At 37.0% G+C, this 288,358-nt stretch overlaps 1 pseudogene across 46 annotated transcripts; it reads left to right on the top strand.

The window, feature by feature from the left end:
• Positions 1–49,235: 49,235 nt before the first annotated feature.
• LOC144313021 (DDB1- and CUL4-associated factor 13 pseudogene) lies at positions 49,236–252,938 on the top strand (annotated as a pseudogene). Of its 46 annotated transcripts, XR_013378751.1 has the most exons (10): positions 49,236–49,372; positions 91,935–92,111; positions 93,790–93,974; positions 94,873–95,075; positions 101,714–101,834; positions 132,635–132,767; positions 160,796–160,840; positions 172,844–172,934; positions 180,447–180,572; positions 199,979–200,260. The product of XR_013378751.1 is annotated as a DDB1- and CUL4-associated factor 13 pseudogene, transcript variant X13 (transcript). The 46 variants fall into 46 exon arrangements; XR_013378720.1 differs by lacking the exon at positions 180,447–180,572; XR_013378719.1 differs by lacking the exons at positions 172,844–172,934; positions 180,447–180,572; positions 199,979–200,260 and adding exons at positions 166,315–166,375; positions 167,379–169,479.
• The last annotated feature ends 35,420 nt before the right edge of the window (positions 252,939–288,358 follow it).

Here is a 288,358-nt window from a genome sequence, read left to right as displayed (position 1 = left end):
AATTTATAATAAATAATAAAAACTCAAATGGCACTGATTAATAAAATAACTCCACAGGAATTCTGATGCTGATCTTTTATACATATTCATCTTGAAATATTAAAAATAGCTGGAATTGATATCATTTTTGACTGAGACTAAGATTTTCTCATAGTTATTCAGTCCAAAATGAGAATGTCCAAAAGCTAGCTGTCATATTTAAACAAATTCTTTTCATAGCTAGCATAGAATAAAAAAAGTAGTTGCAAATATGTTCTGTGTTTCAAATGCTGTTATTAGACAAACTATAAATGATGAAAAATTGTCTTTTGAGGGTCAGTCTTACAAATGTATTGAGGATTCAAGCCCAGTTTTCCAAGAAATGTTTTTGTGATTGCTTATGACATGGTTTGAAACTTATTACACCTTTGTTTTGCATCTTTGTATCTTTTATCTTTCAGTTTATTTGTGTTTCCCACATAGAGTTGTTCATTTCTGGAAAAATTAACACATTCATAAAAGTTGTGAGCTGTAAAGACTTGAATGACCAGAATGTTAAGTATTATTTGAGGGACATTCTACTAGAAAAACACCAAGTGAGTCATCATCAGAAGGCCAAGATTCTAAGACGAAGCTCTGTCATTATTTAACTACATAATCTTGGGTAAATCAGTAGACTGGAGTTCCCTTCACATCAATTATCTCATCTCTAAGGTAAGTATAATCACTTTCCTGCTTACTTTGTTTTTTTTTTTTAAAGATTTTATTTATTTATTCATGACAGTCACACAGAGAGAGAGAGAGAGGCAGAGACATAGGCAGAGGGAGAAGCAGGCTCCATGCAGGGAGCCCGACGTGGGATTCGATCCTGGGTCTCCAGGATCGCGCCCTGGGCCAAAGGCAGGCGCCAAACCGCTGCGCCACCCAGGGATCCCCTCCTGCTTATTTTGGAGTTGTAATAATCAAATGTTCACTTTGAAAATGTTAAGGGTTTATATATAACAAGGCATTATTAATATTCTACATTAGGATATTGGCTAGGATTGACTGGAAATATTTCTCAGTCCGAAGTAGCCACTAGTTTTTGTCTACATAAGAAAATGCTTCCCATTCCCAGAAAGATACAAATATCTACATTTGGAACCTAAAAGAGACATGAAATTATTTGTTTACAATATGGTAGCGTATATCTATATATATGTACTTAGGAATTATTTTTAGCAAATGAAAAAGAATTGTAACTAAATGCAAAAGAAAAGTAAATCAAGATATTTACCAAAATAAAAGAGAAAGATTATATGCTACAGTTATTAAGAACACAGGCTCTAAGTTTTCTCAACTATAAAATGTGATTTAATAATTATACAAACAAATGGAATTGTAAAGAAGTTAGCATGACTCCTGGCACCAAATAAGGACCCAAAGAACATGAAATGTAGAAGTAAATGTTAGCTCTGATCTTTGGCTCAGTGTAGACTTAGGAGAAATAGATTACTGATAAGAAGTGTGAAGCTGACCAGGTGTAAAACTCTGGTCCCAGGTGTAGAGTTTCACAGCAGGTCATCTCTGCATTTCTGCATTTGAGTAGTAGAACAGTCTAGGTATGAAAGGATCTGGTTTCTTGTGTTGGTCTCATGGGGGTTGGGTTATTATCGATCATTAATTTCTGTCAGATATCAGCCAATCAGATGATATTTCTCTGCCTGTCATTTCTCAACAAAATTTTAGATACAAGTTTTTAACCAGTGTTTTGATGAATCATTATAGAATCAATCTAGCACAAATTTAGGAAACATTTAACCAGCCCTACCTAGTTTATTTAAAGTCTTTCCACAAATATTTGCCTAAAGCTATCATTGAACCCTAACTTGTCCTAATATGATGGAGAATGAAATGTATGACAATATGGATATAGCTTTATATGACATGACAATGGATAAGAAGTTCATAGAAAAGGTAATGAAAACTTAGTGTATAGTGAACACTACTTCTTAGATATTCATTATCTTAAATGGATTGATGACAATAGTTCAGAAGGATAATTTTAACTTTCTTCATTTTTCTAGACTATTGCTAAATTAATTTTGCCTATTATTCTGAGGACATTCATAATTTCCTCTGATATGTAAGTACCAGGAGTAGTAGAGTACAGGGTATCTAGGTGACTAAAAGTAGCTTTAATTAAGAACACAAGTCCAGTTTAATGTGGCAATAATAATAATGAACCATGCATACTAAAAATGTAATAAACAGTTATTTCGCTGTTATAATAATAATGCAACAACAATGTAATATTATCAAAAAACAAGGAGAAGTAGCTCTTTTGTAATGAAACATTGGACATGAACCCTTGGGAATTTACCAATCTTTTTTTGTCTTAGAATATTGAAAAAGCCTTAATTCACCACATAGGACATAGAATGCCAGGTTTGTACTGAACCATGTTGATGGGAAATAGTCGCTGCAGGACAAGGAAGAGAACCAAACTTAAGATTGAATTCTAGAAGCTTATCTGTGGATCTTCTATATTTGAAATATTTCCTGGTTTAATGCATTTTTAAAGTTGTCATGTGGATCTTCTATATTTGAAATATTTCCTGGTTTAATGCATTTTTAAAGTTGTCATGTTTCTAAATCTGTTACACAATTTAAACTTTAAGCTATATTAATGTTTAATTTTAATTGTTATTTTTCTTTTTAGATTAAAGAATAAAAGGGAAATGGTGTGATACAAAAACATTATTTTCTATGTCATCCTTTGGGTTTGGGATGCCCTAGCCCTGTAGATAAGGCATTTCAAACACAGTAAGACTAAATGCTAGCTATATTTCTGTTTTAAGTGCAGCAAAATATAACTTGTTACACCTAATATAAGCCAAGTGCTTCAACAAGCACTTGAATAAGACCCATTGAGTAAGACTCACTTTAGGGTCAGTCCCCAGGATATAAAGCCAAATGAGAAAGTGACTATGAAAAATCACTGAGTGCATATCTGTGAAAGCTCATTTGGAATTTTTAATGCAAGTATTCTTTACAGCAAATTAATCTTGCAACTTTGAGATTTTAAAATCCATTTTTAAATAAATTAAGTAGGAAAGTTTTTACCTCTTCCAGTAATTCCACTTGTATTAATGTATAGAACAGATCTTAGGTGTTAGTGGTTTTCAAACTTTATTGTTTAACAATCCTGAATTGTATATTAAAACTGCCAGTACCGAAATTCTAAATCTCCTTCTCATTCAGTAGGTGTAAGGTGAGCCTGGGAATCTGAAATTTACATAGACCTCAGGTGATTTTGATGTAGGTAATCTTCCCATCATATTTGAGAAAAACTGAGAATTTTGAAATATTTATGAAAGGAAAAAGTTAATGTTGTGTGATATGTTTTTTAATCTAATTTTTAAAACTTCTAGAAGCTAATAGACACAGAGTTCAGAATTCAAAGATATTTTAATTAATTGACAATTTTAGGTTTGGCTTCTGGCCCCTGGGTACTCAGTTGCATATTTTGTATATTCTCTCTTTGAGCTTTGGTTCTCGTTGTTAAATAGAGGATGGTGATAGTAGCATGTACACTACATTCTTTCTAATATGCCTTCCCATCTTTTGTTATTCTGTGCTTCTGCACTTTGGCTTTTCTTAGCTCCTAGGTTGGGTGTTATATGAGCACAAAGCCACAAACAATGCTTGATGAGATCAGAGTGGAAGTAGATGTTCTTTTCAATTTTAATAGATAGCACCTGCATTATTCTTGAACTTTCATGACTGTTTTCTCTTGCCTTAGGATGGAAGAATTTGGTAGAATGAAAGCATAGTGGGCCCGATGATTTTACTTATTCGGAGAATACTGGAAATGAAAAAGAAAGTTATGGAATCTTTAAAGGACAGAGTGTATCTTGATTTTCATTGGTGAGAAAATATGCTTGTGCCACAGAAAATGAATTTGTGTCATCGCTGACTATTCACAAACATATGGTTATTTTAGTAAAATAGATAAGATGTCATGTGACCTTCTGTTTTTTTCTATTTCTAGACATTGAAAAAAAATTGGAGTACCTTTTTAAAATATGAAAACCTCCAGAATCGTTTAATGTGAAAATAAACTTGAATGAAATAGCATGGCAACTTATATCTAGCTCAAGCATCTGCCAATAAGTTTCATGCTTCACTAACCCATAAAAGAGGAAAATAAAAGTCCTTTGATTTTTCTGCCTTCCAACTCTGGAACAGAATGTCTCTAACTTTAAAATGGATGATCTCCAAGAAGGAAAAAAACGACAAGATAGATTGACATACTATTAACTGCTAGTATTTTTAGTATTTCAAAAATTTGTTATGTATATTCATCTCATTGAAATATGCATTTATGCCATTTCCAAAAAGTGATGGCATCAGTACTAAGGCCAAAATAGTGGGACTTTACCACAAAAAGCCTGATTTCTCCACCTTTTCTGTCTGAAGAAGAAAGCTTTCTGAGGCCACTCATAGGATCAGTAGCTGTCTAATGTGAGATAGATGTGTAAAATTTGTTGTTTTAACCAATGCTATGATTTGTGAATAATAATAGCAAATAATTAGCACTAATTTAGATATTATTTTAAGTGTTTGTATGTGTGTATATATATTCATGTAACTATCATAACTGTCATTATCTTCAGTTCACAGATTTGAAACTAAGCAATGAAGAAATCATATCCCTTGCCCAAGGTTACAAAGCTGGTGAGTGAAAGCTGGAATTCAAACCCAGGCAACTTGGTTCCAAAGTCTATGTTCTTAGCCCATATACACCGTAACTCTCAACCTTAAATTAATTTTCCTACTGAGTAAGCCATCCTGGGAGGCTGTACAGTTCCATCTATGTTGGCATTATTAAAAAAGTTCTTGGATTTTCTTAACGTGCCTGATTGCTGATATATTAGAAGCCAATTCAAACAGAGGGACATGCCCCCAGCAGCTCCATCTGGCAACATACAAAGGAAATGAGTTTCCCTCTGGCTAGAAGCAGCCCGCAGACATGCTAGGTTTTGTCTGTGGTTTTGGCCTGGCCAGTGTTTTACGTTTTAATTAGTTACCAAAATAAACACAGCAAAATTTAAAAGCCTTATACACCAATCTGAATTTTGGCTCTTTCTCAGAAAATTGGAGTCTTTACATTGACTTTGTGTCTTGAATTTCCCAGAATACTCAGCCTCTGCATCCTCCAGAAACTAGGGCTGAGAGTCACTTGCCATTTGCTACAACTCATACATTCCATTTCCTTTGTGTATTTTACCTACCTGGCTTCTGTACACATATGATTTTGTGACATTTGAACAAAAAATGTTGTTTTCAAAGAGTAATTGCAATTATTGAAACTTGTAAAAGGGAATTTCAGAAGGGTGGCTTTTTAGGTGAGAAGGGCATTTATTTCTGGTGCATATCTACAAGTTTAGGATGAAGGCAGAGCGTCATTCTCAGCTAGAGAACTAAAGAGCAGGTTAAAACCTTAGGGCATATAATTCTGGCCCTTCCCTAACTTTCTATACGCCCTCCAGCAAGTTCCCCAACTTTTATGTAGAATGCCATGTTTTCCAAATTCTGTTTGGAATGATAAAACATCCTGTTTACATGATAAAATAAAAAAAAAAACCTATTTTTTATTTGCTATGCTGTGTAGTCACTGGAGGATCAATGACTTCATTCTTGGAGAGAGAGGGGTTTATGATATTGCTTTGGAAGCTTTCTTCTGCTCAATTTGGCTAACATTTTGATCGTCTCTGGAATAGAGGAGGTATTCACCAAGAACTCTCCTATACAGAATTCTATAACCAAGTCTGCTTTTCACTGAGTCCTTAAAATGTTTCCCATTATCCATGATATAGACAAACATCTTTATGTTTCATTTTCTCTATGCTGTCAAGATTTGTGCAGCCATACACTCAAACCTCCAAATATTTTAGCTCCTGGTTCATCCGGAAATTATATACTGAGTGCCTACTATAGGACAGCTCCTCAGCTTCCTTATTGTAACTTACAAGCTTGGAACAATGAGGCATAGTCAATGTTATTTTGGAGATGGAGGATGCTCAATGTTCTCATTGTCATATTTTGTGGTTTGAATGGGGTTACCAATATCACCAAAGGAATATTTTCTCACACTTGAGTTCCACCATTACTAGCAAAGTAGCAAGCATCCTAGATATATGTTGGTTCTCCACACTGTGTGTGTCTAGGAGAAGTGTCTCCCTAGTCATTTAGCATCTCTGCATCATCGATCTGCTGGCACTGCAGGGGAAGGGATGATGAGATTTGAAAGTACTCATTATTATTCTTTGTGAAAAATTGCCAGTTTGTTCTTCCCCTCCTCTCATTCCTCAGAGTCTGTCTCAGAGCCTTTGGCATTCTGTTGCATTCTGTTTGACGAATCCTTTAGGCATGTGCCATACTTGTTTCCCTTTCTTCCAACTTTACCCTTATTTGGTCACATTAGAGAAATGTTTGAAAATCAAATATACCAAGGGTTCCTTCATATATAGATGATGTTGGTGAGTAAGATTCAAGAATACCTTCAATTCTTTCATCTTAGATTAAAAAGGTATGTATTCTATGGTTCTGTTTAGATCTCTCAACGATCTGGAATTTCTCTTCAGACAGAGCTTCTAAGCAATTCTTTATAGACCTGCTTCCTTTTCTTAAAAAAAAAAAACAAAAAAACACTAAACCACAGTTAACAGCATCTCAACCACTTGTTCACTAAATTACTGCAACAGGTTACAATTGAGACTACCAGCCAGAAGCCAGAAGCCCATTAATACCCTACTGGAATAAATTTGTATTAACTAAGACACAAAAGGGAAATGATTAACTCTGCAAATGGGTGTCTTGCTAAACTAAATGAAACCTGCACTTCACCCTTTCCTCAGAGACCTGGGTGAAATTTAGAAGTAGTTTTGGATTTTGTTTTCTTTCTGCTCTATGGCTCAGCACATGCTCATTTGACATCTCTTTCTACTTCTATTTCACTGTCAAGAAGTTTATTCTCTGATTCTGGATATATCTGGATGGGATGGTTGAGGTGCATGTGCAAGGATGTGTGTTGAAGAAGGTGGAGCCCCAAAGAGAAGGAAATTTTGAGAGCTGTAAAGGTCTCTTTGAACCAATGGATTCAACTAAAGAACACATGTTTTACTGCATACTTTCCAAATTCTCAGGCTGTGCTAATCTAATAGCTTAAATTGCATCAAAGTCTATCTTGTTAAAATTCTTTGAATGTAGAAATTCTTTGAATGTAGAAACACATTTTTTTAGGGATTTATTTTCTTTCTCCAGAGGAAAAAAAAGTATAGATAATGCCTGACAGATTTTCATCATCTTCAATATTCATGAGCACTCGGGATCATGATACATCAATCTAGGTCTTGGAAAAACAAAAATACAAGGGACTGTAAAGCATCCCCCCCCCCCCTTTCTAAAGTCATCAGGAGCTTAAGATTTATTTGAGGAATAGATCATGTACATGCATGTATGCAGATAATTAAAAGCATATTGGCAAGTGATACAGATAATAATTTAGGAGAGTGAGACAAGAAGCTGAAATGGGAAACTCTGAGAAGTATTAACAATTGAAATTTGCTGAGGCTTAATGCTCTATGGCTTCACATTAACCAGAATTGAAGGAAGTCCCACGGGCAGAAAACATGTTTACTTTCTTCCCTCCCACTTTCTGTATTAGGGATCTCTGTTTCCCTTGGCCAGACTATCTGGACTTAATGCTCTTACCTGATGCTCTTTGCATTACCCCAGCTAATTGCTTTAGAACAAGAGTCAGTAAACTTTTTCTGCAGAGTCAGATAGTAAACATTTTAGGCTTTGCAAGCTAATTAGGTGTTGTCACAACTACACAATTACATGGTTACTCCTGCATGAAAAGGAGCTGTAGACAAAATGTAAAACATGAGCCTGGTAAGATTCCAATAAATCTTTATTTACAAACTCTAAAATCAGAATTTCATATAATTTTCATGTATCACAAATCAGTATTTGCCTCTGGATTTGTTTTTAGCCACTTAAAAATATAAACCACTTTTAGTTCATCTGCAGTACAAAACTGTGTGAGAGACTGGATTTGTTGGCCCATCGACTGTAGATTGCTGACCTCTGCTTTAGGAGACTTCTGCGTTTACCAACGTTTTACCTTCACTTTGGTCTGTTCGGTTTCTTCATCTGTCTGATAGAAACCAGGTTCAACTACTACTACTACAAAAAAGAATCAGGTAGCTTGGGCTCTTCATAAAGCTAAACTTGATGTAATGATTTATTTGATAGTAATTGATATAACCTCAGATGTGTTAGACATTAAAGACTACTGTTCAGGAAATAGTCAAGTAACGAGAACATAGGGTGATTGAGCCAGATTCTATATAACTGGTGGTGAAGCTTGGGTCTGCTTCCTCCTCTTGACCTTGTGCCCTCAGGCAGGAGACCAGAAATTTCCTCTTTGCAGAAGAGATCAACTGCCAGGACAGACTCAGTGACACTGCTATTTGTTGATTTCACAATGAAATTTCTTCAATGCCCCATATTATTTTGAAACAGGGAGGTAAATACTAAAAAGTAACAGCTTTAAGTATGTAAAGTGGATGCCTGAGAGGAGCAGGACTTGGGGAGGGAGGAGATGGAACCGAGAATGTGCTGGTTTTAAGCCTTGTCATATTTGAATTTTGAAATCCTACACATCTATTTTTATAAATATAATAATTATAAAGAAAACAACCCTTTGGTGACTCTCAGTGCCCACAGAAAAAGTCCAAGCTGTTTTCATGTCACACAAGACATTCTATAATTTGGGCATAATCCACCTTTTGGGCTTTACCACAATCACTCCCCAGCACACATCAGGCAAAGAACTATTCTGTCCAACTCACTTTCACATCCTGGTGTTCTAGCTCCTATTGTTTTTGTTCTTGAATGTCCTTTCCTCACTGCCTGGGAAGCTACTTATCCTTCAGAAAATAACAGCTTAAATACTGCCTTCTCCCAGACCATGTAGGAGTCATTCATTGGTTCCTTATCTGTGTACTGTCAGCACTCTTGCCATGTTTACACCATAGCACTTAGCACAGAGGATTATTTATGGGACTCTCATGAAAGTTAGACTATAAGTATCTCGAAGCAAGAATCAGGTCTGATCTATTATCTTTATATCACTATTTCCTAGCACATAGTAGGTACTCGGGTAACAACTACTGACTTAGAGATAGATTTGGCTACAGTTAGAACCTTAATCAGAGAAGAAGCCTCATGATTAGTGACCAATTGGATTTATGATGTGAAAAAAGGTCAAAGATGACTCTTACTTTTACATTTTTAAATAGTCTATAACTAGGAGGCTGATGATACCACTAATGGAAGAAAGGGGAGGAGCTTATTTTGCAGCAAATACATGAGTTTGGTTTTATTCTTCCTGAGTTGTGGTTTGACAGTAAGTTATCTGATGAATAGTTCTTAGCAAAGAAGTTAGAGAAACCGGTTGAATTTCAAATGAGAAGGTAAGCTTTAAAATATAGATTTTATTGTCATTAGCATATTATGCCTTCTCTGAATCCAAGAGATTTGATGAGATTTTAAGGTAGATAAATGCTTCAAACAGTAATTCTCAACTTCAGGTATATATAGGAATCATCTGGAGTGCTTGTGAAAAATGAACATTCTTCTGGCTCCACTCCCTGACATTCTGATTCAGAAGGTGAGGATGGGGCACAGGAATCTGCATTTTAACAGGCACCTTTTGATGATTCTGCTCTAGTAGCTCACATCTATACCTCAAGGAATTACAGGCATGATAGCAGAAGGAAAAGGTTGGAGAAATGAATTTGGGAGAGATCTAGAAGGCTGGGAGAAGATGTGTCCTCAATGCAGGAGAGAAGGATAGATAGCTAGAGTTTGGAAATGGCTCTCCTGCTACCTGCAGAAAACACTGGAATTACAATTTACCAGCTACTTTATCTGTCTTCAAAATGACTTCTGATTCAAGGTTTGAATTTTAAAGTGTCTTCACATGATAGACCTCAAAAACAGCCTGCTGTAAGGACTGAAGGTATCTGGGAGCTTATGTCACTTTTCAACCTCTGTTGATTAGGAATTTGACTGTTCTAAGTATCACACCTTTTTCTTCCTCTTACCAAATGCTTTTACAGTAATCAAATAAATTAAATTCTCAGATTTAACATCCTTTTGTTAACCAAATTCTGTAAAACAATTTTACAGGTAGAGCATTGATTTTCACCATATAAAACACTCTTCAGGGATGACTCATCCTTATGTGCAAAACTCAAAGAATCTACCATTTACTGCATATAAATTACTAATGAAACATTTGCTTTTGCTGCTAACTCCAGAAATGTATAAAGCCTTGGGAATATTTTCCTTAATCAGTCTATATCCCATTTTTACTAGACACACAGCTAGTTCTATAAAAGAAACATGTCCAACTGAAATTTTAATGATAAAATAATACATAATTATTTAGTAAATTATAAATACACATTAGCCAAACAGATATTGCAGTTAAATTTTCCAGTTGCAAAAAAAAAAAAAAAAAAAATTTTCCAGTTGCTTCATTGCAATAAATGATGTTAAGCATGAAAAGTATCAATGCCTGCTACATGTGGGAATAAACAAAGACTAACCAGTGAGAGCCAGCAAAGGTTATTTACCACATGCCTGTTATCGCAAAGGAGTCAGCCACCATTACTTGTGTTTGGCAGAGACTCAGACACACACAGGAGCTGGAAAGCTTTATCCTGAATTAGGGAGGACTTCAGGTGTGCCCTGCTTGAGGGCCATTGGCACAGGAAGCTGTAGGTAGGCTAACTGGAAGTGGGGCATCGAATGTGTTAGATTAGGAGTGCATATTTGGCTTTCTCTGGTTGGTTCTAAGTTGGAAGGAGGACAAAAGTTAAGGAAGCTGACAATTACCAGGCAAGTCCTGGACACTTTGGTTTCAGTGTGACAGGGATTATTATTTGTCTTCCTGGACCATTTGTTGGGGATAATGGTCTGACTTCCTACATGTTTGACTTATAGATGACAGGCTGGCATTCTGGGCTGGCTATTGTAACTAATGAGTTGGTTTCCTGAGCTGGTTGTTGCAGATTGTGTGTCAGAGTTCCATTTTTGTATATGGTCTGACCACTGTCTGTACATTCAATCTCATGCACACAAATGATGGCTATGATTTTTTAAAGCAACATTTGGTATGTGCGCCCCTATTTGTTCCTCAAGTATCAAGGCAGGCCTAATAGTGTCTGGAGTGTCCTAGAGCTTGGTCTGGGGGCAGGGAAGACTGAGCTCTTCTGCCAAAGAAAGGAGCTGTACCAGTAACTCATTCAAGCAGAACTTGTTTCACCTTTTCTATGTCCCAAACCACCTGTCCTCGCAGTGCAATCTAGCTGTATCCATTTCAGGACTAAATTGAAAACAGTTGCTTCCTAATACTTTATTTCTGGTTATATGAAAAACATAGCATAGATCTGTATCTAATAAGAAAGATAAATTGTCCCACAAATTGTATTTTCTTGAATACATCCAAATTATTCCATTCAGATATTTTGTTTTGTTTTAGAAAAACAAAAATGGAATGGAAAACTATTAGAGTACTCAGAGAAAGGGAACTTTCACTACCCAATCTTGTTTCTTTTTGGAAACAATGTCACGTTTACTGAAAAGTTGCAAGTATCACACAAAGAACTTTTTTCTTCTCTGAACTATTTGAGTATAAATTGCTCATATGATACCTCATCAACCCTGAGTACTTGAGCATGTGTTTCCTACAAACAAGGACATTCTTCTACACAATCAAACTACAACAATCAAAACCAGGAAATTAATATTACTACTCTGTAATCATCAGACTCCACATAGATGGCGTCCATTGTCCCAATAAAGAACACATGAGGCAAGGTGTGACCTGACCTCTGCCAATCTCATCAGCCTCATCTTCCATCATACCCCTGGCTCAGGAGGCTCCTGCTACCCAGCTGTGTTTCAGTACCTCAGATGCATGCAGTTCTTTTGCTTGAGGTATTTGCATGTACAGTTTCCTCTGCCTCAAACACTCCTCCAATACTTCACTTGCAACTTAACTCCTTTTCCAGCCAAAACTAGTCACGACCTCAGAAAGGCCTTCCTTAACTTCTCTCACATAAATTAATCCCCCTAAACTTTCTTTAAAAAAATACTTATTTTTTTATTTTAGATTTTAATATATTTTATTTACACTTCTCAACACATACATTAATGTAGTTCAAAATCAAAAGAAAAATGGGCTATAGTGAAAAATTTTCCTCTTATCTTTTATCTTCCCTGTTCACATTCCCCTCAATACCAATAACCACTGTGATTTTCTTATGTTTCCTTCAGAGTTTGACTTTTTTTTCCTGAATTTAATTTTTATTTATTAATTTATTTTTAAAAGATTTGTTTATTTATTTGAGAGAGCGAGCATGAGCTCCTGCACAAAGGGAGGGGCAGGGAGAGAGAGAATCTCAAGCCGACTCCATCCAAAGTACAGAGCTTGAGGCAGAGCTCGATCTCAAGACCCTGAGATCATGACCTGAGCTGAAACCAAGAGTTTGGACACTCAACTGATAGCCACCCAGGTGCTTTTAGTTTTCATTTTTTAATTACTGATTTTTGAATAGGTCATGTTCAAACACTCCCATGATTCTTTTCAAAAGAAAAGAGCATACAGCTCCTGAGGCTTTCTTATAAAATCTATATTTATCTTTCATTGCATATGTCATGGTGTATAGCTGTACATTTATTTGTGAGATTATTTGTGAAAGGTCTAATTCTCCTTCTAAGTTCTGTGAAGATAAGGAAAAGAAGATATTGCTTATTATCATATCCTTTTTTTAAAAAAACATTTATTTATGACAGACACAGAGATAGAGAGAGAGAGAGAAAGAGAGAGGCAGAGACACAGGAGGAAGGAGAAGTAGGCTCCATGCCGGGAGCCCGATGTGGGATCCGATCCCGGGACTCCAGGATCGCGCCCTGGGCCAAAGGCAGGCGCTAAACCGCTGAGCCACCCAGGGATCCCCACTTATCATTCTGTCCTGAGGGCATAATACAGTGTCTGCCACATAATAGCTGCTTGGTAAAAATTTATTCAATGGATGAATGTATGGGAAAAGTGGATAACATAGCTTTCCTGTTCAATGTTTATACAAATGAAAGCAATATTTTAATCAAATTTTCAACGGCCTAATCATAGAAATGGAAATTTGAGGAGTTTTGGACTTCTGAAGAGAGAAAGGTGAGAGGATGTGTTAGAAAAACAAAAACCAATATAATTATTGTGACCTAGTATTAAAGGCCATGATTCCATTAACAGAAAAGTATGCATATATTTTTTCTTTTACATGTATCTTTTATGTACTGGAGATGTGGCTATATACTATATTGCATGTTATTATGATTCATTTAAAATTTAAGATGAGACATGATGAGTGGATTCTGGTAAGATACATTTAGTGTTTTGCTCAGACTTTCTTATTATATTCAAAATTATTTAAGAAACACCTTTATTATACTTCAGATATATCATTATAAAAATAATCATTGAAAAATTATGTGGAATACACATGCACTGGAGTATAATTTAAGCCACAAAATTAGAAAATTTTAACTAGCTATATTAAAATAAGTAAAAAAAAGAATTTAATTTCAATAACATATTTCCTCCAACTCACTATACATAAAATATTGTGATTTCAACATGTAATGAATTCGAAAAAATGATCGATGAGATATTTTGCATTTTTTTCATACTAAATTTTTTAAATGAAGTGTGTATTTTACATCTACCATACATCTCAATTTGGATTAGCTACATTTCACATACTCAATAACCACGTATCACTAATTGCTATTTTACTGCAGAGTGCTGGTAGAGTTTATAGGAAGGAAGGAAGGAAGGAAGGGAGGGAGGAGGGAAAAGGAAGGAAGGATGGAAAGAAGGAAGGAAAGGAGTAAAAAAAGGAAGAAAAAGAATGGAAAAAAGAGGAAAAAATTGGGCATGATTACATCAAAGCAATAACAATATTTTTTGAAGCTAAAAAGTAAACATTAGTTTTCATTAAGGAATCATGGCAAACATGAAACTGTGTAGCTTTGGTTTCCTACCAGTATCTTGAGTATCTCATAGAATATGAAGTACTTAAGGGCAGGGCCTTGTCATATTCGCTTTATTATTGTTAGACCCTAACATAGTGCCTGGCAGATATTAGACACAAGTATTATTGTGAATATGTGAATAAATGAATCAATGGCAGTATTATATCCTAAATATGTTTATTTAAAAATTAAAGATCCTGGGATCCCTGGGTGGCGCAGCGGTTTGGCTCCTGCCTTTGGCCCAGGGCGCGATCCTGGAGACCCGGGATCGAATCCCACATCAGGCTCCCAGTGCATGGAGCCTGCTTCTCCCTCTGCCTGTGTCTCTGCCTCTCTCTCTCTGTGACTATCATAAATAAATAAAAAAAAAAAATTAAAGATCCTCAGTCACTTATGTATTAACAAGGGATTTAGGCAGAGTACATTGGATCTCTATTTCAGAGATAGGAAGAGAAGTGTGGTAGTTGCCTTGCATTACCAGTAGTCATGAAATCATTTAAAGATACAGGAAGTATCAATATAAGACCATCATAATACAGTATGCATTTAAAAAACACCTTTTTAAAAAGATGGCCCTCAGGTACCTAACTTCAGAAGATCATAGGGAAGGCCCAAAACTAAATAAATTGGTTAAATCCTTCTAAATAAATTTTTTTGAAAGAAAGGCTTTAACATATATATGCTACTGTTCATGTTATTTTTATAATCTTTCTCTTTTTCTCGTTTCTTTAATCTATTAATTTCCTAAGAGTGTGATTGAAATTTTGAAAAAGATTTAATTCCCCAAGGAGAAATCAAATTCAGTGCCTCAAAGAATCAAATTGCTTGGGATTCAAGGACAAATGAAGTATATATTTCACATTTAAAAGTGATATGCGGTTTTCAAACTAACCACATATCACTTTAATCTAAAAACAGTTTACTGAGTATGACTCTAAGACATCTTTAAGAATAAGAATTATGTTTTTCTTTCTGATTTAAAAAACCGTTCCTCTCCATGACAAAACGTTTATAGAAAGACTATAAGGGAGAAAGTTATAATCATTCATAATGCCTCTCTTCAGAGATATTTTAATGTACTTTTCTGAAGTCATTTTTAAGAATATAAATATATATGACCTCTGTAAAAAATGCTGTATTACGTATATAACCTATGTCTCACTTACCATATCATAAACGTTTATATTGATAAATATTCTTTGAAAATAAAATCTTAGTGACTGTAAAAGATCTCTAAGAATTGTTTGATACATATAAGGAATTGATGTGTTACTCAGACCATTCTACTTTACATGGAAGAAAGCATTGAAAATTTTTGATAGAAAGCAGACCCCTACAATTTTCCCCTCCTTTCTCCAAAATCCAGAGGCTTAATTATTGTTGATACGAAGGTTTCAGAGGCATTGATAAGTTGTTCCCAGTGAAACAGGAGAATGAATTTTGTGTTTTGCTCCTAACAGAAAGAGATAATAGGAAGACAGGCAGAGGCCAGTAAAATGGCAGAGTGTGATATGATGTGGATTTCTATCTCTTCATCAGTCATCTCTGATGAGTAAGAGCACCTGTCAGTTTCTACTAAACTCAAAAATATTCATGATGAGTGCTATTTTTATGAAAATTGATGATGATACTTGATTGGAAGGTTTGGGATTAGGCTGATATGGATGAAATAAACATATCATGCATAGATATAGGGATTGGGGACAAAGGGTCATAAGAAAGGAAGCCCTTGGAAATTCAAAGATAAATTAAGAGTGCTTTGAGACACTACTAGCCATGTACGAGGTGGAATCATTGTGTTTGGTCCCAGGAATTTCTTTCTAGAATGGACATATTTATCTTTTATTTTTTTCTGTTTTCCTCCTCTATTTTCTTGGAAAGGGCAGGGCTGGGGTGGGGAGGTATCTCAGTCTCATTCACACCTTCCTCACATTCCTGTCTCTCAGATGCATTATCTTTGATCTTTGATTTATTTGAGAGAAAGAGACAGAGATAGCAACAGAAATGGGGAGAGACAGCACAAGAGGGGAGGAGAGGAAGAAGCAGGCTCCCCACTGAGCAGGGACCTGACAAGGAGCTCAGTCTCAGGACCCTGGGATCATGACCTGAACCAAAGGCAGACACTTAATTGACTGAGCTACCCAGGTGCCCATGTATTTGCGTTTTAATTCAGATTTGTCATTTGTCTTTACCATGTCCCCTAAATTCATAATGATGTTCAAGTTGAAAATTTGCAGGGAAATGGGAAGAAAATACAATAATTTACAGTATCATTAGATGGATTCATACCACAGTCAGTAGAGATTTTTAGCATCAATTTTACATATTGTCTAGAAAAAGAAATATTTAAAGGTTTGTTTTCCAGTGTGTATAGTGAAGAGTTAGAGAGTATTATAAGTGTCTGTTACAGAAACACTATCAGGATATAAAAATAATTCACTTTGCAAAATGGTAGCATGTTTAGTTTATTTTTCCTTGGTTGTTGTTCATCTCTGAAAAGAGTGTTGTAAGAAGCAATTCTGGGCAGTCTGGGGTATAAGAGCCTGTTGTGCAGGGCTCAGGTTACTTCACATCTCTTTTAAAAAAGCTGCGGTCTGCCTTATCAAAATGCTTTCTAACTACTGTGAGCAGTGACTTTCTCCATATAACATTTTAAGGAGATTTAAAGTTATTTGGAAATTTGCTGTAGTGAATGAGCTGTATAGAAACCCTTTCTGGCTTCTAGAAAAGAAAAGAAAAACATAACAAAAAATAAAACTTACTTCAGTCTGTACTCAGATCTAGTGATTTTTTTTTCCTGGATGTTTCTGTTTATTTTGCCAGCATATATTAAACAAATATTTATTGAGTGACTAGTATGATCAGCCACTGTGCTAGAAGCAGAAATAAATAAGACAAATAGCCTCCTTATGATAAAATCATAGGATTCTTGTTTATATATATTTGCTTGGTGTCTTGGTAGTAGCACCTCAGCATTTAATTTTTTAAACTGCATTTTCATTGCTCTACATGCCAGCGGCCAATAATCAAATGACTTGTAATGTGACTTGGATTATTTATAAGTTTTCCTGGCCAGATTACAAAGAACATGAGAAAAAACAAATCATTCAGAAAACTCATCCACCCTATGCTACTTGAATAAACTGGTCTTCAATATTTAGACCAAAAGGAAAAAAAAAAAAAACACAAAACACCCAAGGTTTTTAAACTTTAAAAATCTTGTGAAATATAGTACAATAGGGAGTATTGAAAATATAAGCACCACATAAGAAAAGATAACAATGTCAAATACAGGGCATTATATGGCAGTTTTCAGATAATAATGTAAGGATTACTGTGAAATAAAAGGAAATAATGCATTAAATGTAAGGCTAAAATGTTTTTGTTTTAGATTTTATTTATTTATTTGACAGAGAGAGAGTGCATGCAAGCAGGGGGAGCAGGAGAGGGAGGGAGAAGCAGGTTTCCCGCCAGCAGGGAGCCCACTGTGGGGCTTGATACCAGGACCCTGAGATCATGACGTGAGCCCAAGGCAGACACTTAACCATCTGAGTCACCCAGGTGCCCTAGGTTAAAATGGTTATAGTGTGCTGCACGAACAACGTTCTATATCTTTGGGTAAACCCTTAATCTCTTGTGAGTTACTCCAGTGATATGAAAGGCTAAAACATATGAATTAAGCTTTATGCACAGAAAAAATAGAGTCCACATCCTCATATCCACTTTGAGCCCTAGTTATCCAGTTAGGCTCCCTCCATCAATGATGTTAGTCTATTGGCCAGCCAGCCAGTTGGTCTTTGAGTTATATCATATCTTATTTCTAAACGGTTTTAAAAAATAATAGATCAAATTATACAGAAAATAGCGTCATTTCCAATTGTGGTATGGATCTTTATGCCAAATAATCAAAAATGCAGTCTAACACCTACTGGGTTAAATTTACTTTAGATATAATTCAAATATCACATGGTAAAGAGGAAACTTTCATACTTTTAAAGAAGTATTTAAGATTCAGAGACTCTCATTCCAAGGTCTTTTAAAGTATTTGGAAAAAATAGGCAATTCTGAGCAAAAGGTCTCATGGGTTCTTTTTCATAAGCTTTACATTGTTCTTCTCTATTTTAGTAATTTCTTAAATATAACCTCTTATTTTTTTAAAGATTTATTCATTTATTCATGAGAGACACAGAGAGAAAGAGAGGCAGTGACACAGGCAGAGGGAGAAGCAGGCTCCATGCAGGGAGCCCGAAGTGGGACTCGAACCCGGGTATCTAGGATCATGCCCTGGGCTGAAGGCGGCACTAAACTGCTGAGCCACCCGGGCTTCCCTAACATCTTATTTTTATATTGCATTTTATATTTTGTTAGCCTACTTTTGCAAATCATCTAATATGCCTTTGATGATAACCTTAAGAAAGAGGTCAATATTTCCCAAAATTGTATGATAAGAAATTTATTAATAGAGTAAGAATTAGAGTTTGTGTACCTTGGATCCAATCCAGGGCCCCTGAAGTAATGTTATATAGGTTGGTCCTTTATTTTGTTTTAATTCTATACATTTCTTCTAGAGGATCATGATAACCAAAGGAAGAATTGATAAGCTTTGAGGAATATACCACTGAAACACAGCAGTCATAAAATTTTCTTTCCCGATGTAACAAACCAAACTCTATAAGTGCCTTAAAATAGCACAAAATATCAGAGTCAATGTTTAAAAATAGCTTAAGAGAGATTCTGGTGGACTGTAGAATTTACCAGATTCAAAAGGCTATAGACAAGTTTTTTCAGGAGTACCTGAGGTGACATCCAGAAACTTCTGAAGAAGGCAAAAATAAGTCCTCGATCAATTCCTTCTCGACCTGTTTTATTGAAATGATTCTAGTTATGCAAGATTTCCTGCTGTTGCCCCACTGGGAGTGGGACATTCCAACACAGTGGAGAGCTAGTGTGTGCTTACGTGGGGGTCTGGGGATGATGCTGGCAGAGCTCAAGTAAGGAGGAGAGTGACACTTGTGCTTAGTCAAAATCTGGTATCACATGAAGGTTCCCAACTTACACTCTCTTCTTGGTTTTCTCCTCTTGCTCTTTCCCTCCCTCTGTCTCTCCTTTTCTTTCCTGCCTTTCTCTAAGGAGGGTTCATTTGAGAAGTGAGAAGTGAGAAGTGTGAGAAGGCTCCTAGGGTTCAGCAGTTTGGGAAAGTCATAGAAGTAATGCTTGGGTTTGGTGAAAGTGGATAGAGGAGGAAAAAGAGATTTAAGAATTAAAAATTACTGGGAATTTGCAATGAGCTTGAAAAGATGCAGTCTGGTGGTACCATCTTGTTCCTGCTTCATTCCAATATCCAGCCCATCCACCTGTCTTGAGTATGCTGTAGCTGGGGCTGGGGCAGGCAGGTATTTGGGTATCAGGGGGGCTCCAGGCCCCTTGGGTGGCTTGACAAGAAATGTAGAAAACTCTCTTCTTTGCACTGGACCATAGTTTATAGTCCAGCTCTGGAGAGTGCTGGGGGAAGGAATGGGAAGATTCTGAGAACATGCTAATTCAGAAATCCATAGGTCCTTGGGAAAATCAGTATCAACCCAACTTGAGTGAGCCTGTTCTCTCTGGTAATCAAGGAATTAAAAAGCACCTGAACAGGTGGCCAAATGCCTCTTTTCCTTTGATACTAGGAGAGCAGACAGAGACAAGGAAGCATAGAGGCTTTTCTCTTCTCCCCGGGAGTGAAAAATGGACAGATCCGTTTAGGAGTACAAAAGCCATGGTGAAGAAGAGAAGTCGTCAACCTTCCCCAATACATCCCATCCCACTTCCCTTCCCCATCATCAAGTTTTTTCTATTTGTACACTGCTTTTCTGGATGTAGGCCTACTTCACCTGGAGGGAAGCAGAGAAGAGAGCTGAGAGAATACTTTGAGTGTAGTATTTTATGCTCACGATCACATTTAATCCAGTCTCCACCTTAGGTGCTAGATTTACTTGTCCCAGATTTATGTATATGGAAGTAGACTCAGGGAAGTAAGGAAACTTGCTACCACCATAAAATGCAACTTCCTGACCCCCTGTAAGTTGATTCCTCCATACAGTGGGGTTGCTGGGGGCAAACAGGATTGAGATAGAAGGTGAACTGGGACATTCTGAATTTTGCAGTGAGGGGGAGGGGAGGGGGGTTTGCCTGTATTTTGTGTGTATGTATTTCAGAGTTTACCTATGTTTATGATCTCCCTCCACCAAACTGTAAACATCTTGAGGAACTGCCTTTCTCTCACCATTTAGCACTCTCCATAATTGTGGAAGAATAAATGTTAAATTTGAGACGTGTCCATGAATCTACTATTATGGTGTTATGGGCACACACGGAAAACACTACTGAGAAGGTGACAGGCAGTAAGATTCTCAGTTGCTGCACTGGTATAAAGTTTATGGTTGTTGCTTTTTGAGGTAGATGGGCAGGAAATACTTCTTAATGGGGGACAGCAGGAGGGGTGGTGATAGTGCTTATTGCCTCATTTAAAAATTAGCCCTTACTTAAAATTTATTAATTTGAGTTATACTGAGAGATCTAATGAAATGGTTTTGAGATGAATTATGTAGAGATGATGTCACCAAGGTGATCAATCATGTACCTTTTAATATTAAATTAGAATAAATTCAAAACTAATATTAGAATAGTTGCTACTCCTGCTCCTTCCAATATTCATTCAGTAGAGGAGAAAAAAAATGGAATTATATCGATCTTACAGTGACTTGGGTCTAGACCTCCATGAATCTCCAAGAGTGAGTATTAGGGTCAATGTCATGGGTGGAAAAAATCCTGGGAGCTATAGATTCTTGTCTGGTCTTTGGTCCTTATGACATTGTGCTTTGATTTTTCATCATCTCTTTCATGCACCTGATATATTTCCTGTTACACTGTAATCACTGGGTTAATTCTTGTACTTTTGGTTTTGTATGTCACAGTTTCTGCATATGGTTGGTGCTCAATACAGTTACAATGTGACCACCAAAATCAGGACATTAACAATGATATGTGACTGCCTTGTAATAGTCAGACTCCATTTGAGTTTTGCCAATTGTCCCAGTAATGCCCTTTATAGCAAAAATGTAGGATATAGGAGGACATTTGTGATGTGACATCTGCCAACCTTATTTAATTGCCGCCTTCTCAATTTCTATTCTATGTGAAAACTAAACACTCTACACAAAATAAATGGCAGCTTCTAACCAGGTGTTGGTCTTAATATAGAGGGTGTATACAATATGTTTAACCAGGCACACCCTTCAAAATCAGCCCTGTTTATGTTTGCAATGAACAAACAGGGTTGAGTCACCATGCGTTAAGAAGAATTTCAGTAATATAGTTCAAACAATCTTCAGGAAGTTCTTTTCTCAGGAAACTTCAATTTTGAGGCTTGGAGTCTACTCATTATAGTATCACAGTACTGACTAGAAAAAACTTCATAAGTCTCACGAATAGATTGCTCCCATAGGGTACCAAGCATCTGTGCACCAGTTCTCAGGGGCAACCACTGCCTGGATGAGGAAGGAGAAAGAGTGATGGCACATAGGCCCTGGGGTCTGTCCTTTAACTTCACCTTTACCTCTGCTCCATTGTAGGAGGGGGCTTGTGCCCTTGATACTAGGAAATATTGACTGTTGTTAAGATGCTGCCTGTGTGTAAAAGGAGAGGCTGAATACAGGCTGTCACAGAGTGAAGAAAGTTGATTGAGGCATAAGGGAGTGCTACCCCAAGGGCAGAGGAGCCATGCATGACAGCAAAATGAAATTTGGATGGAATATGGGGCAGGGTGACAGTTTATATAAATCTCTGCTTCAGAGGATTGAAGATGACAGAACAGAGGACAACTTAACTTCCCATTTTGGTTCTGAAATACTAACAATAGCATCTGGTCAGACAGATTAAGGCTCAGTTTTAAAATTATTTAACCAAATTTCTTTTTAAACTATCTTGCTAAGAAAGAACAAAAACCTTTGATGGAAACATATATTTTCTTCACTAGATTATATTACAACTGCCTTTTTTTTTTTGTTTTTTTTGTTTTTTGAGCACCACTGTAATGTTGGGAGCTGTTCTTGATGCTGGACTTCCAGGGATGAAAAACAATCCTTGTGCTTAAGAGTTACAGAGCTTAAAAAAAAAAAAGTTACAGAGCTTGTCATGTATCGAGGACACAGATAGGATACTAACTAGTATAGCAATATAGGAGTGTAGAAACGTCTGGAGGGGCCCAGAGATGGGCTTTATAGTTCACAAACAGCTGTATTTCTCATTTTTATATTTCAGATCAGTTTTGTTTGTTTTCCTATTAGCTTTGTTAATCTATCAAATTTAAAAAGTACATGTACACTTGTTTTTACTCTTAAAACCTAGTGTTACCTGAATTTGGCGGGAGGAATACTCACTTAAATCCTTAGAAAGAATAGTTCTTCTCTTTCTAATGTTATGCTCATGCTTGCCTGTGTCATGAAAAGGACCCTAGATAGTCTACCCAGAGAATGGCGAGGAAATGCTTTGGTGAATTGAAAATGGTACCAGCAATAGTCTTTGTACCTCTCTGGAAATTACAGTCAAATCTGTTCCCACAGGTCACAGAATATATGGCCACAGGTACATGGGAGTAGGGGAGCAGGTAATATAAAAAGTGCAATCTCAGAAGAAGGAAGGTAGGGAATAGTTGAAGAGAGAGTGAATTTTTAGAGGAAAATCAGTTGCTGTTATTCTGTTATTCCAAGAAGGAAAAATATAGAGTGGGCTCTAGAGTTAGACTCCCCGGGTTCAAGTCCTGCTTTCTCATTACTAGCTGACTCCTCTTCCAATCTCTCTGAACCTCATTTTCCTGATGAGCCAAATATTGTTGTTAGAAGTTTAAATATGTAAAGCTCTTAGCTCAGTGTCTTTGCTACCTGAAGAGGAGGTGAGATGATGAAGATGATGATAATGATGATGACAATGTGGTCCTAAGCATTATGGAAGGGATTCATGAGATGGATGAGATAGTCATGGTTTCTGATCTCCCAAAATATACAGATGAGAGAGGTAATTACAACATCATAAAAGAAGTGCTGTAAGGGAAATAGTGTTCTGAGAGCTCATGGGATGTGTCTCAAATCCAGACCTGGAAGATCAGATAAGAATTCTTTGAGGAAGGAATATCTAAACAGAAACTTTAATTTAAGATGAATAGGTGCAGTCCAAGCAACAGAGAAGAGGCTAGAGAGGGAGAGATTAGAAGAGCATATGAGAAGGTACAGACTAGCCCGGAGCACAGTGATCTCAAAGAACTAGAAGACCTTCTGGAAGGTGGGAATAAGCAAGTGCAAGATGGAGAGTTACAAGAGATGAGCCTCCAGTATTTGAGAGAAAGGACTGTTGTTCAAGGTACAGATTGGTCAACTATTCCAAGTGCTACAGAAACTTTCAGGAAGGTAAAGTTTGTAAAGTGTGCATTGTTTTCATGGAAGAGTTGGGATAGAATCCCTATTCAGTGACTAGATAATGAGCAGTAGAGACAGCAAAACAGACAACCTTCTATAGATGGAAGACTGGACAATTAGTTTGTAAGAATAAGAAATAAGGAGAAACTCTCAAAATATATTTACACAGGACAGATGCAGTGTAAAGTTGAATGATTTCTTTCAATTTCAATTTCTTTCAATTTATTGGGGGAAGGCTTTATGGTTTCAAAACCATTCAGATGAATCGTTACAATAGAAGGAAGCGCTGTGGCATTTGTTACTTACTGAAAAGCTAGGATGAAATGGATTGTGAAGAGTACATGAATGAAAGAAGAGAGAAGAGAAAAAGAGAGGATGATACAGAAATTTAGGAATCTAGCAGCATACTATCTAAAAAAAGACAAGGTTAAGGCACATGAAACTAATAGTGGACAACAGAATGTTCATTTGTGTAGAAATTACTGTAGCTGCAATAGAAAATCAGATAAATGGAAGTTTAAGGATTAACCCATAGTCCGAGAGAGGGTCAAACTTTTAGAGCAACATTAGCCTTTTAAAGCCATGAAGTGTCATCTAAAGGACAATGGTAGTCCTCTAAGTATAATCTTGGGGTTTGTGATGACTCTCTAGGGAGGGTTTGGCTCTGTATACACTGCTAAATTGCCCTCTATAATGATGCACAATCATTAACTAAATGTCTTTGTTGTCTGTGCCCCAACTGGTACCAAATTAAAGTGGCCTTTTAAACACTGAGTGACCCAACTGAAAGAGCACTTAGTCCATGTCATTTTAAGACATACTTTATAATATAATTTAGAATTCTGTGTCTCCCAGAATAGTTCTATTTATCCCATCTACCCCATCGATTGCTCTGAGGACAAACAAGAAAGATATGATTTGACCTCATCACAGTCAGAAAAAGACTGAATTTAAAAATCAAACTACTTGATGAAAGCAAATGTGGAGATAACAATACAATAATTATAAAGGCAACCTAGTTTTCACAGAAAGTGGTGTTTTCTGAGTTGGCTTTTGTCTTAGTACAGTATAGAGTCACAAGAAGGTGCTTTGGTGTTTTTCCATTATGAACTCATTCTTTGTGTAGTAGAGATTTGGCTTTTTGTAGTGTCAGCAAATAAAAATACAGCCACAAAAATATGTTTCCTCTTAGTTTCTTCTTGTTATCATCAATCATCCTTGATAAGAGTTTAAGTGCAAAGTAAGTTTAATATTCTTACACAGCCTCTTCCTAATAAGAGCTTTTGCTTTCACTTTGATGAGTTCACTTTACAAGTTGACTTTACTCTTAATTCATCAGGTGCATCTTATAATTTGTTGTCCTAATGTAAAACATTGCTATGGATTCTCTTAGTTCCTGGAGCTGACATTCAATAGTGTTTCTTTTAAGTAGTAACCCAAGTATATAGCACCTGTCTGCATATACTTTACTGTTCTTCATATTTAGAGAAGATACTCTTTTTTTTAAGAGAAGATATTCTTTTGTTGTTATCCGCAGTCATATTTCATAGTTTAGATGTTGAAATGCATGGTTTGCTTCAGTATATTTTATTTATTTATCTATGTATTTTATTTTATTATATTATTTGTTTATTTTAGTTTATTTTCTTCCTCTGTTAGTATTGAAGATTAAGTTGTCACAAAATTACTGATCAATACTGGTAAACTGACCGTACTCTATCAGTTCAATTTTGGTAATAGTTTGGTAATATTTACTGCTAATAGTATGTATAGTGAAAAATGACATCCAAAAATGTATCTCTCTATAAAAACCACAACAAAAAAGTAGCAAAATAGTCAGAATCAACTTTTTCAGATCTCTGGAAATTACCCAAAGGCTTGTAACAACCCAGGAAGCATTTATTTAAGAAAAAATGTCAAGTGCTGGTAAAAACAGCAATTCCTGTCTTTCACTTTCCAGCTCAGCCCTTGCCTTGGGGAAGAAAAAAAAAGAGCATGCTTTCTCAATACTGGAGGGGGGTGGGACAGAGCTGGAGCTCTTCCAGGGCTTCACTCCCAAATAATTGATATTATTTGCTCTATTAGATGGTTCTTTAGAAGACCCAACTGGAAAAGCTTGCCTTTATTTGACCTGACTCAAGCTTACTCAATGCTAAAAGCTTCTCCCCGGAGGGCATTTATGAAAAGCATTTCCAGGCAAATGCTTTAAAATTACCATGCCTGAGGTGATGGTTAACAATTAGCACAAACAATGAACTAACCAAAAGGTTTAAAAAAGAGAGCTGAGGAATGAGGTGTCCATGCTGGCTTTGGGGACCTGGAAATCTGGAATTTCATTCACATGAAATTCATAGTGCTGTGAACATATTCAGGGAGAACCTGAAAAGGCCCTAGTATCTCACCTCTGCTTACCTTAAAACTCTGCAAAGTAAGAAGAAGCAAAGGTAGAGTTGTAAACTGAGTGTTGGAGGTGTGCTCCAACATGTACACAAATCTCAATAAACACTGGGATATTTATTGGTTCTAGTATTTAAGAAATTTTTGTCTAATTACTAGTTTATCACTAAATTAACTTAATAGAATTTTCACATGACAAAAAATAGAGACTTTACAGAATTAGTTTAGAAATGTCACTAAACAACCAAACAGCTACAACTGGTGAATTTTATCAAACATTTAAAGAATTATTAGCATCAATCTTTCACATACTTCTCCACCTCTCCCCCCCAAAAAAGAAAAGGAGAAAACTTCTCATTCTATTAGCCAGTATTACCCTGATACGAAAACTAGACAAAGATGTCACAGAAAAGCAAAGTACAGGCCAAAATCCCTTAAGAATGTAGAAGCCAACATCTTCAACAGAATATTAGCAAACCAACTCTAAAAATAGTACATATGGCCATTTGAGATTTATCCCAGGAATGCAACAGTGTTTCAACATATGAGAATCACTCAACGTAACATACTATCTGAAGAAATAAAGAAAAAAATCATCATCTCAATAGGCAAAAAAAAAAAAAAAAGAACAAAACATACATTTGACAAAATCCTATAATATTTTAGAATAAAATACTCAACAAACTAGAAATAGAAGGGAAATTTCTGAACCTAATTCAGGGGATCTACAAAATAACCTACAGCTAAATCATAGTCAATATAAAAGATTGAGTGTTTCTCTCAAAATCAAGAGTAAGACAAAGATGAAAACTCTCACCACTTCTATTCACCACTGTATTGGAGATTTGAGCCAGCACAGTTAGATAAGAAAGAGACATAAAAGGCGTCCAGATTGGAAAGGAAGAAATAAAAGTATCTCTATATTTGTGGATATAGAAAAACACTAAGAATATACACACATACACACATGCAGAGTGTTAGAGTTATAAAAGTTCAGTAAAGTTGCATGACACAAGGTCAATACACAAAATTCAATTATATTTTTGTACACTAAAAATGAAAAATCCCAAAATGAAATTAAGAAAACAATTTCATTTATAATAGCATCAGAAAGAATAACACACTTAGAAATAAATTTATCTAAATAAGTATAAGACTTGTACACGTAAAATCACAAAATTATTGAAGGAAATTAAAGAAGATCTGAACAAATGGAAAGACATCTCATATTCAAGGATCAAAAAACTTAATACTGTTAACATCTCCACTCCTTTTTCTGCAATAATGTATAAACAAATTCTAAAATTCACAAGGAAATACAAGGGACCCAGAATGGTCAAAACAATCTTGGAAAAAATAAAACGGAGTTGGATGACTCATACTTCCTGATTTCAAAACTTAAAGTAATCAAGTCAGTGGCATATCGAGTACAATCAAGTACTGGCATAAGGATAGACATAAAGATCACACAATATTTAACCAGAGAGTCCAGAAATAAACCCACACATCTATGGTCAAATTGACTTTTGACAAGGATGCCAAGACAATTCAATGAAGGAAGAATAGTGTTTTTAGCAAATCATGTTAGAACATCTGCATATTCATACACAGAAGAGTGAAACTGGACCCTGCCTCTACCACCTACAATATGAGCTAAAAATGTACTAAACCTATACATAACAGCTAAAATGATAGAATTCTAAGATACAAAACAATGGAGTAAATATTTTTGACCTTAGTTTAAGCAATAGTGTTAAAAATATGACACAAAAAGCATAAACAACACAAGAAAAAATAGATAAATGTACCTTATCAAAATTAAACATTTTTGTGCTTCAAATGATATCAAAAAAGCAAAAAAAAAAAAAAATGACCCACAGAATGGGATAAAACATTTGCACATTATATATCTGATAAGGATCTTGTATCTAGAATATATAAAGAACACTTACAACTCAATAAAAAGACAAATATCCCATTTAAAACATGCGTAAATGATCTGAACAGATATTTTTTTCAATGAAGACATGCAGATGAAAACTTAGCATAGAAAAAGGTGTTCAACACATGAGTTATAAGTGGAATGCAAATCCAAACAAAAATGAGATATTACTTCACACCTACTATAAGAATGGCTATATAAATTTTTTAAAAAAGCAGAGGGGGGATCCCTGGGTGGCGCAGCGGTTTGGCGCCTGCCTTTGGCCCAGGGCGCGATCCTGGAGACCCGGGATCAAATCCCACATCGGGCTCCCGGTGCATGGAGCCTGCTTCTCCCTCTGCCTATGTCTCTGCCTCTCTCTCTTTCTCTCTCTGTGACTATCATAAATAAATAAAAAATTAAAAAAAAAAAAAGCGGAGGGCATCTGGGTGGCTCAGTTGGTTGAGCATTGGACTCTTGATTTCAGCTTAGGTCATGATCTCAAGGTTGTGAAATCAAGCCCCATACTGGGCTGCATGCTTAGCATGGAGATTCTCTTTTACCCTCTGCCTCTACCCCTCCTTTGGTTGCACACACACTCTCTCTAAAAAATTTTAAAGATAAGGATAATAACAAGTGCTGTTGAGGATAAGAAGAATTTAGAACTCTTCAATTTTTTTTTCAATTTTTTTTTTTTTAATTTATTTATGATAGTCACAGAGAGAGAGAGAGAGAGAGGCAGAGACATAGGCAGAGGGAGAAGCAGGCTCCATGCACCGGGAGCCCGATGTGGGATTCGATCCCGAGTCTCCAGGATCGCGCCCTGGGCCAAAGGCAGGCGCCAAACCGCTGCGCCACCCAGGGATCCCCAGAATTTAGAACTCTTATACATTCTTGATTAGAGTGTGAAATAATCCAGGCACTGTGGAAAATAGTTTAACAGTTCCTCAAAATGTTGAACATAGAGTTTCTATGTGACTCAACACTTTTGCTTCTAGGTGTATATCCAAGAGAATTAAGACATATATTTATATACAAAGTTGTACACAAATGTTTATGGCAGTATTATTTATTTTATTTTATTTTATTTTATTTTTTTTAAATATTTTATTTATTCATTAGAAACATACGGAGGGAGAGAGAGAGAGAGAGAGAGAGAGAGAGAGAGAGAGGCAGAGACACAGGCAAAGGGAGAAGCAGGCTCCATTCCATTCCATGCAGGGAGCCCGACGTGGGACTGGATTCTGCATCTCCAGGATCACACCCTGGGCTGAAGGCGGCGCTAAACCGCTGAGCCACCCCGGCTACCCGGCAGTATTATTTATGATAGTAAAATTAAATAGAAACAACCCAAATGCTCATCAATTAATGAATGGATAAGCCAACTATGGTCTATGCATAAAACATTATTTAGTAATAAAAAGAAGTCCTGATAAATGCTACAGCACGGATGAACTTGAATGCTAGTCTAAGGGATGGAGGCCTGACACAAAAGGCCACAGATGGTATAAATCTGTTTATGTAAGATGTCCAAAATATTTAAATCCATAGTGACAGAAAGCACATTAGGATTTTTCAGGGACAGGGGAAGAAAGAGAATGGGGAGTGACTATTAATAGACACAAGGTTTCTTTTTGGGGTGATGAAAATATCCTGATATTAAGTAGTAGTGATGGTTGTACAATTCAGAATATTCTCAACTCCATTGAATTGCACAATTTAGAAAAATGAATTTTATGGTATGTGAATTATTTTGTAAAAGATTTTTACTATTTGATATTGAAGGTGCTTGAAATTAATATTTAGGTCATCATTTCAGAATTGGAACAGTATCTTCAATATTTTCAAGACTCACATAATATTTAATTTGCTTTTTGCCATTTTTTAAAACTTGATCTTGAGATTCCTTTTATATTTGTATCCACTCAACTATGGTATTTAAAAGTTTGATCTGTTATTTAAAAAATCCATTTGTATAATTCTTTTGGCACTAATAATAATCAAAACTGTTTACATATTTTAAAATTTCTATATGTAAGCAATAGGTATAGACTATAATTATTTTAGACTAAAATTTATTAAGCGCGGGTTATAATATGGCCTTGCTTTTAGGTTTGACATCAACTTCTAAAGTTGTGCTCAGGAATGCCGGGGTGGCTCAGTGGTTGAGCATCTGCCTTCAGCTCAGGGCGTGATCCTGGAGTCCTGGGATCGAGTCCCACATTGGGCTCCCCACAGGGAGCCTGCTTCTCCCTCTGCCTGTGTCTCTGCCTCTCTCTGTGTCTCTCATGAATAAATAAATAAAATCTTAAAAAACAACAACAACAACAAAAAGTTGTGCTCAATTTTCTTTTTTTTTTTTTAATTTATTTTTATTGGTGTTCAATTTACTAATCAGTTTACTTTTGCTATATGAAAAACCATTCCCAGGCATAATGATTTAGATATCAAAAACTATTATTTCTCATGTTTCTATGAGTAGGCTGAATGATTCTTTGGTTTAATCTGGCTGGGCTGGGGTAGAGTTCACTCAAATATCTGGGACCTCAGCTAAGACAGTTAGACATGTGGTCTCTTCCTGCATGTGGTCTCTCAGCCTGCAGCAAGCTAGCATGGGCTCCTTCACATGATGGAGGAAGAGTCCAGCAGCAAGAGGAGAAGCCACTGTATGAGTACTGTGATTTAATTTTATGTGTCAACTTGATGTGGCTCCTAGATTCCAGATATTTGGTTTTGGATTAGACTAACATTTGGGTCAATACACTAAGTAAAGCAGATTGCCCTCCTCAGGGTTGATGGGACTCATCCAATTTGTTGGATGCCTGAATGGAACAAGAGATGGGATAAGAAAGAATTGGCTCTCTCTGCCTGTTTTCAAGCTAGGATGTCAGTCTTCTGCTCTTGGACCGGAGCTTAACACCCAGCTGTCCTGGGACTCCAGGCTGCTGACTGAACATCATGAGACTTCTCAGCCTCCATAATCATATGAGTCAATTCCATATACTAAATCTCTCTCATCTTGCTCTAGATAATATCTTATATAGATTACATGTTAAATATATTATATAATCTATGTGTATAAACATAACTAATAGGTTTTTATATATAAATATTATGTAATATTTTGTTAAATTATAATTACCCATATATTATTTTACATTAATATTCTAATATTTATAGTGTTGTTTAAAATATATTATTAATACACATTATATATTAATATAATTTTATATATTAATAAATTTTACATAATATAAAAACTTTGCGGTCCTGTTTTTCTGGAGAACCCTAACACAAGCACCTTTCACTTTGCTACTTAAATCACTACTCCACTGGTCAAAGCAAGTCTGATAGCCAGACCCAGAGTCATTATAGACTCCTCATGGTGCAGAGAGGCAACTTGTGAGACATTTTGTAAACAATTTACCAAAATGGACAAAGTTTTCCTTAATGTTTTCTATATGGTAAATCTTATGGTTTCTGAAGGATGCTCCCATGAGTGATAATAGTCTCTCATGTTCACTGTTTCTTTCCTCAACACTAGGATCACACCTTGAGTTTATCTTCTCTGACCTTCAGAACATTTCAAGCATAGTTGCCTTAAATAAAACTATAATTACAAGCTTTTTTTTTTTATAAACTTTTCTTCTGGGTAATTCAAAGTGGATAAAGATGTGCTTAATTATGAACTGTGTCTGAAGATTCTCTGAGGAAAAAGATGGCAAACTATGGCATCTAAGATGGCAAACTTACTTGTTTCTAGCACTTATGTTGCTTATAGGTTTTGGATTTACTGGTTCTATTAAGTCCCACAACTATGTAGGTAGTGCCCTAAGCACGTTTGGTGTTGTTAACTACCATAACAGCAGCAGTGATAACAATAATTAGCATTAACCAAATGAGCAATGTGTTTCAGGTGTGATTTTAAATGCTTTAATTGAATTATCTGATTCAATCCCCAAAACAACCCTCTGAGTTTGGTCTTATTATTCCCATTTTGGAGCCAAGGAGAAAGAGCCACGAAGTTATAACAGAAGGGTCAATTAGAAAGGACTCGGTAGGTTTTTTCCTTGAGAACGTGGTGAAAATAATCTTTTCTATTTAACATTTCAGTCTGTCCCAAAATTACCCCTTGAAGCCCTGGTGTGGAATGAAATAAATGCCCCAGATCTCTGTCCCACCCTGAGGACTTCATAGGTGCTCCTGTCTCACCTGTGGCTCCTCACACCTAGAGCTTCCTCTTTACAATAATTTGTTTTCTGGAAAATAGGTCTGCATCTTTAAATTCAGAAGACAAAGGACCATTTCTCTTTAAGAAAAAAAAAAAAATTTTTGTTCAGGCTCCAAGGTCAAATAGAACCTCCAATAGGTCAAAGCTGTCAGCAAGATAGGATGCTGTGCATGAGAGTACAAAGGAAGTCTCTCGCTCAAGAATAATGTAATTCCATCTAAATCTAGAGGAGTTTCATCATTTTGAGGATGCATCTTATCACTGTATGCTTTACCAGATAATAGGAAACTATTTACAATATTTCTGAAATGAGAATGAAATGGGGGGGTGGAATGTCTTTACAGTGAGTTTCATTGGACATTGTTTAAATGTTTTTGCCAGTAGAAAAAAGATATTGGTCTTTTTTATCTTTACTCCATCTTTTTCAAGTCATTTCTTGAACTTGAGGATTATTTCAAATTTCTGATTTCATTGAAGAAAATTGAAACTAAATTTGGAAATAACCCTCTAGAATGTGTTACTTTATGTATTAATTTGTAAAATGTACTTCAATTTTGTTAGAATGAAACTAATACAAAATAATTCTGTACAGAGTTCCTTTCTGAGAAAACGTATGTTCTTTATAAGGCTGTCACTGAAAATATTTTCAGTGTGTCTTATTATTATGTCTAAGCCTTCCTAGTTTTAATAAAAGTTCTATTAAGATGGCTTTAATAATAAGTATAGATAATTGCATACTATTATTGTAGCAAAAATAATTGAAAGACATTAATGAGATTGCAGTTAAAAGCATACAATGAGGAAAGTTCATTTCCATTTCATATAAATTCTAAAATGTTGCTTCTGAAAATACCAAAGTCAAAATTCATCTCCAACTGGGCCACATGCTTCCTCCAAATATAAAATACAGTGTTGTGTTTTAAAGTTCACATGTCCCTTCCCCCACCCTCATGCTCACTCTCTAAAAAAAAAAAAAAAAAATCACATATTCACATGCATTCAAGAGGATTAAAATAAGTAAAAATTTCCAAATATTTCCATATTATTTATGTGGTATAATATGGCATACCTCATTTTTTTCCCCTAGTAAGACCTGCAGAAAGAGAACTCAAGGACCAAAGTAAGTGAAGAATGACAAAACTTTTTTAGAGATGCAAATATAAGACTTCATTCATTAAATTCTGCAAACAATACAGAGTTTTGTTTCAGTTTGCTTTACAGTAGGAAGAGAAATAGGGGAAGTGTCAGAGCAGAGAGTCAGGTGGCCCCAGTGGGCCAGAGAGACACACTCTAAAGAAGTTCAGGAAAACATTGCAGAGAGATTACATCAGGTCTGGGTGGGAGGGGGGAGGTGAAAAGAGAGTGAAATGGAAGATATAGGGAAAAGGACAAGGCAAGAGATAAAAAGTGACCTAAAGAGTTATAGAGTGACCTATAAACAGAGAGGTAGAGAGGATGGTTGGATTAGGAGAAAAAGGAAAACAAGATCGGAAAAAAAAAAAAAACAAAACTGATACCCAGAGAGAGGTATGGGGGTAAGACCTATCTATATCCATAAATATCCATTTCAAATTTACCTCATGGGAAAGTCAAACTCAGAACTTCATTATAAAGGAACAGTCTGTATATATACATAGGACTTCAAGAGGTCTCAGTTTCAAATGCCATCTCATCAGAGTCTCTCTGTATTCAGACACCAGATTTGGATCACTTTGTATGTAAGGGTTAATTTTAGGATCGGTCTGGTATGGTGGGGAAAGTTGATGTGTTAAATTGCTTGGACTGCTCAGCCTGCCCCAGGGAAGACACATTTCTGAGGTTTGACTGCAAGATAATCTCACCCTTATAGAAAATGAAGATGACCAGGAATGAAGTAAGATTTACAGGGCTCTGTGGAATAGAACAAAATATTTAAGACCAGAAGCCAGCTTCCTGAATTGAAGGTGAGGCAGGTTTAAATAGCTATATTGTCTTCTATACCACAATGCCTGATGGTTCCATGGGGATCCAGCAGCTCCCATGTGTGTAACCTTGTTTTTTACATGTAAACTAAAAAAGACCCAGCAGTTTAAGAATACATCTCAATTTAAGTCCACGTTGTTTGATAAAATACACAGTAGCCATTGTTACAAGTACTATAATTGAGAGTTTGAGTGCCACATTATAGCTTACCTTATCTGAAACTTGACTTTTACTTACTTTATTTATTTGAGAAAAAGAGGGGCAGGGAGAGAGAGCTCACATGTGCCCAAGAGGTGGGGGAGGGGCAGAGGGAGAGGGAGAAAGAAACTTGAGAAAGAAACTTAAGCAGACTCTGTGCTGAGCACAGAGCCTGATGTTGAGATCATCGCCTGAGCTGAAACCAAGAGTCAAATGCTGAGCTGACTATGCCACTCAGATACCCCTAAAACTGACTTTTAGATGCATAAAAAGGTATCCCAGCCCAACACACACACACACACACACACACACACACACACTCAACATAGACCTCAAACTTTCAAGTACATAAAGTTTTATAAGACTTATGAATTACTAGATATATTAAAAAATTATGAGGTACATAAATTGGCTGCACTTGCTTTTTCCATTTCTCTCAGAACCCACACTCTGTAGGCAGGAGCACTGAGCCGATCATCAAATTACCACATCACTTTATACTTTATTAAGAAGAGCAAAGGGAATATGCATACTGAATAAGATAATGGTCCATATCCTCCCAATGTATGTTAAAGTTGGCTTAGAGTGGTAAGTACACGGAGACATTTGGTGTGGAGTGAAAGCCCACTGACCTTAAGAGTAAATGAGTTGGCTTTGAATTTAGTGGTTTTCAGCATTTTGAGAAGATTTCTTAATCTTCTTTCATCTGTATTTCTACCTGCCCCATCTGCATCAAAGGCCATTGTCACTATATGTTTTAGGAACTTGTGAAGATCCATAACATTCTAAATTATGCTTATTTCATACTCCTATCAGATGTCAGTGTGCAAGTCCCAAGAATGTTGACTAAGAGATTTATGGCATGATATTATGTGATGGGGGAGCTCAACTACCTGTCTCTGTTTCTTTTAATCTCTCTGCTCCATTATTCATCTTCAAGCCCCCAAAGCACAAACATCATAAAAGACTGATTCAGAGACATTTCTATGTTGTAGTAGGGAAGGAGGGACAGCTTCCCAGAAGTATATAGGAAACAATTACATGATTGTTTTAAAACTCATATTGTTTAATTTTTTTTTCTTTTTAAATTTATTTATTCATGATAGTCACACGGAGAGAGAGAGAGAGGCAGAGACACAGGCAGAGGGAGAAGCAGGCTCCAAGCACCGGGAGCCCGATGTGGGATTCGATCCCGGGTCTCCAGGATCGCGCCCTGGGCCAAAGGCAGGCGCCAAACCGCTGCGCCACCCAGGGATCCCTAAAACTCATATTGTTTAAATATGTCTTTTAGCTATCTCTGTTATAGCTTGGATTGATATCCACACTTTTATTATTTTATTTTTTTTAAAGATTTTATTTATTTATTCATGAGAGATGCAGAGAGAGAGACACACAGATACATAGACACACACACACACACATACACTGAGGCAGAGGTGCAGGCAGAGGAAGAAGCAGGCTCCACGCAGGGAGCCTGACGTGGGACTCGATCCCGACTCCAGGATCACCCCTGGGCCGAAGGCAGGCGCTAAACCGCTGAGCCACCTAGGGATCCCCCTGTATCCACACTTTTAAAAGAAAATAGTGCCATATAAAAGCTACTATACATGGTGAAGTTTGTTAGAAGAGGATTTACTTGAAAAAATTCTAAATCTGTAAATTTTGACTTCCAAAACAAAGAACCAAGCATAGAAGACATAAATGATGTGAAATCTACTTTTATCAGGAATAATAGTCATAGGTGAATTTGTATGGCTAGCAGGATAATGTAATTTGTGACTAACCCCTTACTTTTTGGGTGGTTTTTCACTGATTAAACAGGGCAACTTATCCTTTGATCTATAAATGAAAGAGTGTTGACTAATGGAACATTTAGGAGAGTTAGGAATGGACTATTGAATATAAAAGTTACTGACACCCACAAAATTTCCTTGTAGGCAAACTGAGGTGGGTGGTAAAGTTCTTGAACATACCATATCAAGTTCAAGGAGGGTCTAATTTTAAGAAGTGATTCAACACGAGTTGAATAAAGTATAAAAATTAGACTAGGGTTAGTTGGATGGATGATTAAAAACATTCAAGTTCAATAAAGTCCTAGTAATTGCCAGACATTTCTTGTACTAATTGTTTACCAAATAAAAACTAATAGTACGTAGTAATACTGGTTAATGTTTTTGCTTTTAGGTTTAATATAATAGTTCTACCTTTACATTTTCTTTCTTTTTAAAATAAATTTGAAATCTCAAAACAGTTTAAGATAGTACAGAGTTCTCATATACCCATATTCTTCTGTAGTTTTTTTTCCTATTATTAATGCCTTATATTTGTACATTTATATTACATTAGTTTGTAATTGTTGAATCAATATTGATATGTTATTTTAACTAAAATCTATATTTTGATTTCTTTGGTTTTTACCTAATATCCTTTTTCTGTTGAGGGCCCCTTCCAGGATCTACATAACATGTAGTCTTCATATGTCCTTAGGCTCCCCATGGCTGTGATAGTTTATCAAAGTTTCCTTGTTTTTGATGACCTCGACAGTTTAGAAAATTACTAGTCGATTTTGTACAATCGTGTACAATGTTCCTCAGTTGGTATTTGTCTGATTTTTTCCCTCATGATTCGACTGGGGTTATGGGTTTTGGAGAGGACTATACAGGTGAAGTGTCATTTTCATCACATCATATCAAGAATATGTACTATCAACTCGATTTAGCACTGTTGATGTTTACCTTGGCCAACTGATTGAGCTAGTGTTTGTGAGGTTTATCCCCCATAAGGGTACTCTTTTTTCCATTTTCTATATTGTACTCTGTGGGAGGGAGTCAGTGGGGACTTCTGCTTCACCTCCTTGAGGACAGAGTACCTACACTAGTTATTTAGAATTCTTCTGCATGGAAAACTTGCTTATTATCCCGTATTTATTTTTTGATTATTTATCTGTACAGTACAGAATAAAAAATATTTTTTATTTTAGATTATAAGCCAATGCTACTTTATTTATTGTGTTGTTCAAATATTGCCATTTTGATCATTGGGGGATCTTTCAGTTGTCTAATATTTCTCTTTGCCTATGCCATCATTTTTTAAAAAAGCATTTCCTTACTTTCTCACACTATAAGATACTCTGAACTCATTCTATGTATTTTCTGCTCCAGTCCTAGAATTGGCCCTTTCTCCGAGGAGCCTCAATTCCCTTTATTGGAAAATGGTATTAGAAAACAAGATCTGGGTAATAGGTGCACTTGTTGGTACTGCTTCTAAGCTCTCTCCACTGACAGAGCAAGGAGTTCTATGTGTGGCTATCAGCTTGTTCATATACACATAATTATTTCTATATGTAATTATCTGTATCTATACTAAGCTAGACATGAGTTCATACTGATGTCTCCAACTCTAATCCATTATCACATGGCTCATTCTAGCTTGTTCCCTTGCTCTCTGTAATCTTCTACTGCAACACTGAGAGAGACCTTGCTCCCAGCATCCAGCACCAAATTATTTAATTGTTCAATTCCAGGATACATGTATAGCAGTATCAAAATTAATCATACCCCCCAAAGAAACAACTTTATGAACCTGAACACAGTGCTCATATATAGGTTATTTTGCCTTTATTTCACAGATTCCATTCATTTCCAAAATTACTTAAGTTACCTTCCCCTCCTACTCTCTTCAGGTAAGATTGCTTCATATATTTGTAATATGGTTAGATTTATTTCACACATTTGTATAATAGGTAGTTTTATCAAATTCTGCATTCCGTCCTGTGATACCCTGACCTCCAAAATATTTTTTAAATTTGCATACGGTAAGTTTCATTCTTTATGCTGGAAAATTCAAGGGATTTTGACATATAGAGTGTCATATATCCACCAGTGCAGTATCCTACAAAATTTAGTTTTGCTGGGATCCCTGGGTGGCTCAGCGGTTTAGCGCCTGCCTTTGGCCCAGGGCGTGATCCCGAGGACCCAGGATCGAGTCCCACATCAGGCTCCTACATGGAGCCTGCTTCTCCCTCTGCCTGTGTCTCTGCCTCTCTCTGTGTGTCTCTCATGAATACATAAATAAAATCTTTAAAAAAATTTAGTTTTGCCACCTTCCAAAGGTGTTTCATGTATTCAATACTTACCTAACACTCCTCCTCCCCCAAATCCTTGGCAATCATTGCTCTTCTTTTTTTTTTTTTTTTTTTTTTTTTTTTTAACCATTGCTATAGTTTTGACTTTTCCAGAATTGTCATATAATTACTTTCCTTTATACTCCTAATTATTAGCTTACATTTATTAAGTACTCACTGGGTGGGTTATCACTATACTATCTGCTCTTCAGGTGCCACCTTTGTTTGTTTATTTGTCTTGTTTTGTTTTTGTTCTCAGACCATTTGAGAAAGTACAATGTTCATCCTTAATATATAGGCAATGAAGCACAGAGTAGCTAAGGACTACCCCTAAAACTGTATACAGCTAATAAGAGGACTTAGTTTAAAACAAGGGCTATTTGATTCCAAAATCAGTGCCCAACCAATATGTGATGCTGCTAAGTTCATAGTCAGAACTGAAAAAATAATCACAGTACGCCTGCTTTACAATGCTCCTCCACTCTGACACACCTGTGCACAAAACAATGGGGCTTCTTTACAACTCCAAACATGCATACCTTAATAGAAAAAACATTATACTGAAAAGGAAGGAAGGAAAGAAGAAGCAAGGCAGAAAGGGAGGAAGAAAAGCATATTAAGTTCAGGAACAGGGTCAGTAACTCTGTAAGATTTTGCTAAAAGCCATGCTTCTCCCTGAGTGTGTACATGAGTGACCATTCTGCTGGCTTAGAATGTTCATTAAGTTCTACCAGTCCGGAAAAGTAAGCCTACTGGGTCATGTTTGTGTATGACATTTTCCCTTAGGGGAGTGTGATGTTCAACTTGGTTTACTCAAGAACTTAGTAAATGTTTAAACTTTAGTCCTGGATACTTTTTGGTAATGTGACTATGAATATAGATTCCCAACTATGATTAAGGTCATATTTGATCTTCTTCACAAAATCTCAGGTAAGAACTTCCACCATGCTTCCCATCAGACCCCTTAAAATTAGCAATTAGGTGAGCTGCTAATTGTTATTACAATAAAAACATTTTCTTGATATTTGAGAACATTTTAATGTGAATTTGAACTATGAACTGATGAGTAAATAATCTGTTCCTAGTATCTAGATGTCTCCTAGAAGTCCAGAACAAAAAAATGTAAATGATCACTTACGAATCAGGCGTCAGATTTCTGGAAGAAAGAAAAGCATTCTCTTTAGAAAAAAATATTAACCTTCTTTTAGCAAATGATGGCAACAAATTAGGAAACACAAAATGTAGTATCTATGTAAAATTATTTGCAAACATTCCCCATGAGGCTATAAAATCAAGACAGAATTTTGATCTAGCTATTTTAATTGTGAACTGGCTCTATTAACACGGTACCCTCATAGAAGAAAGTATTGGGAATTGCTTTTTTCATTTGCAGGAGGCTGATATTTGTTCTAAGTTTTCTTGAAGATACTTATATTAATTTCCTAGGGCTGCTGTAACAAAGCATCACAACCTGGGTCATTTAAACAGTAGGAATTTATTGTCTTACAATTCTGGGGGGGGGTGGGTAGAAGTTCAAGATCAAGATGTTGGCAGGTTTGGTTCATCCTAAGAGTTGTGAGGGAGAATCTGTTCCAGGCCTCTCTCCTAGCTTTTGGTGGCTTTCTAGCGATATTTGATATTTCTTGCTTTTTATGTACATCACCCTCAATATTTGTCTTCATATTCACATACAATGTTTTGTATCTCTTCATGTGGTCTTTCTTCTCTGAATGCTCATGTGTTCCAATCTCCCATTGGTATGAGTACACCAGTTATATTGGATTGGAGCCCATCCTAATGACTATTTTCACTTGATTAGTTCTGTAAAGACCGTATTTCCAAATAAGGTTACACCCTGAGATACTTGAGGTGAGGACTTCAACATATTAATTTTGAGGTGATATATTTCAATTCATATCAGTATCACTGAGTTTTATTTTGCTAGTAGAAAGGCAAAGCCTCTACCATGCTATAACCATGTTTCTTTCTCCACTCATTCTCTTCTCAAACAACAGAGTTACTGAATGATTTTAGTCTGCTGGATAATCCAAGGAGAAAATGGTGTTGAAATTTACATTAGGCAAGAAGCTGAGATCACATGAGGCTAACTAAAAGCTCAAAGAACATCATTTCCAGGTAATTTATACTGAATCTGTTCCTTGACTCACATGAGAAGATGTAATCTTTCAAAATGTTTACTATAATATATTGATTAAGAAGTCACACTCTGGACTTGGTAAGAACCCACATTTACATTTGCTTAAGCAAATTATTGAACATTTCTGAATCTCAGTGTTCTTATCTGTAAAATGACGATGTTAAAATTAATATCTAATTCATGAGATTCCTTTGAGAATTGAATGGGAAAATTAGAACAATACCTATCATTGGTAAATGCTCAATAAATATTACATAGTATTAATACTGTAATTTTATATCTCTATGGTTAAGATTTTTGTTGTTCAAAGCAAAATCAGTTTTTATAAAAAGATTTATTTATTTATTTTAGAAAGGTGGGGGAGGGTCAGAGGGAGAGAGAGAACTCAAGCAGACTCCCTGCTGAATCAGAAGACTGATGTGGCTCTCAATCTCATGACCCTGAGATCATGATCTGAGCTGAAATCTAGAGTCACCACTGAGCTAACTCAGCCACCCAAGACCCAAGATTAAAGTTTTACTCTTAAGGAGCTTGCATTCTATGGGATATAACTTGAACATGGTTATAAAAGTTTATTCCAAGTTCTTTCTTTCCTCAGTCTTCATTTCTCTTATATCTTTATTCTATCCCTCAAAATTTTAGTGTCATCTGTTTGCTTACATTGTTGTTTCTATATATATGATTCCTAAATCCTTATCTTTAGCCCCACTTTTATGACACATACCAAATCCTGCTTTGGATCAGAATTAGTATAAATATATTACATTTCTCACTCCTGTAAATCAAAGCTAATAATCTTTTATTTTCAATAGTGCCTAGCAGAGTTACTGACACATACTAGGTATGCAATAAATATTTGAGGATAACTGGATGAACTAAAGCCTTGGAATTTAAAGTCAATCTAGACAATTCAGGACCCAAAGGATCTCTCTGACTTTAAGGGAGAAATGATTATTTTTGCTATCCTTTATTCTTCTCTTCTCTTCTCTTCTCTTCTCTTCTCTTCTCTTCTCTTCTCTTCTCTTCTCTTTCTTCTCCTCTCCTCTCCTCTCCTCTCCTCTCCTCTCCTCTCCTCTCCTCTCCTCTCCTCTCCTCTTCTCTTCTCTTCTCTTCTCTTCTCTTCTCTTCTCTTCTCTTCTCTTCTCTTCTCTTTCTTCTCTCTCCTCTCCTCTCCTCTCCTCTCCTCTCCTCTCCTCTCCTCTCCTCTCCTCTCCTCTCCTCTCCTCTCCTCTTCTCTCCTCTCCTCCCTCTCCTCCCCTTCCCTCCCCTTCCTCTTTCTTTCTTTCTTTCTTTCTTTCTTTCTTTCTTTCTTTCTTTCTTTCTTTCTTTCTTTCTTTCTTTCTTTCTCTTTCTTTCTGAAATCAGCTGGTCCTTATGTCCTGATGTTTCCTTAACATCATGTGGTCTTGGAGACACAGACAGTCAATCTATTTGACTACCAACTTGGCCACTGGCATGAACTCATGTTCAGGCTGAACTTTTCTTAGATGTTCTTCTTTCTGGCCCAGTGACTTTACTGATAGGCATATGCCCTATTCAGGGTTTAACAATTATCCCTGAACTTTCTCTATGGTTATGGAAAGAGAGAAAGAGAGAGAATGAGAGAGAGAGACAGAGAGATTCTTCTTTAATTGGGGTGCCGATTTGCATAACATGAAACCAAAAGTGTAGTTAGCATTTGCCTTTACTACATACAGTTGGCTTGATATGCAGCCACAGAGAATAAGGTGAACACTTAGAAAAAGGAGAGTTAGACTTATTAATACCAGTGAATCTTCTAGATCTGTTACTAAAAACAGATTCATCCATGAATTTCTCAATTCCATGAGCCAATACATTATCCTTTTTGTTTAAGCTAATTGTAAGTCAGATATCTTTTATTTTCAAATGGAAGAATCTTGACAATAACTCATAGTTCTTGCTATCTTTTCTTGGGAGAGTGGATTGAAAGTCATGTATATATCAGGTAAATTATTTGTACTATGTAATCAAGCAAGAAATCTTATTCTATGTTCTACTGTTATAATTTAATAAAACCAACAGAAGAATCTGAATCTGTAATGTTCAAAAGAAGCCATGGTCACCACAATTAGTGATGCAAATATTTGCCTGAGCAAATATCTGAGTGTTTTTGTTGTTCTGGGATGTGACATCAACTTAGTATTAACTAAGTACCATATTTGCCTCATACTGTAGCAGACTAAGGATATGGTTTTTTTTCTCAAGAAGCTTACAGTCTAGTTGAGAAGATAAAACATATATATACACACACACACAAAAGGACAGCACAACTGTCTATTCAATAATTTATACTGAGCTTAGGGGATCCCTGGGTGGCGCAGTGGTTTGGCGCCTGCCTTGGGCCCAGGGCGCGATCCTGGAGACCCGGGATCGAATCCCACCTCGGGCTCCCGGTGCATGGAGCCTGCTTCTCCCTCTGCCTGTGTCTCTGCCTCTCTCTTTCTCTCTCTCTCTCTCTCTCTCTGTGACTATCATAAATAAATAAAAATTAAAAAAAAATAAAAAAATAAAATAAATATACTGAGCTTAGGAGGATGTTTAGAATTTTAAAAGGTAAATGGAGGTGGGAAAGAGGGGTGCGACATTCTAGTGGTGACATAGCATGAACAAAGCAGAAAGATGCAAAAGTAAAATGTGTATTTAGAGACTAGTAATACATGCATTTTATTTGGGAGATAATTCTTGAAGGTGAGTGATGGCTCCAAAGACTAACAGTTAGACTGTGGTCAGATTTTTAAAAGCCAGGAATGTCAGGATAAAGAGTTAAAATTTCAACTTCTTGGGAAGGAGAGTGACTAAATGTATTTGGTGGGTATTGGAGCTTCAATATGATATAATTTTAAATTTTTAGTGTTTCAGGAAGTAAATCTATAGTTATTTGTACTTTGCACTCTTAGGGTAGAGGCTAAAGGAGGGAGTCATTGCAGGAAACTATTGAGACACCTGTGGCATGAAGTGATGAGGTTTCAGATGTGGTTAGTAGCAAAGAGAAGAACAGGAAGAACATGCATGAGAGAGGATGGAAAATTTGAAAGAATGAGCAGAACCCAGAGCCAGACTGGATGAGGGAGATGAGGCAATAGATTTTGAGCTGAAAGATGCAATGTTTTTAACAACACAATGTTTTGAGATGAAAGATAGAATTGGGAGAGCAGAATTAGGAAATTCAGGAGAATTTTGCATTAAGTGTGATGGAAGCCAAATGGGTAGGTTCCACACGCTCTAAACAAGACTTTATAAAAGGAAACTCCCAGGGAGAAGATGGTGATAGAGTAAGAGGACCCTAGGCTGGCCTTGTCCCACAAATATGACTATAAAACTATCAAATCATCCTAAACCACAGTGGGACATCACCACATAAATGGTCAGAATGGGTAAAATCAACAACATAAGAAACAACAAGGGTTGATGAGGATGTGGAGAAAAAAGGAGCCCTCAGACACTGTTGGCAGGAATGCAAACTGGTATGGCAATTGTGGAAAACAGTTAAAAATAAATCTACCCTATGATCCAGCAATTACACTACTGAGTATTTATCCAAAGAATACAAAAACATCAATTCAAAGGGATATATTCATCACTATGTTTAGAGCATTATTATTATTATATATATATAATGTGTGTGTGTGTATATATATACACACTCAGCCATGAAAGAGAATGAAATCTTGCCATTTGCAATGATATGAATGGAATTAGAGAATAAAGTGAGATAAGTCAATCAGGGAAAGGCAAATACCGTATGTGGAATTTAAGAAACAAAACAAAACAAATAAAAAAAAAACAAAAAACAAAACAAAACAAAAAACAAAACAAACAAGCAAAGGGACAAAGAGAGACAAATTAAGAAACATATTCTTAAGTATAGAGAATAAAGTGATGGTTAACAGAGAAAAGATGGATGGGATGGGCTAAAGAGTGCACTTGTGATGAGCACCAGGTGTTGTACAGAAGTGTTGAATCACTATATTGTACACCTTAATCTAATACAACACTGTATGTTAACTAGCTGGAATTAAAATGAAAACTCAAAATAAAGGAACCTTCCAAAAATATTGCCTGAATTTCTGAATTGAATTAAAAAGGCAGAACTCTAAAATCAAGCTTGGTACAGAAATGGAATATAGAAACTCTGATTTGGGGTAGATATGACAAATAACAATGCTTTAAGGATAAATATGGATGGCTCCATCTGGTTGGGGACCTTGGTAAGCAGTTCTGTCTGTTTTAGGTTCCCAACTGTAGGTCTCTTCTGACCTCAGAGCCCATTCTAGATCTACACATTAACAGGGAAGAAATTCACCAGCCCTGCCCAACTACTGAGTATAGCCTCTAGCCCCCCCAAACCAGGAAGCCTGGCCAGAAATGCTGGAGGTTTATGGAGTACATCCTGCAGCTGACAGGGCAGGGAAGAAAGTCAGCAGCCCTATGAAATGCTGAGACAGAGTTAATGCCAATCGTGCTTTATTTTTTACAAAAAATAGAAGCGGAGGAACCTTCCAAACTCATTTTATGAGGCCATTACCCTGATACCAAAGCCAGATAAGGACACCACGAGAAAAGAGAACTACAGACTAATATGCCTGATGAATAAAGATGCAAAAATTCTCAACAAAATACTCACAAGTCAAATTCAACAGCACATTGAAAGGATTATACATCATAATCAAGTGGCATTTACTCCTGGGACATAAGGATGATTCAACATGCACCATTTAATAAATGTGATACACCACATTAATAGAATGAATGATAAAAATGATATAATCATCTCAAAAGGAGAAAAAAAAGCATTTGAGAAAATTCAATATCCTTTCATGATGAAATGTTTCAATAAAGTGGGTATATATAGAAGGAATGCACTTTAACATAATAAAGGCCATATATGACATGCCCATAACTAACATCATACTCAATGGTGAAAGGTTGAAAGCTTTTCCACAGTCTAAGATCAGGAGCAAGGGAATTGTGCCCATCCTCACCACTCCTATTCAACATAGTACTGGAAGTCTTTGCCAGAAAATCAGGCAAGGTAATGAAATAAAGAGCATCCAAATTAGAAAGGAAGAGGTAAAATTCCATGGATGACATGATCTTATATACAGAATACCTTAAAGACCCAATCAAAAAACTGCATAGAACTAATAAATCAATTCAATAAAGTCACAAAATCAACACAGACAAGTCAGTTGTGTTTTTATACACTAACAACACACTACTCAAGAGAGAAAGAATTAATCTCATTTACAGTAGCATCAAAAAGACTAAAATGCTTAGAAATAAATTTAACCAAGGAGGTAAAAGATCTGTACACTGAAAACTCTACAACATTGATGAAAGAAATTGAAGAATACACAAATAAATAAAAAGACATTCTGTGTTATGGATCAAAAGGGCTAATATTATTAAAAATGTCCATACTACCCAAAGCCATCAATAGATTCAATGTCAATCCTTTCAAAATTCCAATACTTTTCACAAAAGAGAAAAAAATAATCCTAAATTCTTAGTGGAACCATAGAAGACCAAATAGCCAAAGCAAACTTGAGAAAGAACAAAGCTGGAGGCATCACACTTCCTGATTTCAAACTATACAACAAAGCTCCAGTAATCAAAACAGTATGATACATAAAAAAGCAGACTCACAGGTCAATACAACAGAATCAAGAGCCCAGAGATACATCCACGCATAAATTGCGAACTACTATTTGACAAGAGAGCTAAAAATGCTCCATGGGGACAAACATTCTCATGAATAAATGGTTTTGGGGGAACTGAATATCCACAAGCAAAATAATGAAATTGAACCCCTATCTTATACTACTCACAAAAATTAACTTGAAAAAGATTAAAGGCTTAAATGTAAGACTGAAACTGTAAAACTCCTGAAAGAAAACTTGGGGAAAAGCTTATCGACGTTGGTTTCGGTAATGATTATTTTTTCTTGTATGACACCAAAAGCACAAGTAACAAAAGCAAAAAACAACAAGTGGGACTACATCAAACGAAAAAGTTTCTGCACAGCAAACAAAACCATCAGTAAAATTAAAAGGCAACTTACGGGATGGAAGAAAATATTTGCAAGCCATTATTTGATAAAGTGTTAACATCCAAAATATATATGGAGCTCATAGCTCTATAACAACAGCAGCAGCAACAACAGACACAATAAAACCAAATAATTTAAATAAATACACAAAGAGCCCGAAGAGGTCTGACCTTTTCCCAAAATGGACATGCAAACTGCCAAGTACATGAAAAAGTGCCAGATGTCATGAATCATCAGGGAAGTACAAATCAAAACCACAATGAGGTATCACTTCACACCTGTTAGAACTGCTCTTATCAAAAAGACAAGAGGTAACAAGTGCCGGCTGGAATGTGGAGAGAAGGTAACCCTGTGCACTGCTGGTGAGAATGGAAGTTGGTGCAGCTACTAAGAAACACAATATGGTGTTTTATCAAAAGATAAAAAGAGAACTGACATAGGACCCATACTAATTCAATTTCTTCAGTGTCTATGTCTATCCAAGTTTCTGTTTCTTCTTGATCAATTTTGTTTGTCCTTTTTATTTATGATTCCAGATGTCCTGGCATAAAGTTCATTTTATCTTATTTCCTTTTTAAATCTGTTGTATCTCTGTGTTCTGTATGTCGTTTCAGATACTTGCCTTTGCCTTGTCTGTTTTCTTGATCAATCTTGCCAGAGGTTTGTCAATTTTATTCAACTTTTCAAAGAGCCAAGTTACTCCTGTTGTATGTTGCATTACATTTCCAAAGGCTTTACTTTTCTTCTTGTTTTCTTCCCTCTGCTTCTCTGCGTTTCTTCTGTTCTCTTTCTATCATTTAGGATTGAATGCTTAGATGATCTCTTTTCAGCGTTTCTTATTTTCTACTCTCTGGACACAGTTCCAACTTTACATTTATTTCTATTGCTATTTGATCAATGACTTTCTCTCCTTTTAGACGATGTCATGCTCCTTTCATTTCAACTTTCTGCTGTAGTGTCATATCTAACATTGAGCACCGTGTGTGACTCATAGTAGTGGCTCCCTAAATTTGTGCTGAAAAGATGAATATTGGGTAGGATTTGTAAAGTACAACACACTATTCACATTAAATTGCTAATATATTTACCTGATCTTGAGATAGTATAGTGATGTGGAGCATAATAGAATATTGGTGCAGCTGTATAAGAAAAGTGATAGAACCAATGTTTTTAAGACGTGTTTTCATTGATAACCTAGAGGAATAAGAATGTCTTTAGGCAAACACTTTCTGAACTGCTAAGTGTTACAAAAACAGAAAAGTCACTCATCGAAAGTGTTTATGAAGTCCACCTGAAGACTATCATCTGCTTTCTGCTTCAGTGAATTCTATGTCAAGCTGTCCTTGCTCAGTGGGATTATAATCCAATTTTCAGGTTTTACCACAGTGAATAACAAGAGCTTGTCCTTTATTTCTGTTGAGACATATAAATATTTGTAGTCTGTTAATCCTAAATTCAATTGCTGGCTGTGTTCCTACCTACTAGTATGACTTCAGACCGGTGGCTATCCCTTGGAACTTCAGTTCCCTTATCTGTGTAATGGGGATAACAGTACCTCCCTCCCTCTTTGTTGTGTGAAAATTAATTAAGATAATGAGTGGAAAGTGCTTAGCATGGTGCCTGGCACACGGCAGGTACTCAGTAAATATTATTTGTTATTGTCATTGCTATTAACCTGTATGAGCTTTTTATGGATGGGATTGTGTCTTACACAACTTACACTGAAAGCCTGGCATGTGTGACTGCCATGCCTAGCCCAAGCATGGTTGCCCAATTGAACTAACATCCTCATGCTGACGGTGATGGGTGATAAACAAACAAAAAGGAGCTAAGGAAGAAAGGAATTCAGGCTTTGTAATTATTCAGCGGTGTGCTTCGAATTTAGATTTAAAAAAATGTAATAGAGAAAGAATCTAGATATCTCCTACACAGGGAGGTGGATTTAATGATTTGAACTGAGGCATTGGCAAAAAATATTCAAAGGAAATAAGGGTGAACAAGGGCAATAAAAAGTGATCTTTACTGTTGTTACATTAAAAATGGACACATTCCCTGGGAAAACTTTTCACCTAACATTGCTTTCATATGTGCAACTCCTTGGACCTTTCCTATAATTTCTGTAATGGGACGACGATTTAATCATGCTATTAATTAATTCCAAACAGATAATGCATAAGATTACTCGACTTCAAAAAAAAAAAAAAAAAAAAGATTACTCGACTTCTGGAATGACACAAGGCATGGAATAGTAAGCTATGTTACGGTGAGACTCTCTTCTTCCTGGATCTTGTGGATCTGTTATATCAGAAGGTCAGTAGCAGTGCTATTTCTATTGGAGAATTTTCATTTAAACAGATTAACATATTTGAAAAATTTCTTTCAATAATGACACAAAACATAAATATAAAAATCTGTATTTATTATAGGTAGCATAAAACATTTTTTTGCGTCAATTATTGTTGTGATTTAGGCTGAATAATGCCAGCTATTTTGCTACTGTGCTGAAGTCCTCTTTTTTGAGCCTACAATGAACCTGTAATACTTATGGAAAGAGTTACCATAGCAACCTATATTGATGTCACAAGCTCAGGCTTCTGACTTCATTGCATAATGCAGTAGCAACTGGATTTGCAGCAGAAACACCCTGCTAAAGAACAAGTATCTTGGTTCACAGCAAAGAGGACAAAGGAAAACAGCAAGTTATAGGGAGTTGAATGCTGGATTGTGAGTCAGATTGTCTGAGTTCTTATTTTAATCCTACTTCTCACTTGTTGCCTTGTTTTGAGTAATTGTGTTTACATGTGTGCACTGAGGTTTGAAGCAAGAAATCTCCTATCTGTGGGGTAGACAGAGAAGAGGAAACTCAGTATTTAATGTCTTAGCATTTGGTGGACATCTTAATAAAGCTAAAGCTACCCTAAAAATAACTTGGAAAGAAAGGAATTACTAATGCCTTGTAGTAGGTAACTAGCTAGCTCACAAAGATAAAGAGGACACTTTGAAATTTAAAAAAAGCATATAGCTAGGGTTTTTTACTTTTATTTTTTGAAGTAGCAATGGGTAAAGGATATGATTGATGTCCTAATCTCAATTTTAATTAGAATGTGGAGGACTCTTACATAAATATGTCATATTATATAGCTATATCTGTTTAAAGATGTTTTTATGTGTTTCAGAGTAGAGAAGTAAAAGATTAATCTGTATCTATTAATGGGTTTGATGCTTCTCATGTTTATACTGTGTACATTAAATCATAAATGTTTATTTTACCATGCAAATGCTTATCATTATTAGAAAACAACTGAATAAGTGAAATGGCTTTGATAATTTAAAATAAAATAAAACATTTTTAATGATACTCTTTTTTTAGATAGGCCTAATGTTTCCATTGGAGCCTATAGCCTGTTCATTATGTCAATTGGTCTAGATTTTTATTATACAGTAAATTTCAGAATTGAGCTTATTTTGGAATTTGAAAAGGCATTTAAACTAATAAATGTCCTCACCAGAAACTAAGGTGATAACATGATGTAGCTTTTAATTTTATCTAAGGTAACAAGCTAGAACATTTTGATAGAACTCTGGCCCTTCCTACCCCCTCTAACCATATGTTTCAAAATCATTCCAAAATATCAGCTAAGATTTAATACACTACAGAACTTCATTAGCTAAATTCCATGTTAAATAATCGTCAGAAAGACATAAATAATTTGTCAAGTCTTAGAAAAATTTTAAGTTACGCTTGAAAAATGTAGAGCAAGGTAGAAGTTGGGGCCATGTTTTTGATAAGTACCTAATTCCATTTGAGCTCCAGATCATATCACAGCACAAGTTGTTGGTTTGAGTCTCAAAATCTTGCAAAAACTAGAGTTTACTATACAGTGTTTTATTAGAATATATAAAAGTAAAAATTAGTTCTTTAGTTATAGGCATTATGTTGATCAAACCACCTAATGTGTTTTTTTTTTTATAGGGGAAAAGCCTTTTTGTGTGTTTGCGTGAATTTAATTCAACAGATTTTTATTGACTTTATTACCATGAGAAGGTCTTGAATATACATACTAAAATTTTGTAAGAAAAAAAATGATGTCACTCTCCATTTTTGTTTTTTCATCTTAAGCAGAGAGAGGAAGCTGTGATGGTTGGTTCCCTTCTGAATGCTACTTTGCTCCTTGTTCTATATTCCACTATTTTCTAAATACAACTACTCTAAATGGCAGGGGCTAAACATACACTGAGAAGTCACATCAAAGACTCCACCTATGGAAGGAGCCTTCATTTTTTGTTTTGCTTTGTAATTAAAGTGGAGTCCAATAGATTTAAATGACTTGCCCAAATCTGACTGGTGGAAGGATACATACCTCCTCCAAGTACTTGTTCTACTACATCAAATTGCCCTGATTCTGCCTGGGGGCTTGAATCCAAAGTCATCTATCTCCCTGTTATATAGTCTGATACACGGTCCTTTTTTTCTTAATATATTTTTTCTTAGTTTTCTTGGGTTTATTTTTTTCCTAACTAGAGATTATTGACAAATTTTATGAGTCTTTTCAAAGAACCAAATTTCGGCTTTATTTATTGCTGCCATGTATCTTCCACTGTGTAACAAACTACCCTCAAAACAGTCTGGTTTAAAACAACCACTATCTCATTATCTCATGATTTTGTGGGTCGAGAATTCAGGTAGAGTTCGCTTGGGTTATTCCTTTTCTTCTTGCAGTATCGTGAGTTTACGTGGGGGCATTCGGTTGGTTGTCGGTGTGGTTTCGAGAGTCTAAGATTGGTTCACTTAGGTGCCCGATGCCTTGGCAAGGAAACCGAGAAGGCTGAGCTCGGATGGATTCCTTCCCGTGTCCATGTAGCACAGGGCCTCTCCACATGACCTTTCCAATAGAGTTTTTGAGCCTTTCACACTGCAATTCACAATTTTGAAAATGTATACAGAAACAAGCAGTAGAAATTACAAGTTTTCTTAAGGTCTAGACCTAGACCTGACAAAACATCACCTCTGCTATACTCTTAGAGTGGTCACAGAACACCCAGGGGAGGGGGAAGTAGATTCCTCCTATCAAAGGAATGAGTGTCAAAGAATTGGAACTAACTTTATTCCATTGCACTGATCCTATGTTGTATTTTAGTCTTCTATTTCAATAATCTATTCTTTATTTTTTCAAGATTTATTTATTTATTTACTTTAGAGGGAGAATTTGGGAGGGACAGAAGATGATGAAGAGAGAGAATCTCAAGTAGATCTCTGCTGAGTGTAGAGCCCTCCATGGGGCTTGATTTTCATGACCCTGAGGTCATGACCTGAGACAAAAATCAAGAGTCCATGATTAATGGACTGAACCAACCAGGCACCCCTCAATAATCTATTCTTTCATTTGTTTCTTCCTTCCATTTGCTTTGTTTATATTCTATCATTCTCCCCACCCCCCACCAAATTCTTAAGTTGGATGTTCAAATCATTGATTTTCACCATTTCTTCTGATATAACCATTAAAGGGTAAACATTTTTTTCCAGCTACTACTTTCATCATTGCATTTCAACATTTTATCTATATTGATATTTTGCTCTTTGTTCAGTTACAAACACTGTTAATGTTCCATTACCATTTCTTATGTGACCTATGAATTATTTGGAAGTGTGGTTCTAAAATTTCAATCCTACAGGGTTTTAATAATGTATCTATTTGGGACTTCAAACACACTCATCAGATGCACTGTGTGATCCTTATTTGGATCCTGATTAGAACAAACAAGAGAGTGTTTGAGATAATTGGGGAATTTTGAATACTTACTGGATACTTGAGGAATTTTTATATATTTAAAAAAATACATAATGGTATTATGGTTATATTAAAAGTGTCCTTTTTAAATAGAGTTACAAATATTTGTGGAATGAATTTGTTTCAGAAAAATTCAGATGGGACTGGTATATAGATGATAAAAGATTGACTAGGATTTGATTAATTGTTGAAGACAATTGAAGGATACAAGAGCATTCCATATACTACTCCATTTATTTTTTTGTGTGTAAGACCTTTTTCATAAGAAGATATTAAAAGTTTATCTCAAATCATTCTGATTGAGTTGCATTGTGGCTAAGGAATTAGAGTATATAAAATATATATACATGAATTACATATTCATATATACATATATATAAAGACTATATATTACACACACACACATAATAAGCTTTGCTTTATGGATTAATGTGTTCAATTTTGGTAATGTATCTTGTGTAGTTGAGAACAAAATATGGAATATGTCTCTTTTTCTCTATTTATATATATATCCATTAAATCAAGGCTGGTTGTCCAAAGATTTTTTTAAATAGATTTTTAAAGATTTTTTTATGAGGTTTTAAAAAAAAATCCAAAGATTTTTTTAAAGGTTTTTTTCATGACCGAACACTGGATACTTGAGAAATGTGTGTTTTATTCTTATATTACTATGATGATTTGTCAGTTTCTCTCTGTAGTTCTTGAATGTTTTGCACTATGTAATTTGAGATAGGTTCATAGTACATATCTAATTGTTAAATCTTATTGGTAATTTGAAACTTTAATCTTCACATAGTATCACCTCTTCTTCCTGATAATGGTTTTTTGTTTGTTTGTTTTTTACCTTAAAGACTATTTTTATAACATTAATATAGCGCTCCCAGATTTATTTGGGCTATTATTTGCTGGATATATCTGTCAGTCATGATATCCTTTTATATTTTAGGTGCATCTCTCATACAGAGCATATAGTTGAATTTTTGTTTATCTAGCCTTAAGATTTCTGTTTTTAACTGGCAAGTTTGGTCTACATATATAAATATTGTGATTAGTGATGCATATTTACTTATTATGTGATCTTTGTGCTTTCTGTTTGTCCATTTTTTTCTATATTTCTTTCCCTCTTTCTTTCTTAGCTATAGTATCATGTCATTCAAACTATCTGGACGTACTAATTTCTTCAATCCTCTGTCATCTGTTGTGAATTGTGCTCAGTCTTTCTCTTAATTTGACCTGACATGCACCGTATTTTATAGAAACTATTAAATTTTCCATCTTTTAAAGGAAACCATCCATAGATTCCAACATAGAAACATGGTTTAGCTTTAAAATCTGTTGGTCATTGGGACACCTGGTGGCTCAGCAGTTATGCATGTGCCTTTGGCTCAGGGCAGGATCCCCAGGTTCCAGTCCCACATTGGGCTCCTTGCATGGAACCTGGTTCCCCCTCTGCCTGTATCTCTGTCTCTCTTTCTGTGTATCTCATGAATAAATAATAAAATATAAAAAATTCTGTTGGTTATTTCAGTAGTTTTAGCATATAGAGTTGTTGAGCATATGGGATAAGGTATTGTTCTTTAAATTGCAAGTCCATAAAGTGCATTTTAGGAATAAGGCTTGAGGGTGAAATGCTATTGAAAAATAGCATAAAAAATGAAGCTGAATTTAATGTTGATGGATTGATGAGGAGAGGAGCCACTTAATGTTACACTTATCAAAAAAGTAAAAGTTATCAAACTTACCTGAGAAGAGAAAGTGATCTGATGAGTGCCACCGGACAGGATGGCAATTATAAATAATATGAAATGAGTTAGGAAGAGCCTGAGCTCAGAACAGCAAGGTTAGAAGCCCTTTTTTAATTAATCAGATATTATGGCAAAAAGCCTGAATGAAGATAAGGAGTAGAGCCTGAAAATGAATGCTGATTCTCTGACTTAGGTCTTGGTGGCATCTAAGAAGGAGTTGAAGAAGGGAGAGGGAAACAACATGCCTGTAATAATTGCTACTGCATTGAGCAATTACAGCATCATGGCTGCCCTGACACTTTCTGTCTTTATATCATAATCTATTGCTGTTAGCTTCATGTCTTCTTTTCCTGTCTCTAAGTTCCCTAGAGAAGAATTTAACTTGTTTGGCTTCTTTTTACACTGAGTCTAGAGTCTTATTTGCTGACTTCGTTGGTGGATGAGTAACCTTTGTGCTAGGTGTGCCCCCTGTGAAATCCTCCACTGAAAAGTGGAGAGGATTATCTGATGCAGACATAACCATGTCCTCTCTTGGCAGGGGGCTGTGATGCAGACAGGTGTTTTAGCCTAAGCACCCCAGAAAGCAGAGTCTGATGCAAGAATTTATGTGATTGTTTTTACTGAGAGGGGCAGCAGTGAGTGTAAAAATTTTGAGATAGGAAGGGATAAAGAACTGGCTGGAGGGTGTGCTGCTGAACTAATGGCACTTGTGAAGATTGCTTCGTGTTGTAGGGGCGTCCTGTGAAAGGCCATATCAACTGCACCTCAGAACCACAGACAGTTGAGAAAGAGGTTTCTTTGTTTTGTTGTTGGTCACTGATTACAGGTTTGCTGTACTCCCCAGAAGTTCCAGACTGCTGTTGTGGGCAACTAACAAGACCCCTCGCACCTCAGTGTCAACAAGGAAGTTCTGGGTTGGCAAGAGGCTTGTGGCTTGGCGTAGAGTATGGTTACTGTCAAGTTCTGCACAAATGAAATCATTCCCAACCCATGCAGAGCTGGTTACTGTAGCAGCAATTGAAACAAAAGACACATGAGGCTGAGAGATTGTGAATTGGTATCTAAGAGGTGGTGGATGCGGAAAAGAGCAATGGACGGCTAGTTAAGATGGTGAGGGATGGGCCAAACGTGGAGGAGGAAGCAAAGGTGCTCTTATCAGTTCCCAAGTTTATAACAGAATAACTCAAATAAAGCCCAATAAATATTTATTGAGCCTCTACTCTTTGCAAGAAACTGAATTTATATCTCCAAAGTAATCAAGAGGCTTTACCATCACATGGAGGAAATAGATGTATATAAATTTGAAACACAAGATATTGCATGTTAATATCATCACCATTGATAAACATATACACAAGAGGAGCATCGAGGAGGCAGCAGTGAGTTATGCTTGCAGGAGTAGCAGAGTCTTTGTAGAAGATTAGATGTGGCTTTAATGATTAAAGTTAAAACTTTTATAATAATGTAAGGGCAATTTCCTTACAGCGTATTTACAGCAAATCTTCCGAGCAACAGTATCTCTGCCTCTATATTTTATTAAAATGACATCATCACATTTTAGATATTTCATATTGAAAATAGAAATGAAAAATCAAGAATTAGAAACCAACTTATTTTTTCTCTTTCAGAAAGTCAATGGTCATTTTTTTTTCATGTTCCAGCACAACGCAGCTGGGTTTATTTTCAAACTGACATGCTGGAATCTGCATAGTTTCTTAGAGTGCGGATAGTATTAAAAATTGCATGTGACCCATACATGTTTATTGTCCTTCTCCCTCCATGTAGAGATGGAAGGAGTGAAGAGATGAGGATGAAGGAATGGGAGCTGCAGGAAAACAAAATACAGATCTGGAGACAGATGAGAAAGATGAGGTATTTCAAGTTTTCTGGATCAAAAATCTGATGCAGCTGCCAGAGAACACTTGCCTGGTCTGAATTCCTTTTCCCAAAGAAATGAAATAAAGTTGAAATATGTTGTAAATGGGACGGATAGAACCCAGGCAGTGAGAGAGAGAACTGGACAGACAGAAACAGCTATGACTCTGGGGCTAGCTTAACTGTAACAGGGACTAGACTGTGTATCCCGGCCAAGAGTTGCCTTTTAATAAATTCAAATTCCAGTATAGTTAACCTACTGTGTCATATCAGTTTCAGGTATACAAGAGAGTGATTCAACAATTCTATTCCTTACTCAGAACTTATCATGATAAGTGGACTCAATTCCCATCACCTATTTCACCCCCACCTACCCCCACTCCGCCCAGTTCTCCTCTGGTAACCATGAGATGATTCCCTGTATTTTAGGTCCTGTTTTTTCTTTACCTCTTTTTCTGTGTTTATGTGTTTCTTAAGTCCTGCATATAAGTGAAATCATGTGGTATTTTTTTTTAATATTTTATTTTTTCATGATAGACATAGAGAGAGAGAGAGAGAGAGGCAGAGACGCAGGCAGAGGGAGAAGCAGGCTCCATGCCGGAAGCCCCACGCGGGACTTGATCCCGGGACTCTAGGATCATGCCCTGGGTCAAAGGCAGGCGCTAAACCACTGAGCCACCCAGGGATCCCCAAATCATGTTGTATCTATCATACCCTGAGTTATTATACTTAGCATGTTATTCTCTAGATCTATCCATGTTGTTACAAAAGGCAATATTTCATTCTTTTTTATGGTTGAATATATATATTTTGTATATGTATATATATGCACATATCACATCTTTACTCATTCATCTATTGATGGACACTGGGCTGCTTCCATAATTTTGCTATTTTAAACAATCCTGCAATAAACATAGTGGTGCATGTATTTTTTTTTCAAATTAGTGTTTTTGTATCTTTGGGTAAATACCCAGTAGTGGAATTACTGGATCATACAGTAGTTTTAATTTTATGTTTTTGAGGAACCTCCATACTTTTTCCACATTGAATGCACCAGTTTGCATTCACCAACAGTGCACAAGGGTTTCTTTTTCTCCACATCCTCACCAACACTTGTTTCTTATGTTTGTGATTTTAGCCATTCTGACAGGTGTGAGGTGATATCTCATTATAGTTTTGATTTGTATTTCCTTGATAATTAGTGATGTTGAGTGTCTTTCCATGTGTCCGTTAGCCATCTGGATGTCTTCCTTGGAGAAATGTCTGTTTATATCTTCTGTCCATTTATCAGTTGGATTTGTTGTTAAGTTGTATAAGTTTTTTAATAAATATTTTGGATATATAATAGATCTATATTTATTGGAGACAAATGGAAATATATAACTAACTAGTCCTGTATATATATATATATATATAACTATATATATATTATATAACTATATATATATATAACTAGTCCAATATATATAACTAGTCCAATATATAACTATATATAACTAACCCTTTATCAGATATATCATTTGCAATATATCATTTGCAAATATCTTCCCCCAATCTTTTTGTCTTTTTGTTTTGTTTTGTTTTGTTGATTGACTCCTTTGCTATGAAGAAGCTTTTTATTTTGATGTAGTCCTAATAGTTAATTTTTGCTTTTGTTTCCCTTGCCCCAGAAAGTGTCTAGAAAAATGTTGCTAATGGCTGATGTCAGAGTAATTACTGCCTATGCAGTCTTCTAGAATTTTTATGGTTTCAGGTCTCACACTTAGGTCTTTAATCCATTTTGAGTTTATTTTTGTGTATGGTGTGAGAAAGTGGACCAGTTTCATTTTTTTTTTTTACATGTCACTGTCCAATTTTCCCAGCATCATTTATTGAAAAGACTATCTTTTCCTATTAATTTTTCTTACCTCCTTTGTCAAAGATGAATTTATTTCTGAATTCTCCGTTCTGCTCTATTTATCTATGTATCTATTTTTATGCCAGTACCATACTATTTTGATTACTACAGCTTTGTAGTGTATCTTGAAATCTGGGATTGTGATGCTTCCAGTTCTGTTCTTCTTTTCAATATTGCTTTGACTATTCAGAGTCTTTTTGTGGTTCCATACAATTTTAGGGTTATTTATCTAGTTCTGTGAAAAAAATCTGTGGGTATTTTGATGGGGATTGCATTACATGTGTAGATTGCTTTGTGTAGCATGAATATCTTAACAATACTTGTTCTTCCAGTCCATTACATGGAAAATATTTCAATTTGTTTGTGTCATCTTCAATTTCTTTCAGCAATACTTATAGTTTTTAGAAAACAAGGTTTTCACCAACTTGGTTCAGTTTATCCCTAGATATTTTATTAATTTTGGCGCAGTTGTAAATGGGATTGTTTTCTTAATTTCTCTTTCTGCTACTTCATTATTAGTGTGTTAAAATGCAATGGATTTCTCTATATTGATTTTGTATCCTGCAACTTACTGAATTCATTTATAAGTTCTAGCAGTGTTTGGTGGAGTCTTTAGGTTTTTCTATATTTGTTGAGGGTTTTTCCACGAACAGATGCTGTAACTTTTTCAAATACTTTTTCCTCATCTATCGAAATGATCATACGGTTTGTATCCTTTCTTTGGTTGATGGTATGTGTCATGTTGATAGATTTTTGAATATTGAACCGCCCTTGTATCCCAGGAATAAATCCCCCTTGATCATGCTGAATTTTTAAAATTTATTTTTGGATTTTGTTTGCTAATATTTTGTTGACAATTTTTGCATCTATGTTCATCAGAGATATTGGCCTGCAGTTCTCTTTTTTAGCGGTGTCTTTATCTGGTTTTGGTATCAGGGCAATCCTGGCTTCATAGAATGAATTTGGAAGCTTTCCTTCCCCTTTTATTTTTCAGAATAGTTTGAGAAGAGTAGGTATTAGCAATTCTTTACATGTTTGGCAGAATTCATGTGTGAAGCCACTTGTTTTTGGACTTTTGTTAGTTGGAAGTGTTTTGATTATTGATTCAATTTCATTGCTGGTTATCTGTCTATTCAAATTTTTCTATTTCTTCCTGGTTCAGTTTTTGGAGGTCATATGTTTCCAGGAATTTATCCATTTCTTCTAGGTTGTCCAATTTGTTGGCATATAATTTTTCATAATATTCTCATAATCTTTTGTATTTCTCTGGTGTCAGTTCTTTCTCTCCTTTCATTTCTGATTTTGTTTGAGCCCTTTCTCTTTCTGAGTCTGGCTAAAGGTTTATTAACTTTGTTAATCTTTTCTATGAACCAGCTCCTGGTTTCATTGATCTGTTTTATTGTTGGTTTTTTTTTTTTCTTTAGTTCCTATTTAATTTATTTCTGCTCTAATCTTTATTATTTCCTTCCTCTACTGCTTTTGGTTTTGTTTGTTCTTTTTCTAGCTCCTTTAGATAAAAGCTTACATTGTTTATTTGAGGGTTGTTTTGTTTGTTTGTTTCTTAAGGTAAGCTTGTATTCCTATAAACTTCCCTCTTAGAGCAAATTTTGTTGCATCCAAGATTTTGGATCATTGGGTTTTCATTTTCATTTGTCTCCATGTATTTTTAAAAAGATTTTCTTTATTTATTCGTAAGAGACACACACACACACAGAGGCAGAGAACAGACAGAGGGAGAAGCAGGCTCTATGTAGGGAGCCTGATGTGGGACTTGATCCCTGGTCTCCAGGATCACTCCCTGGGCCAAAGGCAGGCACTTAACTGCTGAGCCACCTCAGTGTCCCTGCCTACATGCATTTTTTATTTCCTCTTTGATTTGTTGGTTGACCCCATCATTGTTTAGTAGCTTGTTATTTACCCTTCACGTATTTGTGTTCTTCCCAGATATTTACTAGTGGTGACTAAGATTTGTCTTAATTCCTAAAATGTGAAGGAGTCTCTCTTTTTTTTTTCTTACTTAGCGGGAGTTATCAGCCCTCATATGTGGCCTGATTGGTGGGGTTTACCATTGACTACAATTTCATTTCAGTAACACAAAACAAAATGTGGCATAATATCATGCTTGGATGATTAAAGCATATTTAATGTATGCAAATGTTGTCATACTGCTTAGCAAAATAAAGACATACTAAAACAAATATATAAAAAGTGTAGGCCATTCCACCAGTTATTCCACCCAATGTGTGCATGGAGATGGGAATCTGTCTTTCATCTCTTGGTCTCAGTTTCATTTATCTCCTATGGAGTGTGAGAATCATGTTAATTGGAATATGAATCTACTATCAGAAGCTATATCTAATGTCTATGTCTCTGCAGATATCTTTAAGATGACATGAATCTGAAAGTCAAGGCAGCTGGTTCACTTGGGCTCCACTGAAGAATCAGCAATCTGTCCCAATAATGCATAAGAAATGACCAATGCTGGACTTCCTGGGAGACTATTCCAATGCTAAGCCTTCCTAAGGGGGGATTTTCATGGGTAAAATTGATCATTTGATATTTTCACTTTTAATTCTAACTTCAGAACCAAGATGTAATTTGTGTAGAGTATGGAGTTTTCAGATATGAGAAAAAAGTAAATGTTAGAATGGCTTAAGAAGAAAGGGCTGTGGCAATATTGAGTCAATGTTCTCATAAATTGCTTTAGCCCTACTTTCTCAGGAGTAGGAGAGGTGAGCAGATCTACCAAGATGGGAAGACACCATAGTTGTTTGAGGACCTATAACTTTTAAGTGGAGGAATTCTCTCCTTTCCCTTCCAGTTAGCTCCTCATTTCTAGAGCTTAGATTTTACTCAGACCTCATTTTTCGTTGTTGTTCAGATGAAGGCATTTGAGTGCCAACCATGCTATGAAGTCTAGGTGATTTATTCAGCTAGTAGGTGAAGGATGTAGGAGTGGGAGGCAGATAAGTCTAACTGCAAAGCTTGTGTCCTCTTTTTAACACACAATATCTTCTCCTTTAAGCTGTCTTTTTAGGGGTTCTTAGAATTGACTTGGGTGCCCTTTGAAAGACTTTGGGAGTATATTTCTTTTCACCCTTATGTGAGAAGTCTTTCCTGAGAACTTGTGAATGATAAGGGTGAAGCTTTTCCTGTACCATGGCCCAAGGTGGCATCAGGTGGTTATACCAGAAAGGAGGCTGTGTTCTGCCATAGTGGCTCAGCTACACTTTCCTTGGTATCTGTTTGGACTTCATCAAAATATTTTGTCTCATGATTTTGGTAGCATTTGGGTAAAGCTCATATATGAAAGTGAATGGTTTAGTTTTCCTGATGAAAAGTTTAATTTAGCTCTCCAGCATGTTCCTTTTAGCTTATTTGTAGTTATAATCGTTTACTTAATGAGGATGCATCCTCCCTTTTGGAGTACAGACTTTAAAATGAATTTCCATAGATTTACATAAATTCCCTGGGGACCACTATAATGTGAGCAAAGAAAGAATTGCCCAGCTGTGTGGTGATTTAATGGAATTATGAAGCTTTAGGGTGTGGGCTCCGAGAAAGATATCTAGGGGATATAGTCACTCAAATTGTTGGAGAAATAAACCGTTAAATGAATTTGCTCTCACTCAGATTGAAGATGATTTTAGAAGCCAGCATCAGGCAAGGTTTTAAAAAACTGATTTTAGGAAAAGCTTGTAAAAATGTTGTACATATCAGAAATCACCTGTTATTATATTATCACAGATTTTGAGTAGAGGTTTTTTATTTTATTTTTTTTAAAAGGGGAGAATTAGCAAATGCCCTGTTTCTCATGCTGTCAACTCAAAACCAACATCATCTTTAGATACACTTGCTTTGAAATTTAATATGGATCCCCAACGTCATCTGGGCCAGAATTTATTATTGGTGGTCTATATGACCTTCACACCTCCATCCCTTCCTCAGTGATGTGAAGAGATCTAAGAAGGCATCAGCTTTCGAGTCTCAGAGATTTTGCCATCTATTTGACTTACTTTGAATCTATTTATAAATGGTGATGTCTGAATTACATTGTACTCTGTGATTGGTTCTATAGGTTGGTTAACAACAGTAATGGGAAAGACTTCATGATTCTCTTGGCCTTGGAATATAGCCATGTGAATTAAGTCCTTTACAAGATAATACCTCAGCATTACCTATATTTTCAAGATAATACCCAGACGTCTACAAATGTATATCTTTGGGTCAAAGAGGCTTATTGAAGAATATGAATGGATCAATATTAATTTATATTCTGTGTTGGAAAACAATCACTGATACTAAGTCAATAAGGTTCCTCTTTGTATATAAAGATGTAAATGAGTAAATAAGTATTTAGTAACATGTAGAGAATGCTCTAAGGGGATGCAGAAAAGCAAGAAATATTTGTTGTCTATAGCATTGGGTTTTTTAGCATCCATACAAAGTAGCAATAATAATAGCTAACATGTTTTGTGCATTTATTATGTGCCAGGTTTTTCTTTTTGTCATCTGCCATGAACTTTGCAGCAACCTATGACTTAGGCACTCTACTTATTCCATTTTACAGATGAGAAAACAGAAAGCTAAATTACTTGCCCAAGGCTAATCTGGGGTACCTAGGGTGGCACATATGGAACTGGCTCCAGAAGTTAGGCTCTTTATTTTTTCCAAATTCCTATATATTTTTTATTGTGGTAAAGTGTAAATATACAACATGGATGTTTAAGTATCTGAGTTCCTGCTTTCAATTATTTTAGGTATATGCGAGAAGAATTATTACAACTCGAGTTAATTCTTTGTTTTGTTTGTTTTTAGACATTGTATACTGTTTTCCATAGTGGCTGCACCATTTCAAACTTCCACTGGCCCTGTACAAAGGTTGCAATTTCTCTCCATCTTGCCGACATTTTTTTCTGGTACCCATTGTAATGGTATCTCACTGTGGTTTTGATTTGCGTTTCCCTTGTGATTAGTGATGTTGAGCATCTTTTCATGTGCTTATTGGCCACTTGTAAATCCTCTTTGGAGATATGTCTATTTAAATTCTTTTTTCATTTTTAAATACGGTTGTTTCATTTTTATTGAGTTGTAGAGGTTCTTTATATATTCTGGATATTTATCCCGAACCAGATAATGGTTTGTAAATATTTTTTCCCACTCCATGCATTGCCTTTCACTATCTTCATGGTGTCCTTAACACTATTGCCTGTGCTCAGACCCTATGCTCTTAACCACTACACTGAATCATATAACCAAGATTGCAACACACTAAATTATTTGGTACTAACTGTATCTCATTATGACGAAATAGATAAGAGGCTGTGTTGTCAGAAAATGCATGAAGGAAGCAGCGAGACCTAGCACATTATAGATGTGTTTAGTGTATATTTCTTGATGAGTCTGTTTTTGCATGAGAATTGATTGGAAAAAAAACGTTGAGACAACTGTGTAGTATCTTTCTGCTCTTGCCCATGTATTTCTTGGGGCATTCACAAGAGGAGGGGAACAATGGGAAAGGGGGGTGACTGGCTGTGCATAGAGATAGATCTACCAATCTTTATTTTATTTTATTTGTTAAAAAGATTTTATTTATTTATTCATGAGAGGCACAGAGAGAGGCAGAGACATAGGCAGAGGGAGATGCAGGCTCCCTGCAGGGAGCCTGATTCAGAACTCTATCCCAGGTCCCTGGGGTCATACCCCGAGCTGAAAGCAGATGCTCAGCTGCTGAGCCACCCAGTGTCCCTGCCAATCTTTAGCTATAGATAAATTGCCAGGATGTTTTTGTTTTTTCTTTCTTTTTTCTTAAGAAAAAGATTTTATTTATTTATTCATGAGAAACACACAGAGAGGCAGAGACACAGGCAGAGGGAGAAGCAGGCTCCCTGCAAGCCTGATGTGGGACTCCATCCCAGGACCCCAGGATCACAACCTGAGAAAGGCAGACTCAACCACGGAGCCACCCAGATGTCCCATGGATGTCTTCTGACACAGGTTTTATTTAACCTGACCTAAAGAGGTGAAACAAAACCTTTCTTCAGTCTTATTCACTGCCTGCCACTGGAAACACTTTTCCTTGGAGTTTAACAGAGGCAGAAAGGAAAAGAGAGAACAACAATCTTTTCTCTTGCCTTTTCTACTTTGCCTGTGGCAGTATTAAACTGTATCCTCCTGGGTATTATTGGGGTGGATGCAATGGGCAGAGAACTGAGACCACACTGTGCTCCTTCATTTGAAGAAGGTGTTATAAGTGTGACTCAGGTTTCAATTAGAGCTCTTTGCTTTTAACTGCATACCCCCACATTTGTCTTTTAGTTTTTGGGTTTTGGATGTGTGTCAGATAATGTGTTTTCTCCCCCATACTGTTTGTGAATTATTAATTCTGTGCCTCAGTCTCAGAGAGGGGCATGGATACTGTAGCAATCACAGCCTGTAAAGTAAAAATGAAGAAAAATCAGTCTTCTTCCCATCCCAGTATATAAATAAGCCCAAGGTATTCACAGTGGAGTCACATGCTTGCTCTAGCCTCTTAACATTCTCTCTGTTTAAAGGAATCAAAAGGGTTTGCACATGCAACAGTGATGGTGTGAGAGCTGTCAGGAAGTTTGCAGTAAGCAGAGCCTTTTGTAAGCTTCCCCGGCAGCCGGCATCATACAGTACAGTGATGGCTTCCTCTTCTTCCAGCAATGGTTTGGTTAGTTGGGGGTAGGGGGTAGAGAGAGAAGATTGCAGTGAAGATAGGAGAGCATAGAGAGGACTTGGGGCCCTCCTGATTGCATTCCAGGTGACAACCTCACTCCCAGTGTCTCGTGCCTTGCTGTAAGCAGCATGTGTCCCGCAGCTCTAGACTCCTGCGAGTTCATCTCACCTTCCAGGGTTATCCAGCTCGGTTTCAGTCCCGTTATACAAAGGAGCCTTTGGGTGTCTCCTCTATATTAAAGGCCAAGAAAAAGAGTCATTTTGCAGACAATTTTCATAGTATTTTTCATTGAGTATATACAACACCATGTGCTGGATGCCTACACATGTCATTAAATTCTGATAAGAGCCCTGAGATAGATTTTATTATTCCCTTCTGCTACGGAGGAACCTGAGTCTGCAGACGAGAAGTGAACTTGATTAGGGAGACAATGTGTGGAAGGCAAAGGTGATAGCCTGAGCAGGTCTTCCTGGTTCCATGGTCCATCTTTCTTCTGCTCTGTCTGGCCAGGCTTCTCTTACTGAACTTCGACCTTCCTTCCATTTAAACTCTCATTGTAGATTCCAAGAAACAAAGAGAAAAAAAAGGGATGCTTTACATGCAACTTGTTCACTGAGGTCGGCAACAATGATCACCTCTTGGAAATGAACGCTGACGTTCCCGGGCATTTAGAGTGACGTCATGGGGCCGGGTGCAATGGCAAGCCCTGGTCGGGGCTGTTCTCCTGCTAACAGAATCTAGTGCATGCTCCCCTCGGTCTGTCATCTCATCTGCAGGCACAGTTTACTAGGGAGGTGTCAGAGGCAGGCTTCACACCGCTTGGAAACCGTTGGCGGGAAGAACTGCTGCACAGGTGGAGGTGATGCCACTCAGCTGTAACAAGTGCACTTTGCAAGAGAGAATCGCTGCTCTTCACGCTGCGGCCGACCGCACAGCCCAGGCTCCCAATTTCGCGGCAGAAACTACTTCTGGGCATAATGTTTTCTTTCTGCGGCTCAGTAGTTGGCTTATTCCTACTTGTTTTTGTCAGCATAATGCTTTTTGTTGTGGTGTCAGTTTCATGACATGATTATTCTCCTGCCAAGTCCAGTAATCAAAGTGAATTAAAAGCATTATTTATTGATTTTTAGGAAGAATAGGTTTCTTGTGCTTTATTTATTCTTAAATAGGCTCATTTCGTCCAAAAAAGCCAGTGAGGGTTAACGGGGCCACTAGTAAGTATCATTTACCCACTAATTTAGAAAATATTGTTATTTTCTTAAATAGAGCACAAATGTTACAGTTCTAATCATTTTCAGATAATGTTCAAAGAGCAGCAAGAGAAGATTTAACTTTGCCTTTTGAAAACACAGCAGAGGCACTTGGCAGCTCCTTTGGCATCATTTTTTTCTTGAAAAAACCACAATTAGGTAGAATGTGTTCCACTTAGTAGCTGTTGTCCCAATCGATTACTGGATATGAAAGGGACGACTGTATACGTTTCTCAGAGGGTCAGGAGACCCCAGGAGTGTGGCAGAAAGCTCGGTTTCATGCTGTATTTCTAAGGCTAGTGCTTAAGGTTTGGGGGAAAGCTCATCATCTTCATCATCACAATAATAATAGCAAATATATAGCTACCCCGTGGTGGTAGGCACTATTCTGAGCAATTTGCGTGTGATAGTTCATTTAAACCTCAGGGTAACCCAGGAAAGTCAAAACTATTATTACCCCCATTTTATAAATGGGGATACAGAAGCACAGAGAGGTTAAATAACTTTCTCAAGATTACACAGCTAATAAGTGGGAGAATCAGAATATATACCCAAACAGGCTGACTTTAGAGTTTGTGCTCTTCGCCAGTGCCCTTTATGGTGGCATTTACTGAGGTCATGCTACATTTCATGCATTAAACTAGGCAGTGACACTGAAGAGATAGAAATTCCTCAAGGGATTTACAATCTAGCACACACAGATACAAATCTTCCTTTTTCCCACTTTCAGAGGTCATTTTGAAAATTTAATTCCAGTATAGTTAATGTAGTGTTATATTAGGTTCAGGTGTACAATATAGTGATTTGACAATTCTATACATTACTCAGTGCTCATCACCATAAGGGTGCTCTTAATCCCCTTCACCTCTTTCACCTCTCCCCCTCACTACCTCCCCTCTGGTAACTCCCCTCTGGTAACTGCCAGTTTGTTCTCTATAGTTTAGAGTCTGTTTTCCCATTTGTCTCTTTTTTCAATTGTTCATTTCTTTTATTTCTCAAATTCCATATATGAGTAAAATTATATGGTATTTGTCTTTCTCTGACTTATTTCATTGAACATTATACTTTCTATATTCAATATATTCTCTATGTTGTTACAAGTGGCAAGATCTCATTCTTTTTTATGGCTGAACAATATTCCATGGTACATGTATATCAATTCCATATATATTTGTCTCTCAGTGGACACGGGCTATTTCCATAATTTGGCTACTGTAAATAATGCTGGAAGAAACAGAGGGGTACATATATCTTTTCAAATCAGTTTTTTTTTTTGTATTCTTTGGGCAAATACTCAGTAGTGGAATTACTAAATGATATAGTAATTCTATTTTTACTTTTCTGAGGAAGCTCCATAGTGTTTCCCACAGTGGGTGCACCAGTTTGCATTCCCACCAACAGTGCATGGGGGTTTCTCTTTCTCCACATCCTCACCAACACTTGTTTCTTGTATTTGCGATTTTAGCCATTCTGACAGGTGTGAAGTGATGTCTTATTGCGATTTTGATTCACATTTCCCTGATTATGAGTGATGTTGAGCATCTTTCCGTGTGTCTATTGACCACCTGGATGTCTTTGGAGAAATGTCTGTACATGTCTTCTACCCATTTTTTTTTCTTCCACCCATTTTTAAGTTGGATTAATTGTGGCTTTTTGGTGTTGAGTTATTTAAGCTCTTTTTTTTTTTTAAAGGTATTATTTATTTATTTATGATAGTCACAGAGAGAGAGAGAGGCAGAGACACAGGCAGAGGGAGAAGCAGGCTCCATGCACCGGGAGCCCGACGTGGGATTCGATCCCCGGTCTCCAGGATCGCGCCCTGGGCCAAAGGCAGGGGCCAAACCGCTGCGCACCCCCAGGGATCCCAGTTATTTAAGCTCTTTACGTATTTTGGATACTAACCTTTAGAGGTCTCTTTTAGAGTTTCAGATGGCTGGGAAAGATTTTCCCAGTTGCCAATGATTTGTGTAGCTATTAAAAAAGAAGCGTTGCTCTTCATGATGGCACATCATGCCCTTAGAGTTAGAACAAAGCATTAACAAGGGCACCAATGACCATTTATTGAGTGCTTCTGTAAAGTAGGCATTGTGCTAGAGATTCACGGAATGCTCAAAACTGTATGGACCAGGTCTGATTTGAATGGATCACCACCACCAACTTCACCTCTGCATTTTGACTTCTGAGAAAGTCTTGTATTTATTCTTAAGCAGCATTCTTGTAACAAGTGCCTGGAGTCACAGGTAAGCAAAGGCTATTTCCTTATTGGCTTCATGGTATTAGCTGTAAGACACCCCTTCTAGCATATAACCCAGAAATCACACCCCTAACTCAAACTAGTCTGTTTTTACAGATTTTGTGGGGAAAAAGTCAGCTAATTTCCACACTCCGCTGATCCTGTTGTTTTCATTATCACACTTCCCTGCATTTCCTAGTTTCAATTAGGACTGAAAACAATGCACCACAATAGTATGAGCAGAGCTTCTCAGAGTGCTTCCCTCTCCACAGAGGAAGCAGCCTTCATCTCTCCAAGGAGGTCAAGCTCATGAGACTTCTTCCCATTTAGTAGATGTGCAGACTCTTAACAACCAGGCAACTTTTGTGTTATGATGAGCACTGGGTATTATAGGTAAGAGATGAATCACTAAATTCTTACTTCTGCAATCAAAAGTACACTAGATGCTGAGTAGAATTTAAATACTTTAAAAAACCCAACAGGGCAACCTGGGTGGCTCAGCGATTTAGTGCCCCCTTCAGCCCAGGGCATGATCCTGGAGACCCAGGATCGAGTCCCACGTTGGGCTCCCTGCCTGGAACCTGCTTCTCCCTTTGCCTGTGTCTCTGCCTCTCTCTCTCTCTCTCTCTGTCTCTCATAAATAAATAAACTCTTAAAAGCAAAACAAAACCCAACAAAAAACCTTAAAAATAATCCAACTGGGCAACTTTTGGAAACCTCTCTGAACTTTGAGGTAAATATTTAAACTGATCTTCAAAAAACTTTGGAGGTTTGCATATTGATGCCCCTCTCTCCACCGTTCCCCACCCCCTCCACCTCCTTTCTGTTTTAGCAGCTAGAACTGAGAAATGCTGAATTGGACAACACTAGACTATAAATATCCACAATTCCTATTTGAATAGCTTAGAGATTTGATCTTAAAACCGTTGATTCAGGTAAGGGTAAGAAAGGTCTAATTCAGAAGACTCCCACAGCTACGAAGATCCATCTTTAGCTGTTGGAAAATCTCTAGTTTTGACAACATTGACAATACAGTTTGAAGAATCTTTCTGTCTCTGTCTCCATGTGCATACACACATACACATGCAAAGGCAACACGACAGACTGCACCAGGAAGACTAGGTAATATGGAGATATTTGTAATTTACTTTATACTTTTGTATATTGGAATTTAAGAGGAAGAAGTACACATTTCTTTGGAAACTTTATAAATACTTTTTAAAGAAATACTCAGAGGAAAAACTTATACTTCCTTTGTTGAGAATAGAGAATATCCTCAGGGGATCTTAACCATTATCTCCCAAAGGCTTAACCTTCACTTGAACAAATGTCTACATTTGCATAACCAGATACTAAAATAATACATACATTAACACAACCATTATTTACCTGCCATGCTACATGACAAAATAGTTGTTGAGTGATTTTATAATTATACATTTTTGGTGCTGTGCCTTTGGCTGCCAAAGACAGGCCTGCCAATCTAATGCATATTTTTATATTATTCTTATGTATAAGCAAAGACTAAAAATAGGTGATTTTTAAGAGTTTGTCATTTCATTGTGTTGTCTTTAGTAAAATTATAGCTCCACAATAGATATTATAAAAACATTTCAGATAGGGCAGCATTCTATAGCTGTATCATGTTTTTTTTATGCAAATATCTCAAGGATCTGGATCATTGATAGAATTTGAAAGGAAAAACATAGCCTAAAACCTTTGGAATCTTCTAATCAGATCTATCTTCACCATTACACAAATGCAAGATCATGTATGATTTTGTTGTTAAGTAAAATCAATTCTTATCCATAAAAAGTTTCTAGTTCCCCCCTGCCAATGTTGGAGACAGCTGAAGCTGGGCACATCTGTTCACCTTTCTTTTGCCTTTGGATAGTTATCTTTTCTGGTTCTAGGATATTTATGAATCCATGATCTGTTTTTGGAATGTCTACGATAACCTCATGTCCACTTAGATGTTTATATCTGGTAGCATGTTGTCTTCCTGCTTCCAGAGAATGTTTTTAAGTCAAATGACTAACTCTCTAATGGTTGAATGTTAAACATTAGGAAACATGAGACAGTTTGGGAGAAGATCATCTCACAGAGCCTCAGAAATAATAAAATGAAAATGTATTAAAATGTGATTTTACCTATTTTATGTCTTCCCATAAAATATGTTTTTCCAGTACTATTAGAGAAAGAATGTGGGTTGGTTGGATCTTCTATGTATTACATTCTGGTATTCCCTTGTTGTTACAGTTTATTTCTGCTAATGTTATAATAATTTTACTTTATTTTATTTATTTATTTTTTAAAAGATTTTATTTATTCATGAGAGACATAGAGAGAGAGAGAGAAGTAGAGATATAGGCAGAGGGAGAAGCAGGCTCCATGCAGGGAGCCCAACATGGGACTTGATCCAGGAACTCCAGAATCATGCCCTGGACCGAAGGCAGGCACTAAACTGCTGAGCCACCCAGGGATCCCCCATTATCATAATTTTAAAGTTCAGATTTTAGTCTGTGATGATTTAGCATTAATTTGAATTTAATTAAATATAAGGTAGCCCAAATACTATTTTATTTCAATATCTTAGTATTTCAAACATCCAAAAATGTAGAATCACTATGAAGCATCTCTCTGAAACATTAATTTGTATGAATAATGATAATAATGAAAATGTTTATCGAGCACTTCCAATGTGCCAGACACTGGGTTAAGTTCCCTTTATGTGCTATGTTTTTTAATGTTTGTAAGGCCCATTGTGGTAGGAATGGACTTCCTAGAGGAATAAGCTGAGGCTAAGAAAGCTCCCCAAATGTGTCAACATTTGAATCTGGTGAGAAGCAGATTCAGAATTTGACCCTGGGTCTTCTTTATCCCACAGTCCTTTGATCCTAATCATTACACTCTGGATCTAATTATATGCCCATCTTTGTTAAATGCCAACTGCATACCAGGTACTACCCTTAGATATTTATATGTTCCTCCCTCCCACCTTATTTGATCATGTTTAAGTGGCTTAGAAGTAGCAGTTTTGTCCTGTTTAGAAGTAGCAGGTCTCAAATCAAGGTCTTATGATTTCAAATTGGGTAATGTTTTTACCCTATGAAGATACCTCTCAATTAAGCCTCGTATGACATAAAGTAGAAGTTTGGAAGTGGGATTTTTGGTAGCCATTTGCTCAGAAAACCCTTAATCTAGATTTTCTTTAAAATAAAGGAAATTATGTAATTCACTATTTTGTACTTATTGAGTAAGGCATCAAGTTAAAATTAAAATGTAACTTTATATTGTCATGCATAATTTCTAGGTTACATGATAACTAGTCTATATTTTGTAGCATTTTAGAAGAGATTATTTTGGTTTTAGTTGCTTGATGGAATCACATACGAAACTCTTTATTGATTAAAGAGATTTGTTCAATATTAAACTTTACCTGTTTAAGGTAAATGAACTTTGAATAATGCACGAAGCGCAGGAACGTTCTTGGGTTGTGACATCATGAGTGAGAAGTCGAAATGCAATGAAAGGGAGGAAGGATTTTAGCAAGGGAATATAGTTTCCTTGACTAACAAAGTTGGTGATAGTAGCTGTAGAGAGAGATGGCAAATATTATAACAGGTGCAGATTGGTGACCAAAGATATCTTGGATGTGTCTCATTAAGATGACACTCTTTCTCAAACTGAAAGTCTAATAGCAATGCTATGTCCCCCAGATTTCACATTTCTGTTTTAAATATCCACTTTTTCTTTGCATTTTGGCTTTTTTGTGTGCAACTATTCACTCCTAATCCCCTAGCACTCTCAAAACGAGTCCTCCCATCCACCCCAATTTTCCCCAAGCAGGAATCTCCATACTGTATGATATATTCAAGTCATGATCTTCTCCATCAGTCATCAGCAAGCCTTGAGAGCTTTCGGGCATAAGGAACAGGGGAGGTTTACAGGGTGGGAGATTATCTTTATGGGAAAAAAGGGTAGGAAATTCTACCTTTGTGTGGTGATTTTTATTTATTTATTTATTAAAGATTCTATTTATTTATGAGAGAGAGAGAGAGAGAGAGAGAGAGAGGCAGAGACATAGGCAGAGGGAGAAGCAGGCTCCATGTAGGGAACCCAGAATGGGACTCGATCACGGGTCTCCAGGATCACACCCCCGGCCAAAGGCAGCGCTAAACCGCTGAGCCATGGGGGCTGCCCTGTGTGGCGATTTTTAAAATGTCCTGTCCATCATATTAGTTTCCTTGGGCTGCCATAACAAAACACCAGAAATCAGGGGGTTTAAAATAATATAACTGTATTCCCTCACACTTAGTATTGGAGACTAGGAATCTGCCATAAAGCTGCCCCCAGGGCTGTCCTCTCTCTGAAGGCTCTAGGGGAAAATCCTTCCTTGCTTTTTCCAGTTTCTGGTGATTCCCTATGTTGTCCTCCACACTCCTCAGCTTCGGCCTCACTGTTCCAATCTCTGTGCCTGTCTTCACTGCTTTACATGGCCTCATTCCCTGTGTCTGTGTGTTCTTTCCTTTTCTTATGGGGACACCAGTCATTGAATTTGGGGTCCACCTTAATCCCTGAAGACTTCATCTTAAGTAAGTACATCTGCAAAAACCTTATTTTCAAGGAAGGTTACAATCTTAGGCTCCATGTGGACATGAATGGGGGTCTGGGAGGGACATTAACCAACCCACTACAGTGTTAATCTATGTCAGGCATTGACTTGGGACCCAAGACACAATTCTGAGCAAAAAGCAATATGGGTCCTACCCTCTTGGATATTATTTATTTATTTTTTAAAAAATTTTTATTTATTTATGATAGTCAGAGAGAGAGAGAGAGAGAGAGAGAGGCAGAGACACAGGCAGAGGGAGAAGCAGGCTCCATGCACTGGGAGCCCAACATGGGATTTTATCCTGGGTCTCCAAGATTGCGCCCTGGGCCAAAGGCAGGGGCTAAACCACTGCACCACCCAGGGATCTCCCCTCTTGGATATTATAGTCTAGCATGAAAATTAGGTATACCTCAAATAGTGTTTACATGAATGCTAAATATATGCAAGGGCATGTGATCTTTGAGAGCCTATTATAGCAGGAGAAATTGATTATGTCAAGAAGTTGGAAAAACATTCCTGGAACAGTTTTCTAGAAAAAAGGTTCACAATAGCTGTGTTTTCAGTTTTGAAAAGGGAAGAACATTTTATTATTATTATAGAAACCTGATAGAAATGGAAGAGGAAAGGAATCGACACACAGATGAAGGTAATAGTAGGCAATAATGAGAATAAGGCAGAGTTACATCAAATCAAGTACTTACAACATCCAGCCTCATCAGCTGGGGAAGCCCCATGGAGATAGCCAGGCTAGAGTCCCAATTGAGAGACCAGGGGAAAGTGTCCTCCCCTCAACTGACCATCCCAAAAGGGCAATATTTATAGGGCAAATGACAGGTTTTGAAGTTAAACATTTGTTTGCCTACATGCAGTTTGAGCAAGCTTCATTTCTATGTTAATCACGTTTTTATACTTATAAAGAAGCCTGGACTATGAGTGTCTGCCTTCCCTCCTGGATTCCATTCTGGGGGGCCATCCCAGCCTGGAGCAGGAGAGGATATGAGGCAAGATTTATAACTCTGGGTGTCCAGAACAGAAGGGCCAGTTCTGACCTGGAGGCCAGATTATATATTTCAAATAACCAAGCCTCCAAGGTCCTTTACATACCATGAGTCTCACAAACAACATTTTTTTTAGCCCACTTGCATAAGTGCAAGTCCATGTTGTCTGTTATGCAGGACAAGCCACAGAAACATGCATCCAGAAAAGATAGTGAATTTTGAGCGGAAATATGAAAGGTGAGTGGGGAGAGATAGATAGGCAAAAAGTGGAGAGAAGAGAGAAGAGAGTTCCAGACAAGAAAGAATGGCAGGTATAAGTGACTTCTGGGGGGAAGGAACACATTCAAGGAGGTAAAATACAGTCCTTGTAGTTGGTATTTCTCACACTTTACAGAACTAAAAATCAGAATTTGCCCAAACTCTGGTCTCTAAATATAATATACTATTAAAAACAGAATACTTTGGAAAAAATATCTGAATCTTGGTTTAGAGTAGGAAATATACTAGATATCTATCTTGTTATACCAAAGATTAAGGAAATCAACAGACTGCTGACTGGGATTGTGTCAAAGAATTTAGGAGCCACCTTGAAGAGGCTTGTACTGGCCAAAGATGGGATAATTTGAGCATCAAAAGGAAATATTTGGAAGGGGATGAAACACATCACTTTAAAATTTAGGAGTACAAAATGATATTTAAAAACTAACTTTTTAAACTTTGGTGGCTGTGAGGGAACCAACCTATTATCTAAAAACTAGTAATTAGGAGGAAAGAATCAAGCATTTATTTCTACTGTGTGAATGAGTTGTCTTCAGGATAACCATAGAATTGATGAAGATTTCTGTTCATAGAAGCATGTCAGCTAATAGATGGCAAAGGAATGAGAAAATATCACCATATTTTAAACCCCTTATGAAACAATGGAACTAGGTATATGATCCACTGATGGCCATTGATTCATAGGTATCTAAAGGAGAGCTGAATTTTCTGTACCTCTACAAACATTCTATCCCAGATCTGAACCTGAATTAAATCATGCTTCTAGATCTAACTATACAGTTTCAGAAACATATTAAAGGACATGATAGAGATGGAGTCAGCAAAATCTTAGAGTATGATGAACTCTGCAGGAATAAATTATCTGGTTTCTTTAACGAATGAATTGCCAAGAGAAAAATGAGAGAGGAGGGCCCTATCAATTAAAAGAGATAAAGGACCCAACAAACAAATGCAATACGTGGATCTGACTTGGATTCATATCCAAACCTACCCAGTGGTAAAAATAAAAAACAAAACATATGTGTTTTACACAATAAGAGAAATTCAAACACAGTGGATATTTGATGATGTTGGAGAATATCACCTTCTCTTGGGAGGCAAGAATAATGAATATATTTAAAAAAGAGTTCTTGTTTTTTTAGATGCATACTGACATATTTATAAATAATACAATAGCAAGGATTTGATTCAAAATATTCCCATTGTTGTATGGAAGGAAAGAAGCAGATGGTAAAAGAGATACACAACAAGCAATGGCCTAAGTTGTAGAGTTTTGTAACTGGGTGACAGGTGCATGGGGAAATCATATTCCTTTTTTTTTTTTTTTTTTGTATTCTATACTGTTGTCAATGAAAAGTAAAAAGAGAGGAAAAAATTAGGAAATAGAAAAGAGCACACTGTGAATTCCTGTTTCTCTTTTATGTCATTGTGTTTTGGTGCTTGACTCTGGATAGTGTTGGTTTCCTCTAGAATGGTTACCAAAGTAACAACTCTTTTGTGTCTCCAGGCAGGGAACATGCTAGAGTTATGGAGTCAAGATCCCTTGAGATCTTGTAAGTGTTGGATGACCAAGTAGTATAGGGAATTGGAAAAGAAGCTGTTACATCTTTTCTTTCTTTCTTTGTTTTTTTTTCCTTTCTTTTTTTCCTTACTTGTGTGCTTTCTAAAGGAAAGATAAACTCAGGAGAGGATGAGAATGGCACACTTAAAAAATACAGAGCATATTCCTTTTACCCTGAACATAGCAAGTTCAAACTAAAAACTAACCTAACAATTTAAACAATGACCACATCTTTGTTTTAAAAAGTTTACACTGTGTAGACACTGCTTTTGAGTGAATAATCAGTGTTTGCTTAGAATATTGCTTTTATCATTTTTAATGTTCTTTTTTTTCTGAAATTGGTACTTGAAACCTTAGTCAATTTAGAAACTGATGTATTTGTACTTATATCACTTGAGCTCCTTTCACATTACCTGATGACTCTATAATAAATTAAATTTGTTCTAATTTTAGAGTCTATCAGAAATGTCTTTTGGTAAAAAAAAAAACACACAGGAGAGGATATCGTGAACACATCAATAAATCCTCAATATTACAATATATATTAAGCACATATGACAATCATATAAATAAACAAAATCATAAGCTTTTAATCAAGATATACTCTAAATCAGTATACCTTAACACATGGAAATCTGTCAAGAAAATAAATACAACTGTACAACTCATGGAAATCTGTCAAGAAAATAAATATGTTGACAATACCTAAATTAATTTCCAGCTTGAACATTTCTGTTGAGCTCTAAAATGGCAAATTGACTTCTGGACTTTTCCACCTCTATGACCTTCCCACAAACAACTAAAAATCAATAAGCTTAATTGAGTTCAATTCAACATTCATTTATTGAACACCTTTCAATAGATGTGTTAGAAGCTGGGAACACAGAGATAACTAAGACCCAGCCTCTGATTCAAAGAGGTCTCTCTCTCTCTCTCTCTCTCTCTCTCACACACACACACACACAGAAACCACAATTCTTTATTCACCAAAACTTTTGCTTTCTTTTCAGTTTTATGTCTTAGTGGATGTCAGCAAGCAGTTCCCAAAGCTAGAAGCATTTAAATCATTTCTGACACATTTTTTCCTCACAATTGGCATTCAATTCGTTTTCCAAGTCTTTTTTATTCTACCTTTCAAAATTCTCTGATTCTGTATCCTTCACTGCAGTCTCGTAGCTACGGATGAGCTTTGCACTTTGTCATCATTCTCCTCGACTATTGTAACAGCCTTCTGATTGGTTTCTCTGCTTTCAAATTGCCCCCTCTCCTTCCTGCACACCCATTGTCCTTCACTCCTAGACTTGCTTCATGAAAACAAAGATCAGATCACATTACTCTCTTGTTTTAAGACCTTTTCTAAATGCATTATACACCTTTGTTGCCTTCCAGACTTTCTGCAGAGCTTGTACATAAGCTTAGGGAGGACCTAGGTGGTACAGGAAGAGAAGACTAAAACATTCACTACCCTATCTGAAAGGAGAACTACTCAGCTCCAGCCTTGTAGGAATACTGGAGGGCTGGGCTCAGTTTTAGCAAAACTTTGACCTTTTTTTTCTGTCAGAAGCTAGAAATCCTGATTTTTATTGGATTCCCTTGGTTTTGAGATATTGGCTTATATTTTAAAATCACACTGTAGGACCACTTAACTCTGGGTAATTTTGTGACCTTTTTTTGCTCTGAACGTCTCATCATTTATTAGTCTGGCAAACTCCTATTCATCTATTAGGACAGAGACCAAATGTCCCTTAATCTGCAAATTCTTTTTTAACCTGCTGAGAATTATAGTTCACTAGTCTGAACTTTCATAAACTTTGACTGAACTTGAATTTAATAGTTAAATAAAAAGTGTAACATGCTTGGCTTACATGATATATTCTTTAATTATTTAACCTACCAATAGTTTACTGAGGGAAAATCTGTATCGATGTCAGAAGAAAAGAGAAACTTCGGATTTTCTCATTCTTTTCAAAAGTTATCATCTAACAAACCAAACTTAAGAATAAGTGGTTTTTTTGAAGAACAAGAGTTTGAAATAGAGGAAGGAGGGAATCTGTTTCAAACACTTCTTTCCCTATCAAATGTACTGCAATGAAAGGTAATACATAAGAGGAGAAAGCAAAGAGACATAGCGGGACTTATAAACAAGAACGGTTATTGCCATCCAGCAGAATTGGCACAGAGAGGGGGAGGGTGGAAGGTACAGGGAGACTGGTGGTCTGGTTCCCAGTGGGGATTACAGCTCTTGCTGAGTAGAGGAGGCTTAATACACTCAGCTCCACATGGGGAACCCCAGCCCGACTCTACTCCTGGGGTTAAAGGAGGAACAAATACAAATATTTCAGACATACAGAGACATATGACAAACAAATAGTTTATTCTGCCAATAACTCAACAAAAATTAATAGAAGTGGTATGTTAAGGAAAAGTGAACCTAGGAGTTAGGCACAGGCTATAGGACACATTGAGCACGGAAACTGATACAAAGATGTTAACTATTTAATAAAAAATAACTATTATTGAAAGTAAAACTAACACCCTCAAAGACAAGATGATGAGGACTGCTTTGGTTTTCTTTAGGTAGCTAAGGAATAGTCAAGAATGGAAATACTGAATAACTGTTTTGTTTTAAAAAATGTAGGTAAGTTTGCAGGATAAAATGTAACAGCAATGAAAATGGAGAACAATCTATAGATTTTGTACTAACAGAAGGAAAAGGAGGAAAATAAAAATATTACATATGCAATGGAAGACAGGAAAGAAGATAAAGAAATGGGGGTAAAGATTGTAAACAGAAAACACAAAATGGTACATGTAAGTTCAAATACATTGGTATTTAATATAGATGAAAATACACCCAAAGTGTAACAGATTTTTAAAAGCATAGTTATTTGCTATTTATGAGCTATACCTAAAACAAAACATATACAGAGATAGATTAAGAAAATATCAACCTGAAGAAAGCTGGTATAGCAATAGTAATATAACGAAAAACCAAAATTTAAGGCAAGGCCATTAATAGTTAAACAGAATGATTTGAAATCATGATAGAATGGAGAAGGTAGACTTATGAACTTGTACACATCTAACAACATAACCTTGGGCAACATAATGTATTTATTTAAAAGGAGATATTGATTTTGTAAATACAGAAATTCATATACTCAACACCCCAATCAAGATATAGAATGTGCCTATCTCCTGAGATTCCCCTTGTGCTTCCTTCCAGGCAATTCCTACTCTCCCCACCCTGTAGTTATCTACTGTGTTGATTTCTATTCACAAATTATAATCTTGAAATTCATGTATATGGAATTATAAAGTATTTCTTCTTGTGTTTATGGATTTTTTTTTTTGCTCAACATGTTTTTGAGTATCATTCACTTTGCTTTATTAATATCGATGGTTTATTATTATTTATCACTGAGGGGTGTACCATTGATGGCTACCATGATTTACTGTTTGCCTGTTGATGAACATTTAGGTTGTTTCCAGATTTGGGCTATTATAAATAAAGCTACTGTAAACATTTCATGCAAAAAGATAAATTAATAAAAGAGAATACTGACACATCAGCAATCATGCTGGATTATTTGTGCATATACCTAATTAGAAACAGACTAAGCATGCCAACAATGAATAAGGATTAGAAAATCTGAACAACACAATTGGTAAGGTTGATCTATATAGATGAGTATATCCACATATTCAAATAAAATCTTGCTCCCAATATTAAAGAATATACATTCTTTCTGAGTTTACATTGACCATTTACAAATACTGACCACCAGTCAAGTTCTAGTGCAAAGAAATCTCTATGAAGTTTAAAGAACTGATATCATGGAGACTAGAATCTCTCTCTCTCTCTCTCTTTTTTATCTCTCTCTTTTTTTAAAAAAGATTTTAGGGACACCTGGGTGGCTTAGCAGTTGAGCACCTGTCCCTGGCTCAGGGCATGATCCCATGGTCTCAGGATCGAGTCCCACATCGGGCTCCCTGCCTGGAGCCTGCTTCTCCTCCTGACTACGTCTCTGCCTTTCTCTCTCTGTGTCTCTCATGAATAAATATTAAATAATTTAATATTTTAAATTTAATATATTTTTAAAAGATTTTATTTATTTATTCATGAAAGAAACACAGAGAGAGGCAGAGACGTAGGCAGAAGTAGAGGCAAGCTCCATGCAGGGAGCCCCATGTGGGACTTGATCCCAGGGTCCTGGGATCACAACCTGAGCTGAAGGCAGATGCTCAACCACTGAGTCACTCATGTCCCAAGACTAGAATCTCTTAACATTGAAATTAGATTAGAATTAAGAGAAGAGAGCTTTAAAAAATATGTTTGGAAACCAAAAAAATCACCTTTAAATTATACAGATTAGAAACTATAATAAAAATTACAAAATACTTAGAAATGAACTATGACATTTCCTATGTATTTCCTGTATGTAGCAGAAATGGAGCTACACTGCTATAAACACCTGTCATAAAATGGTTTTTTGGTTGGCTGAAGAATCAGACCAAGAGCTCCAACACAAAGGACGTACTGAAAACAATTCAGAAAGGTTAAAAAGGTAGACAAGGGAATAGGAAGTGAATGCTAAGGAGAGAAAGATGGAGTTATGATATTAACATCAGTCCATCAGTGCAGAAGTGTTAAATGAGATAAGGAAGTGGGTTTTTTTTGTTTGTTTGTTTTTTTAAGAAAAACAAAGGGTAAAAATCCACAAATGGATGGGAATGTTTTAAGTTCATCAATAAATACCAAAATGAGAAATAAAAGCTGATGCTTGGTCTGGCCACCACTGCGATGTGTACACCCTATGCCACCATCAGAGAAAGAAATACTTTCCATCTGAGATAAAATGTGAAAAACCAAGAATGCTTGAGTCCCCTCCAGAAACAAAGCCTTGAGGCTCTTTCCTATAAAAGTTGCTGACTCTATGAGAGAGCAATGTTATCTCTGACATCTGAAGATGGGCAGCATTCTTGCAGGTCGGGTTATCATGCGAAGGATGATATATCTTTCTTACCAACAACGGGAATAATGGATAGATAGACTGTAACTTTGTGTTTTTTAATCCTTTAAATATTGCCTACATCCTTTATTCAAGAAACCCAGTTCTTCGGAAGGCTGGACTCCACTATACATATTGTCTTACTGCTTTAATTTTTCTTTACCACAGCATCAAGCTATATCACACATAAAAAGCAGGAAATGTAACAGAAATGCATTTGGGCAGAAATGGACAGATGTGCTTAGCAATGGACAGAAATACAACGATGGTGATATTAACTCTTCTTTTTGGACTCGTGACAAACTGAGGAGATGCAAATGAAAAAAGTGCAGAACATTCAAAAAATGGGATTATATTCATACTCAAAAAACAGACTATAATTTTCTTACTCATTAACTTTGTCACTGTTGATTACCCACGAAGAAAGATGAAATCACTGCACTGCCACTACCTCCACATTTTGTTTGTATGACTGTTGTTAAATTATCATATTCATAGCATTTTCCTCCATAACCATTCTCCCATACATTTATTTATTTATCGCTCACCACTAATGCCTTTGTCGTGGATTCTGTAGTCATTTCTTACTTGGCTACCACACAGTTTACTCTTCTTAAGCTCTTGTGAGTTTTCTCGTCCCCAGTTCCCAGGGTTTGGAAATATCTCTGTGTGGCCTTGTGGTGCCCGTGTTGAGGCTCTGTGGGTGGAGCTCTTAGGTTTGACTTCTAGCCTTGCCACTCACTATGTGACCATGAGCAAGTAACTGCTCAAGTTTCCTCCTTAAAAGAGGGATCCCCATAAGTGCTGTTTATTCTATCTGTTGGCCTCACTGCATGCCTGCCCTAGATCACCCTTGGGCCCTGCTCTGCCTCATTCTGTACCCTAGGAGGCTGACTACTGCTTTCTGCATCATCTGAGTTGCCAGATTGCTGGCTTCCAGCTAGACTGGGCCAAGGGGAAGGGCTTGCAGGAAATCAGGTGGCTGGGGTGGGGAATCACCCTCCTTGCTTTCCCCCTACTGCACCCCTTCTGTGGATGGTCCCTGAAAGTGGCCACTCCTCCTAGCTCCAGCTCTCGCCAGACTCTGACAACACTGCTTCCTCCTCTCACTCCTCAGTCCCAAGGGTGGGAATGGTATGCTACCACTGTTTTCTGCAAATTTGGCCAGACCTTCTTGGTCCTTTTAACCTTGACTAAAGTTAACCTTTAACCTTTGACCATTAACTAACCTTTATTTGTTCTTTTGCATGACCTTTCTGAGCAGTTTCTTTATAGTCACTTGGTGAAGTGTATTGCCTGCCAGGATCCTGACTGATACTATCCTTAGGAGGAATGGCCCTGGAGATAGAACTCTCACCCTGGCTTGCTAACAGCCATTTCCTGGATGACCTCCATAACGTGGCCACACAGGACACACGCAGTGGGTGGCACGCCATGGCATCACGATCACAATTGCTCTCGTAGTGGTGTGAGCCAGCGAGCCAGCGAGGGCAAAGCTTTGGAAGATGACCAGGCTGTTGTACTCCCTGATATCATGACAAGGATGATGACAAACATTGTAGGCAGTGTTGCCTGCTTCTGACTGTGCCAGAGAGCTTGTATAAAAATAGATTGCTTTACCTTCAATTCAAGACAAAAGTAGAGAACCAGAAAGGTTCTATGGAGGCCTTAAAAGAACCCTTCTTGCCGATAGCTGCAGAGCAGACACGAATAAGGATCAGACCTAAAATTGAATTGCTTGGTTGCAAAATTCAACTCTGGTTAGGCCTGAAGTCTCTTTTGCTAAGGTTAGAACACTGGTTGGGAAAGAAGAGATTCTGAGATTCTGAGATAGGGACATTTGTTGCAGACATGATTTGAATCTCCAAATTATTCTGGATGTCCCTTGTTATTGCAAATAGTTCCTCCTCCCCTCAGAAAATCACTCTCTCCTTTCCCTGAGGCCTTGCAATATTTCCCGAGGCGGTCGCCTTGCCAGGGGAATACCTCTTCATCTAGACCTACCCACAAGGTCTCTGGGCTCAGAAGGAGGGTAAAATCATAGCATGGCACAGGGGAACTGTACATTCACTTGAAGGACAGAGGGTAAGGTACATAGACCAAAGGAACTGCAGGTGCTTTTCACTACTTTTCTATGGTCCAAAATCCAGGGAGTATTACATAAGAGATCAGGGATTTCCAAATTTTGACTTGCAAGGCCAATGGCCCGTCACCTGTTTTTGTATTAAATGCAAACGAAGAATGAATTTTATGTTCCTAAATGTCTGGAAAATAAAGTATTTTATGTCATATGGAAATGGTATGAAATTCAAATCTCAGTGTCCATAAATAAAGCTTTTTTGGGATGCCACCATGCGCTTTGATCTATGGGCACTTTTGTGCTGCAAGGTAAGTTGTCACGAGAAAGTGGCTCTCACAGCTAAAAACTATTTACAATTTGCCTCTTTACAGAGAAAGTTTGCTGAATCATATTCCACATCCTGGAGATAATAGTTTCAAGTGTCACCTTTAAATTGGGATCCTAGTTTTTACAGGGATAATGAGAGCCTGGCGGCAGAGGCCAGGTGGTAGACCATTAGAGAGACAAAGTAGGCATAATTTCTATCATAGGCAGCATCAGAGTGGCCGATTGCTTTGATCTGCTGGAATCTATACTGGTGGTGAATTGATTGTGGACCTATAGGTATGAAATGAATGTGTATTCTATTAAGATATTGACTGGGCTATATAACCTTGTGGCATAAACATGATTAGACACTCCATAATGAGAAGGCACAGACTATCATCAATTCTAGATGTAAGCCAGTTTAGAACTAGAGGGTTAATTGAGGTGAAGCTGAGTTGTGTGAAGTATCCTGTGGAAAGCGACATAGCTACAAATATAAACTGTAAATCTTTCTCTAAGTGTTTCCCATAGGCTGTTTATAGGGTGATTGTGCACTGGGGAAAGGACATTTTCCAGACCTTCCATATAAGATACCCTAGGTTGATGCTGATTGCTAAGTACCCAGTATGCCATTGTGACCTACCTACCAGTCAGTGTAGTGGCTTTTGGAGTTAGGTAGATGGAATCATTTTAAACCTATTATGAAAATATTTCAGACACATAGAGACATATAGAATGCTTATAATGATGTACTCATCCTCCACTGTAACAATTATCAATATTTTGCTTCTGTTGTTTTATCTAACCATATTGACACATTACCCCACACTTGGGAGATTTCTAAAAAAAAAATTCCAGTCATCGCATTATCTATAAATACTATGTACCTCTAACAGATTATTATTATTAATTATTATTTTAGTTTTAGTAATTTGTACACCCAACGTGGAGCTTGAACTTACAACCTCAAGATCAAGAGTTGCATGCTCTCCTGGTTGGGCCAGCCAGGCACCCCAGGACTTTTTAATATAACCACAATATCATTATCACATTAAAAATAATAATTCTTTGTTATTATCTATTACACAGCCCAAGTTTGAATTCTCTCATAAAAAAATGGCTTTTTTGGGTGATTTAGTTGAATCAGTACTCAAATTCCTGGCATATCCCAAGCTTCTTTTATGTAAAGAAAGGTTCCCCCTTTGTACTTTTTATGATATTTGGTGAAGAAACTGGGTCATTAGTCTTGTAGAATTTCATTTATTCAATTTTTGGCTGAATGTATTCTTGTCATATCATTTAACTTAGTTTCCATTCTCTCTCCAAATACTCTCACCAAGCAAAAATAGTAAACTAAGAAGAGTGCAACCTTCCTGAGGGTAATTGTGGAGATTAGGGCCATACTTCCATTTAACTTACCTATGTTGTTGGTCCAAAAGCTAGGTAGATCTTCAAGAATGACAACAGGTTACCATAAACTAAAGTAGTGATACTGTTGTAGCTGTTCTTCAGATATGGTATCTTTCCTGGAGTAGATCAACACAGTCTTGCCCCTTGTTTACAGCTACTAACCTATCGAAACTAATAAGAAAATAATAATAATTTAAAAAACCCAATTCCTATATCCATTAGTAAAATCCAAAGCCATTTTCATTTCTACAGAGGGCCCAGAGTAAATTCTTAATAGATCATGTCAGCTCTTCTGCTCTTTGTTGTAATGTACTAGAGGCATCTACAGAAAATTACGCATTGCATTGATGACATTTTGATAATCAGATCTGGTGAGCGAAAATATCCAGTGACTTCTACCTTAGTAAGATTTTTGTGTGTCTGTGGGTAGGAGATAAACCCCACAAAATTCAAGGATCTACTGTTGGTGAGTTGCTTGAATCCTAACGTTCTGGGGTTTATCTGGATACTCCTAAAGTGAAGGTCAAGTTATTGTAGCTTGAATTGCACATCACAGATGATTTTGGGTGGGCCTCTCTTGAGTTGGGGGGCGCTATAAACCACGTTTGTGTATGTTACTCTGAGTCATCTACTGACTTGCTTTACAAGACTATTATTTTTGAGAGGAGACCTAAAGGGAGTTCTGTAGAAGTTTCATATTGTGGTGTGAGCTGCCTTACCACTTGGACCTAATGATCCTTGTGTCTTTCACCTCAGTAGGAGGGTCACTGTGTATTGGCTTTCAGACCGTAGGGTTTCAGAGTAAACTCTGACCTTTTCTACTGCCAAGATTCTCTGCATGAGAAGCAGCTCATGTTTTGCTATGGGGTCCTTAGGAAGATGGAGTAGATGACCACTCGACCCCAAAGTGACTCAGATCTGAGAAACTCATTGTCTGGTATTTTCTGATCTACCATATCCTAAATTGTATGACAGCAATCCATCAATAATTAAAAGTGGGTCTGGGTCTGAGCAGGTCCAGAGGGTACTAGTAAATTTGATGAAAAGGTGGCTCAGACTCTCACAGTTAATGTTTACTCCTTCATGTCACACATATGGCTTCATGGGGAGATAATTATGACCAATGAACAGAAGAGGAAAAATTTAAACCTTGGTTTACGTGTGAGTGTGTATAATGGGCTGGCAACAGCAGGCAGCAGAGAGCTAAAATATTTCTACAGGCTTAGTTAAGACTGACTATATGGTCATTGGTGCAGGGGAGATTCCTAGTAGGCAGAACTTCAGTAGTCCATTTGGTGGTCTTCTGTCTTTAGAGAGAAAGATGGCCAGAAGTATGGATCTCCATGGGGTCATAGGCCTGTTAGCAGGTTAGTTGAAGAATCAGGGTCTTAGAAAAATGGCAGGTTTGGTGACAAGAAGGCCTTAGATAAAGTGAGTACTCATCAGTGCAGTCTCTCATTAATGAGGGGACAAGATAACCTGTGCTGTAGATATCAGCCTCTTTTTAGCAGCCATGGTGTTTGCCCAGAAGATTCATTTCCAAAGTGGACATGGCATTAAGGATGGAAGTTATATGCAGGCATAACAGTATAGACTCTCCCTTACCAAGGCTAATCAATCAGACTATTGCTATCGCTGAGTGTCCAATCTATCTACAGCACAGGCCAATGCTCTGCTCCCAGTATGGCTTCATTCTTTAGAGGAACGGTCACTCGCTCTGAATGATAAATTGAATATGTTGATTTAGGCTATCCTTATAGGACTAATGTTCTGATTACAGATTTGCCTTCTCTTCCTACATTTCGTCTGTTAGTACTACCATTTACTATTGAGAGACCCACAAAATACCATGGTGTTCCTTACCATATCCTAGGCCAAGAAACTCATTTCGTAGTGAAAGAAGTATGGTGATGAGCTCAGACCCATTGGATTCATTGGCCTTCCATGAAGACTCATGATCTCAAAGCAGGTGGACTGATAGAACAGCAGAACTAAAAGAAAAGTGTAAAAGCTATTACAGTCTTAGCTTTAAGACAGTGCTTTGTGATGTTTTAGTGCTCTCCCGCAGGAAGGAATTCTGACGCCGTTATCAGTGTTATGTGCGCCATTCCCTTACAGTCAGAACATTATCATCTGGGAACTAAGAAGTGGAGTTCTGAGGGACTCATCTCACTATTGCACCTAATAGCCTAGAATTTCTGCTTCCCACTTTTGCACTGTGGTCTTGGTGAGTTGGGGGTCCTATTGCCTAAGGGATGAGTGTTTCCATTAAGTTAAACAGTCTTGTTACAGTAAATTAGAGAGAATGCCCACCCCTGCTCCCCACCCCACCATTTTAGGCTCTCCCAGGCACAGAAGCAACAGGCCATGATGCCTGATCCCTAATACCAAGAGGAAATTGGGTTACTGTTCTACAAGGGGATAGGGGGACTAGGTTCTGAAAGGCAGTCACTGAGGCACTTCTAGTGCTTACATTTTTGTACCTGGAATACTACATTTTTGTTTATGGTCCATCCCCCGCCCCCCCCCCCCCCCCCGGCCAAACTGTAAGCTCTGTGAGGATGGGACTGTGCCATTTTGTTCATTGCTGTATCCCTGGCTCCTGTAGTTTAGTAGTTGTTTAATAAATATTTGCTGAGTGACTGTATGTGCACTGCTGACTCCATCAACTGGGAGTTAAACTTTTGGACTCCGGGGTCAGGTCTTCTTCTAGGTTCCATTACTTTTACCTGTTCGACTTAGGGGAACTTGTGACCTGAACCTTCCTCTGCATTGGCTTCCTCACATGTACAGGGGCCATTGCTACAAGTCTGCATCTCTTATCTATAAATCCATAGTCCAAAAGATTCTGAAAACTCCAAGTTTTTGTATGTTTGGCACAAATTTATTTGGGAGCAAAACTTGGCCTGATTTGAATTGATATGAGCTCCTTATAGATTTTTTCTATATAATTTTTATAATTAGTGTGAATATTCATAGATTTGATTAAACATATTGACATGTTTGAATACAAAGTGCTTCTGTAGGACCCGTGGATTTTATGTGTTTTTTTAAATGGCATATATACCTTATTCCTTTTCTAAAACCTGGTTAAAAAAAATCTAAATTTCAAGACACATTTGGCTTCAGGGTTTTTGAGTATGGAATTGTCTACCAACAGTAGTACCTCCCTTATTGTGTTGTTGTGAGGATTCAATGAGTTAATATATGTAAAGTACTTAGTGCCTGCCACACAGTAAACAATAAATGTTAGCTGTTATAGTGGTCAAGATGCTTTGTTTTCTCTGATATCGTGGTAGTAAGATCTCTTTAACTTCTTTCACATCCTATTTGAGACTGGTTTGTATCTTTTAGAGTTTATCATGAGGGCTGGGTAACATGTATTGTGCTTCTTTTTCTGTGTAGGAGGCATAGGGGAGAGGAAGACAGCTCATTTGGATTGTGGAAAGCCACATTTTGTGAGACTGGTTTCTGCTTTCACCACTCCAGCTTGTTCCAAAGCCTTGCCCAGGGTTTACTATAACTATGTGAGGTCATACATGAAGCCTGGAGAGATATCCAATGTAGGGTGAATCCTGGAAACTAGTCTTCACGTAGAGATAGGCTATACTTTCTTCACCTGCTTCTTCCCAACTGCTGTTTATATGACCAAAACTAAGATAAAACTTGTGAGCTGGACTATTGCCTCATCATCGGCTGGGAAGGAGTGGCTTAACACCCGGGGTTCTTTGTGGTTTCATCACCCTGGGCCTTTAGTACTTTCAAAGGAGCTTGTTTTAAGTCTCTTCTGTTCATATCTTTTTTTGTTTTGTTTTGTTTTGGTATTCTGTTTTGCTAGATGCATATATTTTGTTGGATATAATTAGCCCTAGGCCGTTGTGAATAGCCTGCCTTCTCTTTGCAGCTTTGTTCTGAGCTGGAAAAAAAAAATAAGACACAAAATAGATAATAAGCTCTAGAGATTTTTTTTTTTCCTGATTCTGGGAGAATACAGGTAGATTTTTATGTTTTCTTTCTTTGGAGTCTCTATACCTTTTGTCTTCTTCCTACATTGGAAGTATTCTTTTCATATATGTATATATAACTTTGTCTTCTCTCTTCTTTTTCTTTTTTTTCCTTCACTATTAGTAGCTATACTAGTTCCTGGAATAATCCCTCTCTCCATCTCCTCCCCCTCTTCAGCTTATGCTTTTCACTGAGTAGGCATAAGGCTGTGTCTCTTCTTATGTTTGATTGCTACTGGCTTAGTTTTTTATGTCTTGTTTTACTTAAAATTTGTAAATTTATTTAGTTGTGGTGGGAGAGAATCTGTGATGGTTTCAGTCTGCCAACTTAAACTCTGAAAATCTAATCAACTACATGATCTTTTATAGTATAAAGGTATGTTGTCCTAGACGGCAGTTCATAGGAATTAGTGGGTCAGGGTAATTAGACATATGGTAGTTAAACTTTTGTGTGCAGAAGGGACTCAAGAGCTGCTGACAGAGCTGACTAAGCCCTTCTAAGTGCCACAGTGAATGGTTTACATCAATTCAGGTGCACTGATTCAGGTGCATTTCCATTTTTTCCCTCCTCCTTTCTGCTGGATACAGCAGATAAAAGGACTATTGACCAGGCTTCTCATAAAATCATTTCAATTCTTCACATCAGTGTTTATGTATAATACAGCCTGAAGAGACTGCATACTTTAAGGTATACATTCTATACATCATATATTGTACACATTTTTTGAGCATGTACTATGGACAGTGTACCTACAGATAGAGCAGAAAAATGAAGGAAACCAAAATTCTTGCCTTCATGTTGCCTATATAATGTTGGAGGGAAACAGAGAACACACCAAATGCACCAAATGGGTAAGTACATTATGTACCTTATTAGAAGATGCTTTGCTATGGAGAAAAACAAATCAGGAAAAAAACAATAGAACCAGAGGGAGGGCTATAAATTATCCTATTTGGGAAAGGCCTCACCAGGAGGGTGACATCTGAGAAAAGATTTGAATAATAGGAGAAAGCAAGTCATGCATATTTCTAGGGGGAAGAAGATTCCAAGCAGTGGGAGCAGCAAGATAACACTCCCCTCCCCCATTTTTCCTCCTCCTTTCTGCTGGAGATAGCAGATAAAAGTGTTTTAATGTGTGGGTTGCTCAGAAAATTGTTTTAATTCTTCACTTCCTATCTATATAATATATAGCCTGAAGGGGCTTCATACTTTAAAGTAATTATTAACATTTGTAATAAAATTTAGGTATTCCTTTTGGCTATGAGAATGAGCATGCATAACTTAGTAACTGTCAATAAATATATGTTCTAATAAATTTAACTTGGTGCTTGTTTTTTGAGTTAGCAATGTGGAGGTGACTGGTTACAAACCCAAAGAAGGCCTTATTGGCTTTTGGCAGAGATCAGCATCCAAAAGTTAACAGGGGATCTGCTGGATTCTTCTAAGGAAAAGTTTCTTCCTTGCTTCTATTTGTATCTAGTTCTTCCTTTTAATATGCAGATAGTGGCCTGGGTTTGAATTGTGATTTCCTCTCTAGTCTCTGCATTGATCTCTCCCTCATAAAGCAGAGGAGCAAGATCTAAAAGGAAACAAACTTCTACTTGAATGAGCTGGGTGGTTTTATCAGGTGATTTCAATCTGAAAGTAAATTGTTCTCTGGAGAATATATGCTTATTGCTGAGCTGTTTTTTTTTTTTTTTTTTTTTGAAAGGATTTAACAAATAACTCCCAACATTCGTCTAGTTGTATTTGAAAAAGACATAATAAAACAGTCTTTGAGATTTAGAACAATGATCTAAAAATAGCTGAGACTGTATTCCCATTTGGAAAAAGAAGTCGCTATGAAATGATTTTTTCTTCTTATTCTGAGCATTGCATAAAGCAAAACCAATTCACAGCAACTAAAGTATATTCTCAAAGAGAAATCTCGAGTCATTTTCAGCTCAGGACTCTGGAGACCTCATTATCCTGCCATTACAAACAGACCTGCAGCAAGTTGTTTATGCCTTTCTGCAAGTGAGTTAAGCAAATGTCACAGGGATTGCTATGCAGATACATTACTAGTTGCTGGAACTTATACAGATAGGCTCAGATATACCCTTAATAAGAGTAACTAGACAGACATACATTTACTTAAATTTTTGTATACATAAGGGAGTCAGAAGATGCCCACAGAACTGAGTCCTACTAAGTGCCACAGTGAATGACCTCCATCAATTCAAGTGCACTGATTGTATATATTCCCACTTTTTTCTCCTCTTTTCTGCTGGATTCAGCAGTTAAACGTCCTCTAATGACCGCTTAGAAAATTGTTTCAATTCTTCACTTTTTTCAATTCTTCAGTATCCATGTGTAATATAGCCTAAGGGGCTTCGTACTTTAAAGCATGCATTCTTACTTTATGGAATTAACCCATTTTTGAAAAATTGTGTTCTAATTTAATTGTATCTTAAAAGTTTTATATCAGTGAATCCCTAACGGCATACTCCCTGAGCAGATTTCTCAGAATCACAGTTGTTTACAGGTCTTTTTGAAAATTCTCCGTGTACTACCCCACTCCTATTCTGCTGGACTTCCAAGGGGAATGGGGGTTCTCCCCTTTTGGTTTCATGGTGAGTAGAAATCTTCATTGTGGAGAATCATGTTCTAGTTTGGAGCATATAACGGCCTGCAGAAATGTTGGAGACAAGGTTGAGAACTATGAGGAGCCTTCCCTCTTCTGTGGTCCTACAAAATCAAGCTTGCACTGCAGTCCTAGGGTAGTTTGCACACTGTATAGCTACTCTTTGTTCATATGTCTACCTAGTCCTCCTAGGAGCATCTTGAGGGCAAGAGAGAAGACTGCTTATATTGCTTATATCTTATATGTAGTAGCTTCTCAATACCTATTTATTGATGAATTACTAATTTTAAAGATTCAATACGTATTTTGAGGGATCAAAGTAGTATAAGATTATCTCAGTCTTTAAGGGATTTTTAGCACCATATAACATAACATGTGTAAAGAGGAAAAACAAATTTGGGGTGAAAACAGTCTTTTTCTCCTTAGCAGTCTTCTAAGGAGAATAAATTCTAGTAAATGAGAAACCATCTTATTTGGCTGAGCACCTTGATAGATTTGCATATACAAATGTAGGACCGATACTTATTCTGAGAATAGGGGACTAGAGGGCACTGACTTGTTCTACCAAATAGAATGAAGACATAATTTCTAGGTGTTCCAGAGGGAAGGGGAAGAGATTGAAGCTGACAGAAAAGTTAAGTTGCCTTTCTTTGGATTATTGTGATATAGACCCTGCTAGGTCTCCCCACTTATTCAGTAAGGACTACTGAGTGCAGATTGGTGACTTAGGTATGTACATTCCTTGTAGAATATGTGTACATAGGATGTATACATCCCTGTGCCATTGCATGCACTCACACAAGCATGCACAAATCAAATTAATTTGATTAAATCTATTATTTACATAAAATCTTATATGAATGGGATTTATTTGCCTATCATTGTTTGGTTTTGTTTTGCAGACATCAGGGAAAGGAGCTGATTTCCACATCTGGATTGACCAAGGGCAGAATAGGAACAACAAAGAAAGGAGAGGAAGATGATTCACACACTGAATTAATTGCATAGAAGAAAGGGTTCAGAGCCAAAGATGAATATAAGCATAAAATCCACCCCCAGGAATTCACCAGAATTTTGTGGTATGTTAAGGACTGTCAGGAGAGGGGTCTGAGACACATTGGGATAGATCTTAATGGGAAGAAAGGCTCTAGCTGACATCTGAGTGATAGATCTATGAAGAAAAGAAAACAAAAAATTATGCAATATATTATAAATGTCAGATGAATGACAGATCAAATGGAGAGTAGAGTTCAAAGTGGGGGATATTTGAGCTGAGTCAGTTGGGAAGGCTTTTGGATTTGTTTTTTTTATGTGTTTTTGTTTTTTGATGGGAAGGTTTTTTGAAGAAATTAGGATTCCACTTAGAATCTTGTGAAAGAGAGAAGTGAATTTCTGATGAGGGATTATTATTCATTCAACAGATGCTCACTTATTTATTTAGCTCCTAGAATTTGTAGGCAGTATGCTAGACTGTCCATATATAAAGATTGTTAAGACATGATCCTTCTCTTCAAGAAACACAAACCTCAGGGTGAAAACAGCTTCATAAGGGCACCTGGAAAAACAAAATAAGGGCACCTGGGTGGCTCAGTCCTTTAAGCATCCAACTCTTGATTTGGTATTTACATGCCTATATTAGGCATGTGGATTAGATACCTCCTTGCTTGTGAGATGGTTGCATCACTTCTAGACATTCCATCCTCATGCACCTTAGGCAAAGTCCTTAGGTAAAAATGACAGCTTCTTTCCATAGCTAACTCTCTCTGTCTCTCTTTCTCTCTCTATCTCTCTCTCTCTCACACACACACACACATCAGCAAGAATTCTCTGTTCCCAGCAGACTTTACATCACATCTATTGACCCAAATTGTATCACCTGCATGGGAAATGAAATTAACAGGACTGGCTAGAGTTTAGAACTTAGACTAATTAAGATTCAGCTCCTGGTACTGGGATTTGAATCACTTTTATTAAGTACAAGAATGACCAGGAAAGCTAAACAACTAAGAAATTAATGAAAAAAGAGAGGATAGATTTGGATAGACAACCATCAGTGCCTATGATAAACTGAGCCCTGAGCAATGAGAAGGAGTTAACCATTTGAATGCCTAGAGAAGGATACTCTAGAGAAGGGAACAGCAGGCACAAATCCTTGGGAGTAGAAATTAGCTTATAATACGTTCAAGGGACAGAACGATGTGGGGTTGAAGCACAGTGTTATGAGACAGGGAATGGGAGGAGGTGAGAAGTGAAATGGTGTAGTGTTTAAGAATCCAGGCTTGAGATCGAGCCCTGGATAGGGCCCTGCACTGTGCCTGGAGCCTGCTTAAGATCTCTCTTTCCTACTCTCCTACTCCTTCTGCCCTCCTCCTCCAAAAAAGAAAAAGAAAAAGAAAACAATTTCATGAGCAAGTAATGGTAATATCTGATAATATGATTAGTCATACGCTGGTGTCAGACATGTGGAAGAACACACGTAGGAATGATTCCTGCTTATTGTTTCAGGAATCATTTCCCTAAGAACTTGCATTTGAGTTGGGTCTTAAAAGAAGCAGAGGTTACAACTGGGTAGAGTATAAGAAAGGGTATTTTAATCAAAGAGAATGCTAGGAGCAAAGCTAGGAGACCTGAAGTACACAGGTATGTAAAATATGGCAAAGTCCAGTGTGGTTGAAGCACAATAGAATGTGCCAGGAGAAGGCTGGAATCTCACGCTGGGACAAGAAGGTGAAAGGTTCAAATGGTATTTATTTATAGGAAGGAGGCTGCACAGGTTTCTGAACTGAAGAGCATGATGGCATTTATTTTGGAAAGATAATTGCATTTGGGAGGAGGATGACAACAAAAGAGGAGGAATTGATGGCTAACACTTGCATGGTAATAAATGTACCAGGTACATTCTAAGTTTCCCACATGTTAACTACTCAAGACAATCCCAAGAGGTAGGTCGCATTATTAACCGTATATTATAGATAAGGGAGCTATACAGGTTACATAGCAAAAAAAAAAAAAAAAAGGTGGGATCAGGTTTGAACTCATTGGTCTAACTGCAGAGATCATACTTTTAAATGTTCCAATGAACTGCCTTTTAAAATTACAAAACCAAAGCAAATCCAAGGGGTAGAGGTCTCAAGATTTTAAAGTAGAACGATTAAAATGGGGATGGAACCCAAAAGCACTCCAGGAAGTGTGGCAAAAAGAGGTGTCAAGGATGAATCAATTTCTTGTTTGAATTCCCTGATCAGTGGTAAAGATATCAACCCAAAGAGACATGCCAGTTTATTCAGAAAATAAGAAAAAAAAAAAACAGAATTTCAATAGATCGTGATCTTTATACTCTCAAGAAGCATCTAACCAAATTATGATAGAGGTGTGTACTACAATTTCACTGTATATGGACAACCTTAAATTCACAGAAGTGCTGATGGTACAACTGCTAGATTGAATTTAAACCTGTGATACACGATGCACAAAAATTCAAATACAAAGGAGAGGTTCAGTTAATCAATCCATTGTTTGGTGTCACATTAACATGAACATCTGTAAGACTGAATGAGTTTCACTTTTCATATAGTTTCTTTGCTGTGAAGTAGCTGCTACATTTAAGAAATGAGGCCACCCTCAGAGACATGTATTCAAAGAAGCTGGCAATAATAGCATCTGTGGCTGTTTCTGGATTATAAAAACATTCGTGGCCCCTGGCATGTGCATATAGATTGCTGAATTTCATGAAATAGTAAAAATAATAATGCTTCATATTGATACAATGCTTTACATGGTTTTCATCACTTCCACAGAAAAAGAGATACAAAAATGAATATGCATTTCTTTTTTTTTAAGATTTTATGTATTCATTCATGAGAGACACACACAGAGAGAGGCAGAGACACAGGCAGAGGGAGAAGCAGGCTCCATGCAGGGAGCCCGACGTGGGACTCGATCCCAGGCCTCCAGGATTACACCCTGGGCTGAAAGCAGTGCTAAACCGCTGAGCCGCCGAGGCTGCCCTGAATATGCAGTCCTAAATAATCAGTGATAAAGCAGTATGTCTGACTCTTTAATATTTTTTTATGTGTTTCTTAGATGTCCATAATGTATTTGGAACTGAATGGGTATTAAAGGGAGTTTGGTAGAATCAAAGCCCTCGTCTTTTGTTTCTAGAATATTTCCTAAACCAGCTAGGGGAATGACCTGTTTAGAAGATCCTCACCCTTGGTTGAGCCCTATGCTTACATGTTGCTGCTGTGCTTTTTACTGAGTTTTTAAACTGCTTGCTTGCAATGCCCAATATGGCCCAGAGATGGACAGAGGTGTGTTGAATGAATGACTCTGTTTGATGACCCTATAATAAATAATGATTTTTGAATACCTTTGGGGATGCCTCGATAACTCTTTGGAATACAAATCTGTCACTTTTAGCCACAATATATTGTATATGTAGATACACATAATACAGTATAATATAACTTAGAAGAAAGATGCCCTTTTTCACATCAAATATTCAAGAAAGAGCAGATAACTAAAAATTTTCATTCCCATGGTATTTATAGAATAGCATCCGATCATTGCATTTTCATGTAATGATATCATCAAGAGCTACCAGCTGTTGAAGGTCTGCCCTGCCACGCACGTTACAAATGAAAGTGCTAAGCATTTAAATTGTTTAAATCAAAGTCAGTGTCTACAGCAACCTGATGAATGTAGTAATATTATGCCTGTTTTATCAATAAAGAATATAAAGCTTAAGAGATTGAGTAACAACTTTCTAGAGGTCATACTATTATTGGAGCAGGTCTTAAATATAGGGGCTCCAAAGGCTGTGCTCTCTTTTCTTACAACAATGTATCCGAGGGTTAAGATCTCAGGAGACTCAGCAAGATTTGAGGGATTAGGGGTTGAAAGAATTTTAAGGAACCAATCCTATAGTTAGAATATAGAAGCTATTGAGTCAAGCAATAGGTTGTTCTGAGTCAAGCAAAGCCTTCCCAAAACACTGCAGTTATGACTAGTATTTATTTATGCTTACCTCCCCACATATCTGCACTTGGTCATTTACTCTTTTACTCATTTAGTGAGCATGGAGTAGGTAAATTACAAGTACTATTATTGTATGTCAATGTATAAACAGCAGTGAAAAGCCATTTTTATGCCAATTTACTTAAATTCTATTTCTTTCAATTCAATTACACACATAACAATTAATTGAGCATCTATAACATGCAATTTTATTGTTGTAAGCACTGAAGCAAGGTTTAACAAACAAAAGAACCATGGTGGTTCCTCTCCTTAAGCTTGCTGGGGAAGAGTAGGCCAGCTGTTCCTTGCCCCTCTTTTTTTTTACACACATACAAGGCATATTTGTTCAGCATCTAATGGCATTTTTACTCAAAAAATTCTAAACCAAAATTGCAAGGCACTGGATAGCTCTTTTAGTTTGGAGCAATATCATAAAATTTAATGAGTGAAATCTTCACACAATGGATATGTTCAGGAGAATATTCAGGAAACTAAACCAAAAAATTGCAAGCATGATTATAAGTGTGGAAATACAGAAAAGAAAAAAAATAATCTGAAAGTAAGCCCTGGATTGAAATGTAATTGGAATTAGAAGTCACATGTAATTTGTGGAAATTTCATAGGGGATAATTTTAACTTCTAAAATTCAACTTCAAATTTCTTAACGTAATTAAAAAAAATTTGTGTGTGTGTGTGTGTGTGTGTGTGTGTGTGAGAGAGAGAGAGAGATGCCATTTCCATCAGATAGCAGAAAACTAAATTTGTTCACATCCAAGGGAAACTTGGTCAAAGTAGTGACTAATCTGGTTATACACTCAATCAAGTTAAGGTTTTCCTTGCTTCTCCTTTTTGAATTATGTTTAAGTTCTGGGGAGTTTACAGTAGGATCATAACATAGAGCATTAGTGAAGAGGGTGGGTCTGCTCCTTGAGTGCTTTCTGTCTACTTTGGCCAATGCCACATGGTATTCGTTCCTGGTTTTTGGCATCTTCTCCTGATGTGCACCATTCCTGTATTCCAGATCCAAAGTTTCCTCTTCAAACTGCAAGACCCACTCCCAACCTCGTGTACTTCCTCTTCAAGGGCTTGGGAATTGTCTTGCTTCAAACGCTGTAAGGTGCCTATGACTTTGCTAGCCTGCTTGTAGACTCATTTGTCTAGATGGCTTAGTCAACAGAAGCCATCTTACTGTTCTGGTGCCATGTTGGATGGAGCCTCCTTCATGAAATCTGAAGCTTCTCTAGGTTATACTTTGGGAAGGAAGGCATGTATCTTCTCTATTCTGGGATACCACCAAACTCATCTGTCTTTCCTGTTGTTTCCATACCCTAGGCTCAACTCGTTTCAGGGGCTCAGGGGCAGGGCTCTCTTTATCAGATTATCATTAAGAGTTAGTTCACTTAATTTCGTTCCTCTCCTAATGTTCTCCTCACTAGCCCAGAAATCTATTCCTCCTGGAAAGTTTTAAAAACTGAAGGGGCAACTATTTTTTCAGCCCTTGTTTATGGGTCCTTCAGGATTTGGGCTCTTTCTGTTTAAAGTCAAGCTTTTGGTACTCAAACACCTTATATTTACAAAAGGTTGATACTTGCAAATCAAAAACACCATGGATTTCAAAACTACTGTTTTTGCTCTGAGTTCCAAAATCTATTTATAAACTTAACTGACTCTTATGTTCTCAGCTCTATCTATCTTTTCACTTAGGAAACAAGTGCCAAGTGATTCAATGGGTAAAAGGGTTGGTTTTCACAGAATTTTATTTCTCCACATTTAACTCCATGCTAAATGTTTTTCTCCCTGCAAAGAACATGCTCTTCCCCATTCTAGGCATTATTCCTTCAAGAAAGTGGGACTTCTTTAGATGTGTATTCCCACACATGAGGCAGTGCATGGATATGGGATCATCTTTTGCCCCTGCCACTACAGTGTCAAGTGGGAGACCAGTTATGGGTGAACTTCTTATATCCCTCAAGTAGGAGTACTTTTTACTGAAGAGTCTCCTTTGATTTATATTTTTCCTAAATGACTCAGATGTGAAGGTAGAAGAGCTTCTGGTAAAGGAGAAAAGAAGAGCAGAACAGCAGCCTTTTTAGAAAGGTAGCACATGGTTCTCCTGGCCCTCTAACCCAATTCCTTACTCTTTGTAGAGTCGTGGTCCTGGCTTTGAGCCCCTGTTGTTGGTGTCAAGTTGGAAGTGAGGCAACAATTTGCTTCCCCCTATATTCCTTTCTGGTTTCTTGAAATCTCATAAACCTACTAAGATCTTTATCATGATTCACAATATTCCTACAGGCAAACAAAAAAAGAACTTGCCTTTTAAAAACTCTTAGCAGTTCTTTGCCAACATTTCTCTGACAAATGGAGGCTTTGCTTAATGCTTATTGAATAAAGTAGGGATGCTGGAATTGTTCAGTCCTTTCCAGGAGGATATTTAGTTCTCTTAGCATATCAGGATATTTTGAATGCTCATGGACACCCAGTGAGGCAATAGAGGCAACTTCAACAGGGTAGAAGAGATCACACGAGACTGACTGGAGGTTGAGGGACAATCTCCTAAGTAATTATGGTAATTTTGTCCTGCTGCATTGTCATTTATATTGCTTTGGTAAAAGACCATATGAATCAAAAGAGATAATCTTAGAATAGAATGAGAGTTTACCAAAAAGAATGGGAATAAGGAGGGAGAAAGAAAAACATTAAAGAAGAAAGGAGTGAAAGGAGTGTAGAATATACAACCTATGGCTAAATATTTTCTAGAATGCCCCCAGGAAAAACAGTGTCAAAGGTTTTTGTTTGTTTTAAAGATTTTATTCATTTGTTTGTTTGTTTGAGATAGAGGAGAGAGCACCTGCAGGTGAGTGAGGGAAGAAGTTGAGGAGAAGGGAGAGGGACAAGCAGACTCTGTGCTGAGTCTGAGCACTGGGCCTATGCAAGATTTGAACTCAGGACCTTGAGATCATGGCCTGAGCCAAAACCAGGAGTCCAACAGTTAACTGACTGAGTCACTCAGGTGTTCCAACATTTAAAGGGCTCATATTAAAAACTTTAATAATCCATTAAAAACTTTAATATGAACCTAAGAACTTAGTATTGCATGACATACGAAATTTAATACAGAGGAAATGAATAGAACATTATGGTCAAGAAACTAGTAATGAGGGAAAGCACTGCTATTTGACTGAGCCACTGGGCAGAGGTTACGTACTAATAACGCTATAATAGTTTAACAGTGTTATGTCTGCTTTCTATAGATCCTAAGCTTGCCTGTTAGCCTATAAAATACCAATGGGTTAATTAGCACCTCTGTATCAAGGACATAGTTTGAAGTCTTATGAAAGTCTCAAGGTGAAGACAGAATTTGTGATACTTTTAAATGTTAAATCTGAATTCAGCATAACATTTCCTTTGCATTTTTAAAGAAAAAAGGTTAAATAGCAATTTAAAGAACAGTTACAAATATGATCTTTGATATCAATGAAAGGTATGTACCTGGTCACCCGCAGTTGCCATTCTCATATCACAGATTGCTGTGTTGTCCACCCACATCATTTTCTCTACCCCTGATGAGTCTCTGTAGGAGGTGCCTCAGAGAATATCAATGCTAAGATACTCCTACCTACTTGTGGAAAGTTTGACTCATTCTTTGGCTGGTCACCACTTGGAGAAAAATAAACTGCTATAAATCTTAGATATATATAGATATTCATATTGGGGGGAAGGAAAGAGAGGGAATTTAAGGAGAAAAATGAGAAATCAAGTACTCATTTTCATGATGAAGTCTTTCCATTATTTCCTGAAATTTTTTTAGAAAATACATGGTCTAGAACAGAGATTGTTCCCATGAGTTGATAGACCTCATGAATATTAATAGATATGCTTAAGGAGTACCCAAACTAAAACAATAGTATAAAAATAGTTTTTTGCCATATGTGACTTTTTTCTGGGTAGGTAGATTTTTTTTTCTTGAATTTTCATGTGTTTCTGATTCAAAAGGCTAAGAACTGGTCTAAAGCAAAGATGGTAAGTAGGTTTTATTTTAAACACTAAAATAAATATTTAAATAGTTTACCTTCTTTTTAAAAAAGATTTTATTTATTTATTCATGAGAAACACAGAGAGAGGCAGAGGGAGAAGCAGGCTCCCTGCAGGGAGCTTGATGCAGGACTTGATCCCAGGATCCCAGGATCATGACCTGAGTGCTCAACCACTGAGCTACCCAGCTGCCCCCATTTAAATAGTTTTAATGGAAGGATTCTCAGGTTCAGCAGAAAAGACTAATAAGCAATATCTGTCAAGTATGAGTATGGTGGAAGAGGTATTTGCTGTTTCTAACCTAAAGTGAGTTTTGTCAGAAGATTCTATAAGTCCTGTATTCTTAACAGCATTATTTAAGAAAGATTGCATAGTGTATAAGGACAATGCAAAACAAAAGGCATGTTTAGCTTAGTCTGTGACTGGGTTATATATATTTGTTTTTAAAATACTTGATGAAAGATTTACATCTTTCGTTTCCTTTTCTTGATTTTTTTTTGTATTGGACTCATTTGTACTTCTTGAACAATATTTAAGCCATGTACAAATGTAGCATCAAGTCAAGAAATATTCTATGGCAGCAAATTTAGTTGTTGAATGCACGAACACAGCTCCCGATTAATTTAATAGCAACTGTGAGCATGCATTAAATATCAGAATTTCACCCTTTGTGTCTACAATTATGAGGAAACAAAATGGATAAAACATGAAACTCTATTTTGGTAGATTCATAACAGAAATGAAAGAAGCTCTATGCTTAATATTGCCTAAGTCACTGTCTGTTAATCATATAGGTCTTCTGGGAAATGTATATCCATCCCCTTTTTTCACTGAGGACTCTTGGCTTTCTTGATGTCAGGGAGTAACCTAGATCTTGAGAGAAGAGACCTTCTTGTCCTCATTCTCTCCTCAGAAAGGAAAGGGGAAAGTCAAGAGTGGACAAATGTAGATACAGCTTATCTTATCTAAAGGTATTTACATCATTCATTCATAAGTGTTCTTGCTTCATTCTTCTCCCTTTCCACTGATCAAAGTAAGCACCCAGGAAAGGCCCTGGAAGAGAAAATCCAAGCTCTTTATGTGAGGTTTCAATTGGCCAGCAAATATTTAATCATCACAAATTGGGGGCAAGACTTTGAACTTGGTGGTGGGGACACAAATATGAACCAGTCATGGGTATTGCCTTCAAGGCTCTTGCAATCCAGTAGGAGACCTAAAATGTGTTTATGAATCACTTTAATAAAAAGCAGAAAGCCAAAGTGCCATAAGAGAGTGCAGGTGAATTATTATGTGAGTTCAGAAAGAGATGATTGCAAGTATGTTCAGGTGACAGCCAGTCTTCCCAACTTACTCTCTGGTCTCCTGCCATCAAGTCTATGCATTGTGTGATGGTGGGGCAACTCCTCTTCTGGTTGGTAATCTGCTCTCTGCTCAGTTGCCTGAGTTGTCAGAAAATATCTCCACCCACCTTCTGAGCCATGGAGGAGAAAGCTGAACTCAACTTTTGGGTATTGTAGACATTTTACCTAATTTGGCTATTTATTTAACACAAGCACTCTTCAGTTTGTCTTCATGGGACTACATTTTAATGATTCACTGTCCTAGTAAAGTGTCATGTTAATTTTATTTTCAGTGAATCCAGGAGCTGGCCTGCTGTTTCAACAAGGTAGCCATTTCTAAGCAATAAAAAACCCCAAAAACCCAGAAGACAAAAATACCCCTCCACAAACATAAAGAAATACTGTGGTATTATGGTAAGCATCTGCAGGTAAAATATATTTATCTAATGCTTTTGGAAATGTATATATCTGATATACTCAACTCTGCAAATTGAGTATAGAAAAGAAAACTCAGAGAAGTGTCAAATAATTGGTAGATATCTTAAAATAAATATGTTTCTCTTTGAATATGGAAATTACTGCCTGGGATAATTGACTATAATTTTAATAGGAGTCTTATATAATATTTGAAAAGTTCTTAAACTTATAACAATTTATTGCTGAACTCAGAAATTGAAAAACAAAGCCCACTGAAGGAATTCTGTGTTACTTGAGGCTTTGAGAGGCTCATACAAAGAAGAAATTGCATACTGTGTAACTTGGGGTGAACTGACACCCATCACCTTTGAGTTCCAGGACACTAAGAGAAACCAGAACTTGGAGATTTAATACCCTCTCCACCCTCATATATTCCTTCATGTCATTCTCCTCCTTGTCCTTCTTTTGGACTCCACCCCTAGACTGACAGCTTTCCAGTAGCTATCATTTGAAGGAATGCAAGCAAACCAGTTTGTAAAGTGAGCTGACGTTGCTGAGTATAACGTTGGTTCATCATGATGTTTATATTGTACATTTATGTTGGAAAACTGTTAAAATGAACAGAATCAACAGGCTGCAAAGCAGTGCAAGATAATTTGGTTTGGTTATCTTTGACCTTCTTTGTATGTCACATTTCATTATTTAGCTTCCTTGGTAAACAGAATCTACTCAACCATTCATGCATGTACATGGCAAGGAATGCATCTGCAGGCTGTTTGACAGCTCAGGGAAGGTGATAAAACAATGTCGTCAAACAGCTACACAAAAGGCCTATGGAGTACCAAGTGAACCATCAATAAGGATTAACATTGCCGTAAAATATAAAATCAAAATATTTCAATGTGAAAACAATAAAACCTTGAGTTCCTAGAATTCTGAGGACTTGATCACTTGGAATCCTAAACATTTTTTTTTTTAATTTTTATTTATTTTTTATTTACGATAGTCACAGAGAGAGAGAGAGAGAGGCAGAGACACAGGCAGAGGGAGAAGCAGGCTCCATGCACCGGGAGCCCGACGTGGGATTCGATCCCGGGTCTCCAGGATCGCGCCCTGGGCCACAGGCAGGCGCCAAACCGCTGCGCCACCCAGGGATCCCCTAAACATTTATTTAACAATGAAACTTCCAGAGACGAAAGGGACAACGCATTGATGACTTACATTTGGATTCTGATATTTATAAGCTCTGTGACGTTGGACAAGTCAATAAATCTCTTACTTTCCTGTCCTGGAAAAGGCCACCGATGGTACTTGCCCTACCTGTCTCTCAGGGTTGACACGAGGGCCAAAGAAGAGCATGGAAAGGTTTTGCATGCTCTAATCTGCTGTGCAAATAGTACTTGTTCTACCTGGCCTTCTGCTCAATAAGTGCCTAAAAAGGACATGCGCAAAAAAAAAAAAAAAAAAAAAAAAAAAAAAAGGACATGCGCTGTGATCCTTAACCACGTGAAGCTTGAAACCATTAAAAATCATGCTGATCTTAATAATCATGATGATAAATTAGACAGCTAGTTTAATATTATTAGAGAACAAGTAAACGATAATGGCAAAGGGAGTCATAACATAGTTTGGCTTCTCCAAACATCTGTAATCAGATCATAGATCAGAACATCATGCTGACATGCAGATATGAGATAAAAAAAAAAACAACTCAACAGCTGAGCAATGTTTCAACCTAAATCCAAGACTTCTAGTTGCTCTATAATCTTAATTTTATTTTCTTGTGATTAAAAAAAAGAAAAGACAATTAGATCTACTAGCCAACACATTTTTTTGAGCACCAAGCAATGTATATGTTGTTTTGCTAGCCCTTTGCCTAGATGGGTGCCAAGGTCAGGGTTAAAGGTCACTGAGGGGAGGCAGCAATAGCATAGTCGGGTTTTGGATAAAATATTGAAGCTGAAACTATGGATGGTTAAACAAGGGAGTCCTGACTGCTTCATTTTTCTAGTGGTTTGTTATTTTATGGTGAGAAATTTTTTTAAAAGATTTTATTTATTCATGAGAGACACAGAGAGAGGCAGAGACATAGGCAAACGGAGAAGCAGGCTCCACGCAGGGAGCCCGATGTGGGACTCGATCCAGGCGCTCTGGGATCACACCCTGAGCTGAAGGCAGATGCTCAACTGCAGAGCCACCCAGGCATCCCAAGAAATTTTTAAAATTTTAGAAACCTTGCATTTCCAGGACAGTATTGTTATGTGTTTATGAATATTCTTTTTGTTGCCATAACTTGTTTTCAAAAAAGATATTTTTTGGGGGGGAACAATTGTAGAAATTTCAGCTCAAATATTGCATTATGATTTTTTTAAAAATTTAAAATTTTTGTTGACATCCAGCATTTACTCTCTAATTGATGATAATATTCGGACATACATATCCAACTTTTTAAAAAGTCTCTAAATTGTGGAATCACTATGTGTTATACCTGATACTAATATAACACTGTATATGGACTATACTGGAATTAAAATTTTTTAAAAAAGAAAATCTTCTTAAAACTTCAAAAAAAAAGTTTCTAATTTTATCTACCCAGTGCTAACTTTGCCATGTTTTTCTACGAACGTGAATTTATTCGTTATGTGAATTCCACGTTACTAAAGAATTAATCATGGCAGCCCCCTCACCCTGCCTCACCAAAATGTTCCTCTGAAATTCAATAAGTGTTCTGCTACCATTTTCAAAGTCCTGATAGAATTTTAAACCATGAAAGTCCAGTTCTGTATTCATTAGCGCTCGCTCTGAGAAAATAAATGCAATATGGTCTGATTCTATTTCATGGATGCAACTTTGAATTTGTGCAGGTTTATTCCAAGGCTGAGTTGTATTATTGCAGTAAAATCACTCCTGATTTTTCACCGACAACTCAAATTCAGTGTTATTTTTCTCGAGAGGTTCATGGCAATCCCCCTCCCTCCTCAAATTGTGCTCCACTGGCCTGGGTGGTTGCAAATGGCACCTCTCTACAGGGACTCTTCGGCTTACTGCTCCAGCAATCAAGACTCTCTTCGCTAGTAATTCTAATAATCAACTGTTCCTTATATTCCAAATGACATGGCACATAAACACCTTTCATTGCCAGTTTTAGGTAAATCACTAAAATCAAGCACCAGGGACTCAGACAGGGAGTGGTGAGCAGGCAGTAAAATGGAAAAATACAAGGCGAACTTTAAGAGATTGAATCTGAAAGGGTCAGAGGCCCCCCTGCCAAATCACATTCGTGTTGAGAAGGTTTATTCCAGTTTTTCTTAGCTTCCAATCTGTCTCTTTCTGTGCCCTGGTTCCTTGTAGGTTTGTCAAGTTTTATCTCTGATCTTTCCTTTCTCTCACCTTCAAAACTTGCTTCTCCGAGGCTCCCATATGCCCTCTCTTACTTCGTTGGGAGGAGGGTGATTTCAGCGACTGAATTTCCTACAATGACAAGAACCCAGTTCTAATTTTTAAATTGTGATCATTTGTGTTCGATGTGACCAGGGTTATCCATAAGGTAGAGGGTCTCCTCTATGGCAGGTGGAAATTTTGATCCGAGTTTTGGCTCCAAACTACACGGTCTCAACACTCAGTGTCTTTGTCTATAAAGAGGGACTAGAAATAATCCACAGGGTTATTGGGAGGATTTAACATCCTCATGTACATGCGTCGTGCACTCTGAAGTGCTGAATCTCATCATATTTAACAGTTAAAAGGAGGGAGGCTTAGCAGTCGCAGGTGGCCTTTGCGCACAGTTCCCTGTGTTTTATTATTTACGTGAGAAAAAAAATGTAAAGGGATTTGCTGGAAACACCTTTTAAGTAGGACAGAACATACTGGTTCAAATGGAGCATTTCCCTGAGATGTGTCCCTGGGGCAGGCTGGTTTCTGCTGTTAAGAAAACATTGCCTTTGCCGGTTTCTCCTGTCACAGCTGGTCAAGATACAGAAAGACACTTCACTGTTTATCTCCCATTGATCTGGTTTCCTGAATACGCTTGTTCAGTTCCCACTTGCAGGCATTCACTTTAGAAGTTTAGAAGCAGTGCGTATACCCTGTTTGTCCCTTCTTGGATTTATACCTGCCCGCTAGTGACACCGTGTTCCTTCACCAGGTGTGCACTGGCTCCAACAATGGAGGCACGAGGCCAGCCCTGTGAGCACTTGACCTGCTTTAACTTGGCTCCTATGCCATCCTGTGCCACTGTTTACCCGCCTGCCAACGGCACCTCAAGTAATAATGTTGTCTTTGAATCTGCTGCTATTCCCTTTAATTTTTAAACAACAGCTGTATAAATTAAGGCATTTTCCTTCTTAGCTAAGCAAGTTTCTAATGTCTACGCTGTATCATTGTAGCTGATTATTAAATACACCCACTTGTATTCCACTTTTTGATGCACATCCATTATATTCAGGGGCAAAGCTTTCTAAGGAGTTGCTATATTGGGGCTATACTTTTATTTATTTATATTTTAGGCACTAGGTTCCCTCAAATGCCTTCTTGACTAAGGTTTTTTTTTTTTTTAAAGATTTTTTAAAAATTTATTTATGAGAGAGAGAGAGAGAGAGAGGCAGAGACACAGGCAGAGGGAGAAGCAGGCTCCATGCAGGGAGCCCGATGTGGGACTCAATCCCAGGTCTCTAGGATCACACCCTGGGCCGAAGGTGGCTCAAAACCGCTGAGCCACCAGGGCTGCCCTAAGGTTGTTTTTAAGTAGTGCTTTTGGTAATATTTCTGGAAACTGACTCCCTGGATTGGAATAGCAGCTACATTTCTTACTAGCTTTTTGATCCTTTAAAAATTACCTCTTCTCTCTATTTCAACAGTCTTATCTGTAAAAAGCAGATAAAAGTAATATCAAACTTGTGTTTGGCGGACAGATTAAATGAAAAAATCCTTGTAAAGTGCATATCAGAGTGCATGGTATGTAGTAAATAATTTGTTTGATTATTACAATTATTTAAGAAAGCTCAAGGCACAGAATATAGTAAACAGACCACCAAAGTCCATAGCAGATGTCCTGATTTGGATCTCAAAACTTTTGGAAGTCTAAACTTTTGTGCTTTTATGGGGAAGTGAGGCTAGAGATTTGGGATGCCAAAACATGTTCTGGCTACCATTAATTAAAACTATATTCAAAGCTTTTAAGGGTTAGTGGCAGGGGGATCTTGAGAAAGTTTATGATTTGTATTTGATTTATGAAATTAGTAAATTAATTTATCTAGTGAACATGGATTGAGGGTTGCTATGTGCCTGACCAGGCACTTTGGTTCAGACATAAAGAATATAAGATCCTGTTCTTCTTGAAAATGTCTTGCTTATCTTTGAGATGGACACTTTTCTGATTTCCTTCCTTCTTTCTTTCTCTGCTTTATCTTTATTAACCCATCAGGTAGTCTCAATTCTAAACACTGAATATTGAGGATACATTTATGATTCCCACATTTATATATTCCCCTAATCTTTTTTAAAGGTAAATTATTTTTTACAGCAGTTTTTATGTTCACAGTAAAATTAAAAGGAATGTACAGAGATTTCCCATATGCTCCCTGCCCCCCATATGCATCACCTCCCTCATTATCAATATCTCTCACCAGAGTGGTACATTTGTTATGATGGCTAAGCCTATACTGAGTCATTATAATCACCCCATAATCCATAGTTTACATTAGGAATCACTTTTTTTTTAAGATTTTATTTATTTATTCATGAGAGACAGAGAGAGAGAGAGAGAGAGAGAGAGGCAGAGACAAAGGCAGAGGGAGAAGCAGGTTCCACACAGGGAGCCCGACGTGGGACTCGATCTCAGGTCTCCAGGATCAGGCCCTGGGCTGAAGGCGGCGCTAAACCACTGAGCCACCGGGGCTGCCCAGGAATCACTCTTGATGTTGTGCATCCTATGGATTTGGGCCAACATATAATGACATACAGCCATCATTAGATAGCATACAGAGTATTTTCACTCCCCTAAAAATTCTCTATGCTTCATCTGTTCATTCCTCCTCCTTCTTCAAAGACTGGCAACTACTTATTTATTTTACTATTTTTATAGTTTTTCCTTTTCTAGAATGTCATATAATTGGAATCATATCATATATAGCCTTTTCAAATTGTCATCTTTCACTTAGTATTATGCATTTAAGGTTCCTTCATGTCTTTTAGTGGTTTGATAACTTATTTCTTTTCAGTGCTGAATAATATTCCACTGTTCGGATGTACCACAGTTTATTTATTTTTTTCTTTTTTTGTATATTGTTTTATTGGAGTAAGATTTGCCACATACAGTATAACACCCAGTGCTCATCCCATCAAGTGCCCACCTCCCCCTCCACTAACCCTTGTTCGTTTCCCAGAGTTAGGAGTCTCTCATGCTTTGTCACCTTCTCTGATATTTCCCACTCATTTTCTCTCCTTTCCCCTTTAATCCCTTTCACTATTTTTTATATTCCCCATATGAGCGAAACCATATAATGATTGTCCTTTTTTCCGATTGACCTACTTCACTCAGCATAATACCCTCCAGTTCCATCCATGTCGAAGCAAATGGTGGGTATTTGTCATTTCTAATGGCTGAGTAATATTCCATTGTATACATAGACCACATCTCCTTTATCCATTCATCTTTTGATGGACACCGAGGCTCCTTCCACAGTTTGGCTATTGTGCACATTGCTGCTATAAACATCGGGGTGCAGGTGTCCCGGCGTTTCATTGCATCTGTATCTTTGGGGTAAATCCCCAGCAGTGCAATTGCTGGGTCGTAGGGCAGGTCTATTTTTAACTCTTTGAGGAACCTCCACACAGTTTTCCAGAGTGGCTGCACCAGTTCACATTCTCACCAACAGTGCAAGAGGGTTCCCCTTTCTCCACATCCTCTCCAACATTTGTGGTTTCCTACCTTGTTAATTTTCCCCATTCTCACTGGTGTGAGGTGGTATCTCATTGTGGTTTTGATTTGTATTTCCCTGATGGCAAGTGATGCGGAGCATTTTCTCATGTGCGTGTTGGCCATGTCTATGTCTTCCTCTGTGAGATTTCTGTTCATGTCTTTTGCCCATTTCATGATTGGATTGTTTGTTTCTTTGGTGTTGAGTTTAATAAGTTCTTTATAGATCTTGGAAACTAGCCCTTTATCTGATACATCATTTGCAAATATCTTCTCCCATTCTGTAGGTTGTCTTTGAGTTTTGTTGACTGTATCCTTTGCTGTGCAAAAGCTTCTTATCTTGATGAAGTCCCAATAATTCATTTTTGCTTTTGTTTCTTTTGCCTTCGTGGATGTATCTTGCAAGAAGTTACTGTGGCTGAGTTCAAAAAGGGTGTTGCCTGTGTTCTCCTCTAGGATTTTGATGGAATCTTGTCTCACATTTAGATCTTTCATCCATTTTGAGTTTATCTTTGTGTATGGTGAAAGAGAGTGGTCTAGTTTCATTCTTCTGCATGTGGATGTCCAATTTTCCCAGCACCATTTATTGAAGAGACTGTCTTTCTTCCAGTGGATAGTCTTTCCTCCTTTATCAAATATTAGTTGACCATAAAGTTCAGGGTCCACTTCTGGATTCTCTATTCTGTTCCATTGATCTATGTGTCTGTTTTTGTGCCAGTACCACACTGTCTTGATGATCACAGCTTTGTAGTACAACCTGAAATCTGGCATTGTGATGCCCCCAACTATGGTTTTCTTTTTTAAAATTCCCCTGGCTATTTGTTTTTTTTTCTGATTCCATACAAAATAACTCTCTGAAGAAAGTCCATGGTATTTTGATAGGGATTGCATTAAACGTGTAAATTGCCCTGGGTAACATTGACATTTTCACACTATTAATTCTTCCAATCCATGAGCATGGAATATTTTTCCAATTCTTTGTGTCTTCTGCAGTTTCTTTCAGAAGTGTTCTGTAGTTTTTAGGGTATAGATCCTTTACCTCTCTGGTTAGGTTTATTCCTAGGTATCTTATGCTTTTGGGTGCAGTTGTAAATGGGATTGACTCCTTAATTTCTTTTTCTTCAGTCTCATTGTTAGTGTATAGAAATGCCACTGATTTCTGGGCATTGATTTTGTATCCTACCACACTGCCAAATTGCTGTATGCAATCTTGGGGTGGAGTCTTTTGGATTTTCTATGTAGAGTATCATGTCATCGTGAAGAGGGAGAGTTTGACTTCTTCTTTACCAATTTGAATGCCTTTAATGTCTTTTTGTTGTCTGATTGCTGAGGCTAGGACTTCCAGTACTATGTTGAATAGCAGTGGGGAGAGTGGACATCCCTGTCTTGTTCCTGATCTTAGGGGAAAGGCTCCCAGTGCTTCCCCAATGAGAATTATATTTGCTGTGGGTTTTTTGTAGATGGCTTTTAAGATGTTGAGGAATGTTCCCTCTATCCCTACACTCTGAAGAGTTTTGATCAGGAATGGATGCTGTGTTTTGTCAAATGCTTTCTCTGCATCTATTGAGAGGATCATATGGTTCTTGGTTTTTCTCTTGCTGATATGATGAATCACATTGTTTTAGGAGTGTTGAACCAGCCTTGTGTCCCAGGAATAAATCCTACTTGGTCATGGTGAATAATTTTCTTAATATACTGTTGGATCCTATTGGCTAATATCTTGTTAAGAATTTTTGCATCCATGTTCATCAGGGATATTGGTCTGTAATTCTCCTTTTTGGTGAGGTCTTTGTCTGGTTTTGGAATTAAGGTGATGCTGGCCTCATAGAATGAATTTGGGAGTACTCCATCTCTTTCTATCTTTCCAAACAGCTTTAGTAGAATAGGTATGGTTTCTTCTTTAAACGTTTGATAGAATTCCCCAGGGAAGCCATCTGGCCCTGGACTTTTGTGTCTTGGGAGGTTTTTGATGACTGCTTCAATTTCCTCCCTGGTTATTGGCCTGTTCAGGTTTTCTATTTCTTCCTGATCCAGTTTTGGTAATTTGTGGCTTTCCAGGAATGTGTCCATTTCTTCTAGATTGCCCAATTTATTGGCGTATAGCTGTTCATAATATGTTTTTAAAATCGTTTGTATTTCCTTGGTGTTGGTAGTGATCTCTCCTTTCTCATTCATGATTTTATTAATTTGAGTCTTCTCTCTCTTCTTTTTAATAAGGCTGGCTAATGGTTTATCTATCTTATTAATTCTTTCAAAGAACCAACTCCTGGTTTTGTTGATCTGTTCCACAGTTCTTCTGGTCTCGATTTCGTTGAGTTCTGCTCGAATCTTTATTAACTCTCTTCTTCTGCTGGGTTTAGGATCTATTTGCTGTTTTTTTTTTCTCTAGCTCCTTTAGGTGGAAGCTTTTGTATTTGAGTTCTTTCCAGTTTTTGGATGGATGCTTGTATTGCGATGTATTTCCCCCTCAGGACTGCTTTTGCTGTATCCCAAAGATTTTGAACGGTTGTATCTTCATTCTCATTAGTTTCCATGAATCTTTTTAATTCTTATGTAATTTCCTGGTTGACCCTTTCATCTTTTAGCAAGATGGTCCTTAACCTCCAACTGTTTGAAGTCCTTCCAAACTTCTTGTTGTGATTTAGTTCTAATTTCAAGGCATTATGGTCTGAGAATATGCAGGGGATGATCCCAATCTTTTGGTATCGGTTAAGACCTGATTTGTGACCCAGTATGTGGTCTATTCTGGAGAAAGTTCCATGTGCACTTGCGAAGAATGTGTATTCAGTTGAGTTTGGATGTAAAGTTCTGTAGATATCTTGTACCACAGTTTATTTATCCATTCACCTACTAAAGGACATCTTGGTTGCTTTAAAATTTGGCCATTACTAATCTAGCTGCTGAAACTATGTGAAGGTTTTTGTGTAGATATAAAGTTCCAACTCTTTTTGATAAATATCAAGGAGCACAAGTGCTGGATTGCATAGAGTACATTTAGTTTTGTAAGAAACCATCGGACTGTTTTCCAAGGTGGCTGTACTATTTTGCATTTCCCCATAATCTTCAGACATCTCCCTGCATGATATTATATTATCCATTTACTTATGTGGCTTGGGATTGTGTCCTCAATCACCTAAAATGTAGGTGTGGTGAAAGCAGAGGTTGTCTGGTTCACCTCTGCATGCTGCGTAGGATAACCCATGTGCCTTGTGAATGAATGCTCACTAAATGTTGTCTTATTGAAGACTTCCTTCACCCAGAGCTTTGCAGTTTAGAGTCTGATACTACACCATCACCATTTCTGTTTGTGCTCCTCATTCCCTGGCTACCTCTGTTTCTTGATCTGGAACTGTCATCTCTAATGCTTTTCTCGTTTGATCTGTGAAGGAGAACATATGTGTAGTCGATGCTATGAGGCAGTGGCTTTCTGGAGATTTTTTTGACCTGTGGGTGGGTCAGAGACTTGGGTCTGTGGAATCCTCTTAGGAAGCCGTGCTTACTCAGAAGGTTTTATCTTCTGATTTACAAAATCATTTGCAGTCAGAAATGAAGTCTCCATGCTGGGCCATCTGGTCTCAGTGCTGGGTTGTGAAGTATACACTTCCAGATGGATGCTCTTCGCATGGATGCCGGCCCTGAGAGCACACACTGTGGGGGGGAGGGGGTTCAGGGCATGGGAGGTGGACTATGATGGATTTCTCTTATACCCAGAACCTTTCTGTCCCCCAGGCAGCTCTTCCATTTTGATTTTGTTCTGATTTCTTTTTGTTTTCCCATCATTTTTCTCCTTCTGAATGCTTTTAAGTAATTTTTATTTGGAATTTCATTAAGTAAAACCTTCCATTCCAATTTTTATTCCCTCAAGTTTTCCTGGCTCATGGAAGAGACAGACTTTCAGGGGACAGGAAGTGAGAAATGAACATTTGGGGGAAAAGTAACAGTGAGCCTCCTACGATAAAATCTTCATTTCCTCTGGTTTTAACCTTCTATTTGATGTAAAAATAGTTTTTAGGTCTCATGTCCCTACAGTGATATTAATTACTAACATTTACATGTATTTATTATGTGCTAGTCACTGCTAAGTGTCTTCCATATATTATCTCGGTTAATTCTCCGTAATCTCATGAAACAGATTTGATTATTATTCCCATCTTAAATATGGGGAAACTACAGAGGTACTAAACAATTTCGTGACTTCCCTTATCTAACCAGTAAGTGGGTTTGCTGGGACCTGAATTCAGATGGCCTGCTTCCACATCTGTGTTCCCAACGGCTAAGCTGTGCCATGATTTCTATAGAGCCAACATTTCTATGGTGAAACGTTGGTGTCATATGAACTTTTCTGATCTTCTCAAATGTAAGCACATATCTTATGTGAAACTTTGTTAAAAAGTCTTTGAAGGAAGCTCCCCCACTTCCTGTTAAATTCACACAAAATTCCTTAACCTGATATTTGAAGCATTGCCTCCAAAAGCCATTTGATGTTCCTTATTATTTTTCCATTATTTTTTTCTGTCAATGCTGTCTCCTTTATTTTGAAAAAGTAACCAGAGTTTTAAAAAGTGCAATGCATTGGAAACATAATTTAAAAATTCCATATTTAATTAACCGATTTTATTTTCCAGATGTGATGTGGGTTGTGATGATCAAAATTACAGGTATTATTTGAAGATATATTTGATGCAAAATACTCTTTATATGGAAGCTATTCAATATATCATTTCTAAAAAAGAATTTGTATTCACTTCATTTAATGCTGCTATTAATGAATTTATCAAGCACCTGTTCTATGATGATCATTGTGCTTAGAATTCTAGGTACATTCAATAATCTATGACATGGTCCAAGCTATACAGAGGCTTAAAGTCTTAGACACAGAAATATTCATAAGAATTACAAATTGCAAATCTGTTTTTAGAAATTGCAAAGCAATAAAACTACAAAAATATGAAGCAAAGATGCTATTTATATTCTCAATTTTTTTTCTAAAAAGGTTTGAAATAACCTAGAGTCCAAAATACTATTTTTCACATCTCCTTCTATATATTTCATTCATTTGGTCATTCATTTATTCAATATTTACTGAACAAATATATATACAGGGTGATCATAAATTTTTTTTTATAGCTGAAGTATAGTTGACATGCAGTGTCATATTAGTTTCAGGTGTACTACATAGTGATCTGATAATTATATACATTACACAGTGTTTACCATGATAAGTGTAGTTACCATCTGTCACTATCAATAACTTTGTCATACAAAGTTATTATAATATTATGGACTATATTCCCTATGCTGTACTTTTCATCCCTGTGGCTTCTTTGTTTTATACTGGAAGTTTGAACCTCTTAGATGCTTTCACCTGTTTTGCCCATTCCCCCACCTCCTTCCTCTTGGTACCCCCCAATTATTTGTCTGTATTTGTGAGTCTATTTCTTCTATTTTGTTGCTGTTGTTGCTTGTTATTTGTTTTGTTTTTGAGATTCCTCATATAAGTGAAATCATATGGTACTTGTCATTGTGACTTATTTCACTTAGTGTAATACTCTCTAGGTCCATTCATGTTGTTGCAAAATTGATTTCTTTTTTTTAATGACTCAATGATGTTCCTGTGTGTGTGTGTGTGTGTGTGTGTGTGTGTATGTACTGTAACTTCTTATCCATTCATCTATCTATCAATGGACATTTAGGTTATTTCCATATGTTGGCTATTGTAAATTGAATTGCAATAAATGGGTGCATATACCTTTTTGAATTAGCATTTTTGATTTTTAGGGGTAAATATCCAGCAGTGGAATTATTGGATCATGTAGCATTTATATTTTTAATTTTTTGAGGAACCTCTATGCTGCTTTCCAGAGTGGCTACCCCAGGTTACAGTCCCACCAACAGTGCATGAGGGTTCCCTTTTTCCCCACATCCTCACTAACAATTGTTATTTCTTGTCTTTTTGATATTAGTCATTCTGAGTGGTGTAAAGTGATATCATTGTGATTTTGATTTGCTTTTCCCTAGTGATTAGTGGGTAGTGAGCATCTTTTCATGTATCTGTTGGCTATCTGTAGGTCTTCTTTGGAAAAGCATCTATGCAGGTCCTATGCCCATTTTTAAATTGGATTATTAGTTTTTTGGATATTATATGAGTTCTTTACATATTTTGAATATTAAATTCTTATTGGATATATCATTTTCAAATGTCTTCTCTCATTCAGTAAGTTGCCTTTTCATTTTGTTGATGGTTTCCTTTGCTAGGCAAAAACTTTATAGTTCCATGTAGGCCCAATTGTTTATTTTTGTTTTTGTTTCCCTTGCCTAAGGAGACATATCCAGAAAAATGTTGCTAAGGCTGATGTCCAAGAGATTATGCCCATATTTCTTTTAGGAGTTTCATGGTTTTAGGTTTCATTTTTAAAAAATTTTTTTGAGACTTTATTTATTCATGAGAGACACACAGAGAGAGAGGCAGAGACAGAGGCAGAGGGAGATGCAGGCTCCCTGCGGGGAACCCAATGTGGGACTCATCCGGATACTCCAGGTTCATGCCCTGAGCCAAAGCAGACACTCAACCGCTGAGCCACCCAGGCATCCCAGAGTTTCATGGTTTTAGGTTTTATATTTAGGGTTTTAAATCTATTTGGAGTTTATATTTGTGTATGGTATTGGCCACAAATTCACTTAAGGAATACCGAGATTCCAAAGAATAGGATTTGATGAACATTTTAACCGATAATAAAGGTCATTAAGTATCAGACAAGATCATAGCTTCTACTACTCTAAAATACTTTAGGCAGATATTATAAAGTTTTTTTAAATCAAGCAGTAGACACATAGAGAGCACCTCCTATTTTAGAATCAAAGTCAGTCTATGGGAATTTAAAAAACTCAAGATACTTTTCTTGAACTCAAGGAAGGGGGAAAAGGGACAATTCACAGTTGATGACAATGCAATGCTGAGTGCTAAAAACAGAAGGAAGCAACAAGTACTTTGGGAAATGGAAGAACATAGCAAAAACCGCCTGGGAGAGGTCAGCAAAGGCTTCTAGGAAGATGAAATCTTCAAGAGGAGGAGGATTAGGAATAGAGAGAGGATAGAGGGTTGAGGTAAAATGTGGTGTATTTAGGTTTAGGTTCATCCTAATTGAGGGGAGGGAAGCAGGCAGAGACAGAGGACATAGTTTGAGTGTTTTGGGAAATTCTTTCTTTTTTTTTTTTTTTAAAGATTTTTAATGTGTTCCTATGAGAGAGAGAGAGACAGAGAGAGCATGAGCAAGTTGAGAGGCAGAGGGAGAAGCAGACTCTTCACGGAGCTGGGGCTTGATCCTAGGACCCTGGGATTATGACCTGAGCCAGAGGCAGATGCTTCACCCACTGAGCCACCCAGGCACCCCGGGAAATTATTTCTTTAAATTGAGTTCCTCATTCGAACCACAAAAAATGAAAATTACTTGAGTAATTTGAGTTCCTATTTTCTTGGTTCTCTCCCAGATGGTATATAACTGGTACTCTGGATACTGAGGAGGAAAGTGAACCCACTCATTAGGTACCCTAGAATGCCCTAAGGTATTAGGGCCTCGGTCTCTGAGGGGCTCCAGGTAAGAAAGGCCTGAGGATGACTAACGAGAATAAAAGTGATGGTTGAACCTGACTCTTTGGTATACAATTTTTGAATTAAAATTACTTTAACTTTTGATTTTGTTCTTACTTCCTCTAGTATTTATAGACTTGAGGCTATTGCTCTTTTGAGTTGCCATCTCTCTTTCTTTTCCATCCTTCCTGCCTTCCTTCTTATTCTTTTGAAGTATTCCTCATATAATTGGCCAATTAGGTCCTTCTCCCCCTGCGTGGGCCTAGAGCTTTTGTTCAAGGCTTTAAGCCTTAGTATAAATCCTATAATGTTGTGCTCCTTCACATCCTCTGCATTAGATTTTAAGCACAATGTTCACAGCCAGAATCAAAGTCATGGTCTCTGCTTGGTAAAGATGAAGTAAAAATTGGCCCCAGAGACATGATATTTAGACTAATTTGAGAAAGGACTCTTTTAAAAGTGACTGATTTTCCAGAGTAAATTTCTATAGTTATTTTCCTTGACAGTGGCCTTTACAGTGAAGGAAGCTTTTTCTTTCTTTCTTTCTTTCTTTCTTTCTTTCTTTCTTTCTTTCTTTCTTTCTTTCTTTCTCTCTCTCTCTCTCTCTCTTTCTTTCTTTTCTTCTTTTTCTTTCTTCTCTCTCTCTCTCTCTCTCTCTTTCTTTTCATAAAGGTTAATGTCTTAGAATGTCCTCCAATGTGCTTTGTGTCTCTTATACATATTTGCAGTTCTGGTTCACTTCCTACATTGCTGGGTAGGGAGGTAATCAGCATCTTTTGTAAATGATAAGTAACTCCTGAGAGCAGGTAAGATTCCATTTCTGCCCTTTGACTTTGCCAGTGTGCTTTCTGCCAGACAGGACACTGTCTTCCATTTAGAAAGCTTCTGACTCTGTTTCACAGGCCTTCTGTCATGGATTAGGAATAAGTGGGGCTAAGTTCACAAGGGATGGCCCACGAGTTGGCATCTGCTCCTCACGATTCTGCGCACGATTCTGCGCACAGGCCAAGAAAGGCAACCCTTGCAACTTCCTTTCAGTTTGCACTACACTGCTATAAAGAGAAAAGCTCCACTACAGAGATGCTTGTTGCTTCATCTGAGCCCTGAAAATAAATTCTGCTCAGTGCACAGCATTATCTAGGGAACTAGAGCCCACTGATTTAGGTTAGAGATACTAGATTTCAGGGGTGCCTGGGTGACTCAATTGATTAAGCATCTGACTCTTGATCTCAGATCAGATCTCAATCTCAGGGTTAAGAGTTCAATCCCTGCATTGGAGCCTACATTAAAAAAAAAAATAAGATACTAAAGTTCACACTGTGGAGATACAGTTGATGTGGTCATCCAAAGAAGATGGTCAATTCAATTGGATAGCGCCTAAATTCAGAACAACTATGGCTTATTTTTCATGACTGTGTTGTATGGAACAGACCACAGTTCCTCTGATATCATTCATGTGCCTATGCTTTGATGAAACAACCCCCACCCCCCCAACCACCTACACACACAAACCACCTTTCTCAGTTGAATCACTGCGGTTGGAGTGGTGAGCACAAAATCGTTACCCCTTAATGATAGAGAAACAAACTCACATCATCTACTGGTATGTTATTACTATACTGATATGAAAAGAGCAAGTTTTATAGGCCACAACACTGACCCATCTTCAAAATTCTGCTTTTGTGCATAACTGGTCTATTTTTACAAGCTCATTGTAGGAAGATGATGGCTCGCTTGATGTAAAATGAAATCCCCATCCCTTTGTTTTTATCTTGACAGCTTCTGGTGCCACCATTGCTTTTGGTAAATCTCATTATGTGATCTGAGCATCTAAATGAAAGATTCTTTTCTGCCAGTATACTGAATAAACACTACTCCTGCTTCTGGAATCCTTATGAGCGCCTCTGTGCATCAAACAGCTGCATCAGCTTTATCGGAAATGAGTTTGTTCCTGGGCTGCTATTTCTCAGTGAAGGGCATGTTTAGCATGGCAAGGCTAACTATGAAATCATTTTGATAAGCAATACAAAAATCTTCCTTACAGCACATCTTCCCAAGGTCTCTTTCCTTTATAAAGCAAATAAGTTAGATCCTGATTTTCCAAATATTTACAGTAGTAAATTATATGCTTTTTACTGCTTGAAATTTCACACTGCACAATTCTCCTGCCATTATTGGGATCAAACTGCATTTTCCCATTTCAATTGCACTCTTTCAAGTCATCAGGAGTTCCATACAGAAATTAAAATGAGAATCAAGGCTCTTGCTGTTAAGTAATTCTTTTGTGATCCTACCTGATAGTTAGATATGGAGTAAATTCTAAATGAAAGGCTACATTCAAACATTTTGCTGAAATGAATAATGCCATTATTTTTAGTTATTAACACATAAAATTTTCACAATATGTTTTCCTTTCATGCATTGGCTTAAAAATGTTGAAATGATAGCCTACATACAGGTAAATTATTGTGATTTTACTTATAACAATTGGGAGCTGTATATTTTTGTTCCTATGATTTAAAAGAATATATACAGTTCTACGGTTCCATCAAAAGTCCATTACTTTCACATTTATAACTTACTACACTTGTGAGATTCCAGCTGGCATTTGTAAGCAGCAAGGATCTTGTACTTAAAAGCACTGAATCATTTTTATTCACAAAAGAACTCTATTAAAGGGTGTAATAGGATTTTGGAAATTAAGAAAAAGAATGCTCAGGCCATTGACTTAAAATGGTTCACACAACAGATCACATGAGATGAGGCATGTTTGAGTCTTTTCAGTCCCTAGTTAGTATTTCTTCTACCAGATTTCAAGGAGACCAAGTGGTTGGTATGAGACATACAGGAGACACAGGGAAATTCTGCAAGGATAATAGCTCTTCTGCCCTGAAGGGCGCTGCTGTTCCCAAGGCTGCATTACTACAGGGCCATGGCCACTTCAGTAGCACCTGTCTGGTACAAAGCTCTGTCTTGAGCAGGCACAGAGGCTCCCAGCCAGCTGGCTTCCATGCAACCAGTCTTCCCACTGGCCTGTGGCCTCAAACTCATCACCAGACAATTTTTATTTTTTAGTCTGAGTGTACAAATCTGTGTCTTAAGCATATCAGAACCTTGACCTCTCAGAACTTTGACCTCATGATTTTTCATTAAGGTCATTTACCACTTTCACATTTGAGGGTCATGTTTGAGGGCCACTGAAAAAAAAAGGAAACCATTAATCTGGTTGAAGTATACAATTTTGTACATCCCCCCTCTATTTTCTTTCTCCTTCACTCTTATTTTTAGCATGTACATGGGGCTGGGGTTTCAAGGAGTTCTCACTGGCATGCTTGTTCGGGAAGCTCTGGCTGGCCTGTGGACCACCATGGAACTGAAATGAGTGTGAGGTCATATCACAGCCCTGAGCAGGCATTAATCATTCACTCTGAGCTTAGGTAGGGCAAGTCTTGGTTTGTCATTCCTTTTTCTGTTATTTGGGGCAATATATCTTACCTACTTATTTCTCAGTGCTTTTTAGAAAATAATACAGGATAATTCATAGGAGCAAGGTTTTTACAGCCATACTCAAATGGAATTTGACATCACTTCTAGTATTATTATTGTAATGGAGGCCATAAAATGCACAGCTGGCTAAGCAATTTTATATTCAAAAACTAATTGTGTGAGAAAAGAAATCTGTCCTGTTTCTCTCCCCTTCCTTCCATATATTTCTTCTCAGAGCTAAGAAGCCATGAGTGTGTAAATCTTTTTTTGGATTTGTTTTAGGAGAAAGGGTCCAAAAAATTAGGATTGAGGTCAGCATGTAAACAGTGCAAAATTTTCTATACCCATAGAAAATAGTAAGTACCAGTTTATTTATCAGTAATATACCACTTCCTCAATACTTACTATCATATGCTATACTATAGCCCTTCTCTGCATTGTCTTTTAATTCTTATAAGATCCCTGTGATAGTAGATGACGTTATTATCCTCATTTATACTATTGTTTCAAAACTAAATTTATTTATTTATTTATTTATTTATTTATTTATTTATTAAAATTTATTTTAGATAGAGTGTATGCATGCTAGTTGGGGGAAAAGCAGGAGAGAGAATCCTCAAGCAGATGCCCAGCTGAGTGTGGAGCCTGATGCAGGGCTTGATCTCACAATCCATGAGATCATTTCCTGAGACAAAACCAAGAGTTACACTTAACCCCCTGAGCCATCCAGGTGCCCCTTATTATACTCATTTTAGAAAGGATGATATGAAGCTCAAAAGGGGTTAGTTAACTGGCTTAGTATTTCAGGACTCCTAGTTATCTCAGAAAGAAAGCCTGCATTGTGTGGGAAGTTGCATTTTACAATATATTCTCTTTTCTTAAATTTTTTTTTTTTTTTTTGGAAATTATGTGTAAGTAAACTAGAGCATCGATCAATATTAGTCTAGAAGGATCTGAAATTAGACAACAGCATTTGGTTAGTGGATAATCAAACACAGCTGTTGGAGGTGTGATGTCAGAAACACAGAAGCATCCAGGAAAGCTTGAGTAATTAGTCAATAATGATTGAGACACCAGGCATTTCCTGAGGGAGTATTAACCAGCTGGGAGGAGTTGACAGACCAAAGCACGCTACAGGTCATTAACTACAACAGTCATTATTCCTAGGAAATGTGTTATTTTGAAGTTGATACTCCGGCTTGGATATATGCATTTAACACAAACTGCTTGATTCTTCTTGAACTGGATGGACTGAAGGGGCTTTGGTAAGGGCAGTCTCTGAGAGGAACTGAGCAAACTATGAGAGCCAACTATGTATGTGTGAAAAGGAAGGCATATTTAAATACTTTAGACTCTATTTTTTTGGTCATTGAAACTGGAAGTTATCATTCCTTTCCCCACCAGTGCAAAAGAAAGCATGATATCCTACCAATAAGGACAAACAAGCTCGTGTTTACCTGCAGAACTCAGCGAAGCCATGGACCTGGGTGCTGAATACTGAGCTAAGAAAAAGGTCAAAGATAAGGTGGAGTCACAAAGTGGGAAAGAAAGGCAGCCCGGGTGGCGCAGCAGTTTAGCACTGCCTTAAGCTCAGGGCGTGATCCTGGAGACCCAGGATTGAGTCCCATGTTGGGCTCCCTGCATGGGGCCTGCTTCTCCTTTTGCCTGTGTCTCTGCCTCTCTCTCTCTCTCTATGTGTGTGTGTCTCTCATGAATAAGTAAATAAAATCTCTAAAAAAAAAAAAAAAAAAGTGGGAAAGAAGGGGGAAGGAAAACAGAGTTCCAGAGAAAGTCAGCAGAAAAAATTGGTAAAATGGAGGACCTACAAGAGAAGGTAGAAAGTACAGAGAATTCTGGTCACTTGATCATACCCTTTTCTCTTGTTGTATTAGCCACTGCAAAATTTCTACCTTCTCTAGCTGTTTCACATTTCTTTCAGAATCTCTCATCACTCCCACCACTCTTCATTAACCCTAACCCACTTCCCATCACTTGGATCTTCCCCAGAAAATTTCCATTCCTGGTGGATGCCAAGATTTGAGCACCCCATGTAGGCTGATGCCTTAGAGCCTTTCAAACTAGTGCTGTTAAGATAGTGGGTAAAGAGGAAGGAGGGGCAGGTGCCAGCTCAGCCCTTCTTCTGTTATTCCACGGATTTCCACTCTGGCCCCAGACTCGCACATCCCACTAGACAAAGCAGCAGCCCCGCAGGCCAGCAGAGCCTCACTTCTTGGAAAGCAGTTTAGCCACCTTCTGTTGTTAACACTTGAGCTCAAGCCTTGCCGGCTAAGAGGAGGATGTCTTACTTTGCCTAGCCTCAAGAAGCAATCAAATTTGCCTCCTTCACATGTAATATTGCAGTCTCTCTTTGAGAGAAGTTCAGATAAAAATAATTTTTTTCCAGTGACATTTTAATGCCTCATAGAGATGGGTCCTTTGGGAAGCTTTAAACTGGCTTTCTCGGTAATTTTATTAACCAGAAGGGAACTCCCCCATCTTCTATTATCTCTTTCCTCTCTCTGCTCTACTCCCACCCCATGTCTCTCTCATACATACATATATACATATATACATATGAGCTGAATTCCTTAAAATTGATTCTGATTTCTCATCTGTGCTCTTGATTTTTAACCTTTTATCCTGTGCTCTTTTTCTATATCCTTTAGGAATATTTTTGATTGATTATAAGCTCTATTTCTATAAACATTAAGTATAAGTATTCCTACTTTACAAAATTGAAAACTATGTTTTTCTTTTGATCTTGTGCCCTCCTGTCTCCTTATAAACCCACAATTTTGATAATGTTTGATATATAATAATTTATATTGATTATTAAATATTTGATGTGTATCAAACATTTTAGCATTTATTATTTTATGAACATCTCAAAATAGTCATATGTAATTAATGTAGTGCCCATTTTAAAGATGAGGAAACTGCCATCTAGAAAAGTTAAGTAAATTAGATCACACAGAAAATAAGGAGCTGATCCAGGATTTAACACCACAACTGTCTGAATCTATAGCTTTTAATAATTATAGAATAGTTCTCTGATGAGCCTATACTTGTTTTCTGCACTTCCCTAATTCCCAGACCCTCAGAGGAGAGTAGTGATATTATGGTGATACTGTAATGGCCAATACAATAATAATTCTCAATCTTTCTTGGTCTTGATTTTTCTACAGCACTTGGCACCATGAAACATACTCTTTTTTGATCATTTTTTTTACATCATTTTGTCCTGGTTATTTCTTATTCTCATCACTTCTTAGTCTTCTTCATTGGCAGCTTTAATTCTTTTGCCCCACGTAGGTTGTTAGTGTTTCTTGGATTCCAATCTTGACCATAATGATTGTGTCTACACTCATAGTGCCAAATCAGTCATTCAAAACTCTAACTTCAATGTAGACCTTTCACCTCTATTTAAGTATATTGTATCTAGCTGCTTACAATATATTTACACATGGATGCTTTACACAGAAACTACAAATGCAATGGCTAGTATCTTCTTCCCAGAATTGCTTTACTGTGAATGCAAATAGCACCATTCATACTCTTACTACATTCCTCAGCTTTGTTGGCTTCCTAGACTCCTTCTTGGTACCCATAACTAATAAATATGCTACATATCTGCTATAGACTGAGCATTGTGTCCCCCAAATTAGCATGTTAAAGCTCTAATCCCTTATGCAATGGTATTGTGGGGTAATTAAGTTTAGATGAGGCCATGAGGGCAAAGCCCCCAGGATGGGATTTGTGCCCTTATAAAGTGATGAAGGGATCAGAGCTTTCTTTTTCCACCATATTGAGGTAGCAGTGAGAAGACAGCTGTCTGTGAACTAGGAGGAGGTCCCTTACCAAGAACCCAGCCATGCTGGTACCCTAATCTTGGACTTCCATTCTCTAGGACTGTGAGAAATAAATACTTATTGTTTAAGCCATCTAGTCTATGATATTTTAAGACAAACTTACACAAAACCTTCCTATTTTTCCCCACTACACCATCAGCTGTGCTTTTTTTTCAAACCTTTGTTATCATTTCCTTGAACCAATTGGCCTTCTTCCTGAATCCTGTCTTTATCTCACCTTTATCCCTACAACCTATCAAAACTCATCCCTGAAATAGTTATTAGAGTTAATTTTCTGAAATAAATATCTGATCATGTCATGGTAGGCAAAAGAAATAGCATATTGAAAGTTGTGGGTATATTAAAAGCAAAACATGTTTTTGGGTAACTTTAAGTAGTTTGCTTTGCCTGGACATTGGGTTCTACAGATGAAGCCAGAAATTCACTGGGACACAAATCAAGGAAGTCTCAGATGCTAATCTCCAGATTAGGGATCAGCAAACTGTTCTTGTGTGTGTCTTTGCAGTCACATGTTATCTAGCATATATAGCACATATTCTTATTATGTTTCTCCATCCTTTAAAATGTGAAAAACATTCTAAGCTTGTAGGTCACACAAACAGAGGCAATGGGGTACATTTTACATCCCAGGGCTTGGATGGATTTTAAAGAAAACTATTATCAAGCAGGTTTTCTCATTTTAAGGGGAAGAGGGAGATATGATCTCCTGCTCCTCCCTAAATCTCTTTACATTTATGTCCCTCATCCTAGTGTGCCTCCTCATATTCTGATGCTGTAAAACTGAAAACTACATTTAAGACTCCTTTGTACCCAAAGGTCTCAGTGTGATTTAGGTTTGGCTTGTTAGGTACACCCACATGAAATGTGAAGGGAGAAAGTAAATCTGAGATTGCCTTTCAGTTGTTTCTTTCTTTCTTTCTTTCTTTTCTTTTTTTTTTTTTTTCTGTCAAGCATAGTCATGGAGGCAGTGGATATTTCTGTGACTGTGACCTGTCATTGGGTTTGTGTTAATGGAGAAGCAGGCCTTTGAGTATGAGGCATCTATCGTGTGTGGCAGGCTCTGGAGTGAACAATCCTGGTGGTAATTCCCTAATTTCTGGACAGTAGTGAAGACTGAATGTTTTGGAGTTAACTTTTGCTGAGGTACCCCAGTTTTTTTACTGTGGCAGAGGTAGCAAATGTCCTTATAGCCTAGTGCTACTTGGGGATTCTGGGAGTCATTCTCAGAGGCAATGTGTAGAGCCTGCTCCTCTATCCTCCCACTGATTTTGTAAAAAGAAACTTGATAATTCCTTTATGCTTAAAATATCTAGAGTGGTTTTTCTTATCTTTCAAATGATTCCTGACTGTGTCTTACTATCATATTTTTCATTTGTATTGGCTTTTGTCATATATAAAGCACTTTTACCTACATTATCTCAATCTAACCCTGCTGCAGGTACTGTATTTCATTGAATCTATCATGCCTTAGATTACAAATGTGCTTTTAAAAATGTACCACTATGAAAACAAAAATAATTCTATTTAACCATGACAAAATGTTTTTAATTACCTAGAAATAATTTTATGTTATGCTTATTGTAAATGTATTTTCTTTCACTTCACCCCAGATGAGTTTGCTAAGTATTCTTTATGTGACTTAATATTTGAAGTGTCTGTAGTAGGTATGTTAACATAGAAAAGAGGTAATAGAACTAGATAATAGGTGAAGGAAATCTACTTTTCTCTGTGCCATGCTTGCCCCATATTAAATCCCTGGGTTCTCAGTCCAGAGGTTTCCAAATTTGGGTTCAGCAAAAAAGGTAGCTGGAACAAAGGGACTGTGTGAAACCACCCAGGGAAATGAGTTGGGAAGGTTGTGACAGGGTTATGACCAAGTACTCACCTTCACAATTCTGGGGTCTAGGGTCGCCCTAAGTGGTTGGTTGGTTCCAAACACTAACAAGGATTTTTAAAAGCAACCATACATTGTAAAATGCTCGATTTCAGTTGCTAAAACAGAAAATGTGCATCTTATATACAAAGAATGATATTTTTATTACCATTATACAATGAGAAAATCCAGGTTCCAGGATTTTAATGACTTCCAGTAGCTAGTTAGAGGCAGAGCCAGGAGTTAGAGTTGGATCTTTTGCAGCCAAATTTTGTGCTTTTTAGACCTTGCCATAATTGTCTCATATGCAAACTATAGATCCAAGGTAGTAAGCTGAATTTTCAAAGAGAAAGACAACACAATTTCCCTGGATCTTGTGGCAATTCCTTGTTATTTTTTCTTAAATCACTTAGACAAGAAATTTTTAACCTGCAGGGCTCAGCTCAAAACACTCAAATGGATGACAATCTGGAAAGTCATTTTCCTTGAGCCTTTTCATATCTTTAAAAGCCTACTTCATCCAATGCTGTGTGCATGTGACGATATCATCCTACAGCTAAAAACAGAGTCTATTTCAGTGATGCCTTAAATTCACAGAAAATGAAACAAAATCCCAGATAATGACAACCATTTTAGAGTCTGTTAGGAACCAAATAAAAGGATTCAACAGCATGTCACTGAGAAGAATTGAATCAAGAATGAAGCAGATTTAGTGGTACCTCCTTAAAGTAATGATGAAGCACTGATTTGTCTAACATGTCTCCATGCACCAGCTCTAGTAGGTCACTTCTAATTACCTTTCCCTCTCTGGGTTATATATAGATAAATGGTTAGGTTATTAAAATGCCTTGTAGGCTGGTTATTTAATTGCTACAGAATTGATTTCACGAAGGAAAGAAAAACAGATTAGAGTCTAAGATGTAAATGTGAAACTTGACAGACTGCATGCAGTGTGTTGCTCAAGTCTATCAATAGAATCGTCAGCCCACAGCTTCTAGCTGGCTATTATGGATCCATGTAATACAGGAAGAACACATTTGACAACTATAAGAGAAAATGTAACTGCTCTTCCACCCAAAATAGCAAGAAATGGTGTATTTTTGTCTTATTTCCATGCTATCTAGCATATTATACATTATCAAAAATAATTTTAAATTGGAATGGCTTCCCTGTTTGCTCATGAAATGTTCATACTTTCCTTTTGCTCTTTTTTACCCTTGTTCCTTCCTCACTTCAATATCACAGGTGGTGGTGGTGGTATGCTCTATTTTGGACACAAGAGAAGTACATTTCATATTCTTGCTGTGTAACTACAAACTAGAGAACACATAACATGCATTTGTTTTCTGATTTTTGTTTGGGAAAAATCTTCCCATTTCAGACAAACTAGAGAAAGGGATAATCCAATAACAGAAAATAAGCTTAATATTACTTTAAAAATTCATTTATTTAACATTCATTTGTCCAACAAATATCTATACTACTCTGGGTTCAAGATGAACAAGACAAAGACCTTGTTCTCATATTTCCTTCTTCTAAATGAGAGGCACACCAAGACAGAAATGTCATGATAGGTCATGATAAGTATAATGAAGGTATATTTTATTAACGTATTTTAAGACATATTTTTCTTCCTTGCAATTATGATGGTAGGGTAGTGTATTAGTCTGCTCATTATACCATAACAAAATGCCACAAACTGGGTGGCTTAAGCAACAAAAACGTATTTATCACAGTTCTGAAGTCTAAGAAGTCCAAGATCAAGGATAAGGCAGGGTAGATTTCATCCTGCGAACTCTTCTTTTAATTTGTAGGTGACTACCATCTTGCTGTGTGGTCATGTGGTCTTCTGTGAATGCACAGAAAGAGAGGGAGCTCTCTGACATCTTTTCATATAGCGACACTTATCAGATTAAGGCCCCACTCTATGACATCATTTAACCATACTTACTTCTTTAGAGGCCCCATCTCCAAAAATATTCACTTGGGTATTAGGGCTTCAACATATAAATTTGAGGGGCCTCAAACATTCAGCTCATAATAGGTAGAATAAGTGTGAGGATACTCATGCTGTATGAGTCTGTGGAAAGAACTATTTTATAGGGATGACCATGTATAGCCTTTCTGATAAGGTAACCTTTAAGCGGAGATCCAAATAAAAGAGATGAACCCAAATAAATAATTTGGGAAAGGAATTCCAGGTAATAGAATAATAGTAAGTGCAAATGTCCTGCAACAAAAGCAGGCATGGTGTATCTGAGAAGCAGCAATGAGGGCAGAAGGTTTGGGCTGCCCAGGAGAAGACTTCTGGGAAATGGGTCATGGGGTCCAGCCCATCAGGATCATAGTCTCAACTTGACCAATCCTCATGCTCCATTTTATACCAAATATTTTTTAATTATTGCTTTTGTATTCTGAAATAAGATTCATGGAACACACTAACTATGCAAATATATTTACAAAGACCATATAGTAGGTATTATATAACACATGGACTATAATAATTTAAAACATGCACCAAATAAAAGTAGACAAAATCTTATTGTCTCTTAATGAAACTTAAAATACCTGCTTCCCTCAATTGCTTTGACGCTAGTGTTCTTGTTGGACCTGCCAATATTCTTTAAAGTGTATAGGTAAACAGATTGCATAAAAGTAAATTTATGTTAAGATATAAACCCTTCAAGATTTCTGATGAAACAAGGTCTGGAATAATGGCATTTTCCTTAATCCATTCTTCCCAATGTGTTTAGATATATGTTAGTCAGCCCCTTATTATGTCTTTATTCTTGTGCTATACCTCAAAACTGTATATATTCCCAAAGTAAGGGAGAGACATTGTTTCACCATGTTTTTGGATAATGTGAAGCTGCTCATTTTTGTCATAAGTAGAGGGAAAGACTGCCAAATTAAATGGAGCTCTGAATTGGAATTCTGAAGGGAAATTGAAGTTTCATACATGGCCTTAAAGATACTGAAAGGGTAGAGAAAGTGAGACAGTGAGGAAAAGTTAAATGAGCACACAGCTTGCTTGATCTATAGTAGAACAGGCTGGACAGACCACAGTGGCCCCTGAGCCTGAGGCAGCTCCTTCATGGCCCACCAGAAGACCTGGTTTCAAGATGACTTTCCAGGGCCAGGGAGGGAAATATCCACCTGCCACTTGTGAAAAATAGCTAATACCTGAACACATGAGAACATTTCTGGCCTATTCTTTCATTGCCTAGTATGCTGGGCTTAAAGTACAGGACTTCACAATACCCATGTGGTACCCATATTTGGGTTACTTTAGGCACGGAAAAAGTGAAATGTTATCCACAATGACTCAATTTCACAATACCCTTGTGGTACCTATATTTGGGGTACTTTAGGCATGGAGAGAGTGAAATGTTATATAAAGTGACTCAATTTATTTGATTTATAAATATTTGTTTGGGGGTTTATCCTAATATGTATATATTCAAAAATTTATAAATGATGACCGATGAGACATATTATTTATAGTTAATTTTAAAATTCTCTTGTCCTGTACTTAACATCACGTGGGCAGTTAGAATTAGAAAATAGATATCCCATCTCATAATTTGTGGAAATTCGCATCTTATAGATAAAATTTTCATCTCTCTCCCTCCAGTATATCACATCAAATCTGATTCTATATAACATAAATTATATAAATCTATGTGTATTTATATAAAATATGAATAATATAAATTCTATACATAATAATGGGCAGCTAGATTTGATTGTGAATATGGTATAAAAGTGAAATATATTTTAATAAGTGGCTTCTTCCCCGTCAGGTTTTATATTTTGGAATTGGAGTAGTAGGCTTTATTCAATGAAAGAAATATATAAGAAAATATATTAAATATTGAATACTTTTGTCCTTTCAAAAGGTAGATACTAACTCCATTATAGCTATAGAGATCATTGTAACTTTTGGTCAAAAAGTCTCAGTTGCATGGTTAAATGCCCACTTCTGGTTATTCCATCTAGTTGGGTCATATGTTGTTTGGATTTATGGAAGTTTCCTCTGTCCCTGGTGTCTTGGGTTGCCAGATTACAGAATAGTGGGACAGTCATTTCTTGAACAGAAATTAAGAGGAGGAGGAGGCTGGATTCTGCTTTCCAAAATTTCCCTTGGAGACTAATAGGGTTGAGCTAGCCCTACTGCCTTGAAAGGAAGGCTTGGAGGGGAAAAGAGAGGCTAAAAGAGAGCCTAGCACTCTCCATGTGGAAGGAAACAGGAAGAACAGACAGAAGCATCCCTCACCTAAGGAAGAGGATATCCTTCTGCCTTCTATTTGTAAGTCGTACTTAAATGCTCTTCTGAAGAGTAATGAAATTATACGGTTGTCCAGCCTTGGTCATAGTCAAAGAAAGACACAATATAACAAATGGATTCCTATTAGAATGGATGCAGCGACTTCTCCTTGGTTGAAGAATTAACTGTTAAAGGCGTCAAGTTTTATTTCACAGACGTTGAATCCTGATGAGCTGAAAGGATATTCCAAGTACTGAGGATTTTGCCTTGAGGCTATCATCCCAGCTTGAACAGAATTTGAATGGATCAGCTGGAGCAGATGCATTTTTTTTTGTCTTGGCCATTAGATTTTATATTACTGCAGCAACAAATAAAATCATTTCAGAAGAAGCTTATTAGATTTCAGCATTTTGGTTATGAGTAGCCAACTTTTTACTAAATATGAATTTAAATATGGATTTAAATATGTTTTCTGCAAAACAGAAAAAATAAGAAGTATTACCTTCTGGTTACTTATAATGTAGGTCTTAAACCCTTTAAAAAAATAAAAGGGGAATGACCGTATTATGTTAATGATTAATAATAGTGTTGATTGGGCTGTAGCTCCATTTTGGAGCATAATATTTTCCCCTTGTATCAACTATTTCTCATGGATGTGTTTCATGGCCAAAGGTTTTATTTTCTTCATTTCATACAGATATTTCAGAATGTGTCTCACTGGTTATGAAAAGGACAAAAGAAGGAAAAGGAAGGCACCATGTATAATACGAAAGCATGAAGGCTGGAGTTAGTTGAGAAGGGAAAAAGACATAGACTAGTGCCTGCCACACTATACCAACGACCTTCCCATTTTTATCTTATTTGGATGCATGTGAGCCTTAGAGGCAGGGATTGCTACTATTGAAGCTTGGAGATGTTCACTCTGTTTGTCCTGAGCTACGAGAAGTTTTGAGAGTTAAATCCAAGTCCATCTGAGGCATAGTGAATGCTTGCTCCTCATGCTACAATGCTTCTCTGGGGCTGAGTTCTATGTGGTAAGGCTCTTAGTATTTCTATCCAGTAGGAATAGCTGCCAACATCAGATTATTACTGTCAAAATTAAAATGGAACCATGTATGTGAAGGTGTTTTGTAAACCTTAAAATGCCAAACAATGGAGATGATAGATTGTGACTACATTATGGAAAATGCAACATGATTCTTAAAGTGGAAAAGACACTTCAAAAAACCCTCACCGCTATATGGTGTAGTTCACTTGAGTCATCTTCATAGCAAACATGGACAATAATACTTACAATACACATTACTTAAAAACTATTGCCAAAACCAGTATGTGCATAGAAAACCAGGATCACTAGGAGGAAAAGATTTATAGCAACTTTGATGCTGCTAACTGACCATTGAAAATCATTATGTATGTAAGTATAGTTTTCATAGGTGCAACGCAGAGCTGTAGCATAGGAAAATGTTAATATGATCAAAAGTTAGCAACAAGAGAGGGATGTCAGTGGGTTGTGCTAAATATAAGATTTTTTTCTAGGTACTGTCAGAAAAATCCTTATGCTTACTACTTTTCTAAAAAAGGAGAGGAAAGCAAGGGGGGAAAGCATACACATAGTTTTACCCTTTAAACATGCATCCTTTCAGTCATACATGGTAATCAGATACTGTTGACTATTTCTGGCTCACAAATCTTTTGCAAATTGCCTGGCTACCACTCACCTTGTTTCCTCCTTGCCTAAACGTTTGTCAGCCATCAGAACCACCTACAACAGCTTCCACTCAAATAGCATGGTTACTAACAAATCCCCTCGAAGTGAAAATAAATGTGTGCAGTCGCGTGACACCCTTCCTTTTTCTTCCTTCCCTATGGCTGGGGCCCATTTGGCACCAAGCATCATGCTGTCCAGATGGTGGCCATTTCTCTGCTCCTGCTTTAGCACATTCTCTGCCAAGACTCTGAGTGCCAGTTTTCCGGTGAGAATCTGTTTGCAGGAAGATAGCTGCCTGGGTTATGTCACCTCCCTTGTAGTCTACAACTGAAGCCATAGTGAAACAAGAGCTAGGGCCAGAGAAGAGGGAGGAGGTAAGCAGAGATGAGGTTTGTATAAGAAAAGGAAATTATTGAGAAATATAATGTACTCACTTACCTTTGTGGCTTTTGGTAAGTTATTTGAACACTCTGGACTTTCATTTCTAAAATGAAGCAGGTGGACTGAATGATTACCTGTCACTCCTTATCTCTAACATTCTACAATCTTATGACTGTTTAGTGTACATCCTTGAGGAGAATGCCTCTGAGCAAGATCCATTCTACATTACAGTGATGACTATATTATGGCCAGCCACCAATTTGGGGGAGGAATAAATAAGTTTCAGATACATGTGGGAGGTAGCTTCTTTATAGAAAAACTAGGTCTGCCTCATGAAACATTTCAGTGAGATCCTAATTTCAGACTGTCATGTTCTTCAGTGTTGAGAAGAGTTTTCTAGGCAAGTGCAGATTTCTTGTCTGCAAATGTCTAATTGGTATTGTGATGATGCAGGAAAGGATGATTTACTGTGTTTCTACAATAAATTAGATACTGGGGACATTGTGCTGAATAATTTTAAGCCTAATATCCATGGAAGAAGCTGTGCAATGGTTTGTACCAGCAGACCACAAGGAGTCTTTCCACAAGAGCGCCACGTTATTGTATATTTGGCCTTCAAATATTTTTACTGAAGTGGAGGCCATTTGGAAAGGCTCTCAGATAGGAAAGCCTAGCCTGTTTGACTTAGTCTCATTTCCCTACTCAGGTCATCAGAGCCTGTGTGGCACTGCCCACAAGTCCTTGGTGGGTTCTGGAGCTGTCCAAGGTTCCAAAGTTCCAGGGAGGGAGCCTGCAGCAGTCAGAGGGCTCTGGGCTCTGCTTCAACTCAGTACTGTGAGGTATGGCTATAAATATTTCTTTGTAGATCTTGTTATCTACTATGTAAAAAAGTATAAATCAGGAAGAATGCTTGAGGTAAAAAGATACTACTGCTTTGATATTTAGGTTACTCTTATCCAAATTATGAATCATTTCTCCATCAATTTGTTTTTAATAACTGCTTTGAATATACAATAACACTGAATATTTTGTCACAATCTACCCACCTTTCCTTCTCATTTAAAGTTTCAGCTGGGAGTGGGTGGGTGGTATGGGTAGAGCTTGATAGAAAAACATTGTTTTCTTCTTTTTGAATATGCTGGTGTTCTGCGCATGACTCTATATTAAATGAGTTATGGTTTCCTATACTTTCATATATTTTTGTTTTCCTTATGGCATATACCCTCTTGTGCACAAGAATAACTCAGGACACAGAGTCATACAAAGTTCAAGGCTGGAGAATTTTAGATATTAGAGTGTATTAGTCTGCCTCAGGTTGTCATAATAAAATGCCACTGACCGGCTTAAACAAAAGAAATTTATTTCCTCACAGTTCTAGAGGCTAGAAGTTCAAGGTCAAGTTTCTAGCTGATTTGATTTCTGATGAAGATTTGTTTCTGGCTATCAATTGACTGCCTTCTCATTATATGCTCTCACATGGCCTTTCCTCACAGTATTTATGTAGGGAGGGGGAGAGAGTGAGTTGTGTGGTGTCTCTGCTTTAAGGACACTATTCCTATTGCATCAAAGCCCCTATCCTTCTGAGCTCATTTAACCTTAATTACTTCCTTAGAAGCCCCATCTCCAAATACAGCCACCTGGGGGATTAGGGCTTCAACATATGACTTTTAGGAGGACACAAACATTCAGTCCATAAAAAGAAAGTTACAGAATCTCAGAGGATGTATAATGTAGGCATGGAGGTGGTACAGTTTAATGGCTTAGATGTCTTTGAAGTCAGTTACATCCTAGTTTCATATCTGGTTTTGCTACTTACTGTGTGACCTTGGGCAAGTTCATTTGGAAATAATTTACTAAATATTTTTTAAGAATTTCATCGGTCTTATGATAGGAGCTGTCCATAGAGTTATAAATATGACAGAAGTAAACAATACTGTCCACATTAGAGCCTTAGAAGAGTAGTTAAAACATGGAAAATATTTGGTAAATGCTAGTTAGTTTCTAAAATTTCCTTGTTCATCTCAGCATAGAAGATACAGATTTTATTTCTACTGCTTTTGAATTTCCAGGAACTGAGTCAATTTCCCAATGGGACTCTGCTTTAGCAAACATTAGACAGTTTCTACAGGCAGAGTGGAAACCCTAAGGTTTCTAAGTATGTGCGTGTATTTGTGTGCTCGAGGCAGCATGTGTGTAGGTGGGGACAAAGAGAGCTCGTCCAAGATGGCATGGGCAATAGGGCTGGATGTCGATTGAAAATACCCCCCGTGCACTGAGTGGTAGGGCTTAAGCATTACAGATTGCACTACAGGAGTAATGAATCTCTGATGGTCTCTTGAAGTCATCAACTGTCCCTGATATTCTTGTGTGTAAGAGGTAAGCTACAGGGATCTACTCTAATCAGTATTCTGTCTGGATTTACCCAGTCTGCTTTGTGGAGCCTCTTCATTTCTGGAGTTGTAAAGAGTCAGGATGTCAATGTAGTAACCAGTCTAGCAGATAATGTAGATTTCTTTCTCACTCAATGAGCAAATGAATATGCTCATGCCACACACTTCTGTGGGCTTGTTCAAACATGGCACATGTAAACACATGTACACACACATACTTTATAAAACTTTTTTATTATTTAAGTATAATTGAGATACAAAACTATAATAGTTTCAAGTGCACAACAGATATTTCAACAATTCCACGTATTACATAAGCTCCCTACAATAAGACATACACATGCTTTTCAAAACTTATGATTAGAGTTTGGAGGTACAAGAGCATTGAGAGAGTAAATATTAAAATTCATTTTGTTCTAAGGGAGAAAAATGGATTTAGCCATGTACTCTTGTTTAGAATTGCAGATAACATATTTTAATCCATTATTGATTTTTAAAACTAAATTGTTATCAGAATGACCTAAAATAATCTTAAGAGCTATCCTCTAGAATTTTCCACAATACCCCAAGTACATTGATTTAAAGTTTTGCCAATCACATGAGAGTTTTCCAGCTGCCAAGTAAATTCTAGTAGCCCTGGATTGCTGCAGAAAGAGAAATGAGCTGAAAGTCAAATGGTGGGTCCTAGTCATTGGTCAGCCCCAAATCAATAACTATCTTAGGAAAGACACCAATTGCTTCTCCTAGAAGAAGGCTCTAGGACTCTCTGGGAGTTAATATTCTATCTAAAAAAATCAAGGCGTTGGTGTAGATGATCTTACATGCTCTTTCTATTTGATCCTTAAAAATGGCCTGGCTAAAATGCCAAAGACACTATAAGTGCTTTTACATGCATTGTATCACTTAATCTTTGTGATAACCTTTGTCACTCACATTTACAAACAAAAGCCTAGAGAAGTTAAGAAATTTGCCTTGAGATCTCACACTAGTAAATGGTAGCTATACACAGCTTAAGTTTTTAGCTGTCAAACTGTTTAGTAAACTAAAATAGCATCTGTATGTCCAGACTTGGCATCGGCTCTGTAAGAAGACATATACCCAAATAAAGTAGAGTCTTCCTTATTCTTATCAGTTCAAGACAGATTTGGGAAAAAAACATACAAACAAATAAATATACTCAAAGCAATTGGGTTTCTGTGTATTTCTATGTAAACAATAATTTGGTAAAGAGCATATTAGGCTTGAAATCTATAAGATGGAGTGGTTTTGGGAAGATGGTCTCCAAATATGCATAGGATTTGAATAAGCAAAGGAGGTAACTTGGAAAGGTATAGAATAGGTCTAGGTAGAAGAGATCTTCAAATCTCTAGGTGAAAAGTGAGAAATTGCTGGCAAGTTTTTAAGCAGAGACGGAATCTGAGCAAATACATTGTCATGCATTTGGTCAGGCAGTGTACTGAAGGGGACAGAGAGAGAAGCTGTGGTAGATTTGTGGATTTGAGCGAGAGACCAGAGAGCAGGAAAGAGAAGAAGTTCATTCTGGATGATGTTTGAAGGGCAAAAATAGATTATAGGGGTAGTAAAAAAAAAAAAAAAGGAAGTATTAAAGATGACTCTAAGATTGTTTTACTGGATTTCTAGTAAATCTTAACATTGCCATACTGTTCTGTTTAAAAACTAAGAAGAAATTTTTTTGGTGAAGGAACAAAGAGGGGAGAACTGTAGAACTCTTTTGGGAGCTGGCCTCGTTTAGGAGAAAGGGACATTTGAAGAAGAAAGATGTCTGATAATCAGTTTTAAGGTGTATTGCTATGATTAAAACTCCCTGTTACTCCAAAACCTTCTGTGATGTTTACAATACACAAAAGGATTTCTGAATGCTCCCTTTTGCCCCTCTTTTATTTTTATTTTATTTTATTTTTGGTGGTAATCAAGGACAGGGGGCTAAATGACTCATATGGCAGAAACTGTGTACAGTTAGTGAAGACGGTCAGATGAAAGACACTGAGCTAATCTAGCAGAAGTAAAAATTGGGAAGTAAGTCATAACATGAGAACCTACCCTCCTCACTCTAAAAATATCCCTAACCTACCTTCTCCTTAAAGTTTCCATTTGATTTTCAATAGGATGCAGAATAGGAATTAGTCCAGTTTTACCCAGGTCTGAAGGAGAAAAGATGACCATAGCTGATGAAAGTGTTACATATAGAAGAACTGTAATCAAGAAAATTAGAAAGGATAGTCAAATCTATTAAAAGCAATCTAAATAAAGAAGGACAGTTCTAATCCTGAGATCAATTCATAGCATGATCATTAATATAATGGTTTATTTAAATTATCTTGTCTCTTTATAAAAATCCTTTGGAACCTTTAAAAATGAGGAATCTAGGATAGAGACAAATGCTTTTCTTTTGTCCTTTTCCTTTTTAATTTAAATTCAATTAGCCCACATAAAATACATCATTAACTTAAGATGTAGAGTTCAATAATTCATCAGTTGTATATAACACCCAGTGCTCATCACATCACATGCCCTCCTTAATGCCCATCACCCAGTTACTCCATCCCCCCATCCAGCTCCCCTAGAGCAACCCTTAGTTAGTTCCCTATATGATAGGTCTTCAAGAATCTGTGTATTTGACAGTCAACATTTATTGAGTATTAATTACCTTAATTGGCCCTGTGGGAAGATGCAAAGGAAACTTGTGGTCTCTGTCCTTGAGACACAAAATTCACTTCAGATACATGAGATTCTTTTCTATTGACAGAAAGGGTAGTAGCATGGAATCTCAGTTTTTAAAAGGATGTTAGAGTACTATACTACTATACTATATTACTCTTTTTTAAATATGCTATAAATTTTTTTTATATATATCCAAACTCCTTTGGAGTATATTCCAGCAACACCTGTTAGCCTCTGTTTTAACTTAAATCTGAGGAAATATTGAGAGAATTCTAGAAATATCAGAATCAGTAGCCTATAATTATAGTGATTAGAACTTGAATGTGTGTGTCTGTGTGTGTTGGGGAGAAAATAAGAGAGGAAAGAAGGACTCAGAAGATACTATCAAAATTTAAGAGAGAAATTGGGATTTTTTTTTCCATATAACAGAGTACCTGTAGGTATTAAACCTTTTTTTACCTGACTTAGGAAGCCAGAAAAATTAAATAAGATTCATATTTGTAACTGTTGAATTTTCCTTTTCCACTCCTTCATTTGTAAATATGTCCTCCATGTCCATTTGCCCAAATGGTACATTCAGAACCATGTGATTTCATTCTCAGAATAAATGTATTATCATCTGGCATAATATTAATATTCCATGAATTTTTCATTAATTTTAAACCTTTAAGAAGGAGAAACTTGCTCCTTCTGTGGAAGCCTAAGACATTAGTGGAAAGCTTGGACTATGTAAAAAATTCTGAATTGAAATTTAATCTATCTATAACTTCCATTTATTTATACCAGTTGATCATTTAGAAATACAAATAGAATAGGATTATCCCTTTTCTTTTTTGTATATTTTTATTGGAGTTTGATTTGCCAATATATAGCATAACACCCAGTGGATTATCTCTTTTCTTAATAGAGCCCTGGAATATTTGAAGCCATCTACCATGTCAGACCAACTTCCATTCTCCTCTTCCTAGTCCTTGTTTCCTCTTCCTTAGGCTAAAAATACTCATTTTCTTCTATTCTTTGTGGGATATAATTGGAAGTCCTTTCATTCACACACACACACAAAGAAACCTTCCACAATAAAACAATCAGTGTGGCAGTATCCTTTTTCATTGTCATAATTAAGACACAATATTTCAAGGGTCATTCATTCATTCAAGAAAATATTCACTGAATAACCCACTAGGGCACTGTGCTTGATACTGAGGATAAAGCAGTGAACACAATGGATTAAAATACTTAACCTCATCAAATTTACAGCTAAATGGGGAGGACAGAAAATATTTGAAATAAATAATAAGTAACTTAGAGAATGATAAGTGTTTAAAAGAGAAAAACAAAGCAGGATAGTCATATAAGATGTAGGTGGAGGAAATGGTGTTAGAGTCCTTGGCTAAAATGACCAGGCATTTCTTCACTGAGAAAGTAAGTGTATTAATCTAGGTTTTCCAGAGAAATAGAACAAAGAGGATATTAAGGAAATATCATTACAACTATATCTATCTTCTATCATCTATCTATCTATCTATCTATCTATCTATCTATCTATCTATCTATCATCTGTTGATCATGAGATTTATATATGGAATTGATTCATGTGGTTATAGAGGCTGAAAAGTCTGATGATTTGTTGACAAGCTGGAGACCCAGGAGAGCTGATAGTGTGAACTGCAGTCTGACTCTTGAGTCCAAAGGCAGAGAAAGACCAATGTACTATTTCAAGGACAATCAGGGAGAAAAAAACAAATTTTCCCTTGCTCAGCCTTTTTTTTTTCCCCCTACATAAGCCTCCAATGGATAGGATGAGGCCTACTCCACACTGGGGAGGGTCATCGCACTCTACGTTGAGATAAACACCTGGGAGTTAGCAACATATAGATGAGATTTAAATTGAAGACATTGGATGATATCGCTAAAGGAGTGAGTGATGTTAAAGAAGTCCAAAGACAGCCCTGAAAATTGAAACCACAGGGTGGTTGATCCACCCAGTTTGGAAAGAGGGCGTTCTATCCTCATATCCCTTGTTCTAAAGCCTCCTAAGATCACATTTGTCCTTATGGCAGCTTCACCATACTGTGGTGCTTATACTATGCTTTTCGTTCCTGACTTGCTCACCTCTACATTCTCTCTTTTTTAGACTCATAGAAGTCTGTTTACTGTTACTCCTAAATTGCATCCTCTTCCTCTGCCTCAACCTCACATGTTGTATCCATCCTGTAGAGGCAGATGGGCCCCCAACAAAGTTTGGTTCGAATGCCGAGAACGATGATGCTACATGTTCATACCAAGAGGATATAAAAAGATTTAGTAGCAGTTAAGGTCTCCTAGGAGATCAGGGCAGTCCTCTCAAGCAGAACTGAAATGGCTTGAGAAAGCATGGAAAAGAGATTGACTCCTGATGTTTATTTTGGTTAGAAGTTAGGGCTCGGTGGGGATTCCTATGCACAAGTAGGGGCTTGCATGGTTTGAATCTCTTGTCAGAGCCAAAGAAAGAAGTACTCAGGCTCTCATAAAAGCTTGCCCAGATATAGGGCAAAAGGGGAAGGGGAAGGAATGAGGAAAAAAATGGGTCAGCAAATATCAAAAAATGAAGTCAGATCCCTTCTTATAACCTGTTTTTGTGCCATTAATATTCTAGACTTTAATTCAGGATCATTCTTTTATTCTTATTAAACCCAATCATGTTAAATTCGGTCTGTTATCTCAAGCTAACAAAAACTTTGGAACCTGATTTTGTCGAACAGTGTTTTTTTGCAATACTAGCAAGCTATTTATCATTGAAAAATGCAGTGACTATCACCTCAAATTTTTAAATGAGCAATAAAAATGTTGCATATTACGAATCTAAGAAGAAAGCACTATGGCACCCAATTTAGCTATTTCTTCTGGATTGGTATAAACCATTAACTACACTGTAACATAGTCAATGGCTAATTCACCAGTTAAGCTAGCCTCTAAGCTTTATTATTCTAGATTGCTCAAAGACATTTTGATCAGATTATGAACAATGTGAGTCCTCTTGTGTAAGCTCAGATGACCTATGGGATTAATAATGGTCTATCATATAATAATGATATCGAAGGAGAAAATGTGGTTTTTTTGCTTTTTGATCAGCTACTCAGAAAGCTCCTAAGAACCAATTGCAAATTCATCTCCCTGTAGATTTTGAATATACTGTTTTGGCTCTTTTATTTATCTCTGGTCTTATAATACTGTTTTTGGTACCCAGAGATCTCAATTGCAAATTATTTTTATCATGTGGTTTGTAATTCATCATTGTCAAGAGATATGAATTCATTTAGAGCAGATACGTGCTGACCAATAAAGTCTTTACCTTCTTTGGACTTCAATTCCTTCCAGTAGTGTTTAGTCTGAGTTTGGGAGGTTGCAAAGCATCATCTTTTTGTCATTATGTCATTAGTTCAAAGTCATGGCCTTCTCTTACGGTTCCTTTGATATTTTAAGTTTTCCCCCTGAAACTCAACTCATTTGGGAACTTAATCTCCCTAACATAAGTCTTACTGGGCCTGCCACTCTCATATTCATGTTCACTTGCTCACTCATTCATTCAATTGGCAATACTTTATGACTATTTGCTATGTTCCTGGCACTGTATTACCAGGATGATAAGTAGATAGATATGAATATTTTCCAATTGTATTTTTCTTTTTAAAATATCTGTAGCTACTTTTAAAAAGTTTTCTTTGCACTTTCCTCCTCTTTTTATTATTTGTAATTGTACTCAAAATTGCATTTTTGAGAACATAACACTTTTGAGTCATAATCTCTTTAGGAGTCTCATGCTATGAATAATGCATATCTTTTCTCTAAACATTTTGAAGACATTCAACATCGTGCAGAGTGTACAATTCATGATGTCCAGTTTTTTCTTCCTTGGGAAAAAATAAAATCAGGATATCATGATTCCTTTTTTTCCAAAATTCACATTATTTTCACTTTACCAATCAGTTCTTCTTATTGTCAGAACTAGGTCCAAAGTGGTCATTTCCTCTGGCTTTGTCCTTGCTTCTTAGAGATTAAATTGTCATTATTGATATTCAAGCACCTGTTACATGGTTGGCTTTTAGCCAAATAAAATGGACAGTTGAAGTCTTCTTTCACTGCTATTAAGGACAGGAACCTCACCTGTCTTGTTCACCCCTGATATCCACACCATGATGGGTGCTCCATAATGGTCACTATTTATTACTTATTCAATGCTTTCCAGTGTGCTTCTGTCTTCAGGGAATGAAGATTTCTATGCAGATGTTAACTTTCTCACCTTTAGCACTAATCCATTTCTCCTCTTAAAACTCTGTTTCTTTTGAGTGAGGCAAATCTTTTTATCATCATATTCTAATCTAGGGGATGATTGCATCACATCTGACAGATTTTTTAAAAATATTTTCATTCATTCAACTAATACTGAATGCCTATAAGAATGAAAATAGCAATGTTATTGAGCATTAACTATGTGCCAGGCACTTTTTAAAGTACTTCACATGAATTAACTAATTTGATATTTATAATCTAACTACCATAAAGGAATAGTAAGAAAATTTTCCAAGGTCACATAGATTTTAAGAGGAGGAGTACAATCATATTCTGGGTATAGGTGATTTAACAATGGATAAAATAAAGAAGATTCCTTTTTATAAGAGATTTATATTCCAGGGAAATAAGCAGATGGAAAATAAATAAACAAGACACTTTCAGATAATGGGCACTATGAAGAAAAGTAAATATGAGATATAGTAAAATGACAAGGGGATGGTACAATTCTATCAGATGGTCAGGGAAGCCTCTCTGGAGAGATGACTTTAACTGTGGGTTAACCAGGATACTTTCATCTGCAAGTAACAAAAAAAAAAAAAAAAATTGAGCACAAAATTGTTCAAACGATAGAAGAATTTATTAACTTACATAAAAGGATGTCTTAAGATAGAAGGGCTCTAGGATTAATCAGAGACTAGTGGATATAAGAAAATATTGGTTCTTACATGCCTATCTTAGCATGTGGATTAGCTACCTCCTTGCTTGTGAGATGGTTGCATCACTTCTAGGCATTCCATCCTCATGCACCTTAGGCAAAGTCCTTAGGTAAAAATGACAGCTTTTTTCCATAGCTAACTCTCTCTGCCTCTCTCTGTCTCTCTCTCTCTCTGTCTCTGTCTCTCTCTCTCTCTCTCTCACACACACACACACACACACACACACACACACACACAGACATCAGCAAGAACTCTCTGTTCCCAGCAGACTTCACATCACATCTATTGACCCAAATTGTATCACCTGCATTGGAAATGAAATTAACAGGACTGGCTAGAGTTTAGAACTTAGACTAATTAAGATTCAGCTCCTGGTATTGGGATTTGAGTCACTTTTATTAAGTATAAGAATGATCAGAGAAAGTTAAACAACTATAAAATTAGTGAAAAAAGAGAGGATAGATTTGGATAGACAACCATCAGTGCCTATGATAAGCTAAGCCCTGAGCAGTGAGAAAGAAAATAAATAAACCATATGAAGGTCTGGAGAAGGATACTCTAGAGAAGGAAATAGCAGGCACAAGTCCTTGAGAGTAGAAAGTAGCTTAATATGTTCAAGGGACAGAACGATGTGGAGTTGATATACAATGTTATGAGAGACAGGGGAATGGGAGGAGGTGAGAAGTGAAATGGTGTAGTGTTTAAGAATCCAGGTTTGACTCCTTTTTTTTTTTTTTTAAACCTAGCTTCTACTGCCTAAGTTCAAATAACAGATCTGCCATTTGTTATCTTTTTGGCTTTGTACAAATTACTTTACCTATCTGTGTCTCAGTTTCTGCATCTTTAATGTGGGCATAATTAATACACAACTCATGGAATTTTTCAAAGATGAAAAACAAAACATAATGACTACAACAGGGTCTGCAATATGTAGGTATTCAGTAAATGTTAGCTATCTTTATTATATCATTGGTTCAGGTTTCATATTATGTAGGATTTCATAGACCATAGTTACATATTTTTATTTTATACAAATTAAATTTTGAAATCATTGGAATGGCTCAAGTGAGGAGTGAGCGAATATGATTTGAATTTTTAAGGAATAATCTTTTTTTTCTGCCATGCATAGATTGGAGTATGGGGCAGGAGAAGAGTAGATGCAGCATAGTTTGTAATTTAAATCAGGTAGGTTTGACTAGGATGAAAGAATTGGAGAGGGAGATAGGGCTAACAGACTTGCTGACAGCTTATAACTGAATTTGTGGTTAAGTTTGTGGTTAAAGTTCTTTCTAAGCTTGTAGTTATGTGACCTTGGAAAATATTCTGTGTATTTGGCTTGGAACATTGGGGAAATGGTAATGCTCTTTATTGAGATAAAGAGGCCCACAGGGTTCACAAAACTGACAAAGGAATCCATGGAGAAAAAGGTAGTGAACCTTTAAAATTCCTTGTCCATGAATCTGTTCTTCCACATTTTTCAAGTGAGATTTTCTCTTACCTTTCTTCTTGGGAACTCACCTTTCCTCAATTTACATATTTGATCAGATAATAAAACAATTTGTGTAGATGGTCTTTGTCAAACTGTTTTACCACAGAGCAGGAGTGAATACATAATGAATCCAACAGTTGCTTGTTGAATATGTCTCAAACCTTTCAATGCTCAGCTGTTCAAGTTTAATAAGTGACTCTCCTGAGAAGTTATTTGTAGTTATTTTCATTTTCATTTCCCCTATCTTTTCCTTCCTGCTGTTGGAGCCTATTTTTTCTCCTGTGGGTGGAAGATAATTTTATTTAATTAATTTATTTTATAGAGAGGTGGGAAGGGGCAGAGGGAGAGAAAGAGAATCTTTAGCAGGCTCATACTGGGCTCGATCTAAAGACCTTGAGATCACGACTTGAGCTAAAATCAAGAGTCTGACACTTAATTGACTGAGCCACCCAGGAGCCCCTGTAGGTAGAAAATAATTTTAATTTCTTTTGTTCTAAGATAGCTATTTCAGTTGAACCGTATTGTGTTCCTTTGACGTGGACCAGGTGGCTTTCATGATGGGTAGACACATGACTCCCTCCCACATGTCTCTTCTTCCTAACAATGTCCTATGAGGATATAATCTGTGTGGGCATCCAGTTTTACACATCACATGAATTTTTCTTTCATACATGTTTTATGAAGACTAATAGCACTTAGAAAGGAAGTTCATAAGATTCTTGCAAATGATTCACAATTTGTCACATTTTGAAGACAATATAACAATGAAACCAAACCTTTTAAATATAATTGTTTTTGGTAAAGACCACTTTGTGTTTATTTGGCTCAGCAAGTACTGTAGCTCAGAGAATATAAACAGTTGTTTGACATATCTAATGATTGACACGCCACCAGTATTGGCGCACTTAAATGATTTTTCCAGTAGTGATGATGAAATAAGCTAAATCACTCTTTTCCACTTTTCCTCCTTATGGTGAAAATTACTATATCAGTCAGAACCTTTTTTGGTTGCAAAATACAGAAATCCAATTTGAACTAGTTTTGACATAATATGTAGGCTTAAGAATCAAAAGGAGAGTTAAAGAAATTTTTACAAGGCAAGCAGTGATTCCAGTGATATTATGGACTGGTGTTTGAACCCTGCCAGGGCTTGTTTTCTTTCTATATCTCATGTTTTTAAAAAAGTTTTTTTCTCAGAACACCTTCTTCCACTGACAGCTTTCAGGCTTTATCTTTCCAGCTTTAGCATCTGAAAGCAAAAGACTTCACCTCTTAGCTGCACAGTGAAAAATCGCAAAGAAGAACAGGGGTCAGGTTAGATCAGAAGCCCAACCACAGTCAAATTGCTGTGAAAAAGGAATCAAGGTTATAGAGTAAGATAGCAGTCTGGACCATGATACAGCAGGTTAAAGAGCAGTTCCCTGAAAAATGAGGGATGTAGTTCTCTAAGGAAGAGAGGGCTGCTAGACAAAATCAAAATAATAAAAAACCCAAACAACAAGTGTTTGTTAAAATAATCCATTTGCAATCTGTCCAACGGGAATTAGAATTTAGCTCAGCAACTAGGGAATAGAGATTTACTGGTTCAGAAGTTGTGCATACTTCCTCTGAGTTTTTAGTCCCAGATAGTTAAATTTATCGGATGATTTTCTTAACATACTTAGATATCAAATTCAAGATCAGCACTTTTCCAGCAATCAAATCTCATTGAATTGTTTCACTTCCTTTATGTCTTTGTTTTAATTTAGAGAAGTCTATTATTTTTTCTTTGTCTATTGTGCCTCAGGGACTTTCCTTTTCAAGAAGTCATTTAGTATATAACTTATCTGAACTGCTCTGGGGGTTAATCAGTATTTGCATATTAATGACTGGTTGATAGACTAGAACAGAATTATTTGGGATAAATAGACATATCTGGAAGGGGTTTTATTTATAGATGGGGTAATCCCCCATTTTATAGACAAAATGAGATTCAGAAAAGGTAAGTGATTTGTTCAAGGTCACATCTCTGACTACAAACAAATCAGCATTAAAATCCCAAGACCACCTACCTGACTTCCCTAGTTCTGTGTTCTTTCTATCACTTCAGGCTTAGTGAAGAAAATGCAAGAATAAATTCGACAATAACAAATGTGAAGATCAGATCGGATTATTCCAGTTCACTTTGAGGAACACTTGCTGCCATTAAGACTTAGAATAGGGATCCCTGGGTGGCGCAGCGGTTTGGCGCCTGCCTTTGGCCCAGGGCGCGATCCTGGAGACCCGGGATCGAGTCCCACAACGGGCTCCCGGTGGATGGAGCCTGCTTCTCCCTCTGCCTGTGTCTCTGCCTCTCTCTCTCTCTCTGTGACTATCATAAATAAAAAAAAAAAAAAAAAAAAGACTTAGAATATAATGCAGGCTTGATAAATAAAAGGCAAAGGGGAGGTGCCTGGGTGGAGAGATGCTTGCCTCCCTCAGGCAGGCAAGACTCTCAGTGTTGGGAATGTTGTGAGGAACATAGGAACTCTCAGGGGAGATAGTTTCTCTCTCTCCTTTTGACCCAATCCAATCAGATTCTACTCATCATATATCTCCCCAAGCAGTCCCTTTATTTGGCTTTGCCACTGTGGCAACTCATCATCACCATAGTGATCTGTCTAAAATGCAAATTGTATTGCATCATCCTCCAGCTTAAAATAATTCAATGTCTACCCCTTCTTCCAATCACATAGTATGAAGTTCATTTCCTTCATTCCAACATAGCTCTCTGGCTCTTGAGTCTCTAGTTCTGCCAAGCCAGATCCCTGATTTGTTAAGATTTTGAATTGACCTAATAATTAGAACTCCTAGAAGTGAAGGCCATGGAGCCTTATCCGTCTGTATGCATCCGGTAATGCTCAATTATCTGTTGAACTGAATCTCTTTTGAATCTAGACTAGGTCTAAACATCAGAAGAAACAAACCCTTTTAGTGAATAAGTCACTGTTTTATAGACGAAACTGTAACTATAAGTCACTGCTCATGTTTCACTTCCTCAGTACCCTGAGATTAGATTCATTGCTGTTGTGATATTATAAGCAACTCATTAAGTAAATGGAATTTGAATTTTGCAGTCTGACTTGCAGCTTAACACAAGGCAAAGAACTTTTTATTTAGTTTTTGATGTTCTGGGACTAGTTAGGCTTTTCCCTTTTTGGATCTCTTATGCATTTTTGTTCCAGTTGCAGTTTTGAAAAAGAGTGAATGAAATATATAAAACTAGTAAGGGGCAGAAGTCTCTAAGCCCTGATGAACACAGATATAAATCACTGGTGGAGGACAGAGGTAGTTCTATCAGGGCTGTTTGGGTGGGAGTTCACTGGTCCTAATGTCTGGGGACCCCCCTAAAGATGGAAAGTCTTTCTGCCTTGCTCAGCTCTCAATTAGAAAGTTAAAACTGAGGCTGTCCTTTTCATTGAAAGGGTCAAGGTTATTTTGAGATTGTTAATGAACATGTATCTTGAGATGTACCTAAAACTGGAGTTTTTTTTTTTTTTTTTCATAAGCACTACTCTCAGATCTTCCTTAGAATAGAATAGAGCAAATTAAAGATTCCTTGAGTGGAATGTAGGGAAGTTAAGGAATGAAGAAAAGATGAGCCTAATTTTAGTGGCACTAACTCTGCTGTGGGGATGCTGAATTTTGAGAAGCTCAGCCATAGTCTAGATTGCAGTGTCCTCAGGGGGAATGTTTTTGGTTATAATTGGAGTCTAGAATGGGGAGTAACTTGGAAGCCTAGTGGGGGGGAGGGAAGTTCTGACCATAGATACATGCAGGTATCGACCTCAAAGCATCAGGTACCAGCTTTCTAGCAGCAAGACTTATTCTGGGTTCTGCCTCCTAATCACATTGGTCTAAGGTGGTCTCTGGAGCTGGGTGAAGCTAGATTGTCATTGTCAAGCATCAGTGACTCTGAACAGGTAGGAGGTAGAGACTGAGATCCTCATTTTCAGTTCATTGCTTTCTCCCTGTCTCCATTCCTTGGACTGTGTCTGGCAGGCAGGAACACATTAAAAAGTTTATTGCATAAATCGTAACTTCCCACTTTGATCATGTAAGTAGTTAAGAAAACAGGTAGAGCTTGTTTGAGGGAGATGGTTTGTGAGAAATTCTTAATTTTAAATATATTTTTCCTCTCTCGGAAAGCCCCACCAACATTGGCTTCTGGGGCTTAATGTCTCCTAGTTATTACACCTCCAGAATCAAGTCCTTGTCTTCTGGCTCTCTAGATGCCTTTTGCTGTGCCTGCTCCCCCACACATCGAGGTTGTTGGTGCACAAATCTGTAGCCTCATCCGTACATATTTTCCACAGGCATGCACATGTCTCAACTTGTCTGATGTAATCATCATCTGACTCCCCTCTTCTTGGCTATTCTCTACACTTGTGGCCCCATTTCTATGGGACTGCATGGTTCTTTTTAAACAACCTAGCTTAAGAACCCTGGACCCATTCTTTTTTTTTTCTCATTAAACACTTAAATTTCCCCTTATCCAGTTGGTTAAGGTGTCCCGTGCATCTTCCTTCAGACTCTTTCTCAATTATACTTCTACCTTTTTATTTCTCTGTGATCACCTAGACCCAAACCTTCTGTGCCTTATCATTATAGCAAGCCTCTTACAAGTTTTTCTTGCCTGCAGTCTTACCCATCCACAAATCATCTGTCATTTTGATGTAGGCAAGTTTTTCCTAAACGAGTTTTCTAAAGTTACCACCTTGATGACATATATACGATTTTAGGTTCCACTATTTGGCAGAATAATTTTCAAACCAATGACCCCATTGTTCTTACAAACATGTAAAGCTCAATCCTTTTTCCATGGCTTGGTTTATGATAAAGCTTCTTCCTGGTTTATGATAAAATTCTTGCCTGGAAACTCTTTCCTTTGCTCCTTGCCACCTATCAGAGCTCAGTTCAAGTATGTCTTACAACTTTCATGAAATTTTATTTGACTGTTTCACTCTTCACTGATCATAATCTTAGCCAACCACAGCCTTTAGAAGCTGTGTTGTTTTGGATGGTTTACTCTTGTTTTACCTGCAATAATATGTTGTAAGTTCCTTGACATTAGAGATCTTGACTCTCATGTATTGGTGGTCTCCTCAGTTCAAACCTAAATATCTATAACATTCTATGGACTTAATAAATATTTTCTTTGCCTAAAAAATATCGTTGGTACATTTATTTTATTTTGTCATCTCTAATTACCAAGAACTAGATATTTAAAGTCTTAAAGAGATATGCCCTATTATTTGCAGGTATTTTGTAGTCCTTTTTTTTCTCTAGGCAATTTCAGGTGTTCTTTCCAAAGAATAAAATGGTTACAGGGAAGAGATTCTTTTTGTGTTTTAATAACCTATTCTATAAGCATGCCAAGCTAATGTTATCATTATGCTATCATCCTCCCAAAACAATATCTATAGAGAAAAATTTAGGAGGGATGACTCAACATCCAGAAATTTTGTCATTACTTTTTTTAATTAAAAAAATTATTGAAGGGGGCAGCCGGGTGGTTCAGGGGTTTAGCGCCTGCCTTTGGCCTGGGGCATGATCCTGGAGGCTTGGGATGGAGTCCCGCGTTGGGCTCCCTGCATGGAGCCTGCTTCTCCCTCTGCCTGTGTCTCTGCTTCTCTCTCTCTCTCTCTCTCTCTCTCTCTCTGTCTCTCATGAGTAAATAAATAAAATCTTTTAAAAAATAAAAAAATAAAAATAAATAAATTATTGAAGTATAGTTGACACACATTGTTACATTAGTTGCAGGTGCACAACACAGTGACTTGGTATAGTCATCACTTTTATTTTTATATTTCTATAGCTGAACACAAATGAATCCTCCTTATTGCTCACATATCTGGAGTTTTCTGTGTTCATCCTTGGTCACTTAATAGTAGTAGTGGTAATAGTAGTAATAGCAGTGATGATAGTAGTATAAGTTATAGTAATGGTAAAAGTAGTAGAGGTAATAGCAACGGCAGAAGTAACAGTAATATCTACCACTCATATGTGTATTATGTAGCAGGCACTGTGTAAAGTTTGATAAATATACATTATTTCATTTATTTTTATAAAGTTCTATAGGGTATTATTAGTCACCATTAAAAGTCAATAAACTTGCTCCAATAAGCTAATAATCTGTCTAAGGACTCCAGTTAGTAGCTGGTAGATCTGGAAACCAAGCTCAACTCTATCTAATTTAACTTAGTGAAATCAATGGAGAAGGGCTTTTTAAAAGCACGATTTTTACATATGTCTGTTTGGGTCTTCTTTTATGTTGTTTCTGCATGAGTTTAGTTGAATCCTGAGTTTTTTGAAGGTACTAATGCATGGTCTGTGTAAACCTGGAGAGAGAATTTGAGCAGTTCAGAGGTCCAATATGGGAAAATCAGCTCTTAAACTTTATTTTTCATCCGGCATTTAGGGTCGAGTTTTGGGATATTTATATTCATATAAACCAAATGTGTAATATTTTGGAATTCTTCTTAATCTTGGATTTTCCAATCTTGAATTATGAAGGCTATTCAAAAAAAGTAAAAAGTATATGAAAGGTCTGAGTGTTCATAATATATAGAATTTAGTAGTGTTTTTTGAGTACATTAAAAACTGAAACTATAGAACTCAAATTATTTTATTGAGTTAATCCTGGTGGTAATTTTATCGTTCTTCATTCAAGATTTCAGTCCAAATGTGCTGCTGTGCAGTGCACAGCTGCTGTGTATGTTGAAGGTGTGATGTGTGAAGCTGGTCCATAGTTGAACCAGTTGCTGTCTGACAAGTCTTGAGTTATTTGCTGTTCATTTTACAGTTCTGTGTGATGTGTGCATGATTTGCTCTTGGCGCTGATTTAGAAGATAAAAAACAGAAGCATCTAACATATAAATACAACAGTATTTTGCATTGGCCTTTGGAAGCTTTAAAATTGTTTAGCTGTTTTAAAAGTATGTGCATTTTGTTTTTCACCAGATCACAGTGGTTAAGCCTTAAGGAGGGGTACAATTAAAGAATTAATGTTTCTCTGACTTCACCTCTCCCTACTATATTGGAGGCTTCAATTTCTCTCTGAAGGATCCTTCGGGTGATGTCTCAGGATCTTCAAGAGCAGTTTATTGCTCCAATTATGGTGCCATGATGGTGGTGATGGTTCTGGAAAACCTCTGCTAACATGCTCATTGCCATTACCAAAACTGCAGCTTCTGATACTTGTGTATGACAAAGTGACAGCTGTGGGAAAGTCAGAAGCTATTCCAGTTTTCAGCCCTATGTTGGGCCATATGTCCTATTAAATGAACAGACTTTCTTTTCTACCTGGGATATGTATCCTAGTCTCAAATCGGAGCCTTGCGTGTTCCTGATGGTTCAGAAACTACAGGTTAGTCCCAGTCATTTATCTCAGACTTGGCCAAGATTGCGGGCTCTCAGGCTTAGGACGTATCAGTGGGGCTAAAGTCCAGTCCAGCCACAGAGATTTAGAAAGAGCAGTAAGTAGATGCTACCAAGTATCTAAGAGGATAGCTGAAGTTGGAAATAAATTCGATTTTAGTTAGTTGTCAGCGAAGGCAAACAGCATGTCACACTAGTTTACATAATTTTCATTTTCTCTCATAAGAAACATTTCAAACGCTATTATTTACAATTAAATGTACTGAAGTAAAATAAAATTAACAACTCATTTTTAAGGCACACCAGTCACATTTCAAGTGCTTATTAGCTCTATGTGGAGAGTGACTATGGTTTTGGAGAATAATGACATGACATTTCCATTTATTATAGAAAATGTTATTGGGTAATACTGAGATCAACTTTAAAATTAGTCTACAGATATAGTTACGATACTTTCCTATACACCAATTGATGCTTCACAGTAATGCAGAAATGGATGGACCCTGTTCTTGCCCTCAGCAAACAATCTTTTAGGAGAGCTAAATGTTGTAAACATACCACAGACACAAACATAGACACACCTGAACACACAGCTAATTGGAAAGTATCTAGAAGCTTCATATTTTTTAGCAGAATTTTTACGAAGAATAAACTTTTGATTGAGGAAGAGAGAAATAATTCCTGATTGAGGAAACAAGGTAAGCAACATTACTGGAACATGAAAGTGTACATGAGAAAGTTAGCATTCGAGGAAATAGTTTGATATTACAAACAAACAACAACCAAACACCTTCTCCCCTCCCAAAAAAGGAATGCTCAAATTCTGTCTCAGTTGGTTATCCTTTCCTCTTGAAATTCCCAAAGGGATAAGTGGGAAGAAAGATACCATTAATTAGTTGGGTTACTGCCAGTGTTTCTTATATTGACTTCTGATGAGGCTCATTTGGAATATATAACTTTACAGGAAAGGCCAATGATAATCTCACCTAATTCCTCTGCACAAATCCAAATTTTGGGACACATTCATATTTAGGCCAGCTGTTTTGCAAAGTGAGCTGAGGTGATGCTGGCAAGCATCAGCACACAGGTGAGGAAGGTTTATGAATAGATTACCCATCTTAGAGTGTGGAGGAAATAGGAAGCAGATGAGTAAGTTGTATGTTGGTGGATGCTCTTTTCCCTCTTATGGTGACCTCATCCATATGTATTCATGACGCACTATATGAGCACTGCATGTTTCATGTAGCCAGCAAACTTGTTGAAGGCTCTTATGTTTTGTAAAGTTTGTCTATTTATTAACATTTTCTATGTAAGGGATGAAGCAATCTGAAAGATGGAGAAAAGGGAATTTGTATCTTCCTCTTCAGTCTTATTTCTTTGTTTACTGTATTATCGTATTGGCTTGAACTTCCAATATAAAACTGCATAGCAGAAGTAATAGTTTTTTGTTGTTGTCGTTATGGCTTCATAGAGAATGCTTCAAAGTCCTATAAGTGTGATGCTTGCTATACAGATATTTGTAAATACATTTTGTTAGGGTATAAGAATTTTCTTCCAATTCTAATTTAATAGCTTTTTAAAAACCAAGAATAGATATTGAACTTTTTTCTCTTGCTTTTGGACCTTAAAGATATTATTTAGGTGGTAAGATGACTTTTCTCCTTTAATCTGTTGTTGTGGTCAATTTTACTGATAGACTTTTCTTATTGCTTAGTCATTCTTGTCTTCCAAGGAAGGACAAAAATAGTATGTTTGTGAGCATATTTTTTTTAATATGATCTATTGGATTTGATCTGCAAATGTTTATTTGGCTATTTATGTATATTTCATAAGTAAAATTGTCCAGAGTGCTTATTTTCTTGTACTCTGATAGTTTGAATATCAGGGATTTAATGGCCAAATAAGATAAGGTGAGTGGCTTTTATTAATTCTTCTTTCTCTGGAAGATCTAGGATACCTAACCCTTGAAGGTTTGTCTATTAAGTTTCTTTGAACCATATTCCTTGATGGAGGTGGGGGGATGTAGACTATGGGATATGAGGAGCAAAGGAGAATTTTGGTTACTATTTCAGTTTATTTATTTAGTGATTGGTAAATAGAGCCAATTTTGGTAATTTATATTTGTTTGCGTGAATACTGCTATTCCTGGCTTCCTTTGGTTACTAATTGTCTAGGTCATCCTTTTCCTGACTCTATAAACATTCTCTATTACTTTAATTCAATCTTAACTTGTATAAATAAAATGTGACCAGATATTTAAAATTCAATCTAAGAGAGTTGACATTTGTTTGTTTGTTTGTTTGGGGTTTATTTATTTATTTATTTATTTATTTATGAAAGAAGGAGAGAGAGCAAGCATGGGGTGGGTGAAGGAGAGAATCTTAAGCAGACTCCATGCTGAGTGTGGAGCCTCAAGAAAGTTTTATTTTATTTTATTAAAGATTTTATTTATTTATTCATTCATGAGGCGCGCGCACACACACACACACACAGAGAGAGAGAGAGAGAGAGAGGCAGAGACAGAGGCAGAGGGAGAAGCAGACTCCACACAGAGAACCCAATGTAGGACTTGATCCCGGGACTCCAGGATCATGCCCCAGGCCAAAGGCAGGCGCTAAACCACTGAGCCACCCAGGGATCCCTGAAAGTTTTCTTTTAATCTATGACTTTAACATCCTCCTTTAAACATCTCTTCCAAGATATCTGAGAGCTTCTGGAATGTGATCTTTCCCTACTTCTCTGTTTCTTTTTAGTGACCTCTAGTAACTAGATAAACACACTAGCATCATCTTCTCATGTTCAGCATCTAACTATAGCAAAAAATCCTCCTAAACTGAGTTGGACCCATTCCTTAACTATTTTAGATATACTGGTTTATTTATTTGTTAATATGTTTCAACTTATTTTTGCCAACCTACTTTACACTTTTTCTACTTGTTATATCTTCTCTCTCGTTTTTTTCCTATCCCTTGACCTTTGTGGAAATGGTGAGTTTAAAAAAAATTTTAGGGGCACCTGGGTAGTACAGTCAGTTGGGTGTTGAACTCTTGGTTTTGGATCAGGTCATGATCTCATAGGTCATGGGATCAAGCCCTGCATCGGACCTCCAGTTCAGTGCAGTCTTCTTGGGATTTTCTCTCTCTCTCTCTGCCTCTGGTTGTCTCTCTATCTCTCTAATAAAGAAAAAATACATCTATTAAAAATAAAAATAAACTTTTAAAATTACTTTTAATTTCCTCTGCCATTTTCAGAGTTCCAAATTTGACTTCCGTATTTTAAGAACCATACCTAAATTTGTATTTTTCTGAGATATTTCAAATCAATTAATATCTTTTTATTCTTCCCAAACTAGACAAATTTTTACTTTTTTCCAATTTCCCCTTCCTACCCCCATCTGTCAAGAAGTGTGAAGGGTCTGATTCTACTCTACTTGCAATCTAATAAATTCACTTGCCATAGCTTCATGGATGTGCAGAAGATGCAACCTGGGTCAGAGATTAAAGACTTTATTATTCACAGTAGTAGCAATAGCCAGAGTACTATCATTTTCTTCTCATTTCTTAGAGCTCCAGTTCCTAAAGATTGACAGCAAAAGGACCAAGTGACACCAGGACACACAGTGGGTTGCATTATAGGAGAGACGCTCTGATATTTATAAAGGGCAGTAAGCTTGAATGCTATATGTCAGTCTTCCAAGGCTGAAGGAAAACAGCCCTTTGCTCCAGAGAGAGGCACACTCTATGTATAATGCAGTCCATGCCTCTGCTTGCAAGTCCTGAAGAAATGCAAGAGACCCATAGAAAAGGTCTCCCAAAGCCATCTTTCTTTGAATAATATCACTTGCTATTTTAAAACACACACGAAGATACTGATATAGTTATTGTCAAAATAGTAGATTTGTTACCGTATTTTATCAACTTATTCACTCACATCTGCTTCTGACATTTTATTCTTTCCCATTGTGCTCATTATTCTTGCTAAACTATATCTTTAGTGGCATTATTTGTGAGAGTCTATGGCTAATAACTTTCTGGATCTATTCTTCCTTCTTTCCTTCCTTCCTTCCTTCCTTCCTTCCTTCCTTCCTTCCTTCCTTCCTTCTTTCCTTCCTTCCTTCCTTCGATAATTCATGATTTGTAATTTGACTGGGTGCAAAATTCTAGACTGATAATTATTTTTGTTCAGCACCTTGAAGGTAGGACATTATTTCTCCCTGATCCTCTGTTGCTCACATAAGTCTGCAATCAGGGTTAGTTCTTTCTCCTTTGTAACTATTTGGAATTTCTCTTCTTCCTTGATAACCTATAGTTTTATCAGTCTGTTTTGATATACAATTGACCCTTGAACAACACAGGGGTTAGGAATGCCACTACCCTTCCCCACCCAGTAAAAAGTCCACATACAACTTTTAAAAAAATTTAATTCCAAATAGTTAAAATATAGTGTTATAATAGTTCCAGGTGTACAATATAGTGAGTGATTCAACAATTCTTTACTCAGTGCTCATTACAGTAAGTGTACTCTTAATCTCTTTCACTTATTTCATCCATCCCCCACCCACCTCTGGTAACCTTCTGGGTAACCATTAGTTTTTTCTCTATATTTAAGAGCCTACTTTTTGGTTTGTCTCTTTTTTGTCATTGTTTATTTCCTAAATCCCACAAATGAGTGAAATCTTATGGTATTTGTCTTTCCATGACTGACTTATTTCACTTAGCACTATACTTCCTAGATTCATCCATGTTGTTGCAAAAGGCAACATTTCATTCTTTTTATGGCTGAGCAATATTATATGGTATATTATATATATACCATATATATACCATTTCTTCTTTACCCATTCATCTATTGATGAACACTTGGGCTGTTTCCATATGTGGCTATTACAAATAATGCTGCAATAAACCTAAAGGTTAATATATCTTTTTGAATGAATATTTTTGTATTCTTTGGGTAAATACCCAGTAGTGGAATTACTGGATCATATTGTAGTTCTATTTTTTAATCTTTTGAAGAAACTTCATTACTGTTTTCCACAGTGACTGCACCAGTTTGCATTTCTACCAACAGTGCATGAGGGTCCTTTTTCTCTACATCTTCACCACCACTTCTTTCTTATATTTCTTATTTTAACCATTCTGACAGGTATGAAGTGATATCTCATTGTGGTTTTGATTTGCATTTCCCTCATGATGAATGATGTTGAGCATATGTGTCTGTTGGCCATTTGTATGTTTCCTTTGGAGAAAAATATCTGTTCATTACTTCTGCTCATTTTAAGTGGACTATTTGTTTTTATTGGGATATTGAGTGGTATAAATTCTTCATGTATTTTGGATACATAACCCCCTCTTGGATATATTATTTGCAAATATCTTCTCCCATTCAGTAGATTGCCTTGTAGTTTTGTTGACTGTCTCCTTTGCTGTACAGAAACTTTTTATTTTGATGTAGTCCCAATAGTTAATTTTTGCTTTTGTTTCCCTTGCCTCAGGAGACATATCTAGAAAAATGTTGACATGGCTGATGTCAAAAAAATAACTGCCTGTGCTCTCTTCTAGGATTTTTATGGTTTAAAGTCTCACATTTAGGTTTTTAATCCATTTTGAGTTTATTTTTGTGGGTGGTGTAAGCAAGTCGTCCAGTTTCATTCTTTTCCTGCCTAGTTTTCTTAGCTCCACTTTTTGAAGAGACTTGTCTTTTTCCCATTGCATATTCTTACCTTCTTTGTCAAAGATTAATTGACAATGTAATTGTTGATTTATTTCTGGGCTCTCTATTCTGTTCCATTAATCTATGTGTATATTTTTGTGCCACTACCATACTGTTTTGATGACCACAGCTTTGTAGTGTATCTTGAAATCTGATATTGTGATACTTCCAGTTTTGTTCTTTTTCAAGACTGCTTTGGCTATTTGGGCTCCATACAAATGTTAGGTTTTGTGGTTCCATACAAATGTAAGGATTATTTGTTCTATTTCTGTGAAAGATTCTGTGAATATTTTGATAGGGATTGCCTTAAATCTGTAGATTACTTTGGGCGATATGGAGATTAGTTCTTCCAGTCTGTGAATATGGAATATCTTTTCATTTTTTTTGTGTGTAGTCTTTCACCTCCTTGGTTAAATTTATTCCTAGATATTTTATTATTTTTGGTGCAATTGTAAGTAGGCTTATTTTCTTAATTTCTCTTTCTGCTACTTCATTATTAGTGTATAGAAATGCAACAGATTTCTGTATACTGATTTTGTATCTTGCAATATTACTGAATTCATTTATTGGATTAGTAGATTTCTTGGTGGAATTTTTAGGGTTTTCTCTATATAATAACATGTCATCTGCAAATAGTGAAAGTTTTACTTCTTCCTTACCAATTTGGATGCCCTTTATTCATTCTTCTTGTCTGATTGCTATGGCAAAGACTTCCAGTACTATGTTGAATAAAATTTTGGAGAGTGGGCATTCTTGTCTTGTTCCTGACCTTAGGAGAAAAACTCAGTTTTTCACCATTGAGTATGATGTTAACTGTGGGTTTTTCATATATGGCTTTTATGATGTTGAGGTATGTTCCTTCTAACTTTGTTGAAGGTTTTCATTATGAAGGATATTGTACTTTGTGAAATGCTTTTTCTGCATCTATTGAAATGCTCATATGGTTTTTATCCTCTTTCACGTACAACTTTTGACTTCCCCAAAACTTAACTCGTAATAGCCTACTGTCAATCAGAAGCCTTAACAAAAACAGAAACAATATATATTTTGTATGTTATAAATATTTTATACTGTACTCTTACAATAAAGTATGTGAGAGAAAATAAAGCATTATGAAGAAAGTCATAAGAAAGTGAAAATACATCTATAGTACTATGCTGCATTTACTGAAAAAATCTGCATTTAAGTGGCTTGTGTAGTTCAAACCCATGTTGTGCAAGGTTCAACCATGTACTTTTTAAAATAAGCTTCATCCAACCTTGGCATTCAGTGGATTTTTAACTCTGAGGAATCAACTCTTTTTCTAATTCTATAACTTTCTCAGCCATTGATTAAATAATATGTCCTATACTTTTCACCATAGAAGTGTCTATTAGAAAAATATGAGGGCTTTAGGGATGCTTGGGTGGCTCAGTGGTTGAGCACCTGACTTTGGCCCAGGGCATGATCCTGGGCATGATCCCACATCAGGCTCCCTGCATGAAGCCTGCTTCCTGTGTGTCTCGCATGAATAAATAAATAAAATCTTTAAAAAAAAAAGAAAGAAAGATATCAGGGCTTTTTTATTTGTCCTCTTTATTGCTTAAATTTTCTACGTTTTTCATTTCTTTATATTTGCAATGTTATGGCAGACATTCTTAATTTTATCTTTTAATTCACTTAAATTTATATTAACCTTATCAAGTCCATCATTTAGCTCATCTGGTGTGCTTTTCATTTTAAATGACAATATTTTATTTCTATAATTTCTATGTTTTATAACTCCTTTGTTTCACAACTGTCTAATCTTATCTCATAAGTGCTAATATTCCTAAAAATTTTAACTGAATTTCTCTCAAAATGCTTTTGTGTCTATTTTCTCAGATACAGACTTTCTTACTTATATGTCAATCAGTTGTCATTTATAACAATGGTATGCCTTTTATATTTTTAAATTATTGCTCAGTTTTACTCCTTGGGAATTGATGTTCATGTAAGTTTCAGCCTCCTACCATTTGTGGGGTGCAAGAATTAGTTTCCGGATCTGCTTTTGTCAATATCCCAAATCTCACAGCCTATGCATGGTCCCAGCTTTCATGAGTCTTTTTGTTTCAACTTTAGCTTACCTCTGTGGAATATTTATTTATGGAAACAGGAGTTTTTATTTTTCCTATTTGGAGCTCAATTAAATACTTTGAAAAATTATCTCTGTTTTTATATATTTGGAAGAGAGAGTATGTTGTGTCAGCCATATTTATCTTATTAGTCTTTAAAGAATATTTGTAATAAAGATGCATGATAAAAGAACAGTGGTTTGAGAGAAAAACTAGTGAATAAAAGAACTTCTAGAATAGAAGATAGTAAAATGTGTTTGTGGAAAGAAGTAATGGTGGAACCAGAGAGAATAATTCCACTAAAAAATAGGGGGCTGGGGGCTGAGAGAATCATAGAAGAGACTGAAGGAGATGGTATCACAAGTCCAAGCAGGACTTTTGTAGAACTTAAGATGAGGACATAGATTTTGGCTGAGTTGAAACTGGTCAGATAATTCAGGCATCACGTCATGGAGGTTATGTTAAGCCATGCTTAGAGTATTAACTCTTTAGAGGCATAACTTTGAATATATGTATATAATATCCTCTCCATACACTTACCAGTTCTCTGACAGCAGCTAGATATCTCAAGATTTAATTCAATTCTGGCATTATCTATCTGGTATTAGTGTCAGATACCACAAATTAAGAACTGAGTTCCACAAGACTACTCCCTCACACCACTACAGATACCAGTTCAAGTCCAAGTTGTCACTTGTGCTTCTAACTGAACAGCCATAAAACAGGTTGTCATGAGCACACTATGAAGGGACATACACGAGTTGTGTATTTCCACAATGTCAGCTTTATTCAATCATAAAGCAAAGTTAAATCACAATTATAAAGCAGGTTCAGGATTTCAAACTCATGACATTTCACCATGTGATTAAACTTGGCTTCTTACACAGCACACAGAGCAGGGCATAAGACAAACCACAAAACAAACAAGATAACAGAAGGGTGTAGGAAGTTAACGAACCAAATGTGAAATCAGTCTGTGGGTATGCAGTTGAGATAAGGCCTCGGTCTGGTCTGGGTCTGCTCTCAGCAGTTACTGCTGCTTATGTTTAAGCAGTGAAGGATCTTGGTTCTGTTCAGAAATCAAACCAGCAGAGCCTTCAGTGGCAGTTGCCTTTTTTAAGTGGTCAGACATAGAGGAGTCATGTCTGAAGAGTCTGACAGTTTGCTGCCCATATCCTCCCTTTTTAAAAGGGATTTGATTGGTTTGGGGCCCCTGCAGACCTCCTCTGGTTCTGCTCATTATCAGTTCTGGGGTGTGGGATGACGTTGGTCCCAGTGATATCTCCTAGCTGCAATACTTTTAACTGCTTGTGTCATTGCTTGACTCAGGCTCCCACTTGACATGAGAGACTCCATTTTGCTATCTACACAGAGGCTCCCATGATCCCCTCCTTGGGTTTGACAATTTGCCAGAATGGCTCACAGAACTCCGGAAAATAGTTTACCTACCTGATTACAAGTTTATTATAAAAATACACAATTCAGAAACAGCCAGATGGAAGAAATGCACACATCAAGATTTGGGGGAATGGGTAGAACTTCTATGCCCTCTCCAGGTGCACCATCCTCCCAACACTTCCACATGTTCACCAACCCAGAAGTTCTTTAATTCCCTTTGGTTAGGACTTTTTATAGAGGTTTCATTACATAGACATGATTGATTAAATCACTGGCTATTGATAATTACTCAATCTCCAACCCCTCTACTTCATAAGTGTCAGAAGTAGAGTTGCAAGTTCCAACCCTATAATTACTTGGTTGGTTCCCTTGACAATCATCTCTCCATTGTAGGTGGGGTATCTGGGAGCTTCTAGCCACCAGTCATCCCATTAGCATACAAAAAAAACCTACTTATTTCTTCAGAGATTCCAAAGATTTTAGGAGCTATGTGCTAGGAAATAGGGGTAAACACCAAATATATATGTTTATATATACATTTTATTATGTCACAACTCAATATACACCCAGATAACAAATCTGTCTGAGTTGAATTCTAATGATTCAACTCACAAGAAATTATTGTGTAAACCAGAATACCAATGTTTTACAATGGAAAGTAAACATTTCACAAGGACTGGACTGTTTCTGTGGGCTGATCAGCGTATTCTCTTACAGAAGAAAGTTACCTAGGAAGCCAAATTACAAGCAGTGGATTTGTTGGTGAGTAAAGAATCAGAATAACAAAAGCTAATTGTAATATTAATAGTTAATGCCTATAGAGCTATGGTAGCACAAAGTACTACATAGGAATGTACCTTTCAAAAGAACTAGTTAAATTAGACCAACGGTCAAGGGACAGCTTTATAGTACAGGGTCATACTGCCCTTTGACACCATTTTTCTATGTTTCATGTTTATTGCTTTTATTTACACATTAAAATGAACAGTGGCAAACAATTACTACCATTATTAGTAAATTTCTACAGCTATAATTCCAGTCTCCATCACTTCTAATTGATAGTGCATGCAGGCTATGTATAAATCAGCTTACCTAATTTTCACAGTTACATGAAATACGTAGCCTTAACCTTATTCCAAAGATGAGAAAGCTGAGACATTAAAAAGTTATATAAATTGAATAAAACTACATTAGAAATAGTTTACTTGAATTTAAATTGTTTGCCTTGAAATTTCATGTCTTTGAGATCAGTTGATTAACTATAAGCCCAGATAGGTTAATTATTTTCTGATAGGATGCTGAAGCCACTGAGCCTGGATGTTCCTGAAGCACTTTAGCCACTCATTACTGAGGGACACTTCTTGTACAGATGGCTAATCTCATTAATTACACTTCTCCCAATTTCATTCTCAGCATGCAAACTAGAAGTTATGAGGAATATCTTGCTGACAACCCCCATCTGCCTTACTAGAATATCTCTGTAAGCAAAATAGATTCATCTTCTTCTGAAATAAGAGTCAGAGGGAAGGAAAGGACATGGGTGCAATAGTGAAAAATTGGGAAAGCACAAGAGTTAAAGAGGGAAAATTTATATGTAGTAATTTATGTGTTCTCGGTGAAGTAGTAGCTAAAGTCATCCTTTTGCTCTAATGGTGAAAGTTGCATTTTTGAGGTCAGTGCCTTTAGTGATATTTAAATTTCAACCAGGCAATATCAGGGAAAGAAAGATGATAAGCTATAGGTGAGAATAAATGTCTAGAGATCCAAAAAAGTAGAGTCACAAAATCTACTTTAGTAATACTCTGCTGAGGAAGTTGAGAGAGTAACCAGTAAGTTTATGTACATAGAGGTGCCCAATATAAGATGGATATCTGCTCTTGGGTTTAAAACAGAGATCTAGAATGGAGTTATGGCTTTGAGAGTCATCAGCTTGACCAGTACTTGATACTTGAAGCAAATGTAATGAATGAGATGACCCAATCAAATATATAGACCTGGAAAGCAACAAGGCAGAGTGGAATCCTAGAGATGAGATAAATGTTGGGCAGGGCAAGGGTAGCCCTCAGTGGAAACCAAGAAAAAGCAATGAGAAATATGGAGGAAGCCCAAAAATGGAAAGACAAGGAAATCTGTGTTTAAGATAATACACATAGTCAGATGCCTAGGTGGCTTAGTGGTTGAGTGTCTGCTTTTGGCTTAGTTCATGATCCCAGGGTCCTGGGACCAAGTCCTGCATTGGGCTCCCCACAGGGAGCCTGCTTCTCTCTCTGCCTATGCCTCTAGCTCTCTCTGTGAATAAATAAATAAAAATCTTTAAAAAAAGATAATACACATAGTCTGTGTATGTCTGAGTCATCATCATATGCACTTTTTAGACAGTGCACACACATAATAAATACTGGATGATAGAAATGATTTTATTTTTCTAATAATTTCTTCAAGATGCTTGAGAGGCGATTGGTAACATGTAAAGAACATTGATTTTTACAATTAGGAGCCCTAGGCTTAGTCTTAGTTATTAGATGTTCTCTATGACTTTGTGACCTACTTTCTCTCAGCATCAATGTTTATGAGACTTTTTTATACACAGAGAGCCACTCTATAAAAAAAGATTTTTAAAAAAGTTGTTTTTTTTATTTTTTTTTATTTTTATTTTTATTTTTTTATTTTTTAAAAAAGTTGTTTAAAGTAAGAAGCTTAACTATTTATTATTAAACTTGTTTAAAAAAATAACTTGTGGGGACGCCCAGCAGCCAAAATGAAGGTGAAGATGCTGAGCCAGAACCCGGACAACTAGTCTGCGAAAACCAAGCTGGACTTACAACGAGTTCCAAGAAACTATGATCCTACCTTACATCCTTTTGAGGTCCCAATAGAGTATGTAAGAGCTTTAAATGCTACCAAACTGGAACGGGTATTTGCAAAACCATTTCTTGCTTCCCTGGATGGTCACCGAGATGGAGTCAATTGCTTGGCAAAGCATCCAAAGAGCCTGGCTGCTGTCCTTTCTGGGGCATGTGATGGAGAGGTTAGAATTTGGAATTTGACTAAACGAAAATGTATCCGCACAATACAAGCACATGAAGGTTTTGTACGAGGAATATGTACTCGATTTTGTGGGACTTCTTTTTTTACTGTTGGTGATGACAAAACTGTGAAGCAGTGGAAAATGGATGGACCAGGCTATGGAGAAGAGGAGGAACCATTGCATACAATACTAGGAAAGACAGTGTATACAGGAATTGATCATCACTGGAAAGAAGCTGTTTTTGCCACATGTGGACAGCAAGTAGACATTTGGGATGAGCAAAGAACAAGTCCTATATGTTCAATGACCTGGGGATTCGACAGTATAAGTAGTGTTAAATTTAATCCAATTGAGACATTTCTCTTGGGAAGTTGTGCTTCTGACAGAAATACAGTACTATATGATATGAGGCAAGCTACTCCCCTGAAAAAGGTCATCTTAGATATGAGGACAAATACAATATGTTGGAACCCTATGGAAGCTTTCATTTTTACTGCAGCAAATGAAGATTACAACTTATATACTTTTGATATGCGTGCACTGGACACTCCCGTAATGGTACACATGGATCATGTATCTGCGGTGCTTGATGTGGATTATTCTCCCACTGGGAAAGAGTTTGTGTCAGCTAGTTTTGATAAATCTATTCGTATCTTTCCTGTGGACAAAAGTAGAAGCAGGGAGGTCTATCACACAAAGAGAATGCAACGTGTTATCTGTGTGAAATGGACTTCTGACAGCAAATATATTATGTGTGGATCTGATGAAATGAACATTCATCTATGGAAAGCTAATGCTTCTGAAAAATTGGGTGTGCTTACATCACGAGAAAAAGCAGCCAAAGATTATAACCAGAAGTTGAAGGAGAAATTTCAACATCATCCTCACATAAAACGCATTGCTCGGCACCTACCAAAATCCATCTACAGCCAGATCCAGGGACAGCGCATCATGAAGGAAGCTCCCCGACAAAAGGAGGTGAATCGTCTCAAACACAGCAAGCCCGGATCCGTGTCGATTGTCCCAGAGAAGAAGAAACACATAGTGGCAGTTGTGAAATAATACTTGGTATCCCTACCAATCCTGAGGTCTAATCATTTGTTACCTATTGATATGCGGACTCTGCAAATAAAGTACTGGTTCTAGAATAATAACACACGGTTTAGTTACAGGTAGAGCACTATGTACCGTGAGAAATGGTCCTGAAAGGTGGCCTGGTTGTTAAGACTGTCCAACATTTTAACCCTGATCTGCTTTCTTATTTCACTCAAGAATACAGTATTTGCAAACTAACTGTTTATTACCGTTAGAAATTGCAGATATACTTCCTCTTTGACCTGTTATTGTAGATATACTATACATTTGAATTTATGTTTAAGACCAAACCTCTCATTTGTTACCTTTAATGCTACTTTGGGTAACTACTGCAGTGATTCTTCCTGATGATACATAACATGTGGAAGAATTATGTCAGAACTTTCTCAATTCAATTTTCTGTGCTTTATTTTTATTTGGCTTTTTGAGAGTTTAAAGATGATCAGTCTGCATTTATATAACTTTTATAAGAATTATAACTTATGGTTTAAGATGATAAAACATCCTTTTCTCTGCATTGTAAAAAAAAATAACTTGTGATGGGAAAAATGTAAATGACAGTGGAGATAATGTTTGTCTTAAAACACTAACGAGTTTTCACATCTATAGAAGTTTAATTCATACATATATTGTGTTTGAGAGAATAGTTTATTCACTCTTATTAGGGATGCTTTTTTGAATTTTTGTTCTTTATATTTATTTATTCTTTATATTTATTTATTTATATATTCTTTATATGTTATGAGGTATGTTCAGGATTGTCTTCATGTGGAACTATCCTTATGCTATTAAAATTATTTCTTTATCTCTAACATAAATTTTGCCTAAAATCTCTATTCCCTAATATTACTATAGCAATAGTATATTTTGTTATTTTAGTATTGTTTATCTTTTGGTGTTTTTTAAATGTAATACTTTTGTATATTTAGGTATTAAGTACATTGTGTGTAAACAACAAATAACTTTTTAAAAAGTCCTATCTTAAAATCTCTGTTTTTTTATGGTTAAAAATAATCCATTTATTACTTGTATTTCTTGTGATTAATAATTTGGATTCATTTTGATTACCTTAGTTTATCTCTTCTATTTATAATGGTGCTTTGTTGTTGGTTGCCTCTTGTTTTTGTCTGGCAACTTATTTTTGAATAATTGGTTACCTTTTATAAAATCATAAGACAGATTTTTTCCATTGTCTCCTGATCTTTATATTTGCTGATATGAAATCTGCAAACCTTTTAATGGTCACTTTTTAATTAATTAATTAATTAATTATTTTAAAAGATCTTATTATTTATTTGAGAGAGAGAGAGAGAGCATGAGCTGGAAGTGGGGGACAGAGGAAGGGGAAGAGAGAGAAGCAGACTCCCCACTGAGCAGGGAATCCAATGTGGGGCTCATCCCAGGACCCCAGGACCATGACCTGAGCTGAAGGCAGATGCTTAACCGACTGAGCTACGTAGGCACCCCAATGGTCACTTTTTTAGAGATGATCTCTATTTCTCCAACTTGGTTTCAATATTTTCTCTTTGATTTGGTATTATGAAAATTTATTCTGGTGTGCCTTGTGCAAATTTATTTTTTTTATCCTCAGGATTTTACTATATTTGCTTACATTGCGGACTGATGATCTCTTCTGGAAAGTTCTCTGCTATTTATCTTTAAATTTCTACATTGCCACTATTTTCTCTGTTATTCTTCTGACTCTCCTATTGAAAGTGTTTTAGACTTTTTCAATTTATTCTTCATGTTTTAACTGTGTATTTATATTTTCTATTGTTTGTAGTCCTGGGTAATTTTTTCCAGACTATTTCCCAGTTCACCTATCTTCTCTGGCTATGTAATGCACAACTTTACCCATTCCTTGCTTTATTTTAGTGATAATTATTTCTTAATTTCTAGAAATATGTTTAAATCTTTTCTAATCAGTGTTTTTAAACAGTGTCATTAACTTTATTAGTGCTTTATTTCACATTCTTATTTTTTAATCACTTAAATATACTTATTTGGGAATCTTTTTATATGCTATTTTAAGGTTTTAATTAGCATGCTAATTATCCTCTTGTATTGCTGACTTTCTCATAGTATTCTATTTCTTTGTATTATAATTTCTTAGGGTTAGCTCACCTTCACAATTATTTATTTGTGGGAGTCGTGTGATCTGAGTTCTTTTCAAGGTATTGTCTTTTTGTTGTTTGTTTACTTCTGTGAGAGATACTATTTTCCATTGATCTAGAATTGTTTTTTTTTTAAACTCATTTCCCAAATTAAGTGTCCTGTGCCAATTGGCATAGTACCCATTTAGATCTCACACCTAATTAGATATACAATTTTAATTTCTCTTGGGAAATTTAACTTTTCCCTATCCAATATTTTTAACACACTACAGATTTCTTTGACACTTCCAGTTCCCTTTGCATGGAAAACATGGCTATTTTAAGTTCCTGGCTTTATTTAAGTGCATTATTTCCATGTCTCATGTTCCTAGATAGGTGTTAAAAACCTAGCTTTTTGCTATCAGGATTTATGTTGAGATCTGATGGGTTTATTTTCTTCCAGAGGCAGGGACATCACCTCTTATATTTATTCTTTCATTTGTGAACTATTTATATATTTTTTATTTCCTTTAGGATCATTTTTGTATTTCAAAAGTCTTATATTTACTAAGTATTTTTATGTATATTTGGAGTGGAAATAGAGTCTACAATAACTGAGCCACTCATATTCCCAAAGGAGAAAACCTGTAGTAGGCTAATTTTAGTTAATATATATCTTTGGAAAAAAATGGATTTTCAAATATTTTACAGTTTAATCGCTTTATTTATGCAATCTATCTGTCCTGGCCCCACTGTTTGGAAATATAAGGTAGTTTAAAGCTTTTAGAGTGGGTTTCAGGAGTCTATGCATGGCTTTATTTTATTGGAAAATTTTCAACCTTCATATAACATGTTCTAAAACTTGCATTAAAGCTATACTCTTTAGCACTGAATGTGAGAGAAATAATAATTCTGTTGCTGTTTTTCAAACATTAGCTCATTAAACTTCACTGGGAATTTGACATTGCTACTTACTCTTCTTTCTTTTTGTATCCAGTAACGTGAAATTGATAACACTTCTTGGTCTCATCTGCTGCTTCTTACCTACCTGACCCTTGCTGTCTCTTGTTGGACTTTTGTTTAGGCTTTTCACCCTGAGTACCTCAACCTACTTCTCACTATGCACCACCCTGCTATATGGAGCTACTCCTGTAAGAGTCAACAGACATGATGCAGATGTGTTCTCCTTGGAGAGTGAATGAAATATGTGAACATGAGCATTTGGAGTTCCCCAAAAAGATATGTCGAAGTCTTATGCAATATCTGCGAATTATGACTTTTACTGGAGATAATTTCTTTGTAGATGTAATCAAGTTAAGATGAGGTCATTACAGTGGCCCCTAATCCAGTATGTTTATTGTCCTCATTAGAAGTGGCAAATGATATGTGAAGTCCTAGACACACCAGGAGAATGCTGTGTGATGACAGAGGCAAACACTGGAATGATGTGGCTACAAGGCAAGGAATACTAAGGATCCATGGCTTCTTCTAGAATTTATGAAGAAGCAAGGGAAGATTCTCCCCTTCAGCTTCAGGGAGACCACAGCACTGCCAACAACTCCAATTCAGACTTCTGGCCTCCAGGATTGTGAGACAATAGATTTCTGTTGCTTTAAGGCACTCAGTTTGTGGTGCTTTGTTACAGCAGCCCTAGGAAACTAATATAGGTCCTTTAGGGAAGCCTTGACTTTCTGCATTAATGAGCATTGGCATCTCTTAAGCCTTTGCACACAGCGAAGATCACAAAATCCTGTCATCAGACTTGAAAACCTTTTAAGATGAATACCTATGAGCTTCCATATTTTTGTTCTTTTTTCCTCATAAGTGGTCGCCTTTTCTTAGGCTTCAGGAGAGAATCTTCTCATTCAGTGAGGAAATGAGATTGCCCACCTTTTTCTTCACTCAGTCTGGCTCACTGATGAGGAGAGACTTTGGGCCACTGCCCCATCTACCTCCCATGGCATCTCTCTCCTGCCAGCCTGGGAGTACAGCAAGAGATAAAATGTGGAGATGGTTTAAGAAGATGTGGCAGCTTACCACTTTGTTCCCATCAAATTTTTCCTTTAAGATATTTTCACCCAGCTTCTCTACATGCTATATCCGTGATGAGTCAAGCAAGAGGAACTGCCTGCATTTCCTTTGGGGTTCACCACCCTTATACTTTAATAACAGCATATGCTGGCCCACTGCATTCTTTTCATAGATAACAGCTCTACTACAGCATCCCACTACTCTCTGGTAGAAGTCAACTTTTATGGATTGCTTTAAAATGACTTGGAGTGGGAGAAAAGTAGAATCATTCTGCTCTTTTTATAAAGGTCAGACTGACTGGCTGCCTCAAATAATCACACTTATTTTACTTAGTCATTTTTTCCCAAGCAAGTACGAATATATTTCTGATTTCATTTTCTCTCTGGTGACCCCCATCCACCCACTTACCACCCTTTCTACTTAGTATTTTCCCCTGCTGCCTCGCCCATCTATCTGCTTCCAATCAATTTCCAAAAGAAAGCTTTGCATAAAAGATGTGCCTATTAATTACAATTTTAAGAATTGTAGTTGATGGAAAATATGGCAAAAAATAAAAACTCTCAACTATGAGTCTTTGGGAGTGTGGTGGTACCAGGAGGGAAGAGTAGGTGCCTTTACATCTCAGAGCATGCACCCTCTCTGCCTTCCCTTCAGTCGTGCCCACTTAGTGCCTTGACACGGGCTCTGGGTTCCCTATGTCTCACATCCTCTTCCAGTACAATTGGTCCCCATTATCCTTTTTGATTTCATATTAGCTCTTTTATTTTGTGCACAAGGCGATAAATGATGAATAAATGTACAGGGTCTTCCTCTTTCATATGGTGTCAAACCCTGACTCTATTAGCTGTCAGCAATTTCTTTAACTTCTTTAGCTCTGATCAATTTTTTATCTGTAAAGTAGGAATGGTCACACCTCCATTGCTTACCTGGTATAAAAATTAAATAACAATGTTCATTCTTGGCCTTGAACAAGCATTCATTAAAACAGGTAACTGAGGGGATCCCTGGGTGGCTCAGTGGTTTAGCACCTGCCTTTGGCCCAGGGCGATATCCTGGAGTCCTGGGATCGAGTCCCACATCGGGCTCCCGGCATGGAGCCTGCTTCTCCCTCCTCCTGTGTCTCTGCCTCTCTCTCTCTCTCTCTCTCTCTCTCTCATAAATAAATAAATAAATAAATAAATAAATAAATAAATAAATAAATCTTTTTTTTTTTTTAAAGGTAACTGACTGTTATCATTGTGATTGTTAACATTTCACTCCATGCTCATTTCCAGTTGACTGCCAATATTTTACTGTAGGACTGATTCTTGTGTAGGTTTTTTTTTAAAGATCTTTATTTTGTGTACATCAAGAATCAGAAATCTTTGTCTACATACAAACAATTTTGCTATTGCTCTTTGAGGTTTCTTAGATGCCATTGCTCCTTAAGAGGCAGTATTGAAGGAAAGGAAGACAGCTAGTTCCTGTGTCTCTTGTGTCTGGGAGCCTTTGTTGAAGAGAGAATGCAAAGACCACCTTGATGGGCCAAGAAGAATCAGGCTGAAGTGGGCCTGGGATGGAGGGCAATGGTGGTATAGCCATGGGAAGGCCTTGCTGAGGAGCCTTGAGAGTACATAGTGTAAGGGCATGTGGAGCAGTGCTTTGATGCCAGAGCTCCAGTTGTTTATGTGCTCATTAATACATCTTTCTCCAACACTTATGTGAAGTCAATATTATACTAATTTTACAGATAGAGACCCAAGGAGCTGAGCTTGCTCTCTTCAAGGTCAGCCAGCCTGCCAGTGGGAGGGAAAACGTAACACCAAAGGAATTTCTTCCATCTTTCTCCAGAAAGGCAAATGCTAATAGTCCTTAAATAAATGACTCTTTCTATGTAGCTCCAACATGAATTTAAAATTAAGTAAAAATGAATGAAGTGAAGAAATTTCTGACCCTTTACCTTGAAAATTTAGAAGGTGATGAAGTTTTAAAATAAGTTCTATGTTATTTGTTGGTTGGTGAGGAAAAATGTTAATTAAATAAATTAGTTTGGAAGACCCAGAGTTTATCACCTTGTAAAGTTTTCCTCCTTTCTATGTGTGTTGGCAGGTTTTTGTGGAGTCGGTGACTTCCTCCCACCCCTTTGATAAAACTGCCTTTGAAACAAATAGCAGGAGAAAGCAAGTAGGAATTTCATTTTTAGATGTTATTTTCTTTCTGCCTCTATTTAATCAGTGGTTTGCTGGTTTGTTAACTTCATTTTGTCAGAGGATAAAAGTGAAGTAAGTCTTTATAAAAGATATTATCGATTTTACCTAACTCTAAAAGTGAACATGAAAAATTATATAACCCTTAAATGTCTTGGGCTTGGAGAAATGCCAGTGAAGAATTTATAAGGAACAAAGGATATATTTAAGCCCTTCCTTTTACTGTCTCTCTCTAGTGCACTTAGGATGAAAGAGCATGCAGTTGGGGAGATAGGATGATTGCTCGGAGTTGTTGAACTACCCTTTGCCAGCTATGAGAAATGGGAAGTCATTAGCCTTCTTGAAATTTCAGTTTCTTGCCCAAAATATGGTAGGAGTAGTAGCTTCTATCTATGTGGCTGATACAAGGAACAAATGAGATAACATGTGTAGTAGAACTTTGTAAATTATATACTGTGATGTGTCATGACCTGTAGCCAGGTCATGGTACTCAGATATTCAGCCAAACATTATTCTAGATGTTTCTGTGAAAGTCTTTTTTAGTTGAGATTAACATTTAAATCAGTAGACTCTGAGTAAAGTATATTAGCCTCCATAATGTGAGTGGGAGTCATCCAATCAGTTGGAAAAGACTGACTTCTCTGGAAGAAGAGGAAATGCTGCCAGCAGACTGCTTCAGATTTGAACTGCGACTCTTCCCCAGGTCTCCAGCCTGCTGGCCTACCCTGTAGGTTTTGGACTAGTTAACCTCCACAATTCTGTGAGACAGTTCCTTAAAATAAATTTCTGTCTCTCTCTCCCTATATATAAATGTATAGATCCTATTGGTTCTGTTTCTCTGAAACCCTCACTGATACACGTCATTATACAAAACAAAATATTTTGGATTAACACCTTATTTTTTCATTAAAAACATTTAATTTTCTTTCATTTCTTATATTCTATTTCTAGAAAGGATATAACACCATGATAAAGAGATCTTCTTCCTTATATTTTTATCAGCTTTATTGATCCAAATACAGTAAAATTCACCAGTTTTTTGTCCAATTTGACAAATTTTCAGAATTTTGTACAGTAGCACAACCCACCACATTATTATGTAGAATATTTCTCTCACATCAACATGCCAGCTGTGTTTGTAATCAGTTCCCTTCTCTAACCTTCTGGGCCTAGACAATCACTGATTTTTTTTTCTCGAATTTAATAAAAAGTGAACTCATAGAGTGCATAGTCTTTGTATTACTTAATGTAATACATTTGAATCATCCATATTGATGCACACATGTGTTTATGTTCCTTTTTTATTGCTGAGTAGTAGTCTATGATAGGAAAAGAATCACATTTTGTTTATATATGCTTCAGTTGACAGATATTTAGATTCTTTCCATATTGGGATATTATGAAGGAAGCTGTTATGAACATTTGCATACAAATTTTTGTGTGGACATATGCTTTCTTTTCTCTAAGTAAATGTATAAAGGAGAAATTGTTGGGTCATAGAGTATGTGTATATTTATCTTTGTAAGAGGTGGCCAAACTGTTCTGAAATGTGTTCCATATGCAATGTATGGGGATTGCAGTTGCTTACCTTCTTTCTAAGGTAGTTGCAGTTGCTACCAATTCTTATGGACGGGTAATATCTCATTGTGGTTTCAGTTTGTATTTATTAATGGTTAATCACATTGAAGAGCTTTTCTTATGCTTCTTTGCCATCTATATATCTTCTCTTTTGAGCTCTCTATTCAAATCTACTATTCATTTAAAATATGGATTTTTCGTTATTAGATTGCATAGATTTTTTTATACGTTTGAATACAAATCATTTGTAGATCTATGCTTTATAAATATTTTCTCCTACCCTGTGGAATTGCTTTTTAATTTTCTTAAAAATCTTTTGAAAAACAAATGTTTTCATTCTTAAGAAATCTATTTTATCGGGATCCCTGGGTGGCGCAGCGGTTTGGTGCCTGCCTTTGGCCCAGGGCGTGATCCTGGAGACCCGGGATCGAATCCCACGTCAGGCTCCCGGTGCATGGAGCCTGCTTCTCCCTCTGCCTGTGTCTCTGCCTCATTCTCTCTCTCTCTCTATGACTATCACAAATAAATAAAAATTAAAAAAAAAAAAAGAAATCTATTTTATCAATTTTTTGTGCTTCTTTGTGTCCTATTTAAAGAAATTTGGCCTAATTTAAGGTCACAAAGATTTTCTTCTATGTTTCCTCCCAGAAGTTTTGTAGTATTAGTTCCATATTGTAGGTCTATAATGCATTATAGTTAGATTTTGTAGGATGTGAGGTAAAGGTGGACTAAATTTATTTTGTTTTGACTTCAGATGTCCAATTGTTCAAGCACCATTTGTTGAAAAGATTGTTTCCCAAATGAATTACCTTGGCATGTTTTTGAAATCAATTGACTATATAAAGGTGAGTTTACTTCTAAAATCTCTATTTGGTTCCATTGACCTATTTTTATACCATATCATACTACTTTGGTTACTAAGTAGTATAGTAAATCTTGAAATCAATGGAGTATATTCTCCAACTTTTTAATTCTTTTCACATATTATTTTGAATAGTCTACATAAATTTTATAATCAAGCTGCCAATTTCCAAAAAAAAGAAGAAAAAGAAATCTTGATCAGAGTTTTAATGGATTGCATTGTATCAATATTAGTTGGGTAAAATCATCTTTTTTTAAAAAACATTTTATTTATTTTATTAATGAGACACACACACACACACACACACACACAGGCAGAGACACAGGCAGAGGGAGAAGTAGGCTCCACACAGGGAGCCCGATGTGGGACTCAATACCAGTACTCCAGGATCATGCTCTGGGCCGAAGGCAGGCACTAAACCGCTGAGCCACCCAGGGATCCCCAGGAAAATCATCTTTAAAATGTCAAGTCTTTTCTACACACACACACACACACACACACACACATATACACTTTAGAACTAAAAATGATTTCAGTACAGTTGCAGGATACGAAAACAATACACAAAAATTAGTTGCATTCCTATATACCAACAATGAAGAATCAGAAAGTGAAATCAAGAAAACATATCATTTAAATTAGCATCAAAAAGAATAGATTACTTACAAATAATTTTAACTGAGGAGATAAAATATCTGTACACTGAAAACAATAAGACACTGGTAAGATAAGTTGAAGAGGCCCCAAATAAATGGAAAGATATTCCATGTTCATGGATCAGAAGAACTAATATTGTTAAAATGTCCATACTACTCAAAGCAGTCTGCAGATTCAATGTCATCCCTTCAAAATTCCAATGACATTTATCAGAAATAGAAAAAAAAAATCCTAAAATGTGTATGGAACTACAAAAACCCTGAGTAGCCAAAGCAAACTTGAGAAAGAAGAGAAAAACTGGAGGCATCATACTTCCTGATTCCAAACTCTGCTATAAAGCTACATTAGGGTACCTGGGTAGCTTAGTCAGGTAAGCATTTGTCTTTGGCCCAGGTCATGATCCCAGGGTCCTGGGATCAACTCCCACCTTGGGCTCCCTGCTCAGTAAGGAGTCTGCTTCTCTCTCTTCCTCTGCACCCCCAGCTCTTGTTTGTGCTCTCTCTCTCAAATAAATAAATAAAATCTTTTTTTTTTAAAGCTACAGTAACCAAAACAGTGTGGTTCTGGCATAAAAACAGACACATAGATCAGTGGAACAAAATAGAGAGCCCAGAAATAAACCCATGCATATAATAGTCACTTGATTTTCTACAAAGGAGCCAACAATAGGGAAAGGATAGGCTCAATAAATGGTTCTGGGAAAACTGAATAGTCATGCAAAAGAATGACATTGAACCCTTATCTCACATCACTCACAAAAGTCGACTCAACATGGATTAAATACTTGAACATAAGATCTGAAACCATAAAACTCCTAAAAACATAGGGCAGAAGCTGGTTTTGGCAATAATTTTTTGAAGTTGACAGCAAAAAGGCAATAAAAGCAACAATAAACAAGTGAGACTACATCAAACTAAAAAGCTTCTACTCCACATAGGAAACCATCAACACAATGAAAAGGCAGAAAATATTTGCATACCACAAATCTAATAAGAGGTTAGTATCCAAAAAGCAAGCAAAGAAAATAATTCATATGACTCAATAGTATAAAACAAAAACAAAAACAAACAACCTAATTACAAATGAGCAAAGGATCCAAATAGACATTTTTCCAAAGAGGACATACAAATAGCCAACAGTTATATGAAAGGTGCTCAACTTCACTAATCATTAGAGAATGCAAATCAAAACCACATGAGATGTCACCTCACATGAGTCACAATGGTGAGGATCAAAAAAGTAAGAAGTGTTTATAATTATGTGGTAACAAAAGGAATGCTTATGTACTGTTGGTAGTAATGTAATTGGTGCAGTCACTGTGGGAAACAGTATAGGGGTTCCTCAAAAAATTAGGAATAGAAATGCCATATGATTCAGTAATCCCACTGTTTGGTATTTACCCAAAGAATACAAAAACACTAATTCGAAAAGATACATGCATCCTGTATTCATTGAAGCATTATTTATGAAACCAAGTATGGAAGCAACCTGTGTCTATTGACAGATGGGTGGATAAACAATATATATTTATACACACACACACACACACACACAAACACAGTGGACTATTACTTAGCCATAAGAAAGAATGAAATGAAATCTTGCTATTTGTGACAATGGATGGACCTAGAGGGTAATATGCTAAGTGAAATAAGTCAGACAAAGAAAGACAAATACCATATGATTTTACTTACATGTGGAATCTAAAAAACAAAACAAATAAACAAACAAAAAGACAAACAGACTCATAAATACAGAGAACTGATCATTGCTAAAGGAGAGGAGGATGGGAGATGGGCAAAGAGATGAAGACGAACAAGAGGTACAAACTTCTAGTTATAAAATAAATAAATCACTGGGACGAAAATTACAGCATAAAGAATATAGTCCATAATATTGTAACAATTGTGTATGATGACTGAAGGTAACTACCCTGATCATGGTGAGCATTACAAATGTACATAATTTCCAAATCACTGTGTTGTGTACCTACAACTAATATAGCATTGTATGTCAACTATACTTTAAGTAGGTAGCTCACTGGGGATTTATCTTTCTTGTTTCCTCTGGACTTATCAACCAAATTTAAGAGGATCATGGAGGTTAGAGAATTAAAGGTCAAAGAGGCCACTCTTTGGAAGTGCTGGGAAGAACTGAAATAATTGTCCTTCTCTCAGGAAGGTGAACCAAGGTGAGGTTATCACAAGCCCCAGAGTCACACTGTAGGATTTGCATCATGGCTCTGCCCCTTACTAGTTGTGTGGCTTTAACACTTCTATGCCTCAGTTCTTCATCTGTAATATGAGCAGAAAAGCAGTACTTTTACCACATAGTTGTGGGTGATACATAAAGGAATAAAGGAAAACACAAAGTGAGTTCAAACATAGAGTAAGACTTGGAAGAGTACCTGGCACCCAGGGTGCATTCAAATGCTAGCCATTTCATAATTATCTTTATTTAAAAACTATTGCTAGACCATTAAGTGTGTCCTGTGTGACTTCAGGAAATAAGTTTTTCCGTGGTTACATCTGTTTTAGTTCCTTTACCTCCATTATCTGTGCCCAATCCTACAGGGCTTTGCTGTAAGCTCTGCTTCTGAATTGCAAATTGAATTGATAAAATAATTCCTCATGATTGCTTAAGATGTTTCTCCTCCAAGGAACATTTGCATTTTTAAAGGAGACTCCAGAAGATACAAAAACTTCCTAGTTCTTGAAAACTAATTGCTGCTTTTCGGTCATTTGGGCTGAGATGCTATATTGCACAATATCAAGGGGTGCTATACTTGTCAACCAATGAAGAAAATAATTTGGTATAGTGGTTTTCAAAATTTACACACTGGAATCTCCAGGATTATGGAAGGAATAGCGAAAGAAAACTCAAAGAACTCTTTGTTCCCCTACTACCTATAGGACCTTTTATATAATTTTTATATTGGACATCTATAGACTTTAAAAGGAAATTTTGAAGCCCACAGGTTTAGGGTACAGTATTTTTTTTTAAACGAATGGATTGATAGAATGGGAAGATATTTCTCACCAGGAGGGTATCTAAATCCCTATGACTTTGACAAAACCAGCTCGATTTTGGATAATGCATAGGATCTTTATGATTACATAGCCTGTTACTGTTCAGAACACTTCATCTTTGCCAGGTGATTTGGACCCCAGGAAGCTTGGTGAAAACCAAGTGTCTTTGTATGATTGACACAGTGAATATTGAGACAGCTGAATTCCTCAATTGCCAAAAGTCTCTTGAATTTCCTATCCACAAATATGTTTATTTAGTAAATCCAAAGGGATCTGCCTGAAACTTTTTCCCCCCTGATTATGGAAATAACAGAACAAAATTTCTTACATCTCTCCATTCTCTGCTTTTGACTTTAGGATCTTATCTCTCAGATTTTTATTTTCTGTATTCATATAATACATTCATCTTTTAAATATAGTCATTCACTATTAGAACTGAAAGAGTCCTTATAAAGGGCATCTTAAGCAAACTCCTTTCAGGGAAGAGATTTTTCTTTATCATATGTCATAGAAGCCTACACTTTAAAATGCCATAAATGGAAATATATTGTAAAATTTCTTTAAAATACAGAGCACATCCTATAGAGACTGGCATCTGAAAATTGCCTGAGCTAAGTTACATAAAATGCCTGAGGTGGTGTAAGGAAAAAGGTTGGGTCCTAGAGTGAAAATCATAGGAGACTGCAGCACTGGCAGGATTTCAGGGGTAGAAAAAATGCCTACCCTACCAGGTATTTTCTTCTTTGATCAGAGCCTTATTTCCCCTTCCTGTGAGTAGATCTAATCCCCATCTACTTTTCTCATCCAACCAATTATGTTTCCTGTCTCTGATACATGGTCTGCTTCACTGGCCTCCACTCATGATTCATTAACACAGAACACAATAAGCCCCTATTAGTCAATAGCTGGGGATGGCTGGGAAAAAGTGGAGTATGTTGTTGTTTATGTTTTCTATGTGGAAAGAGATGGGGAACTGGCTGTGATCCCTAATCCTGGTCAATTAAACAGATTCAAAAGAGAGTATTTGGGGATAGTGAACTGGACATGAGTGTGCATGTACTATAGAAATTTTTGTCTATCCTCCCAGCCTTTGACTAAAAGTTGGTCATTTGAACCCCTGGGTAACCTCAAATACACATTTTGGTTTGGTCACAGGCCAAAATCCTCTCTCCAAGGATGTATGGGCCCCATCATGTGGAGAGATGGACCCTTTGAATTGAAAGTGACCTTAGAACATGGGTGGGGGGAGGGGCAAAAGGAGAGGGAGAAGCCGACTCCTGATGCTCAATCCCAGGACTCTGAGCTCATGACCTGAGCCAAAATCAGATGCTTAACTGATTGAGCAACCCAGGTGCCCTGGGTTCATTTTAATAAATATGTTCCATGAATTTATTAAGAAAAAAGTAATCCAAAGGGAACTATTATCTGAGACAAAAGCCAAGTATAACAAACTATGTGGACACCTGAGCTTTGATAGTTTTTGTTCTTCACTCCAAACCTCCATCCTATAGTACAGTAGCCTATATTAGTCTTGGACTTGACCTGAGGCAGGTCTCCTCCAGAATGGCACAAGATTGAGGCGATTTGATTACCCTTGGAGTGTGAATCATGTAGCCAACATAGATCAAGTTTGTGTTCATATACAAACTCAAGGCATCATGGTCAGATATAGGAGATGACAACCCCTTTTACTACCCTTCCCTGGCTTCCTTCTTTGGGCTCACTTCCCTTTCTGACCCACCTCTTAGGTACTTCAGTGCTCTCACACATCTTTTCTCTTGCTTATCATACTCAGAGAGGGCCCTCACATTTCAGTTACCCTCTGTAGCTCTTCCGGGAAAAAAAAAAAAAAAGGTTAGTGTCCAGAGGTTGTTAATAGGTATTCTAAGAAAGAGGGTTCTGTGGTCAAACATGTTTGGTAAAGCTACATTCTACATTTCTCTATATTTTTTACTGTTAAAAATGATTAAACCCATTGCAAATTTAGGCAGAAGAAGACAAAACAGGAATAGGAGGTAATTTCTTGATTCATATGACTGGGAAATCGAGAGGAGGGCTCAGTTCCAGGGAGTCCACCAGGAACCTAAGATATACCATCAGGTCTTCTTTGTTTCTCTTCGCTGGTACTCCCTTTTTCAGATCTTTCAACTGTGCTTGTATCTGTGAATTTTGTGATATTCTTGTGTGGATGGCTTTCTACACTGCACTGCAATTATGGTGGTGGTGAGAAGAACACATTCACAGAGATTTTCAGGCTAATGTTATTCCAGCTTAGTGACCTCCTAGATGAAATAGAGAGCCTAACCAGACATATGTATGTTCAACCCCAGAACAAGCTCTCATTTGCCTGACTTGGATTATGGTCTAAGCCTGGGCCAATCATCACAGACAGCAATACCAGCATATTGTGCTTTGCCAACATGTGGTTCCAAGACCAACTCTTGTGACCAAGGAATTAGTTTATTGTGATTGGCAACACCACCAGCATTGGGTAGAAAGTATGAGAGGATACTAATCAGAGGAAAGAGGTTATTATCGACAGAAATGGGAGAAGTGCACGCAGAAACAGTGGTTGTCCCTGAAGTCTGGCACATCAAAATCACCTGGGGAGATTTAAAAAACATTGATGTCTGAGTCTCACCTTCAGTGATTCTGATTTAGTTCATCTGGGATGTGGCCTGATATTGGGTAAGAAATTTCCTTCCACATTCTAATGTACAGCTGTGGCTGAGGACTCATTGTCCAGTTGCTTTTTTAGGTCATCATTTTATATATTATGAAAGATTAATCCTAAATCTCAGTTTTGTGCTCCAAAGTCTCAATTCCAGATGAATATATTCAAGACTAACTGCAATTTGATTTCAACCTCCCTTTCCAGTCTTATCTTCCACTGCTATTTTACTCCCACTCTATGCTCCAACAAATGTGGGGTGTTTCCCAGTGTCTACCTATAAAACACCCGGAGTTTCTCATGCGTGATTATCCCATTTCTTTAGCTTAGAATGGAAGTGTGCAATACATTTTTTTGCAGTGATGGAAATGTCCAATATGGTAGCCACTAGCCACATGTGGCTATTGAACACTTGAAGTGTGGCTAGCTTGACTGGATTTCAAATTTTATTTTGGTGTGCTTAGTTTAAATTTAAATAGCCACATATGGTTAGCGGCTACTCAGGGCAGATAGAATGTTTATTCAATACGTCTCTGTCAACAATTTACAAAATCCCTTTTGTGTAACCCTCCTGTGATATCTCCAGCCGAAAGTCTTATCTTGTTCCTCTTAATGACTGAGCACTCTAAGCACCAGAAGTGGCACTTACCTATACTGCCCCACATTGTTCTGTCACTCCTGGTGTTAGAAATTTCTTGAGAGAAGGAACTAATTAGAAGGCTCGTGTTTAATGAAAAGTCAACAAGCATTTGCTGAACCAACGTGGACAAAATTGCACCAACCATAACCATTGGTACACACTTACATCCCACAGAAACACAAAGGTACCAGATACACGTGAACTGAGGTCCATGTGTTAAAGGGTCCTCAATCCTGACTGTGTGAGAGAAATTGGGTCAGTAGAATAGGCAGGAAAGGATGACTAATCCGTAAAATGACCACAGGGTGTTAACCTATTTTATTTGGCTTGGAGGCAAAAATAATGGTGGAGGTTGACAGTACTAATGATTTTTATTAAAATAAATAAAGGGACATGGCCATTGAGAGCATACTCTAAATTAACCCTTCATGAAGAATTCTGGGATCAGCCCTAGTAAAATAGTTAAAATTCATCCTGACCCATGCTTTTTTTGGACAGAACTCGCTTGTAAAATGATGAACCCTCACTCCTAAGTTTCTTGAGGATGCTACTGTTGCTGGGGAAATGTCACTGTTAAAGGATAGAAAATTTATTCCAAAGAGTATTGAAGACTGACTGAATCAGGTCTGGAACATTATTGAAATAGTAAGATAAAAGCCAAGTACTTTCTGATAAAAGAAAAATTCTTTTTTAAAAAATGTAGTCCCTTCTGAATTATGGCCAAATGTCACCGAATCATTTTCAGTGAAATTTTATCTATTAACAGCGAGGAGATGGGCCCAGGCTCTGGGCTCCTCCTGGGAGCCAGGCAGCTGAGGTTCTCTCCCCTGAGATCACCGGTAATGGAAGCAGCCAAGGCTGGAGGTCATTAACATTTTGAGAACAGCGCAGACTGACACCGTGTAATGTTATGACATTTCATCTCAAGACATTTAATCTCCTTTAATCAGTGTTTATGTTGGTGATACTTCATAGTTATTTGCTTTCCCATAAAAATGGAACACTTTGGCATGTCATTAATGTAAGAGTAATTTATTTATTACCTCTTGCAATTGTTTCTAGTTCATTCTTTCTCACCGCCCCACCCCCATGCCTCCCTTCCCCTCTTTCCTTCTCCTTTGCTCCTTTTTTAAAAAAAATTTTTCTGACTTTTGCTTTCATTCATGCTATTTTGAAAGTACTTCCAGGTTTTTCTTCTGCTTTCTTCCTAGCAAGTGGGTAGTCTTGGGGTTCTCACACCTCCTTCTCAGTAAACTTTAAGAATCTGTAAGAAATTACAATCTTACCTGTCTGAAAAGTGCTGATGTTCCTCATTAGCCTTGCCTAGGAACAGCTCATTGTCCCCCGAAAGTTGCTCCAGGGATGACTTCCCCAAGAGTTTGCCTCCTCTCATTGGCTGTAGATATTGCTGTGAGCTTCTAGTCTCTGTATTCATGCGTCTGCTTCTCTGCCCTCCTTGTGAGGAGGGCACTTTATCTGACTTTAAGCCACTTAAACTTTTCTTCCCTTCTCAGGACCTCTTCATTAAATCCAAAACTGACGATTGCTGATGGTTTTATATTAGATCATGTATTCCTTAGCATAAATAAATGGTTGCACAATTCAATTCAGGAATTAGGTGTAATTTTCTTTGTTTATAAATACACAATTTGTACTATAAATTTCTTATTATGCCAAGTAGTCCAGATTTAACCTTAGTCTAAGGGAATGTTTCTCAATCTTGACACTCCTGACATTTGGGGCTGGATCATTCTTTGTTTTGGGGTATTTTTCTGCGTGCTATAGAATGTTCAGTAGCATCCCTGACCCCTGCCTACCAGATTCCAGTAGCACTTTCTAGTTGTGACAATGATATGTTTCTCCAGACATTACCAGATGTCTGCTGGGAGGTAAAATAGTGCTACATTGAGAACCACTGAGTGAGTGGAGTGTCCCTCCTTTTTGTGGGGTTATGTCTAAGTTCTAGGGCAGAGACTAAGAAGGGGTAAAGAAAGCCTTTCCTTGAAATCATTCTTCATCCACATGGACTCAGCCAAGGGGTCCCCAATCCCCTTATGACTTTAGGCCCTTGCCCATACAAAGGGCTCTCAGGGCAGTTGTCGCTGCTCTGCTGTCAGGCACAGGGGCTGTTATGCATTATTTCAGGGCGTTCTATAATGTGGCTTCAGGCCTGTCCCGGCACCATGCTGGGGGGACAAGCTGAGGAATACAGGACTCTTGTTGGCTTTAGATTCTCCCCTGAGGCTAGCAGTCCAGTTGGGACTAATCTTGGATTCCCAACTCTCTCTTGGGAGACCTTCTTATAGGACATGTTGCTCAGGAACCCACAGTCATCTAAACCCTGCTTCTGCTGTGATTCTCCTTGTTCCCTACAGTCCTGACCATGTTACTGGAGTGTGAGGACAAGCTGGACTGGTTCTTTATCTAATTTTCCAAATATGATGTTCTATGGCCTAGAAGTTATGTACTTCATAGCTATACTTTTTAACACCAAAAAGATTTTCTCTGCTTCTCTGCTATATTATCCAATCCCTGAGGCAATGCATTCTTTTGAGTGAACAGGTGGAAAAGAGGATGCAAGAAAGTGAGAGGAAAAAATTTTGGTTGAAATTTCAGGATATATATATATATACCCATCACTTGTCTATTCTAGTGCTACATTTTTATAAGAATTTAAATATTTGGAAAACCAGATGAAGAGCCATCTTAGCCTGTAGAAAAATGATTAGGCCTGTGGGGAACCAGGAGATTCACAGGGAAGAACTTCCGAGTGGGATGTCTTGGGGGTAGGACTCCCAAGATGAAATTGGAAATCCCACATGACAGTAGTTTAGTTTAATCTGTGTTCTACGGATTTGCTTTATATTAATGATCCAAGGGTTCCTTATTAATCCTCTGCAGTTCTGGTCATCTAGTGCTCATTGGTCTTTGCAAGGCCCCCGGTCCACTCCTCACCTTTGCACTTCCCAACATGTGTTTAGCTTATATTATTCTCTTTTAAAGCATTTGTGTAAGCCATGCATTATTTCATGTAGCTTTAATTTACATACATGGTACTTGTTTCTTCTTTTTGTCACTCAACATTTTGTATTTAGGATCTGATAAGCATAAAGTAGTACCACATTTTTTGTTTTAAATTGCATTTCTCTGATGACTAATGACTTTGGACAACAACCCTGCATTTTGTTAAATATCTGGGTTTCTTTGGCTATGAATTGGCTCAAATATCCTTTACCTTTCTTTAAAATTTGAGATTCTTGTATTTTTCTTCATGTTTATATGAGTTCCTTATATGTCCTAGATAATCATTTCCTTTGGTTTTAGACATGACAAATATCATGTCTCTGTGACACCTTTATGTTAACTTTATTCACAGAAATTATTAATTTGATGTGACTAAATGCATCTATGGTGTTTTTGGAATTTTATTTAAGAAGATCCCTCTGGGGCACCTGGGTGGCTCAGTCAGTTGAGCATCTGACTCTTGGGTTTGGCTCAGGTCATAATCTCAGGGTTCTGAGATCAAGCCCCACACATTGGTGTTCCCACTCAGCAAGGAGTCTGCTTCCTGTCTGTCTCATTCTCTGCTCCTCTCCCCTGTCATGCCTCCCCTTTCATGCACACACACACTCTCTCAAATAAATAAATTAATTAAAAAAAAAAAAGAAGTTCCTCCCTAACCTTAGGTCACATTATTTTCTGCCTTTATGATTTCTCTAGATTTATTTCTTTAATATATCTGAATTCCATCTTTGTGACAGTAGGTATGGATTTTTCTCCATCATAAGCAATTATCATCACTTAATAAACAGTCTGATTTGTGATGCATCTTTATTATGTAATAAATTCTGAGATATGAGTGAGTCTATCTCACAGCAATTATGATCTTTAGGTCAATTTGTCTCTTTTTACATTGATATACTGTTTTCAATATAACAACCTGTAGTAAGACTTAGTAGCTATTAGGCCAAGTGTTCATCTCATTTGCTTATCATGCTGATATTTTCTAGAAGTATGATTCAGAATTGCTTGTAAGAAAATCAGTTCAGATGGTCAGACCACACACCAGTATTTTAGGGGGTAAACCAAGTAGAAGTAGTAGGAGCTGGTGGGTCTATTGCATTCTAGGGCAGAGCACAAAAAGTGAATAGGAATCACCATTAGACTCTGAGAGAACTCTAATTTGGAGCTGCAGGGTTGTTCAGCACATAATTAAAGAAGCACTAGTTTGTAGAAGTTGTAGAATTGAAAACCATAATAAATGAATTTAAAGCTTAATGAAAGTGTTACATAGGGTAATAGAAGCAAATAGAAGCAAATAAATAGAAAATTAGTGAACTGTGATATTGAGCTTTAAAATCCTATAAAACACAGAAGGTTGTGACAAGTAGATGGAAAATATAAGTGACAATAAACATGGAAATGGAATATAAGGGCCAACATGTATATAATTGAAATTCTTGAAGGACAAAATTTATATAACTGTCTACATAAATCAATAATAATAATGTCCAATTCATAGGGTAAAAACAAAGGGATGAAGAGCTAAATGTTTAGGCAACAATAACTGGAAACTGGGCGAGAGTGATTGGAACTACTTACTCCCAGTAATTGTTCATTGTGCTGTTGGCCAAAGGTAAAGATACCGATTACTGGTAAACTTTGCTAAGTATTGCGTATTAAAAATTTAAGGTAATCACTAAAAAGGAATAGCTGAATATTTACATTCCAAAGCTGCTAATGGAAGAGACTAGAAAGAAAACAAAAGGGAAAAAATCAATCTAAAATAAGACATGAAAAGAGATAAAAAAAAAATCACAAAGTTTGGGACAAATAGAAAGTATAAAATAAAATGATAGAAATAAATCCAAGTATACCAAGAAACAGTGAAAACTGGCATAGATCATTGAAAAGTGATAAGACAAATCAAGCTATGTTCTGTTTACAAGAGACATACTTAACACATAAGCACACAGAGAACAAAACTGACAATGCTATTAGACTGAAACATGGAATTGCCAATTTGATCTACAAAACTGGCAATTGCCTATGGTTCTAGCTAATATCATAGTATCACATAATGTAGCTCTTTAGGCAGAAAGCTCTTTATCATATGAGATAAAGAATATCATTGTATATTAATAAAGTTTGAATCTGTCATGGGAACATGATACCTCTTAAGAATATAGCAGCAGAGATTAAAAACAAATTAAGCAAAAAAATTGACAAAATTATGGGAAGATATAGAAAAATCCAGAATTGTATTGGGATTTTTTTTTTAATTTTTATTTATTTATGATAGTCACACACAGATAGAGAGAGAGAGGCAGAGACACAGGCAGAGGGAGAAGCAGGCTCCATGCACCGGGAGCCCGATGTGGGATTCGATCCCCGGTCTCCAGGATCGCGCCCTGGGCCAAAGGCAGGCGCCAAACCGCTGCGCCACCCAGGGATCCCTGGGATTTTTTTTAAACGATTTTATTTATTTGAAAGAGAGAGAGCAAGCACAGAGGGAGAGAGTGAGAAGCAGCCTCTCTGCTGATCAGAAAGCCTGATGTGGGGCTCAATCTCAGGACCCTGAGATCATGACTTGAGCCGAAGACAGATGCTTAACTAACTGAGGCACCCAGGTGCCCCTGTTGTAGGATATTTTAATACAATTCTCTCAATTCTTGAAAAATGAGTCAGCAAGTATATGGAATATTAGAATAACACAGTGAAGAAGCATCATGTAGTAGACAATGTATTTTTCTGTTGGAGAACAAACATATTTTTCAAGACCACAAAAAAAGATTTTGGAAGTCTATAGTATTTAAGACCATCAATTAAGTTTCAGTAAATATCAAGGGACTTATATCATAGAAATATAAAATTTGTTGACCACAGAGCAAGTAAACCTCAACAAATTTTGACTCAGTATTATACACACCATGTGTCCAACCACAGTGCAAGAAACAAACATTTAAAGAAGATTTTTAAAAAATCCTCTACATTTAGAAATTTAAAAGCATGTTGAATAATAATGCAGGCCAAAGGTAGGATCGGAAAGGAATTAGAGCATATTTAGAATTTAGAATACTTAAAATAATAATTTTAAGACTACTTCTCAGCCTTCTAGGATACAGATTAAGTAGTGCTTAGAGGCAAATTTACAGACTTAAAGCCACTTATGAGAAAAAAATAAAGGTCCCAAATCAAGAGCTAAGCATCCACAACAGGAGCTATAAAAGGAACAAGAAAACAAACTTAAATGAAACAGAGGCAGCACATAACAAAGAGAAGAGTATAAATCAATGAAATGGAAAACAAACAGATGTTAGAGAGAATTAATAAAAGCAAAAATTGCTTCTTGAGAAAGAAAAAAATAAAATCATCCAACCCTGACGTAACTGATGCACAAGAAAAACAAAAAGACCCAAATAAACAATATGAGAAATAAAAAAAGAGCTATCACTAGAGACAAAACAGAGATAAAAGATAATAAGAAATCTGGGAAAGTTTATGTCAAAATCTTAAAAAAAAATTTAGACAAGATAGATAAATATTAGAAAAATATAACATCAAATTTATTCAAGAAGAAATAGAAAACCTGAATGGATCTATAAGCATAAAAGAAATTGAATCAATAATTAAAAATTTTCCTACAAGGAAAATACAAAGTCAAGATAGTTTATAAGTAAAAGCTATGAAATACTCAGGGAAAATATCTGCCATCTTATGTAAGTTCTTCTGGAGCATAAAAAGAAGGGAACATACTTTCAACACATTCTATAGGCTAGACTAATAATAATACTAACTCCAAACAATGACAATGAGAGAAAGAATGATTATAGGTAAGTTCCATGAATTGAAAAGTCAATACAGGGGATTCCTGGGTGGCTCAGCGATATAGCGCCTGCCTTTGGCCCAGGGTGTGGTCCCATAGACCCCGGATCAAGTCCCACCTCGGGCGCCCGGCATGGGGCCTGCTTCTCCCTATGCCTGTGTCTCATCCTGTTTCTCTCTCTCTCTCTCTGTGTGTGTGTCTTTCATGAATGAGTGAATAAATAAATAAAGACACAAAAAGAAAAGTCAGTACAGAATCATGAATGCAATATTAACACATTAAATCCAACATTGTATTAACAGAGGTAAAATATTACTATTAATTATTATATATCCCAGGCATACAAAAGTGATTTAATATCAGATGACATATTATATTAACAAATTACTGGGGGAAATGTTCTTATCAACTTTTGTAGCAAAATATTTGATAACATGCATACATCAAAAATAAATAAATCACAAAGAAAAACTCCTGAAAATGGGACTAGAAGGGACATATCCCAACCCAACAAATGTACCTACCAAATACTATGGTAAACATAGTATTTAATGAAATATTATAGGAATTCCTTTTAAAATCAGGAATGCGGGACGCCTGGGTGGCTCAGCAGTTAAGCATGCGCGTTTAGCTCAGGACAGGATCCTGGGCTTCTTGCAGGGGGCCTGCTTCTCTCTCTGTCTCTGTCTCTGCCTCTCTTCCTCCCTGTGTCGCTCATGAATAAATAAAATCTTTAAAAATAAATAAATAAATAAATAAATAAATAAATAAATAAATAAAATCAGGATTGCAACAATTGACCACAACCATTAATTTATCATTGTTCTTAACATTCTAGGTTGTGTATCAGAGGAAAATAAAACTATAAAATGATTGGAAAGAAACAAAACTATCACTACTTTTGTCATAGTGACGTGATACATAAATTATTAGAAATAATGCTAGTTTAGCAATGTTCTTGGATGCAAGATTACTACCTAAAAACATCAGTAGAGTTTGAAAATTAAAAAAAAAGATACTTAGCATTATAAAAAATAACAGAGAAATGAATCAAGCAAATGATGTGCTAGCATTTATTAAAAATAATTAGGGTACTAAAAGCATTTAAGAAGACCTGCTGTGAGGCAGCCCCAGTAGCCCAGCAGTTTAGCGCTGCCTTCAGCCCATGGTGTGATCCTAGAGACCCGGAATCGAGTCCCACGTCGGGCTCCCTGCATGGAGCCTGCTTCTCCCTCTGCCTGTGTCTCTGCCTCTCTCTGTGTGTCTCTCATGAATAAATAAATAAAATCTTGAAAAAAAATTGAGGGCCTAAAGAATGAATGTATGATTTCAATATTATAACTTTCAAAAAATGGCAAAACAAAAAATATATCAAGGAATAGAAAGTGTGTTTAAAAATTAAGCTAATGAAAAAAATTAAGCTAATGAGTTCTATTGGTATAGAGTAAGAAAGGAGAATAGGATGATGAACAACAAAGTTAATGGTGCTAATATTTTCTTTTTCAATTGGTAGTCGTTTATGGGCATTTGTTTGCTTTTTATTTTATAACTTGCATATATCAAATACATCCATTTCACATATCAAATATTCCCAAACAAAAATGTCTAAGGCAAGTGCCCTTTATCTCTTTATTATAATGACAGAAATTTGTCAGCATGTGCTATTTTTTCCAATATTCTAAAACAGTCTTTCCCTTCTTAAAGATTTATCCTCCTTATCCCTTTCTCATTGCTCCACTTGATGATAAGATCCATGTGCCAATTGTTTTCTATTTGACCTACTCCTGTCCATTTTCTGGACTTCTTGTCTCCGCACTCTGCTTTTCAGAGGCTGCAGACTACATCACCTTGACTCACTTGTTCTCATCTTTACAGCTGGATTTGGCTAATGGGAAGCTGTAGTAGGGGACTGGAGCATGGGGGAAGAGAGACTGGGGAATTCTTCCTTCTAGCTCCATATCTTATCTGTATCCCTCATGATTGTAGCTTCTTTCAGGCATCTCCCCCTTCATCTCATTGGTTTCTGTAACACTTTCAACATTAGATGTTGCTAATCTCAGGTGCATCAGTTTCCCTGGTTTCTTTCCTGAATATTTCCCAGCACATCTAAGTAGCTCTTCCATTAAAGCCACTTAATTTGTATGATCTGTAGTAAATTTTTATTTCTGTCAGAATCTTGTTATACTCCTGCTCTGTCTCAGTCAATTGCTATGTCCTCAACACTTAGAATACCAAACGCAGTAGTAACTAAAAAAGAAAAAAATAAGTTAACAAACCCAAAAGATAGACTCTTGTACCTTAGAATTTAAAATAACTTTAATGAGTATGTAATCCAACTTTCCCTGTTATAGATGTGATAATAAGTCTTGCAGAAGCCAAGCTCACTGGGGAGGAATTCTAGTGCCTCGCCTAGAGCACTGGCTAGAGATAGATGGTTTCTTTCTTTCTTTCTCCCTTTCTTTGTTTCTTTCTCTCTTTTTAAAAGATTTTATTTACTTATTTGACAGAGAGAGCACAAGTAGGGGGAGTTTGTTTGCTTGGGTCAAGGTCCCATGCCAAATGCCTCATGGGCTGCTATAAAATGATAGTGACTAAATAATCCTTCTCAGATGCTCTTCCTTGGAGATTTTGAATGAAAAATACAAGGAATGTGCTCCAGCTGATAATAAAGACTAATGCTGTAAAATATACAAAAGTCAGGTATCAGAGACTATACGATGGCAGTGGTCATAAGAAACTGTTAGTATATAAAGGTTATGAACACTTTCAAGTTCAAAGTACAGATGTCATGACTAAGCAGAAAGTAAAAGATATACAGCAGCAGAGACAGAGGAGCTGAGTCACAGTATTGGCAAGAGATTGTCTAGAGAGTTTTAAGTTAATGTTCATAGTAAAGCGATGTTGGATTTTTAATCATTTTCTAATTCCCAAGCTTTATTCTTCTGAGTACCAGAATATACCTGTTACTGGATTAAAGATTTCCTTAGTTCTTTTGTCCATCTATATATTTTCAACAAACCCCCATTATCTGAAGTTCTAGAAAATGCAAAAGAGTGGAGGAACCAAAGCTCTGGCTCTCAGTTTGATCTTTTCACCACATCACTCACATCAAGGTATCAATCAAATTTGAATCTCATTTATGATTCCTTCCTATTCCGGCCTGGCTTAGAGAAAGTTTAAAAATCCCATTCTTTGATAATTTTCCCAATGTTTGCTGTCTAATACTTCTTTTCTTTTACATTATCTGTGTGAGTTTTGGAAAACATTTGGCAACAACCCACAGATAATCCAAAGAGTAAATTCAAATTTCCCCAAATTTACTATATGTATTTTTTTTTTTACAGATAACCTAAAGTATAAATAAAGAAATAGAAAAATAACAAATATCTGAAGACTGGCAGTCTTAATGTCCAAAATCCCAGGAAGGACTGCTCAGAGAATAGAATCTCAGGTGGTGAGGCAGCTCACCAGGAGAGCAAGACAGAATGAAATGTAATGTGTGGAGCAGAGAGCACTCAGGGGTATATAAAGAGCAGCCTCGCACAGTCGAGCGCATTCTTTGGATGGATGGATTCATGAAGGGGTGATTAGTATGAGAAAAATGTAGGGATGTCATTTATCTTGATTTTCCCAAAGCCCTTGACAGAATACTTTCCTGAAGACTCTCTCACAAAAAAGGAACTCAAATTGCCTTGAAAATTGGCTGATGAGTCCAAAATAAAGAAAAATGATAAATAACAAATGCATCTAGTTCTAGGAAAGTAGCTGAAAATGACAAAAGAATTGATATCATTTTTTTCATTTTCTCACATTTTCAAAAGTTACCTGAAGGTAGTTTTTAAAAAATATGCCTTGAGTTACACTTACTGTGTATGAGGTACCCTGAGTGCAGCGACTATATATTCTGAGCCGAAATGAGGAAGGCTTTATTGGGCTTCTGGGTACAAGAGGTGGTGAGATGCCGTTTGGAGGCCAACTTATTAGAATTTCTGGCATGTTCTTTATTGTAGTACATCGGAATTTCAGGACAAACTTTAAATCAAGATAATTCTAGAAAATTCTGGACCTATTTATCAAGAAGTGAGATTTGTGATTCCTGATAACAAAGAGCTTAGAATCCAGGATAAGGGAGTTGAGGCATGCTCATGCACACCTTAAACATGGTAAAATGGTATCAGAAACCTGGAGATAACAAAGGCTATGAACATCAGACCTGGTTTGATTCTCTTTTCCTCTCTGCTACAACCCTTTCTTCTCATAACCTGAGAGATTCTAAAATGTAAACTAGCTGATGTCATTACACTTAAAACCCTGCAAGGACCTTCCATTGCTCTTTGAAAATAATTCAGAGATCTTGTTAATCATTGTATTTTCTCCCTGCTCCATCACTCAACAGGTCTGGCACATTGTAGGAACTCATTGTCTGCTGAAAAAAAAAGGAAGGAATCCATGAATGATGAATAAATATATATGCGGTGTAAAAATACTGCTGAGCATTTAACCTGAGTTTTCTTCTTTTTTCTTCAGAGAGGTCTCAGATTTCTAACACAGCTGTAGGAATGTAGTGACAACTCCTATCAATAAAAATGATTAATGTGGCTGACAGACATTAGGAACTTTAAAGCATCAGGTTGTATTTTTAGCACCTATGTCCAATTAGTTCCCCAAACCCAAAGATGTCTTATGTTTGGACACCATTATACCCGTTGGGCCATTGTAAAGGGTATACAAATTGTGATCTACACAACTTTAGACCTGAGAACAGAATCTGAGATGTGAGAATTTTCTCAAATGTAAAAAATATGTGAGTCTTCAGTGCCTTCACTGTAGTTACTTAGCTTTATTCATCTTTCATTCCCCACTGTGTCTGTTATTATACCTAAGTCTGAGTTGGGAATTAATCCGTATTTATTTGTTTAATGGGATTTTGAAATAATCGTAGGTATTCTTATAATTCGTGTTCTCATTTGGAAATAATTCCAGTTTACAAACTAATATTTTAACAATGCATAGTTGGTCAGCTTATTTTAAAAAGCTAGTAGAGAATTATAAAGGTGATTCTGGCATACCTTAAAATTTTTAACTTTTAAGACATGAAGCATACCTTTATTCCGCAATTTTTGAGATAGAGCTCAGGCCTATTCTTTGGCCATTTACATCCTATTTTTTGGGTCCACTGGTAAAAGTTCTGACTTATCTTTATTATATTACATTAACTGCAAGCTTAAGGCATGAGCCTAAATTTCCATATTCTTAGAAATAGAATGAGAAGTAAGATACTTCTGACAATATCGGTTCAGAATCCTTTTAGGCTTTTTATCTTCCTTCCCATGAACCTTATACAGTGGCCTTGTCCACAACTTATCTGAGAGTGAATTTTTAAATGAGTCACCTATTTTTTTCATCTTTCCAAGCCATTCAATTTCACCTTGATGGAAACAACCATTCTGTTTTCCCAGTTACACTTCGTTTATTCAGTAGTAAATTAAATTACATACTTATAATTACCAATACAATCGGCATAAAGAGATTGGGAACAGACATCAACTCTTAGTAAGCATAGCATTCAAAGATAGGAACAGAATGTCAACATTCCAGAAGATGCATTAGTGTGAGCATTCACTTACTCTTTTTTGTTGTTGTTTTTTTTCATTCACTTACTCTAAGCAGGATCTGCTAACCTGAGTCAGTTTGGAGAACTATTGTTTTGTAATTGTAATTATGTTGTAAGTACATGATTAATAACCATTGTCTAACTAATGAATATAGTCAGAGAGAGAGTATGCACAGCATCTCCTAAAGAGCCTCATTATTTAGGCTACAAAGAACTTGACATTCTGGACCACACACTGATCTTGACTACTTTGTGACTGTGACTTTAAGATGAAGAAGAACATTTGTGAATCGGATCCTTTGTACACTATTCATTTAAGAAAGTGTTGACTTTAAAAAGTGGTGACTGAAGATGGAAGAAGTGTGAAATTCAACTATAGTTGTGAAATTCACAATCATTTACACTTTGATGCTAATGGTTCTAATGAAAATAACTTTTGCATATAGCACATTTAAAAGGGTTTTCAGGAACATTATCTCATTTGAGCCTCACACCCTATGAGCTCAGTACTGTAGGTATAGTCATTACCCTAGTTTCTGAGATGAGGGAGCTGCGGCCCAGGAAAATGGAGTGATTGCTCTATGATTTTATGACATTAATATATAATAGTAATTCAAATCATAACACTTCAATTTTTTGTTTTTCCCTGTTTGTTGTGTAATAAATTATCTTGAGCATTTGTTCAATAGGGGGAAAAAGTGCAATGAATTACTACTATTTTTACCCTTAACTCCATTGCTACATGCTTACTACCCTATGAGTTAATATCTCTGTAGAGGTTTGTTTTTCCTACAAGACAGAGCTACAGGAAAACAGTGGTCATCTCCTCTTTGAATGCCAGTCCTATTTTTAATAGGACATATTAATTTGGCTGAACTGATTTCTAAGAGACAGAACTTTACCCATTTTAGGAATAAGAATACATCTTCGGAGCATGTTGTATTATTTCTAAATAAAATTTGGTGTTTTTCAAAAAGAGAGCAAGAAAAAAACTTGGAGATTTGAAGAGAAAGAACACTTCAGTGCCTTTTTAAGAGAACCTCAAGATGAGATGATTCATATTATTATCCTCACATTCGTAGGATGTTTGCTTACTAAATCTGTTTTTTCTATTTTTAATTCACTATTCTTTCTTTTTATTAACTTCTTCATGCTGACTTCATTGTGTCTTTTAATTATTAAACTACTTGAGTTGAATATTCATTTATTTTATATTTTCTTTGTTTTAATTTTTTATTTATTTATGATAGTCACAGAGAGAGAGAGAGAGAGAGAGAGAGAGAAAGAGAGGCAGAGACACAGGCAGAGGGAGAAGCAGGCTCCATGCACCGGGAGCCCGACGTGGGATTCGATCCCGGGTCTCCAGGATCATGCCCTAGGCCAAAGGCAGGCGCCAAACCGCTGCGCCACCCAGGGATCCCTATTTTATATTTTCAAAAAATATTGAAAATATCTTTGTCAGGTTATGATATGAGTCTTATCCTGGCTTTGATGAAATAATAGGAAGCTTCATCTTTCTCTACTTGATCAGAAAACATTTAAATAACAAAAATTATTTCTGTAAGAGTTGGAAGGATTTTCTATAAAAACTGGCAGTTTGGTGGAGTAACTTTCACTTTTTTTTTTTTGATAGGTTGCTATATGTTCTGGATTTCTTTTAATAATTTATATTTTCCTAGAAAACTATCAGTTTCCGTTTCATTCATGGTTAAAAACTTATTTTCAGAGTTAAATAAACTAATCCTTTACTCATTTAAAATTTTTTCTTTGTATATTTTATTATTTTGTCTTTTATATTTTAATTTTAATTTGTTATTTTAAGAAGCATTTATGCTTCTTTCCCTTTTTTTCTCTTAATGATTAGCTAATGGTATGTTTTAAAATAATTTTTCTGCCCTCCTGCAAGTAATTTCCTTTCTTATATATTTATCAGTTCCAATTTTTGCCCTTTATTGTCTGTTCATTTCTATTTTCTAATTTCTGGTTTCATCTTTACTTATTCCTTCATTTTGTCTTCCTTAGGGGTTTGTATCTTACTGTGTATGTTCCAAGTTCTTGAACTGAATTCCTTACTTAATTTAATATTATTATTTAGTGATGTGTTTAAGTCTATAAACTATCTTCCTGTATGTAGGACTTTTTTATATGTCTTTTAAAAATGTTTTTCCTTTTATTATTTTACAATTTTTCTGTAATGTTAACCTTGATGTTTCTTTCAATTGTAAATTTTGTGAGAGGCAGTTTTTACATTTCAAAAAGGTGAGGATGTTTGTTTTACATTTAAATTACATTTATATTATTATTTGCTAGATTATTGAATTCTAGATAAGAAAAGCGATCTGATTATTTGTACCTTTTGGTATCTATTATGTTTTCCCTGAGGCTTAATATATGGTCAACTTTTACAAATTATCTGTGGATACTTTATGGTGAATTCTCTTTATGGTGATATGGACAGTATACATTGTGTTATATATTATGCATATATATACACACAAACATTTATTTATCTCGCTTTCTCCCTTTATATGTTTGCTGTATTTCACCATAAAATATATATAAACATATGTTAGCATTATATATATATATATATGTGTATATATATACATATATATATATATATATATATATATATCACAATCAGAATTATTATGTGACTCGGCATAATCCTTAAATCCCCATTATCTGAAGCTTCCATCATGCTCTTAAAGCATGTTCTTTGTCCCTATTCCTAAAGATTCTCATTGAATGAGTCTAAAACTTAGAGTCCCTCCTGCAGTAAGCAGGCCCTCTGTTGAGTAGGAGATTGTAGTGACTTAGAAGAAGGCCCTTGTGCACTCAGATCCTGTTTGACATTTGGTGTTGACTCAGCTCATTTAACTTTGTTTAGCAGCAACAAAACTGACCACATCTTTCCTTCCCTTTCTGATCTTAAGGCTGTTTTTCAGAGTTATAGGTAGTATGATGTATTGGTACTCTGCCTTTCCTCAATTTTGTTAAAAGTTTGTTTGGGTTATAACCATTTCCTAGTTTCATTGGGCATGAAAGTTTCTCTATTTTACATTATTTTTCTGTTTTCATGGTTTTAAAGAGAGCTCATTTGCTCACCTTTTGCCAGAAGTTCTTTAAAATTTTTTCCTCAATTAAGCCATAATCCTATTCAGCCAGTGATCTATCTCACCTTTATTTATTATTTTACAAAGTCTGTGTTTTTAAAATTTTCCTGAAACTATAAATCATTTGCTCTCTTAAAAATCTGGAATCAATATTTAAATCTAGCTTTGGTATACTATACTCATTTTCTAACATTTTAAAAAGATTTTTATTTATTCATGAGAGACACACAGAGAGAGGAAGAGACATAGGCAGAGGGAGAAGCAGGCTCCCCAGGGGGAGCCCAATTTAGGATGGTCCCAGGACCCAGGGATCACTCCCTGAGCCAAAGGCAGACTCTCAACCACTGAGCTACTCAGGCATCCCTCATTTTCTAACTTTTAAATACTCATTCTTGCCTAGTTTTTCCACTATTCCTCTATTATTTGAATAATACAGGTTTATGTAAGTTTAATCACCCATGCCCCCAGATAGTGTGGTTTTATTCTTGGGTTTACTACCTATTTTCCAGGGGATTTATTCAGATCCTTCTTTTGAAATAGAAGTTGGACAATTTAGCATTATCATACATCAGATATTCCACAATTCAGGGATTCAGTAGCCTGAGAATGGTAGAAAGAAAGTTGAATCTTTTGTCAGTCACAGCTGGGTCATTTAGTAAAATTTGTGCAGCTTTTCTCAACATTTGAATAATGGTACCAGAGTTCAGTTTTGAAAGGTAGAGATTAACCTTTCCTGCCAAGGGACATAGACATCAGTTATGGATTTATCTTCCTTGTAGCAAACTAATCACATGAGTGAGAGGGTATTTGAGAGGATTGTCCCATGGCCTATAGACTTTCTGTTTGGGAAGGTGTATGTTTTCTCCACCATAGACAGCCGCCTTTGTTGCTGTTGGTCAGGAGCTGTGAAAAAGGCAGAAATTCAGTTAATTTTTCTCCCCTTGTGCATCTTCATCTTCAGACTTTGCCCCTTTAACATATGGTTGGATAACAATATAGTTTATAACAATGCTATTTTGAGGTATCAAAACTAAGGCATAGAGAGGTCAAGTAAATCAATCAGCTTTAAGATTAGAAATTGAGTGTGAACACAGTGAACTCAGCTCTACAGCTGGGATCTCTACCACTATGCTATACTTTCTTTCTACTGGGATTTATTGAATGCTGATGATTCAAAGCTCTGAACTGGCCAGACATCATACTATGATTTTACAGAAAGCATGAATTTTTTAGATCTATAGGTAATATGTGAGCCTCATTTAGCCAAAGTGCTTGCTATTCTCTCAATTTTATGGGTCTCTTGATTTGTATGCTTACTGATCTCTCTCCCTACCCATTCTCTTGTGGAAGTGCATATGGACACTATCACAGCCAAAAGACACTCAGCCAAAGAGAATGGAAGGAGGACAGAGATATGAACCATCCACAAAAGGAATAATCAACTTCTGGATATTTGAAAATTGATTAAATAGTATCATGATTTCTTTGTTCATTTTCTAGGAGATATACCCAAGGCTTTCTAGGAATAACCTAAGGTAGGGTAGTTGTTTTGTAGCTTTTTTTATAGGCCTACTCTTTTAGACCCATCCTGTTAAAGAAAGGTATGATTAAGATGAAACCATCAATTGATCAAACATTCTGTTCAGATTTTTCTTTTTTATTTCTAATTAAATTTGATATTTTTCCAGAGTACAAGGAGCATCATGGTTCAATTGGCTCAGGGAAACAAACAGAGTATTTTCCTATAACTACTCAGTCAAAGGTCAGTTGCTAGGATTTGGTTGTTTATCCTCATGCAGTAAGGTATCATCTTTTCTCTTTTCTTTAAGCTTGACATCAATATAAGGGAGTTCAAGTTCCCTCTGCTGTTTCCAATGATTGATTTTTGAAGCAGAGGAAACATCCTTTTGCTGCACAAAGATCTGAGTCTACTAAGGCTTGTGAGGGCACAAAGCATTTCTATCAAATTTTTTCTTTAGAGAGACTTGAGAAAAAATTTAAAAACCTACACTTATAGCTATGCAAATGTACTCAAATATCTGCAGATGACCAGAGATGGCAAATGCATAACATCAACCCCACCCTTCCTGCATCTAAACCTGATAAGTTTCATTGATCAGGTTCTCTTAACCATGCTATACTCACATGCAATCTTTCAATAAAGGAGGCTAAGACTAGATGATCTTATGATGCAAGTAAGCAAGTAAACAAACACCTATTTGACACTCGTGCATAGAATAACACGCCATCTGGGCAGCCCGCACAGTTCTTGACTTTTCTTGTCATCTTGGATTTTGCCATATTGTTTAGCACTTTCCCTTTCAACACTAATAAAGGAAAAAAGTCTTAAATAATAGTTGTAATTGTATTTGTTGGAAATACTGAATCGAAGTAGAAAGCAGGTTATCTCGATCTGTCTCCAACTCGGCTGCCTAGTTTTGCTTGAATTACTGTCTGCCTTCCTTCATCCCATCTGGACTTCCTTTAGCCTACTGGTCCTTCTGAACTACCGTGGAGGTGCCTAGTGCAGGAGCAATGCCTTTTTATTGAAAGTCTACTATGTTTTACTTATTTTACATCATTACCTTTAATCCCTCCAAGAATGCTAACAGGTATTTATGATAATTCTATTTCAGAAATAAAGCAATGGAGGTTGCATTAGAAGATTGTAGAGCCTCCATGTGGAGCTGAGTCTTGATTCAGAGACTCATGTTCCCTTCAGTGTTCTCTTACAGAAACTGTGAAAGTTGCAATTCATGTAAAAAAGAAGAATCCATATGCAGATAAAAGTCTGCAGGGTGTGGGGAAGATATCTATAGAACTACCATAAAGAATTTCATTTAAATATTTTTCATATAGGTTCATACCTAGCTTTTGTGAGTTTAACTTGCCCAGGTTTTACTTTGTACATAGTTTATTTTTATGTAGCATGATATTAAAGTAATGAGTTACTATTCAAAATCCAATGACTCTCACATCAACAAATCTATAGATACTGAGTCCAGATAATATGGGTCTCCATGTTTTTGGAAAGGAGAAGCAAAGAGACAAAGTTTATGGAAAGAAGATTTAAGAAACTTCCCCAAAAGCAGCAGTGGGATCTCTATTAGCTTTAAGAATAGGAATACAAATTTGAATGGCTTATAAATTATAAATTCAGTCTATCCCCTTTTCAAGAAGCACAAGGATTCTCTCTTCAGAGGGTGATCAGCAGTGTGTGCATTAGTCAGTACCATCCCTTCTCCTGTTTCATTTTTTTTTCTGCTAGGAAATTTACTATTATTTGTATTTGGAGGTCTTTCCTATAATTATATCTGAAGCTGGGAATGAGGTGTGACATCAGAGGTAGAAAGAGAGAAGAGGAAGTTAAAATTAACATTGGGAGCAAGTGAAGAAGGTAGTTGGGACTTCCAGAAAGGTGAAAGGAATGCAATCACTTCCCATCCTCAGAATCAAAGAAACAGAGCTTTTTAATGAGGAGTGATTACTAGAGTCATATACTATATAGAGTTCAAAGATCAGAACTGGGAAAAGGGCCACTGCTTTGGATGCTTATGAGGGCAATAATCTCTTTTAATAATGCTATTTTGGTACTCATTGATAGATACAAAAGCTGAATTCAAACAGTTAAAAAAGGGAGAAGTAGAAGGGCTGCACTCATTGGGGCTATGGTTATATTTATTCTATTATTTCATTGTCCTGATACTGTTTCCTACTGATCCAACTTAAAGTCTGATCTAAAACTGATTTAGGTACATATGTGGTGACTGATACTGAAATGACTGAATTATAGAAATTTTTTTTTTAGAAATTCCTTTTAAAATGAAGCTAGTTTTTCTCTCTCAAAACTGAAAGGATTGTATTATTAGGGCTGCTTTAAGCAGTGAATTTATTGTACAAGTCACAGTCTCACTGGGTATCTTGCCTAAGTAACTTTGTTTAGAAGATAGATGGTTGGTTCAGATGCAAAAGGTGAACTCGGATTAAATAAAACAGCAAATTACAGATAAGATGTACTGCCTACTTTGTGTTCTTCTTTTCTTTTATACCCCCCATCTATAAAACACAATGACCTTATTAAGATTAGGTGTTCATGGTTCCCCTTTATAGACTGTTAAACAGACCAGACCTAGAAGTTCTGTTGATTGATGCTCCAAAATAAGGTAGGCTGCATTTCTACAAGTGACAACACTGATCATGCCACCCAGAAATGCCAAAGGAAGAGCTGCTTTAAGAAGGGGGCAGTCAGACCTCTAGAGCATCTACTATGCTTCCATCTGATTAGAACGAAGAACCAATATCATACAGAGAAGGACAATGACTAAAATTGAGCCTTTCTGATGGCTAGGGGAAATTATCCAGATGACCAGGGCATATTGACTCTAAAGCAGAAGACCTGAATTCAAGCCATGGTGTTATTTATGTGATTATGAACAAGTTACTTAACCTCTTGATGTATTTCTTCCTTGCACAGGAGCATAAGGACATCATGACATCTGGACTAATATCCTACAGAATTGTAGAGAAGGTGAAATATAAAACACAAGCAACTATATATGAAAAGTGTTATGTTTTTATCTCCCCAATGCTTGGATTTTTATTTAACATTACAAATATTTTCTGAGGGATGCGTGGGTGGCTCAGTGGTTGAGCATCTGCCTTCAGCTCAGGGCATGATCCTGTGATCCCAGGATCAAGTCCCACATCAGGCTCCCTGCATAGAGCCTGCTTCTCCCTCTGCCTCTGCCTCTCTCTCTGTGTCTCATAAATAAATAAATAAATAAATAAATAAATAAATAAATAAATAAAATATTAAAAAAAACAAATATTTCTGAACAGATCTACCAACCTAGAAAATGTTAGTGATCAAGAACTCTTTAAAGTTTCATTTACCTGTTTCATTTAATATACCGAAAACTAAAAACACAATCATCCCACAAACAAACAAACAAGCAAACAACCTGAATTAGGAGAGAAGTCATTTGTCCAAGTAGTAATTTGTACAAGTAGTGAGTGGAAAACTCTAGATAAAACTGTATTCTTGGACTTCCAGGTTTTTGCATATTCATACAGCATTGCTAATGCAGGTACTTAATAATTAAAGATTTCAATGAAAAAATAAAAATAAGTGTAATCTTTTTCAAATCCAGTCAGGACCATCTTTCTATGAGATGAACCCACCTTCTAATACTTTGTTCAGAGTGCTAGTACCTTACCATCTCTCTTCTATGAGGACTGCTATGAATCTGTAGCAGTAATAGTCATATTGCCCCCTTATCCTGCCCCTTGAATGGATCCACAGTGGAATGGTCCACATAGGGGCAACTGTCCTGGGCATTTGCTGCCTGGATTCCTAGAGTAAAAGCTATGAGACTGGGCAGCTGTAAGTGGCCATGTTTCCTGCCATAAGTTTCTAGAGAATAGAGAGGTGGTTTGGAGAAAGAAGAGGAGGGGAGAGGAAGGGAAGAGAGGAGAGTGGTATGGAGTGCAAGTGGTGGGGGTGGGGGAGAGAAAGCTACTATACAGAGTAGAAAAGAAACTTGTGAAGCCCAGGTCCTTTTAAGCTGAGTTTCAGGCCAGACTCTTTCCAGAAATTTATTCACCAGCCTAGTTTTTCTCTTTTGAATTCCCTGATAGACATGCTGGTTAGCATATGAGCTTTGGGGTCAGCTGAACTGAGTTTAAATTCTATAGCCACACTTACTGGCTTGGTGATCTCAGGAAAGTTATTTAAACCCCAGAGCCTTATTTCCTTAATCTGTATCAGGGGATAAATGGTCCTTTCCTTGTAAGGTCTTTCTAAAGCTTAAATAGGGTACTGTGTATAAAATGCTTACTCCAGGCTTTGTACATCTTAGACACTTAGTAAATGGTAACTATTAGACACTCATACATTCGTGGATTTAGACATTTGCTAGTGTAGAAAGAAATCTTTCTTAGGAACCATCTGGCCCATTGATTCTCATAAAACCCTCTGTGGAGTCTTACCTGCTTTGTAAATGCACTGGGAGAGGGCAAGGATAAAGGAGCTGGGGGGATTCTCCACCCTGACTTCTTCAAATAGAATGCCTCTGGTTTTTATCTGTCATATTTTGGCCTCCTCCTTAAAAAATAATGTTAGAGTTCAGCAAAAAGAAAAGAGAATTGAAAACATTCCAGGGCAACTTTCAAATGTTATAAATGAGAGAAACAGATGCCGTGAGTAGAGTGACTTGCTTCATTGCCTATCTTGTGAGATGATTCTGGGAAGTACACAGACTTCCCATTAATATCAGCAAGCCTGAAGGGGTGTTTGTTTCGTCACTGGGTCACCTTCACAGGTAATTCCCCAGGTACAAGGTTCCAGATGAGAGTGGTTCCATGTCCGAGTGCCAGAGTCTGCCTGAAGTTACAGATGGGGTCTGCAGCCAGATTAATCATCTGATACTATAAAGCCAATGTGTAGGTAGTTTAAAAAATGACAATGACTACACCCACTCTGCAGAATAAAAACTATTCTGTTCTCACCAGGTAGTTTAGGAATCATTAAAAACAAAAACTGCGAAGAATTTAAAATAGGCTTTGGAATGAACTTCTGATTCTTATGGGAAATGGGTAAAATCCTTAGTCATGTACAAGAAAGGGAATTGTCTCTATTGTGGTCTAGTCTAGCTCCCTCTTCATCATTCATGGTTTGTTGATAGAGTTAACATCCCACCCCAGCCTGGATGATGTTTCTCCTTTCTTCAATCAAGTTTTTAGTCATAATTATGGTGAAATTTTAGTCTCTGCATCTGCAATGGCTCAAAGATTATACTGTAAATCAACTGATTTCTAAGAAAGCTTCAATTCTGAAAAATGCCTGTTGCCGGCTAGGAAATAATCATGATTAAGATGACATTAATAGACAGTGTTTCTCGAGCACTGCAATGCTTCTGCTAGGTTGCAGATTGACAGGAAGAGAACCACTCCCAACACATGTACATACTTCAAGGTTACATTAAGTTCTTGATTTAATTAGCCAAAGATGCAAACCTAATCAGAAGAGAGGTAGTCACACAGGATAGGAGCGTATGCAGCACATCTCCACGTAGCTCCCTGGGCTCCCCTCAAATTGTAACAGGAGCCCACAGCTGCCTGAGGCAATGTGCACACAAAGAGGACAAATGGTCATGCTTGCCCTGCCACTGCCTTTTCAAATCCAAGGTCTGGGTCATTTTCTGGAAGGAATCATGTAACAACCTATTTGCTTCTTGACCCCAACTCAGCGTCAGCAAGATGCATCTTTCACCAGGGAGTCAGCAGTCTCAGGGCCTGGGTGTCCCAGAATGGAAACTCTGCTTCTGAGTTTCCAGAGTTCTCTGGGAAACCCTATGTTCCAGTGAGTATTCCCTGGGTGCCCCCATTCTGGGGTATACTCTCATGCAGTGCGTCATTGAATCCCCATGAAAAGCTATTACAGATTCACAGTCACTATCCATAGCCTTAGGCTCATCTAAGTTTCTAAATTCAGAACTTCCAGATTTTAGACAGGCTGTATGGTACACATGACTTACTAATTTGTGCGCCTCCCCACGCCCCCGGTCCCCTACCGTGAAATCTGAGGCAGTAGCCAGCAAGTGCTCACTTTATACCTGGAATAAAGACAGACTATGAATTGCCTTACTTTGGTTCAGTCAGAATTTGCTGCAAATTAGTTTGTGCTGAATGTGTGAATGAATGATCATTTGGTTCTAGGAACATTGTGGGTGTTGCCTGCAGACCAGGGTTTGTTGACCTGTAGTATGACCTTCATCCTGCAGCGAGGAATTTCAAGTTTAGAGAGTTTAAGCAACTCACCCAAGGTTACAAGCAGTAAGTGGTAGGGGAAAAAAATCCCAACTGAAGTCTGCCTAGACTCCAAGTTTGCTTCTTTAATAACAATACCATATACCTACCTTGGCTCTCTGTCACATTGAGGGAAGTTTCCATTTTCTGAGTCTTTCTAATAGGGTCTGGACCAGGGAGAGGGCAGCGAGGCACTGACTTCAGGTGCAAGACAAAAGGGAAGATGCCAAACAACTCAGTTACCAAGATAAAAAATTTAAAATTCAGTATATTAACAATTTAACTTAATACAAAAAAATCCCTGATGAACCAAATATAAAACATTTAAATCAAGATGTGATCAGTGTTATTGGTTTTTCATTGTGTCCAAGACTGCACTATGGCTCCAACAGCACTGCTGTCTGGTTGCTGTCTGAGTACTGCTCTTTCTCAGTTCTCACTGCAGTAAGAGGGAGTATGACAGCGCATTCCCTTTTCAAGGAGGGTGGCTCTACACTGGGGCCCAGGAGAAGCAGCGCTCCAATGCACAGAACCCATGCACATCACTATGCTCCCTGATTACTGGGATGAAAAATCCCTTCTGGCTACCCGGACATGATTGTTAAACTGCTACATCCCAGCCTCAATTACACAAAGAGAAGGGCTGATATTGTTCATAGATATTTCAACAGAGTTGAGGGATTGGAATGGAAATGTTTAAGTTGGTCTACTTTCACGTTCAGGATTGTTATCAGCCAAGGCTCAGGAGAAAAGAGAATCCACTCTAATGAAGAGAATTTTCTGAAGGAATATGAATTACTGGGTCAGGTGACAGAAAGAATATTGGATACCTAGAGATAAGCAACAGCGGGAAGCTGATAGCACCCTCTGGTCTAAAGGGAAACAGGTAATAAAACTGGTGTTCCCAGAATCGGAGAGAGCTTGAACAGTGAGAAGGGGCTGCCAGACAGGAGCCCTGGTTGTGAAGGGGCCCTGCCCAAAGCAGGGAGGAAGAGGGGAACCCAAACTCTCATTCCCCTGACTGGTAGGGCAGAGCTGGCAGGGAGCCTGCTGGTGCAGGGGGCTCAGTCTCCTGGGGAAGAGAAAGGCATCAAAGAGACAAGAGAGTATATGGGGCAGGGAGAAACTGGAAAAAACCACACAATGAGTTGTGTTCATTGATTTTCACAAGCTCAGATTCCTATCAAGGTACTCCTGTCTTTTAGTGACAGAGCCAAGAAGCTGTTTGATGAAAGCAGGAGGAATGCAAAGATAGTCACCACTTAATGTTATCACTACCACCTAAGGAAAATAAATGCTTTTCTGCAAGATTGTTATTGATTACAGAGTATTATTCCCATTGTGCAAAAAAAGAGACTGATTTCCTTCCCCTGTTTTCATAATCATAAGAACAATTAAATTGCATAGAAAAGAGAAATACTTATGCTAATGTGAGGCCTTGCAATATGACTTAGATTTCTTTATTCTCCTAACCCAAACAATAAGAGAAAGAATAGAAAAGAAAGCAGGAAGATTTTAAACACTAAATGATCCTTCTGAATCAGCATTCAAAGACAACAGAAGGACTCAATGGGGATTTAAGTGAAGTAGCTATTTTTGTACATATTGTAAGAGCATGGTTAAAGAGTGATGGTCATTTACTTGGTATGACTCATGGCCAATGACGTAGACACATTCGGGAAGAAGCTGCGAAATCTAACTTGGGGTAACTATAGATTTGCCTTCCATTTGCATAGCTACACTGGGATATTATTTACTCTGGTATTCTGATGAGTAAGGAGGAGGAGGAGAATGAGAGCAGCATAGTTACCTGCCCCTGGGGTTGACCAGGAAACAGTCTACCATGACAGCAGATCTCTTGGTTCTGGTCCTTTTGCATGCCTTCAAGTTTTATGCCATAATTTATGACCAAATGGCTTTGCTGGTCTCTTCTAATGCTGTGTTAACTTTCTGCTGCTACTGGGCTCAGTTCTCCATGGGTCACCTGGATCAAAACAATGGCCAGCCTTTTAAATGCCCTTATCATAGAATTGGATAAGTTACTTGAGGTTAATGTAAGCCATCACATAGAAAATGCTATTAAAATTTTTCCTATAATTATATCACACATATCTCAAAAAGGAGTTTTCAGGCTATCTACCTTATTGGTAGGATTTTGTTTCATGTTGATAGCACTATTTCCTCCTTTGTGTGGACATTTAACCATATTTTAAATATTCAGTTTCTTTTTCTGCCTCAGCTTTCCACTTTCCACTGTAATAGAATGAAACAATTTTTTTTTTTTTTTTTTTTACCTTTCTTTTTTCTTTCAGACAATCCCAAAGGAGGAGATACCAAAGTAAATTTTCAGGACAAATTGGTTTTGGGGAAGTGCTTATTCATTAAATTTAGTATAGCCAGTGTTTATTATTTTTTCTGTATATAACATTGGACTTTGTGTTGGGAATTTAAAAATACATAAGGCTCAGGCCCTCATTTTCAGAAATGTCAAGTCTGATGAGGGAAACAAACTTGTAAAGATAATTTCATCTAGTGTGTTAAAGATAATAACCAAAGTATAAATACACTTTCCTGGATGTAGGCATTCTGAGCCAACATGCATAAACAATTAGAGAATAAATTCAAATACTTGTATTTAAAACAGCATGGTAATGGTGATTAATTAATTAATGTAACATGCATAAAACAGCCTAATGCTTGTCACATATGCATCCAAAAATGATTTGTATTATTTATTGACTCCAAAAAATTATTTGCACCATGTATTTCTCCCTTCTAAAATTTTCTGTTAGGCAATTACAAGGATCATCAATGCTAAGCTAAACAGAGCTGATACAATTATACACTCCATGTGTATGTGTATACAATTAAAGAATCATGAATTTTGTTTTGAGGTGTAACTGACATGCACCCATTCTGAGGATGAAAAGACTGAGGTTTAGATGGTTTGAGTGACTTGCCCAAGTCACTGAGCTGTTTGGAGAACCCATGCTTGGTAATCCTGTACAGTACCTTACACTTCAGAGAATGGCTGTCTTCCCTGCTCACCTCATCCTCTCCCTGTAGTTTCTGTCTGCATTAGAAATGTCCCTCCTCCCATGAACATTTCTGATTCATGCTTCTTTGACAGTGAAGCTGAGCTGTTCTAACATTGATGAAGTGTGAATGAGATGCTGTTATTAATACAAACAGAGGCACCCTCTGGGTATTATGCATTTATCAGATCAAGCATCAAAATATGAAACTACAAAAACAACTAATGAAAACAAAATGAATATTGTTAGCTAAATTAATGCTGTCATCTTCCCCAAGTGTGTCTTCAAATGAAATGGTCCAACAGCAAAAATAGAACAAGCTGGGAACACTTAGTTCTATGGTGTAGAGAATTTGAAACACAGACTTATTTTCCAATGTGTTAAACTGCTCAAGTGTCAGTGGTGAATGACTATTAGCATGTGAGGACCCCAGAAAAATCCAGTATGCCCCCTCCCAGCATTTCTTATAGAATTACAGCATAGAACAATAACAGCCACATCAATAAAATTAATCTGGATTTTGGAACCCAACCCAGAGATACCCCCCTGCCTCCTACTCACTCACCTACTTACTTTAGGAGTTTTAAAGGCATTGCCACTGTCCCCTTCCACTGCCAAAATATTTGACTGCCTTTGCAGCTGTGCTTTGCTTCACAGACAGCAGGAATACCAAATCAAGAAAGCATATTGCTGTGCATATTTATTTGTTGAAACTAAGTAATACTCCTGAGAGTAGTGAAATTTGTATCTGTACCTATTAAGCTCATTTTCTATCCTTTTCAATTCAGTGGTTTATGCCTTTGTGGTCCATGCTTACATGCAGAAACACTCTAGTTTCTGTGTACTGGAAGCATGGTGGTAGGTCAAGGCTTGCTCTGTCACCTCTAGAGTTGCCTGGGTTTGAAGATAGTGGCAATTCGAGTACTGATGGTTCAAGGTTGTTTTGTCATAAAAAGTGGTGGGAAGGGGCCATTGATGATTCCTTTAATTTCTCTATTGTCCAACATGTCTCATGAATGGGATTCTGCTAGAGGAAATCAGAGTGAGAAGCTAAGGCACCTTCTCCTATAAATGCTGTCCAAAATCCAAAGTGGATAATTCTGGCCAATGAGATCAACCCAGATGCCAGAAAATGCATATAGAGCATGACATGCTCAATGGCTAAGACCTTCTGACCATCACTCCAGTCACAACGATACTTGCCTGACAGTGATAATTGCAGAGCATAGATTTTATGAGAGTCTTTGCGTAACTGATCTAAAAACATTATGATGTTATTTGCTTTAACTCTTTCAAATCTCAAAATTTAACACTTTATTCAATTTACACTGAAAATTTGGAAGTAGAAAAGATATTGTGTTTGGCATCCCAAAGGTCACAGTACAGTAGCAAAGACATGGGCAGGTAGTACTAAATAATATGAGTGATGCCGTAAGGTTGGCTGGGATGTGTCAGGGAGAGGTGGGATTACTTAGAGAAAGTAGGACAGGGATTGACATCGAACTAATCCACGAAGAATAAGTAAAAATTCTCTGAACAAGGTAAAAAGTATTAGAAACAGAAGGAAGATTGCATGTGAGAAGTATTATGGACACTGATAAAAATCGGCTGCTTCTTGAGATTTGTCATTCTACTTCGTGGTGTCCATTTATTTTACCTGGAAGAAAATAAATTAGTAGCATGTGAAAAGCAACAACAACAACAACAACAACAAACAAGACAGAGGTTCCTTCAGTCTTTTGGGTCTAAATATATGTCCTCATGAAATCCTTATATTCAGGCCACACTTGAACCATGCTTGAGACATTATGTAACTATTGAAATATTGCAAGATCTCACTGACCATCACCATTCAGTCAGGACTGGAGGTTAAAACTTATAAAGAGATTTTTATATTCTTTTTTTTAAAAAGATTTTATTTATTCATTCTGAGAGACACACACAGAAAGAAGGCAGAGACACAGGTAGAGGGAGAAGCAGGTTCCATGCAGGGAGCCCAATGCGGGACTTGATCCCTGGACTCCAGGACCACTCCCTGGGCCGAAGGCAGGCGCTAAGCTGCTGAGTCACCCAGAGATCCCCCAGATTTTTATATTCTGATAAAATGATCGATGCTTATGCCATTTTTGCAACCATACCACCTTTCCAAATATGATTCCAGTAATATTATTTCCTAGATGACTTGGTGCCAGATCATGTTGGATATGAAATTTCATGCTGAAATTCTCTGAGGTGCTCATCTATTTGACATTAGAAATGCCTCCAGAGAATTTTCTAGTCAGTAAGCTTGCATAATTTTTTGTTACAGAAATTAAAGGAACAACTATTCATATAAATGACATTTTTAATATGTAGGGAGAGTCCTCTTCTAGGTCAGTAGAGTACAGGAAATATAAATTATAGGAAATTTCTTCGGTGAGATATAGATACCTAGGCTTAGAAAGTTTTATCAGGAAACTACCTGTAAATTCAAAGACATAGGATATAAGTCTGCATAAATATGGGCCATACGGAGAAAGTTCCCTATTAAGAAATCCTTAAAATGAAGTCTAGAAATTGGCCTTTCAACTTCTCACATAACTTGACATTAAATGTCCTAATCACTAATAGGGAAGCCTAGGAACTGCTTGGCTAATAGCACAGGGATATTGCAGTGTTGGTGATTGCATCCATGAGTGTATGGATATTGGGTGTGGTATATCATTAACTCATCAATAAACCTCTCATCACATTTTGTAAAAGGCTATTTGGTGAAATTATTGAAAGAACCAAGTGTTCTATAGCAATTTAGGACTAAACGAACATTCTTTTGTTTTTTTACTATATGTTAGGTATTGTATTAGCATTCAACAATGCAAAAAAAAAAAAAGACAGAGAGAGAGACAGTCTTTGTTTTGGGAGAGGGTAATGAGTGCACAGTCGCTATGGTCAGAAGCTATATTGTTTTCTCCACAACCAGTCTTCCTTCTGTCATCATAAATGAGTCATGCAAAAACCTTTTTTTGGGGAAAAAAGTCCCCACAGAATGGAAACATTTTGTCTGTGGTTACAGTCTGTTCTTCTCTCTTCTCTTTCCTCACAACCTAATTATCTAGACCCCAACAAGGATAGGAGTAGTAGGACATGAGTCAGAGAACTATTGGAGGTTAGAGATGGGGATATATCATATAAAACCTTGTAGGCATGTTGGAACTTGGGCCATTACTTTGAATGACATGGTAAACTATTAGAGAGTTTGAGGCAGAGAAAAGTATGGTATTATTTAACTTTTAAAAAGATCATTCTGGGGATGCCTGGGTAGCTCAGTGGTTGAGCATCTGCCTTTGGCTCAGAGAGTGACCCTAAGTCTGGGGATTGAGTCCCACATCGGGCTCCCTGTGAGGAGCCTGCTTCTCCTTCTGCCTACGACTCTGCCTCTCACTCTGTTTCCTTCATGAATAAATAAATAATATCTTTAAAGAAATAAAAATAAAAGGATATATACTATATAGTGAGACTAAACCACAAGCCATAAAGATTAAAGAAGGGATCCCAGAAAGACCTCAAAAATTCAGGTGATAGATAATAGAAGCTTGAATTAGATTGGCAGTAGTAGGTGTGGTGAAAAGTTCTCAGTTCTGGAAATATTTTGAAGGTGGGGACAATAGGATTTTTTCTAACAAGTTGAATGTGGGATGTAAGAAAGAAGGAATTCAAAGATGAAATCACTCATTTGTCCTTTCGATATTTATTCATTTAACTAAGCTGAGTAAAAACTCATGGGCAGGAATCTTAGGCACAATATCACCATTGCATCTTTCCATCAAAAGAAGATCTGTTTGAGAATGTGGTACAGACACTACAGCTGCCCTAAACTGGAATGGTCCAAATGTTACCATATTTCATTCCATGCTCAGTGGTATCAAGCAGTCTGTCCAGCTGAATTTCTTATAGAACTGTGTCTACGAAGTGCAACAACAGTCTCTATCAGGATCTATCTTAGCTTTGGTAAAAGAATCAAGATCTGATTCTGGAGCATCTATTCTTCACTCATTCTAACTAGAGAAGCTAAGGCTTAATGTCAAAATACTGTAATTTAACACTTGGGTTGATTTAGGGGGAATGTAAGTCCACAAAGGTTGTAGAAATTATAATGATACACATGCCCCAAATAAGACCCAACCCAGATTTTCTCAAAGTTTATTCTTTTCCTATTTTACTGCTACTCAGCCCTAAAGCTGTAGTAAGAGATTAGGATTATCTAATATGGGGTTTTAATTTATACCTGATTTATCAGCCATATGACATATTTTAGATATTAAATGTATCACTGTTGTTATGGCAATGTTATAATTTTTCATATTTTCTTAAAAATCACAGACACTCATGGATGGAAATAGGTGAAGAAATCATTTAATTTCCTATTGTTTCTAGGAAGATTGGGTTTAATATTTTCCAGGGAAGCTTCCAGGGAAATTCTCATAACCTCAGTGAGTGACCCAATTTTCCTTAAAAATCAAGAACTCTGTGTTAGGAAAAATGTTCCTGATTGTGGGCCCCTCAGAGAAGCTCCAATTGCCTCCAGCTCAGCCCCATTCCACTTCTAAGGAGGTGGCTTAGATGGTACATGATGATCAAGGGCTAATACTAGGCCACATTTCCAAGAGAGCAATTTCTCTTTGGCACATCATGGGATTTATTTATTTTAACTTAATCAATGTACTGATTCTATTTTTTAAAATATACATGGAAATAAATACTATTTTTTAAGATTTATTTATTTGAGAAAGAGAGTGTGAGTGCAAACAGGGGAGGGGAAGGGCAAAGGGAGAGGGAGAGAGACTCTCAAGCAGACTTCCAACTGAGCACAGAGCCTGATGTGGGGCTCAATCCCAGTACCCTGAGATCATGACCTGAGCCAAAACTGAGTCAGATCTCAACCGAGCCACCCAGGTGCCCCAATACATAACTATTAAAATATACTTCTGTCTTTGTACCACCCAAAGTCATCTTGAAAAATGGAAGATGGATCTATATAAAGTGTTGGTCCTGCCAGGCCTTCTGTGCACTGATCTTTACAGGATAGCTGTGATTGTCAAGTTCTGCTTTTTAGCCCATAAATGTCTTGGCTCTAAAGTGAGGATGTTAGGCCAGATAAATTCCGAAGTTCCTTCAATCAGTAAAATCCTCAGGTTTCTTTTCAGTTCAGTGTTAACTGAAAACAAAGTTCAGCAAGCCCTGCAGGCACCTCATACCTGTCTGAATGCAATCACATGCCTTCTCCGTAACTTTCCTCCCCTAGGCCAGATGTCCCAGTTAGGGCCTTCTTTTTTGTCTCTTACATACAGTGTTTCAGCTTTTCCAGTGACACCTCTCTGGCTGTGCTTGGAAGGGAAAGGTGGTGCTGGAGCTGACAGTGTGACTAGCACCATGTCAATCACCCAGGCAGAGACGCGCAACACCCATGATGTGTGGTAGATGGCAAAGTTAGCAAGTAAAAATAGCTGGGAGGATGGAAAAGCCCCAAAGGTGTGAAGTCTCTAGCTTTTCTTTTTTTTTCTCCTTGAGTTTTCCTTTTTATTATTATTTTTCTTTCCTTCTTATTTACTAATCTTCATGTTCCAAAATGTAGTGAAATTATTTAGAAATACAGAAGATAATATTTGAGTTTGCAAGCAGTTATCTTCTGATTTAATTAAAAAAAAAAAAAAAAAAAACCTGAGAAGTAAGTTTTACCCATCTAGAAGTTTTTATTAGTATTGTGAAATCCTCAGCAAGACCCTTGGAGCAGATCTGATAAGAAGAATTATCAGAATTAGGGGGGCTGTGAATTAGGGAGTTAGCTTGGACCAAAGGAATCAACCTCTTTTATACTTTTGGACTTAAGCTAGGCTAAGGGGTAGCAGGATAAATAAGAACACCAAGTACTCGTTTTATGTCATGAATTAGTTGGCTAGGATGTTGTCTTATTAGAACCCATCAAATGTTTCCATCATCCCATTTTCCTACTGATCACACACAAAAGGATGAGCTGTAGAACTCACATTTTCAGCATCAGAGAGAAAATGGGGGTATTACCATAGTAATGAACCCGGTGCATAGAAGGCCAAGTGTTAACATTTCATAGAGGACTGTATTTTCTAATGGACCAGGCACATTGTGTGCTTTTCTCCCAGGCTGGGTACAATAGATCAAACGTCTCTAACCAGAGACATGCTTAATCATTAGGTCTAAACAGGTAAGTACATCACCCTCAGACAACATGGCCCACAGATAGTTTGGGTTCAGGGTGCTCACCCAAGTTCACTTGTGCTTTTTCTGTCAACACTTATCCACTCATCTCTTTGGCTACCATAATTTGCTGCCTGTAAGGTTTTTCAGCAAGTGTAAATCACTGTGATTTTTCAACATTTAATTAATGATAGATTCTCCTGTAAAGGGGAAATATTCACCTTTATATCCTACCCAGCGGCTACTGTGTCTGTTTCAAATGTATGTGAATCAAATTTATGATCTCTCTTGATCCAAAATAATATCCTCCTCAACATGCTTTACCATAAAGGAATTTAAAAAAGAGGAAATTATTTTCCACTTAATTTTTTAGACAACTGATTTATATTTTTTATTTTATTTTATTTTATTTTTTAAAACAAAGTTTTGTTTTGTTTTTTAAACTGTATTATAATTCACTCACTGATCTAGGCATGGGGGATAGAATGGTGAACAAGAATGAACATCTCTTACTTATAGGCCTTACACGTCAATAGGGAACTTAATGCCATTAACTTAATGTTTTGAGTATTATGATTATGTTAGTCTTAATTTGTAAACACAATAACTTATGAGAATATTAATGGACACTGATTATTCATGGCAATTGCCTGCCATGCAGAATGCCATTATCTGTAATCTCATGTGAGTGTGTTAATGTGAGTGTGTGTGTCTGAATGCTTACAAAGAACTACACTGTGTGGTATAAATTGTCAGTTATGTTCACAATACTGTGAATTTCAGTAAGGATTGTCATTAAAGGCTCATAAATTCTAGCAGTAAATTCATCTCAGAAGCACAGATGAAAAAAAAGAAAAAAAACATAGATTATGCAACATGTATCATTTTATGAGTCTTTAAGAATTATATGAGTAATGTAATTCAGTGGGAAAAACAATAATTGATAAATAATTAGTGAAATAGATTCCAACCAGCAAGGATTCCAACATAGAATTTTTTTTCTGTTTAGCTTTGAATGTATTGCAGAAAATTTAAAACCCACAATTTGCATAGTTTGCCTTCATAACTTCATGTAATAACTGGAGAAGTCACTTGTATATTTATTTTACTATCTCAGGGGAAAGACATTTATCAGACAGCAACATTACAATCAGACCCTATGTGAATTTCTTCGAATTTTAGAGAAAAGGAAATAACCACCAGCCTAATAAAAAAAATGCTTTGACTTTTTATTTTTTGAGTCTCAAGTGAACTCTGAGACAATAAACATTCACTGAAGTTGATAATTCAGCAAATCTGCCCATGCAGATTTGTGTTAAAAGCATCTTCCTTAAACACTGACTAAAATCACATTTATTTATGAATTTTAGCACTAAGTACAGGTTCCTGCATAAACTTGGCTTGTGTGCAGTAAAAATGTGCAAAGCACAACATCAGGCCACAAGAAGAGGGCTCTTGGCTTTTATGTGCATTTGGAATAGTTATTTTCAGGTGAAACATTTAAACATCAGAGAGATCTTTCAGCAAAATGGCCAATTTTGAGAATGCTTTCTTTTCTCATGTCCTTGGTCGATGATAAGAATTCTATTTTAACAGAGCAGAGGCAAGAGTATGCAATCCGGTGTTCTATAAGTGCCTACATGTGGATTAGACTCAAATATTTGTCTGAAATGAGTTATATTAGCATTATTACTACATTAAATGAGTAACGTAAATGAGTTATAGGCAGAATATGCAGTTATAATTACTACTCTTCTAAAATCTGTGTTTTTGGAGAAGTGATGATCAGAGCGAGTGCAATAGTTCTCTATCTGTGATATCCTAAGTTGCAAAGAAAATTGACTGATCAAATTCAGTGATATTATAGGAGAAAGACCTGGTGGCTGTACTAATCATCCTGGCAGTGCCCTTTGAAGATTCAGATGGGAATGGTAGCAACAGTCAAATGAATGGCTAGCAAAATTAAAATTGATGACCACATTACATATTATACTGGAGCTCATACATTACAGTCAATGAAAGGAACCATGTACAAATAGAAAAGCCACTATTTCTGCTAGTTCCTAATTATATCACTTTTTTCCATCTGTTCTCATTCTAGCACCTTAATTCATTCTAGTTGAGAAAGAAACAGGTCTCTTTAGGCCTGAGACACCAAAGTAAGGGCTTTTTAAAGTACAAAATATAATAAAAATGTGAAATAACAATTTTTATCACCTTGTTGAAGGATTATAAGGCCACTGGAAATATGAGATGGTGTGAAGGTTAGTGCAATATAAGGAGAAATATGGTTCCTGCTCCAAGCTGTTACTATGGGATTTTTGGCTTTGATATGCCAGACACGGTGGCAGGCCTTGATAGGTTTGGAGCACACAGGTAACTAATGCTTTACTGAACGGTAGAAATAGAAGACCAAATGATCATTGTCTGTGGAAGGATCCACATCATTTCCAAGTTCGAAGCAAATAAACAGATGAACAGACAAGGAACTTGCAAGTTGTGATCAATGGGGCCACGCAATGGAGAGTACTTTCTGGGGAAGGAAGGGCACATTTAGTTTGAGGGTCAAAGAGAAGTAAGACTTGTGAAGGCCTAGCATTAAGGGAAATGAGAAATTCAGTACAGAATCATTGGTTGAAGCTACAGCAAAACATCATTCCGAAGTCTGGCCTGTGGAAGATCATGTGCTGTTCAGTACAACCTTCTGTAGGGCAAGGATTCATTTTCTTAATCTTTCCTGCACCTTTGCACCGCAAGCACTGGTACTTATTTTAATACATATTTGTGATTTTTTTCTATTTTGATTCTTTATTTCTCTCAATTTTGGATGTCTTAGCTATCAAACCTGGCCTCTTTAGCCTTTACCACCAAGTCCATACCAGTTGTGCATGTTATTGCAGAGTAATCTTGTGTTTTCCAATGGAATGCCTCTCCTAGCCCTTCTGACAACTTCAAGGTTCAACTCAAGGACTATGTCCTCTATACTAGTCTCTTTTGTTTGGTTCAGCTAGGAGATGATCCCCTTCCCTCTAGCCTATCATTGCTCTTTGTAAACGCTTATTTTGTAGTACCCACCACAAAGTGTTGAAATTCTATTTACATTTCTGTTTCTCTACATAGACTATAAGTTCTTTGAGAATAGGGACTTCTCACCAGCACCTGGTTCACTGCATAATGTGAGGTTGATTCTTAATAAATATCAACTATTTACTGACAAGAATCTCAGCATTCACTGAATAAAAGAATGAATGACTATAAGAAGGATTGATCATATGACAACTCTAGGGCTGCATTGATTAACCTAACCAGCTGAACTCCCTTACAAGTGGGGATATTCATAGGAAATTGATACATTTTTCAAGTATGGAATCTGCTTAGAAAATTGAGAAATCAAAGCAGCAAATCAATACTTAAAAAGAGTCAGAGAACTAAAACTTCTTGATGCCTAAATGCATATAAACCTGAGGCAAAAGAAAAATTGTAAAATTAAAGAATGGAAGTGTCTTTAGGAAACATCTAACCAAACTTCCAGAAGGAACATAAATGAACTTTTCCATAGGTTATCACAAGGTTGTTGGTGAAGGACCAAAATCCAAGCCTCCAAACACTCCCATTCCTGTGCCATTTTCTCTACTCTCACTGTTGTGACAACTCCCATTTCCAGTGCTTATGCATCCACCATAGAATGCAGATAATGTGTTTCTCTTCTGTTTTGCTCTCATGAATAATTTTCAGCAACTTTCTGTTGCCCTGCTGGGTTTACCCTTGCAAAGGACATCTGGTCATGCAACAGAGAATCACCCAGTACCTTTCCAATATCCCTTCAGTCAATCAGTCAACAAGTTATTTATTGAGCTGTTGCTGATGTGCCCAACACAGGGCTAATATGATAGAGTTGGCTGCTTTTAAGCTCAATGCATCAATTAAATAGCACTTTGCATGATTTTGACTTGGCATACCTCAAAGGACAATATTTTTCAAGGCCACTGTGAACTCAGTAATGGGAAGCTTACCCGGTAATTAATTTTACATGGAATCGTGCGTTTTGGCCTGATCCCCAGTGTAGGCTTTAAGGCTGTCTACACAAAACATCCAGCACCCAATTTTGTCCTCAGATGTTCAAAGACCATGTCCATCTGGTCTTTACATTTTATGACTGAAACTGAATACCCAGAAAGCAATTGAATGAGAAAGACATTCTTTTCAATGTGAAGTTTTGAATATTTCATTGTACTGAGGATTGAGGCCAGGAGTTTGTAATGGGAGTGAAAATGACCATGACCACTAGGGGCTTGTGACAATTTTTGCTGATGTTTTGGCCTCAAAATAGCCTACCCTTTGTGACTCAGTCTTCACTTGAAATATAAATAGATGGATGAAACCTTTTGGTCAAGGGACTCTCCTATAATGCAGTCCATTAAGTCATGCTGTATTTTAGGCAGTGGACCTGAGGAGTTGCTACCAAGGGAGGCTAGCTGGCTGGGCAGTAGCAGGGATCAGGGGCATAACCATATCCTGAATCTGAGCATATTTATGTTTTTAAAAACTGTATTTGCCTAAAATTCAAATATACCTGGGCATCCTGTATTTTTAGTTGCTAAATCTGGCATTTCTAAATCAGGACCTTCCATCTGTTGATTACTTTCAGGCCAAGAAGGAGTTTGGGGTGTTATTGCAGGACTGTAGATTCCACCCAGCAAAGTTTTGTGAATTAGTCACAACTCACCTGACTGTAGAAGTTTAGCAAGGTCAGACTCTTGGATAATGCTTGAATGGGAAACTGCCAGGAAATAAGCTTTATGGGTAACATTGCATATTGGTTAAGATAACGAGTCTGGCATGGGTTTGAATCTGGACTCTGCTACCACAAGTTATGTAACTTTGGGCAAGTTACTTAACCTTCCGGTACCTTAGCTTTTTAATTTGCGAAATGGGCATAATAACATCTAACCTAAAGTAGTTCTAAAGATTTAAAATGTCTGATATACATAAAGTGCTCAGCACATCAAAAAACTATGTAAATATTAATTATTACTGTTTATAAGACCCACATAATTTCTGGGATTTATTTATTTATTTATTTATAAAGATCTTGTTTTTATTTATTTATTTGAGAGAGAATGCACAAGACGGGGGTAGAGGCCAAGGGAGAGGGAGAAGCAGACTCCCTGCTGAGCAGGGAGTCCATATAGGCTCCAATCCCAGGACCGTGAGATCATGACCTGAGCCGAAGGCAGACTTTAACTGACTGAGTCTCCAGGCACTCCTATTTTTATTTATTTTAAAAATTAACTGTAGACTGCTTACATGTGACATTAAACTCAAGTCATCTATAGTGGATTAATTCAGTACATAAAAGGGATACTTAACTTCATTATATGTTCCTGAGCATTTATCTGTTTAATTAAGCAATGTTATACATATTTTAATTGCATGACTTGGTACATAGACACATTGAAGTTTCTGTGCTACTCGAGTTTGGTCAACTTCTATTGTGATATTATACCAATGGAATGTTCCATGACAAAGATCCAGAGTAACGTAGGAATTTTAAAAATTATTTTAAACATAAATAAATCAATCATAAGAGGTAAGTGACTCCATGTAGTCCAGGAAAAGTTTACACTCAGCAACCTGCCTTCAAAGGAGCAGTTATCTCCGGCTTGAAGAAATTGCCAACAAAATGTGTGATGGCTGTGATATCAACCAAAAAAAGAAAATGTGAAACAATGAGTTCCCAAGCTCTTCATAAGGACTATGGACTAAAAATTTGCTGAGTAAGAAAACTCTAGACATTTTAGATAATGTCACAAGTCTAATTCAATATGATCATGTCATTAAATTGAAAAGCATAAATATAATTTAGAATTCTACCTTTAGTCTATGTAGGGAGACTCATTCTACTCAATAGTTTAGTTTTTAATAAGCTAGACATAGTGACTTTTTTCAGCTTCAATTGAAACATAAATGAAAATAAAAACATATAAATGAAATTATATCCAGTTAACACAGTGATTGCCAATTGAAATTGGAAAAAAGTACGACATTTGAAAGGCTTTGGAAAAGAGAATTTTGAAAAAGGATCTACTTGGAACATACAGCCTGATGCCTGAATGGTTGAGGCAAAGGTTTTTGGCCTTGGCACCCTTATGATTCTTTGGGTGAGTAAGAACTTCAGTTCTTACATACATACTTTCAGCTATGATCTTTGCTAAGGACCCCGCAGCATTGTGGGGGGTGGCATGAGACCCCAGGGAAAACTTTGTGATGATTCTTCCAAGGTGGGGCTGGGTTACCCTGTAAGAGCTTCCAGGGAATTATACAAAGAAACTGGGGTAGTCCTCAACACTTGCAGAGAATCCTTCAAATGCCAAGTCCCATGCTAATTACCAAAGAGACACAGTTGCTGGAATTGAGAATAACCACTTAAAGGTGGTAAGGTTGAGATCAATACATATGAAAACACAAACATCACATAGAGGGGCTCACTGAGTGTTTGCCTATCTTCATGGCTGATCCTTTATCTTATGCCTCATAGTATTATTCAGCCCTTTGTTTTCCACTGGAATTATTTTTAGTACTTTAACTAAGAGGTACCTCATCTGCTTCAACCCAGTTTTTCAAAAGAAACAGTGACAAAAAGCCTAACATACACAAGTAAAGTTTCTTTCATTGGACCTTTGAGTAAGAAATTTGATCTATTTTTAGATACCAAGAGATAAAAGGATAAATACTTAGTGAATTCCATGTTTGTTTGTCTGGGTTTGTTTTGTTTTGTGAGTTGTGTAATATGTAATGGACTGCAAAGTTTTAAGCAAGCTGTTATTGCTTATACCTGGGTGAATATAGCAACCTAACTATTCGGTCTTATCAAGGTTCCTAAAAAATAAAGATAGTTCCTTATCTGCTGATACTCTCAGGGAAATTTAGATGAGTTCATAATTTAATTTCTTTTTCCAAGACTCATGGAATCTATATAGACATTTGCTTGTGATCTGATACCTAAGTTTGTACTTTCATAAGCATGTAGACAGAGAAAATGGCCAAAGCAAGAGGCAAATGTTGCTTGCCAGTTAGGGACAAGAGCAATGTGGGACATGTAGCAGATTCCAAAGGAGTGAAAAGTTGCATACATGTTCTTAATGAAAAGCTCCAGGAGATGGCCATCTGAACCCATCTCATCTCTTATAGTTTATTACAAATAAGAATGTTAGGGAACTTCTATTTTTGTTCTATTCTCCAGAACAATGCTATATTGTTTCAGACTAGTCAAGGAATCTTTTAATAATCATAAAGTATCTGAAATATTTTTCTTTTGCAATGTGATATATAATATTTTTGTACTATTTTAACCAACAAAAAGATTAAGTGCATTTTTTTATCCTGATTTATACATTTACGTTGTTAATAAAAAAATTGGATTTGAAACAATCCCTTAAGTTCTAAACAGCTTTCCTTTTCCCCTACAAACCTCTTCATTTACAAGGTCAAGTTTGAAACAGAAAACCTGAACCCACAGGGATTTTTAGTGTGTTCCTGCAAGGTGTGGCATTGGGATTGCGTATTTTAAGTAAAGGAGTAAAAGATGATTAGAAAGAAGTGCTTAGAAAATGGAAATAGAGGGGAGTGGAACTAAATATATTAGATTTAGTCTAAAGGGAAATTATGGCAATTCCAACGAAAGTCTCCATTGGGAGTCTTTTGTTTGTGTGTTTGGTGTTTACAATAAAGTTATCCTGAATCAGGAAAAAGAAGAGACTGAAAAAAAAATGTGAGAATTGGCACTGTCATATTCTAAAACATAGGGCTTACTAATGAATACTGTGACATTGGCCTAAGAATAAACAGAACAATGAAATGGAATGGAAGTCTTAGAAACAGACTCTGATGTTTATAAAATGTTAATAAATGATAAATATGAGCTTCTAGGCAATGAGAAAATAGCAGATCATTTGTTCATGGTACTGAGATCATTAACATTTGGAAAATAAGAAGATTCTAAAACCTCATGTCATATATCAAAATAAAATCCAAATGGGAAAGTTATATGAAAATGCAAGCAATTGTAAACAATGGCTGGATATTTTGGTAAGGAAGTCCTCTGAGAGAACAAACCCCTTTCTTACCCCCCAAAATGAAGAAAAATGCAAATGATATCCCGCCAAACCTACATAAAACAATACTTACCAAACACTAAGTTAACAAATGACAAACTAGTAAATATTAGCAACACATAAAGGATTAGTAGTCTTAATACATAAAAAGATTTTGTAAATGTATGTGAAATGAACATAATTTTCCACAAAGGCAGAAACATATCTCCCCCCTTAACCTCCAACATTCTTTTCCCGCAATCTAGCCCAATGTCTGGCATGCTGCAGACAGTAAAAATATGTTGAGTGAAAGAATGAATTACTATAAAGATAAATATCCCAATGGAAAAAATTGATAAAGAATTTGAAGACACCAAAAAAAATAAAAAGAATTCAAAGAGACCATTGCAAAAGAAGTATAACAATTCATAAATATCTCCATTCTTACCAGTAGTCAATGAAATTCAAATTAAAATGCTATAACATTGTCTTTATTTTAAGTTAAAGTTGCTACAGTTAATAGTGTTTGAAGAAAATAATGAACCAGATTGTAGAATTATTAATTGTTATAAACTAGAGGTTTAGTTATATGTATCAAAAACTAAAACATCTTTGTCTTTTGATTAAGAAATGTATCAGCAATATTCAGGAAGATTAAAAATAAAGCTATACATTGATTTATTATTATTTAATTAAAATTGGACTTGGTCTGTATGTTTGTAATGTAGGATTACTTAAATTAATTGCAACAAAAGCATAAGATGAAATAATAGCCATTAAAATGGTATTTTAGAGATTATTTTGCGACATGAGGAAATGATTAGGACAGATAATGTGAAAAGAGCAAGTTAAAAAAAAGAACCCTCTAATTCTTGTGTATCTTTTCCCTGGGTGTCTATCATATCATAAAATTAAATTAAATTTATAAGTTAATTCAGTTCTGTGCATCTGAGATCCAAAGGGGTTGGGAAGCAATATGTGTCTTGTCTTAACTCCTTTAAAAGAGAGTATTATATATTTCATAGAGAAAGATTATTGAGGAATTCATTTAAACAATAGTGGTGGTTACTTCTATGAAGTGGAATTAATGATGATTTTTTATCTTTGTAGTACTATGATATAATTTTTAAATGATCTTGTGATAAAATTGGATCACCTTTACAGAAGAAATAAAGTGTATTTTAAATAGAAAGTTGAACTCCTCGAGGTTGCCTGAGTAGAAGGTCACAAAGTCTTCCAGGCAAATGAAGGGAACCTCAGAGACAGAGACCCATCTCCCCAGAGATGTGGGAGATAGGGTGGCACCAGCCTTCCTACGTATTCTGCAGGGAGAAAGCCTGCATGTTGTGGAACAGAGCAGGAGAGACAGCCAGCAGGGTGGAGGTGTCCTGTTCACCAATCCTGGCCTAAGTTTCCCTATACTTCTTGTACGGGCCTAGGGAATAAGGGAAGCTTGGGAGCCATAGGAATACAATTCTTCTCAAGCAGCCTGGCCCAAGCAGAGGAACCAGATGTCATGGAATGGATTGAATATTGTTCACCTACCTGAAAATGCATGTCCACCTGGAACATCAGAATGGAAATAGAGTTTTTGCAGATGTAATTAGTTAAGCATCTTGATGATACAATCACAAGCTGGTGCCTTTATAAGAGAAAAGAGAGGGCGATTTGGCTACAGATGTACACAGGGAAGAAGGCCATGTGAAGATGGAGCAGAAACTAGAATTATCCAGTCACATGATGAGGAGTGCCTGGAGCAACCAGAAGCTGGAAGAGGCAAGGAAAGACTCTCTTCTTGAGCTCTCCGAGGAAGGAGTGCTTAGCTGACACCTTGATTTTGGACTTCTTGTCTCCAGAACTCTGAGAGAATAAATTTAGGATGTTTAAAACCAGCTGGATTATATTTATTTGTATTGGTGGTCTCAGGATACAAATACACTCTGATGAGATGATGAAGCCAGGTGAAATCCAGAAAAGAAAGGAGAACTCCTGATCCTCTTAGTGGTGAAGTCCCTCATAACTACAGTTCTGTCCAGGACTCTTGCTCTGCTTCCATGTCCAATGTTGGTGGTACTTTGTTTATACTACCTTCTGTAAGTCATGAGTCTTATGTAGAGCAGTGAACTCACAGAGAAGGTTAAACTAGGCAGCAGGCACAGAATCGCCTTCATGGTGTTTTAGCAAAGGGAGCACTGGTTTTCCTATTAATTTTGATTAAGTCTTTCTGTGTAACCTTTAAGAAGAGTAAAAGGGAAATCTCGGAAGGATTTTTGCCTTTACTGAACTGAGTTATGAAATGGAAATTTTGAGATCCACTGGCCTCTTCTGAAGCTCTCTAGCAATGATTGGCAGGAGGAAAAGTCCCGTCCTCCAAGAAATATAAGAAGATACACTTCCATGCAATTTTTAATAATTCAGAGATAAGAATGATTTATAGGAATTCCCACTTCTCTGTGATTATTCTTCCCAAAGGTGACTTCCCAAGCAAGACCCGATATATACTTTGGCTTGATTAACAATGCAAATAATAGATTTCAGAAAATTTGATGTCTGTATTTAGGATTCTTCACCTTAAAGAAATCTTGTATGAACATAGTTTATAGTATAGCAGGGATCCGTATGAACTTGTAAGTTTGCAGTGGTAGTCGCTGATGCTGGATGGATCTTGCCACTAATAGTTTATTTATGGCTGTGCTATAATCTTGAGCAGAACAAAAAAGCAGCTATTGCCATTTAGTTATTAGGCATAAGCACAAAGGGTTAGGAGCTTCTCAGGCATTATTCATCGACAATAATCTGTAGCCTGCTATGAACAATGCTGCATGCTGTGCAAATATAGCAAGACTGCCTTCATAAATAATGCCAGAAACACTAGCTGTGCCAAGGCAGTTAGAATATATCGATGGTAAGTTAATGTGTTAGGCCCCTGGGTTTGCTTAATTGTATAGGCTGACTTACCCTAGGCAAGGGAAGAGAACTGCCTTAGCTCAATGCAAATTTTGTAGTCTATCACACAGCCCTTCTCCCCCCTGCCTTCCAGGCTTAAGATAGATCCTTCTAATAATGGTGCAATTTCCTTGACTCCCACTGAATTTATCTTCTTGCAATATACAGTGGTGGTGTCCTTATTTTGGTGATGGGAATAGAATAGAATGTGTTTTCTCTTCTTATAATTATCCTCTACCAGCAACAGAAATGGATTTTTTGCCTGTCCAGAGATGTCAACGTCTGCGTATTTTTAGGCTGTTTAAATGCATAGGTGGTAGTAGTCTAAACCCTTTGGTCAATGTATGCAAAGTAGCATTACTCACCCCCTCAAGCCATAGGTGGGAAAATGAGATATAAGAGTATGAGGAATCCTCTCCAGAATGTAACCATGTAGCATGTGTGAACAATAAGAGGGTTCCATAAGATCACCCAAGACAAGGGTGATTTCTTCCAGAAGCATTCAAAATGACAATGCAGCAGCAGAATAATGACCCTCCAAAAGATGTCTATGTCCTAATCCCTGGAACCTATGAATATGTTACATTACATGGCCAAAAGGATGTTGCAGATGTGATTAAAGAAAGGATTTATAGATGAGATTATTCTGTATTATCCAAGCAGGCTCAATAGAATCCCAAGGGAGGCAGGAGAATCAGTGTCAGAATGATACAGCATCTAAAAATTCAGCTAGCCATTGCTGTTATTGAAGATCCCAGGGGGCTATGAGCCAAGGAATGCAGGCAGCCTCTACAAGCTAGAAAAGGCAAATTAATAAATTCTTCCCTAAAATCTCCAGAATGAATACAGCCCTGTCAATACCTTGATATTAGCCCCATGAGACTCGTGTTTGTTTTTTTTTTATTTATGATAGTCACAGAGAGATTGAGAGAGAGGCAGAGACACAGGCAGAGGGAGAAGCAGGCTCCATGCACCGGGAGCCCGACGTGGGATTCGATCCCGGGTCTCCGGGATCGCGCCCTGGGCCAAAGGCAGGCGCCAAACCGCTGCGCCACCCAGGGATCCCGAGACTCGTGTTTGATTTCTGATCCTCAGAACTATAAAATAATAACTGTGTTATTTTAAGTCATCAAATTTGTGGTAATTTTTTACAGCAGTGAGAGGAAACTAATACAGAATAGATAGTAAATAAGTCATGTCACCTTTATAAGAAGGTGACCAAAGTTCACTCATTCAGTTACATTGAGAAAATATTTACTGAATGCTTACTATGTACCAAGCATTATGCTTTGGCATTGGTGACATATGATCATTCATTTATTCTCAAAATACTTATGCAATGCCTATCAGGCACTGTTCCAGAGGGTACACGGAGGAGTCCGATGGATAAGATCCTTGCCTTCACATAGCTTATGCATTTGTATAGAAGAAAGCAGATGAAGGGCAAGTAAATGAGCAAAATCATTGCAAGTTGTTATAGAGGAAATTAAACCAGGCTAGGTGATAGAGATGAACTTGGGAAAAGCTCCTTTAGATCAGCTGGATAGGGAGAACCTCTCTGAGAAGGAGGAGGTGACAATTTGAGCTGAGACCCAAAGGACAAAAACTCGACCACCTTGACAAGCTTAGATACAGAACAGAGGATGTTAAAGAAAAGAAAGGCAAAGCCTCAAGACATATTGGAGCTTTGCAAGTGTGGATAACTGACCCAGACATGTAAACAGAGAGTGGTGTGAATGGAGAGAAAGTTGTGGCGAGACAGATTTCAGGGCTTTCTGGGCCACGATAAAGAATTTTTTTAAAAGATTTTATTATTTAGTCATGAGAAACACACACAGAGAGGCAGAGACACAGGCAGAGGGAGAAGCTGGCTTCATGCAGGGAGCCTGATGTAGGATTCGATCCCGGGTCTCCAGGATCATGCCCTGGGCCGAAGGCAGGTGCTAAACCGCTGAGCCACCCACGGATCCCTGATGATAAAGAATTTAGATTTTATTCTAAGAGAAATGGAAAGCCAGTGGAGGCATTTCAGCATTCTGTGTAGTGAGCTAATGAATGTTAGTTTATTAGATGATCTTGAAATAATTAAAGTGGTTTTGTACAATTATTCAAATGCTGAACTTAAAGTGAATTTGGAGATCAAATAGCTCAATTCCTCTTAATGAAAATCGAAGCCTATCTTGGGTAATCTCTTGTCTGGAACACAAATCTGTCTCTTGTCTTTAGTTCATATGCGTTTTACCATACCACCAACTGCCTACACACAATTTTACTAGTTTTTATTCAGCATTGAGCTTCTCCTTTTTTCCTCCTTTTAAGTGAAATCACTCAAGCGCCAAGGTTTACTGTAAAAATAATTAAGGAATTCTCAAAAAAAAAAAAAAAAAGGATTTCTCACAACTTGTGGAAATGGACTTGGAAATTGGTGGAAAGACTCCATGAGAAATAGACCCTATACTGTGTTCTTCTTTGTAACCTTCTATTCATGAATGACTTATTCTAGGTGATTCATATTGTTTTATGAAATAAGTTATTTCTAGTAACCAACCACCTGCATAACCTTTGATTTTTTCTTTTTATTTGCCAAAGAGAAAAGGATTAGCACTGAAAATTGGGTGGTTGGCAGTTGCTAGGCATCAAGCAGACACTCAGGAAGTGGCCATGAAACACAAGAAGATTTAAAAATAAACAACCATTTTAATCTTTAACCATAATTCTAAAGAAACAGATTAAGTTATATGATTACTGGTATTCTCCAGACATTTAATAAAAGAAATGGGACAATATTTTTGAACTTGTGTTTTGACAGTTATAAATACTTAATATGGTTATTAATATGGTTGTCAGGTTCACTAAGATTTATAATGTTCAGGTTTAGTGGTTGGAATGGTGGACAGTTATTTGCAAAGCAAAGTAAAATTAATGCCATTTAAATTTCAGTGAAATTAACTTGAATGTTTCCTTAAAGAGACCCTTGTAATCTGAGTAGAAATGGAGCAATTTATTCATTCCATTATGCCTGATGTTTTTTTTTTTTTTCTACCTCCATGAAAAGCTTCATGTTTGGAACTGCACCCTTTTGACCTTCTGAACTAGTTAACTCAGACCCTGAGATGTCACCAGCTGCATCCCGTTTCTTCTAAATCATTCCCTTTGCACTCATGGCTTCCCTGAGGGAAAGGCACAACCTCTCCCCTAAGCTCTGCGGAGCCCTACTAATCTCTGTCATAAATAATGTCAGCTTTGTATGTTGAAGTTTGTGTCTACAGTCATAAACTACAACAATGAATGAGATATACCTAACTCTATCAGGAAGAGAAATGACCTGATAATGTGTTATTTTGCAGAATTAGCAATACAGATTTATGACACAAGGCAGCATTATGCAGTGGTTGAAAGAACAGCCTCCAAAGCCAGGCTGCTTGGATTTGAATCTCACAAGGGACTTATTTGTTCCTATTTTTTCATCCTTAAGAGGGAAAAATAGTGGTGATTATTATCATTGTTACTAAGATGATTACTAAGATGCTGGTAAAGGTTTTAGAAAAATTCCTGGCATTGTAGATATTGTGTAAATTATTTGATAAATAAAATAAAATGCAGATCTTTCATCAGAATGATTTTTCATCAGATCCTAGTATTTTGTCCACTTTCTTCTCCAATTTTCTTAAATTACACATAGAAAAAGGAGCTATTTGTTTCCAAAAGGCAGACCTTGTGAAGAAAGAAGTAAATACATCCTTCTTATTCATAGCAAGTCAATCTTTGCTTCGCACAGTTTCCATGTGCATGAATTTCAGCTACAATGGTTTATTAACACCAGTCTTCTAGCAACCCGGCCCAAATTTTGGTCACTATGGAATATGAACTGAATAGGTGCACATGATACAAAATTCTTGCTAGCTCCTCAGTCTACTATCATATGTCAATAAGAGATGCCTATTATGATCAGGAACATGTCACTTTTAAAATTTGTCAGTGATCAGTCACTGCACATCTGTTACTCATTTCACATATAGACAGCAAAGCATGTAGTTGTGTTGTTTCTTGTCTCTGGGTGATAGACTTATGTGACATTTTACACAAATGGATAATGGACAGAGTGAATTGGCCAACAATGATGAGAGTGCAGCAAAGAGATAAGTGATAGCAAATTGAATGAACATAAATGAAACTATAAAAGAAATGACCAACTGTGGGAATGTTGGCATCAGCCCATTTGATAGCCTGTAGATATGCAATCTACAGAATCTTAGTGAAAACATAGTGAAGGTGAATTTACTAAGACAAATGAGGAAAGTTATTGTGATACAAAGATGAAGCTGTCCTAGAGAAAGTAACTTCTTCACATTAAAAGAACTCTCAGAATTGTTTCACAATATTGAAAGCTAAAATGTTTGAAGCTGATCAAAATGTAGAAAACACTATGACAATTCACCAAAGCAAGAAAGATGTCCTTTATATCTTCAGTTATACAATGACAAGGAGAAGCCCAGTAGTGTTCAAACTGCTCTTGATGAAAGTACAGGGAAATAATTTTAATTCTCAATGTCTGTAATATTTTAAATTAACATGTACTAAGTAAATGTTAATTTTATTCTTTTTTTTTTACATTTTCCTATATATTTATAAACTAAAAGAGTTTTTAAAGTTTTGACAAACATTTTTAAAGGCCATGGAACAATTGTAATTTTTCTCATCGGTAATTAAGATTACTCTGTATGGTCTCATCTTACAAGGTCATTTCTATGGTCCTGCACTACCATGCAATGTGAGGAATACCTGTACTATTTTGGGGGCAGTCCTAATATAATAAAAGGGATACAAAAGATCATCTGAGAAAAATTATGCTGTTTGGCCAAGAGCCTTGAAATCAAATAAAAATTTTTTTCAAACACAGTAAATTATACTATCCTTGGGATGAACTTTTGATCCAACTTTAATCACCATTAAATAGTGTCACAAAACTTCATTTGGATTATTCAGAACCAAGAATTCTCTAAATAGATCAAAATACCTGAAGTCTGCATTCTCATTTCTTGGCCCTATATTTTTCACAGGGAAGGAGTCTTTTTCCTTCAGCAGTTCAAGAGAGCGTGTCATTGGACATAAATTATATGCTCAATATAGAACTTGAATTGTGTAAGATCTCACACTAAAGGGCACTGAATGTCAATGTTCATCTGAAATAACACAGAAAGCATTATAGTCATTTTATCCAACTTGAGAAAGAATACAAAATTTACAGTTTTGTAAGTAGGCATCAGTTTTATTTTGATATTTATAGTCTAATATTTTTAACTTGAAGATAGGCCTAAATAGTTTGGTCATCTGTTTCCCATTCATTTAAATATAATAAATTGTAGTTAAGAATTTCTGCACATTCTAAGGATTGCTTATATGCCAGGATCCTTAAGAATGTTCCTTCTTAATACAGGATCTTGTAATATTAACCCTGCCCTTAGCCAATTGAGCCCCTATCAAAGAGAGACTTCCTCTATATATCTTTGAATGGAACCTCCATTTCTGTATCCTCCCTTGAAAGAGAGATTACTAGAGTCATAAGAAAAATCTTCATGATTATAACTCTTCAAGCCGTAAGTAGCCAGAGTAAAATTTAGGGGAATCAGAATTCTAGTAAAGTCTGGGGCTCTGGTTGTTGACACTTGTTCTCTCATATCCTCTTTTCCTGATACTTTCCCTTGGGTAGATTCTCAAGATTAGTTCCAGTTACACTTTGGCCTCATGCCACTTGAATTCTCAAAAGTCAGTTAAACATGACTAGAATATTCTACATTCTAAAACATAAAAAACATATGGAAAATGCTTATCATTGCAAATAGCTCTCAAACATGAAATGTCCATTTCCAATCAGAGGAGGGGAAATGCAATAAAATATATTTTAGCACCAATTTAATAGGCAAAACTCCAAAAGTAGACATCATGTCTTATTAGTAGTAGTGTGGAAAAACAGTTATTTGCTTCTGAGGGTGCAAGGTAGTATGCATGTACATAGGAGGATAAATCTGGATAAACATCAATTTGGCAATATCCATCAGAAGTCAAAATGGGGTCCCTTTTTAGTCATTAACTTCACTAATTGGACTTATATAACATCTTGCACATCAATAAAATGATGTGTGCATAAGAACATTCACCGAAGAATCACTTATAATACTAAACACTTAAAGGTACCATGTAACAAGATGTCAAAAATTACATTTCTCTTAAGGTGCCAGTAAAATGAGTTTCAAATACTAAGATAGTTCTAAGTTGGATTTACTTTTGCAAGACTTACAAAGAAAATGTTATAGAAATGGTTTTTGGACCTATCAATCCAGGTGAAGGACTACAAGAAAGGATCAGAGATTGGAGAGAGGATCTATAAGAACATTATTTCTAAGAGCAAGGAGAGATACAATAGCATTCCAGGTTGGGTGTCGTGGAGAGGGCCACTCAGAAATGTGTTCCATGAAGCTGAATACTGCAGAGAACTTGGTACCTGGTAATAACTAAGAAAACTCACTCTCTCTGTGTGTGCCTCTTACGAATAAATAAATAAAATCTTAAAAAAAAAAAAAAAGAAAAGAAAACTCAAGTGCCCTGTGGTAGTACATCAACGTGGCTGCATTGAGTCAGACAGAATTCTGTTTGTTAGAGCAAGGCATAGGTATTTCCTGTAGACAGATGTAGCCTACAGGGTAGTGGATGCGGTAGGCATAGACATATGTCTATGTCATAATCCTTGGTACTCGTGAATATATTAATTTACATGGCAAGGGAATTAAAGTTGCAGGTAGAGTTAATGCTGGCGATCACCTGACCTTGAAGTAGGGAGATTATCTTGAATTATCCTGAACCCAATGTAGTAGAGTTTAGATCCAGGAGTGTGTGGAATATAATGAGCCTCTGTCAAAAAGGAGGGAGAGTTTGGAGTATGCCTGAGTGTGTACTACTCAGCTTATCATCATCCCCATCTACTAGGATTTGTGTGAGGAAGAAGAGGAAGTAATAGAACACTCTTATCTGACTTGTGAGAGAAAGGCATTCTTTCACTTTAACAAGGTGACTTGTTTTTGCCAAGGTGACAAGGAAGCAGCAGTGCCTTCAGAATAGTCAAGAGCAGGAGCAGGAGAAACCATGGTGACCTAGGTGGTGCACCAACAGCCCATGGCAGGGTAGCAGAAAGCTTTAGGGTGGCAAGCTGCAACTGTGACACCATACTGCAACTGTGACACCATAGACAAAAATGAAAGAGGAGAAGGAAGGAAAGCAGGAGTGGCTCTGACAAAGGAGCTCCATTGGCCACCCCAGATCAAGAGATTCATCCATTCACACATTCAGAAGCACATGTACAAACCCATTTCACCTTGCTTTATGAGTCAGGGAAATTGGAGGCTTGTGGAATAGCCTTTGGAAACTCTGCTGGAGGAGGCTGAGTTTTAAAAGATTATGTTTTTTAAACAAGTTTGAGCATTCTTCAACTCTCATTTGGTGTGATTTGGGCAAATATGGATAAAATCGCATTAGAACCAACTCATACTTTAGAAATTGAACTCCTGTTTTACTTTTATCTTCCCTATGAAGAGAAATAGTTTTCACATTAGGAAGAGTAGAGTCACTATAGTTAAGAAAAACACCAAATAACAATACAGGTGAAGAGATGATTTTATCATATTTATTTCATAATAAAAAGTTGCTGATATGATTTTGGAACCATTATAAAGTATCTTCAAAAACTAATGGAAAGTAGAAAAAATCCTTCAGAATTTTTTTCTGTCAGTTTTCTTTTTTTAAGTTTTCTAAAAGGAAGATCTATTCTGAGGTCATATCTATGATTTCAATGTTTAATGTACTTTCAAAAAGGATTATGATTATAAGGATGTTTGGGATCACAAAGAGCTAACATGGTTTCACCAAGACTCTGTAATGTGATTTGATACTCTTGAGAAGAGTATATTTGTCAAGTCTCTAAAATTCTTCATGAAAGAGATGGTGAAATATGATGTTAATCATAGTAATATAGCAGCTGCCCGCAGACTAAGTATTTGGCCCTGTGTTTTTCAACTTTTTTATTTATAATTTGAATGAAGACAAAGACCGCTCTTTTATCCAATTTTAAACACCGAAAACCTAGGATTCTGAAAGAAAAACATTTTCAATAGGGTGAAATGATAAGTCAAAAATTAATGAGATACAATGCAACAGAAATGAATATAAATTACCATATCTATATTTAAAGCAATAAAAGCAAAGAACATATTTGGGAACTTTAATGAAAATCAATGTAAATTTTTAGTTGGCTAGTACAAATTGAGTGGACATGGATAATGAAAAGGTTTATGAAATTTTGCTTTCCATAAGTGAAAATTTACTGTGTAGAATGAAGAAAGCAAAACTCACTGTTCTCTGAAAAGCATAGACCCTAACAAAATGTTGAATTCAATTTTAACAGATTTTACCAAGAGATGGCAAGCGTAATTATTGAAGGATGTTCAGAATCAGAGAAATTAACCTGGAAAATAGAAAACTTTGGTAACACACAATAGCTGTGTTTAAATATATGAGAGATGGTCATGAGGAAGAAGTAGTAGATTTGTTCTCTAGATTTCATCTTGCAAAAATGGCAACATGTAGTGAGTTGATTGCTAGGACCTTAGGTGGTGAGAGAGGAGGCTGGAGAGTACAAGGGGTCCAAAGCATGAAGAAATTGTCTGTCACGCAAAAAAGTGGATGCAGAAGGGTTATACGCAGTGGAGAAACGGGAGTGAGTTTCTATTTTTGGAGGGTCTTTTGGGATAGTAGAGGCTGCCATCTAAAGAAGACATTGTAAGGAGGGTGTTCCCTATAAATGGGGTCTGGATAGTGTAATGTCCAAGACTTGTAGATTTTAACTACAAATGTACAACTTTGGAGAAAATCAAAGCACTGCTTAATTGCTTTTCCAGAATTATCTTGTGGTTACAGTAACTCTTATAATTAACAGAAAGAGTTAATTATATTTTCCTTGAGAAAATTTCAAAATTCTAATCTAGAAATAGCTCACACAGAAATATAGTGAATGAGAAAAAGGAACACTGTAATAAATTATAAACTGGAATTTAATTAACAGGGAAAACTAAGCATAAAGCAATTCAAAATAGGCTTGCTTTGAGACAGACTTTGGTTTCTGAAGCTTTAAAAAATAAGCTTACTCATACACAGAAAAACTGTGGCATTGAAATATTGTTACCACTATCATCATTGTCAACATCTAGAACATAAACCCAAAAATCTCCATGAGCACTACAAATATTTTTTTTTCCTTTCACGTAGGTCACAATGAAAATTGAAGAAATGGTAGGTTTAGAATAGCCAACGATGTTTCTCTTTATTGAGTCTGTTTGTTACTTCCTGAGAGGAAAGCTGAATTGTAGAGACTAAAATACTAAATTTTGTTAAGTAGGGTCTACACTTCATTTCTCAACTAAAATCACATTGCTGTTGGCTTGTACTAACTTCATTTTCTTTATTAGCTTTATTAGTAATATCAAGGAATGCCTACAGGTATGTGGTTTTTTTTTACAAGCCTTTCATTTTATAGCAAGAACCTGGGTCAGCCAATATTTGCATACCCTACTGTGCTAACAAATGGAGATAGAATGGCAAAGGTCCAACTGAATGGAGTCATGGTTAAGCATGCATACTCTGGAATCAATCTAAGTGTGGTTAAATCTTGATTCTGCTATTTACAAAAGTATGTGACTTAGTATGAATTACTTAGTCTTTCTGCATGACTATTTTTCTATCAAATGAGCTTTTGAATAGGATGTTCAAAGGTTAAAAGTTGAAATAAGCAAAGTGTTGTAGTCGGGCCTTGTGTATGGTAGGTAGTCGAATGATATTAGCTATTATTCTTAGTGCTGGCTGTGGTTCAAGTAGTTATTATGCAGATCAAGATCATTAACTTCCTTGGGATTCAGTTTCCTCATCTCTAAAATAAAGGCATTAGACTAGATGCTAGCAAATGATCCTTCCAGATCTCCTTAGTTAATAGAATCATAATTTCTTTTTAATATCTTCATTTATCAGTTATATATTGAGTGCCTATTACGTACAAGGAATTATGCCTTAGAATAATGGGTTATGTGGACATTTTATTGACCTTCGGGAGTTTACAAAATATACAGGAGATGAGACATAAAGATGTTATTCTAATTAGGTTCTATGGGGCAACTTTTGTGTGCTTCATATAGTATATAAGGTTCAAAGACAGCAGGAATGGAAAATTAGACAGAGGAGCATTTAGGTGGAGGAATATGAAGAGCCAAAATATGAAGGTGAGAAAGCACAAAAATACTTAGGAATAGAATATACATCAATTTAATGGTGAAGATTTCCCATAGTAAGAGTAGAAGACCAGGTTGGGAAGGGAAGGTGTGCTACATTGTAGAGCATAATGACTGCATGTTTGAGAAGCATGGATCATTCTGTAAGCAAAAAGAGGCTGGTAAAGATTTCATAGCAGAATCATAGTCCTGGTAAGAGGAGAGAGAAATGAATGCTGGATAAGGGAAAGAGAGTAAGAGCCCAATAAGAGGTAGTAAAAACACCCTTGAACTGGTGATTGACATCCTCCTCATTAACTTCCTTGACATTTACCACTTCCTTGTATCTCTAGTCAATCCTGGTTCCTATGCATACCTTTTCTTCTCCTCTCTGATGTTCTAGCTGAGTAAGTTTCCTTTCCAAAGACCTGAACTTTCCATCACTCTCTCTCTTTATGATGCTAGAAAGAAGTGGGAAGACTGACTGCATGCATCTTTGCTTTTGCAATGGTTCCTACCTCTGACAATGTACATTAAAGAATTCTCACTTCTTTGAGACTTATGCTTTATCCAGCCACCTACAATTGTGCTTAGGTGCTAATACAAGTAAATTCACTTTTTCCTACCTGGGGCTTTTGCTTTGAAGACTTCTCTGCTCTCCTGCCCTGAAGAACTCAGTTGGGCAAAGTGGAAATGCCGTGATCTTTTCCTTTTTCCTCAAAGCCTTATGCATATCCTTTTTCCTTTGTCCTCCCTGGTCCTACAACCCCTATCAGACATCCAGAGATGAAGACATAGCAACAAACGAAACATCTTGCTTCAAATCCCACCAAGACTAAGAAGACGCAGAAGGAGGAGAGATTTTGTAATCTCCTGATTCTTTCCTCCCAAAGGTTCCACTTGGCCAACCCTGAGCATGGATTTGCCGAGCATGACTGTAGAGGTTCATTTGGATCCTTGATAGAGCTTTCATATCTGTATTTCCTGTGGAGATTAGAGTGAAAGGTCAGGGTGAATGAAGCATGAACTTTAGAATTGGAAAACCTGTCTGGATTTACCACTTACTGGTAACAAATACTTCTCGAAACTTCTGTTTTCTCATCTGTAAATGGGCATAAAACACCTGATGGGGTGGTTCTGAAAATTCAGTGAAAGGATATAAACAAAGAAACAAAAAACTACCACATAATAGTTCATTAAATTCTGCCCTCCCGCTACTTCCTGTAGAGATGGCCTCTTCCCCCATTTCTCACACACTTTCGTGCCTTGTGATTAACTTGTTATCAATTAAAATTATGGCAGAAAAGAATCTATTATGAGTTATTTCCATTATTTCTTGAAATATACTATCTTTAATAGTAAAACAAATGCTTTATTCTGTATTTAAAATGCTTCAAGCATTTTATGCTTTTGAAATACTTTTGAATGCTTTAGAAATCAAAATGTTGCAGGAACCACTTACTATAATCTCTCTTCTGCTTGATCCATCCATTCTTTAGAAGCTGTCTCCTCAGACATGTATTTTTTCCTGACCTTTCTTCCTATGCCTGGTAAAATCAGCATTCCTCTGAAACTTCTTTGAACCATGCACATTACCCCTATTTAAACATATGCCTCAAGCGAGTATAATTGTGTATGACATATCTGCCTTCCTTCCCGGACTGAGAACTCCTTATGGAATGTCCATTGACATTGGTTCTTCCTCTTGGGCTCATTATGCCCTTTTCTGCCACAGACTAAGCCAAGTCACCCCCTTGGCTTCCAAGTGCTCCGCTACAACAGCTCTTGTATTGCCATAATCTTCTGGAAGTTTCTTCATGTTTTTGATCATTCTACATTCATCCACCTTAAAATGTTTCTGTCCTGTGACCAATCCAATAGCTAAGCTATATAAGTAGCAACCAGCTAATATAATGAAACCATCCATGACAAAATGTTATCAGGCAGAGGTTTGAAATGCACCTTCTATGTAATACATGGTATATACTAATATTTGTCTTAAAATGTAACCACTGAAGTCTCTATCAGACATTGTACTTGGCTAATGAGACTCTTTCCCTCTTAAATATCATCCTATATTATAGGGCTAGCTCTGATGCCAAATTGTCTCAGATTACATTTCTATTACTTTTTGATGGTATCATCTTGAGCAAGTTAACTTCTCTGTGTTTTGTATATAAAGTGAGCTTGCACATACATATATAAACTTGGGATAAAAACAGAAGTTACTTTATAGTGTTATCATGATGTTTAATTGATTTAATGCATACAATGTGGTTTAAAAATGTACTTGGCATGCAATAGGCCCTCTATAACTATAAAGCCTATGCCACTCTTTGCACATGAGATGCCTGACTATAGCGTTGTAATTTGATATAGTGAGAGACACACTTAAGAAAATATTTTCTTAAACTCGCCATTCCATAGCCACAAATTATATGGCACAGAGAACTTGAAAGCGAATGCATTTCTATTAATCCCATTTCCTATGACATGGATAGATAAGTAGGTAGATAGATAGACACATACAACAGACACACATACACATATGTGCTGGATGTTGTGTTTGAAAGAACACTGAATTAGGAATTAGAGGATTCATGTGCATGTCACCATCACTCACCATAAGTACAAACACAAAGTCTTAGAGCTCCATATTACCTCCAGGAAGACAGAACTGACTGCCTTCCAAACTCAGAGGCTGTTGTGGAGACCAAATCGGTTAAAAAATAAATTCCTCGGTAAATTGTAAAGTGCCCTACAAACAGGAGGCATCCTCCCATTAACCTGTGAATTTTTCCAGAAAGAGGGCAGCTCTTATCAGTGTTTGCCAAACAGTAAATGTTCACTAGATTTGTGCAGTATGAATTCTTAAGGAGAGGAAACTTGCACCAGGTAAGGAAAATATTTAAAATTTATGAGACTTGATGTGAATAGTAAAACAGAAACTTTTAAGTTGTTATGCATTTTTTTGTTTCCATGATGTTTAAAAAGAATTGTTTTCAAGCATAGGGAAATGTTTAAGGGAAGCTTTTGCTTACAGTATTACCTGCAATAATTTTCTGTAGTCACATGAGTACATGTTTTTCTTCTCATTGTGGTTGGCTCTGGAACTCACTTACTTCAAACTACTGCAGTGTCCCAGAGATAGCAGTGCTCAGTATTTGCTTGTTGAATAAATGAATGAATGGGCAAGTGAAAATTTTCTATATTCAGCAAAATGAACAAACTCAAATTATTTATAGAAATCCTACACCCCTTAACTATTCATTTCTTAACAATTTTTTTGTTTGCTTTGATTTTTTTTAAGAAGACTACTACAAAAACACAAGTCTTTCTTTAGTCTGGTTATCATGAAAATTCTTTTATATCAATTGTGGTGTTAGCAAATTCACAAACTTAATTACTGCTTTCTTAACTGTGATTTGTTTACTGCTGCAAAGTCACAACATATCAAATTCTTGTCTGCCTTAGTCCCCAGATAACATTCACGGAGAATTAGATGCTACCTCAGAGATATCTGTACATGAGTCTTGGTTATTGAAGGAAAAAGGTATTCATCAAATTTCATGTTGAGAGCAAAAAAAAAATAAAACTATGGATGATATCAAATATAATTGATTTAATCAGCATCGATCATTTTCAAATTCAGTAGATAAATCCACCCTCCTAAATCAATTGAAAATCCAGTAAATGTACAATGTACAATTGCTTCTCATTATGAATTTATTTGAACATAGCTTCGTGCTCTTTCGTGTGGGAGAGAACGTCATAGATCTTACCTAAATTTTCATATGTAAATATATAGGACTAAATTTAAAAGTGTCTTTTCCGGCCAAGAACATGGCATAAATTGAAATAATATTTATTTATTATAAATGTATTATAAATGTATTATAAATTTATTATAAATTGAAATAATATTTATTTTCTCATACAGTGAGGTCTTAGTAGTCAGATTCCATACCATACAAGGTTCTTTCTGAGCCTGGGAATTAGAATCTAGACTAGCTCGTATATATTTTTACTTAATACTTAGAAAATGTGATGAGGTTTGTAGCTGTTCTTCTTTGAATCTACCCCGAGGCCTCCTCTGGGCACTGTGTCTTTCTTTCCATTCCCAAAGAAACATACCAAGCCATTTAAGGGATTTTTCCTCTTTTCTCTGTCATTAAACTTCTTTCCTTCAGTCCAAATAGCTTTTATGAAATCAAGGTTGCAAAATCTCTATTCGATGTGCCACTCCCATGCTCAAAAACTTTCATTGACTTTATAACCACTTATAAAATAAAATTCAAACTCCCTCTCTTGAAACTGAAGGTATCCCATGGTGATTGCATCTTTGCATAATCTGTGATATTGTCTAATTGTATTTACTATTCCATGCACATATGCTTTCTTGCTTCATGTTATTTTGTCATTCCCCCAAATTAGAATTAATTTCCATTCTGTCAAAACCCTCTAAATATAAGTTTAACTTGGGCAGTCCGGGTGGCTCAGCGGTTTAGCGCCGATTTCCGCTCAGGGTGTGATCCTGGGGACCCGGGATCAAGTCCCACAGTTGGGCTCCCTGCATGGAGCCTGCTTCTCCCTCTTCCTGTGTGCCTCTCTCTGTCTCTCATAAATAAATTATATATATATATATATATATATTTTTTTTTAACTTATATTAGTTATATTACATTAAGTTAAACTTATACTTAGATTAGCTCTATTCTTGACCATAACATTCAGAAGAGATCTTTCCTAAGAACTTGTGTAAGTCCTTGTTGAAGTGATTCTCACTAACTTGTAATGTAATTCTGAGAAGTGTTCCCTACATTTATTTTCTTAAGGAAATAGGATTGTTTATCAAACATTTGATAAAATTTTGTGGAGCTATCCAGATCTGGATTTTTCTTTTTGTTTTTATTTCTCTGAGATTTTATTTTATTTTGTTTTTATTTTTTTAAGATTTAATTTATTTATTCATGGGACACACACACACAGAGAGAGAGAGAGAGAGGCAGAGACACAGGCAGAGGGAGAAGCAGGCTCCACGCAGGGAGGCCAACGTGAGACTCATCCTGGGTCTCCAGTATCAGGCCCCGGGCTGAAGGTGGCGCTAAACCTGTGAGCCACCGGAGCTGCCCTTCTCTGAGATTTTAAATTAAGGATGCAATTTCTTTAATAGGTATAGGGCTATTTGGATTTTCCATTTTCTTAAGTCAGCTTCAGCAATTTATGTTTTTCAAGAAATCTGTCCATTTCATCTAAGGTGTCTTGTATATTGGTACAAATCTGTTTTCTCAGTGTTTCTATTTGGAATCTATTTATTTTTCTGCTTTTAAGTTCACTGATCATTTCTTCTATAGCATCTAATCTGTTTTTAAGCTCAACCAGCGAATTTTTTATTTTATATATGCATTTTTTCAACGCTAGAAATTCCATGTTTTTTTAATTTTTTTCTTTTTTTTTTTTTAAAGGTTTTATTTATTTATTCAAGAAACAGAGAGAGAGGCAGAGACACAGGAAGAGGGAGAAGCAGGGTCCATGTCGGAAGCTTGACACGGGACTCGATCCTGGTCTCCAGGATCACGCCCTGGGCTGAAGGCGGCACTAAACCGCTGAGCCGCCTGGACTGCTCCATTTGTTTTTGTTTTTTAATAGGTTCAAATTCTCTTCTTATTTTGTTCATTATTTCTTTTAAATCCTTGAATATATTTATAATAGCTGTTAAAAACCTTGCCTACTGATTCCATCACCTCAATGATTCCTGGGCATACTTCTATTGATTGATTTTTCTTACAGTTATGGGTCTTATTTCCTTGTTTCTTTGCATGTCTAGTAATTGCTTTGTAACTGGATGCCGAGTGCTTAATTGTTGAAATTCTGGATCTTATTATCTTCCTTTAAAGAGTATGGAGTTGTTTTGTTTAGAAATCTACTTATGTGGGAATCAGCTTGATCTTTTCAACATTTGTTTTTAGGCTTGCTTAAGGCTGATCTAGAACATGTTTTATTGTCCAGCTAAGTTAGACCTTATGCTAACACATGGCCTTTCTATGATTTCTGTTGGCTATTTGTGGTGTGCATCAAGGTCTCTTACCCTGATTGATTGGAACCAGAATTTGGCCCAGTTCTGTGCAAGCTCCAGATGGTAGCTGAGTTCATAATTCCTTGGCGGTTATCTCAACCTTGTGAAGTGTTCCTAACATGGACAACCTTTTATTTCACCAAGTCTCAAGAATTGGCCTGTGCAGGTTTTTGGAACTCTTGCTGAGTATAATCCCTTCTCTCCATTGTTCCATCCCACTATTCAAAATACCCCACCTCTCCAAAATCTGATTAATGAGATCTCTGTGCTTTACATGGATTCCTCCTCTTGCCTCTCTGCTTCTGCCAGAAAACACGGGTCATGAAAACAAGCTTTTTCTTGTTTCCATTCTCTTAGAGATACTGCCTTGTGCTGACTATTGTACAACATCTGTAAATATTATTTTATATATTTCTATATAATTTGTTTATCATTCTAGCTGTGTACAGCTAGTCTAGTATCTGTTGGCCAAAAGTGTGGCTTCATATTCTCAAAATACAATTATTTTAATCAGAATTTTCCTAATTTGAAGGAATTTTCTTTTAGAAAATATAATTTCTAAGCCAATTTTTATATATAGCATATGCAAACACTTTCATTTTTAAATGAACTTATTCTTTTGAATGTTATTTCTGTGTAATTTTTAGAATTTATGACTTGATCCATTGATAAAATTGGTGCATATTAAATTTTACTGGTCATAGCCTCTGCAATCTACTATACTAATCTGCTCTGGCATAGTTTATCAGTGACATAATTATGGGTGAAGACAATATTATCATTCAGTCCTCATCTTATCTAATTTTGAAGCTATTTTTTTTCCTTTCCCTCTTGAATCATAACTCTCTCCTGATAGTCTTCCTTCCTATTTAAAAAAATGCTTCTTTTCTAATTTCTTTTCTTCTAATGATAGCTTAAGTGTTTGTGTTCTCCAGGGCTCTGTTATTAGGACTTTCTCCTCCAACTAGGTTCTCTCTGGGCAAGCTTGTTACTCTCTGGGTTTCAACAGTCATCTATGCTGTTGATCCCCAAATCTGAAAAATAAATCTTTTTATAAATCTCAGTCCTCTCCCTCCTGAGCTTGAGATGTATGTGCTTCAATGTGTACTGTTGAACTATGTCTCATACTTCACAGTATGTCCCAAACTGACCTCATCATCTTCCACCAACCTACCTTTCCTTTCGCATTTCTCATTTTAGAAGTTTGCCCAGCTGTTGAAGCCAAAAAGCCTAGATTTGTGTCTTTCTTTCATCTCTGATGTGTAACCATCACTGAGACCTATAAATTGTGTCTTTGTAAATCCCCACTCCTCTACTATTGATTAAGGCTTTTCTCATCTCTCACCTCAACTATGGCAGTGGTCTCCTAATATGTATTTGTCTGTAGATTCAGGTGCTCTCAAGACACCCTTCACACTGCTGTCACTGTGAATATCCACAGAAATTCAATAATATATCCAACTCACCTGCTCAAAATGTATCTATTTTCCCCCTTACCTATGAAAAAGGGACAAAATCCAAGTTCCAGAGTATGTCATAGAAAACCATCTACATTCTCTCTCTCACTTATGTCAATTGTCACCTTCTTCCTATGCTGTTCAGAAATTAAGCTAATTACCATAAATGACAAGTTGCTTCAGCTCCCTGTTCATATGCTACTCTCTGCCTGAAATTTCCTCAAAATTCCTTTAGATTTCTTCCTCTTACCCTATTCCCTCCCTTTTTATATATTCAAATAGTAGGTCTGTCAAGTGAGCAAATAATTGAATAAATGATAGAGTAGAATTACCATGAACCTCCAGAAGACACTGAAAACTAAAGCTTTTAGGTTTGCTCATATATGAACTTATAGATGGACATAAACATCTTCACATTTTACATTCTGTTAGAATTTTAATAGTAGTTCTACTTCCTTAGTTTCGATTTGGCTCAATAAAAACATTTTGACAATTCAAATAAACTGAGAAAGAATATTTTTACCTACTCACTACAGAAATATTACTCTGTCATATTTAGTTGACATTAGACCAGAGAAGGCAATGAAATCACACACACACACACACACACACACACACACACACACACTACTATTTCTAAAGAATATTTTGCCATTGCTGATTTATTTACAGCTCTTAGGATCATTCTGGAGCCCCTATTTTCCATTATTTGGGGATAAAAGAAATGCAGAATCTGTGCTGGTGGTACCAGTACTTGGTTACAGTAACCAAATTGGTTATAACCTTATATTAAGCACTTTGGCAGAGAATTTGATGAGAGGAAATAGAAGAACATATAAAACATTATACCTTTCTCTTCCCCATATTTCTTTTCTCTTTATTTATTTATAGCTATACTTTTCACTTTCTCATAAATTCTTTAAGAATAAACATCTGGCTGTCCTTCGCTTGAAGTTTAAGACCTTTCTTTTAGAAGTTGTAACATATGCTGGAAGAAAAGCAGATTTAAATAATGAATTTTTTTTTCAAATTAAAGTTTTTTCTTCAACTGGTCCACAGATTAAGTATTTTTTTAAAAAAAATCCTAAAGGATAAAATTTAGAGAGATACCTAAAGGACCGATAATATCAAGGAATATTAATATTCATTATCAGAAAGTAGGTAAATGGAAACTAACTGGAAATAGACAAGTCACCTGCTTAGTCAGTTCTTGCTAGAAACATATTGGCTATTCTAAGATCAAATTTGAAAAGAAAGGTACTCCCATAGATCAGTTTGAGCCATCTGGAGAATCACTGATGTGCTCTCAGAACATTGTTAAGTTATAATGAAAGCCAGTTATGTAAATTCAGAAGGAGATAGAGAATAAGAGTGAGAGAGGAAGAGAAACAGGAGAACACTTACCTCCTGTTAGTTACATAAGAAAGATATTTGACTGAGCATTTTGGTTCCAGTCTGTAGTTGTGTGGAAGAAAGAAAATTAGGAGATTCTGGAATGGAGACCATTCCATCACATTAGCTGAACTATAAATTTAATGTGACATGATGATTGTTGCTAAGCTATGACACTCAATAATATGGGCTGCAGGAAGAAATTGTGAGAGGGACTTTAAGGGCACATACAGGGAACTTGGAAAGAGGGAGGGGAAAGAGAACAGACTCCCAGCTCCCTTCCTTATAAACAGTGTTGATATTTCAAAAGCACACACACAATAACAGCAGGGAAATTTCTAAAATGAAGAAAAAGACAACTTCTTGTGATAGACTGGCTTACTCCTTGATGAGCCATGAAATTCTGTATTAAAAATGAATAAAAGTCATGATACTAAATCAGATTTTTTTGCAGCAGTGTTTTCTTTCTCAGACAAACCTTCATTTTACCAATTACCAGATTCTTTCAGGTGGGATAGTATTTTCAAAACATTCAGTTCAAGAAAAAGAAAATATAAAATACAAAAGTACAAAAGTGAGGCTATAACCTCAGAAAGAATCACCTTGATAAGAACATGTCTTCAATTGTGCATGACCCTCGTCTTACTTTACCTTTCAAACCAGACTCACTGTTTAGGTATCTTAGTAGGATATAACCTCTAGCATAACTGTAAAACTAATGCGTATCTGATACATTTGCATAATTATGGTAGTTGTGAATCCTTTGCTTTTGGAAGGGATTGAGAAAGGGAAAAAAGGAGGATACTAAAAAACTAGCAGAATATGATACAATTCTTGAGCCAGATGGACATTTGTAAGGATGGTTAGTGGAGAGAACAAAGACCATTAAACTTTGTAATAATAGAAGTAATTCTCATTGATTGGGCCTACTTACTGAGCAACTGTACTACATGCTTTGCATACATTAAAGTATATTTATGTATGCTTTATAGATGAAGTAACAGGTTCAGAGAAGCAAGATGCCCAAATGGATCTTGTATACTGGGATTCGAGTTCAGCTGATTCCAGCCTTGAGTTCTTGTCTTTCTACAACATTGCCTCTTCTGAATCTTGTAGATTGTTTACAATAAGCAAGTATATTGTAATGAATAAGCTTAAATATGATTATAAAATTCAAAATAAAATTTTGAGGGCAATAGCAAAACTAACACTTTAATGTATCATTTACAGTTTCTGAAAATTTTCTTACAACTAATATTTTATATTAGATCATCTTATAGTTTCTGAAACATTTCACGAATCTTAGATCATTTGATCTTTATAATATCCCAGTGATAGGGGCAAAGTCATTATTTTCTTTACAGATGAAGTGACGGGAACTCGGAGATTAAGTAATTTATCTGTGATTCCCAAACTTGCAAACTGAAATTTGGATGCAGGCCTTAAGATTCCCAGTCCCAGGGAAGCCCAGATGGCTCAGTGGTTTAGTGCTGCCTTCAGCCCAGGGCATGATCCTGGAGACTTGGGATCTAGTCCCACGTCAGGCTCCCTACATGGAGCCTGCTTCTCCCTCTGCCTGTGTCTCTGCCTCTCTGTTTCTCATGAATAAGTAAATAAAATCTAGCTTCCCAGTCCCAGGTGCCTTCTCATTCTTCTGGTGTCATGTGTAGTATAATGCAGGTTACTGGTATAGATTCACCTACAGATCAGAGCTTTACTATGAATTCCCTAAACCAGCACCACTAAGGTATTTAGAGTCCATAGGGCCCATTTCAGTATGTTTGGTCTATGTTTTTATTATAATTTAACTAACCCAATGTTCTTCAAAGCCCAAATTTTAGCCTACATAAAAAGATAAGTGACTTAAATTATTACTAGTAATTATTACTAAATGCTGACATCTGGAAAGTGTCACCTGAGAAACATGAAGGGTTTATCTCCAATAAATATAGTCATTCAAGAGCAAAACAACAGTCTGATGTTTCTGAATATCTTTAATATCATTCAGTACATCCATAGTCTGAAAGAGATTTCTCCAAAATAAGCAAATGAGTTTCTCAACAAAGGGTGTAAGTTCTACTTGAGCTGGTAAAATCCAGCTACCTGGAATATTATAGGCACTCAATAATAAATTGATATTTAATAAGTTAATGAATATATGACAAAGTAGAGAGATTCAGTGAAATCACTTCCTATACCATTTGTAGGAGATTTGCTATTTTCTAATGAAGTAACTTACTTTATTTTTAATCTGATCAGAACTCAGTATCTTGATGAAGTTGTACATTTATGTGCAGAGTATGTTAGTGAAGCAAATGAAAGACATAAATTATTTGTATTATTGTGAGAATATTTGTTACCTGTAAAATTGTGTGTGATATAAATGAATTACCAAAACACATGAGAATCTAAATAACTTGAGAACAAATCATCCAGAAATTTCTTTATTTGAGGAATATATCCTAGTCAAAGAGAAGGACTTTGTATATGTATAGGATGTGTATGTATATGTATCCTATATGTATAGGATGATGAAGAGGCATAGATATATTCACTTGTGTGGAAATTTATAAAGTGATGTCAGAACATTTTTTTTTTGTTTCTTTTCTTAATGACTAGGTGCTTCTAAGAAATGAGACATATTCTACCAAAAACACTGACCAACAGAAGTGAAGTGGGCTGCGGAGGGAATATAGGAATGGAAGATGTGCTTGAATAGGTTGCACAAGTGATTCTGATGGGTTCCTCTTCCCCTGCCTCCTCTCTTGTTTACTTGTTTAGATTTCCCTGTACTCAAAATTACAGATGTACTAATGGGAAATTTTGCCTCATCAAGTTTTGGCCCGTGATAATCTTTTATAGTTTTATAATAAAGATACTAGTTAATCATCATGCCTTTTGAAACATTTACATGCATTTACTATATGTGCATAAATTCCACTTGTATCTTTATTAGTTAGAAATAAAAATCCACCAGGAAATGAATACCAGTCCTTTCAATTATAATTGTATGATCTTCATGGAGTAACTAAACCTCCTTGATTCTAGTAAAACAAGGATAGTTCCATATCTATGTTTCTTAAGAACATTAAAGAGCAAATAGGGAGAGTTTGTAGTATAATAACTGACATATAGTACTTGCTCAATAAATGTTCAATTGAAGTACTTATTCTTCTGCTCCTTTCAGTCAGTTGTTCCCAGTAAAATTTGAGAAATTCTTATTTAAGAGTTTTCCCTTTCAATTGTTACATCCCTGCAGTTTATTTTCCTTTTAAAACCTGGGCTGGGCTCGGGCTCTTGAACACAGCTGGACCACAGCTCCAATACTCTATGGAAATAAGAGCCTTCCAGGTAACAATACATTCACTGGGCACAGAGGGTGACAAGGTGGCCATTAATGAGGGTGAGATCAGAAAAGAAGTCAATGCCCCCAAGCCAAGACTAGGTCTTGGCCTGTCCATCTTCTTACCATCTGGCTTGTCCATCTTTCTCTTTTCCTAATCTTTGCCTTTATTATTCCTTCTCTTCTCATATTCTGTCTGAAAACAGACTCTTAGTCCAACATATTTTCCTTTCATTAGTCCATAGGAAAGACATGCTGTTTTGACCATTTCCATGTTAATAATGTGTTGCTGTTCAGCCATTTGGAATACGGATACATGTTCTTAAAGAATTGAATTAGCCCTTCCTTAGTTGGGGGATAGCTGGAGGTGTGGAGAGAGAATTTAATTCCTTTGCTAACCCAGCCAGCTATTAGGAGGAAATATATGTCAGGATCACCTTCTCAGAATTTTGTTCAATATCCTTGCTCTGGCTCAAATAACACTTTTCAAAGGGAACTTGTTTCTGGTTCTTCCCTGGAACCCGTGTCTAGTCCGCCATCTTCCAACAACAGATCATTGGAAAATCGCCCCTATTGTGTCAACTGGGATTTATCTTTAACCTTGGAATTCAGCTTTTGTGCTTGTTTATCCAATTTTCTATTTCTTCTTTTCCTTTCACAAAAGGAGGTGGCATGGTCTGATGGATGCCCAATTTAAGGCACAGGGGCAGAAAAAATTGATTCCAATTCATCCCTTTGTTGCTGGGAGGTAGAGGAATCATGAATGCTCTGTGCCTCATTTCCTCACCCAAATAATAAGGATAGTAATTTTAATATAACTTCCTCCTGAAATCTTCCTGCCTGGACACTTTCACTAGAGTCTAAATGCAAGGGTTGTTCTGTCTTGGACTCCGTGGCTCGGATGCCCCTGGTGGGAGTGATGTTTGGAGCACTCCAGTTTCATGGTGATCAGCCTTCAGATATTGCCCGAAGTACTACTTGGTGACACCCCCAGGGACCTAAAGAGATTATGGTGACTGCTTCTTCCAGGGTTAATCTGACAGCCATGTTTATAGTAATGGTCTCTGAGTAGATTGTTGGCTCTGGATCACTTCAAAAGATAAAATAGGATTTTGGTTTTTGAGATGATATTAAGACTAAGCATTTTAGAGTGCAGAAGAGAAAATAAAATTCTCATTTTTAGTACTTTTATTATAAAGTGGTAATAACTATGTCAGGATTGTTGTAAATGCTGAACTGATTAACAGAGCAAACAGTTATAAGCAGTTTATAAAAACCTAAACAAATTAGAGCCAATCTTTAATTCTCTGTATCTCAAAATGACCTCTTTCTCAGGACTTTGATTTGAATCTTATTCCCCTGTGATGAAAAAAAAAAAATCCTCAACTTCATTCTGCTTTGTAAGGAATTTCTTTACCCTTTTCTATGCTTATCACCACATCACTTTTAAAATCAGCTTAGCAGAGCAACTGTGACCTTTACAATTGAAACCAAACATCTTCCTTTTTTATCAACAGGAGATTGTAGCTTCTGGCATGAAATTACCCAAGGTGATTTATTTATTTTTTAATTTTAGCATCTTAGAACAGACTCACCCAGTCCCACCTAATAGACATGTTTCCAAGTAATAAAGAAAAAGCTCATTTCAGAATAGAAACAACTTCAAATCTGAGCTGAATTTGCCTGGAGAACTTTGATTGGTTCATATCAGATCACTCACTTTACAGTAATTCCAAGTCTGTGGTCAGAAAATATGTGATACTCAGGTAGGTAGAGGAGACCCTCAATAAAACAGAAGCCAAGGGCCCTGGCATTCCACTCAGCAGTGCAATGAAAACACAGGCACTAATGAACCAGTCTCAGAATTGTCTTTCTGGGAATATCTGTCTGTTGCAGAAGGCTGGTTCTTCTGCAGAATCTTCTGAGCTTTCCTGGGAGGCTGCTGTCTGCTGTCGAAGGAGGACTTGCTGTGCTCTTGTACTCTAATCACTTGTGTAGCCACACAGGGTAATATCATTGTATCATCCAGCCAGCTGACAAGCAGAGATTAAGCATTATTTTAATGGCAATACATTAAAACTCCAAATTAGTCCCTGGAACTAGGGTGACCTCCCATGAACCTTTCCTATATGACTCAGAAGCAAGATGCAGCCAGGTTGTGGCCAAGATGGATTTTGAGAAAAGGCAAAATTTGACTTTTCTGCCTCCCTGGTTTCAGTAGATGCTGCTGAGCCAGAGCTATTTGACACAAAGAGAGAAACCAGCAGAGCCTCTTAATGCCAGATTACTAAAAGGGCTCGAAGGAAATTTATTTTAAATGAAAAGAATTACTACTCAGAGTGATTTAAAATCCTAATGGTAACCATGGGTCTCCCCTGAACACCACCTCTCTTTGTTGAGCACTTACTGTGTGCCTTCACCACCAAAATGAAAACCCAAGGTGAAAGGGCAGCCTTGGAGTCTTTTGTCCTTTGTTCCTTCCAAGTGGCTGATTGTATTTTTGTAGTTTCAGTTCAAGTCTGCCAATTTGTATTAGCATATCATGAGCCTAGTTACTAAGAAAATGTGCCTGAAGAAAAAAATCAGAGTGCATTCATGGTCATTAAGCTTGTATCATGAGCATGAATCAGCAGTTTTGAACTGCACTGCTAGGGAAGAAACAGGCCTACAAGCCAGCAGAGTGCACAGGAAAAGTCTCCACTGCCTGGGCAAGCTCTGTGGTCCAGGTACACCACATCTACCTCTGATGAACTACCCAAGGGGCCGGGGAGAACCAGGGCTCAGAAGCTCCTCATTTCTGCATACCTGTATTTTCCCGACACTTTTACCAAATATTGACCAACTGTAAGGGCAAAAAGTACATCTGGCATTAGTTATGTGTGAATCTTTGTATCTGAAAGAAACAAAAATTCATGTAAAAGAAGGGAAAATTAATTTACTCTGATTTTCTTTGTGAATTCTATATGGTTGGTATTTGAAAAACTAGTAGTAGTATGGCTGATTTATGTCTTGCACAGCAAATGAACAGGAGATGCAAAATGATTTGAAAACTCCTATAATGCTAACAGTAATAAAAATAATTGGCTGCCTGTTTTGTTCCCTCACAAAACACCCTTTAAATCTTCATTTATTTAGTTTTTAGTTTTTAAAAATGTATGTATTCATGGGAGACACAGAGAGAGAGGCAAAGACATAGGCAAAAGGAGAGGCAGGCTCCCTGTGGGGAGCCTGATGCAGGACTCGATCCCAGGACACCAGGTTCATGACCTGAGCTGAACGTAGACACTCATCACTGAACCACCCAAGTGCCCCTAAATCTTCATTTATTACATGGGGAGACTAAGGCATAGGCAAGTCAGGTGGCTTATCCAAGGCCAGAGGAGTTACTTGACAGTAAACCATTCCTTGAATCCAGATCTCCTTCCCCCCCCTCCCCCAGTGCTTTCTTATTCTAGAACAATTAACAAGGCTATTGGTCAAAAACTCTCTACCATCTGTCAGCACTTTGGGCCAAGGCTTTTATCTCATGGACGGTCAGTGATCAGGGGCATATGATCAGTTGCCTGCATTAAAGAGCTTCATTTCATCAGACTGTTTTCTAAGGAGTTACAAATTTGAGCACAGTTGCCTCTGGGAGTAGCACCTAAAGTAGTGGGGAAGTCTGGAGCATGAAATGGGATGGTGTTTTGGAGGCAGGCACAGGAGGTATGTGTTCTCAGGACTCCTGAGTGTTCCTAAGAGGAGCAGCAGGGAGGGAGATAGGCAATGCTTAGGCCACACCCCACTTTCTTGCCAATCCTGCCCAGGACATCCTCTGTGTCTGATCTTGTGTGGCGTCATCTTTCTTTGTCTCCATCTTGATTCCCTAATACTGACAACTCCATGTTGATGGGATTATTTTGATGGTCTATACAAAGTCAAAATGTTCCTATTAATGATATAATATTGATTTATACTTCTTTCTGCATTGGGGTTCCTGAAAGAAGTGAGGGTTTTATTTACATTCATATCAGGTGGCTATATGTAGGGGCTCCTCTCAGGATGAACACTAAACACCAATGTGCACCACTATCAAATTTTATATTTTAAAACTGTTTTCGTGACATTTCTTTTTCATTTTAGAAAAAATATGAATATTTTATATACCTCAATAGAATTATTAGAATATCCCCTCATGATAGTATGACACTCTTGGGAAACCAGATCTTTTACAGGTGAAGACAAATAAAATATGAAGCTAACTCACATATGACTTTATCTTGGCTCTAGCAGCAAAGCGACTTTATAAAGTGTGATTATAAATAATTGAAAATGTTCTTAAATATGGAAAAGTTGAAATAAAAGTCATCCAGAGGGGGGAAAAACACACATTGCCATGATTTGTGTACATTTCTTAAATGATTCATAGAGTAGAAGTCCAAGCAAAAATATTTATTTAGTTCCTTGTTTGTTTACAAAATGTTTTTGTCAGAAATAACTTAACAGGAGCTATAATTGCTTTCTCTCAAATCTAATTTAAAATAAAAAAAAACACAAAGTAAGATTCATCATCATAAATGTTAGAGACTTGAGGACCAATCATTAATACACCATTTCCTCAAAACTTACAGATAAGCACACATGTATACTTGGCCAGGTGTGCTGGATTAGTCAAAACTGTGAAGTCAAATCGTGCTCGTGCTGTGTCTTATCCATTAAAGCTCTTCTCTCAGGGCTCTCTAGCTAAGGAAGTATGGACACATTCACTAGTTTTGAATGGGCTCTAAATGGATTCTGATGTTGAGCAAGGTCTCTCTTGAGCATGGTCTCTCAAGTCACATCACTTGAGCAACAGAGAGGATTTTACTTGAGAATGTTTGGTGTCCTCATCTAAAATGTAAAACTATTAATTATATCAACCTCTTAGGGCTAGAATGAGGAAAGAATGCCAGCATGTGTGTCAAAGCCCTTTATAAATGTATAGTGCTGACAAAACGTTAGGTCTCTTTTCTAGCTAGAGGACTAGTGGTACTGGTGGCTAACTCTGCTCTGATGGAAGCACCATACTGATTCAAACATAAAGGAATGTTCAACATGAAGATCCATTTAAACCTATTCAGTGAGTGTGCATGGTCTTCACATACATATCTGTGGAACTATTGCAAAATTATTTCATTTATGTAGTGGTAAATGAAAACATCAGAAAATCAGGGATACCATCCACTTTCTTCCACAAGGTAGCTGTATAACCTTGAGTAAGTCATTTAACCATTCTCGGCCTCGTTTTTCTTATTGATGAAATATAAGATTTGGAGAGGGGCACATTTACAAGATTTTTTAAATGATTTTATTTATTTATTCATGAGCAACAGAGAGAGAGAGAGAGACAGGCTCCATGCTGAGCCTGACGTGGGATTTGATCCTGGGTCTCCAGGATCCCGCCCTGGGCCGAAGGTGGTGCTAAACCACTGAGCCACCTGGGCTGCCCTTGTGGCAGACTCATTTACAAGTTTTAAAGACATGTAAATAAAAGTAATGTGCTGAGCTGACCTTCTAAAACTCAAAAGCCAGCTCATTTAATATAGGGTAAGCCCTGAGAATAATCCAGAAAAAGTTGTTCAATTCAGTTTTAATTTCTCAAAAATCACAGTTTACCAATAGGGAATATGATCCCCTCCCTCTACCCAGAGGAGAGAAAATGCAGAAGGGTATATAGTACCTTGTTTTTCAATCCACAGGGAAGACATACATTTTTCCTGAAGAAACAAATGTTTTATTCAAACAGCACCATGCACATCTGAGGAATACTTACGTTGGTGAAGACGATGAGAACAATGTAATCTAAAATTTGTCTTTGAGAAATAACTTAGTACTTGAAAAGAAATGGAACCACCAGTCAGAAACATTAGACAGAATTTAAATGTTAAAAAGGAAGTGACAGGGGCCTTGTTTCTCATAATTCTGTTGGCTGAATTGAGCATCTCCCCCTTGGAAGTATACCTTGTCTCCTGTCTCTCAGCAGTAGTGGAACACATGAGAAAAGTCAGGGAGGGGAAGAAGTAGGTCAACCCACTGTGACATGGAGATGCAGGAAGAGCAGTTATTAGCAATTCTGTTACAAGGATGGACTTGGAGATTGTTTTAGAGACAGAGGCTTGAGGTTGAAAGGAGACCCATTACTATCCATCTTGTAAGGCTGAGACAGCCATCCACACAGAACTCTACACCCATCATTGTCTTCATCGTCTGGATAGTTTGGAAAAATGTAATATTCTATTCTGTGCTGGTTAAATTTTTGGGTTTGGTTTTGGTTTTTCAGTGGAGGGAGGAATAATAAAAGGAACGAAAAAGTAGTAAATCATTTAGGAAGAAGGTAGAGGCTCTAGAAATAGTCTTTGTGGAAAGAATATCAGATGATATGTTTACAAGAAGGTAAATTTTGTTGCAAGGGAAATGAGGAACAAATCAATATGAGGTAAAGAAGTTGCCAAATCATAGGAAAGAGGAGAGACAGAAACATTTTTTGGACTTGTCAAAACAACTCATTATTGTACGCTCTATGCCAAGGTCTTAAGAGTCAGTACATTTATTTATGTTTGCTCTTCAGAAACTATTTAGTTGCAACATTCATCTCTCCCTACAGACAACATTGCATTATTTCTAAAATACTTATGGTACGTACTGTGGAGATTATATTATAATTGGGCATATTTTCCTAAGTAACTGACTTTTTTATTTCCCCAATCTTGTTTTACTACGTTTCTTTTTCTAGCACTGACTTTGAGATTTTTCCAAATCCTTGGAGACAGAATATGCACAGAATATGCAAAGACACCATGTGTGGTCCAGTTCATGTTGAACACACTTGCTGCCAGGATGATTAAGAGTCAAAAGAAATTGTACACAAAGGGCAACGTAGGAGCCAATATCCAACTTGCTTTACTTGAGAAGTACACTGCGGAGAAGTGGAGGGTATTCTTCTATACAAGTGCAAATGGGTGAAGTACTTCATCATCAGACTACCTTGTGCTTTAGCAGGGCTGCATTCAAAGATAGCTTTAAATGCACATAAATGACTCAGGCTCTGTAAGACAGAAAGAATGACAGGACAAAGAGAGATCAGTAAATATCCTGGAGGGTTGGTGCAAAGAGAATGGAAATAAAAATTAAAAAAAGTAATCTATGTCCAGGATTGGATTTAGAAGAACGTTAGTAAGGATTAACACACTGAAAATTCAGAGCCTATATGTCCAAGAGAAAGCCGCCTTGGCGGAAATGGTGTCATAAACGGTAAATAAGAAAAGTCATTCCTCTACATTTGTTATTAGTATCACTACATTTTTTATTGCAGATTGTCCTGAGGGAACTAAATTATGTATGTTAACATCAACCAGTAACAAGTTAATAAAATGCATGTCCTCTTATGTATAGACTGAAGTTACTTGTGCTTCATCAGATTGTTTTGTAATAGTATCTTCCAAATATCCTTGGCTTCAAAAAGAAATTGCTGTAAAAAATAATGAATTTAGTGCTCAGAATCCCAACTTTGATAACAGGGCTTGTAGTCTTTTATCCTATTCATTTAAGAAATTTTATTTCCCCTTATTTGTTGGAAGTGTTTCCAGTTTCTGGGACCTAAGGCCTCCAAGAAAACACTGCATTTTAAGACTTTTTGTTTTTTGTTCAACAGACTGCTCTCGCTAGATCTTAGAAATATAGCTGGCTGAAGTAGTTTTCTAGTCAATACTGTATTTGTAAATACATGTGATTAGCTCTTACTGACATTTTAAAGGTGACCATTGAGTAATATTTAGGGAGTCTCAGTGGCTGAGTACTTTGGTGTTTTTTCAGCAACCTGACCCAGATGTCTGATGACCCCCAGATAGTTGGGCTAATTGTTCTCTGATTGACTGGTTACACATGATACAGTCAGGATACACCTCACTGGACCCAAACGAAAGGGAACCCAGTGTCCTCGTTCCAGGACTGCGTAAGACAACGTGGCACAAACTCAAAGCCTTAGCACCACTCAGTTCCACAGACAGAAGTGCTGTCCATTCTCCAGCCACATAAGATTGGACTCTGCTTTTTCAAGGACCTATGAATGCCCCTGAAATTTCACTCTCCCTTCTCAAATGTAAACATCTGAATCTTCCTGAAGGAGGAGAGAAATTTTAACACTTTATTCTTCTCTTTGGCTAGGGAATCTTCTCTTTCAGGAAGCTGAGAGATGGCATTAAATCTTCCTTGTATTTTGCCATTCCTTTTGAATCTGAATCTCTATGTGAAGGGCCAATCATTTCAGGGGAAAAAATAATGCATTCTAGCTTTGTTTATTGAACTAGATCAAAGTCTTAAGCCAATGTATAAGAGAATATTACTGATTTCTATTGAGCAGAAATTTGGTTTTCCAACTACTTTGAGGTACCAGAAAGGTTCCATTTCACCTTTCACAATTCCAAAGCCCTCTTGTTTATACTCCAAAGTATCTGTTGATTGAGTGAAAGGTAAACTTTAAGAAAAAAATCTTGTTTTTCCATCACCTTTATTGTCTAATTGAGGACAATTACCTCATATATGATTCAATCAGTTCATCTTTCAATATGGGACTCTGTCCGGAAAGGTTGTAGTGATATCTCCCAAGGTTATCGACAGAGCCCAACTTTAGAAGATTCTTCCTTGATTCAACACAAAGGAAGAAAATAACCTGTGCTTAGATATTTAACTCTATTTCACAGTATATTTCAAAGCTTTTTTTTTTTAAAGTAGGAATAAGATACTTTGTAAAATAATTTTCAAAAATCTTAAATATTCTAGGCCATGGGAGAAAAGTTGCAGGAAAAGTCTGGCATGGAACACCCAGAAGCAGAATAGAAAGGGTATAATGGAAGATACCACAGGATAATAAGCCTCCATCAGCGCCGGTATTCACCTCACCACCCCAAATACTCACACAATCTAAGGAAAATGAATGTGCTTCTATGTGAATGAAACACAAGATAATCCCCCAGCTCCTCTTCCAAGCATATTGCTGTGTAGAAATTCTTGTAACTCATAGTCTCCTCATCTCTATTTCTGTGTCGTTATCAAGTCATGATAAATCTTCAATTCAAGCCATTTATAAGTGGATAATATTAATAATGATTATATTAACAATACCACTGGTTAAACACTTATGCACTTACCATATTAAATGCATTATTAAGCATTTACTATAGGCCAGACTCAATGTTAAGTACGTTTTGTGTGTTATCTCCCTTGTTTCTCACAGTAGCACTGTGTGAAGGAGATAGTTTTTTCCCCATCTTAATAATTGAGAAAGTCAAATCTCAGAAAGTATGGATAACTCACTGGAAGTCACAGAGTAAGGGGCAGAGCTGGGAGGTATGCACAGGCTGGCTGATGGGAAAGCCCCAGTTTGTTCCCACTATGCAATATCGTGAAAAACAGTAAGGGGATATTTGAGTTTTTAGAATCTGTGTACACATGCAGTTTAATGACTTTGGGGAAACAAAATATGAAAATAGCTTGGCTTGTGCAGGGCAGAAAAATGTTTATTCTGTTTTCTACGATGTAGGCTGGTGACAGAAAGTAGACTCTGGAGAACAGAGGCATTTGGTTTCAAATAAAATATCTGCATTAAATATTCAGGTTTCCTGCAGCTTTATGGGAGTACACTACCAGAGAAATGGGCAAGCTGGCAAAGGCTCAGGCTTGGCATGGACAAATCTCTACACTGGCCCCACTGAAGGCCTAATAAACTACCAACTGGTGCCATCCAGAAGGGGGCCAAGGGCAAACAGTTTTGGGGGACCATTGCTGTCGCCTCCCTGGTTAGAGCATGATGACAGTCAGACCAGGGCTCTAAGTTGCTGTGAATTGATGTGGATTAGTTTCATCACTAATTCTCTGTAGCACCAGTCATATGCAAAGAAAATGTGAGCTCTCAAGGTGAGCTAAATGCTGGCACTGGGAACTTAGTACCTTAGCTGTTGCTTGGATAGTAGGTGCATTTATTTCCCCTCTACTATCTGGGCAAGTGCCAAGGTGCTGACCTCTGGCTAAGGAAACAGAGGGAATCAAAGGGAAATTACAAAAGGGCTGGCTCTGGCTAATGGCTTCTGCTAGCAGATATTTGATCATTCCAAACATAAAGAGGAGGGGGAAGAGCCAAATTCATTTTGCAACTGGAGTTCTTTGGGTGTTCAGTGTCTTTGTAATCTACTGTTAATATGATTAAAATGGAGGCGTTCAGGCTTAAATGGCTGTTGGAATAAATTGGAGACCTCAAATTGGCAGAGTTTAGGTTTTGAAGAACTCCATTCTGTCAAGTCTCCCTGAAATTTAATCACTCCAATATCAAGCTTTTTGTTGTTGTTGTTGTTTTGTTTTTATCACAATGTGAAATTTGGCAGTGAGCAAAATCAACAGGGTCACAGCTTTGATGAGGAATCTGCTGCATTTTGGCAGAGGAATCAAGGAGTTTCTAATGCCTAAGAATAGAGGTCCTTCCAAAGGACCTAAGAAAAAGCAGCTATTCGTTATTTAAATCACCACATAGGGGGTTAAAAGAGGTTTGTGTGTGTGTGTGTGTGTGTGTGCACGCGCATGCACCTGTAAGTACGCGTACAAGGAGTCTGAAGCCAGTTTGGTGAAACAGATTTTTTTAATAGATTTTATATATTTATTCATAAGAGACACAAAGAGAGAGAGAGAGTCAGAGACACAGGCAGAGGAAGAAGCAGGCTCCACGCAGGGAGCCCGACGTGGGACTCGATCCCGGGTCTCCAGGATCACGCCCTGGGCTGAAGGCAGCGCTAAACCGCGGAGCCACCGGGGCTGCCCAGTGAAACAGAATTTTTATGCAACCTGCTTTTTAAAACCCTTTTCCATTGGCCTTTTAAAAATAAGAAGCAGCAAAAACTCAAATAGAAAAATGACCTTCAACATACATTTGACACATACATATGCACCGAGGGCATGCAGAGAATGAGAATCTGAGAGATGCATGCATATTTCTCTGCATACATGCACATGACATACTGGTTCCCTGGGCAGCAAGTAGAAAGTTATTTGGTAGAATGGACTTAACCACGCTTGGGTCTGACATGTCTCAGGCTGTCCTGGGTAGCTTTGGACAAAATCCTGGAAAAGAGCAAAGTTGAATGTTTCTTTGATGGTTTTTATTCCTCAGACTTTTGGCTTTTTTTTTTCTTGGTTTGTTTCTGCATCCTCAGACTCTTTAAATCTAGTAGGAAAGGACTGGAAATTAGAGCACTGATTTGTTGGCCTATGAATTAATGCTGGTTTCTGGACCAGTTGTTTTCCAAAGAACACACCTCCTGTTTCTCCAACACACACACACATGCATGTACACACGCGTGCGCACACACATACACACACAAACACACACATTATACAGCGTTTTATATATGTCTACCAGATAGGAAATGGCATTCATTTTCAGGGTGTTTTAAGATTTCCCTGCAGGTTATCTAAATGCTAGCTTTAGACAAAAAAAAAAAAAAAAAAAACATAAATGGCCACATTCAAGTTGTCTTTTGAATGATGCCCTTGCTAGTCATGAAAATATGCTCTTTTGGTGTGCCTGGGGCAGTACTAAAAATGAATCAGGCAGTGGCCTTAATGAGAATCCAGTTTGAGGACTAGAAGAAATTTAATATACTGTGTCTTTTTTCTGAGGTCATGACTTTATCCTCAAGAAGGTTATAGCAAATAATATTTAGGGACGGAAATCACCACGTGTAAAATATCCTCTGGGAAGACAGCATTAACTTAACTTAGACTACTCCTGCTTTTGCTAGAGAAGAAAATGGAGCCTTTAGTTCCTATGATATATTGAGATTGGGCTTTTCACATGACCAGGCAGTATGCAGAATGGGCTACCAGACTTGGGACCAGTTTCTGTCCATTTCAGGCCTTGATTCTATCTCATTTGTGACCTCAGATAAGCCGCTTCCCCTATTCAAGATTCTTACCTATGACATTAGGATGAACATATCTACCAACCTCTATTGTATTGTGGTTAAAAGGAATGAAGATGATTCTCAGATGTCAAATAATTTTGAAATTAACAAAATACTATAGGAGTATAAGCCATGACTTTAGGTATTTACACAAAGGAAAACTAATGCAAGCAGGCAGTGCAGAGTGCTCTCTGAGTGAGGAAGAGGCCGCATGAGGAAGAAGTTCCTGAAAAGGCCGGAGGGACTGGCTGTCATTATTTAAGGCATATGACATGAGAGAGTGCTTAGAAATGCCTTCTCCATCTCTGCCTCCCAAGTGCCTACTTGGTTTGAATGCCTACAAGGTCAATTTGAGTGCAATATCCAGCCTGCTGATAGGCATTGATGCTGTTGTTGCTGAGAAGCTTGTGTCTCCCCCCATAGATTATCTGATATGCTTTTTAATAGAGTCTAAATTCCTGATCTTTCTCCCCTTTTAGTGCTAATGTAATGAAAACAAAATTATGGCATAATGATCCAGAGCCCTGGTTGATTCTCCAGCTGACTGCAATTGAGTCTGTGACCTCAAAATCCATGCTGAGGTCTCTCACTCGTGGAGCGTTTTAACCAGAGCACAGGACTGCAGTGGATAGTGAGAGAACCTCAAGTAAGGGAGATCCTACTTTAATTCATATTCAACTTTACTAACAAAGGAGAAGGGAGTTATTTTCAGGTCTCAGATGCTAACAGGAGCAAGTGAACCCCAGTGTTTTTTCTAAAAAGTTATTAGCTTTTCGAATTACTAGCCTGCTCAGTCCTCCAACAATCTAGATAGTACTCTTTCTATAAATAGCTTATCTCATTACATTCCTGTTTATTCTGTCTCTGTGGTTTTGTGCTTCATCCTTACCTACTGTGCAGAGATTCCTAGGCTCACAGGCAGGTTTGTATTTTTTGTCCTCTGGCCTAAGAAGAGCATAGGGTGGAAGTGAAGAAGATAAAGCTAATGGTTTCCTTCCTACACCCACCAACACAGTACCCCACACACTACCTGTGCCATGGGCCCCAAGGGGCCCAAATAAATGACAATTTTGTAAAAAATGTGATTGAATTATTACGAGTATGAATAATCTAGGTAAATTATAAAACCAAAGATAAGTACACATATATGTGTATATGTATATGCATATATGTACATCCATACTCTGTAACTATGAATATGTTAAAAACTTTAAATAAATAAAAAGTAAGGAAGATAAGGAGTGCCATCTCATGGAGATACCTACCACTACATTTTCCAAATTATCTGTACTTCAAACTTTTTAAAATGCTAAACCAATATTCCCTGGAGTAAAAATTCTCTTCCTATCTTTCCAAGTTGTTCATCAAAATTATCATGTGTACACCACATAAACAGTGTGATGGCCCATGTAAGTGGGTATTGTGGAGAGTCAACAGAACACATTCACTACAGATCCCAGCACCAGGCAAAAGTCTCAAAAGTTGTGACAGTTAATGATAATTATGATAATAGATTCTAGGACTCACATTTTCTACTGACGATCCTGCCTTGTGACCAGGTGTGCTGCCCCCACCATTCCCTGCGATGTAGTTCTCTCACAAGGCTTACACTTTGCCTGTGCACAAAAACTCAATCAATCCTAAGACATTTTTTACTTTCTTTAAATAGACTGGAATCACAGTCTCATAGCCTGTCTACCCGTACAGTCCTATAATTAGTGGATGCACCACTGGATCAATGGCCTACGGTACACACGTAGGCAAATGCCTGTTCAGGGGATCCCTGGGTGGCTCAGTGGTTGAGCGCTGCCTTCAGCTCAGGGCCTGATCCTGGGGTCCCAGGATCGAGTCCCACGTTGGGCTCCCTGCATGGAGCCTGCTTCTCCCTCTGCCTGTGTCTCTGCCTCTCTCCCTCTGTGTCTCTCACGAATAAATAATTCCAAAAAAATGCCTGTTCATACTCTGTTGTATGTAAACATGTATAAGAAGGCAAACTCATGTCTTCCCAGTATAAACTTGACCAGAAGTATGGGTTCTCATTCTGTGGGGGCTAGAGTCTACAGAGAAAGAGATTCTGTCAAATATTACATGAACACAATGAAATAATAGGAGCTCATGACTCAGCAAAGGGGAAGAAAATACACAAATAGGAAATGGAAAAGGACAACCACAACAGAGGTGACCACAATAAGTCAAAAGGGGCACTGATAGTATAAGAGTAGCTGATGTGTATCATTTCATTTATTCATTCAACTAATACTATGGAGTGCGTACTGTGTGTTGTGTCTACACTATGGGTTATGAAAGAGATCAAATAGGCAAGAATTGACAAAACTCCTTGCCCTCAAAGGACTTGTGTTGTAGTAGGGAATACAGACAATAAACAAGTGAAATAAATGCTGTCGTTAAAAGATGATAAGAACCAAGGAGAAAATTAAAGTGGGTAATGAGAAAGAGGGATCATCCAAGGGGAGAGTGTTGCAATTTAAGTAAGGTGGCAAGGGAAAGCCTCATTGAGAAAGTGACATTGGAGTCAAAGCTTGAAGGACAAAGGAGAGAGAGCTTTGCAAATATGTGGGACAGAAGAGAAAAGAGACCAAAACCCTGCGGCAGGCTTATGCATGGAACATTAAGAAACAGATTTCCAAACACCAGGCACTGGGCTAGGTTCTTTTACATATTTTATCTCATAATCCCCTCCCCACAGACTGTGAGGTTGAATCTGATATAATCCCGTCTCACAGATGAGAAAACTAGCATATCAAACAATTGCTCAATGCACCAAAATGAACAAATGGTGAACTTAAGTCAGCACTAGCCTAGCCCTGGTCTTAAGTCTTTATACACTAATCCCAGTAGCTGGTCAAATGGGTCTTTCTCGAAGGTTAGAGAGGCATCGTGGCAGGCTCAGAAGGAAAGGGTCTTGTTAGGAGCAGAATCTGGAAATATTCAAGGATTTCTTTTAATTTTGTAAAAAAAAAAAAAAAAAAAAACAGTATTATTTTCCATACAGACTATGTTTTCTTTGTTAAGTCCAGGTATAGAATTTCAGTGCATATTCATACATGATTTTCCATATTTTCATATTTAAATTAGACCTTATGATGAAACTCAAATACTGTAACAGTCCATGGACCCTTAGCTTAGATTACCAACCCAGTGATGCTCCACCTGGGTTTATGCAGAGTTCTTAAAAGGGAGAAATTAGAAAAATAAAGTTTCTGTGTGGCCACATTAGTATAGAGAAATGCACCCTTGTCACATCATATCAGGCTCTTTGGATTTTAGGTTTATGTTCATCATAGAGAAGACAAATACTGACCCAATGATACAAGCAAAGACACTCAGAGTTGCACGTGATCTCCACAGTTCCCTCACCTACACAGTAAACACAGGTCTATACATAGCTCCCACTGCCAGCCATTTTGCTTCAGGGACAGGTAGCACAGCCACCACCAAGCATTGCCTGAAGCCCGTCCTGTCTTCTATGAGGGATTTCTCTTGCCCAGACCTGGGAACAATCCAAGCAGGCAGCAGGCAGGTGGTTGAAGTAGACTGTGACCTGCTGGTGGTGCTTCCTCCTAAAGATGCTGCATACTACACAGCTCTTGTTGGTCCAAGCAAAGGCAGGGCTGAGACCAGCTTTTCCATGGTGGGTGGCACCAAACACAAATCACAACTCCTCAGACATGGATCACCCTATCTTTCACCTTATAGTTCCCATTATTGTCTAGAAAGCACTTTGCAATCACTGATCTTATGACCATAGAATAATGTTCTCATTTCCTGAGAGTGTCGCAAGGCTGGTCATCAGGAGCATCTGGGTACCCACCTGCTGATGAAGACACAACATCAGTTGTGAGAATCAGTTCTACACAGATGTCTTGCAGAGAAGATTTAACCATCATTTTGAGGCTTCATTTAGATATTTAAAACTCCAATAGAAAGGTTTTTGGATTCTAAAACACATCTCTCATGCTTTAAAGTGCTTTTTCTTCCTATTTTTTAAAATAAAGAATTAGAATTTTTCAAGTGAATACATTGACTGCTGAAAACCATTAAGTTATCCTAAATAATTTGGTTTCATCTACAGTGAGGTCTAGAGATCACATTTTACACTCTCTGTTTTAAAAAATAATAGGTGTTGGATATATCTTGATCTTCCTGGCTTTTTTTTAATTGTTATTAATCACACTTCCTTTCCCTCTCTCTTATTAACCTAACCTTCTTTTCTGGAAAGTTCAAGTCATAGAGCAATGTCCCTGAGACCTACTTCTTTCTTTTTTTATTAAAAATAATTTTTATCCCACTTTAGCAGATACCCATGGTATCATTACTAAGGATGCTTAAATTGTCCATTTCCATACCCCATATTGACTGCATTTTCCAGATCCATGTTTGATCCATTTTTCCTTTAGAAAACAGTAGGCATCTGAAAGATAGTTTTTAGTATGTCTGGTATTTAGTTTGCCCTAAAATAATTGGTGTTAAAAAGTCTAAAATCTATCATCAAATTAAACCAACAGAAACCTGCAAAGGGGCACACACACAAAAAACACCTTATCTTTAATTTGTCAAAATGAGTCCCTTCTCCATAGACACTGATTCAGTTACTGAAGATAATTTTCTTGTCTCTCAACTTTTTAATTATTTGTAATCACAATGAGACGTGCCCAAGTTCTTCTTTTGCTCCCTGTATGATTTTTAGAATCTTCAACTTTTCTGGGGCTCCCCAGGATGACTTGTACATTTATCCTCCTTCAAGATAGTGTTCGTAGTTAAAGATAAGCATCTCAGAGGCTCACAAGACAAGAGCCCATGATGATGTCTTCTATCTGAAAATCACTTTTTCTGTTGGTTTAGATGGTGTTCATTTGTTGAAAAATTCTGTTGTGAAACTAATTCATATCTAGCTAACCCATTCAGATCTTTCCCTCAAAAAATCTTTTAAAGTCAGTTCTTTTTTACCCTTAAAACTGAAATCAATTAAGTTTATTAAAGGCACACATTTAAAAAGCCTGAAAAGGGGAATTTTTTATGTATGCTGATGGAACTTCATCTTGTTTGTATTGATATATCCTCTCAGCCTTGTGAGAGGTTTATGGATCTTGGTCGGGGTGGGGAAGGTGATGTCAGTGAAGACACAAAATTAGTCATGTGAGGCAAGCAGTTGAAATTAAATGACAGGCACCTAGGGGCTCATTCCACCACCCTGTCCATTTTTGCATATGCTTGAAATTTTCCAAAATAAAAAGTAAAAAATAAAAATAAAAAATTACCTAGACATTATCTTTTTGCTTACACTTAACTGTAGCCATCATATCTCACAATAGAGCGGAATATTTCCAGCTTTTGCTAAAATGGAAATACATTCTGTGAAAAACAGTTTTGTCAGTTATTTGCTTGGCAAATTTTTAGAATTCCTTAAGAATCAGAATTGATCATTAAAAAGTTAAATGAAAAAGAAGCTTTAAAAATTATCCGTATCTCTGTTTTGTTTCCAATTTTGGCCATAACTTTGTTCTATATAATAGCATTCCCTTGTTATTTTCTTGCTGCCATAGCATTAAAATTATACATTTGTGTATATTTTGGGATCTTAGTTATTAGCCAAGCTGAGTCTAAGAGTAGAGAGCCCAGGGCATCCATCTATAAGGAGAGCTAAATGTCACTTAAGTCTAAGATATCAGCAGAGATATAAAAAGCAGAAGAAATTATATTTACTAGAATTCCTCTAGGGAAAAGCAGTCAGAATATTTACTTTGTTAAAACTCTGGGGATGAGCCCAAAGGCTTCTAAGACTCATGCTCAGGTTATGATAAGGAATCTCTAACTTGATTCTCAGGATAGTGACTTGGGTAAAGAAGGTAGAGCCTATGTTTGCAGAGTGTGTGCTAGGCAAGTCTGGGATCGGAACTGAATTATCCAGAAGGGTTCTTCACACCCTCCTTTTCAGCCCCACCACCCAGAACATATAACCTTTATCTTTAATACATGTAGAACAAATATTTTTAAACCATCCATGTAAAGGGGTAACAAATTATTAGCTCAGCCCTGGGTCTCAGGAGTTAATTTGCAAAAAATTAAAATATCCACATCATTTGAAAGTGAAAGGACATTTACTATCACTTTACTAGGTGATTTTTGCCGATTTTTGCTTCTGGAATTATAATGTTCTATGATCATACTCAGATTGTCTTAACTGCCTGATGTTCAAAGATTTAGGAAGGGAAAATGCACAACAGAAAAGAAGTGAGATATTGAGGTAAAGGGACTGAGCCATAGCTCAGGAACACCAACAGACACCTGCAAGGCACAGACAGACTATGCCTAGGGGGGGCTTTACCAACCCCACAGGGCCAAAGTAGCTACACAGACCATTTCTGGTATTTTCTGTGAGTACTGTAGACACAATCACTGCTGATACAGAGAACATCAAATTCAGCTAACCAGCTGTAGGTTAAGAGAAGGGCAAATATAGTCATGGCAGTGGTTAGAAATGTTTAAAGAGGGTTTTTTTTGTTGGTTTTCTTTTTCTTTTTTTTTCATCTTCCAGGAGGCAGAAATGTGAAAGACGTGGCCTTAATAGACCTCCACATCGCTCTCATCAGGCTGTGGAAAATTAGAGTCTCCTCTGGTTAAATAGAAAAGGTTAGCATTTAATAGTTAATGAAGGCAAGGGAATCTGAACAGATAAGAGCCGAGTCTGCACAGGCTGCATTTGGACAATCCCAAATCCTCTTATCTCTTCTCAGAAAGTCTGCTTCATAAGATATTGTTTTAAGCAGAGAGAGGACAGGAACCACAGTATGTACAAGGAGAGCCACTATCCTTTCGAAAGAATGTCAAGGTAGTTTATATGAAGTACTGCTCTGCACTGTTACTGGGCACTACTACGACGAAGTATACTTTTTGGTTTTGGATTCAATACACTAATTTCCTGGCAGTGAGATGTTAAAATGTTTACAATATTGTGGATATATTGTAGGATGCCTACCTTCCTTTGGTGCGTGCACTGTTCTGTGATCTACGTTGTTTATACCCAAGTAGCTCAGAGTCCTTATATGAGGAAATGTTCTGAGTGGAGTGAACCCCAGGAGGGAATGGAGAGGGAGTTAAGCTTTCTTTCTTAGAGGCATTCAGCTAACATGCCTTTGGGCTCCAGGTTATTTAAGGACAGAAATTTAAAAAGAAGTGTCTTGTCCCAATTCAACACTCACCATACCTTTTACATCTCTCACTCAGGGCAAATCTAGCCCAACCTCCCCAACTCTAGAAAGTCCCACCAACACAGGTCACAGTTAATTCCTTCCATGAAAGCTTTATCCATCGCTCCCTGACAGTATCTCCTCCCAGCTACTGGAGACTGATGGAACAAATGCCTCCTGCCCTTGACGCTTTGGAGACTCTCCAGAACATAAGCTCTTCTCCCTCTGTCTTCTTTCTACATTTAATTCCCAAACATGTCTGTGTTTTTCTTCCTACTACCCAACCTTTCCTTTCACATCAACTTTCTCAGCTTTTCTTTGGTGCCTTTTCTTATCCTATATCCACAGCTCCCTTTGCCTTAGGCTCCTTCAGTGAACATTTCTTGCATGCTCTTTCCTTACCTCAAGCCTGACTCCTTCCTGATAACATTGTTTCCCCTACATCGGGGTGGGGGTGGGAGGGGGGAGGACCAGTTCCACAACTCCAGTAATTTGGGCAGCATACATCTCATCCTCAAGGCTCCTTCCAAGTCATGAGTCCTCCCCTCTCAGGTGAAAATTCTTGCTCTTTTGAGACTTGGAACATCAAACTAAATCACCATCTCTCATCTCACTCTTTTACCAAATTCTTAGGTCTCTCCTTCATTCTTTGGGAGACCTGGCTTACAACCTTATTCTCCTCCCCAAGCTTCCTCTACATCGTGAGTTACTCTCCTGTTCACAAGGATGACTACATAACACCCTGACCTCCTGAATTTTTTTTTATCTTCTTAGGTCCAATAACTTTCACTTTCCCCATACCAAGTCCTCCTTCTCATGATTCCACATTCAGCCAGACCCATCTCTGATCATACTGTCCTACACTAGCTTTCAGCCTTCTCAACCCACGAGATCCACAGCTTCTGTTCTTTAGCTTTATCAAGAGCTTCAGCCCACAATTCCTCTGTCTCTTTACCCATCAGCTTCCTCCTACCTTCACTGCTTTCTCATCCAACTTAGATCCCATTGTGTATCACTTTGGTCACTTTATTAATGTTCTTGCTCACTGGTCCTTCTATTTCACCTGCCCAGCTAAATCCCAACCATGGATCAATTTATATATAGGTCTTCTCAGTTTATACCTCTCTCAACTGATGATTCTGGGATATTATAGAGCCAAATGTATGTGTGCCACTCAAATTTTATGGTCTCCAACCCACTCTTGTTAGTATTTGTTCTAAATGTTGATTTCCTTCTCTTTGATTCCATGATAGGCCACCCCTGCTTCCAATGAGCCATTTTTTTAGGTCTGATATGAGTTCATATCAGGTTGCTGTCTAGTCTTGAGGGCCTGGACTCACTCTAGATTTTTTGATGACTTTTATATATCTACTCTAATCCATTATGAATTGATTTGTGGTTTTATACAAGACAGGGTGATCACATATTTCTTATTTTCAAGTTCACAATGAGTACTTCTCTGTGGTTCTCATCTTTTGCCTATTTTAACATAAGCCAGGAGTTGATACTGTTGGATCTTATTAATTAGTATTAAGATTCATACCCTTACATATCAGTACATGACTCTAAGATATCATCTTGGTCACTTCAATGTGCTTTGACTTCCTGCAGAATACTCTCTTCCCTTCTCTGATGTGAATTTCCTGTAAGTTCCTATTTCATCCTCATGGACCTCCATGGTCCAATTAGTGTCAGCTCCATCCTAAGGAAAGAGAGAGTCAGTTTCTTAAGAAAAGCTTTTTAAAAGCAGTTTAGGCCTCCCCCATTATTAGCATCACCAGAAAGGTCTATTTTTATACAAGGATGAACCTACGTTGTCATATCATAATTACCCAAAGTCCATTGTTTACCTTAGGGGTCACTCCTGGTATTGTGCATTCTATGGGTTTGGACAAACATAATTACACATATCCATCATTACAATATAGAGTATTTCACTGGCCTAAAGGTCCTCTGTGCCCTGCCTGTTCATCCCTCCCCCAACACTGATACTCAGTTTTAATTCTTGTAGGAGATTCCACTCTCTGATATGTGAATTTAAGTAATTTCCTTCTCTTTTTGATGCTCTTCTTCAGTATGAAGTGCAATAGTTATCACTAGGCCCAAGTGTTGATTAAAGTACTCTGACTCTAGGATAAAAGTTAGCTTGCAAAGCAATTTTAAAATTTTATTTGTAGAGCCAACTGATGCCTCTAATTCATTTTACAGGAATAAATCCTAAAAGCTACTTTCTGCATAATTTGATGTATTATAGTCTTAAAAATTAAAGTGAGTGTATATTGCTGTATAAGAATTCTGTGCTTCAACTCTATGACTGAAGCTAAAGTGTTTCTCCTTCTGTATTTGCTGAACAAACTACACCCTATTCTCCTTTTAAATACAGGGAATAAAATAGACATCATTGAATTATAATAGCTAATGTGTATCTTCTCCATTATTAACAATTTGATGGTCAAGATTGATAGTATTTTTTTCCAGGGAATGGACTTCAATTTGCTTGCAACAATTTAGAAATGATAATAACAATTCTCGTGCTAACCACCATATCTTGCTATAACTCCAAGGATTATCTCCACGTTGAGTATGAATAAATGAAGAGAAAATGAGAAACCAAAAATCACACAATAAGTAGTCGGGCTGGTATTTAAAAACAGGGTCATCAGCACCTAAACCCAGAACATCACTGCTTACAAGAAGTCAGGTTAAAAAGAAACCCAAATACTATTTCCAATATATTTTGAGCTCCTGTGTTCCCTCCCCTAAGCTTACCAAGTCCCTACCCATTCTTCAAGTCCCATGAACTTGAAGGATAATACATAGACAGTTTCAAGCTGGAGAATGAATTTGGGGTTGGGATGGGTCATTATTGAGGAAAGAAGAGTTGTTTAGGAGAGAGGCTCTGAATCGGAGCCATCTGATGAAGGATAGAAGGAACTGACAAACATGGCAGAGGGACTGATAAACAGGGAAGGTTAAGTCATCTTATCAGGAAAGAGGAAGTTAGGGTGACACATAAGCACAAGACTACTGACCTGAAAGCATATTTTTGCATGAGAGGAAAGTTGGGGAAGAGAAAATGCCATCCTATTTCATTTTATTTGTTTTGTAATGCTAAAGTATTCAAATAAGCAATCGTTAATTTAATCAAATGATTTAGATTTATGTAACTGATCGGTATGCATCAGAATGCAATGTGACCGGTAGCATTCCTCATTTAAACAAAACATGTAATCCTTATTGCAATGCTGCAGTTTTTAAAGAACACTGGCAATCTTAAATTAGAACTTAGAGTCACTCATAGAAGAGCTGGAACACATCATTGTCTGCCTCTAAATTCTCATATGCCGAATCCCTCACCTTACCTCTAGAGTTATTTTTCTAAAATACAGATCAGCTAGTTATTTTTCTAAAATACAAATTCCCCCAAAAGCCTGCAGTGGCTTCCCACTGTCTTGCAAGTAAATTCTAGCACGATGTTCCAAATTCTCCATGATGTAATGCCTTTCTGCCTCTTCTGGTTCAACACCCAGAGCTTCTCTGAATTAAACATTAACCTCCTTCCAAAACTTTGCTCAGGCTGTTCCTGTAGCTTATTTTGTCTTTTCCTCTTGCTCCACACTTAAAGAGCCTTTACTCCTCACTGTATTATTATACCGTCTCTATGAATCTTCTATTAACACTCCATCTTGAAGCACCTTGTTTCTCCATGGAACTCCCAAGCCCTGTCACACTCAGCTGCCACATAGTGCCTTGCGTGTAGCTAGTTGAACTCTGATCTCCACTGCAGCCACTTGTTTAATGCTTTCTTTTTTTTTTTTTCCTATGTTTAATGCTTTCTTGAATTTCCTACATGCAGTGGTTCTCAAACTTTAGCAAGCGTCAGAATTATCTGGGGGTCCAGTTAAAACACAGACTGCTAGACCCCACCCCAAAGTTTTTGACTCAGTAGTTCTGGGGAGGGACCCAAGAATCTACTTTTCTATTGACTTCCCAGGAGTTGTTGTTGCTGTTGCCGCTCAGGGAACCCCAGCGCTCTCAGGTCTAGTAAAATACCTTAAACCTAGTAGGCTCACCAAACACTTCCTGGATAATTGGGTAGGTGATATAGCCCTACTTATTGATTGAAAATTTAAAAGGAGTTTTACTAAGACTATTAGCAGTGTGTCTAAGAATATAAAAAGAATGGTTTTATCCAACAATATGTATAAAGTGGAGTTTATAAGATCAATAAAAGTTGACAAATTTCACTTAAGTGTCACCCAAGCAGTTCTAATATGTATGATAGAGCACATGGAGAATAAAGATTTACCTATAGGCAACTAGCTGGGAAAGAACTGTATAACTTCCCCAAAGACTTGTGACAATCTAGGTAGTTCCCACTTTACTTACAAGGAAATGGGAGCTCAGAAGGGTCACATAGCAATGACATAGCAGAACTGGAGCTCCAGCCAGTCTTTGTTCTCTCTCACTCATCTGCTGAACTTCTGGCAGAAGCAGCAGTATCTTCTGCGGAATTAAATAACAGGTATGAAGAAAATATTAAGTTCAAGCCCAGGACAACAACCTCAAAATCCCAATTAATTCTGAGTGAGTTGTAATGAGTAGGTGACAAATATGTGACACTAAACACGTGTTGTCTGTCCCTCCGTATTCCCTAGACGGTGTTCATTTCACGCCTCTGTAGCCGTGACATGGAATGTTGGCCTCTACTTTTACCTGGTCAAGAACTGAGGTTCAGTGATGTTAATCTCTCTCTCTCTCTCTCTCTCTCTCTCTCAACATACAGCTCTTTTCTTCTCTTTGGAGAGATTAGAGCTGCTGCCACCTAGAGGTCAGATTAAGTCAATGAAACTGGTAAATTAGAAAATCAATTTATACCTGGGTATAAGGAGAAAAGTTTTAAGATAAATTACAGATTTCTAAACATTTTTTATCTGCTATCAGAGATTTTAAAAAAAACAGATCCAAGCCTCCTTTGTGACAATCAAATGGTTTATTCTTAGGCCCAGACAGCCTCTTAATATGGAGTTTAATGGAGGATAGAGGTAGAATAGGTCAGAGGTAGACTGTTGTCCCTGTCCCAAGGGCATCAAAGTCACCTAGGAACATACTAAGAAACCCAAGCTCATAGGCTCTGCACCAAAAATGTACTTAACCAGAAATTCTGGGTTTGGTGCCCCAAAATCTGTACCTTTAAACAAGCCCTCCAGGTAATTCTAACGTAGGCTAATGTAGGCTAAAGAATTACTGCTAGAGTTTAGTTGTTCATAAATTAGTGAATTTATCCCCCAAACTCTAATTCTCGTTTCAATGACTGCCACCAAACCATAACCAAATAGTGCTTTAGGCCAAAATCTGTAGATATTGCAAAGTGGTTTTTGACATCAAAGTGCCATAATTTTTGGAGAGGCTTTAGGAGAATGCGAACGCCTGGGGTTTTTTAACTTATGTTTTTGTTGTATTTTAAAATTTTGTATTTAATGTATATTTGAGTATAAACATTTAAATCATCGTATGGGAAAGGGCTATGTTATAGAATAGTTCAGAGTTGAAAGGTCACTTGAAATATCATGAAATCTAATTCTTATTTTGGAGTTGAAAAAGAGGCTTAGAGAGTTTACATGACTCCCTAGGATCCCAGAGTACTGCTAATCCTATCGCCTACATTCTGTCTTCCATGAGGTACCTGGCTTCCACTGGGTTTGTGCAGCAAAAAGGAGCGATAAATAATGATAATAATAAGAAAAATAGTGTCTTTTGTTTACCCTGGTCATCATTTACCATATCTCTATAAAATGATACATAGGTATAGTATTTCCATATGGTAATTTATAGCATTATCTACATGTGTAGTTTTTATTCAATTTTGTAGATGTTTTGAGGTCATGTACTATTCTTTGAGACTCTAAGAGCATTTAAGAGCCCTGTTCTTCATGAGAGACTCCTAACCCTGGGAAATGAACAATTGGTAGTGGAAGGGGAGGTGGGGTGATTGGGTGACGGGCACTGAGGGGAGCACTTGACGGGATGAGCACTGGGTGTTACATGTTGGTAAATCGAACTCCAATATAAAAATATGCAAAAAAAAATAAGAGCCCTGTTCTTGAAATATTCTCCTTACGTGGTACGCACCACAGGATTCTGTGTCCAATTGTAGAATTCCCCCATGAACCATCAGAAATTACACAGAAGCCAAGGTAGGAATTTCTGCTCTAAGTTCATTTAATACCAAAATAAAGAAACAGCCTTTTCAAATTTTCCCTCTCAACTGAAGACTTTCTTTAGAAAAACTTTTTGCTCCTCCATGAATCCCATATAAATAATTGCCACTTTGTTCCTCTCCAATGCCCCAAACTCAGCTCTGAATTTGGAGGTAGCCAGTGATAGTGTCTAAGAGGCAGATCTTTTAGTTTGCCTGTTGTAAACATTCTGTCTCCTTCTCCATGTGGACTCCTGCCTTGCCACACTGCACTGGCATCACCAGTATTAGTGGGGAATGGTGGCAAGATCTGGAACCATATTTAATATGCCTTGTGGTACCAGAGATAAGCAGAACATGCAACTCACTGCTGCGTGCTGGACATACAGATGCAGTAGAAATTGTATGCACGTTTGGAAAGCTTGCTTATTTTAGGATTTTGTTCAGACATGAATCACTTGAGCTTCTCTTTCTCATTGGCTTTCTCCTTTGTGGCTCTGTCTCTCAGAATGATAAAATTCCCAACTAGCAGCCACAGAGAGCGGATTAGTTTAAATTTTTTTCTGGTAAAGAAGCTCATGCAGTGAAAGTGCCAAGGGACATGTCATAACAAATTTACAGTTTGCACAATAAATAAAGGGCCAAAGAAGCCCAAAGGGTGGGTTTGAGGTGAACATAAAGAATGCCTGGAGTGATGAGAACGCAGGGGTCACAGAGTCAGTAGACACCAAGAGGACAGTGACAGTGCCACCAATCTCCATGATGCACACAGACATTTGAGTACAGATATCATGCAATGAGGAGGCCCCAGGTGAAAAGGTGAAGATGTTGCTCACATGTAGTAACTGTAGAATCCATTACCATAGATTGATTGATTCATCATGTAAGCCACAAACGAAATCTGAAAGATTCATCATGGATCCAGATATTTGAATTGGGGTAAATCTGACAGTTAAATGGAGAGCCAAACTGACTGGGGCATAGCTGGGAGAAGCACATCAGGTGTGTCATACCAGTGGTGGGGCTTAATGACATTGGTAGGAGGTCTGACAAGTGCGTAGAATTCTATTTTTTTCTTACTATGTTTCCCAATTCTATAAAGATTTCTCAAGAAGGGCCCATACTAGCTAGGTCAAAAAAAAAAAATCTGGTCCTATTTGAAATCCTTTTATGAAATGCTCACGATGACCTGGCAGATAATGAGTGATGACATAAAATGGGATCCTAAATAAACAGTTAATGGTTTGAAATATTAAAATTATTTTAAAATCTTGTTTAAAGTTAGTAGATCATTTTTCAAAAGGGTCTCCTTTTAAATTGAGCCATCACCTAGCAAAATGTCACAGGTTCCCTAATCGATAAGCTGTAATACGTGTATTTGAAGTAACGATGTATAGCTAATGTGTTCATTATTCATGACGATTGTACCCACACCATTTTAATCTTCATTATCCTCCACAGACATTAGCTAATTTATCTGCAGTAGGCTCCTGAGCAATGCACTGCTATTTCTGTTATTGGGCAGGCCGAGGAATTAATGCAAGGTGAAAGGCCTTGATTCTCTAAGGTCCCATTTCTGAACACTGATCCAGCTGAAATATTGAAGACAAATTGTTAACTGTAAGCAAACGGAAAGATAAAATGTTTGCCAGTTTGATTGGAAAGTGTTGCTGGTGTTTACTTGCCCTAGAAGGCTGAAATGAAGTAGGGATCTGGAAACAATTAAGAGCCCCATTTGCATTTCCACTTTAATGCTCCAATTACTCTGCGACTTGTGAATGGCACCAAGGAGTTCCCTATATCCTCCTCTTTAGAGAGACTGAGGCAGCTTGGTTTTTCTAGAGCAAACTATTCTCTTTCTACCTCAAAAATGGCACCTTGTCAAAGTGAACATTTTCACTATCTGGCAACTTTGCAATGCTCTGTGTGTCTTTGGCAAACACCTTTAGTCATCCTTTGCTCCATTGTGTGTAAATGTCTCTCTCTCTCTCTTTTTTTTCTTTAATATTTTATTTATTTGAGAGAGAGAGAGAGAGAGAACATAAGCAGAGCAGACAATAGAGGGAGAAGCAGACTCTCCACTGAGCAGGGAGCTTGATACTGGGCTGGATTCCACGACTCTGGGATCATGACCTAAGTTGAAGGCAGACACTTAACTGACTGAGCCACCCAGGCACCCTTTTTGTGTCAATCTCTTTTGGTCAAATGCAATCATGGCCATGGGAGCACAGCTGGCTAGTTTCCTACCTTCCTACCTATCTCTACTACCCTTTCTTGGTGATCTTTTCTCTTTTTTTCTACAGTTTTATTTGGCTTGCCTAAAGATGGCATCAATGAAATTAACCAGAAGTCAATTTTGGAGAATCTAGTAGAGCCATAGATAGAATATTAAGGTTGCACAATTCCATATTCCCTATAGACCCAAATCTTTATTTTGGAGTTCCCCTCTATTCGCTAATCCAGCTTTAGAGTGTAGGGTCTTTAGTAGGTTGTGGGGGTTCGCATGGTTCCATCATTTACTAATTATATAAATTTGAACACTTTGGAAGGTTTTTTTTTTTTTTTTAATTTTAGTTTCCTCATGTAGAAGATGGGAGTAATCCAAACAATACACTTAAATAATGACTAGCTCATACTAAGCTTAAGAAAAATTGTGAACTATTAAAAAAAAAAAAAAAGAAAAAGAAAAATTGTGAACTATTGTTTGTTATGTCACACTGTCATAATTTGGTAATTAAATGTGTTAAAAAAAACTGAATCTTTTTATTAGGCTTACAGATTCCTTTTAGATTTTTTGGAAAATGTGCATAATTTTTTATTTTCTACTCCTAGAAAGAAAATATAACCTTCCTTTACAACATAAATTGCTGGCCTGTGATTCCCTAGAACTAACTGAATTTTGTTAACAATGGCAAAGCAGCATCTCTCCAGCTTTTTCCATTCTTCCTATTTTTACTTCCTTTTCTGAAATACCCCTTAAAAAACTGACTCTTCTTACCCTCAAACTTTCAAAGTCATCCTTCTGGCTGCCCTTGGACTTGTCACCATGCTCTTTCCACCATTTTCTTATCATCCACATGATTTCTGGAAGACAGACGCAGATAAAAATGGAGCAGGTCTGTCCACAATAGATTGTAACAATGATTGGGAAAAGAGGGCATAAGGGGGGAGCAGTTCATCTTGATTGTGGGAGCTGAGAGATCTCCAAAAGATGAGTGTCTTAAGTTTACCTTAATTCTCCTTGGCTTTTCCTTTTTCCTCTTAGAAACAGTTCTCCTCTGTGTTATTTCTCTTGAGATGGTGTCAGCAGAGAGAGGCACAAAAGTAGCAAAACTTTTATTAACACTGGCACAGGCCCGTCCACAGGGGAGAAAACTCTTTCAAAGCTAGGAAGCAGTTGATAGTTGGAAAATGTGGAGATGAGAGAACTGGTGCAGAGGAGAAAGGTGGGCAGAGGGTATCGACAGGCTGCAGGGAAGCAAAGTGTTGTCATCTCAAAATGGTATATTTTAGGGCTGTATAAATAGAACCAGGGACCTTGTCCCTTTTACAAGTTCTGTTTGCTCTCCTATTATTACCTGATGGAGGAACCTCTTGGAAAATCTTTTGTGTCTCCTTCTATACCAAAACAGACTCTAGAAATCAACATTGTTTTCTCAATTCCAAAGCAATGAAAGATTGTGTGTTAGATAAACTGGGTGCCTCACAGTCTGATACCTCAAAGTTGCACGTTATAAAATAAAAGCCTGGAGAAAGTGGTTGATTGGGGAAAGTTAGTTGTTCTGGAAATAGATTTTGTTCGGGGGAATATTTTGGCAATTTCATTTGAATAAAATATGTTAAAATTTAACACCCATAAAAGTTTCCTTAGCGGTGTGTATAAATTTGAAAGCATGCAAAAAAGTTGCCTAAAGTTTGATATATTTTTCCCTGTATCGGTCTTTGTGATAGAAAAACACAGTACTTGAAAAATGACTAACTTCATAAAACATTCCAAAAATATTTACTAAATTAAGCCAACTTTTGCAAATTCTCTTATGATCTTGACTGGCTTTCTTTTCTTTTATGCTAAGTCAGGCCATGGTTGAGATTTTGGTCTGGCTGGGGGACATTTTGTGTCTCTCTCTTCTTATTAAGAAGAGATTCTTGATTCTTTCAAAGGCAGAAAATAATTCATTTAGTTTGACATTGCTTCCCAAATAGGTATATTTACTCCATAATGCCACTATAAAAAGTCTCCCTTCCTCTTGTTCTTTTTATGCATGTAAGGGTCACTTTCTTCTATGGGAAAACAATACCATATACGGTCCCAAAATGAGTACAGTAAATCTGAAACCCAACACTTAAATGTTGTTTCAGCAAAAATCACCAACCTCTTACCGCTCTTCCTGGTGACCCATTCTAGTTAATGTTTTACCCCCAAGGAAACTTAAAAAAGCATACAAGTTAGGCTCTGACCTTCTTTTAGGGCCATAGGCTAATTTGTTGATTTTCCTATTGAATAATAAGAATTCCACATCTGTCTCCTTCTGTCTTCCTCAGAATGAGAAAGAAATAGAAGTCAAAAGCGTAATCAAATCTTGGCCAGGTATCATTTAAAGCTTTGACTGAGTCTAGATACACATTGGAAGGCAGGCACCGTAGAGTTTACTATAAGGGTTGGGGAATTATGGCTGAATTCTTTTCCATAAAAATATTCAAGGAAGTTAATCTTTGTGTTCTTAAGAGGAGAAAAACAGAGAAGCTTGGTAGGTGAAGCTGCATGGAGGCAAGGAAAATGACTTTTAAGAACAGAAATGTCTAACGTTCAACTCCAGATTCCTGGTAGAGAGGCAAAGTAAACCCTGTCCTTTCTTTAATATCTCTATGAACCTTCAATAAAGTCTGCTACCTTCACAGAAGTTCTTTTATGTAAAGAAGTCAAAGGAAGAAACTGGGCTCAGCATTTGGGTTAGTGTGGAATAGGAAACACCTATTCATCAGGAGGGCCAGGAAGCTGGAACCAAGAGTACGCATGAGAGTGTAAGTCCTAGAAGGAGTTACAGGAATCTGATGGAAGGCAGTGGATGTTTTCTGGGCTGTGACTTGGAATTGGAACCAATCCTATCACGAACTTATTGAGGCAGCGTGATTCCAGAAAGCAGCTGATTATGAGTCTGAGATCCTGACTAGTTTTGAAGCCTGGCTCAGCCACACACGAGCTAGTTAATATAAAGAAAGTACAGTGTGATTTCCTCCTCAGTGAAATGGGAATAATATTTTTGTAATAAATGATTCAGGGTCACCAATGGATGCTAAAACAGGTGAAACATTGTCAAAGAAAGGGATATTCTCAGAGGAGCACCCTCCACCCCATATTACCTTCAAATTATAAAATAAGACATGTTTTTACAATTGAGAAATTGTAAGTGATCTTGTAATTGAGACATTTCCAAGACATCAAACATAATATCATTAATAATAAGAGTGACAATGATACACAGATTTTATGGATGAGCGTCCCTGTTTTGAGGAGATGCCTGTCGAAGTATTTGGAGATGAGGTGTCATGATGTCTATAACTTATTTTAAAATGTATCATTATATATGTATATTATATTTATAATATAAATATAAACATATTACATGCCTGATATACATGCCCATATACATAATGTGAGTATGTGTGTGCCTTTTTATATATACATACATAAATATATCTCTCTCACTATGTATATATACCTTTCTATCTATATCTACATATAATGTAGACATATATTTCAGCTTATCTATATATAATACAGATACTTATATAGAGACAGAAGAGTATGCAAATGGAACAAAATGTTACCAATCAGTGAATATAAGTGAAACATATATGTTTATTGTAGTATTCTTTCAAATTTTTTTCAAAATAAAATGTTTGCCATGTAATTGATTTAGAGTAGAATACTTAGCATGACTTCAGGCACCATGTTTATGCTTGTTTTGTGTTGATTACCTTTTCTTCTTTCTTCCTTTTTCACCTACAAAATTTGTTCACTTTCCCCCAATTATGAGAAGCTCTCATGATTGTTAAATATACCTTGGGTCTAGTTGCATTGCCCTAAAAAAATAGTAGTTTCTGAAAAAGCATAAGCACGAAAAGGGTACAATGTTGTAAAAATGCCAAGAGTGGCGATAATTGGCAGCTCTGCAAGTTTGTTCTCTTCTTCAAAAGGGGCATCCCATGGCATTGCATGTTAAATATTTTGCAGAATTAAGGGAGGAAGAAATCAGTAGTTTAGGGGGGAAAATAACACCCAGAATATTAACATTTCTAAATAAATGCTGAAACAGAGCAAACATTTTATTCCAGAGTGCTGATTTAGGCAAGGGAAACCAAGATTATCTTTTCTGAGAAATTTTCACCTCAAGGTAATAGGTTTTAACGCCTATAAAAATGATGAACATTTAGTTGGAAGTCGCCTCGGGGGCCTGAATTATGTGCACAGTTAATTATATACCACTGAAAGGTATTTCTGTAAAACCTACTGGTCAACATAACTAGTGGCCAGTGCACGTCTTGATTTTTTAGGATAAAGACTCCAGGGTTCTGGAATATTCTTTTGTTAGCTCTGTCTATTTCATATCTTAATGCTGGAAAGGATATAGGAAGGAGACAGGAGGAATATGTGCAGTCGGGTGCCCCCTTTGGGCTCCAATTCTCTTAAATTCTACTTCTTCTGTTGTTGGCTTTGTAAAATGAGTCCTTTTCATAATTTTATCATTAATCCTCAAAGCTCTCCTGGTAGAGGGAGCTACCAAATTATTTATCATCCCAACTTGTAAAGCAAGAAAACCAAGGACTCAGAGGGAAATTACTTTCTAAAACCAGCTAGTGAAAACTCAGTTTTTCTATCTGGCTTTCTTTCATTCCCTGTATGTGAAACACGATCTGAAATGTAGGAAGACATGAGAAAAGAAGTTTAGGACTCAGTTTCTGCTAACCAAATAATAATGATTGTCATAACACTGCTATGAGTGTGTGTGTGTGTGTGTGTGTGTGTGTGAGAGAGAGAGAGAGAGAGAGAGAGAGAGAGGGTGAGAGAGAGAGAGAGAAACTGGTATGCAGACTGCAAACTTCCACCCAAATGTGCACTGTTGCTATTAGTTTACTCATCAAAATTATCCCCATTATCTTCTTCATCATCCTCTGTTTATAATGACAGCATTCTCAGAAATTGAGGAGGAAGAAGAAACATGATTCCCTGTGTGGGAAAACTAATTCTAGGCAAATTTTGGAAAAAAATTTTTTTTTTTTTTTTTTTTTAATGAAAGCCATCATCCTGAGGGTTTTTAAAGCTGTGGTTGGGCAGGGAGTGGAGCAGGTGTGTTCAAATGGAAATGGAAGAAGCGGCATGCACGATTAGGTGTGAGGGTGAGGACAGCACAAACACTCTGTGATGGCAGCAGAATATGCCGTGACAGCACATAGGCAGGTGGGGTTGGACTCAAATGTGACGGGCTGGGGGTGGGGGTGTCCAATGGCTGGAAGGCAATGAAGACAGTGGTCAGATTTTAATGGAATTCAGGAAGCAATAAAGAGCAACTGTAGAATTCTAAGAAAGGAAATATTGTGACAAATTGATGCTTGGGAAGATGAAGTCTTTTCAAGTGTTTTGAATAGATTGTGGACAATTGAAACCAGAAGAGGAAGGAGGTTTTAAGATAGAGCAGTTTCGGGGAAATAAAGATCTTGCTTTGATCAGCAGTGCTACAACCGAGACCATGGGTTGCTCAGATGGGGTGAGGTATGCTCCAGAAGTGAGACTTCGCTAGGCATTAGGTATGGGGACAAGATAAAGGCTCACATGGATCTAAAGCCAGAAAAGACTGTTGCTGGCAGTCTGGAGAGAAAGACCCCTCCCCTGATTCAAGTGTGTTCGATGAGACTGGAAGGCAGATTGGCATTAAAACCTGGTGCTTCTAAGATTTTGTCAGCCCTGTCGTCATCAGAGAGTGCTGATCACTGGCTTGTGCTTCAAGTCCTTCCCTATTTCTATAGTTGAGGGCTCCAAGTTTCCTGTCGTGGTCCTGCCATCATGGAGTGGGGACAGAGCCATGCCAGGACAGTGACCGTCAGCTTGCTGAGGCACGCATTTTAGATACTGCTGCTGTTCTGCTTTAGAGGATTTCAAATAACAAGTGATCTTAAAAATGCCTTGTTGGCGTGACCCCTGGAGGGCTGCTCTTGCTGTCACCTTGCAACTCGAATGTGCGTGTTGCACAACCCTATGTCCTTGTACACGGAGAGACTGCGGGGGGCAGCTGTGACATCCTGGACCTGCTGGCCTTCCCAGGGCTCCAGTCCTGACACAAGGCTTTATAGTTTTCTCTCCCTGCTGTTCGGTGTTGTGGGAAGAAAGAAATTCTAGAGTCCTTTTTAAAAATTTATCTTTTTATCTATTCTACTGGCAGGCTACCCAAACGAGAGTCCTTATGTCCTCATGTCATTCATTATGAAGATGACTGTTAGTGTCTTATGTAAGTCCAGAGGGACCTGGGATGAGGAACAAATCTAAGTGGTGAAGAGCGCCCACTGGACTTAGGTGGACTCCTGGGAAATAACATGTTGTGTTTATATTTAACAACAACGCTCATGTAGCCCTTACTATGTGCTCTGTGCTTAGCATTTTATAGAATTCCTGTGACAACCCTGTGAGGTAGATGTAATGGTTGCCATCCTCTTAGCAGTTTTCAGATGTGGAATCTGAGAGACAGAGACCTGGTTAAACAGCTAGTAGGTGGGGAAGCTGGGATTTAATTCCAAATACTTCGGTGCCAGAGTTTTGGCCTTTTGTTTTTTATTTATTTTTTATTGTTTTTTTAAAGATGTTATTGTGTATTCATGAAAGACACAGAGAGAGAGGCAGAGACACAGGCAGAGGGAGAAGCAGGCTCCCTGCAGTGCCCGGTGCGGGACTCAATCTCAGGACCCCAAGATCAACCCTGAGCCAAAGGCAGACTCTCAACCACTGAGCCACCCGGGTATCCCAGAGTTTTGGCCTTTTAAACCTTTATGCTATACAGCCTCCCCAAATAAAGATGAAGATATGTTATCTCCTCCAGATAATGTTTTTTTATAAACAGATTGAGTCCTGCAATTTGCAAACTTGGAAAGAAGCCCCATAAGCTGAAAGATAGCATGGCCTCTGTGCTCTCTCCATCTTCACCCGATGGTAGCCCACTTTCTCTGGTCACGGGGTTTGGGAAACTGAGGCATTATAGATATTTCTATAAATTTTCGGGGTAAGAGCCTTATAGGAATTCACTTATAGGAATCCCTATAAGGATTCCTATAAGGAATCATCCCCTATAGGAATTCACTGGGTTCCTTGACTTCCTGTGGATGCCAGAGAGGCTCAAGATCTCAGGGAGTGGATGAGGGATCATGTCCTGTTTAGTCTCCTTATCATATTGTCTTTGTTTCCTTTTGCTATCACATGACCAATCTTCAAACGCTAAAGGTGGCTGGTATACATAATTTAGTGAAGCACTCTCACTTCTTCTGGAAAGAAGCTGCGATCCCAGGACACTATCATAGTGGTAACTGGGACGCTTTTGAGTCATTTGCCCAAATTATGAAAAAGGGCTTCTTGCCTAAGCAGGAGGCTGTGGGCTCGTCTGTTTCTGAAAGAAGGGGTCTCCAAGCCCTATGACCTACATTCCAGAACACCTCCATTCCAGCCACTGTGTGTGATCACTGCACCCCAAACCTATTTCATAGTTTGTTGCTGCTTTTTTTCTTTGGTTGATGCCCTCTCTTCCATTGGCAGTATCTCTTCCCTCAATTCAGTGATCTAAATCCTTCACATTATTGAAAACTCAATTGATATTGTCCAAGAAGTCTTCCATGCTCATCCAAGCTGGAGCTGATTGTGCTCTGATTATGTGCTCCCAAGATGTTTTAATTTATATACCACTTATTCGGCACTCATCATTTACCGCTTTCTATAGCCTATTCATGTGTCCATGTCTCATCTCCCCAACTATATTAAATGCTATTCGAAGCTACATAATAGGTTACTTAATAAAGAGCTGTTAATTGAGAGTCATTTCTACTCTAATGTCTGGGATCTCACTAGGTCTAGGTTATCTCTTGTAAATCAATTCCTAAAGAGCTGCCCCATTCCCCTGTGGTACTAGCTTTGTATAAGTGTGCCAGGAACTATTCTAAGAATAGAAGCTTATATAGTAACCAACGGGAAGGAGGACAGCATATACAATTAAGGGAAGATATACCAGAGGAGGTTCCAACAGGGATATACCCTGATTACCATATTTTAGAGCACCAAGGATTTCATACTCCCAGAATCCAACCATTTCAAGTAAAGCCACCAGAAGACAATGGGGTTAGTTGGGTGGATTTTTTAGAACTCTTTTCCACTAAAGTTATGCCATTCTGCAAACAAATATAAAAGAGGAGATTGGTGAACTAGAGCATCAGTTTAGAATCTAGGGGGAAGCCAAGGGCTATTTTAGTTTGACCTTTAGCACACAGTCTATTTTAGACTAAATTTTATTATGGAAGCACATTCCACAATATACTTGTAGTGAGAAATAGAATCTAATCAGAGCTGACAGCAGCTCCTAGCCTCAGCAGAACTAACAGCCTAAGCAAGAACCTGGTTCAGTGGAAATCAGAAAGGAAATTATAGTGGAAGTATGTGAAAACAGAGTACCCAGGATACTTCAGGGAGTGGCTGGACAGGCACATGGTAGTTGCATGGATGAGATTGGCAATGTTAAAAGGTTGGATAACTTACTGCATTAGTGGCAGTAGCTAAATAAAGCCTGACATCAAAAACCCAAATGAGAACAGAAGTCGCTAAAATATGTTAACTCAAATCAAAGAAAAAACAAGAAAAAGGAAAGGTTTAAGAAAATAATTCTTTGAATTAAAAAGATGAACATTAAAATAGTCTACTTCTCTAAGAATGCTAAGGAAACCATTTTTAGAACTATGGAGCATGTTTGCTAAAAAAGAAAAATCATTCCATTCTGTGGTTTATTTTGCAGCATTACATTTGATTTTTAAAAAGATAGAAGGATAGAAGTCTTATAGTCATTGTACAAAGAGTAAGACATAAAAGTATAAAAAGATAAAACGACTTCCTCACAATTAGGCAATGAGTCAGTATGGGTGCAAGTTTTGGAACATAGATCTCTTGGCACCAGCTTTGGGAAAATGCTTTAAAATCTAAAATCCTATAAAAACAGAGAGAATAATTACCAATAAAGCCCTATTGCCTTTCATACAATAAGTGCTTTACTCACCATGTTGAGTTTATTGTACACAAAGAATTAATTTTATGTTCTTTCTTTTTCTCTTTCTTTCTCTGTTTAATTTTATTAATTTTTTGTGCTCTAGGTAACATCTGTGTATGATATAGATTTAAACATTTTCTCATTTTTATCCCCATATGTAGCCACGTTTGTTGTTTTTTTATGTATCCCTCTGGAGCTAATCTATGCACTGATATGACTATACATAGGAGTAGAATTATTTTTTGCACATTATTTTGCATTTCATTTTGTCATTAAACTTGTATCCCATGAATTTTTCCATACTTGTCCACCTTATCCTTTTTAGAGGCCATATTTCATTGTTCATATCTAAAAGCCAAGGCTATATATTTAATAGCTCTCTACTGATGCACACTGTTTTCAAGTTTTTTGTTTGTTTTTTGGTTTGGGTATTGCCAGCAATGCTTCAATTAATATCTTCATTCAAAGACATTTTGCATGAGTAGGAGTATATCAGTAGAATCATTTCCTAAAATTAGCACTTACTGAAACATTAGGCTGCATCTGTAATTTTGATGGATATGGCCAAATTGCTCTCTATAGAACTTCTAGGAACTTATATTCACAACAACAAAAGATGAGAATGCCAGTTTCCCGTACCCTGGCCAAGGGGCATGTTTTTAACTTAAAAAATATTGTTGCCAATTTGCTTCATGTAAAATGTTATCTTATTTTCTTTTTTTCATTTTTTTACTTTGAAATAAGATAAGCATCTTATCACTTATTTAGAAGTTATTTTTATTTCTTTTTTTAATATTTTATTTATTTATTCATGAGAGACAGAGAGAGAGAGAGAGAGAGAGAGAGGCAGAGACACAGGCAGAGGGAGAAGCAGGCTCCATGCAGGGAGCCTGACGTGGGACTCGATCCTGGGTCTCCAGGATCATGCCCTGGGCCCAAGGCAGGCGTTAAACCACTGAGCCATCCAGGGATTCCCTATTTTTATTTCTGGAACAGCTATCATCAGTTTGAAAAAGTATTCTTATATCTTTTCATTTAATCAATTAAATTTTAAAAATTAATAATACTTAACATGTATTCATATCTTAGTTACATAAACCATGTATTTGACCCCATAGTTCTCTCTAGGGCTGTTATTTTTCTGTTCTAAAAATGGAGGGGTGTATGTGTCTGTGAAATGGATTATCATCAAGGTGGCTTTTACTCAGCGTATGGTTATGTGACTCCGTTGGCAAGCTTATATAGCTGTTCCTTTGTTGTCTGTCTTTAAATGTTGAATATTCATGAGTACATTCTATCTGAGCACATTAACCAATAAACGACAACATTGGCTTCAAGGAGTAAATGTCAGAATAAAGCTGAGGGTTATCCTTTTTTTTCCTTTGAAAGGATTACTAGAGTTTTTTTCCTTGTGATGAGCACATTTTCAAATTCTTTACGTGACTTCAATTCATGGTTAAGCCTAACTTCCCTATTTCATCTTAGAGATTCTTCTCGAGTCTCAGGAAGAGATAAGCTATCTGAATCTTTTCTGAGGGCAATGAAGGAGCCCCAAGCCAAAGGAGATGACTTTTACCAGAAAAGCAATGTACTTCATCTTTTAATACACAAATAAAGTCTGCACTATCAATGAAAACGTCCTATGTGAGACCTTCTGGTGAATGATTGATATCATCCCTCATGTCTGCGGCAGACCTCCCTGGGTTTGCTCAGGCTACATTTCTCTAATCTTATTTCCATGAAAACGCCAGTAGAGAACTGCAGCCTATATCTGACAACACTAGACTGTGTCACATGACTTGAGAAGGCTGGTCAGAAGTAGGCTAAGGATCCATGCTGGTCTCTGTTGTCAATTTTATTGACAGAAAAATGAGTCATTAAAAAAGGACATCTGAAATTATAGACCTAATTTAGTTCCTGTGTATTAACCAGCAATTCGATAAAGCCCGAGAGCAGTTTTCATGCACCTGAAGTAGCTGAGCGTAACTGGTTTAGAAATCTGTTTAGTCTAGTCCCAGGAAAACTCAGAGATCTACTGATTTGTCTCCCTTTCTCTAATACACATAATCTGCAAACCTGGAAGATAGTCATCCCTCTGCAAGATGCTGGTAGCATTTCACAACCTGCTCAACCACTTTCTTTAGGCCTAATTTTGGAAAAAGAAATAATTTCAAGCTATTTGTTTCCTGACTTGGGGATTTCATTTTATCCTTTGAAATGGTTCATTAAAATCTTTGATTTTTTAACTAATAATACCACTGTAGGAAAAGGAGATTTGCTTATAAAATTCACCCATTTGGCTGTGATTCTTTGTTTCTTGCCATCACAAACACCATTGGGGAGATTGCTGTTGAGTGTGGAAATAATTTGGGGAAATTTAACAAGTAGAGAAGTTTGTAAAAAATCTAAATGCCAATAAATTCTAAAATAACTATGTGGAATATTTTAGCCTTTATACCTTTTGTGTATTTTTTAAAGAATATGTCTTATAACATCTTTAGGTATAAAAGCTAAAATCAGGGATCCCTGGGTGGTGCAGTGGTTTGGCGCCTGCCTTTGGCCCAGGGCGTGATCCTGGAGACCCGGGATCGGATCCCACATCGGGCTCCCGGTGCATGGAGCCTGCTTCTCCCTCTGCCTATGTCTCTGCCTCTCTCTCTCTGTGACTATCATAAGTAAATAAAAATTAAAATAAAATAAAATAAAAAAAAGCTAAAATCAAATTGAGAAGTGAAAATAATATTCTATTATTCTCTCTTTGCATGGAATGCTATTTATATAAATATATTTTTAAAAAGTAAGAAACTGCTCAAATAATGTAGAATTATACTCTCAGTTTATGCTGTACATTCCCAAGACTGTTGTGAGAGGATAGTATTTTCCTCCATATTGGTGTCCTCACATATGGAATATGGCAAAGCAGATGGACCAAATTTAATGGTCTGGTGACTGTATACAAATTTATTGTTTATGGTTTTCCTTTATGCCAATAATAGTCATCTAGAAAATATAATGGGGAAAAGATATCATTAAAAATAGCAACCAAAATTAAAAACGCATAGAAATTACCTTAAAAGAAGTGTTTACCAATATGGAAAAAGCTACTAAACTTCATTGAGAGTCACACAGATGACTTGAATAAGTATCTTTCAAATCGAAAAACAAAATATTGTGTAATGTCAATGCTTTCTAAAAATGATGTTTATATTTAATTCAATCCCCCCCCCCCCAAACACTTGAATTTTTGAGAAACATTCTAAAGCTCATTTGGAAAGATAAGGAGCTGAAACTCACCATTTCTGAAAGAAAACTTTAAGATGAAACTTGTACTGACAAAGATTTGAACATATTACAAAGCTATGAAATGTGAATGGGTGGTATCAGTGTCAGGATAGGCACACAGATTAATGAAACAGTAGAAATACCAAAAGAAAACCCATGTATACATGTTTTTAGCATATAAAGAAAATGACATTTCAAATATATGGGGAAAGAATGAATTATTCAATAACTTAGATGATTGATTAATTATTTTTTAAAAGGTCATGTCTTTACTTATACCAGAAGTGCCAATGGTATGCAGAGAGTCGGTTGCAGATGAGCTGAGATGCCATCTCCTCAGAGACAGAGGTGGCTAATAAATTCTGTGAAAGCCTCATTAGTTTATCCCAAAGTGCTGTAAAATACTCGTTTTCTATGTGCACTTTCTATGATGCAAATATGGTAGCAAGCACTGTGTTAGTATATATCAAAATGCATTCAAAATGGATTTAAGAACTAAATGCAGATAAAGCTCTAAAAACACCACCAGAAAATATGAACAAACATCTTGGACTCAGAAAGCCCTTTAGAAGAATAAAACGTAAAATAGAAATTTTAAAGGAAAACAAATGAAATTTGATGAGCTATCATGAAGATTTCTGTACTTCAACATTAGGAGATGAACAGAATTAAAGGGCAAGTGACCAATGAGGGGAAATGTTTCAGCCTGTGTTGAACCAGTGGAAAGTTTTTACCAATGGAGAAGGAAAAGATAGTCATCTATGTATCTGAAAAAGCAAATAGCATGAACACGCAATTCACACAGGTTATTTTTTTAAACATCAAACTTATGAAAAAAATGTTAAATATCAAGGGGTGCCTGGGTGGCTCAGTGGTTGAGTGTCTGCCTTTGGCTCAGGTCATGATCCCGGGGCCCTGGGATTGAGTCCTGCACCAGGCTCCCTGCAGAGAGCCTGCTTCTCCCTCTGCCTGTGTCCCTGCCATTCTCCCTCTGTCTCTCATGAATAAATAAATAAAATCTTTTTTTAAATATTAAATATCATTAATATAGAAATGCAAACCAAAACAATTATGGGGTCCCTTTTCATGTATCAAATGGGTAGAGATAAAGGATTCATAATTCCTAGGGTTGGTTAGAAAATGGGACAGCAAGCACCTTCATACTGAGGAGTAAGTAAATTGAAATAAACTTTTAAAGGGCAATTTTTTAAAAGATTTTATTTATTTATTCATGAGAGACCCAGAGAGAGAGAGAGAGAGAGACAGAGACATAGGCAGAGGGAGAAGCAGACTCCATGCAGGGAACCCAACGTGGGACTGGATCCCGGGCCTCCAGGATCACTCCCTGGGCTGAAGGCGGTGCTAAACCACTGAGCCACCTGGGCTGCCTTTAAAGAGCAATTTGAAAATAGATTTCCTAAGCCTTTAAAATGTCTTGGACATTTTAATAAATACACTTGGACCTACTAGTTTTAGGGGTCTATCCCAAGTCAATACTTAAAGATGGAGTCAAAATTATATATATTCAATCAGCAAAATTCATAAAAAGGTCAATTTAAAGAAGTCTAAAAGTTCCCTAGGTAGGGGATTATATAAATTATGCTATATATTTACTATAGAGTTCTATTTAGTCATTGAAAGTGTTAATAGAAAATGCTTACTGGTAAGAGAATATATTCACAATATAAATCCAAAAAATAAAATGTAGGATGTCGGAATATGACACTATTTTTGTAAAATAATTTTAAACAAATCAAAAAAATAGTAAATAGACAAAAGTGAAGGATTATATATCGGTGCTGGGTTATAGATAACGAGTGCTTCTCTGTGATTTTTCTACTTCTTAAGTTATCTGCACAGAACATTTATTCCTCTTGTAACTATTTTTGAATGATAGATGTTATTAAAATACAAAACATAAAAAGTTTATTCCATTTTAGCTATTTTTATATCAGCATGCTTTAAATGATGATTCAAATTTCAGCCACATATCAAAGCTACCATCGTCAGAAGAATCAGCCTTTTGATTTTTGATTTGTCATCGTCATACAAGATAGGCCCATCTTAAAAGAAGGGATGATGCGATTGGATGGAAATATGCAGCAGGGCTTGGGTGTTGGCCAAGACTCCCCTAGCTTTGCCATCCATCCCAGAGATGTCATCACCTAAATAAATACCTTGTACACAGTCAATAAATATTTGATGTTTATTTTGAAAATTCCTGCTCTTATTCACTTACATTGCAG

This window comes from Canis aureus, chromosome 1 (genome assembly GCF_053574225.1).
Source record: "Canis aureus isolate CA01 chromosome 1, VMU_Caureus_v.1.0, whole genome shotgun sequence".
NCBI lineage: Eukaryota > Metazoa > Chordata > Mammalia > Carnivora > Canidae > Canis > Canis aureus.
This window is presented reverse-complemented; position numbering and strand designations above follow the sequence as displayed.